This window comes from Neoarius graeffei, chromosome 1, assembly GCF_027579695.1.
Source record: "Neoarius graeffei isolate fNeoGra1 chromosome 1, fNeoGra1.pri, whole genome shotgun sequence".
Lineage (NCBI taxonomy): Eukaryota > Metazoa > Chordata > Actinopteri > Siluriformes > Ariidae > Neoarius > Neoarius graeffei.
In genome coordinates, this window is record NC_083569.1 from 62,664,095 (window position 1) to 62,927,148 (window position 263,054).

The 263,054-nt window shown below is 42.2% G+C and overlaps 9 protein-coding genes across 17 annotated transcripts in view; 6 read left to right on the forward strand and 3 right to left on the reverse strand.

The window, feature by feature from the left end:
* Positions 1-1,800: 1,800 nt before the first annotated feature.
* On the reverse strand, positions 1,801-20,020 carry krcp (kelch repeat-containing protein). The gene is made up of 13 exons (XM_060923135.1): positions 19,840-20,020; positions 13,051-13,209; positions 12,890-12,962; positions 12,751-12,810; positions 12,376-12,634; positions 12,114-12,245; positions 8,907-9,094; positions 7,800-7,996; positions 7,526-7,617; positions 5,092-5,146; positions 4,809-4,906; positions 2,407-2,501; positions 1,801-2,220 (listed from the first exon to the last, which is right to left on the reverse strand). The coding sequence occupies exons 1-13, from the start codon at positions 19,899-19,901 to the stop codon at positions 2,095-2,097; spliced, it is 1,596 nt and encodes a 531-aa protein (XP_060779118.1). The 5' UTR covers positions 19,902-20,020; the 3' UTR covers positions 1,801-2,094.
* Positions 20,021-20,100: 80 nt separating this feature from the next.
* Positions 20,101-46,950, forward strand: adad2 (adenosine deaminase domain containing 2). 2 transcript variants are annotated; one of them, XM_060924966.1, is made up of 9 exons: positions 20,101-20,160; positions 28,169-28,596; positions 33,768-33,896; positions 34,006-34,156; positions 38,671-38,835; positions 45,556-45,770; positions 45,934-46,168; positions 46,263-46,395; positions 46,588-46,950. In XM_060924966.1, the coding sequence occupies exons 2-9, from the start codon at positions 28,176-28,178 to the stop codon at positions 46,696-46,698; spliced, it is 1,560 nt and encodes a 519-aa protein (XP_060780949.1). In that variant the 5' UTR covers positions 20,101-20,160; positions 28,169-28,175; the 3' UTR covers positions 46,699-46,950. The 2 variants fall into 2 exon arrangements, with proteins under 2 accessions (XP_060780949.1, XP_060780351.1); XM_060924368.1 differs by having other exon boundaries at positions 20,158-20,192.
* Positions 46,951-53,722: 6,772 nt separating this feature from the next.
* fam113 (family with sequence similarity 113) lies at positions 53,723-66,269 on the forward strand. The gene is made up of 8 exons (XM_060919431.1): positions 53,723-53,810; positions 53,896-53,975; positions 57,015-57,247; positions 57,424-57,574; positions 57,740-57,983; positions 63,290-63,385; positions 65,881-66,006; positions 66,115-66,269. The coding sequence occupies exons 1-8, from the start codon at positions 53,723-53,725 to the stop codon at positions 66,267-66,269; spliced, it is 1,173 nt and encodes a 390-aa protein (XP_060775414.1).
* Positions 66,270-67,082: 813 nt separating this feature from the next.
* Positions 67,083-73,040, reverse strand: cskmt (citrate synthase lysine methyltransferase). The gene is made up of 2 exons (XM_060924287.1): positions 72,887-73,040; positions 67,083-68,173 (listed from the first exon to the last, which is right to left on the reverse strand). The coding sequence occupies exons 1-2, from the start codon at positions 72,969-72,971 to the stop codon at positions 67,491-67,493; spliced, it is 768 nt and encodes a 255-aa protein (XP_060780270.1). The 5' UTR covers positions 72,972-73,040; the 3' UTR covers positions 67,083-67,490.
* A 160-nt stretch (positions 73,041-73,200) lies between these two features.
* Positions 73,201-88,059, forward strand: otub1b (OTU deubiquitinase, ubiquitin aldehyde binding 1b). The gene is made up of 7 exons (XM_060926159.1): positions 73,201-73,261; positions 80,295-80,356; positions 80,759-80,857; positions 83,028-83,146; positions 87,045-87,129; positions 87,208-87,402; positions 87,545-88,059. The coding sequence occupies exons 1-7, from the start codon at positions 73,219-73,221 to the stop codon at positions 87,740-87,742; spliced, it is 801 nt and encodes a 266-aa protein (XP_060782142.1). The 5' UTR covers positions 73,201-73,218; the 3' UTR covers positions 87,743-88,059.
* Positions 88,060-89,256: 1,197 nt separating this feature from the next.
* Positions 89,257-175,892, reverse strand: shroom4 (shroom family member 4). 3 transcript variants are annotated; one of them, XM_060927129.1, is made up of 10 exons: positions 175,704-175,892; positions 142,527-142,678; positions 107,064-107,219; positions 101,032-103,651; positions 99,859-99,920; positions 99,018-99,641; positions 94,031-94,681; positions 93,735-93,873; positions 93,332-93,604; positions 89,257-90,986 (listed from the first exon to the last, which is right to left on the reverse strand). In XM_060927129.1, the coding sequence occupies exons 1-10, from the start codon at positions 175,824-175,826 to the stop codon at positions 90,717-90,719; spliced, it is 5,070 nt and encodes a 1,689-aa protein (XP_060783112.1). In that variant the 5' UTR covers positions 175,827-175,892; the 3' UTR covers positions 89,257-90,716. The 3 variants fall into 3 exon arrangements, with proteins under 3 accessions (XP_060783112.1, XP_060784695.1, XP_060783928.1); XM_060928712.1 differs by lacking the exons at positions 142,527-142,678; positions 175,704-175,892 and adding an exon at positions 132,951-132,990; XM_060927945.1 differs by lacking the exons at positions 142,527-142,678; positions 175,704-175,892 and adding an exon at positions 108,653-108,894.
* Positions 175,893-182,413: 6,521 nt separating this feature from the next.
* On the forward strand, positions 182,414-184,891 carry bmp15 (bone morphogenetic protein 15). Its single transcript, XM_060924300.1, has 2 exons — positions 182,414-182,783; positions 184,065-184,891. The coding sequence occupies exons 1-2, from the start codon at positions 182,429-182,431 to the stop codon at positions 184,889-184,891; spliced, it is 1,182 nt and encodes a 393-aa protein (XP_060780283.1). The 5' UTR covers positions 182,414-182,428.
* Positions 184,892-201,483: 16,592 nt separating this feature from the next.
* On the forward strand, positions 201,484-203,243 carry leap2 (liver-expressed antimicrobial peptide 2). The gene is made up of 3 exons (XM_060924312.1): positions 201,484-201,729; positions 201,915-202,084; positions 202,192-203,243. Exons 1-3 carry the CDS (start codon positions 201,655-201,657, stop codon positions 202,229-202,231), a joined length of 285 nt encoding a protein of 94 aa, XP_060780295.1. The 5' UTR covers positions 201,484-201,654; the 3' UTR covers positions 202,232-203,243.
* A 17,098-nt stretch (positions 203,244-220,341) lies between these two features.
* Positions 220,342-263,054, forward strand: part of phka1a (phosphorylase kinase, alpha 1a (muscle)) — a 53,487-nt gene continuing 10,774 nt past the window's right edge. The window contains exons 1-31 of one of the 6 annotated variants that reach the window (XM_060932827.1): positions 220,342-220,798; positions 225,470-225,628; positions 226,180-226,227; positions 226,484-226,652; positions 230,701-230,783; positions 230,888-230,968; positions 233,843-233,941; positions 235,710-235,856; positions 235,946-235,999; positions 242,709-242,831; positions 245,760-245,855; positions 245,956-246,063; positions 246,163-246,241; positions 246,355-246,489; positions 246,581-246,690; positions 246,878-247,022; positions 250,893-250,971; positions 251,084-251,247; positions 252,322-252,492; positions 252,581-252,669; positions 253,603-253,748; positions 256,176-256,329; positions 256,470-256,549; positions 256,690-256,768; positions 256,867-256,996; positions 257,092-257,193; positions 258,467-258,573; positions 258,783-258,821; positions 259,172-259,216; positions 259,465-259,623; positions 261,422-261,475. In XM_060932827.1, the coding sequence (XP_060788810.1) occupies positions 220,721-220,798; positions 225,470-225,628; positions 226,180-226,227; positions 226,484-226,652; positions 230,701-230,783; positions 230,888-230,968; positions 233,843-233,941; positions 235,710-235,856; positions 235,946-235,999; positions 242,709-242,831; positions 245,760-245,855; positions 245,956-246,063; positions 246,163-246,241; positions 246,355-246,489; positions 246,581-246,690; positions 246,878-247,022; positions 250,893-250,971; positions 251,084-251,247; positions 252,322-252,492; positions 252,581-252,669; positions 253,603-253,748; positions 256,176-256,329; positions 256,470-256,549; positions 256,690-256,768; positions 256,867-256,996; positions 257,092-257,193; positions 258,467-258,573; positions 258,783-258,821; positions 259,172-259,216; positions 259,465-259,623; positions 261,422-261,475 (3,312 nt within the window). In that variant the 5' untranslated portion in view covers positions 220,342-220,720. Of the gene's footprint in view, positions 220,799-225,469; positions 225,629-226,179; positions 226,228-226,483; positions 226,653-229,655; positions 229,741-230,700; positions 230,784-230,887; positions 230,969-233,842; positions 233,942-235,709; positions 235,857-235,945; positions 236,000-242,708; positions 242,832-245,759; positions 245,856-245,955; positions 246,242-246,354; positions 246,490-246,580; positions 246,691-246,877; positions 247,023-250,892; positions 250,972-251,083; positions 251,248-252,321; positions 252,493-252,580; positions 252,670-253,602; positions 253,749-256,175; positions 256,330-256,469; positions 256,550-256,689; positions 256,769-256,866; positions 256,997-257,091; positions 257,194-258,466; positions 258,574-258,782; positions 258,822-259,171; positions 259,217-259,464; positions 259,624-261,421; positions 261,476-263,054 lie in introns of those variants that run through there. The other 5 variants (XM_060931262.1, XM_060933595.1, XM_060929905.1 and 2 more) reach the window with 5 other exon arrangements.

The window sequence follows — 263,054 nt, forward strand, 5'->3', positions numbered from 1 at the left end:
CTGGCATGGTAGGAGTTCAGTAACATGGTTGCACTGGTATCAAGGATATCAGATGTAGCAGCAATGCTGAGGGGGTTTTTTGTGTTTTTTTTTTAACACTTGCTCATCTTTTTACACACACAAAGTGTTAGTCTTCCAATCCTTCTTCTGGGTCTGTTTCCACCCACACGACTGCTGTTAGCTAGATATTTCTGGATATCAACCCATGATTACTAGTTACATCATGGTGTTTAAAACTCATAACAGTCCTGAGTCTGAGATACTTCTACCAGAGAAACTTATAGTGCCATTGCTATGCTCAGAGCAGTGCTTTTCATCGATGGGGTGAGTAGAGGGGGCCTAAAAAAATTTGTGCATGGTTCTGTAAGGACTCCAGTTAGTAATTATAACTATACAAGTATACACTGAAATGTCCAGAGTGAAATTCAAAGCTGCAAGACTATATACAAACTCGGCCCACGCTAAAACATGTACTAATAAGAATGCTCCGAGAGCATAATATCCCCTGCAACTATATCTATGCTATAAGTGCTTAATACACCCTCATGAAAATTGTCAAAGTACAAGTTTGGTAATCAAGGCCCATAACTCTGGGAAAACGTGACTGAATTGAACAAAATTGCAATATGCATATTACCAACAGATAAAGAATGTCAAGTTTCATGAAATTCCTCCAAAAATTGAGAGGGGAATTTATTTCATAAGGGGAGTACCCTTCCCAGGACAGACATCACCACGACAATCCCGGGAGATTTAAAAAAAAAAAAAAAAAAAAAAAAAAAGTGAATGAATACACTCTGCCTGGCCAAGAAAAGTTGACATTTAAATTTAAATAAATACAGAAGAGCCTCCGATTGGAAAATTACAGCAGTGATTAATAATTTTCAGCTGGCAACAGTTCTTTTAACCCTAACTGATGCAGTGAGTAGCTTCTCATTTCTTTAACAACCATGTTGGAAGACGTATCCTGTGGTCATGGAAAAGGGGTTACCGTGTTTAAAAGGGTCAAATTATTCACCTGCGTCAAGCAAAGAAAGCAGATTGCTGAAGTTATGGGAACTGGGTTAAAAATGGTCCAACGCATTATTAAAACCCTTTGAAGGATAGTGATGAACCATCAACCTTGCAGAAGCAATATGGTCATGGGGGGGACTAGAACTCAACTATTTTTAAAGAGTGAAAATGAGAGCATTTCCACAACATGGGACTAAACAGCTGTGTGGCCATAAGAAAGCCACTTGTTAAATCAAGATTATCAGATGAAAAAGGCTTCAACTTGCTAGGACTCTGGACCAATGGAAAAAGGTCATGTGGTCTGAGTCGTCCAGATTTACCCTATCCATCATGCATAGTGGCTACTGTACAAGCCTGTGGAGGCAGCATTATGATCTGGGGTTGCTTCAATCGGTCAAGTCGAGGCTCAGCAATGTTATGGGGCAAGAAAGTGATGTCAGCTGATGACCTGAATGGCTAGGTTATCACATCAGTGGATTTTTTTCTTCCCTGATGGCACAGGCAGAAAATTAGGGCTCAAATTGTGAGAGGTTCAGGGAGCATGAGAATCATTTTTACACATGATTTGACCACCACCCCATTGAAAATCTTTGGGATATGCTGGAGAAGACTACGCAGTGGTTCGACTCTCCCGTCATCAATACAAGATCTTGGTGAAAAGTTGGTGCGACTCTGGATAGAAATAAATGTTGTAACATTGCAAAAGGTTGTCAAAACAATGACACAGCGAATGGTAAAGCTAAAGGTGGTCCAACAAAATATTAGTGCAGAAATGTTTATTTTTGGCTGGGCAGTGCATATAGCACATACCAAAACAACAGTTTCTTTGTATAGTATAGACATTTTAAATGATAATATACACCTTTAAAACATTTCCAAAGAAATTAGTCAACACAAGTGAAAGAAAAAGGAGTTGAAGCCCTTTTTTTCCTTTAAATGCAAAGCTAGCATAGGTTCTAGTGCTAATTTTCACTTCAGACTTCACGAAGCTTCTAAAACAAAAACATAACAAAACCTTTTGAGCATAAAGACAGGGGCATCGCATCCATTTACTCATATATAGTCCCTTCACCAAAGCACTCATTCACACAGCTCCTTCACCGGCACAGTGATCAAGTCAGAGAAGAAGCTGCCTTCATTGTCCCCTCCTCCAAACATGAGCAATGTTTGAGACTCAGAAACCTGCTCTTGATCATCAGAGGAACCCTATGACAAAAGAAAGCAAAAATAATGCTCGGCTTTCAGGACTACTAAAGAAAAAGAAAGTAAAAAAGGGGATGGGGTGGGGCATGCATGTTCCAAGAAACAGGGCTCACATGACTGTCAAAATGCATGCATATCCTTTACAAAGTGAAAGCTTTTATGAGAGGATGTACAGGATGTGGCAGGTACCTTCACACATGCTGTTGCCATGGTGATGATGGAGTGTCCAGCTCTTGGTGTTGAGGTCAGCTGACTACATGCCAAAGATATCCAGCAATTTGTGTCTATTAAAATAAATAAAATCAACAGTGCAGAAAATGCACCTCCACTCAGATCAAAACAAGATGCACCATTTACCAAGCTCAGGAAGAAAAGTGACCATTCAGTAGTAACGTAAACACGAAACCTCTCAACACCACATTTCTTTGTTCTACGTTAAGATGTCAGAGGCCCCAATACTTCGAGCAAGTGTGCATTTATGACTAAAGCAGGCAAAGTGGACACTCGGGATGAGCATATACTGTACCTGCTTCTCACTTAAACTTCCTTAGGCCACCCATTTTTTATCTTTAGGTTCACGGATTTTTTCAACATATTTTTGATGATGTCAGTCGAAATAAGTGTCCTCGTCCAATTTTTTTTTTTTTTTTGCATGGCAAAATTTCAATGTCGGATAATGACAAAATAATATAAATTCAAGAGACACACTTTACATACGTTCGTGCTACTTGATTCGATAGGACTCTCTGCGGCACCATCCTCTTCTAATTCCACAGTCAGATACTTGCAGCCAAAATCGCGAACTAACGTTATGGCAGGCATATTCGGCATCGCGCTCGTTACATCACCACCTTCTTTCTGAGAACCAAAGATCGTTTTGATCTTTTCACTGTTTACTTTCAACGCTTGAGAGATGAAAATCGCCCACGTTTTGGTTAGTGAGACAGTGAAAAGACTTTTCTTTACCACACTTTATGCTTACGTACAGTTGAGGCGATAGCTCGGAATCCATGCTGTCAGCGTCAGACATGGTCAGCACGAGGTTGACACTGTCGTAAAGCGGTCGTAAATACCATAAAAACATTCAAGTGAATACTCAAATGTCGTAAATAGTTTCGTTTTCGGACTCGGCTTTAGTGGATATATACACACACACACACACACACAACACACGTTGTCGTTTGTATTTGCGATTCTAATACTTTTTACTTAAAGAAATATGACCTAGTACCAGGGATACAGTGCTGTTACAAGAAAAATGTGACTTTTTTTTTTTACATTTCTATTTGTACGTTTCGGCGGTTAAAATAAAAATACGCACAGACTTTATTTTTCTAGCGGTAGTATTTAACTGCCGTTGGCGGATCCGTAATCCGAAAAATCTAAAATAAGTCGCCTTATTTTCAAACGCCTACAAAAAAAAAAAAACCTAGGCAGGGTGCGATTTGTCAAAAAACCAGAAGGGGGGGGGGGGGGGGGGATGTTTTTTTTTAAATCATGAAACGTCACAAAACTAAGGTAACAATAGGCTAACAGCTCAATAACATCCGATGATATCAAATGAATAACACTGTGGCAGCGGGGGCGTGGTCAAGCATCGGTCTGTGACAGGAGGGCGGAGTCAGGGAAGGTAAGTGGCAGAATCACTACACCTGTCGTTAATTCATGTGTTTGTGTGTCTTCCCAGTGACCGCGCCCTATTTAAGGAGAGAGAGCGAGAGCAGAGGGAGCTCTCTCCACAACTAGACGACTGATGTGTGTGCAAGAGTGCAGACAGAAGCTGAAAAGCTGAATAAAAGCGAGTTGTGTGAGATCAGTTCTGTCCTGCCGTCCTTCTGTCACAGACCGATGCTTGACCACGCCCCCGCTGCCACAAACACTAAATGAAAACGAACACATCTTCCTATCTCTCTGACTAAATACACGAACACTAATGCACAACAAAGTTCGCATTGCTTGTCGCGTTGCTGTGATGTTTCTCTCCCTCCGGATTAAATGGACAGTGACTCGAAAATCACTAAAATACATGAATACTAAATAAACAGTTTGCTCTGATGGCGCAGTTCATGTGGTCTTTTCTGCTTTCCCGTCGATGCGCTATCCACCACGTTTCGCCCTTCTTTAATCCACATTTCTGCGAATTTCTCAGCAGGGAAGGAACGCACGTCTGGCCCATTGACAGCGAGGAAAAGAAGGCTGTCAGTGTGGATATATTCATTCTGTTGCGCTCATCAGTAAGGATGTGATTCATGGCGCTAAATCCACGTTCACACTCTGGATATTGTTATTATCTACAATGTATATTTGCTGGGGACGTTCGTGAACATCAAAGCTGCCACTTCGGGTCATTTTGAAAGTGAGTGCAATGTAGACCATAGAAAACTGTGTCACAACATGCCTGTCATGTCAACTTTTTTTTTTTGGTTTGTTTGTTTTATTGACGGGGTTGTCCCCGAGGATTTTTTTTTTCAGCAGAGATAAAAACCAGAGGGGGGGGGATGATCCCCACCATCCCCCCCAGCAAATCGCACCCAGGTTCTAGGTATTACATGAAATATGTAATATGACCATAATCAGAACACCATATTCACCTGCATTGAATATAAATGTGTCACTCAAAGCATCATTTCCATTGTAGCCGCCATGGACCAAGAAACGTGACTCAGACAGAACAGCGCAGCTGTGCCAGCTGTGACAAAAAGTAGGGTCAAAGTGAAGTCAGTACTTCCAATATAGATAATCAGCAACCAATGCATCATAATGCTAAAACAAGACTTCTGTCAGAGAGGAGAACATCACCATTTAATGAGCATTAAAGAAATACAGATAATTTAAACACTTTTTTTTTTGTGTGTGTTGTGATTTTATTTGTACCTCCTTGGCGAGGGGGCCGATCCACTCATCCGAACAGCCGAAAACTCCATGAGGCCTATTTAAAAAAAAAAAAAAAAAAAAAAACACCCAAACAAACAAACACGATATGTTGAACAGTGCTGTAGTTGAGTCACTAAACCTTGAGTCCGAGTCCAGTCTTGAGTCCCCAGTGTTCCAATCCAAGTAAAGTCCAAGGTCATTAAAGAAAACTTCGAGTTGAGTCTGAGAACAAGACTCCAGCTCTACCATTTGATGGTGGCTGTTGCTGCCTTTATGTGAAAACGTCTCTGCTACTGTGCTGGACTAACGTTACTGCTTGACTGCCCCATTTTAGTTAATACGCTACAGATAAAAGGCTTGTTCATTGCTCAGCAAGCCCCGCCCACTATCAACAGGGCAATGAACATGAGAGAGGGTTAAAGGGCATATCACGGATAAATTCAGGAGCAAGATCAATGTAATTCTCCTATTTTATATTAAACTTTGGTCAAATATCTGTCACATTCTGCATTCTCTGCAATTTTTTTACCTTGCGCAATACCAGAAAAATTCAGTTGAAATCCAGCCATTTGAGGCGAATTGGTCCGCCTCTGAAAAAACTTGGCATTTGGATTTCCTGGCAAACATTGATTTTCGTGACGTCGCGTGCGGGACGCCTCCCTCTGAATCCTACGTCAGCGCTGGTTTGTTTATGAGAAAACGACCTGGTGGTTTTCTGCAAATTTCTTCAACGTTATCGCGTAATTATTAAAATGGTTAACAGATGTATCGTAGGAGGGTGTAGCAACACCAATCTTGATGGGATTAGTACTCATCGTTTCCCAAAAGACCGGACAAAGAGAGAAATGGGAGCGCTTGGTCTACACAGGCTGTGCACTGAAACCGTGCAAAGCTCGCGCAGCCTGCTGGCGCTTCCGCAGGTGACATCACGAATCTGGCTCCAGACTTCCTTGGGATTTTTCCAGATGTGTTTTGCTATTTTATTTTTTTTCTGCTGTAGACAGATGGCCTTGTGCAAAATTACCCTTCTGGATGAGTGTGTAAAGGGACATACTGTCATATATATTTAACCTCCTAAGGCCCAAGCTGTTTTTTTACATGCATTTTTTATTTCTCTTTGCTATTTGGACTTATTAGAACCTGATTAGGGGCGGCACGGTGGTGTAGTGGTTAGCGCTGTCGCCTCACAGCAAGAAGGTCCGGGTTCGAGTCCCGTGGCCGGCGAGGGCCTTTCTGTGCGGAGTTTGCATGTTCTCCCCGTGTCCGCGTGGGTTTCCTCCGGGTGCTCCGGTTTCCCCCACAGTCCAAAGACATGCAGGTTAGGTTAACTGGTGACTCTAAATTGAGCGTAGGTGTGAATGTGAGTGTGAATGGTTGTCTGTGTCTATGTGTCAGCCCTGTGATGACCTGGCGACTTGTCCAGGGTGTACCCCGCCTTTCGCCCGTAGTCAGCTGGGATAGGCTCCAGCTTGCCTGCGACCCTGTAGAACAGGATAAAGCGGCTACAGATAATGAGATGAGATGAGAACCTGATTAGAATAAAAACTAAGCATCATCTTTTGATAAGATGTACTTTTGGAGAAAAAGTATGTCCACATATGTGGATTCTTGTTCCGAATTTCTAAAAAGTGCTGTCCACGCATGTGACCGCTAAGCCCTAGGAGGAGAAAAAAAAAAATTTGGTCCAGAATATGCACTTGCTAGTTCATCGCTCAGCAAGCCCTGCTATCAACAGAGCAATGAACATAGCGTGTCACTTCCTTCTCTGGGTGGAGTCTTGCCAAATGACGAGTGAAGTCTGAGGTTGTCCCCGTCATCTCCTCAATAGTTCTTCTACATATGGAACACACAGCAGTGCATTTTTTCCCACTGCACGAGAAGTCTGTATAAGCAAAGCAGACAATCCTAGGGGCTTCTCTCCAGGCATTTTAGCACCATTAACGTTAGTTTGTTCCTGAACATGACGTATGTACAGGTGAATGTGCATTCTCTTGCACAAAAATGAATTTTGATATAAATATCTTATGCCAAATTATGTCATGTTACAAAAAAATAAAGAAAAAAACATCGGCGTCCTTGTCTCTAATTTATGAGTCCGAATGCAGTTAACGCACGAGTCCAAGTCATCAGTGCTCAAGTCCAAGTCAAGTCACAAGTCCTTAAAATTAGGGCACAAGTCAGACTCAATCACTACAAGCCTGGTTGAACATCCATGTTGGCTGAAAAGGAATGAAGTGCATTACAGCGTGTTCAGTTCAAAGGAAACGAGTTTCAGTACTTTGTCTGGCAAAAATAAACTACATTTTGACAAGCATCACTTCATATACACAGGTTCTTTTCTTCAAGTGTGATTTGAGGATATTTTGTCATTAGATGTGTAAAGTGCCGGTAGCAAACAAAAGAAATAAGAGAAATGTGTCAATGCAGTTCTTACACAGATCAAGCACGAACAAGTCATTGAAACAGACCGGTGTGTCCCAGCCTCCAAAAATAAAGATCTTTCCCTGCATCACACAAGCTGAATGCCTGAATAGGACGAGAAGTGAATGATAATTAACAATAATCCAAATCAATTGTTTTCAGAGCAGTTCATACGATATAGACCCATAAATATTCAGAGCTAAAAGATCTACATTCATCAACACATCTGCTCTGCACTTCATGTCATGAGTTTACACTTCAATTTGTCTTTCCCCCAACATACTAACCCAGATCGTGGAGCAGGCTTGTCTCCATTAACAATAGGCTGATACCAGATGGCCATTTCAGGATTGAAAATATAGAGGGAATCACTGCAGCCATCAGGCTCAGGATGGGGACGAGGGAACACGCCTCCAAACACAAAAAGCTCTCCTCTGAACAGAGTGCAGCTGTGATAGGCCAGAGGAGGAACTTTACCTTGTGCCTAAAAGCAGTAACAGAAGGATCATTTTCCCCCGACATTCATTTCATTGTTCCTCACATATCTAGGAACCTCACTGACAGGCAATCAAATTAAAGAAAATAGCTCTGACTTAGGGCCCGTTTACACGAGGACGCTGTCGGGTAAAAACGACTAAATATTTTATCGGAAGTGCCTTTCGTCTACACGGAGACGGCGTTTCCGAGGCTGAAAAACGGAAAAAATTGAAAACGTCTTCCAGAGTGGATAAGTTAAAAACAGCCCCCGTTGCATATCCGTCTAAACTACCCAATACGCAAAACTCTGCTCGGATCTGCTCACGTCGGGTACGCGTTTACGTCATACATGTCATATACTGTACATGCAAGCCTGGGAAGTAAGAAAGTAAGTAAAAAAGTAAGAGCATGTCTGATTACATCGATCCAACGGACCTTCAAGCTGCTCTGGCAGCTTTAATAAACGTCCAGGAGTCCTTCGAACATCTATACCGAATCTGCACATATACCGTTAATGAACAGAGACAGGTATAGTATGCTCTTACTTTTTTTTTTTTTTACTTACTTTCTTACTTACCATAGCCAGAGTAGTCAAAGTTTTCGCGGCGCAGATGTGCAGATCAGACAAGACGGAAGACGTTGCGCATGCGTGCAGACATAGCGGAGGTCTTTCACAGCACCACCTAGCCGCCTGGCATGCACATCCAATTGAATTCCACACGTTTATGCGTCACCGTATAGACGCAGATTTCCTCCTTGAAAACGGTCGTGTGGACGCGGAAAAAAGTGAGAACGAAAACGGACTTTTGCGTTTTTGTTTCAGACCGTCCCCGTGTAAAGTGGGCCTTAATTGAAGAGAATTTTAACAAAGAATCATGAATGGAATTTAACATTAAATGTATTGAAAATGAAATAACCTCCACCATAGTCCAACGCCAGCTCTGTGTATCTAAAATATGGACATCGTTGAACCATTTCTTATGTTTGGAGCCACCGAACACAAAGATCCGTTTTGACTCGGGGTCATAAGTCGCCGTGTGGCCAATCCGAGCCTCTGGTGTGGGACCTTCTGCCAGTGTTTCAGCAGGGACCCATGACAAGTCCTCTGAACATGAAGATAAAGAACAGTTATACAGCAGTGTTTGAAAGTTTGTGAACCCTTTAGAATTTTCTATATTTCTGCATAAATATGACCTAAAACATCATCAGATTTTCACACAAGTCCTAAAAGTAGATAAAGAGAACCCAGTTAAACAAATGAGGCAAAAATATTATATTTGGTCATTTATTTATTGAGGAAAATGAGCCAATATTACACATCTGTGAGTGGCAAAAGTATGTGAACCTCTAGGATTAGCAGTTAATTTGAAGGTGAAATTAGAGTCAGGTGTTTGTCATTCCACTGATTGAAAATCAGGTGTGAGTGGGCACCTTGTTTTATTTAAAGAACAGGGATCTATCAAAGTCTGATCTTCACAACACGTTTGTGGAAGTGTATCATGGCACGAACAAAGGAGATTTCTGAGGACCTCAGAAAAAGCGTTGTTGATGCTCATCAGGCTGGAAAAGGTTACAAAACCATCTCTAAAGAGTTTGGACTCCACCAATCCACAGTCAGACAGATTGTGTACAAATGGAGGAAATTCAAAACCATTGTTACCCTCCCCAGGAGTGGTCGACCAACAAAGATCACTCCAAGAGCAAGGCGTGTAATAGTCGACGAGGTCACAAAGGACCCCAGGGTAACTTCTAAGTAACTGAAGGCCTCTCTCACATTGGCTAATGTTAATGTTCATGAGTCCACCATCAGGAGAACACTGAACAATAATGATGTGCATGGCAGGGTTGCAAGGAGAAAGCCACTGCTCTCCAAAAAGAACATTGCTGCTCGTCTGCAGTTTGCTAAAGATCACATGGACAAGCCAGAAGGCTATTGGAAAAATGTTTTGTGGACGGATGAGACCAAAATAGAACTTTTTGGTTTAAATCAGAATTACTTTATTAATCCCCGGAGGGAAATTCAAATTTGCTACCAAGCTCCTGAAAAAGTAAACATGTCTAAAAATAGAATATAAAATCGTCTGAAAAAAGGATAAATAAAAATGTAAATAAGATCAATAATTTAAGTAAAAGCAAAATGAAGTGATTTTATATACATATATTGCACCTGAGTTAAGGATACAGTATACATGGTACGACAGTGTACTACAGTTATGGACCCTTTTCAGTCACGTGACCTTCGTAAACGCGACCGCCATTTTGGACATGTAGTGGACTTCGGCTCAAATCGGTTTGAATGCGAGGAAGGCGACAAACATAAAAGAAAAAGGAGCGAGATGCAGAAAACTGTATTTACTAGTTTACTGTAATTATGATCTGGCAGCTATTTACACCGGATCCAGTGTAAATAGCTGCCGGAGCCAACGTCCGGCCGGGCCGCGAGCGAGCGCGCTCCGGAACCTCGGACGTTGGCTCCGGCGGCTATTTACACTGGATCCGGTGTAAATAGCTGCCAGATCATAATTACAGTAAACTAGAATGGAATGTTAACAGCAATGTAATGCCTTTTCTGGCTAATTTTATTCGTCTTACCTCCAACAAAGTGGTCACTGCACAAGCGCTGTTGTGCCGCTATCTATCTTCTCTGTCGGTCAGCATCTACCGGGATCCGATAAAATGATAACCCTTGCCTTGTTTGTTGATGGTTACTACATCCAGGTGCACAACAACATAGTGGCATGATGGAAGTCTTGCTGAAAATAAACACTTTCTTTGCTGCCGTTCCTCAATGCTGGCTGTGGTAAACTACTGGTAGTACATGTCCAAAATGGCGCCCGCGTTTGTCGTGACGTCACGTGAAAAGGGTCCATACAGTGGCATTGTACAGCTTGACTGCAACAGGTAGGAATGATTTCCTGTCTCTCATTATCCAAGCACACCCCCAGGTACTTATATTCCTCCACCACGTCCACACAGACCCCTTGGATGTTAACAGGGTTCACCGGAGCCCTGATTCTCTTCAGATCAACCACCAGTTCTTTCGTCTTCGTCACGTTGAGCTGTACAGTAGGTGGTTCTTCCTGCTCCACATGACAAAGTTGTCCACCACCGTCCTGTACTCGCTCATATCACCAACGGTAATAGGTCCAACCACTGCAGAGTCATAAGAAAATTTCTGGAGGTGGCAGGTCTCCATGCAGTAGTTGAAATCAGTGGTGTAGAGAGTGAAAAGGAAAGGAGAAAGGACAGTTCCTTGCGGAGCCCCGGTGTTGCTGATCACTCTGTCCAACACACAGCACTGCAAGCGCATGTACTGTGGTCTGCCAGTCAATGAGAAGCGTTATGTTTGGAGAAAGGAAAACACTGCATTCCAGCATAAGAACCGTATTCCATCTGTGAAACATGGTGGTGGTAGTATCATGGTTTGGGCCTGTTTTGCTGCATCTGGGCCAGGATGGCTTGCCATCATTGATGGAACAATGAATTCTGAATTTTACCAGCGAATTCTAAAGGAAAATGTCAGGACATCTGTCCATGAACTGAATCTCAAGAGAAGGTGGGTCATGCAGCAAGACAACAACCCTAAGCACACAAGTCGTTCTACCAAAGAATGTTTAAAGAAGAATAAAGTTAATGTTTTGGAATGGCCAAGTCAAAGTCCTGACCTTAATCCAATGGAAATGTTGTGGAAGGACCTGAAGCGAGCAGTTCATGTGAGGAAACCCACCAACATCCCAGAGTTGAAGCTGTTCTGTACGGAGGAATGGGCTAAAATTCCTCCAAGCCGGTGTGCAGGACTGATCAACAGTTACCGCAAACGTTTAGTTGCAGTTATTGCTGCACAAGGGGGTCACACCAGATACTGAAAACAAAGGTTCACATACTTTTGCCACTCACAGATACGTAATATTGGATCGTTTTCCTCAATAAATAAATGACCAAGTATAATATTTTTGTCTCATTTGTTTAACTGGGTTCTCTTTATCTACTTTTAGGACTCGTGTGAAAATCTGATGTTTTGTCATATTTTTGCAGAAATATAGAAACACACACACACAGCTATTGTCAAAATAATGACTTCAAGCAGAGGAACACTGCATGTCTTTGGACAAAATGAAAGTTACCTGTACACAGCTTCCAAATGGGATCCTTGCAGAACTGCATTCTGGCACCTTGTCCTCCAATAAGTATGGCTGTCTGAGGGTCAATTGGACAGAGAGTTTGACCCCACCGTCCTGACGGACTGTCTATTAAAGCTTAAAGGGACATGTAATTAAGAATATATCAAACCATTCTGCTATACAACCGTACATGAAGTGTATGAATATACAAAAAGTATTAATAGAACACTAAATGTCTTTATTGTACATGTAGACACACACACACCAGCCTGCATGGAGGTTTTGGTTTGTTTCCCTTTAGGGTTTGGAGGGGTACTGGTGGTGCTCTGCTCTTGTTTTTGTTGGAACAGCCGTGTTTGTCCTTTGTGAGGATTGCTCTTGCCGCGCCGCTGAAGTGTTATTTTTTCTGAAGAGTTTGGACAAACGTTCTCTTGTCCTCTTGTGTCCTCTCCGTCTTCTTCCTGTACTCGTGACCGTTTCCTCTTGCCCAGCCCTGCTCGAGGTGCCACAGTTGTGATATTGCACTAAAAAAAATAAAATAAAAATCAGGCAACATTACCCCGTCTGCTTAAACATTTTCACTAATCAATTACTCATCATTAAGAAATGCAACCAAGAGGAATTCAGGGAAACGCCTCACCTCTGGAGTGTATTCCTTTTGTGCAACTCTAAGTGCTGGATCAAGCAACTCACTTTTAATCTGAGAGACACAAAGCGACACACACACAAAGTTTATATTTAGCAAACCAATATTCGGGAGGATTTCAGATCGCACTTACCCCCTCAATATTAACGTTCAATGTCGCGCCGTCACTCCATACACCATCTTGCCCTAACTCCCAAGAAACGCATCTGACATGGAAAACATTTAGATAGTTATCAGAATTCAACAAAACCATACTTTCATGGGAACACAGAAATTTTAAAGAGGTCATCTTACTTGTTAAATGGTGTTAATTTGCTCAGGGTGATGAGCATGTCTCTCTCATCATTGAGCTCGACTGAAACACTACTGCACTTTTCCCATCTTCCTCTAGTAAAGAGTACAATTTGCTGGACGCCTGGCTTTACTGCAGATCTGCCGCTCTGTCCATGAAGACTGCACAGAGTTAAGAATCAACATGTTAGGTCACGGTTAGAGCAGAACGGTCACTGTCGCCTTACAGCAAGCAGGTCCCGGGTTCAAACGGGTCAGTCAGCCAGGGCCTGCCTGTGCGGGGCAAGCATGGTCTAGAGAAGCAGCCTTGGGCCCAAAGGGTTGCTGGTTTGATTCCCTCAACCGGCAGGAAAATCCATGGCTGAAGTGGATTTCTCGCCCCAACTGCTCCCCAGTCACGTGTGCTCTCGTTGTACTTCACTCTGGATAAGTGACTGCTAAATGCCGGTCATGTAACGTGTGGATTTTACATGTTCTCTTTGTGCCTGTGTGGGTTTCCTCCCACAGTCCAAAGACATACGGTCAAACTGGTGTGTATGGGAGTGTGAATGGCTGGCTGCCTCTCACATGAAATCAGCTACATGATAAAAACGACAGATCATCTCAAGCATACATTTTTTTTTTCTTTCTTTGCTGGAACAGGAAAGAAATCAGAATGCTCTAGTTTGTACACTACATGGCCTGATAAGGACTGCATACAAAATCCTTAAATTTTGTGATTTCTAAGCACAGGGAGAAATAACAGAGTGGATTTCCAAGGTGTATCGATAAAGAACTGAAAAACCAAACATCAACATCACAGTAGATGGTACGCAAGTGAGAGAGTTCATCTACCTAGGACAAGATAACGGATGAGATCAAGAGGAGAGCTGCGATTGCTAAAACATTCTTCTCGAAAACGCAAAAAGATTAACATCTCACAAAATATCACTGACCACAAGAAAGCAAATTCTCCAGTGTTCTGAGATACGGGTCTTAGGGTGCTAATAAAAAATGAAGTTATCTATTTCTCAAGTCTCACCCCTCAATTTTTTTCCTTTGGGCTAAATATATCATACTGTGAAATATTAGCTAAATTTATTGATGTTTAGAGGTGGCACAAACTCCCTGAAATTTGGAATTATTGTGTGATTTTGGCTAAGGCCAAGAAAAAAATAATTGTTTGTTTCTGGTTACCCGACCGACCGTTTAAAAAAAATGCCCCGACCCTAGACTTTTTTGTTAGATGTTTAAAAAAAAAAAAATATTTATTTTCACCGACCAACAATAAATTTTGAAAAAAAAAATCTGCATTACGATTTGCATAATATTGTCGATCTGACAAGTGACTAATTCTAAAACGCATATATCGGACAAGAAACACTCATTGATTTCTCACGGCCTCAATCTGACGTCATGACCTCTTTCCGGGAAACTCCGGCTTGTGTTGTACACAACGCTAGGCATCATGGCGGCCAACGAAGTGTTCTCGATTACCATGATCGGTTGCGACCACACGGAAGATTGTAAGACAATAAGTTCATTTTATAAGTTTTCAACTGTAAAAGAACTCTACGAACATTATCATCCTCCGCTGGACGAGTCATGTATTGGGCGCATAGATCTCTGTGCCTTCTGTGGTGCCGAGGTTGATCCTCAACTAAAAAAGGTGTACAGAACCGTTTTACCCATTTGCTCAGACTGCAAAAATGTAGATGGGAAGCAGCCAATTGTACAAAGGCCTTATGGAAAAGGGACATAAACTTCACTAGTATTAAAGCATGTAGCTTGTAGTATTGATACTCAATGTTTAAACTGATATTACAAGTGTTTTCTGATATAACAAGTTGTTTTAGTATAAAAACAGTACATTGTGCCCTTCAGAAAAGGAAAAAGTTGAACATTTTATATATAAATAGGTTTAAATATATAACAGAAGGCACAAAAACCATGCATCCAAAATGTCCAATGATGCCCGAGAGGTATATATTTGCATACCAAACACCTAGACTATTACTAGCCGCACCTCTGTTTTTAGCAAGTTTGCCCAATGTTAAATTCTAAGGCCAAATTTGACTTTCTTACATTCTACAGCCATCATGGTTTTAAATAGGTTGTTTGCAGTACCAGACAGTTTGCTAGAACTCCGTTTTGTGATGTCACAAACTTGTACAATTTGATGTACAAAAAAGTACAATTTGATTCTGACACTGATTGATCATTTTGTATAATAGCAGGTCCAAAAGTCTAAAGATGTTTTTGATTGTTCTTTGTATTCATATTAAACATACAAGTTCACAACATAGTGTTCCTAATAAAGTTAAGGTTCAACATTTGTAGTTATGTTTATAGTTCCTTTAAGCGTCCGAGCACTCCATATTTTATCCATGGGCTCCGAATCCTGTATTCCACAAGCTTCACTGGTTTTCTTAGGCCTGGTTCTGGATGGTTGAGTCACAGAATGACACTTCCCCACTATGTGCCACTGTTTGTCCCACACCTAAAATTTATTTAAAAAAAAAAAAAAAAACCTACCTACCCAGTATTTTGTGTGATAAAAAATAAAATAAAATAAGACCTACCTACCTACCCTATTTTTTTTCAAGATGTAATAGGAAACAATTATTTTTTCTTGGCCTAATGACTTGTTTAAAAAAAAAAACTTGGATAGCATGTAAGGAAATCATATGAAGCTAATAATTTGCAGAGATGAAAACTTTATTAAACAGTATTGAACACTTAAATACATAGAAGCAATAAAAGGACCAAACATCTTTTTTAAAGGACATGGGACATGAAACATAAATGCACGCTATATCAGTTTCTTTCCATTAAAAATATGAAATAATTGAATCAACAACTACAAAATTATCTATTAAATTCAGCAAAATCGTTATATTCGTGATTATATGGCATTTCTGCTCGAGCTCCGATATGCATATTTTACAACCGGAAGAGCCGCTGTCACATGATCATACGTCACAAAAACTTTCGGGTACAGCACAAGCGGGTAGATGAATATGGAGAAGTGTGAATCGTGATGATGACGAATGCGACAAAATAGTTTTTGTGTCTTGGATGACAAGAAAATTGTTTTGTTTTTAGAGTGTTTAACGTACATTGAACATCATGGTGTATTGCGACCTCCCAGTCAGTCAGACGCGCTGTTACTCCTGTTAGCAATGTAGCTAGGCTCAGCATGGCCAATGGTATTTTTGGGGGCTGTAGTTAGATGCGACCAAACTCTTCCACGTTATTCCTGTTTACATAGGTTTATATGACCAGTGACATGAAACAAAGTTCAGTTACACAAATTGAAACGTGGCGATTTTCTATGCTATGGAAAGTCCGCACTATAATGACAGGCGTACTAACACCTTCTGCGCGCTTCGACAGCGCATTGATACCTTCACTCGGAGTTGTACCATTTTTTTTTTTTTAGACAGGGCGGACGGACCAGGGCATTCGCCCGCCTGGCCGTGCCCGACGAGGAGCGCTCTCGGCCCGCTTGGGAGGCAGACGGCAGCCCCTCCTGGAAGTGTGGTTTTACCATGGGCCTCATGCGGTAAGGATTAGTATTATAATTTTGGGTGTATCAATTATTGATTATCATAATTCTGACTCGTTTCGCCATTTTGAATGTTTTCATCTCGGACTCTGGAAGTATTGTATCTCAATCAATCTCGAAAAATATCAGCAAAAAAAACCTAGCTTGCAACGGACTTTAGCTAGATCTATGATGAACTTTCAATGTATGATACAAAAATAATACTTCTTTCAACAGATCATTAGCCTTTGAGCAGAATTGTTTTTAACTTACCAGGATGTGTTATCGAGCCGACCGCTTTCAGTTTCATGGGGATTGAATGAACTCTCACTCTCAGAATCATCTGACCCGTCAGAGTAAAGACAAGATCCATGTTCATGTGAATTTCCAGCTATCGGTTCGAATTGATAGGGTCTAACTTCACATCTCTGTGAAACATCGGGAATGTCACTGTCGATGGTGTCCATTACGGTAACCTGTTTACATTAGATACCCAAGCGCTGGCTCCTTGGAAAGTTTTTGTGACGTCACAGGTCACGTGACCGCTTAACTAATTAACGAATCATTGTTTTACGCTGATGTATAAAAAAGTTGAATAATGTGATGATTTTCACATTTTTGACGCCCTGCAGTGATTTAGATGGCATTTCTTATGTCCTTTATACATAATAATACCCAGAAAAAAATCCATGTCCTTTAAAGACTACTCTTCTTCACTGTTGGATGCTGTTTTCGATGGTATTCGACAACTTGTAAAAGATACTGTTTTTGATCCTCATGAATGGTGATGCCATCATTGAACTGCTGAACAAGAGCTACACCTCTTTCAGCTGAATCGTTGACAACTTTCAGTCCACCAATTAGTCTCTTTCCTTCCTGGTAATCTTCATCTTCTGGCCATTCCTACGGGGCTTTTCCTAAGAAGCCTGTTGGAATGCGAAGGCTTGTGAACAAAGTGTGGGTGTGCTTTGTAATAAAGCTTGAGATGCTCAAGGTCTCGAGATTTTCTAAATCTACATCTTTTCATGGCTTGTCAGATTCTCCTCCATCAGGTCCAGACAATTATACAACAGTAGGATTTTCAGAGGCTTTGTGCCACCTCTAAATATTGTTGCATCTTATTCTAAATTTATATTTCATTTTCTTGCTATTAAAGGAAAATAATTAGAGGGTGAGACTTTAAAAAAATGCAAAAATGAATTTTCCCCATTGTTATATTGGCACCCTAACGGGTCTGAAGCCTGGACAATCACTCCTGTAATGAGCAAACGCCTGGCCGTATTTGAAACGGTGGGCATGTTGAAGAATGTTACAAATACCCTGGACAGCAAAAATCACCAACAAGGTGTTAGAAAGGACTGACCTCAAGGAACGCCTCATGAACATGATACAAATTAAGAAACTCAAGTATTTGGGGCATATCCACCACAATACTTTTCATTGCACGCTTTTAGAGGGAAAAATTAATAGAAAAAGAAGAAGAGGAAGGCCAAGAATTGTATGGACATCCAACATCTGTAGGAGAACAGGCCTCAGTTAGACCAAAGCAGTGCGAATGGCTCAGGATAACAGAAGCAGCTGGAGAACTATTGCATCCAAACCTCGACCCGAGGATGGAACCTGACGATAACGATAGATGAAGAACATAAGGCAGAAACAAGCTGCATGATTTTATGGGGTCAGAAATTTTTCATTTTGAACTTTGGACTTTAAAAAGCCTGCAGTGGCTGTTTACTAACTGTGAGATGAAGCAAATGCCTGAGTGAGAAACGTCCACTTCATTTCAGCTAGGAACACTACAGGACTGAGTAAAGTGTATCAAATTATTTTAAAATGATGTGAATTTTTCCAAACCTGACAACTTTGACATGCTCAATTACGTTTTGAAAGCTGACTTTAAGGTAATGTTTAGGTAACGGTCCTAACTTACATGATCAGTAAATAAACTCAGCTCGCATGTCAAGTATCTGGGCTTAACTTTAGACCAATCTCTGAATGGAGAAAGCATTGTGGATAACATAGTTTAAAAAAATCCAATGCTAAACTAAAGTTTCTCTATCGGCAAGTAAATCATGTGACCCGAGAAACAAAGAAATTGCTGGTATCGGCCCTTATTCAAAAAGTCACCATGACTACGCCAGTACTTCATGGTATTCTGGGTTATCGAAAAAGCTCCAAAATAGACTACAGGTATCCCAGAATAAATTAATTCGGTATATTTTGAATACACCAGCCAGAAGTCATATTGGTGCTGAGGAATTCAAGCAGGCCAATAAGTTACCAGTGAGTATACGCGTTGCCCAGTTGAAGCTTGATCTTGTTTTCAAAATTCTAAATTGTTCTGCCCCAAATTTTTTGGCCCAAGGCTTTAACTACACAAAGGAACTCCATTCAATCAATACAAGATCTAGTGCATCATCCTTGCAGATACCTAGGGTCAAGTCTTTTGGTGATCTAGTTTCCTTTACACTGGCATTCAGGCATGGAACAGTAACTCTGAAGGAAGACACTATATACAGAGATCTGTCTAATTTTAAGAAAGCTATAAAAAGTCAGGCAGCATGGTGGTGTAGTGGTTAGCGCCGTCGCCTCACAGCAAGAAGGTCCTGGGTTCGAGCCCAGCGGCTGGCGATGGCCTTCTTGTGTGGAGCTTGCATGTTCTCCGCGTGGGTTTCCTCCGGGTGCTCCGGTTTCCCCCACAGTCCAAAGACATGCAGGTTAGGTTAACTGGTGACTCTAAATTGAGCGTAGGTGTGAATGTGAGTGTGAATGGTTGTCTGTGTCTATGTGTCAGCCCTGTGATGACCTGGCGACTTGTCCAGGGTGTACCCCGCCTTTCGCCCGTAGTCAGCTGGGATAGGCTCCAGCTTGCCTGCGACCCTGTAGAACAGGATAAAGCGGCTAGAGATAATGAGATGAGATTTATATTTTGGGTATCTACTTAGTATAGTAACCCTGGCTGTCTCTGATAAGTCTCTGGGACCACAATGGAAACAAGTGTTGACACTTTTCTGTGCAATCCTGGTTTGTATGCCAGGTTCATACTGTGTTTTATATGCACTGAAATAAAAATCAAACAAACAGCTGCTCTGTTCAGAGCACAGAGACATCTTTCCAGGTAGAGAAGAAAAAGCAATCAAACAAAACCAGTCAAAAAGCTTCCAGTGAAAAGAAACAGACACACATCTCTCTCAGCACACCTGCATGAGCCAGATTTCACTTAGAACAGATCAAACTTTATCAGACTACACTAACATTGTCCTTACTTTGCAACCTGCTGTGGCGGCTCGTCTGCTCCAAAAACAGCATACACCCCGAACTCCGACATGTTTTTCACTTCCCGACAACTTGCAAATTAAAACGAAAAGAAATTAATAACTTTATCCCAAATATCAACAACAACAACACACCTCCCGCCAACTCGGAGTCACATCTGAATATGGCGCCACAACTCAGGCGGAAGTTTGATTAGCCCCGCCTCACAGATGATTGACAGGCGTTTTAGCCAATAAGAAACATCCAGTAATATTAATAGAGAAAAAGTGAAGTACTCGGAGAAAAAAAAAAAAGCTGCTCACGCAGAAACGGTGCGTCAAATATGCAACAGATTTTCTGAAATGTTCGTGGTTTTCTCTTTAATATACTGCCATTAATTAATTTGGCTGAAATTCTTGTTGTTTAGCTGTAATTTATGACTAATTTCAGGATTCTTACTCCAATTTCTTCAGCCAGTGAACGTTAGCTTGTTGCCTTTTTATTTTTCCTCAGCTACAAATCCTACACTTTGCTTTTTGGTTCGTTAAACCGAACGATAAATCCACTATTTTAATTAAAGTTAAGTGGTAAACATGGTGAGTGTATAATTAAGGACTTGCAGTATCAGTTAGCATGGCACTTTGTGGATTACTCATGCTAATAGTCGACTAGCACTGTGAGGCCATTTGCAGGAATTGGTCACGTGTCAATTTTCCCCTTAGCAACAAGCCTGTGGTGCTAACTTGACCTTCCTTGACAACCGTAAGAGTTTGACTGGCGATAGCTGTTTTTACCTTTTCTACTGTCTTTTTTGACCCGAATTTTCATCTGTACTTGGGAAAAAGTTTGTCGTTTTAACTTCTGTCGTAAGTTAAAGCGAATCACTGGCCGTAAAAGAGTTTTTTGGACTCAGAATCACTTTATTAATCCCCGAAGGGAAATTCAGATTTCCTCCCAAGCTCCTGAATCAGACAAGAAGTAAACATGTCTAAAAATAGAAGATAAAATCGTCTGAAAAAAAAGAATAAAAAGTTCAATAACGTCAAATAAAAGCAAAATGAAGTGATTCTATTTACATGATTCCTATTGAGGTATTTCACCTGACGTCACAGGGTCACGTGACGCCCCGGTGTCCGCCATTTTGAAGGTCAAGCTAGCTAATGTCAACAACATAGTAGCTAGTATGTTACTGTAGCAATGTTTACGTTCAGTCATTTGGATGACTGTTAAAACCTTTCAGTCTCAAGTTTTTCCTTTACTGGATTTACTAGTTAGGATGCAGTGTTGCTGCACAGCAACCTATGGGCTCCCCTAGGGGAGCCCATAGGTTGCAGTGCAAAGCACTGCAACTATTGTTCTTCTACGCGTTTCTTTCTTCTTAGTCACGAAAAAATCGTCCAAAAAACCCCCATTCATTTCTGTGGAATTAATTGGAAAAAAAAGCACTTTTTCAAACATCCGCTGCTCTGGCATGCTTTCACCTAGAGACGTGATTCAAACTCTAAAACATAGGAAAACTTCTCCTCTGTGGATCTGGCATTCAACTTTTCTGCTAGGTTCTACACTTTCGGATCAGTGCCGGCTCAAACACCATGTGGGTTCCGGGAGAAAATCCGGCTTTTGAATGGGTGTCTATTGCGTTGCACACCAGTGAAGCTCGTTTACTTAGAGTGTAGAGAGCTTGAAAAAATAGCTCAAACTTTCTCGCTTAAACTGTGTTTTCAGCCACAAATTTCACTCTGCAGACATGATTTTCTCAAAAGTAGTAGTAAAACTTGTCCTGATTCACACAATGTGTCTACCTAAACGATAGGATTTACAGTTTTTGAATGAGAAGCCTCAAACTGAGGAGAGTGCAGCCGAGAGGCCTCATTGACACCCATTATAAACGTGACAGAAAAGTCACTCATTTTTAACTCGCTCTAGTGTCCTCACTTTTAACACTACAGACAAAAAATTACATCAGTTTATTCAGGAGACCCTTGTGGCGCTTACTGTGAAAGACTTTTGTGAATAGCTGCTTTCATTTTCGAGTTATTTGTCGTTGTTCGAGGCCTGCTCCTGAGCAAAAAACAGCAGAAAACTGACAAATTCTTGTGTGTCTTAACGCTCCTGCTCAGGCCCGTCGCCATGCCGACTGGGGCCAGTGAGGGAGCAGGGGGGGCTGCTGTCTCAAGCACACACATAAATCATGGCATTGCAGCTTCATAGCAGGTCACACATTCACGGCCAGCAAACATGCGTGACCGAATTGCTTCGCGCACTGCATCCTCTCACAATTTCCCCTGGGGAATTGTCCGGTCTAGTTTACTGTAATTATGATCCGGCAGCTATTTACACCGGATCCAGTGTAAATAGCTGCCGGAGCGCACTCCAGCTTGCTCCCCCTCAAATTAAGCAGCGCGCTCCCGGAGTGCTCCAGCCGAGGTTCCGGAGCACGCTCCGGCTTGCTCCCCCTCAAATTAAGCAGCGCGCGCCGGCTTGCTCCCGGAGTGCTCCAGGAGCAAGCCGGAGCGCACTGCTTAATTTGAGGGGGAGCAAGCCGGAGCGCGCTCCGGCAGCTATTTACACTGGATCCGGTGTAAATAGCTGCTGGATCATAATTACAGTAAACTAGTAAATACAGTAAAGGAAAAACTTGAGACTGAAAGGTTTAACAGTCATCCAAATGACTGAACGTAAACATTGCTACAGTAACATACTAGCTACTGTGTTGTTGACACTAGCTAGTGCTAACAGCTAGCTGCTAGTACACTGCTACAACACAGACACCGACCCTAATAATACAGTTCTTGGTCATTGCCTGGTAACAGCAAATTTATAACGGGCCATGTCTCAACAGACTAAGAAGTTATTTCAATGACATTTAATAACATTTTGTTTATCCTGAGGACCGAAAGTAAATGAAAATGTGAACAAACCTTAGCTGTAATAAGATGGCGACCATCGGCTCCAGGGACGACCCACTGATGTAGGCATGTTACCCAGCCTGACACAAAATATTTGTAGGCATCCAAACTCTTATACGCTTTCAGATCAATACCTGCGTATGGCGATGGGTTTTTAACGACATAGGTATACAGATCATGTGGGCCGAAGTCAGGTAAAGACGAGGGCTTCGTGTACTTCCGTACGTCAGTGAACAATCCTGGTGGAAGCAGGTAAACGTCGTTCTCTAAGCCTGCTAACCTCAATTTTTGCAAATACCTCTCCCTCTGCTCGCCCTGTAAATGCCCTACGTCGCTGGATAGTGAAGGTGTTTTCTGCATCTCGCTCCTTTTTCTTTTATGTTTGTCGCCTTCCTCGCATTCAAACTGATTCGAGCCGTGACGTCCAGAATGGCAGCCTAACGATGCAACACATGACTTGGTCACGTGGGTGAAAAACCTCAATATACAGTGGTGCTTGAAAGTTTGTGAACCCTTTAGAATTTTCTATATTTCTGCATAAATATGACCTAAAACAACAACAGATTTTCACACAAGTCCTAAAAGTAGATAAAGAGAACCCAGTTAAACAAATGAGCTAAAAAAAAATAATACTTGGTCATTTATTTATTGAGTTAAACGATCCAATATTACATATCTGTGAGTGGCAAAAGTATGTGAACCTTTGCTTTCAGTATCTGGTGTGACCCCCTTGTGTAGCAATAACTGCAACTAAACGTTTCCAGTAACTGTTGATCAGTCCTGCACACCGGCTTGGAGGAATTTTAGCCCATTCCTCCGTACAGAACAGCTTCAACTCTGGGATGTTGGTGGGTTTCCTCACATGAACTGCTCACTTCAGGTCCTTCCACAACATTTCGATTGGATTAAGGTCAGGACTTTGACTTGGCCATTCCAAAACATTAACTTCATTCTTCTTTAACCATTCTTTGGTAGAACGACTTGTGTGCTTAGGGTCGTTGTCTTGCTGCATGACCCACCTTCTCTTGAGATTCAGTTCATGGACAGATGTCCTGACATTTTCCTTTAGAATTCGCTGATATAATTCAGAATTCATTGTTCCATCAATGATGGCAAGCCGTCCTGGCCCAGATGCAGCAAAACGGGCCCAAACCATGATGCTACCACCACCATGTTTCACAGATGGGATAAGGTTCTTATGCTGGAATGCAGTGTTTTCCTTTCTCCAAACATAATGCTTCTCATTTAAACCAAAAAGTTCTATTTTGGTCTCATCCGTCCACAAAACATTTTTCCAATAGCCTTCTGGCTTGTCCACATGATCTTTAGCAAACTGCAGACGAGCAGCAATGTTCTTTTTGGAGAGCAGTGGCTTTCTCCTTGCAACCCTGCCATGCACACCATTGTTGTTCAGTGTTCTCCTGATGGTGGACTCATGAACATTAAAATTAGCCAATATGAGAGAGGCCTTCAGTTGCTTAGAAGTTACCCTGGGGTCCTTTGTGACCTCGCTGACTATTACACGCCTTGCTCTTGGAGTGATCTTTGTTGGTCGACCACTCCTGGGGAGGGTAACAATGGTTTTGAATTTCCTCCATTTGTACACAATCTGTCTGACTGTGGATTGGTGGAGTCCAAAGTCTTTAGAGATGGTTTTGTAACCTTTTCCAGCCTGATGAGCATCAACAACGCTTTTTCTGAGGTCCTCAGAAATCTCCTTTGTTCGTGCCATGATACACTTCCACAAACATGTGTTGTGAAGATCAGACTTTGATAGATCCCTGTTCTTTAAATAAAACAGGGTGCCCACTCACACCTGATTGTCATCCCATTGATTGAAAACACCTGACTCTAATTTCACCTTCAAATTAACTGCTAATCCTAGAGGTTCACATACTTTTGCCACTCACAGATATGGAATATTGGCTCATTTTCCTCAATAAATAAATGACCAAGTATAATATTTTTGTCTCATTTGTTTAACTGGGTTCTCTTTATCTACTTTTAGGACTTGTGTGAAAATCTGATGATGTTTTAGGTCATATTTATGCAGAAATATAGAAAACTCTAAAGGGTTCACAAACTTTCAAGCACCACTGTACATATATTGCACCCGAGTTAAGAATACAGTATACATGGTACGGCAGTGTACTACAGTTATACAGTGGCATTGTACAGCTTGACTGCAACAGGTAGAAATGATTTCCTGTGTCTCAGTTGTGCAGCGTAGAAGAATCAGCCGTTTACTGAACGTGCTCCTGTGGCTGATCAGCTCCTCATGTAGAGGGTGGGAAGGACAGTCTAAGATTTGTCTTTATTTTGGACAGTGTCCTCTTCTCCAACACCACTGTCAGAGAGTCCAGTTCCTCGCCTACAACATGGCCGCCCTTCCTGATGATCTTATCGAGTCTGTACAGTAAGTGTCCTTCACACTCAAGCCACTGCCCCAGCAGACGACAGCGTACAGGATGGCACCGGCCACCACAGACTCATACGACGTCTGCAGCATTGTTCGGCAGATGTTGAAGGACCTCAGCCGTCTCAGAAAATAGAGACGGCTCTGGCCCTTTTTGTATACCGTGTCTGTTTTCGGACCAGTCCAGTTTATTATCCAAGTACACCCCCAGATACTTGTATTCCTCCACCACGTCCACACCGACCCCTTGGATGTTAACAGGGTTCACCGGAGCCCTGATTGTCTTCAGATCAACCACCAGTTCTTTCGTCTTTGTCACGTTGAGCTGTGTAGGTGGTTCTTCCTGCTCCACATGACAAAGTTGGACTCAAGTTGGTCACCGCCAAAAGAAATTGATTATCGAACAAGTACCAAAGGAAAAAGAAATCTAAAACCTGGTGTTGTACCTTCTGTTTTTAACTAGAGTGGTACTGCAAAGCAAAGAAGAAAAATCGTACGACATGTTAACAGGTAAGAAACTTAGACAACCTTTATTGTCATTCAGTATGCAACAAGTGTACACCAAACGAAATTTCATTGCAATTTAGCTCAGCACAGGATTAAATATGAAGAGTATTAAATTAAATTATGCAGCAGAAATATTATAAAGTGCAATAGTATAAAGTGACCTGTGGAATTAGGAATGTTCAAGTTATAAATGGAAGTTTAGAGTTTGGGTTTGGAGTTCAGCAGTCTGGTGACCTGGGGGAAAAAGCTGTTACAGAACCTGGTGGTCCTGCACTGAATGTTGCGGAACCTCTTTCCAGAGGCAAGGAGGGAGAACAGTCCATAGTGAGGGTGTGAGGGGTCACTGATGATGTTTCTGGCTCGAGACGTGTAGCGCCTTGGTGCAATGTCCTGAATGGAGGGAAGAGAAGTCCCAATGATTTTCTCTGCTGTCCTCACCACTCTCCTCACAGTCTTCCAGTCAGAGGCACTGCAGCCTCCACACCACACAGAGATGCAGCTGGTCAGAACGCTCTCTATGGTGCTTCTGTAGAGTGTAGTGAGGATGGGCGGGGGCAGATGGGCTTTCCTTATCCTACGCAGAAAGTGCAGACGTTGCTGTGCCTTTTTGACCAGTGACGCGGTGTTCACAGACCAGGTGAAGTTGTCTGTGATGTGCACCTCCCGGAACTTGGTACTATTGACCACCTCCATGGCCATGTTGAGGAGAAGTGGAGCGTAGCTGGGTTGTTTTTTCCTGAAGTCACCAATGATCTCTTTAGTTTTGTCCACGTTCAGGATCAGGTTGTTTTCCTTGCACCAGCCCACCAAATGCTCCACCTCCTCTCTATAGGCCAGGTCGTTATCGTCCCCGATGAGGGCCACCACTGTTGTGTCGTCCGCAAACTTCACAATGTGGTTGCTGGTAGCCCTGAGGACACAGTCGTGTGTCATCGGAGTGAACAGTAGAGGGCTCAGGACACAGCCCTGAGGGGAGCCTGATTCAAATACATAAGAAGCAATGCTATGTTTGCAAAAGAAACAGTGCAAAAGGGGTTTCGAGCAAATGATAAAGGTAGAAAAGGAGAAATTAAGTTATAAACATACCTGAGAAATCCACCATTTCGCATGTGAATTTTTTTCGGCGGCGACCAACTTGAGTCCAAAAAACTCTTTTACGGCCAATGATTCGCTTTAACTTACGACAGAAGTTAAAACCACAAACTTTTTCCAAGTACACACGAAAATCCAGGTCAAAGGTCGCATGTCATTCCTCAAACCAAAATATAAAATGTCTACTGTTATTGTAATATGTGGTAGATATTTACAACAAACTGCAAAAAAAAAAAATTCTAAATGGAATACAAAAATCTGAATATTTCAAGCATGCAAATTTTTTTATATGCTTGGAATTTAATTCTGGTCTAATTCTATTTACTGCAATAGGATTCCATCCATTATCTGTAGCCGCTTTATCCTGTTCTACAGGGTCACAGGCAAGCTGGAGCCTATCCCAGCTGACTACGGGCGAAAGGCGGGGTACACCCTGGACAAGTCGCCAGGTCATCACAGGGCTGACACATAGACAACCATTCACACTCACATTCACACCTACGCTCAATTTAGAGTCACCAGTTAACCTAACCTGCATGTCTTTGGACTGTGGGGGAAACCGGAGCACCCGGAGGAAACCCACGCAGACATGGCGAGAACATGCAAACTCCGCACAGAAAGGCCCTCGCTGGCTGCTGGGCTCGAACCCGGACCTTCTTGCTGTGAGGCGACAGTGCTAACCACTACACCACCGTGCCACCCCAATAGGATTCCAAATACTCTATAAACATTCCATTCTGTTATGAATCAGAAAAAATTATTATAAATCACAGCACTTTTATTTATTTATTTTTTAAAAAGTACTTCATTTACTTCAATAATGTTACACAAAGATCGATCCATAACAGTTGTAAACATCACTTAATTCCACAGGGTGTCAATGATGGTGGACATCCGTGAAAGTGATCACTATTATCGACACCTCACGTGACTTCTCAAACCTGCGTTTAGATACAAAATGGCAACTGTCAAATGAAAGAGTACGAAACAAAGTATTTCAACAAGGATATCATGAAATATCAGTGAATTCGATCAGAAAAACATGTCCACGATCTTTCCACCATGCTTACCTGCGATGATAACGTCCAGGTTTTCCTCAAATTGCTGATCGTGCTCAAAAAAATTCCATCTCAGGTAACGAGCTGTCATCAGACAACAAGATCAAAGGGCGAGGCGGGTCTTCTGGTTGATCAATTAGCCAGTAATAATAATAATTGTTGTAACTGAAACTCACCTTTTTAAAATTGTTTTTTATTGGTAAATCTGAAAAATGTCGATAATTGTAGCCACTGGCCTATTACATAAAGGATTAGTACCTATGATGTCTTGGTTGTGGTCATTGGTAGTTTGGATGAAAATGTGCTTGTTTTTAAGACTTTTTATTTTTATTTTTTGTTAAATAACATCATCCTGCAGGATTAACATGGATCCCAAACACAGTGGAGGAGGGAAACGCCTTCCCAGAATAGCTGCTTCTCTGATTATGCGCTTTGCCTCAGAGAGGGACCCCAGCTTCAGTGTGCAAAGGTCAGGTTTGAGGGCTCCTCTGACTCCACCGCTTCCATCTAGCCTTGAATTTGTGGATTTTCCTGACTTTACAGCAGGAGCCACATCCAAGTCCCCTGACTCCTTGGTTCCAGCTCCTTCAGAGGAGTCCAGTCCATCTGGACTCCAGTTGACAAAAGGCCATATGCTGACTTCAACCTCCATAGAGGGTGATGATGACTTGGAAGAGGAATGCCTCTCTTTGAAGAGCCTGAACAGCCCTTCTGAAGGAGACGGCTTTTTACCAGGTCAAGGTGATACAGCCGAGAGCTCCCCTAAAAGAGGAAAGAGGACTGGAGGTGAGCTGGATCGGTCATTTGATTTTCATGTATAATTTTAAGCCTAATATTCTCTCTGTGTGTAATACACACACAAAGTTTGTGGACACATGACCTTCACACCTATATTTGGGTCTTCCCTAAACTGTTGGCACAAAGTTAGAGGCACACAATTGTGTTGCAGCATGACAGTTTCCCTTCACTAGCCCTAACACATTCCAGCATGACAATGCCCCCGTGCACAAAGCGAGCTCCATGAAGACATGGTTTGCCAAGGTTGGAGTGGAAGAACTCGAGTGGCCTGCACAGAGCCCCGACCCCAACCCTACTGAAGACCTTTTGAATGAACTGGAACACTGACTGCCTGACAGGCCTCTTCACCCAATATCAGTGTCTGATCTCATTCATGCTCTTGGAGCTGAATGAGGAGAAATCCCCACAGCCATGCTTCAAAATCTAGTGGAAACCCTTTGCTGGAGAGTGGAAGTTATTATAATAGCAAAGGAGGACTAAATCTGGAATGGGATGTTCACACCCATATGGTCAGGTGTCTACTAATTTTTTGCCATATACACCCCTTTTCCACCAGTAGGGAACAGGTTCTTGAATTTTGGAGCTTTTCTTCTGTTATTGCAGGTTTTTTTCTGAAGGTATATCCTTTTCCATTACGTTCTCCATTGCTGCGCTCCATTTCCTCTCCAGACTAATGACATGCCCACTGATGTAATGGTTTGCACTGGAAAAAATGCTATATTTTGGTTCTAGCTGGGAACCAACTTTTCAGGTTCTGAACCAATTTATTTTTGGTTGAAATGCTCTGAACGGTTCAAAATTTGGTGCGCAAACAAGAATGGAACCCATTCCCTGTTGGTCAAAAAGGGGTGATGGTGTTCACTCGTAGCCCTTTTCCACCAAATCAGTTTCAGGGCTGGTTCGGGGCCGGTGCTGGTTCACAACTCGTTCAACTTGCGAGCCAGCTGAGAACCAGTTTGCTTTTCCATAGCTCGGGGTGCTAAGGGGAGCCACGTCATTACGTCACTGTATACGTCAGTTACGTCGCTGCGTTTGCATAAACCTTGGCGCAAACATCGAAGCAACAACAACACGGAGAAGAAGAAGAAGCAGCAACAACAACAATAATGGATGACTTTGCGTTTGTACAGCTGCTGCTTCTGGCTTTACGGTGCTTCATTGGGATCAGAAAACGGCAGATCCAATATGTTTGTGTTGATTGACAGGTTTTGAGTGGACGGCAGTTACATTCTAGGAGACAGGAAATAACCTAATAACGTTTTGACTCTTACTTACACTGAATGTGAGATGGTTATGTTAGCCTTTGTTATGAGCTAACGTTAGCCGGTGTTATGTCGGCTTTGGCGATCTTGCTATTGTTATTGGTCTTAACAACTCCGCCCCCTGCTGACATAAGCAGTTCTTTCCTCTGGCCCAGCAAAGGCTACGTTCACACTGCAGGCTGAAGTGACTCAAATCCGATCTTTTCGCCCATATGTGACCTGTATCCGATCTTTTATTGACAATATGAACGACACAGATCCGATTTTTTCAAATCCGACCCAGGCCGTTTGGATATGTGGTCCTAATTCCGATTCCTATCCGCTCTTTTCATATGCGACTTCAGTCTGAACCGCCAGGTCGCATTCATCCGACTTACACGTCATCAACAAGCCACAAACGTCACTATTCTGCGCTTAAGTAGGCGGCGGGTCTCTCAAAAAAAGTTACAACAACATGGCGCATAATCACGGGCGCAGATAGAGGGGGGGATTCGTCCCACCCAGATTTAAATTCACCTCGTTCGGTCCCCCCCACTTATAGGGAGGAAAAAACGTCTATGCTGTCTTTCTTTGTATAAGGCAAACCTCACGGAAAAATCAAAAGACTAATTACCATTCGGTTTATTGAGGTACACAGCAGTGTATACATAGTTGCAACAACTCACATAAAACAGAACAAAGACTGATATTCGGTTGGTTGAGCTGCGCAGACTGCACAGGTTGCGAGCTCGAGCTTGGTTGCTATGGTTACTAACAACAAGTTTGACAGGCATATCGGGGTTGGGGTTGGTTTGCTGGCAGCTTTGTCCCCCCCAGTTCAAAAAACGTATCTGCGCCCCTGCGCATGACATCAATGCGAGGGACGCTTCGGGCTGTGAAGGTTCTGAATCTTCTCAATGGAAGGACGCAGAGGTTAGGGAGCTGATTTCCATTTGGGGGGATGCAGCTATTCAAGCTAGATTGGATGGGTCATACCGCAACCGGGCGGTTTTACTTCCGTAAACCCTGGCCATGCTCACTGCGTGTGACGTCGTCGTATCCTGCAATGCGCATGCGGAACACTTTTAGGTTGCTTTTCGTTCATACTGAGGATCACATACAAGTCGCATATATTTGTTAATGTGAACGACCTCACAAAAAAATCGGATTTCATAAAAAATCGGAATTGAGCATTAAGTCTTGCAGTGTGAACGTAGTGAAAGAGTTGGTGCTAGCCTGGAACCAGTTTTTCTGGCCCCAGAGCCAGTTCTTTGTCAGTGGAAACAGAAAACCCGGTTCCAAACGAAGCACTGGCCCCGAACCAGCCCTGGAACTGATTTGGTGGAAAAGGGGCATCACTGAACCAGTAGGGAACGGGTTCTTGAACCAGTTCCGTTCAGGATTCTTTAAACCTTGGTCCCAGCTAGTGAACCGACCCACGTTTTCACCAGTTTTGGGTGGAACCATTGTAATCAATGATGCGTTATGAATGGAGGGCGTTGCACAATGCACAACTGAAGTAAACCTTAGTAGCATGATGGTGGTGTGCTTTGATTACCTGTGAGCTTTTCTTCTGTTATTGCAGGTATTTGTTTTCAGCCAATTTTTTTTCTGAAGGTATATCCTTTTCCATTGCGTTCTCCATTGCTGCGCTCCGTTTCCTGTCCAGACTAATGACACGCCCACTGATGTAATGGTTTGCACTGGAAAAAATGCTATATTTTGCTATATTCTAGCTGGGAACCAACTTTTCAGGTTCTGAACCAATTTATTTTTGGTTGAAATGCTCTGAACGGTTCAAAATTTGGTGCGCAAACAAGAATGGAACCCATTCCCTGTTGGTCGAAAAGGGCTGATGGTCTTCACTCACTGAGCCCTTTATTAGGAACACTTGTACCCTTACTCATTCAAACAATTCTCTAATTGGCCAATCATGTGGCAGCAGCGCAGTGCATAAAATTATGCAGATATGGACCAGCAGCTTCAGGTAACGTTCACATCAACCATGAGGATGGAGGAAAAATTGTGCTCTCTGTGATTTTTGACGGTGGTCTGAGCTGACAGAAAGGTTTCAGTAATTCAGATAACGTCTGACTCTGTTCAGTTGTTGTGAGCAGAAAATCATCTCTGAATGCACAACATGTCAAACTTTCAGTCAGATGGGTTACAGCAGCAGTCATCCACATCAGGTTCCACTGTTGTCAGCCAAGTACAGAAAGCTTAGGCTACAGCTGGCACAGGCTCACCGGAAGTGGATAGTTGAAGACTGGAAAAACGTTGCCTGGTCTGACAAATCTCAGTTTCTGCTGAGGCACACAGATGGTGAGGTCAGAATGTTGCCACCGAGAGCATGAATCCATGGACCCAACCTGCCTTGTGTCAACAATCCAGGCTGGTGGGGGTGGTGTGATGATGTGGGGAATACTTTCTTGGCACACTTTGGGCCTGTTAATACTAATCATCGTTTGAATGCCACAGGCTATTTGAGTATTGTTGCTGACCATGTGTGGTCAGCAACAATACTCAATTGTCACAATTTACCATCTTCTAATGGCTGCTTCCAGCATGATAATGCACCATGTCACAAAGCAAAAGTCTCAAACTAGTTTCATGAACATGACAATGAGTTCAATGGATCTGAATCCAGTAGAACATCTTTGTGATGTGGTAAAACAGGAGATTCATAGCATGAAAGTGCACCTGAAAAATCTGCAGGAATTGTGAGATGCAGTCATGTCAACATGGACCAGAATCTCTCAGGAATGTTTCCAACAATTTGTGGAATCTATGCCACGAAGAATTGAGGCTGTTTCGAGAGCAAAGGAAGGCCGTACCCATTATTAGTGTAGCATTCCTAATAGTGTTTGTTGAGTGTATATTACTTGTAATATCTCATCTCATTATCTGTAGCCGCTTTATCAAATCAAATCAAGTTTATTTGTATAGCGCTTTTAACAATAAACATTGTCGCAAAGCAGCTTTACAGAATTTGAACGACTTAAAACATGAGCTAATTTTATCCCTAATCTATCCCCAATGAGCAGCCTGTGGCGACGGTGGCAAGGAAAAACTCCCTCAGACGACATGAGGAAGAAACCTCGAGAGGAACCAGACTCAAAAGGGAACCCATCCTCATTTGGGCAACAACAGACAGCCTGAGTATAATATTAACAGTTTTAACAGGTATAACCCTCAACTGTCCTCATGGGACCGTCCTTCACAGGAGCGGTGTGATAAAACTCCGACCAGACACAGGGCACCAGGATGGATCAAGCAGGTCCGAGGGGCAGAAGAGGCCAGCATCTCAATCCCAGGATCAACATGTAACTCAGAGGGACAGATTGGGGGGGGAAGAGAGAGAGAAAGAAAACACAAGTTGTTAGGTATGCCCTAAAAATGACAAGTATTAAATCTGTGTGGTAGGCTCGCAGAGACGAGAGTCTTTACATCAGGCATAACACACAACAATGGCATGTTAATATGGTAAAATATATCATGACCTGCTCTGGCTGGATGCTTGATTGGGTGATGGGAGCACACTCCTCAGCAATGATGAGATCCAGATGGGACCCTTAGGGCTGGCCAAGACAATTCAGTTACATTTCACCGGGTCTGGGACATGCGACAGAATGTCTGATGGCCGATTCCCTGCAGGCTACGATATCCAGTCGAGGTCTCCACCCTCTCCACCAAAAGATTTCCTGTTGACTCCATGTAACTCAGAGGGACAGATTTGGGGTGGGGGGGAGGGAAAGAAAACACAGGTGGTTAGATATGCCCAATGTCACCTGCTTTATCCTGTTCTACAGGGTCGCAGGCAAGCTGGAGCCTATCCCAGCTGACTATGGGCGAAAGGCAGGGTACACCCTGGACAAGTTACTTGTAATATATACACAGCTAATCTGATTCTGATTTCAGTGAGGTTCACAGACTGGCACAAGAATCGCGTGGCGGCTCTGTGTAGCGAACGCTTTGATAAGCTGCTGAGGGAATGTCCTGAATACCACAGTACGAAAAGCTGCCTTGCTGCTTTTGTCCTGGAGAGAGGTTTGTGAGATATGGAGAATAAATAAGTTGCCGGTGTAGAACATTAGACACAGTCTGCTTGTGTTTAGCAGCAAACATTGTGGTCTGTAAAAGTCCGTATATGTTTCAGAGGTGACTGACACAGGAGGGCGGTGTTGCGAGCAATATGAAGTGGTGGCGTTGGGCACAGGGCAGAGCTGCTGCAGTGGTTGGCTCTGTTTTACAGGCTCCATCATCCATGACTGCCATGCCATCGTCATTGCACGCAGAGCACTAAAAAGGTAAGAAAAAAGCTGTTTTAGAGCCGAATTTATTCTGCTAGTGGTGAAAGTATTGTATAATAGATATTTGACCAATCGATCAAAAGGTATGTTTGTTATTCGTTCCAAAACTTCACTTTGAGTGTCAACCCAGTGACTGTGTGGTAACTTCAGGTTAATTTATATTTGATAGCGAAAATATCGTCCAAGCGCAGGACGAACAGACTCAAAAACTCCTTTGTCCCTCACACATCAGACTGTACAACTCCTCTCTGGGGGGAGGAGGGGTAACAGGAGGACAGAGGACGGGAAGGAGCAGTAGCCTAGCCTGACAATAAGCTATAGAGATCTTGCAGTCACGTGACCGGAAAGTACACAGCCGCCATCTTGTCAGTAAAAAACACAGCTGAATACTGCTGCACTCGTGTACAGAATGGATCAATTTCAACCGACGGACTACACGGCTCATTTTTCTAATGAACAGATAACTAGATATATGTCTAAAATAAACGATCTACAGATTAGTGACCCTTATCGCTTACCGGACGTAGTTTGCACGACCGTGTCAGTGAATGTTGAACTGCCAGAGGTGGAATACCCAGATGTGTATAATTACCTCATTAACTTTCCCTCGCTGTTCAGTGGTGAAGCACTGCGTGCTTATAAATCTCTGGACAGTTATCTTTACAGAAATTCAGGATTTGTCAGCGACTCAGATGTGGCATCTTGTAAACAAGAAAATAATCCTCATTGGATGGGTAAGTCACTTAAGTATTGAGTATAGCACTGACCAGCCGATTATAGAATAGAATAAGGTAATTCCAGCTGTAATTCCAAATTGTCCGTCTTGTTTACCATGGATCTGGCGTTGGAGAGATAGAGGCTTAGCAGTGGAGATTTGAGTAGCTGTTTTCTGAGCTTAGTCAACAAGCCGGCTCTGCCTGCAGCCTCGCTTTTGCTTCGGCTCCCGACGCCGCCTCCTTCGCTTTGCTTCCGATAACAATCCACGGAGACCCTGCTGGTCTCGCTATCTCGTCCGGAATGTTGTGCATGCGATGGAAATCGCTACAAACCGTCATTTTCTGCTGGAAACCAATGTCCAGTAAGTCCATACGGTTGTAGTGGATATTGAAGTCCGGTACAGACGAACAACACGCAAAAATACACACAAAAAACATAAACGTGCACAGGTTGGGAGAGCTTGTAGCCGCAGCCGTTGTAGTAGAATTGTATATAGTAGGGTTTTCCAGAAGAAAAGGTAGAAGCAGAAGTAGAAGGCGGAAATATGGCGTTTGACCGACGATGGCGTCTGTCACAATCTGGATCGGCTGTGACGTCACATGCAAGTGCTCCACACCGGACAGTGTGCAATATAAAGTGCAATACCTCTCCTGCTGCCCCCCCCTTTTTTTTTCCTCCTCTCCCCCCCCCCTCCTTTCTTCGGCATATCTTATTCTTTTTATATTTGTATATGTAAATACTTAATTTAATTTATCTAGAAGTTTTTCTCTCTTTTCTCTGTTTATCTGTAATGATGCTGCTGGAATCTTAATTTCCCTGAGGGAGCCCTCCCAAAGGGATCAATAAAGTTTTATCTAATCTAATCTATTAAAGGTGGGCTGAGTGCTTCTTTAATCCTTGCTTACGGTACAATGACTTATCTGACATTTTCAATTGGTATAAACATTTTATTGTCGCAAGTCTGTTAAGATTAGTCAGGACACTGTTGGGTTTCTGTGTGTAGACTCTTGACTGTTTAGCTGCTGGTGAGTTGGGTGATGTGAAAGTGGAGGGGGGTAGCTAGTCACACCTCTCCACTATAGCCCTTTTTACGCAGCTATCCTGTAATATTGGTGTAAAGAAGGCACCTCTGGCCTTAGTGACTTGCATTGAGCTAAGTAAAGCCAGCAGGAAGTGTGCGTTTTTATATTTAAAACACGTCCTTTAGCTGAGCCGGCTTTTCGGGGAGGCTTGAACCAGTTCCGTTCAGGATTCTTTAAACCTTGGTCCCAGCTAGTGAACCGACCCACGTTTTCACCGGTTTTGGGTGGAACCATTGTAATCAATGATGGGTTATGAATGGAGGGCGTTGCACAATGCACAACTGAAGTAAACCGTAGTAGCATGATGGTGGTGTGCTTTGATTACCTGTGAGCTTTTCTTCTGTTATTGCAGGTATTTGTTTTCAGCCAATTTTTTTTCTGAAGGTATATCATTTTCCATTGCGTTCTCCATTGCTGCGCTTCGTTTCCTGTCCAGACTAATGACACGCCCACTGATGTAATGGTTTGCACTGGAAAATGCTATATTTTGGTTCTAGCTGGGAACCAACTTTTCAGGTTCTGAACCAATTTATTTTTGGTTGAAATCCTCCGAACGGTTCAAAATTTGGTGCGCAAACAAGAATGGAACCCATTCCCTGTTGGTCGAAAAGGGCTGATGGTGTTCACTCACTGAGCCCTTTATTAGGAACACTTGTACCCTTACTCATTCAAACAATTCTCTAATTGGCCAATTGTGTGGCAGCAGCGCAGTGCATAAAATTATGCAGATACGGGCCAGCAGCTTCAGGTAACGTTCACATCAACCATCAGGATGGAGGAAAAATTGTGCTCTCTGTGATTGATGGTTATTATAGCTATCCTGTAATATTGATGTAAAGAAGGCACCTCTGGCTTTAGTGACTTGCATTGAGCTAAATAAGGCCAGCAGGAAGTGTGCGTTTTTACATTTAAAACATGTCCTTTAGCTGAGCCGGCTTTTGGGGGGGGGGGGGGGGGGGAGTCTGTCAAAACTGTGTTTGCAAAGTGTGTGTGTGTGGGGGGGGGGGGTGTTAATGAGAAAGAGAGGAGTGGAGATACTCGTGAAAATATGTTTGTGCAATCAGAGATGCTGAGTAGAAAGCAATCTAGGGCAGAAAGGCGTGAGGACCTTTAGATGCCATAAGCAAAGATATTTGAATTCACGCTGGTCTTGGAAAGAAAGAAGAATGTCAAGGTCAAAAACATCACACCCCTATTCCGCCATGCCAGCTGTCTGTTTTGCACACACATTGATTCCAGCCCTGTTACGATCAATCATTTCAGCTCAGAGACGGAACAACACAGACAGACAGACACATCCCCCCCCGTTCTGTATTTTAAACAGTTTATACAGAACGTGTGGCAAAATAGGCGGCACGGTGGTGTAGTGGTTAGCGCTGTCGCCTCACAGCAAGAAGGTCCTGGGTTCGAGCCCCGGGGCCGGCGAGGGCCTTTCTGTGCGGAGTTTGCATGTTCTCCCCGTGTCTGCGTGGGTTTCCTCCGGGTGCTCCGGTTTCCCCCACAGTCCAAAGACATGCAGGTTAGGTTAACTGGTGACTCTAAATTGACCGTAGGTGTGAATGTGAGTGTGAATGGTTGTCTGTGTCTATGTGTCAGCCCTGTGATGACCTGGCGACTTGTCCAGGGTGTACCCCGCCTTTCGCCCGTAGTCAGCTGGGATAGGCTCCAGCTCGACTGCGACCCTGTAGAATAGGATAAAGCGGCTAGAGATAATGAGATGAGATGAGATGTGGCAAAATAAAGGCACAAGTTTTCTGCCTTGAACAGGCTGTGTAAAAGGGGCTAATAACAGTGGTAAACAGACAGCACAGCTAAAGCTTTTTTGATAGTTTTGTCACGGTTGTATACAATGCTTTACTATCATATTTAAACCTACTAGGCTAAGTTTAAAAAAAAAAAAAACTTAGGAAAAACTGCAAATTCTTGAAGCTTTGAGTGTCTGCTTTCTTATGAGCCTTTTTTCCCTTGCATTGGTGTGTGTGTGTCATAAGCTACTGGATGTCTGTCTGTCGAGGTTTAGTGTGACATCAGAAATTTAAACACCAACCACAGGCACCACAAAACGTGTAGAAATTCCACTTTTTGGCCCTCTGGTTAACTCTGTCATAACACTTCTCAAGTTCTCCTCACATTCCACTAGCTGGCAATATAATATCTGCTCAGACGAGAAATTCTGGACTCTGTGATGCCCAGGCTGTGGGAACGGGACAAAATCAACCAATGATATCCAAACAATCGGATTTTTTTGTTAATCATGTTGTCTGTCAGGCATTCAGCTCCAAGTTGTGTGTGTGAGTGTTTTGGAGCATACTGTAGCTTTTGGTGGATTTGAGCTTGGACATGGCCACCTTCAGCTGCTTTCAGCAAAAAAGATATGACTATACGTTCAGCCCACTGTCCTAGTAAGTCTCCAAACGTTACCATTGCCTGAGCACTCAGCTGTATTTTGCATCTGTTGTGTGTCATTTAAGATTTCTAAAAGAAAAGTGCCAATACTTGTGCTGCGTCTCTCCAGCATTACTAAGTGGACACCTGACCATCACACCCATACATGGTCCTTCTGCACACTGTTGGCACAAAGTTGAAAGCACATAATTGTCTAGAATGTGTGTAAGATTACTCATGGTAAAGTAATTCTCTCATAAAGATGTTTTAAATTATCACCATAACAAGCGTTTGCATCTGTGTCTTTTTGTTTGTTTTCTTCCCCAGATATTTGTATAAGCAGCTCATGTTGTTCTACAGCTCTGAGCCAGAGCTTCAGGAGCGCTCTATATTTCAGAGCACTCCCACAGAGCTGCTGCTTCAGATCAAACCAAAGATCTACCTGCACCTCTACACCAACCAGACCCCAAAAGGGGCAGCACAATACATAATGTGAGTGACAGAGACAATATATACCTGTGAGGAAATGGATACAAACAGGTCAAAAAAAAAGTACCATTTTATATTTGTTCATTTTGCCTTAACATGTACAGTGGTGCTTGGAAGTTTGTGAACCCTTCAGAATTTATGTTTCTTCATAAATATGACCTAAACCAACATCAGATTTTCACACAAGTCCTAAAAGTAGATAAAGAGAACCCAGTTAAACAAATGAGACAAAAATATTATACTTGGCCATTTATTTATAGAGGAAAATGATCCAATATTACATATCTGTGAGTGGCAAAAGTATATGAGCCTCTAGGATTAGCAGTTAATTTGAAGGTGAAATTAGAGTCCGGTGTTTTCAATCAATGGGATGACAATCAGGTGTGAGTGGGCACCTTGTTTTATTTAATGAACAGGGATCTATCAAAGTCTGATCTTCACAACACATGTTTGTGGAAGTGCATCATGGCACGAACAAAGGAGATTTCTGAGGACCTCAGAAAAAGCGTTGTTGATGCTCATCAGGCTGGAAAAGGTAACAAACCCATCTCTAAAGAGTTTGGACTCCACCAATCCACAGTCAGACAGATTGTGTACAAATGGAGGAAATTCAAGACCATTGTTACCCTCCCCAGGAGTGGTCGATCAACAAAGATCACTCCAAGAGCAAGGCGTGTAATAGTTGGTGAGGTCACAAAGGACCCCAGGGTAACTTCTAAGCAACTGAAGGCCTCTCTCACATTGGCTCATGTTAATGTTCATGAGTCCACCATCAGGAGAACACTGAACAACAATGGTGTGCATGGCAGGGTTGCAAGGGGAAAGCCACTGCTCTCCAAAAAGAACATTGCTGCTTGTCTGCAGTTTGCTAAAGATCACATGGACAAGCCAGAAGGCTATTGGAAAAATGTTTTGTGGACGGATGAGACCAAAATAGAACTTTCTGGTTTAAATGAGAAGCATTATGTTTGGAGAAAGGAAAACACTGCATTCCAGCATAAGAACCTTATCCCATCTGTGAAACATGGTGGTGGTAGTATCATGGTTTGGGCCTGTTTTGCTGCATCTGGGCCAGGACGGCTTGCCATCATTGATGGAACAATGAATTCTGAATTATACCAGCGAATTCTAAAGGAAAATGTCGGGACATCTGTCCATGAACTGAATCTCAAGAGAAGGTGGGTCATGCAGCAAGACAACGACCCTAAGCACACAAGTCGTTCTACCAAAGAATGGTTAAAGAAGAATGAAGTTAATGTTTTGGAATGGCCGAGTCAAAGTCCTGACCTTAATCCAATGGAAATGTTGTGGAAGGACCTGAAGCGAGCAGTTCATGTGAGGAAACCCACCAACATCCCAGAGTTGAAGCTGTTCTGTATGGAGGAATGGGCTAAAATTCCTCCAAGCCGGTGTGCAGGACTGATCAACAGTTACCGGAAACGTTTAGTTGCAGTTATTGCTGCACAAGGGGGTCACACCAGATACAAGTATAATATTTTTGTCTCATTTGTTTAACTGGGTTCTCTTTATCTACTTTTAGGACTTGTGTGAAAATCTGATGATGTTTTAGGTCATATTTATGCAGAAATATAGAAAATTCTAAAGGGTTCACAAACTTTCAAGCACCACTGTAAATGTGTGTTTATATAACTTTATCCAGGATAACAGAATAAAGCTTAGACACTGTAAGAAAGGCTTGAGTACAACCCCGATTCCAAAAAAGTTGGGACAAAGTACAAATTGTAAATAAAAACGGAATGCAGTGATGTGGAAGTTTCAAAATTCTATATTTTATTCAGAATAGAACATAGATGACATATCAAATATTTAAACTGAGAAATGTATCATTTAAAGAGAAAAATTAGGTGATTTTAAATTTCATGACAACAACACATCTCAGAAAAGTTGGGACAAGGCCATGTTTACCACTGTGAGACATCCCCTTTTCTATTTACAACAGTCTGTAAATGTCTGGGGACTGAGAAGACAAGTTGCCCAAGTTTAGGGATAGGAATGTTAACCCATTCTTGTCTAATGTAGGATTCTAGTTGCTCAACTGTCTTAGGTCTTTTTTGTCGTATTTTCTGTTTTATGATGCGCCAAATGTTTTCTATGGGTGAAAGATCTGGACTGCAGGCTGGCCAGTTCAGTACCCGGACCCTTCTTCTACGCAGCCATGATGCTGTAATTGATGCAGTATGTGGTTTGGCATTGTCATGTTGGAAAATGCAAGGTCTTCCCTGAAAGAGACGTCGTCTGGATGGGAGCATATGTTGCTCTAGAACCTGGATATACCTTTCAGCATTGATGGTGTTTTTCCAGATGTGTAAGCTGCCCATGCCACACGCAATAATGCAACCCCATACCATCAGAGATGCAGGCTTCTGAACTGAGCGCTGATAACAACTTGGGTCGTCCTTCTCCTCTTTAGTCCGAATGATACGGCGTTCCTGATTTCCATAAAGAACTTCAAATTTTGATTTGTCTGACCACAGAACAGTTTTCCACTTTGCCACAATCCATTTTAAATGAGCCTTGGCCCAGAGAAGACATCTGCGCTTCTGGATCGTGTTTAGATACGGCTTCTTCTTTGAACTATAGAGTTTTAGCTGGCAACGGCGGATGGCACGGTGAATTGTGTTCACAGATGATGTTCTCTGGAAATATTCCTGAGCCCATTTTGTGATTTCCAATACAGAAGCATGCCTGTATGTGATGCAGTGCTGTCTAAGGGCCCGAAGATCACGGGCACCCAGTATGGTTTTCTGGCCTTGACCCTTACGCACAGAGATTCTTCCAGATTCTCTGAATCTTTTGATGATGTTATGCACTGTAGATGATGATATGTTCAAACTCTTTGCAATTTTACACTGTCGAACTCCTTTCTGATATTGCTCCACTATTTGTCGGCGCAGAATTAGGGGGATTGGTGATCCTCTTCCCATCTTTACTTCTGAGAGCCGCTGCCATTCCAAGATGCTCTTTTTATACCCAGTCATGTTAATGACCTATTGCTAATTGACCTAATGAGTTGCAATTTGGTCCTCCAGCTGTTCCTTTTTTGTACTTTTAACTTTTCCAGCCTCTTATTGCCCCTGTCCCAACTTTATTGAGATGTGTTGCTGTCATGAAATTTCAAATGAGCCAATATTTGGCATGAAATTTCAAAATGTCTCACTTTCGACATTTGATATGTTGTCTATGTTCTATTGTGAATACAATATCAGTTTTTGAGATTTGTAAATTATTGCATTCCGTTTTTATTTACAATTTGTACTTTGTCCCAACTTTTTTGGAATCGGGGTTGTATAAACAGCTAGCCTGACGAACCAAATGAATAGAAACGTTTGCTGTTCAAGTAAACTATTCCCTTTGTGCATTAATGACCCTGTTTATTGGACCAACACTTGTATAACCAGCATAACTTGCTTTTGTTTTCATTTGTTGCTTACATATCTGCATTAGTCTGTCAAGTTTAACTGCATTATTTGTTTTGCTTGTGTGAAAGAACATGTCTTTCCAACATCAATCTCGTCTCATCTCATTATCTCTAGCCGCTTTATCCTTCTACAGGGTCGCAGGCAAGCTGGAGTCTATCCCAGCTGACTATGGGCAAAAGGCGGGGTACACCCTGGACAAGTCGCCAGGTCATCACAGGGCTGACACATAGACACAGACAACCATTCACACTCACATTCACACCTACGGTCAATTTAGAATCACCAGTTAACCTAACCTGCATGTCTTTGGACTGTGGGGGAAACCGGAGCACCCGGAGGAAACCCACGCGGACACGGGGAGAACATGCAAACTCCGCACAGAAAGGCCCTCGCCGGCCCCGGGGCTCGAACCCAGGACCTTCTTGCTGTGAGGCGACAGCGCTAACCACTACACCACCGTGCCGCCCCCAACATCAATCATGAAAGATATTTATATTTGACACACATTACTCTGAATAAACAGATGTTAGTAGTTGCAACTTCTAATTGACTTTCACTCACCCTTGAATGTAAAGTTTAGATATTTACATGAACTAAAAAATACCCTAATGGTTGAGATATCTTTTAAAAGAGAACTGAAGATGAATATTTTATGATCAAAATTCTATTTATCTCATTTTATAAAATATAGGAATGCATTTCTGACAGCTATTTTGTCACTGCTATAGCAAGTTATGAGTGTTTGAAATATGCTATGTAATATATCAGTCCATATGTCAAAGCAATGGCCGTAAACGAGATTTACTGAGACCTGTGCGAGACGTCATAGGACAGAAGTAAAATGTACAGCGGAAATCAAAGTGACCAACATCTGCCAACGTTGTCAAAAGACGCACGCGCCCTCTTTCGAATGCTGACATAATCAAGCCGGAAGGTTTCCCTGTGTCCGAAATCGCTCCCTAATCACTATATACAGTGGTGCTTGAAAGTTTGTGAACCCTTTAGAATTTTCTCTATTTCTGCATAAATATGACCTAAAACAACATCAGATTTTCACACAAGTCCTGAAAGTAGATAAAGAGAACCCAGTTAAACAAATGAGACAAAAAATATTCTACTTGGTCATTTATTTATTGAGGAAAATGATCCAATATTACATATCTGTAAGTGGCAAAAGTGTGTGGACCTCTAGGGTTAGCAGTTAATTTGAAGGTGAAATTAGAGTCCGTTGTTTTCAATCAATGGGATGACAGTCAGGTGTGAGTGGGCACCCTGTTTTATTTAAAGAACAGGGATCTATCAAAGTCTGATCTTCACAACACATGTTTGTGGAAGTGTATCATGGCACGAGCAAAGGAGATTTCTGAGGACCTCAGAAAAGGCATTGTTGATGCTCATCAGGCTGGAAAAGGTTACAAAACCATCTCTAAAGAGTTTGGACTCCACCAATCCACAGTCAGACAGACTGTGTACAAATGGAGGAAATACAAGACCATTGTTACCCTCCCCAGGAGTGGTCGACCAACAAAGATCACTCCAAGAGCAAGGCGTGTAATAGTTGGCGAAGTCACAAAAGACCCCAGGGTAACTTCTAAGCAACTGAAGGCCTCTCTCACATTGACTAATGTTAATGTTCATGAGTCCACCATCAGGAGAACACTGAACAACAATGGTGTGCATGGCAGGGTTGCAAGGGGAAAGCCACTGCTCTCCAAAAAGAACATTGCTGCTCGTCTGCAGTTTGCTAAAGATCACGTGGACAAGCCAGAAGGCTATTGGAAAAATGTTTTGTGGACGGATGAGACCGAAATAGAACTTTTTGGTTTAAATGAGAAGCGTTATGTTTGGAGAAAGGAAAGCACTGCATTCTAGCATCAGAACCTTATCCCATCTGTGAAACATAGCGGTGGTAGTATCATGGTTTGGGCCTGTTTTGCTGCATCTGGGCCAGGACGGCTTGCCATCATTGATGGAACAATGAATTCTGAATTATACCAGCGAATTCTAAAGGAAAATGTCATGACATCTGTCCATGAAGTGAATCTCAAGAGAAGGTGGATCATGCAGCAAGACAACAACCCTAAGCACACAAGTCGTTCTACCAAAGAATGGTTAAAGAGGGATAAAGTTAATGTTTTGGAATGGCCAAGTCAAAGTCCTGACCTTAATCCAATCGAAAATAATGTAGGAGGACCTGAAGTGAGCAGTTCATGTGAGGAAACCCACCAACATCCCAGAGTTGAAGCTGTTCTGTACAGAGGAATGAGCTAAAATTCCTCCAAGCCGGTGTGCAGGACTGATCAACAGTTACCGGAAACGTTTAGTTGCAGTTATTGCTGCACAAGGGGGTCACACCAGATACTGAAAGCAAAGGTTCACATACTTTTGCCACTCACTCATCCAATGCAATATTGGATCATTTTCCTCAATAAATAAATGACCAAGTATAATATTTTTGTCTCATTTCTTTAACTGGGTTCTCTTTATCTACTTTTAGGACTTGTGTGAAAATCTGATGATGTTTTAGGTCATATTTATGCAGAAATATAGAAAATTCTAAAGGGTTCACAAACTTTCAAGCACCACTGTAGGGCACTAGATAGTGGGGACGCCATTTTGTAGTACTGTCCGATACCTTAGTGAGGATTATGTGGGAAATGCGCTCAGTATAATATGTATTTATCACAAAAATACATGCATGTATTTATTATTTTGAAAACCCACCAGCTGCCTGACCTGGCACATTTTAATTGTGCGACAGTAATGACGTAAATACCAGCGCAACGGACTCGTCCTTATCCTGTTGTCTTTGGTTGGAAGTCGTATGGAATAATCTCCATCACTGATGAAGCTGGCAAATCTTGAAATTAATCTAAATTGGAATGATATGGCGATCTGGCCGCTGTGTAAACAGTTTTCAAAATGGCAGTGCTGACACTTCACGTTGGAAGTCTCGCACAAGTCTCGTGAAGATCGCATGGATAAGCAACGCATGCCGTGGACCAAATGAACTACATTCAACACGGCTAAAGGCCGATAAGTGTAATATAATATGCCAATACAAGTCACGATGTAAGGTTAATAAAACCTAAAATGGAATTGAATAACACGTTAATTAAGAAATAAAGCAAGTTTAAAAATGACTTCAGTTCCCCTTTAAAAACTAAGTCTAGGTTCAGGAGAACTTTTCGCATTCATAGGTCAGAAATTTCATCCAAACAGACATTCCTCAAACTTGCCATTATATTTCTGTTGTCCGTAATGAAAGGGTTTATCTTCACAGGAAGTCCTATAGTCACGGCTACCAATCACTCAAGCTGCAATGCCATGCCAAAGGCTCTTTGATTCCTGCAGCTTTCCTGTCTCCCAGTGTTTGGGGTGCTCGCATCTGCTGCATGTCTGACAGTGCAAAACTCACCCGCTGGACTGTCACAGGAGTTCAGGGAGCACTGCTGAGTCACTTCGTTAAGCCGTTGTACATCACCAGTGCCATTCTTGGTGAGTGGTTTATACTGTGCTCGAGAGTTTGTGGCAAAGATGTCATTTACCAAGACTTGTTTTTTTAAAACATCAGAAAAACACATTTTATACTCACAATGTATTATATTCTTGAGATTTTTGTAATGGTTTATATCAGCATTCAGTGTTTTTTATCATCCAGGTGATGCTAGCCATTGCTCTGATATAGTGTCTGACACAATCAACAAGCGCCTGGGGACTGGTCTGAAAGATGTCCTGATCCCCCCATACCAACAAAAGACCATCTTCTTCCAGCATGGAGAGAACGTGGAACCAGCTGCAAGTTCAGACCACTGCAAAGATCTCAGTGTTAACTGGTGTCTGGGAGACTCCAGCATTGAGATCCTAGACAGCATAACTGGATATGCCATCAGTGGGTAAGGCTTAACTGTTTCATAAGAGCTGGTCAGTATGGTAACGTTAATCTCCAAGTTTTCCTGTCATGCATGACTTTTTTTCTTCTTCTTCCAGCTCTCCTTTTGTGAGTGGACCCGGGCTCTCCAGTAGACTATGCAAAAGAGCACAGTTCTTCAGCTTTAGAAAAGTTGCAATGCTTTCTGGTCAGCAAGAGCTTCTGTCATTTGTAATCTACTCCAAAGCCAAGGTAAGGAGGTTTCTGGATATAGCTAGGTGATGTTAAATACATTTTATCTTAAAGAGAAAGCGGGGAGGGGGGGAAACCACCCTTGACTAAGATTAATTTGTATCCAGAAACTGATTCGTGAGATTCATATCTATTTACAAGTCTGGATTTGTCTTTATTTATTTTGTATGGTGGTTGTTGTTTTTTTTAAAGATGGCTGCCCACTTGTATCAAAAGGCCAAAGCTATGGTGAACCAGCAGTTCTTAACCAGCGATGCAGGACCATGGAACTCAAAACATCTGGTGGACAACTTCGGTTGCTGACAGCATTCTTTCTTTAATCTCTTGTATTGTTCTTTGTTAAAGTAAATTTACATCCAGCCAAAACACACCGAAATGCTTGATCAGAAGTTGAACAATGCATATGTACATGTTTCTCTCGTTCTAATATTGTTACTGGTTTTCTTGTGGTTTTGTTTGTTTGCTTTAACCCAACTGTTTTTTGGCTAGTTGTTGTTGATCATTCAAGAAAAACTAAAACTTATACTTATTTGAAGCTAAAAGATAAAAAAAAAATGTTCATCAGTCTTTGTCTGGGCATTTATTAAACCCCATCTGATTAACAAGATATATATGTGTGTGTGTGTGTGTGTGTGTGTGTGTGTGTGTGTGTGTGTGTGTGTGTTTTATATATATATATATATATGTGTGTATATATATATGTGTATATATATAATGTGTATATGTGTGTATGTATATGTAATTTACCAGCTGGGAGGTCTGTATCGTCAAATACCATTACCGAGGTCTTGAAAGTACTGACCGAGGTCACGGTATTTCACCATACAGACCAACCTTAAGCTGGTAAATAATATACTTATTTTTTTCTTTAACAAATTCTAACAGAAAACGAGAGCGCCCAAAAGGGAGAACCGAGCCGAGCCGCCATTTTGAATCCTCATTCACAGCTGTAATGCAAATGGCTTCCTCCTCGGTATACAAGTGCACTTCCATGGCAGGAAAAAACTACATTTTGTCGCCTATGTCGTCCCCTATTTATACAAATAGGAGTCATTCAGGATTCAGCCATGTTTTTGCTCGGCGTTAGCAGTGATTACAGGTTTTTAGCTTTCTCCTGAAATGTTTTCTTTTATTTCTTCTTCCTCAGGGTAGTAAAACTCGCTTTCGCTGTGAACACTGTCGTTATCACTATCCATGCTGTAAAATTAATGATAATCTTATTTAAAAAAAGATAAATGTTGACAAAAATTGCTATTATGTTTGTTGTTGTTGTGAACGAGTGAGTTGCCAGAGGTCCGTAACCGGGGTCTGTATCATAGGATATGGACCCGCTCACCAGCCAATCAGAGCGCAGGATTTGATGTAAACCGCACCGCGAAAAAAATAAATATATGTTAATATTTACCAGCTGGGAGGTCCGTATTGTGAAATACCATGACCAAGGTCTTGAAAGTACTGACCAAGACCCTCTGGGCCAGGGTCAGTATTCAAGGCCGAGGTCACGGTATTTCACCATACGGACCGACCTTAAGCTGGTAAATAATATATTTATTTTTTTCTTTCCCAAATTCTAACAGAAAACGAGAGTGCCCGAAAGGGAAAACCGAGCCGAGCCGCCATTTTGAATCCTCATTCACGGCTGTATTGCAAATGGCTTCCTCCTCGGTATATAAGTGCACTTCCATGGCAGGAAAAAAAACTACGTTTTGCCGCCTATTTTGTCTCCTATTTATACAAATAGGAGTCATTCAGGATTCAGCCATGTTTTTGCTCGGTGTTAGCAAATGACAGGTTTTAGCCTTCTCCTGAAATGTTTTCTTGTATTTCTTCTTCCTCAGGGTAGTAAAACTCGCTTTCGCTGTGAACACTGTCGTTATCGCTATCCATGCTGTAAAATTAATGCTATTCTCCTGAGAAATGCTGGCAAAAATTTATAAGATTTTTGATAATCTTATAAATAAATCTTATTTAAAAAAAAAAGATAAATGTTGACAAAAAATTCTACTATGTTTGTTGTTGTGAACGAGCGAGTCACCAGAGGTCCGTAACTGGGGTCCGTACCATAGGATACGGACCCGCTCGCCAGCCAATCAGAGCGCAGGATTTGGACCGCGAAAAAAATAAATAACAGTTATTCCACGAAATCGAGTCGTATATGGGCTGACAGCTGATGAGGCGCATAGCACCAAGTTGGCTAGAAGCTATGTACAGCGAGATTGAGTGGAATAACTGTTTTATTTTATCCACATTCACTGGATTTTGAGAAACGGAGCATTTTTACTTTTTGCAAATGCGATAAATAAAAACTTTATACAAAACTTCCGACAAAATAATTTCAACTTAGAATGTAAACAAACCAGCAAAATGACAGCAGCAATTTGTGAAAAATGCTATAATAATTCCTGAAAAATAAAAAGATACGTCCTTACCATCAAATATTTCCATCCATTATCTGTAGCTGCTTATCCTGTACAGGGTCGCAGGCAAGCTGGAGCCTATCCCAGCTGACTATGGGCGAGAAGCGGGGTACACCCTGGACAAGTTGCCAGATCATCACAGGGCTGACACACAACCATTCACATTCACACCTACGGTCAATTTAGAGTCACCAGTTAACCTAACCTGCATGTCTTTGGACTGTGGGGGAAACCGGAGCACCCACAGGAAACCCACGCGGACACGGGGAGAACATGCAAACTCCGCACAGAAAGGCCCTCGCCGGCCACGGGGCTCGAACCTGGACCTTCTTGCTGTGAAGCGACAGTGCTAACCACTACACCACCGTGCCACCCTGTTTCTTACTGTCTTCTTTTTAATTTTTCATCGGCTTTTAACTCCATACAACCTCACATTTTAGCCATGAGGCTTGTTGAGCAGTTTCAGCTTAGCCATAATCTGGTGGTTTGGATTTTAGATTTTTTAACAGATAGAACACAGAGAGTCAAAGTGAATGGCATTTTATCTGAGTCACTGTGTTCCTCTACTGGCTCACCTCAGGGATGTGTTCTCTCTCCCTTACTTTTTATCCTTTATACAGATATGTGCAAGAGTGTATGAAAACAGGCACATTTTAAAATTTGCAGACGATACCGTTATTGTAAGTTTGGTGCACAATAATGAATCCAGCCATGGTCCAGTATTGGAGGATTTTATCAGGTGGTGCGATCTTTCTTTTTTGGTGCTTAATACATTCCAAAACAAAGGACATGATTATTGATTTCAGAACTCAGGCTCCAAACCATGATCCCACAGTCATTAAGGGCCAATCTGTTGAACGTATGGATAATTACAAGTATCCTGGGATTGTCATTGATGACAAATTGACTTTAAACAAGAACTGCGAAGCAGTATGCAAGAAGGGACATCAGCGGCTGTTTTATCTTTGGAAATTGTTCCGTTTTAACATTGACAAAACTATACTGACCCTATTTTATCGTGCTTTTATTGAGTCACTGTTATCTTTTGCCTTGGTGTCTTGGTTTGGTAATCTATCACTACAGGACAAAAACTCCCTGAACCAAATCATTGAATGGGCTGGGTGGCTAATTGGGAAGCCTCAACTCACCATGTCTTCTCTTTATGACACACAGTTGCAACATAAAGCTACCTGTATTCTCAAAGATGGCTCACGCCTTTTGCATGGTGAGTTCCAGCTCCGTTGCTCTGGTCGTCGTTTTGGGGTTCCTAAGGGAAGGACAAAACGGTACAGAAAGAGCTTTGTACCAACAGCAATTGTACTGCTGAACAGTAAGGCCCAGAGGTGAACAATCTTGTTCATACTGAACAATTGATGATGAAGCACTTTTTAAAGACTATACTTTAATGATTGTATTTGTTAGGATGTGTGTATTGTTGTCTTGTCTGTCACAATGTATTTTACGTAGTAGTGTATTTTATACTGGGATCGCTGAATTCCTGCCTGCACAACGAATTTACCAATACTACGGTATGGTACAAATAAAGAAACTTTGAACCTCTTCAGTACTTTGTTCTCACTTTTTTCCACTTTATTGCACATAAAGTTTTTATGGTTTGGAATGTTACGATTACTTTTTTTGTGTAGTTTTATTGCATTAATACCAATGTCTGTTCTATGTGAATAGCTGCACTGGAAATAAATTTAATAATAGTTGGCATGTTAGTGTGTGTTGTACAGCCCCGATTCCAAAAAAGTTGGGACAAAGTACAAATTGTAAATAAAAACGGAATGCAATGATGTGGAAGTTTCAAAATTCCATATTTTATTCAGAATAGAACATAGATGACATATCAAATGTTTAAACTGAGAAAATGTATCATTTAAAGAGAAAAATTAGGTGATTTTAAATTTCATGACAACAACACATCTCAAAAAAGTTGGGACAAGGCCATGTTTACCACTGTGAGACATCCCCTTTTCTCTTTACAACAGCCTGTAAACGTCTGGGGACTGAGGAGACAAGTTGCTCAAGTTTAAGGATAGGAATGTTAACCCATTCTTGTCTAATGTAGGATTCTAGTTGCTCAACTGTCTTAGGTCTTTTTTGTCGTATCTTCCGTTTTATGATGCGCCAAATGTTTTCTATGGGTGAAAGATCTGGACTGCAGGCTGGCCAGTTCAGTACCCGGACCCTTCTTCTACGCAGCCATGATGCTGTAATTGATGCAGTATGTGGTTTGGCATTGTCATGTTGGAAAATGCAAGGTCTTCCTTGAAAGAGACGTCGCCTGGATGGGAGCATATGTTGCTCTAGAACCTGGATATACCTTTCAGCATTGATGGTGTCTTTCCAGAAGTGTAAGCTGCCCATGCCACACGCACTAATGCAACCCCATACCATCAGAGATGCAGGCTTCTGAACTGAGCGCTGATAACAACTTGGGTCGTCCTTCTCCTCTTTAGTCCGAATGACACGGCGTCCCTGATTTCCATAAAGAACTTCAAATTTTGATTCGTCTGACCACAGAACAGTTTTCCACTTTGCCACAATCCATTTTAAATGAGCCTTGGCCCAGAGAAGACGTCTGCGCTTCTGGATCGTGTTTAGATACGGCTTCTTCTTTGAACTATAGAGTTTTAGCTGGCAACGGCGGATGGCACGGTGAATTGTATTCACAGATAATGTTCTCTGGAAATATTCCTAAGCCCATTTTGTGATTTCCAATACAGAAGCATGCCTGTATGTGATGCAGTGCCGCCTAAGGGCCCGAAGATCACGGGCACCCAGTATGGTTTTCCGGCCTTGACCCTTACGCACAGAGATTCTTCCAGATTCTCTGAATCTTTTGATGATATTATGCACTGTAGATGATGATATGTTCAAACTCTTTGCAATTTTACACTGTCGAACTCCTTTCTGATATTGCTCCACTATTTGCCGGCGCAGAATTAGGGGGGTTGGTGATCCTCTTCCCATCTTTACTTCTGAGAGCCGCTGCCACTCCAAGATGCTCTTTTTATACCCAGTCATGTTAATGACCTATTGCCAATTGACCTAATGAGTTGCAATTTGGTCCTCCAGCTGTTCCTTTTTTGTACCTTTAACTTTTCCAGCCTCTTATTGCCCCTGTCCCAACTTTTTTGAGACGTGTTGCTGTCATGAAATTTCAAATGAGCCAATATTTGGCATGAAATTTCAAAATGTCTCACTTTCGACGTTTGATATGTTGTCTATGTTCTATTGTGAATACAATATCAGTTTTTGAGATTTGTAAATTATTGCATTCCGTTTTTATTTACAATTTGTACTTTGTCACAACTTTTTTGGAATCGGGGTTGTAGTATCGTATTTTATATTGTTTTTATACAAAAGGACGTTATGTGCATTTACATGCTCTGTGCTTAAAGAATAAGAAAGTAATATTAAGGCTCTGTTTCGTGTGATTTTTCATGTGTTTATATTTTATAATTGCCATTTTAGCTATTTAATTTCAGCCCTGATGAAAACACAGATTCCATGTTCAGTAGGGTGGTCCTGAAATGTATGGGAAAAATTTTTTTTTACCAAAACATTCCGACCACCCTACTATTTTTTTTACATAGGCTAAAAGAAGGCAACAAGCAAAATTTCAGAAAAATTGGTTAATATTTAGAGGCGCCACACGAGGTTGCAAATCGGGTTAAGCCATTAACATTAGTTGGTGCGTAGACTGTTGCAGAGAAGATCTCAAACCCCCCAAAAGTCACAGTTCTAGAGGGAATACGCCACTTCTATGAAAAAGAAGAGGCAGGAAGAGTTTATAGACTGATAGAAGGTTAACTTTCATGCACTAAGGGCTTCTTAAACAATGAGCACTGATCGTAATATGCTGATGAAGTTGTGAATGTTTTTCTTTCTATGTTTTTCGGATGGCTAGCAACAGTAATACAAGTAGTACCGGTGGTGCAAAGCACAAAACCAGAAAGGACAATTATGTTTGGTTAATTGGTCCCACTTCCAAGGAACTGTCTGGGAGAAAGCTTTCTTCTGCTAGGGAAGTCCTTAGTGTGTTCTTTTATCTCCACAAGATACCAGAATACCGAAGGGTTTAGAAAATCACAGACAAGTAATAGCTATTGTTACTTTGAACACAGGAAGTTATATTACTGTATTGTTTGTATTAATATGAAACAGTTAATAAGCCAGGGTGGCACGGTGGTGTAGTGGTTAGCGCTGTTGCCTCACAGCAAGAAGGTCCGGGTTCGAGCCCCGTGGCCGGCGAGGGCCTTTCTGTGCGGAGTTTGCATGTTCTCCCCATGTCCGTGTGGGTTTCCTCCTGGTGCTCCGGTTTCCCCCACAGTCCAAAGACATGCAGGTTAGGTTAACTGGTGACTCTAAATTGACCGTAGGTGTGAATGTGAGTGTGAATGGTTGTCTATGTGTCAGCCCTGTGATGACCTGGCGACTTGTCCAGGGTGTACCCCGCCTTTCACCCGTAGTCAGCTGGGATAGGCTCCAGCTTGCCTGCGACCCTGTAGAACAGGATAAAGCGGCTAGAGATAATGAGATGAGATGAGAACTTCTTTTAGGCAATGTAAAAAAAAAAGGTAAGGTGGTCGTAACAAAATCCTAAAAAAAATTTTTTGGGACCACCCTAGTGTTCAGATTCATCTGACCTAGAATAAACAGCGCCCCCTGGTGGAGGAAATTGGGATTTGAAACAATCTGATTTAAATCTGGGTTGTGACTAATTCTCCCTGGAGAGGAGCAGCTACAGCAATTAAAACTGAGAGGAGGTCTCTTTAACTGGCAAAACTTTACAGATAACGTTTTCCACCACAGACATCTTGACTGGTTTGGTTTGGTTTAGTTACATAACTAGCTATAATTATTTTTGCTTTACAGCTTTATTTAAATTAGCTGTAAGGATGCGAGAGGTCAGTATGAGGGCTGTAACTCATCGTCAAGCTCGTCAACTTCTCCATAACAAATTTGTTGTTGTGCTTGGTGATTCAAGTCAGTGTTAATCATGAATATTGAACCACTGGGATGATTTCATAGCATGTAGCTGCTGGTTATTGATGTGTTTTTTCCCCTCTAGTTCAGAGGTCTGTGTACAAAGACTTGGTGTTGCTTTTGCAAAGAGAGTCTTATCTGTCGTTATCTCAACTCAGAAGCAAGGTATGATATATATTTCTTTTTAAGTATTATTGCCATCTTTGGTTGGATGCCTGTAGGTTAACTCTTGATTAGTTTTTCATGGAGACCTAAAACTTAGGGCTTTATTTAACTTTGCTATAGGTTTTCAAATACACCAAGAGTTTGTAGACACCTGACCATCACACTTAAGTTTATGAATGAATGAATGAATGAATGAATGAATTTATTTTTATTTCGAACATGTATAAAAAAAATATGTAACTATTTGTACATACAAAAGAAAGAAAACGAGAAATTAAAAAAAAAATAAAATAAAATAACATAAAGAGCTAAGACATTACAAAACACTGCACATTGTTCGAAAAAGGAGTGGGAAGAAGTACAATACTTTTTTTTTAATTTCCCACCCCTTTTTAACTACCCCAAAATCCAAACTACATTAATACACCTATAAAAATATATACACTTCATGACTTATAAAACATCTCCCATTCCGGATTTGCTGCTGTAATGACTTTTCATGAGATTTTCATTGGGATTTGTACTCATTCCATAATAAGGTCAAGTACTGATGTTTAGGGGCGGCACGGTGGTGTAGTGGTTAGCGCTGTCGCCTCGCAGCAAGAAGGTCCTGGGTTCGAGCCCAGCAGTCAATAAGGGCCTTTCTGTGTGGAGTTTGCATGTTCTCCCCGTGTCCGCGTGGGTTTCCTCCGGGTGCTCCGGTTTCCCCCACAGTCCAAAGACATGCAGGTTAGGTTAACTGGTGACTCTAAATTGACCGTAGGTGTGAATGTGAGTGTGAATGGTTGTCTGTGTCTATGTTCTATGTGTCAGCCCTGTGATGACCTGGCGACTTGTCCAGGGTGTACCCTGCCTTTCGCCCGTAGTCAGCTGGGATAGGCTCCAGCTTGCCTGCGACCCTGTAGAAGGATAAAGCAGCTAGAGATAATGAGATGAGATGAGAGACTGATGTTTAGAGAAAAGGGGTCAACTGTGCAGGAAAATGGGGGCTGCGATAGTGAGGTGAGAAAGAGAGTGCAGGCCGGGTGGAGCAGTTGGAGAAGGATTTCGGGAGTCATTTGTGATAGGAAAGTCCCTGCAAAAGTGAAAGGTAAGATGTATAAGACAGCAGTGAGACCAGCTGTGACGTCTGGATTGGAGATCGTACCCTTAACGAAGAGACAGGAGGCGAAGTTGGAGGTGGCGGAGTTGAGGATGTTGAGGTTGGACAGGATAAGGAACGAGCAGATCAGAGGGACAGCACATGTGGAGAGCTTGGGAATGAAGCTAAGAGAGCTGAGACTGAGATGGTATGGGCACATCCTGAGAAGAGATGCAGAGCATGTTGGAAGGAGAATGTTGAGGATGGAGCTACCAGGCAAACGAAAACGAGGAAGGCCAAAGAGGAGCTACATGGATGTGGTGAGAGAGGACATGAAAGTGGCAGGTGTGGTAGAGAAAGATGCGGAAGACAGGGAGCAATGGAGACGAAAGATCCGCTGTGGTGACCCCTAATCGGGAGCAGCCAAAAGAAGAAGACAACTGATGTTTAGAGAAAAGGCCTGGGGTGCAGTCTGTATCCCGATTTATCCCAAAGGTATTCTGTGCAGGCCACTAGACTTCATCCACTCCAACCTTGGCAAGCCATGTCTTTATGGAGCCTGCTTTGTGACCGGGGCATTATCATGCTGTAATATGTTTGGGCCAGTTTGTTCCACTGAATGGAAATCTTAAATCCACAGCATACAAAGCCCTCCTATGCAATTGAGTGTTTCCAAGGTTCTGGCAACAGTTTTGGAGAAGACCCACATATACGGTATGTGTGATGGTCAGGTTTCTACATGCAGTACTTTTTAATCATAGTGTAGATTTCATGAAAGTGAATTAGTTGATGAATCATTGGATGAGTGGTCTTGTTTGGCACAATGGGGCGTGATTAATTAGTGCCAGTGCATGGATGTGGAAATGTCTTGTTCAGAATCAGTCTTCATAGGAATGAGCATTTCTGTCACTTAAGAAACATCAGCTTTACCTGATAAACTTTGCATTGTACTTCATTTTCATTTGTTTTGTAAAGAATTGCGAGACAGAACTCTTGGATGAAGGCCACACCATTGTTTTCTCTGTTCCATTCATGTTTATGTTTAATAGAACTGTCAAATACACCCTTTAACTTTTCTATAGTTGATAAGATTCTGGGACATCTGTTTCTTAAAGCAGATGATTTCGTAAAATTTCGATTTCATAAAATCAGTAAAATTTAGTTCCCTCTTAAATGTGGTCATTATGATGTACGTTTATTTCTGTAATATCTCGCAAAATATCAGACCATTCTGTGGCTGGGAAGTTATTTAATTTGAGGGGATTCCTGAGCAAATAACGTGCATGAAATCGCTCGCTTCATGCAGTCAAGCAGACAGAGGAAGTCCATGTGCGCATGCGCAGGTTTACCTTTGACCGTGCACTGACGGTTACATCATTCTGTTGTTAAACGAACAGCTGATCACACTGAGGCGCTTGCTGACCGCCAATATTTATTAGTTTGGTCCTGCGTTTCTTTTCCTTCGCAACATAACGTCTTTTCTTCTTGCTTTCTGTTACTGTAGTCAGTCTTTCATGTTTCATTCACACACACACATCCTCCATTGTTCTCTCCTGTTTCAAATTTGTATCCCACAATGCCTTGCGTGAACGGGGAAAGCTCACCACGTGATGCATGACATAGTATCATGAATTGGGTCACGGTAAAGAAGGAAAACATAGCAGAGAATTTCAAGCCATGGGGCCCTAAATTAATTAATTGTTCTATTTTTACAAAACTAATAAAATTGGAAGTCTGTGATTTCAAATTTGGTAGCTTTCGGTCCACTAAACAAAAATAATTGGGTGTCAGGGAAAATTCGTTTTATGACTAAAACATGAAATATCTGAAAGGTAGTATCGCTTTAAATTGGAGAAGTCTTAGTGTATAACTGTAAAGTGTACATTGCTCTGAATAAGTGAATTTGCCAAATGACTAAATGTCAATAATAGTCATATGCTTCTCACCTCTCTCGTCAGGGAGAGCTGTCCTTTGAAGGAGACTGTTTAGTAGAGGGTGGAAGACTCGGTCAGATGAACAATGGTACAGAGTACCGAGAGGTTCGCCAGTATCGCACGGACCATCACCTCGTCCGGTTCTACTTCATCACACGGGTCTTCTCTCGCTACATGGAAAGCATCCTTGCTGACTTTAAACGTGAGCTGAAGCCAGATGTGGTTATAGTCAACTCCTGTGTTTGGGATGTATCAAGGTAAGAGTGTAAAAGTGATGTTTATCCTCTAAACCTAGACATTTATATTGCTCTAAAGCTCAAAAAGAAAGGAAAAGAGATTTTCTCAATAGAGTATAGCCACTCCACATGACTGGGAGGTATAATCATCTCCGGATTGTGTGCATGTTAAACCTTTGCTCTGTTTTGCTGCTCAGATACAACCGTAAGTGGGGCCCAGAGTACAAGGAGAACCTCAATAAATTTTTTGTGCATCTGAAGGCTGTTCTGCCAGAGGAAAGCCTTGTGGTGTGGAACATGACCATGCCTTTGGGCAAAAAGATCATTGGAGGTTTTCTGGTACCAGAGGTGGGTCAGTTTTTATTAATTTGAGCTAGAGGACTCCTAAACTGTAGTTTCTCTGGATTTTGGCAGCAAAGAAGTGTTGTTAAAGTTAATTAGTCCTTAGAGTCTGTGTCTGTGTAGCCGATTCATTAGGATTAGCAGTGATCTCAAGATTCTCCTATGATGCAGATTCAGGACATGGGCCCGACTCTTCGCTATGATGTGGTTGAGGCAAACTTCTATGGTGCAGTGCTGGCAGATACACATGGGCTGGACGTCCTAGACCTTCACTTTCTCTTCCGGTTTAGCCTCCAGCACCGCATGAATGATGGGGTTCACTGGAATGCTTTGGCTCATCGTCAGATCACAAGCTTGCTGCTGGCTCACACTGCTGAGGCCTGGGGTGTTGAGCTGCCCAATCCTGTAGCCCCGGGTAAGTTAAACAAGACTCTAGGTCTCTTTTTGTGAATGATTTCGTGTTCCTGTTGAAACCACAGCTAATTTACTTATTTGGGAAGGAAGCGGGTTTGTTGTACTTTAAATAAACAGAAAACTGCATTTTCATTTGTTGTATAAAACACTCACCAGTTACTGTAATAGGAATACCTGCTCATTTATGCAGTTATCCAATTAGCCAATTACGTGGCAGTAGCACGGGGTGTAAAATCATGCAGATAAAGGTCAAGAACTTCAGTTAATGTTCAGTTCAAACATAAGAATGGGACAGAATAGGATGTGACTTTTTGTAACCGTGAGGGTTGATGCCAGATGGGCTGGTTTGTATGTTTCAGAAACTGCTGGTCTCCTGGGATTTTTCACACGCAAGTCTGTAGAGTTTACACAGAATGATGCAAAAAAAAAAAAAAATCCCATGAGCCTGCAGGCTGAAACACCTTGCTGATGAGAGAGCTCAGAGGAGAAGAGCAATTCCAATCTTTACAACTATGGTGAGCAGAAAAGCATCTCAAAATGCACAGCTTATCAAACCTTAGGGTGGATGGGCTACAACAGCAAAAGACCACATCAGGTTCCACTCCTGTCAGCCTAGAACAAGAATCTCAGGCTATCATGTGCACAGACTCGCCCTACAGTGGTGCTTGAAAGTTTGTGAACCCTTTAGAATTTTCTATATTTCTGCATAAATATGACCTAAAACATCATCAGATTTTCACACAAGTCCTAAAAGTAAAGAGAACCCAGTTAAACAAATGTGACAAAAATATTATACTTGGTCATTTTATTTATTTATTGAGCAAAATGATCCAATATTACATGTCTGTGAGTGGCAAAAGTATGTGAACCTTTGCTTTCAGTATCTGGTGTGACCCCCTTGTGCAGCAATAACTGCAGCTAAATGTTTGCGGTAACTGTTGATCAGTCCTGCACACCGGCTTGGAGGAATTTTAGCCCGTTCCTCCGTACAGAACAGCTTCAACTCTGGGATGTTGGTGGGTTTCCTCACATGAACTGCTCGCTTCAGGTCCTTCCACAACATTTTGATTGGATTAAGGTCAGGACTGACTTGGCCATTCCAAACATTAACTTTATTCTTCTTTAACCATTCTTTGGTAGAACGACTTGTGTGCTTAGGGTCGTTGTCTTGCTGCATGACCCACCTTCTCTTGAGATTCAGTTCATGGACAGATGTCCTGGCATTTTCCTTTAGAATTCGCTGGTATAATTCAGAATTTATTGTTCCATCAATGATGGCAAGCCGTCCTGGCCCAGATGCAGCAAAACAGGCCCAAACCATGATGCTACTACCACCATGTTTCACAGATGGGATAAGGTTCTTATGCTGGAACGCAGTGTTTTCCTTTCTCCAAACATAACGCTTCTCATTTAAACCAAAAAGTTCTATTTTGGTCCACATCCGTCCACAAAACATTTTTCCTATAGCCTTCTGGCTTGTCCATGTGATCTTTAGCAAACTGCAGATGAGCAGCAATGTTCTTTTTGGAGAGCAGTGGCTTTCTCCTTGCAACCCTGCCATGCACAACCTTGTTGTTCAGTGTTCTCCTGATGGTGGACTCATGAACATTAACATTAGCCAATGTGAGCGAGGCCTTCAGTTGCTTAGAAGTTACCCTGGGGTCCTTTGTGACCTCGCTGACTATTACATGCCTTGCTCTTGGAGTGATCTTTGTTGGTCGACCACTCCTGGGGAGGGTAACAATGGTCTTGAATTTCCTCCATTTGTACACAGTCTGTCTGACTGTGGATTGGTGGAGTCCAAACTCTTTAGAGATGGTTTTGCAACCTTTTCCAGCCTGATGAGCATCAACACCGCTTTTTCTGAGGTCCTCAGAAATCTCCTTTGTTCGTGCCATGATACACTTCCACAAACATGTGTTGTGAAGATCAGACTTTGATAGATCCCTGTTCTTTAAATAAAACAGGGTGCCCACTCACACCTGATTGTCATCCCATTGATTGAAAACACCTGACTCTAATTTCACCTTCAAATTAACTGCTAATCCTAGAGGTTCACATACTTTTGCCACTCACAGATATGTAATATTGGATCATTTTGCTCAATAAATAAATGATCAAGTATAATATGTTTGCCTCATTTGTTTAACTGGGTTCTCTTTATCTACTTTTAGGACTTGTGTGAAAATCTGATGATGTTTTAGGTCACATTTATGCAAAAATGTAGAAAATCCTAAAGGGTTCACAAACTTTCAAGCACCACTGTAACTGGGCAGTTGGAGACTGATTTGATTTTATTTTCTTCTTCTTCTTTTCCTTTCTCTAATCTTTAACTGTCCAGGGTTGGGTTTCCCAAAAGCATCGCAGCACAAAGATAATCGTTAAATGGTAGAGTGAGCAGCACAATGAACACACTCTCTCTCCTAGTGAAGATGCTTTTAGTGTTAGGAGTGGGTTTCCCAAAAGCCTCTTATTTGGTTGAGTCTGTATTCAAGATAGCTTCAGGTTCCTGTTCTTGGCTTCCAGTCCTGTCAGCCAAGAACAGGAACCTGAAGCTATGTGATCGTCTGCTGCTGTAGCTCATTCGCAGCAAGGTTCAAATTTTTTTTGACACACTGAGATGCTTTTCTACCACCACTGTTGTCACAACCACGTGATTTACTGACTCCTGCATAAATGAGCAGGTGTAGCGAATAAAGTGGATGGTGAGTGAGTATCAGATTATAAATGCTAAATATCAAGAAAATTGTCCTAAAACTGAATCGGTATGTCACCATGTTCATGGCTATTCTAATTTGAGCCAAGCTTGTCTATTGTGATGTATTTTTGCAGTCCTAACCAGTGTAGAAAGCAGAGGCTGGAGAATTGTCCGAGCAAGCTCATCTCATCTCATTATCTCTAGCCGCTTTATCCTGTTCTACAGGGTCGCAGGCAAGCTGGAGCCTATCCCAGCTGACTACGGGCAAAAGGCGGGGTACACCCTGGACAAGTCGCCAGGTCATCACAGGGCTGACACATAGACACAGACAACCATTCACATTCACACCTACGGTCAATTTAGAGTCACCAGTTAACCTAACCTGCATGTCTTTGGACTGTGGGGGGAAACTGGAGCACCCGGAGGAAACCCACGGGGAGAACATGCAAACTCCATACAGAAAGGCCCTCGCCAGCCACAGGGCTCGAACCCGGACCTTCTTGCTGTGAGGCGACAGCGCTAACCACTACACCACCGTGCCGCCCCGTCAGAGCAGGCTGTAATTTCATTAAGCAGTAAAAACATATCGACTTCACATCTAACAAGCCAGTGTCAGAGATTTCTTTAGCTAAGCTCACTAATGTCACAGTTTGATTGTTTAATTGAGCCACACAGCCCCGAATACACGGCTAAAATTAAGCACGAAAGTAGGGTTTGTGTAAAGTGTACAACATTTACTGACACTAATTCATACGTTTGTGCTACTTAAGACAAGTTGCAGTTTGTCCCAGTTAGTGAGACTGGAAGATCAATTTCCATTTTGTCATACTGATGAATGACTACAGACACTAATACTGTGTGTGGGAATGCTTCGCTGGGCTTTCCTGCTACAGTACTGGAAGAGGAAAAGTAGTTTTAGTGTAAAGCATTGTGAAATTATTAAAAAAAAAAAAAAAAATATATATATATATATATATATAAAAAATATGCACGAGTGTTTCACTGGGAAATACACCACTCGTATTTTTCATACGAGCTACATCTGAGACATGGAGGCCCAAAACCATGCCACAAATCTTTATATGTCACTCGTGAGGAAATCAATGAATTGTTGGGATAAATTTGGGCACTTTTATTTGTGAGTGTGTCTATGTAGTAAAAAGAAAATCACACGTTAGCTTGAACATATGAAGTTTATCTTCTCGTGTTGTGAAACTTGCATTTTTCATCTGAAATACATTGCAGATCTGAGTAACATATTTCACTCCAATGATGTCAAGGCAGATGATTTCCCGCTGACCTGATGCACGTTGTCAAAATGGCAAACTAGTTCAAAATTAAGATTCTTTTGATTTACGTGTGTGTGGGTGGATGTGTCCATATAATATAGAGGACATTACAGTGTGGTGCGAAGATATGAAGTTTATCTTCTTGTCTCATCTCATTATCTCTAGCCGCTTTATCCTTCTACAGGGTCGCAGGCAAGCTGGAGCCTATCCCAGCTGACTACGGGTGAAAGGCGGGGTACACCCTGGACAAGTCGCCAGGTCATCACAGGGCTGACACATAGACACAGACAACCATTCACACTCACATTCACACCTACGCTCAATTTAGAGTCACCAGTTAACCTAACCTGCATGTCTTTGGACTGTGGGGGAAACCGGAGCACCCGGAGGAAACCCACGTGGACACGGGGAGAACATGCAAACTCCGCACAGAAAGGCCCTCGCCGGCCCCAGGGCTCGAACCCAGGACCTTCTTGCTGTGAGGCGACAGCGCTAACCACTACACCACCGTGCCGCCCTTTATCTTCTTGTGTTGTTGAAAATATTTTATTTCTTCGCTTCACTCACTTGTGAATATATTCACCACTCCAAGATAAACTTCATATCTTTGGGCAACCATGCAATATTTTCTCTCTCATATACAGGGTTGGTCAAAATTATGTGAACACTAATGGATTATTTTTTTTTCTCCTGATTGTGTGGTGCGCCGTGACCGCTGCTGGCATAATTGGGCCCTGCTTTTTGACACCTCAACAGTGATGTCAGATGTCTGCTTACAGATGGTGCAGCAGTACGCCATTGATAAACTTCCACTACAGATCCGATTGGCAGGGTATTTCTAACAGGATGGCGCACCGGCGCGTTTTGGGTGTACTGTTCGTGCTTATCTCGACCGCACGTTTCCAGGTCGATGGATAGGTCGCAGTGGACCGTTGCCGTGGCCTCCACACTCTCCTGATTTGACGCCCTGTGATTTCTGGTTATGGGGTATGATGAAGGAGCGCATGTATAGCAGGAAAGTTCGTGATTTCAGTGACCTCGAGGACAGAATAAGGACTGTGGTCTCATCTGTTCCCCGCGAAATGTGTGTCCCGGCTTTAAATGGTACTGTTGTTCGCTGGGTTGTGTGTGTTGAACATGATGGTGAACAGGTTGAGACCGTCCTATAAATCATCTTGCACATATGATGTATGTTTTGTGAATAAATGGTTTCTACCATTAAAGTGTTAACATAATTTTGACTAACCCTGTAATATGGGTTTGTTTGTTTGTTTGTTTGTTTTTTGGCATCTCTTTTTATCATTAATCTTCATTTTGTAGACCAGGCTAAGATGAGCTTGCTGGATTACAAGCGGACGCTAAATCAAAGTGACAACAGACCATCAGGATCCATGGCAGATTCTGCTCATTATGGAGGTAAAATTCTGAATGTGTCCCTTTTTATTACTATTTATCTTTCTGACTGTATAGTGCCAAGGAGGTTTATCTGAAGAGCACTTGAACAATTTATTAATAATTTTTTTAAGCTCCCCAGCCGTAGGCGATGAGCTATTGCCATCACGTGGCGTCCGTCTACAATTCACAAAAATCACTGCTTCTCCCTGAGTTTTCAATGGATTTTGATTCTGATTTGTTTTGTTTTGAAGGTCTAATTGTTCTCATGAAGAACAACTGAGATACAGTGCCTTGCAAAAGTATTCATCCCCCTTGGTGTTTGTCCTGTTTTGTTGCATTACAAGCTGGAATTAAAATGGATTTTTGGGGGGTTAGCACCATTTGATTTATACAGCATACCTACAACTTTAAGGTGCACATTTTTAAATTGTGACACAAACAATAAGACAAAAAAACAGAAATCTGGAGTGTGCTTAAGTCCCCCCAAGTCAATACTTTATAGGGCCACCTTTTGTGACAATTACAACTGCAAATCTCTTGGGGTATGTCTTTATTAGCTTAGCACATCCAGCCACTGGGATTTTTGTCCATTCCTCAAGGCAAAACTGCTCCAACTCCTTCAAGTTAGATAGGTTGCGTTGGTGTACAGTAATCTTCAAGTTATGCCACAGATTCTCAATTGGATTGAGGTCCGGGCTTTCACTAGGCCATTCCAAGACATTTAAATGTTTCCCGTTAAACCACTCCAGTGTAGCTTTAGCAGTATGTTTAAGGTCATTGTCCTGCTGGACCGTGAACCTTTGTCCCAGTCTCAAACCTCTGGCAGACTCAAACCGGTTTTCCTCCAGAATTGCCCTGCATTTAGTGCCATCCATCTTTCCTTCAGTCCTGACCAGCTTTCCTGTCCCTGCAGATGAAAAACATCCCCACAGCATGATGCTGCCACCACCATGCTTCACTGTAGGAATGGTGTTCTCAGGGTGTTGGGTTTGCGCCACACATGGCATTTCCCATGATGGCCAAAAAGTTCAATTTTAGTCTCATTTGACCAGAGAATCATCTTCCATGTGTTTGGCGAGTCTGCCACATGCTGTTGGGCAAACTCCAAACGTGATTTTTTTTTAAAGCAATGATTTTTTTTTTTTTCTGGCCACTCTTCCATAAAGCCCCACTCTGTGGCGCGTACGGCTTAAAGTGGTCCTATGGACGGATACTCCCATCTCCACTGTGGCTGTTTGCAGCTCCTTCAGTGTTATCTTTGGTGTCTTTTGTTGCATCTCTGATTAATGCCCTCCTTGCCCGGCCTGTGAGTTTTAGTGGGTGGCCTTCTCTTGTCAGGTTTGTAGTGGTGCCATATTCTTTCAATTTTGCTATAATGGATTTAATGGTGCTCTCTGGGATATTCAAAGTTGGGATATTTTTTATAACCCAACCCTGATCTATACTTCTTCACAACTTTGTCTCTGACCTGTTTGGAGGCTGCTTGGGTTTCATGTTGCTTGCTTAGTAGTGTTGCAGAGTCAGGGTCCTTCCAGAACAGGTTGATTTATACAGACATCATGTGACAGATCATGTGACACTTTAATTGCACACAGGTGGATCTTAATCAACTAATTATGTGACTTATGAAGTGAATTGGTTGGACCAGCTCTTATTTAGGGGTTTCATACGAAAGGGGGTGAATACTTATGCACACTCCAGATTTCTGTTTTTTTCAGCTTATTGTTTGTGTCACAATAAAAAAAAAAAAAAAACAATTTGCACCTTTAAAGTGGTAGGCATGTTGTGTAAATCAAATGGTGCTCACCCCCCCAACAATCAGTTTTAATTCCAACTTGTAATGGAACAAAACAGGACAAACACCAAGGGGGATGAATACTTTTGCAAGGCACTGTAATTATAAACGAGTCTGGTTACTCATGGTACGGCTGTGTGAGCTACTGCGTCGCTGATGCTCTGGTTTTGCTAGCACGTAGTTTAATACGCTAAAACCTGGACAGCTTACAGAGCTGCAGTGAAGTCCTTGCAAACAATAGTTAAGCAGTTTCAAAATAATATACAGTAAAATGAAATGGTTACAAATAATCCAGCCAGGAAAATATTTGTAGCAGTACGGTAGTCTTTTAGCTGGTTTTAAGTTTTATACTTTTGTTAAATGTCCTCTCTTAAAAACAGCCAGTCTTGTGCTGTGTATTGGACCAGGAAGTGTAGCCTGTGTAGAAATTGAAGCTTACAAGCAGTCTTGATGGATGTATGATCGGGTTCTTTAAGAATCTCTGTGGAATTTCTGCAGCAGGTCCACGTGTTGACCTGAGGTATAACTTTTTTACATGGGATGTAATGACATCATCTATACAGGCAACTGTCAATCGCCTACTACTAAATATAACTGAGTAATATGATAAAAGAAAGTTGGATAGAGTTAACTAAAATCAGTGACTGACTCTGTATGTCAAATAACATTAAACCGTAATTTGAATGAAACCTGAGCAGACCTTATTAACGTATCTTTTCAGTGCCAACCTGGCAACACCAGGTACAATATGATGGCTTTGGATCCCATTTTTATGAGGATGAATTACCTACACACTCCGAGTTCAGCACTGGTTACTTCAGTTTTGAGAACAACAAAACTGATCGTGGTAGGAGCCAGATTTGTAGCTTTTACAATCACTCCTTTGTGTTTCAGCTCATCTTTGTTTGAGAAGTTATGTTGATCAGCATGAGTTTTCTCATTTTTTTGGTTCAAGGTGGGAACTACGACAATCGCCATGATGGTAGTGGCAGAACTGCACGTGCTGCCCCCTCCTGGCGAGGAAATAACTTCGTAATGAAGAAAGAACACACCAAGTACCAGTATAACCCATACACTCGGCATAATCCGAACAAGCCTTACCGATACTGAAAGCTAGTAGTAATGTGATTTTGTTTGGTGGTTGAAACAGTGATATTCTTTTAAAATCCTCGTAAGATGGAACCAAATGTTAAATTGCTTTGGAAGAAACTGTTCTTTTGTTTAAAGTAAATATGTAAACCATACCTTTTTTTTTCGCTTTTGATAACGTGCCATTGGAGCGGCACAGTGGTGCAGTAGTTCGCACTGTTGCCAGGCAGCAAGAAGGGTGCGAGCCTTGTGGCCAACTGAGGCCTTTCTGTGCAGTTTGCATGTTGTTCTTGTGCCCGTGTGGGTTTCCTCCAGGTACTTCATTTTCCACAGTGGATTAGGTCAACTGGCTACTCTAAATTGCGAGTGTGAATGGTTGTTCGTCTCTGTATTAGCCCTGATAGATTGGGGACCTGCCCAGGGTGTACTCCACCTCTCACCTGAAGTCAGCTGGGACTGGCTCCAGCTTCTCCTCCGACCTATAGATAGTGCGTGGATGGATGGATGGATGGATGGATAATGTGCCATTGTGGATTTCCAGAATTTTTTTTTTTTTTTTAACTTGGTTTTTGTGCTTCATTGTGGGAGTTCCCAGGCTTTTATGAGTGGTAGTTTATATGGACACCATTGTTATTGTCTAACAGTTTCTTGATGTTTCCATTTTTGTATTTTATATGCCTTTATAACCTTCAACCCTGCTTTGTATGGATACAATATTGGCCATTTTGGAGCCTGTCAAAATATATTGTATGGGGTTATATTGGTTTTTGTGTCACTTGTTCAAGTTGCAAATAAAATGTTGCATACAATAATGCTCCTGCGTATGTATCCATTAAAGCAATCTTTATTTGTACTTCCGGTGGGTGTGATTTCACAGGTATCAAGATATACACTCTCAGAAAACAAAGTACATTACTGTACCTTTAGGGGTACAAGGGCTTGTCACTGGGGCAGTACCCTCTAAGGTACTTATTTGTACCCTTTATATACGGTACTGCTTGGGCACATGTAACTTTTTGGCCCAGCCCTAAAAAGGTACCTTAAGGTCCAATGATGAGCCCTAAGGGGTACATTAGTGTAGATTGTACCTTGGTGGACAAAAATGGACTCCTACTGTACCCCTAGTTCTGACGGTGTACAGTGATGGTCAAACAATACTGAAATAATGACGATCAGTAGTAATGTAACGTGGAGAAATGTAATTACACAAAGCAAAATGACACTTGCCAAACAGAGTAACATTCAAGTTGTCAGTGTTTGGGCTGTATAAGGAGTTATTTGGTAACAGAAGTAAGTGACCCCTCTTAATTCTCCAACTTCGTGTACTGATACATCAGCTGCCACCTCTGAACCTTGACTCTCCTTCTCCAGCCAAAGCAGCCTGGCATCAGGATCTTCATCGGAAAACTGCAGCAAGCTCCCCGAGTGTCTCAGTACAGTTAGGCACTGCTGTACAATTTGACCAGCTTTTGTTCTCCCTTCCTCGGACCTTACCAGCGCATCTGTTGTACCTTTGTCTACTATCAAAGCCAGGCTCCTGGGCTCAAAGTGTCCTTCCAGCTCTGTGCAGTCCATTTCTTTGAAGATGAGGGTGGAGGCGGGGTTGCAGGGTTGCACTGGTGTACATTCAACATGTTCCTGCATTAACCGCACTGCCACTGGAGAGATATCAGCACACGTGACCTTCACTGCACATTGAGAGTGTGTGTAGATAGCAGGCCCCAATGCTGAGGTGCCACAGCCAATGTCGAGAACATGTATCGGTGCAGGAGTATCAGACATGGACTGCAGCAGAGGCAGGATGTAGTCTTTGACCGAATGAAAGCCAAAGAACCACTCAAAGTTCTTGAATTGCCCTTTCCTGCTGTTTTCTGTGTAAAATCTATCCCATGTTGCTTTCTTGTCCAGGTTGTTAATGAGGTCATCTGTGAATACAAGTACACATTTCGTGAATAGGTATGACGCTGAAACTGCAAATGTGCTGATTTCCTTATACTATTTTTTTTAACCTTACCATACAGTTCAGTCCAAATGCTTACACATCCTTAAACACAAACTATTGTCATTATCACAAGCAACACAAATTGTGTCCAAATTGTGTATAAAGATACGAGACTACTAATTAAAAAAAAAAAGTATCCCTTTTGAATGTGCTAGAAATATTTCCTAATAACTTTTACACTTAAATTTAAACTATTGTCACTATGTTCAACCTTTGTGTGCCCCAAGTACTTTTCACGTCCAGGATGCTCAGTTTTATCTGCGAAGGATCGGTGTGGCTGCAGGTTTTCACTTTAACCAAGCAGGCACCGTATTTTGGTTGGGATGAAAACCTACAGCCACACAGGTCACTTGCAGACAAGGTTGGACACTTGTGTCAGATCATCTCAGTTGTAATATTATATTGCCTTGCATGTTCTTGATATTTTTATCATCACTCTGCCAGATGTTATATACTGCCTTCTTCAGAGCACATCCTAGAACAAGTTCACAGCAAAACTGATCTTTCACCTTTAGCTTGGATTTTACTTTTATACTCCGATACCTTGAAAGATGCACTCTTCAATATAAGAATAAGGGAGATGTACAGAGCTGCAGTAATTACAGAGGGATAAAACTGATGAGCCACACCATGAAGTTATGGGAAAGGGTATTGGAGGCGAGATTGAGAAGAGAGGTAGCAATCTGTGAACAGCGGTACGGGTTTATGCCAAGGAAGAGCACGTTGGATGCAATTTTTGCTTTAAGAATGTTAATGGAGAAGTACAAGGAAGGCCAGAGAAAGCTACTGTACATTGTGTGTTTGTAGACCTGGAGAAGGCATACGATAGAGTGCCGAGAGATGAGTTATGGTATTGTATGAGAAAGTGTGGAGTGAATGAGAAGTATATCAGAGCGATGCAAGACGTGTATGAGAACAGTGAAACAGCAGTGAGGTGTGCAGTTGGAACGACTGAATGGTTCAAGGTGAAGGTGGGACTCCATCAAGGATCTGCTTTGAGTCCTTTTTTGTTTGCCATAGTGATGGATAGCTTGACGGACGAAGTGAGACGAATCACCATGGAACATGATGTTTGCGGATGATATTGTGATATGTGGTGAAAGTAGAAAGGGGGTTGAGTTGGGTTTGGAGAGATGGAGGTATGCATTGGAACGAAGAGGAATGAAGGTGAGCAGGAGCAAAACAGAATACATGTGCATCAATGAGAATGGGGATGAGAGTGTAGTGAAGATGCAAGGAGTAGATGTAAAGAAAGTTGGTGAATTCAAGTACCTGGGGTCAACTGTACAGGAAAATGGGGGCTGCGATAGTGAGGTGAGAAAGAGTGTGCAGGCAGGGTGGAGCAGTTGGAGAAGGATTTCGGGAGTCATTTGTGATAGGAAAGTCCCAGCAAAAGTGAAAGGCAAGATGTCCAGTATAAGACAGTGGGGAGAGCAGCTGTGTTGTCTGGATTGGAGACCGGACCCTTAACAGGAGGCAAAGTTGAAGGTGGTGGAGTTGAGGATGTTAAGGTTTGTGATGGGAGTGATGAGGTTGGACAGGATAAGGAACGAGCACATCAGAGGGACAGCACATGTGGAGAGCTGAGACTGAGATGGTATGGGCACATCCTGAGAAGAGATGCAGAGCATGTTGGAAGGAGAATGTTGAGGATGGAGCTGCCAGGCACACGAAAACGAGGAAGGCCAAAGAGGAGATACGTGGATGTGGTGAGAGAGGACATGAAAGTGGCAGATGTGGTAGAGAAGGATGCAGAAGACAGGGAGCAATGGAGACGAAAGATCCGCTCTGGCGACCCCTAATCGGGAGCAGTCAAAAGAAGAAGAAAGAAAGAAAGAAAGCACAACTTTATTCATCACACGCTTATGAAATTCCTCTCTGCATTTAACCCATCTGAAGCAGTCGGCGGCCATGCTAACAGCGCCCGGGGAACAGTTGGGAGTTACTTGGGCACCTCAGCCCGAGGCCGTCCCACATTAACCTAACCGCATGTCTTTGGACTGTGGAGGAAACCCACACAGACACAGGGAGAACATGCAAACTCCACACAGAAAGGCCCTCGCTGGCCGCTGGGCTCGAACCCAGAACCTTCTTGCTGTGAGGCGACAGTGCTAACCAATACACCACCTATCCCAGAGCTTATCCCAGCTGACTACGGGCAAAAGGCGGGGTACACCCTGGACAAGTCGCCAGGTCATCGCAGGACTGACACATAGAGACAAACAACCATTCACACTCTCATTCACACCTACGGTCAATTTAGAGCCACCAGTTAACCTAACCTGCATGTCTTTGGACTGTGAGGGAAACCGGAGCACCCGGAGGAAACCCACACAAACACGGGGAGAACATGCAAACTCCACACAGAAAGGCCCTCATTGGCCACTGGGCTCAAACCCAGAACCTTCTGGCTGTGAGGCAACAGTGCTGATCACTACACCACCCAGAAGACTTTGAAAGATGCACTCAAAGAAGACGTTGGAGCGGCTCTTCCTCAGCCTCCTCAGACCCCAGGTACAACATGCCCAGGACTGTCTGCAGTTTGCGTACTGGGCAGGTGTCGGTGTGGAAGACGCCATCCTCTACCTGCTACACCGAGCCCACTCGCATCTGGATAAGGGAAATGGCACAGTGAGGATCCTCTTCTTGGACGTCTCGAGTGCCTTCAACACCATCCAGCCCCTACTGCTTCAGGACAAACTGAACAGGATGCGAGTAGACCCCTGCCTGGTCACCTGGATCTCCAGCTACCTCACTGACGGGCCGCAGTACGTCAGGCTGAAGGACATCACATCTGACACTGTAATTAGTAGCACCGGAGCACCCCAGAGCACGGTGCTGACCCCTCTTCTCTTCACCCTGTACACCGCAGACTTCTGCTACAACTCGGAGCTGTGTCACATTCAGAAGTTTGCCGATGACACAGCCATCGTTGGGTGTATCAGTGACGACAGAGAGGAGGAGTATAGGAGCCTGGTGAGGGACTTTGCTGTGTGGTGCAACAGGAACCATCTGCAGCTTAACACCTCGAAGACCAAGGAGCTGGTCATTGACTTTGGGAGGTCCAGACCAAGGTCACGACCAGTTCTGATCGAGGGAGTCGAGGTGGAGGCTGTGGATTCCTACAAGTACCTCGGGCTGTGGCTGGACAGCAAGCTGGACTGGACTTGCAACACCAATCACTTATACAGGAAGGGACAGAGCAGGCTATACTTCCTTAGGAGGCTGCGGTCCTTTAACATCTGCAGGAAACTCCTGTGGATGTTCTATCAGTCTGTGGTCGCCAGTGTCCTGTTTTACACCGTGGTGTGCTGGGGGGGGCAGCACATCCAAGAAGGACACATCCAGGCTGGACAAACTGATCAGACGGGCCGTCTCTGTGGTCGGCATGAAGCTGGACTCTCTGGTGACGGTGGCAGAGAAGAGGTCTATGGACAAACTATTGAACATCATGGACGATGCCAGTCACCGTCTGCACACCGTCATCAGCAACCAGAGGAGCCTGTTCAGTGACAGAATGCTCCTTCCCAAGTGCAGGACGAACAGACTCAAAAACTCCTTTGTCCCTCACGCCATCAGACTGTACAGCTCCTCTCTAAGGGGGAGGAGGGGTAACAGGAGGACAGAGGACGGGAAGGAGCAGTAGCCTAGCCTGACAATAAGCAATACCGGACAATGTGCAATAGCTTTCCTGGTCCCCCCCCCCCCACACACACACACTTAAGGCCAATTTATGCTGACAACGCAGTCCTCGCAGACGGTGTCGCAGATAGCGTCTGCGTAGCCCCCCCACCTTCGCAGACGCTCTGCGCGCACCTCCCAAAAATTGTGACCACCGCGGAAGCCTCGCAGACAGCGTCGCAGACAACAGGGCTCTGATTGGTCCACTCTACATCCGCTGTACACGCACTTCCGCTTCCCTACTTTCCCGGTTTGGTTTGTTTTCACGACCGGCATTTTTAAAAACACGAGCGAAGATGGAGCAGCACGAAGAGCGGTTGATTGAGGAAGTACGTACATCTATACGACTCCAGTTCTAGTCATTATAAGTAACCGGAGGATAAACACTCCACTAACCACACCCACCAACTACTCCTAGCGATTTCGCGACTTCGCGCCCCCTTGCGTTGTGGCGGTGAATAACATCGCGTACACCTATTACTCCCCGCGCAACAATAAATTACAACTGTCTGCGAAAAGCTATCTGCGAAAGCCTTGTCGCAAGAGCATGCAGAGGCCTTTCCCCTAACCCCACTTCTCCCCCCTTTCCCCATATCTTATTCTTTTATATTTGTATATATAAATACTTATTTTAATTTATCTAGAAGTTTTTCTCTATTTCTTTTCTCTGTTTATCTGTAATGATGCTGCTGGAATCTTAATTTCCCTGAAGGAACCCTCTCAAAGGGATCAATAAAGTTTTATCTAATCTAAGTATCCCCATTTATTATTTAGTTGCTCCTGATCGAGGCAAAACAGTTAATAGTAGACTAGTACATATTTCTCTTCATATTATCAGATCATAAATATGCATATGGTGCATTTCTCTCAACCATGACCTACAAGGATGTAGATGAGAACAATCCCCTATGTCATGTGTATTTAAAATAATGAAGGGAATAAACAGTTAACTAACTTGTCAAACTAGTATGATGCCAGCGCCGGGCTGGTACTTTTCTCAAACTTTTAAACGACAAGGAAACCCTGTTTAACAGCAGCATTTTAACACGACTGGAGCACAAACCAAAAGGTTCCGACAGCGAAGACAAAACCGTCGATTGCTGCGGAACAAAATTGACCCGGAAGTGTAGGAAGTGGCTGTGTTTGAAATGACACCTTACTGACTTTCGAGTGCATGACTTAACGTTGACTTAGTGCCCTACCAAGTGGCCTTGGTGATGTATCGAGGAGCTGTTTGGGATTTAACCGCTCTCATAGAGGGAGGGGAAACAGAACTCTGAATCCAAGATGGCGGACGAGCAGCAGGAAACATCACAGGGAGAGATGGAGGGTGAGTGGAGAAACATTTATGTTTAAAATTAGAAATATGTATTTTTGTCTGTGTGGGCAGGATTTAGAGCACAGTGTTGTGGGGGTTTTATGTTTTATTTTAAAACCTGTCTCGGGGAAAAAAGCGTTTTTGTTGTCCGCAATACAAATAGCACTGAATAGCTGACAAAGAGGAGATAATGATGCTAATGAGCACAAAACTGTGGTAAACTGAGAGATGGGCTTCTACACCTTGTCCTGCTTGTTAATGTTTTGGCGCAGGCTAAATTACAGTCCTGTGCTGCAGTATAAACTAAAACGCACAGTACAGCATAGTTTCATCCGCCAACGATGACTGTTTAAGTTTATTTAACGTTTTCTTTTTCCGTAGGAACCTCGTTTGTTGACATACAGACGAGTTCAAAAGTTTTCACCCCCCCTTTTGGTCCTGACTGTAAAATTTTCCCTACAGTTTACATGCAGTCTACAAAACCGACTTCAGGGTTGTTTTACAATCAGCGTACGCAAGCTAAAAATCACATTTAACACTTATCTTCAATATCAAAAGGCTTGACTAAATAAACTTGGTTGTTTATTGTAGCCCTGTGATAGCTCTATTTACCATGCAAAAAAAAAAATTTGGTGATAACGTTATTTTTGGTGAATTTATGGCAATATGTCATATTTAGCAAAATTACTAGTGTCATTTAGAAAAAGTGCTTTTTTTGACCACAGGTAGCTCCAAAAGGGATGCACTTAAATCATTCTTTATACCATAAAACAAATATTTGGTTCCATAATCATTGGAAACATAGTTAAAGTGCCATTCCACCATTGGATGTATTCTTTGGCATAAAATACAATATATTTTATGACAACATGACTAGACAGAGAAATCTTTTAGCTTCAAAATGATGTAATTTTTTGACAACGACAAGTTGCGACCGAAGTCACCTACCCTTTTAATTTCTGCGCAGTAGCGAAACATGATGTCATCGGCAGGTTCCCCTTCTTGTGTACCACATGACGTGTGACGTGGCACAGATGATCAGCAATGGCGGATAGAACGCGATTTCCACTTGTCGATTGCTGTGCCGATATTCACCATCGACCGTCTCCTTTGGGCCTCACTTGCTATTTTCCTTCGCTTCTTTTCCGAAGCTGACAATCGCGTTCTATCCGCCATTGCTGATAATCTGTGCCACGTCACACGTGACGTGGTACACAAGAAGGGGAACCTGCTGATATCACGTTTCACTACCGCGGGGAAATTAAAAGGGTAGGTGACTTTGGTCGCAAAATTAATATACTTGTTGTTGTCAAAAAATTATGTTTGATATATCATTTTGAAGCTAAAAGATTTCTCTGTCTAGTCATGTTGTCATAAAATATATTGTATTTTATGCCAAAGAATACATCCAATGGTGGAATGGCACTTTAAGTTTTAATGTTGAATGCCAGTAAGTTTTCAGACTATTTTGACCAAATTAGTATGTAATTGTGTCAAAAAAAGTCCTCTCCGAGACAGCTAATTTTTCAGTATAAAATAACATATCTAAAATGATTATTTTCATCCTAAAATGTGGTCAAGATCTTGGGACATAAATATTAGAGACAACTAACACAAAGCTTACAGCCTTATATTTAAAAGCACTATGGAAGTAGTGGATTCTGAATTGTCAAAAAAAAAGTCCTCTCCGAGAATCACTTCATTTGTTTCTCCCAGCCCTGCTTAAAGCTACACTTAATCTTCTTTATTTTATAGCAGATTACACAAAACTACCATACACACGTCAAAAAAATTACCTGAAATCTGTTCTTTAACTTGTCCTTCACTTAAAAACTGGTACAAGAACCAGTTTGAATCAATTTGAATTTTGGACCCCTGTGACAAACTTTGTACCCTGATTGTAAAACAACCGTTCAGTCATTAGTGTTGAATCCTGGTGACAGTCAGCAGCTCAATGTGCTTTCACATTACTTTATTTTTTATTTATTTATTTATTTTTTAATGCCCCTTGTTCAACTTAAACCTGTCAGCATGTGTATAAATCTTATTTAACTTCAAGCAGACTGTAAGTTCTGAAGCAGTTTACTGCTGACAGTTGGAGCTGCTTTAAAAGACATAACATGGTGAATGCTGACCTTTCAGAAAGCTAGAAAACACAGCTACCAAAATCTCATCTCATTATCTCTAGCCGCTTTATCCTTCTACAGGGTCGCAGGCAAGCTGGAGCCTATCCCAGCTGACTACGGGCGAAAGGCGGGGTACACCCTGGACAAGTCGCCAGGTCATCACAGGGCTGACACATAGACACAGACAACCATTCACACTCACATTCACACCTACGGTCAATTTAGAGTCACCAGTTAACCTAATCTGCATGTCTTTGGACTGTGGGGGAAACCGGAGCACCCGGAGGAAACCCACGCGGATACGGGGAGAACATGCAAACTCCGCACAGAAAGGCCCTCGCCGGCCATGGGGCTCGAACCCGGACCTTCTTGCTGTGAGGCGACAGCGCTAACCACTTCACCACCGTGCCGCCAGCTACCAAAGTGAAATCCATAATTCACACAATGAAAAATGGTAGACGCCAACAGACATGAAAAGTATCAGGCAAGTGCAATACAAGTCCATATTTACATTATATTCATATCATTCCCTGAAATCACTCACTCGTTCACTATTCCCTAAAGAGAAAGAAGAAAGCACAACTTTATTCATCACACACTTGTGAAATTTCCTCTTTGCATTTGCATACACAAACCATACCCATGCCCAGAGCAGTGGGCAGCCATGCCAACAGCGCAGTTGGGAGTTCAGTGCCTCGCTCAACGGCACTTCAGCCCAAGGCCGTCCCATATTAACCTAACCGCATGTCTTTGGACTGTGGGGGGGAAACCACGCAGACATGGGGAGAACATGCAAACTCCACACAGAAAGGCCCTTGCCGGCCACTGGGTTCGAACCCAGAACCTTCCTGCTGTGAGGCGACTGTGCCGCCCTACTTGCTATATAGGGAATTACTATATATAACCCCGATTCCAAAAAAGTTGGGACAAAGTACAAATTGTAAATAAAAACGGAATGCAATAATTTACAAATCTCAAAAACTGATATTGTATTCGCAATAGAACATAGACAACATATCAAATGTCGAAAGTGAGACATTTTGAAATTTCATGACAGCAACACGTCTCAAAAAAGTTGGGACAGGGGCAATAAGAGGCTGGAAAAGTTAAAGGTACAAAAAAGGAACAGCTGGAGGACCAAATTGCAACTCATTAGGTCAATTAGCAATAGGTCATTAACATGACTGGGTATAAAAAGAGCATCTTGGAGTGGCAGCGGCTCTCAGAAGTAAAGATGGGAAGAGGATCACCAATCCCCCTAATTCTGCGCCGGCAAATAGTGGAGCAGTATCAGAAAGGAGTTCGACAGTGTAAAATTGCAAAGAGTTTGAACATATCATCATCTACAGTGCATAAGATCATCAAAAGATTCAGAGAATCTGGAAGAATCTCTGTGCGTAAGGGTCAAGGCTGGAAAATCATACTGGGTGCCCGTGATCTTCGGGCCCTTAGACGGCACTGCATCACATACAGGCATGCTTCTGTATTGGAAATCACAAAATGGGCTCAGGAATATTTCCAGAGAACATTATCTGTGAACACAATTCACCGTGCCATCCGCCGTTGCCAGCTAAAACTCTATAGTTCAAAGAAGAAGCCGTATCTAAACATGATCCAGAAGCACAGACGTCTTCTCTGGGCCAAGGCTCATTTAAAATGGACTGTGGCAAAGTGGAAAACTGTTCTGTGGTCAGACGAATCAAAATTTGAAGTTCTTTATGGAAATCAGGGACGCCGTGTCATTCGGACTAAAGAGGAGAAGGATGACCCAAGTTGTTCTCAGCGCTCAGTTCAGAAGCCTGCATCTCTGATGGCATGGGCAGCTTACACATCTGGAAAGACACCATCAATGCTGAAAGGTATATCCAGGTTCTAGAGCAACATATGCTCCCATCCAGACGACGTCTCTTTCAGGGAAGACCTTGCATTTTCCAACATGACAATGCCAAACCACATACTGCATCAACTACAGCATCATAGCTGCGTAGAAGAAGGGTCCGGGTACTGAACTGGCCAGCCTGCAGTCCAGATCTTTCACCCATAGAAAACATTTGGCGCATCATAAAATGGAAGATACGACAAAAAAGACCTAAGACAGTTGAGCAGCTAGAATCCTGCATTAGGCAAGAATGGGTTAACATTCCTATCCCTAAACTTGAGCAACTTGTCTCCTCAGTCCCCAGACGTTTACAGACTGTTGTAAAGAGAAAAGGGGATGTCTCACAGTGGTAAACATGGCCTTGTCCCAACTTTTTTGAGATGTGTTGTTGTCATGAAATTTAAAATCGCCTAATTTTTCTCTTTAAATGATACATTTTCTCAGTTTAAACATTTGATATGTCATCTATGTTCTATTCTGAATAAAATATAGAATTTTGAAACTTCCACATCATTGCATTCCGTTTTTATTTACAATTTGTACTTTGTCCCAACTTTTTTGGAATCAGGGTTGTAGAAGACTACACAGTGAGCTTATTGGTAAAATGAAAAATCTCTTTCGGACACTACTCCGTTGCGCTGATATTTAAAGCGGTGCTTGAAAGTTTGTGAACCGTTTTTAGAATTTTCTATATTTCTGCATAAATATGACCTAAAACATCATCCTATTTTCACACAAGTCCTAAAAGTAGATAAAGAGAACCTGGTTAAACAAATGAGACGAAAAATATTATACTTGGTCACATTTTATTTGTTTGTTTGTTTATTGCGCAAAATGATCCAATATTACATATGTGAGTGGCAAAAGTATGTAAACCTCTAGGATTAGCAGTTAATTTGAAGGTGAAATTAGAGTCAGGTGTTTTCAATCAATGGGATGACAATCAGGTGTGAGTGGGCACCCTGTTTTATTTAAAGAACAGGGATCTATCAAAGTCTGATCTTCACAACACATGTTTGTGGAAGTGTATCATGGCACGAACAAAGGAGATTTCTGAGGACCTCAGAAAAAGCGTTGTTGATGCTCATCAGGCTGGAAAAGGTTACAAAACCATCTCTAAAAAGAGTTTGGACTCCACCAATCCACAGTCAGATTGTGTACAAATGGAGGAAATACAAGACCATTGTTACCCTCCCCAGGAGTGGTCGACCAACAAAGATCACTCCAAGAGCAAGGCGTGTAATAGTGGGCGAGGTCACAAAGGACCCCAGGGTAAATTCTAAGCAACTGAAGGCCTCTCTCACATTGGCTAATGTTAATGTTCATGAGGCCACCATCGGGAGAACACTGAACAACAGTGATGTGCATGGCAGGGTTGCAAGGAGAAAGCCACTGCTCTCCAAAAAGAACATTAGCAAACTGCAGACAAGCAGCAAAGATCACATGGACAATCCAGAAGGCTATTGGAAAAATGTTTTGTGGACGGATGAGACCAAAATAGAACCTTGTGGTTTAAATGAGAAGCATTATGTTTGGAGAAAGGAAAACACTGCATTCCAGTATAAGAACCTTATCCCATCTGTGAAACATGGTGGTGGTAGTATCATGGTTTGGGCCTGTTTTGCTGCATCTGGTCCAGGACGGCTTGCCATCATTGATCAAATAATGAATTCTGAATTATACCAGCAAATTCTAAAGGAAAATGTCAGGACATCTGTCCATGAACTGAATCTCAAGAGAAGGTGGGTCATGCAGCAAGACAACGACCCTAAGCACACAAGTCGTTCTACCAAAGAATGGTTAAAGAAGAATAAAGTTAATGTTTTGGAATGGCCAAGTCAAAGTCCTGACCTTAATCCAATGGAAATGTTGTGGAAGGACCTGAAGCGAGCAGTTCATGTGAGGAAACCCACCAACATCCCAGAGTTGAAGCTGTTCTGTACGGAGGAATGGGCTAAAATTCCTCCAAGCCGGTGTGCAGGACTGATCAACAGTTACCGGAAATGTTTAGTTGCAGTTATTGCTGCACAAGGGGGTCACACCAGATACTGAAAGCAAAGGTTCACATACTTTTGCCACTCTCAGATATGTAATATTAAATCATTTATATTTATTATTGCATTATTTATATTTATTTTAAAAATGTGTAAATTTGTGATACAGTGATCAAAGATGATTACTCGTGTTCTGTGTGTTTTCAAATTTTTTATGTAACATTTTGATATACAAGTGATCATAATGATTTAGTGAATATGGTAGTTTTATCAGTATAGTCTATGATGCCATCTGGCTAATTCTAATCTCATCTCATTATCTCTAGCCGCTTTATCCTTCTACAGGGTCGCAGGCAAGCTGGAGCCTATCCCAGCTGACTACGGGCGAAAGGCGGGGTACACCCTGGACAAGTCGCCAGGTCATCACAGGGCTGACACATAGACACAGACAACCATTCACACTCACATTCACACCTACGGTCAATTTAGAGTCACCAGTTAACCTAACCTGCATGTCTTTGGACTGTGGGGGAAACCGGAGCACCCGGAGGAAACCCACGCGGACACGGGGAGAACATGCAAACTCCACACAGAAAGGCCCTCGCCGGCCCCGGGGCTCGAACCCAGGACCTTCTTGCTGTGAGGCGACAGCGCTAACCACTACACCACCGTGCCGCCCGCTAATTCTAGTGATTTTATTTTTTTTTTATTATTATTATTATTTTTGTTTGGACGATACGTAAGCTATAGTCTAGCTATTTTCTAAACGCCAACTCCTGCATAATTCTCTTTTGTATCCGTTCCATTTCTTTCATGATGGTTTTTACTGGTTTCAGTGGTTTAAAAAGTCCCTAAGTACTTTTGATATGATGTATCTTGAACCGGTTCTGTGAAAGATCAGCATTTTCCTGACGCAGAATGCATATTACCTGATGAAGACGGCTTATTCCTGATTGGTTCCTTCAGTCAAGTCAGTCTGTTAAATTCCAGAAGTGACCCAGTTTTTGCTCCTTATTAATAATCTTCTCCTTTGTCCTCTTTGGTAGGAGTGAACTGCCTGGCCTACGATGAGGCCATTATGGCGCAGCAAGACCGAATTCAGCAGGAAGTGAGTGAAGGCTTTTCAGTCTTTGAGAAGAAAATTCCACCTTTGTGCACTTGCACAAGGAAGACCACAGTTTGAATAGTCTATATTTGTCCAGTGTAGTTCATGAGTTTTCAATATGTTTGAAATATATTTTTCTATAGCATATTGTTTTTATGTACTTCTGTAACCTTTAAGAAAACAAAAGACTCTCCATACCATACAGTGTGACCGAACTGAACAGTGACTGTTTTGCACATACTGCCTAACATTAGGGCTAAATAATTTAATAAATCGGAGCTTGTAGTAACAGCTGTGTTCAGGATAAAATTTCGTGCTAATGTACAGTATATCCTGTTTCCATTTAAGTGTTAAGCAGTTATTATATTTCATGCACTCAATGCTGTGTGTTGTGTTTTGAGACAGATAGCCATCAGTATCCCCTTAGTGTCCGACAGACAGGATCTCTCTGTGCTACAGAGCGAGTATGCTGAAGAGGACACAATCTATCAACTCAAGATCAAGGTTAAGACCAATCTGTCGTGTACATTTAGTTATATGTCTAATAATATTTAAAACTATATTTGATTTGTCTTTATGCCATTTCTGTAAAATATTGGCTTGAAATTAAGGATGTTTTCACACCTGCAGTTCATTTACTCTGGGCCAGATCAGTTGATGTTTGTAAGCTTGCAGTGTTTTTCCCCTTGGTTTGGTTTCACACAGAGAAAAATCCAAGTGAATCAAAACGCATCATTATAATCCACGTGAGAACGTACACTCGCTTATTGGTGTGATGTGTCTGGGGCAGGAGCAAGAAAGTACATAGACGAAGAAGGTTCTGTGTTCTGGACTATTGCATATTTCTGTGAAAGAAACCTTGCCATGCAATTTGACATGGAGCAGCAGCAGAGTTGGCATTGGCTCATAACCATGGTACTCATCTGGGTGATATTCCCAGCAAAGCTATTCCAACAGAATGGCAAATGCACTTTGTGAAAGCGTCCTGAAAATACTATAGTGCGTCACACTTTGCAAAGTAGTGTTTTTTTCATTGCTAGTCCAAACGAGACCTCAGTTCACCTGCTACTACAACTACGCGAGCTGCTACAGTTTGTGTGCTCTGCTGCACCCCAGAATATAATGCACCCCTGGTAGGGCTGAACGATCTATCGTTTTCGACCGAAAATCGCGATCTCGGACAACACGATTTTGGGATCGTCAAAGCCGCAGTTTTTCTCAGTGCTCCTAAACTACTGACCCATGTTTTGTTTCGTCAATAAATTGTCCTCATTTTTTACACTACAGACAAAATTACGTTCAGGAAAGCCTTGTGGCACTCAGTGTGAAAGAATTTTGTGAATATCTCCTTCCGTTTTCGTGTAAATCCCTGTTGTTTGGAGGGAGCACTGTGAGGAAAAAGTGCGCTTTCTCTGTCTGAGCGCGCGGGTGGGGGAGGGGCTGCTCTCTCTCTCTCACACACACAGGAGGGAGGGGCCCTGCAATAGCGACTGCTACAGCCACTGCATCACTCTTATTTCCCCCAGGGGAATTGTTGGCTCTAGTTATAATTTATAATGCTTATGTACATTCTTTTACAAAAGTGCAATATTTTGATGCTGCTGAGCCATTGATCAACCTTTTTTTATGTCTGATATGTTGTAGATGGGAAAAGTAAAAGAAGCAAAAGTTTACTTAAGAAAGATGGCTCTCTTTTTATTTTAAGTTATTATAACTTGTTCCTCAGGCACTCAATGTTAATAAACAGGCCTACATTTGAAATCTGTTGACCTCAGTTTTCATTCTTGCATTAGCTTTATGGAATTCATTGTATTAATTAATTTGCGCTGAAACTTGATTTAAAGAAAAAAAATCGTGGTTGAAATCGAAATCGCAATATCTGCCAGAAAAATCGCAATTCAATTTTTTCTTAAAATCGTTCAGCCCTAACCCCTGGCTACAGGAGCCATTTAGCCCAAACTTACAAAGAACACCTGGTAGTTGGGTGGGATCGAGGTTGGATCACGTCCCCACCACAAATGAACCGCTCCAGAGTTCGTATGGAACCAGACTGACATCACCTCCCCTAAAGGGTCTCGGTGCAGTTGCTTTGGGATGCACCCGAGTGCAATTACTGTGATCACACCTGCCCAAAAGAATCACACCAAGGGGGAGAAAACGAACCAAAGTTTGGTTGAACCAAACTAAAAAGCTCAGGTGTGAAAACGTGTTAAGAATTGATGTGCTTGGCTCCCAAGTGTATGCCAGATTGTCATGTTTGAATCCCGGTAATGATGCAGCTGTTTGTGGCTGGGAGTCCGAGAGAGTAAAACTAGCTGGGTTCTCTGTGTAAGGGGAAGGCATCTGTCGTGTGTGTTTCTGTCTCTCTCTTGCATGAAACTAAATGATCGTGGGCGTCTACGAGCTCATGTATGTGGAGAAATGCAATTGGTGCTTTCCTTTGTGTGTTTAGCTGCCCTGTGACCCATCATGAACTTGCGTTTGAAAAGGCTCAGTGGCAGAACTACACGTTTTTGATGAAGCACTTTATCTCATGTAATGGAGATGACTAGCTAGTGGGTGGGAATTGGCAGCGACCAAAATTGGGAGAAAATATGGTTTTTTAAAAAAAAAAAGGTAGAGGAGTAAGAAATACTAGAGTTGCTTTTAAGTTTTTTCAATGTTATTCTTACAGGATCTTCATAAAAAATATTCATATATCCGGAAGACGCGACCTGATGGAAATTGTTTCTACAGAGCTTTCGGCTTTTCACATTTGGAGTCACTACTGGATGATGGCAAAGAGCTACAGAAGTAAAGCTTGTTTTTTTTTTTTTTTTTTCCATCTACAGTCACACTACAGCTTGCGATGCTTTGCGATGGGTTATCGATGAAACTTGGGTGTTTGGTGGCGATACTTTCCCAAGCTTCAGGAAGTTTTCCCAAACCCATCTGCGAGTATTCGACACTTAGTTTGCCAACAAAGTTCAATGCACGCGCTGAAACTTCGTGACGTTTATGGCCGCTCATGAGGCAGAGAGACACCCCAAAAAAACTTGCGAAGCTCTGAGAACATTGACCATGCATTGCGTGATTGGTGGCGATGCTCCCAGTTTTTCATCACTAAATATTTGCAAACCCGTCGTGAGCTGATGTGTGACCGTAGCTTTACCTCTGCCAACTTTGGTGGAGGAGGTTATATTTTCGCCTCCATTTGTTTGCTTGACTGTTCCCAATGTTACTCAAAGTTGTGAATGGATTTTCATGAAATTTTGAGGAAAGGTGGGCCAAGGAACAACTGATCTGGCTTTGCATGCAAATCTAATGTAGGCGGATCCAGGAATTTTTTTTTTTTTTTTAAAGTCTGTTCCCAATGTAACTCAAAAAGCAGTAAATAGATTTTTAATGAAATCTGGTGTACATCTTTAGTATTATCCTACGTTCAAGTGATTTTGATGTTCTGTGGCTTAGCGGAGGTATGCACTCTACTGAGTGCTTTTCTAGTTGTAAATGTCTATATAGTGCGCATAGGTTTTTTTTTTTTTTTTTTGGGGGGGGGAACCCTTACCAGAAACAGAATATACAGTGGGGGAAAATTATTATTTGATCCCCTGCTGGTTTTGTTATGTTTGCCTGGTTACAAAGAAATGAGCAGTCTATAATTTTGTGGTGCTTTTATTTTAGCAGATAGAGACTGAATATCAACAAAAAAGTCCAGAAAAACACATTATATAAAGGTTATAAATTCATTTGCATTTGATCGAATTAAATAAGTATTTGATCCCCTACAAACCAGCAAGAATTCTGGCTCCCACTGACTGGTTACTGTATGTGCCCATGAGGCACACAGCTTAGTCTGTCACTTTAAGAAAGTACTCCCAATTTCTACTCATTATGGTTATAAAAGACACCTGTCAACAGAATCAACCTTTCCACCACCATGGGCAAGACCAAAGCACTTTCAAAGGACACCAGGGACCAGATTGTAGACCTGCACAAGGCTGGAATGGCCTACAAGACCATCAGCAAGAACCTTGGTGAGAAGGAGACAACTGTTAGTGCAATTATTAGAAAATGGAAGAAATACAAAATGACCATCAATCGCCCTCGACCTGGAGCTCCATGCAAGATCTCGCCTTGTGGGGTAAGGATGATCATGAGAAGGGTGAGGGATCAGTCCAGAACTACACGGCAGGAGCTTGTTAATGATCTCAAGGCAGCTGGGACCATATTCACCAAGAAAACCATTGGTAACATGCTACGCCGTAATGGATTGAAATCCTGCAGTGCCCGCAAGGTCCCTCTACTCAAGAAGGCACATGTACAGGCCCATCTGAATTTTGCCAGTGAGCACCTAAATGATTCAGAGAAGGCTTGGGAGAAGGTGATGTGGTCCGATGAGACCAAAATTTAACTCTTTTTGGCATCAACTCAACTAGGGATGGCGAAAACTAAAAAAAATCTTGACCGACCACCGAGCCTCATTAGCCGGTTAAAGTCGGTTAACCTATGAGTTTAAAATTCTAGAATTGGAATTATTACAGGGATGTAAACGGCGCGCCTTTTGGCGGATGCCGCCCTCTCCACGGCTGAATCACGCAGATCCGACCTTCCTTTCCCAAGGGGGGGGGCGTTGGAGCGTCCGACCACAACTTCATCAAAGCAAATTCTGCATACAAGCAAATGCCGCCACAGTCCACGAAACACAGGAAGTACAAGCACGAGAAGAAAACAGCAAATCAGAAAGCCGCGCGTGCCCGCGCCGAAGCCGCGCAAAATTTAATGTGCGCAGCTTCCGCGCAAATGCGCGCAGCCCCCCCCCGATCCACTGCCTTCCTCCCACACCCCCCACGCCTCATGGACTGCAACGGCACCCGCCTATTTAGTAATTTTAATACAGAATCCACCTTGAAATTACATTCAGACACTCCAACGCCCCCCCCCCCCCCCCCCCCCCCCCAAAAAAAAAAAAAACGGATCTGCGCGATTTAAAAAAAAAAAAAGTCGGCATCTGCGCCTTTAGTTTGTGTGGCGAGATCTGATCTGCAATAACATGCATTGTTGGCTACAGACCGAAACATACTTTCAGAATGCACTGGCCAAGGCAGGACTAAACTCCATGTGCCTTCTAATAATATTTAAAAAAAAACAGAATAGTGATTTGTAAGCTAAAAAGCCTGTGTCTACGCTTTCGCAGAGTGGCAGTGGGAGGGCGGGACATGACTGAATGGGTGTTTCTGATTTGTCAGCTGTCGTCCTTACACCGCATGGCATGCCCCAAGCGTTTACAACACAGAATTCCAGGTTCTCTGCTCCAAAATCGGCAGCTTCAAAACGATTGACTTTTTAACCGACAACCAAAAAAAATTAACCTGTTGATTCGGTCAACCACCGGTCAAACGGTCATCGGTTAACATCCCTAAACTCAACTCATGTTTGGAGGGAGAGAAATGCTGAATGCAATCCCAAGAACACCATCCCCACCATCAAGCACGGAGGTGGAAACATTATGCTTTTGGGCTGTTTCTCTGCTAAGGGTACAGGACAACTTCACCACATTAAGGGGCCGATGGATGGGGCCATGTACTGTAAGATCTTGAAAGAGAACCTTCTTCCCTCAGTCAGAGCACTGAAGATGGGTTGTGGATGGGGCTTCCAGCATGACAACGACCCGAAACGTACGGCCAAGGCAACAAAGGAGTGGCTCAAGAAGAAGCACATTTAAAGTCATGGAGTGGCCTAGCCAGTCTGCAGACCTTAATCCTATAGAAAATTTGTGGAGGGAGCTGAAACTTCGTGTTGCCAAGCGACAGCCTCGAAACCTTCAGAATTTGGAGAGGATCTGTAAAGAGGAGTGGACCAAAATCCCTCCTGAGATGTGTGCAAACCTGGTGACCAACTACAAGAAACGTCCGACTTCTGTGCTTGCCAACAAGGGTTTCTCCACCAAGTACTAAGTCATGTTTTGCTTGGGGACCGAATACGAATGAATTTATAAACTTTTTAGATGTTCCCCCCCCCGGACTTTTTTGTTGATATTCTGTCTATTTGTTAAAATAAAAGTGCCATAAAAATTATAGACTGCTCATTTCTTTGTAACCAGGCAAACGTACAAAATCAGCAGGGAATCAATTATTTTCCCCACTGTAAATGAGTTCTATGAATAAGCATTGGCCGTATACTCTGTTAGGTACACCTGAATTTGACTTGCAGCCATTTTATCAGGTTCACCTACCATATAGGTGCATTTTGCACAATTTGTTAACCACCCAATACCATATCCATCCATTAGGGCACAGTTTCCCCCAACCCTGGTTCTGGAGTCCCCTCTTCTACATATTTTGCCCTGCCCTAATACACTTGATTCAACTAATCAGCTAATGAACAACCCTTCCTGAGTTGCGGTGGGCATGTTGGCGCAGGGAAACCACTAAAATGTGCAGGACAGGGGGTGGACCAGGGTTGGGAACCTGTGCCTTCGGGGAATGAAACCACCATGGGTTGTGGTCAAAAAATGGACATTGAAGATCTAGCGGGTGATTAACACATTGTGCTTAAGAAAAGATTAGCTACTGTGTGTAATTACATTTTGGGCTTATAATAAACTGGCAGCTTGGTGCATGTTAGATTTCAGTTCTTAAAGTAGAATTTGAAAAGAAATTATTTTTTTTCCCTGTGTTTTGCTGATCATATATAAACACTGCTGTCTTAGGTTTAAAGCCGTGGCAGCAAAGAGCAAGCTGGACCTTGTGAACCAGGGCTTTACCGAGTTCACTATTGAAGACTTTCACAACACAGTGAGTAGAAACAAGAAGCCGCTATCTGCATGCTGCTGTAATTTCTGAACGCTAATGTGTTCTTGTTGATCTCGTAAGTTCATGGACCTGATTGAGCTGTGTGAGAAGCAGCCAGCCCTCGGGGAGCTGCTCAACTCCTTTAATGACCAGAGTGTGTCAGACTACGTGGTGGTTTACCTGCGACTGCTCACCTCTGGGTACCTGCAGAGAGAGCATACCTTCTTCCAGCACTTCATAGAGGGAGGACGTTCGGTCAAAGAATTCTGCCAGCAGGTAGGACATGACCGAAACTATACGGTCTTTTACTGATGTAGGACTTCAGAGGAACACCGAGCTAAGCTGATTAACACACAACCCGAGAAAATAAGCAGATGTTCAAACTAGCTTTAGGACTAATGTTAAATGTGTTTTGCAGGAGGTGGAGCCAATGTCCAAAGAAAGTGACCACATCCATATCATAGCCCTGGCACAGGCATTGAACGTGTCCATATTGGTGGAATACATGGACCGAGGGGAGGGTGGCACAGTTAATCACCACATTTTCCCAGAGGGCAGCGAGCCACGCATCTTCCTCCTCTATCGACCAGGTCATTATGACATCCTGTACAAATAAACGTGCAACTTCAGTACCATGGTGGAGACCACGCCAGAGAAATGGCCATGATTATTAATGCATCTCTGTGTGATGGTGACACCTTGGTATTGCAAAATGTGTACAATGAACATCACAAAACTTTTTTTTTTTTCCTTTTATTTTGAAGCCCCCTAATGAGTTAATGAGGGAGTAAAAGTAAGCAGTGATCCAGCATTAGGGTTGTACAGTTTGTTTTCCTTTCCGGTTGTAAATGTTATAAACTTGCTTTTAGTTACTTTTTTTTTTGTTAGTTATGCTGCGTTTCATGAGTTTTATTAAAGGGATTTTCACCTTAAGGTCTCCAAGGCTCTTGAATTAAGTGTCTTAAAGTGCAGTACTATTTTTTTTGTAACTGTTTGAATAGAACTTAACTGCAAAGGTACTTCAAACATATATGCATGTCATTGGGAACACTGGTACCTCTGCTCATTCATGTGCACTCTGGAGTCAGAGATCAAGGCTCCCAAGTCCCAGTACTAGGACTTGAACTCTTGACCAGTAACCCAGAACCTTAGCTGTTGAGCCACGACTGCCCAGATACAGACATAACATCTAATAAGTGGCAGTTCTGCTGGTGAAAAGGGATTGTTAATGAGAGATCAGAGGAGATGGGGCACAGGTTTGAGCTGACTGCAAGCCTATAGTACATGAAATAAATCTTTACGTGTGATGAGCAGAAAAGCATCTCACAACTTGCTGATCCTTGAAGTGGCTGGGTTACAATGCCAACAAAAGACCACATCAAGTTCCACTTCTCACAGCCAAGAGCAGGAATCTGCTACAGTGAGCATCTCATCTCATTATCTGTAGCCGCTTTATCCTGTTCTGCAGGGTCGCAGGCAAGCTGGAGCCTATCCCAGCTGACTACGGGCGAAAGGCGGGGTACACCCTGGACAAGTCGCCAGGTCATCACAGGGCTGACACATAGACACAGACAACCATTCACACTCACATTCACACCTACGGTCAATTTAGAGTCACCAGTTAACCTAACCTGCATGTCTTTGGACTGTGGGGGAAACCGGAGCACCAGGAGGAAACCCACGCAGACACGGGGAGAACATGCAAACTCCGCACCGAAAGGCCCTCGCCGGCCACGGGGCTCGAACCCGGACCTTCTTGCTGTGAGGCGACAGCGCTAACCACTACACCACCGTGCTGCCCTTTAGTGAGCATAAGCTCATTAAAACTAGACAGTTGAAAAAGATCAACTGTCCACTTTCCCACAAGCACAGCAGTTTATAAAATACCAACAACCACGTCAAGGTCACCGAGATCACATTCCCCACATTCTGATGTTTGATATGAGCATTAACTGAATTACTGCATGAAAAAAGAATGGTAGCACTAGTCCATATATTTCGTATTAGAGATTAACATTAAGGAATGATCCTGATTTCAAATATACTTTCAAAATTGGGTAACTAGAAAAAGTTAGAATGACTTTTTGAATGCTACAGCTTGTATTTGCATGTAAAAAATGAAACCACACATAGTTTAAAATATTTATATTCTATAAATCAATAGTACATATTCCACACTGGATTTTTAACAAACCAAAAACTGGGGAAATTGGTCACTTACGGTTCAAAACAAATATTTTCATACATTTCCAGCGTGAAGTAATTTACGAACGTATGATACAACACAAAGAGCACTAAAGGAGGCAGTATATACACTAGGTAAAAAAAAAAGTATACATGAACATTAGCTGTTTACTATAACAAATGCACATTCATCTTTGGCACTCAAATGCTGAAAGGCAGTTTAAAAAAAAAAAATCCAACAATATATTAAACACACTGTTGGTTGAAAACACTCAGCACATTAAATGTTCAATAAAGCAGCACTTTTTTCCTCTAAAGAGGATAAGGATATTAAAAAGCAGTTTGCTCAGTCAGGAAAAAAAAAAAAAAAAAAAGTTATATTACACATGACATTTGCAACACTGGAAGCATGAGCATTAAATACAAGGAACGTAAGAATTGTTTTAAGTGATCAAAATATTAAACATACAGCAAGCATTTCCTTTAAAGACTAGGTTACTGCATGTAGTTCTTCAAAATGAGCACCATGTGTCTGTTCTTGTGTTAAGACATGACAGTAAATCTTTGGCATCAAAAAACTCCGGTATCTCTTACGGGAAAAAAAAAAAAATGCAGGAAAAGCACTTTATAATGGAGAATGGCACAAATACATCTCCAATGCTTAAGATTTGCCTGACTAACTGGACTGTTACTTGAACAGAACATAAATACACACAGAACACCACACACACGCACTCATTGCTCTAAGTGGACTGAAGTCAGAAAAGCTGGGTATCTTCAGAAGATGGTTCTGTAATACTTTCATTACAAAGCAAACTGCAGTTTGAACCTAACCGAGTGCTGGTCAGTGATGCTCCAGCGCAACACTCTTCCTGCACACGTGGTTCATTTTCTATCAAAAAAAAAAAGCTTTCTAGTAAAATTTGTAATAGAACATGAATACTGGGCCAAAAGGTTTAAATGCTCAATTTGATGATATTCAAGGTGACCAAATCTACACAGAACTCGAGTTCTTTCTCTGATTTTGCTGAAAGAGATAAATAAATAAATAGCAGTGCATGGACAGGTCTTCAGTTGATATTAATGAGATGCGCACGCACACAAAAAACACCCACAGCATTATGTGGCTTACAACAGGATTCTGAGGTCATTTACTTCTTAGTGTTACTGATTTCTCAACAAACAATACTAAGTGTTGTTGCTGTAGGAAGGAAGAGCAAAAACATTGCCTGCAAACATCAGCTGATAAATTCACTGTGCTTGTACTTAACAAGTCTCTGACCATCACCATTGCGGATTTATCACCACGTTCATATACGGTTAAACATCATTTATCGGAAATTTTCACACGTGCTCATTCATGTGCGTGTACGCACATGCCAACTTCCTGTACTTTACTTCCAGTTTCAGTAAGGGCCAAATCCCAGGCCGAGGCTCTCCTTCAGGCCTCGGAGTTGTTCTTCCCCGAGCCGGATTTTATCATCCAGCTGCCGCTGTTCTACCAGCAGTGCTGCCTTCATCTTTACAAAATGGCTGTAATCACGCAGTTGTTCTGGAGTCAGGCAGCGACCCAGCACCCTGCCCACAGCCTCCTCCCGCCGGTCCACATGCTCCTTCAGCTCCTGAGCCTCAGCCAGCTGCGCAAGGAGCTGTTTCTTCTTGTCCAACAGGGGGAGCTAGAGTACCATAAAAGAAAAGCATCAAACGAAACAGTGAGTAACCCTCACTCAGATACTGCACTATGAAACAATGTAAAGCTGAGGACTGCTAAACTTAAAGTGCACATTCTGGACCAATTTATTTTATATATGAGAAAGAATGTCCCTTTACACACTCATCCAGAAGGGTAATTTTGCACAAGGCCATCTGTCTACAGCAGAAATAAAATAAAACGTGTCTGGAAAAATCCCAAGGGAGTCTGGAGCCAGATTCGTGACGTCACCTGCGGAAGCGCCAGCAGGCTGCGCGAGCTTTGCACGGTTTCAGTGCACAGCCTGTGTAGACCAAGCGCTCCCATTTCTCCCTCATTGTCCGGTCTTTTGGGAAACGATGAGTACTAATCCCATCAAGATTGGTGTTGCTACACCCTCCTACGATACATCTGTTAACCATTTTAATAATTACGTGATAACGTTGAAGAAATTTGCAGAAAACCACCAGGTCGTTTTCTCATAAACAAACCAGTGCTGACGTAGGATTCAGAAGGAGGCGTCCCGCACGCGACGTCACGAAAATCAATGTTTGCCAGGAAATCCAAATGCCAAGTTTTTTCAGAGGCGGACCAATTCGCCTCAAATGGCTTGATTTCAAATGAATTTTTCTGGTATTGCGCAAGGAAAAAAAAATTGCACAAAATGCAAAATGTGACAGATATTTGATCCAAGTTTAATATAAAATAGGAGAATTACATTGATCTTGCTCCTGAATTTACCCGTGATCTGCACTTTAAGCATAAGGTCATCAGAATCTGTCAAAACTAGAATTCAGAGAGACAGACAAGCAGAAACATGACATGTACAACCCCAATTCCAAAAACGTTGGGACGCTGTGTAAACTGTAAATGAAAACAGAATATGAAGACTTGCAAATCATGGAAATCCTATATTTCACTGAAAATAGTACAAAGACAACATATTCAAAAAAAAAAAAAGTTGGAACAGGGGCATGTTTACCACTGTGTTGCATCACCTCTACTTTTAACAACATTCTGTAAACGTTTGGGAACTGAGGAGACCAGTTGCTGTAGTTTTAAAAAGAGACATGTTGTTCCATTCTTGCCCGATATACAAATACAGTTGCTCAACAGTTCTGGGTCTCCTTTGTCATATTTTGCGCTTCATGATGTGCCAAATGTTTTAAACGGGAGACAGGTCTGGACTGTGGGCAGGCCAGTTTAGCACCTGGACTCTTACTACGGAGCCATGCAGTTTCAATGTGCTGAAAGAAGGAAGGCCTTCCCTGGATAAGACTTTGTCTGGATGGCAGCATATTGCTCTGAAACGTGTATATATCATTCAGCATTAATGACGCCTTCCCAGATGTACAAGCTACCCATGTTATGTGCACTAATGCTCCCTCATACCATCACAGATGCTGGATTTTGGACTGTGTACTGATTATAAGCCGGATGGTCCCTCTCTTCTTTAGCCTGGAGGACATGGTGTCCATGATGCCTAAAATGAATTTTTACTTTTGATTTGTCAGACCTCGGGACTGGTTTTCCACTTCGCCTCAGTCCATCGTAAAAGAGTTCGGGCCCAAAGAAGATGGCGGTGTTTCTGGATCTTGTGTATATTTGGTTTTAACTTGCATTTGTGGATGCAGTAATGAAGTGTTTTCACAGACGATGGTTTTCTGAAGTGTTCCTGAGCCCATACAGTGATTTACACTACAGACACGTGTCTGCTTTTAATGCAGTGTCGCCTGAGGGCCTGAAGATCACAGCTATCCAATGTCAGTTTTCAGCCTTGTCTCTTGCATACAGAGATTTCTCCAGATTCTCGGAATCTTTTAATGATATTATGCACCATTTTACATTGCACTCAATTTTATTATGCACTCAATTTTACATTGAGGAACATTATTCTTAAATTGTTGCACTGTTTGCCCACGCAGTCTTTCACAGAGCAGTGAATCCTTCCCCATCTTTACTTCTGAGAGACTCCGCCTCTCTGGGATGCTCTTTTAATATCCAATCATCTGAATGACCTGTTGCCAGTTAACTAATTCTTCTTTTTTTTTTTTAGCATTACACAACTTTCAGTCTTTTGTTGTCCCTGTCCCAACTTTTCTGAAACGTGTTGCTGACATCAAATTCAAAGTGAGCATATATTTTTCAAAAAACAATAAACTTTCTCAGTTTCAGTATTTTATGTGTTGTCTTTGTACTATTTTCAATTAAATATCGGGTTTCCATGATTTGCAAATCTTCACATTCTGTTTTTATTTACGTTTTACACAGCGTACCAACTTTTTTGGAATTGGTGTTGTACATTTCTTCTTCTCCTTCCCCACATCTCACCCTCTCACGATGTCCCGATTCTGGGTCCAGGCATTCCAGAGCACTCTCCACTCTGAGCAGCCTGCCAGAGAGTGATAACAGCAGACTAGTCACTTTGTCCAGGTCTCCAATAAACATACGGAACTTGTCGACCTCGTTTGGCTTGCAGACGGCCAGCACCAGGCTTTCCACCTCCTCACCGAGCTGAGTGTTGGCTCTGATGTCTTCCTGCAAACCTCTCTGGGCTTCCCGCAACACGCCCAGCTTCTTACGCAAGCTTTCCATCAGCTGCCTCTGCAAATAGTATGGAAATTGCAGTTCAGAAATGAAGGAGCCCTGACAAGCAGATAACTGAGAAACTTTCTCCATTTCTTAGGTCAGCTAACCTACTACATAGATGGAATGTATGCAAACGAGCCCAAACCTTGTAATTAAGCTCTTCATCCTCCTCCTTAATCTCTGAGAAGTTTGGCATCTTATTAAGGAGTTGAGCTTTGTTGGTGGGTGCCCTGTAGCTGGTAGAAGTTGAGCCCTGTGGTACTAAGGGGCTCTGTCTAGAAGACCTGGGATAAACAACATTCAATTTAAGCAATTAAGCTAATTAATGAAGACACTTCAAAGCCTACTTTCCTCCTCCTAAGCTCAATACCATGACAAACTGCATTTTCAAAATGCCACAAAATACGCAAATAAACCAAATTTCTCAAAAACAGGTCATACCTCTCTACCATGTCTCCACTCATTATATTGCCTCCTCTCCAGCCTTCTGCTCCACTCCCTGGATAGTGAGGGAACAGTTCTCCCATAAGCTCCTTTCCAGCTCTGCCACAATCCTCTTCCAATAAAGAGTCCACGATGGATGCCCTTTGCCCTCTCCTCATCCCCAAGGATGAACCCTCTTCATCAGTCACAGTGTCGATGTCGGTTTCCAGCACCGTCACTGGATGAGCAAAACACTGCATCTCTGTCCTGTCTTCTGCTTGCCTTTGCTGCTCCATTGCTGTTCCCTCATTCTCACGGAACTCATCTATGTCAGTCTCATAGGGCAAGGCTTGATCTTCACTGGGAGGCAGACTTTGGGTAGAAAGCTCCAGAGTCTTGATGGCGGTGCCAGGCATGCATATTTGCTGAGGCTCATTCTGTAAATGCTGCTGGTGGTTGTAGTTCATTGTGAAGTAGGATTCAGGATAGACGGGTCCAGTGCAAGACCCATTCTCCAAAGTAGGCACTGGTGACTTGCTAACATTATTGCTTGCTGTGTAGTTGTGAGGAGAAGTCAAGTCCCACTCCGCTCTATGCTTATACATGACTGGTTTCAGCACAGCTGGTCGGTACTGATCTGAAGGCTGGGCCAAGCTTCGCTCAGAAAGTCTGAAGTGTGACAGAGGAGTGACATGTAAATGAGGTCATCCATAGAAAGAAATCAGAAATGTGATATGAGGTGAAAGTAATACCCTGTCTGAAATCGCTCACTACTCCCTATATAGGGAATTACTATATAGAGGACTATATAGTGAGCTCATTGGTAAAATGAAAAAACGCTTTCAGACACTAGTCTGTTGTGCTGGTATTTGTCATTACTGTTGCACAATTAAAACATGCCAGATCCAGTTGGCTGGTGGGTTTTCAAAATAATAAAATACATGCAAGTATTTGTGATAAATCCATATTATACTGAGCGCATTTCCCATATTAATCAATACAAAGTACCTGCATCTTTCAGTTCTTTTTAAATCAAGGCTGAATACTTTCTTCTTTGTCACTGCCTTTTATTAAATCAAATCTGAGACTTTTAATTTGATTTCTTTCAGCGCGACCGCAACGCATGATGGGATATTATAGCTTTGGTTAGTGACCATTGTTGTGCACTACTTTTTGTGATACATTGTGGGATACTTTGAGTGCACGAAATTGGGTGTAAATAATCCTCACTAAGGTTTCAGACAGCACTACAAAATGCCGTCCCCACTATATAGTGCCCTATTGAGGTATTTCACCTGACGTCACAGGGTCACGTGACGCCCCGGTGTCCGCCATTTTGAAGGTCAAGCTAGCTAATGTTACTGTAGCAATGTTTACGTTCAGTCATTTGGATGACTGTTAAAACCTTTCAGTCTCAAGTTTTTCCTTTACTGTATTTACTAGTTTACTGTAATTATGATCCGGCAGCTATTTACACCGGATCCAGTGTAAATAGCTGCCGGAGCGCGCTCCGGGCTGCTTAATTTGAGGGGGAGCAAGCCGGAGCGTGCTGCTTAATTTGAGGGGGAGCAAGCCGGAGCACGCGCCGGCAGCTATTTACACTGGATCCGGTGTAAATAGCTGCCGGATCATAATTACAGTAAACTAGTAAATACAGTAAAGGAAAAACTTGAGACTGAAAGGTTTTAACAGTCATCCAAATGACTGAACGTAAACATTGCTACAGTAACATACTAGCTACTATGTTGTTGACATTAGCTAGTGCTAACAGCTAGCTGCTAGTACACTGCTACAACACAGACACCGACCCTAATAATACAGTTCTTGGTCATTGCCTGGTAACAGCAAATTTATAACAGGCCATGTCTCAACAGACTAAGAAGTTATTTCAATGACATTTAATAACATTTTGTTTATCCTGAGGACCGAAAGTAAATGAAAATGTGAACAAACCTTAGCTGTAATAAGATGGCGACCACCGGCTCCAGGGACGACCCGCTGATGTAGGCATGTTACCCAGCCTGACACAAAATATTTGTAGGCATCCAAACTCTTATACGCTTTCAGATCAATACCTGTGTATGGCGATGGGTTTTTAACGACATAGGTATACGGATCATGTGGGCCGAAGTCAGGTAAAGACGAGGGCTTCGTGTACTTCCGTACGTCAGTGAACAATCCTGGTGGAAGCAGGTAAACGTCGTTCTCTAAGCCTGCTAACCTCAATTTTTGCAAATACCTCTCCCTCTGCTCGCCCTGTAAATGCCCTACGTCGCTGGATAGTGAAGGTGTTTTCTGCATCTCGCTCCTTTTTCTTTTATGTTTTTCGTTTGTCACCTTCCTCGCATTCAAACTGATTCGAGCCGTGACGTCCAAAATGGCAGCCTAACGATGCATCACATGACTTGGTCACGTGGGTGAAAAACCTCAATATAGTGAGTAGGGAGCGATTTCGGACACAGGAATAATAACATAGCAGCATCTCAAGCAATAGGGTCCTTAAGCAAAGACAACAGCAGGGACAGCTATGGTGTTTGAGCAAAAAAGCGGTCCTTCATATTTGTGAATTTGACTCGCTGCTTCCTGCAGCCATAGCCTGCAATTCTACTACAGTAAAAATACCAAAATGTGAGGTTTAAGTGAGTTCATTTTATCTTTTAACTGGTGTTGAATTTGAGTTACACACTGCCTGGCCATAAAAATAAATAAATAAATAGTCACCATTTGGATTTAAATAAGCAAATACATAAGGGTCTTTGATTGGATAATTACTGCAGTGATTGTGTTTTAGTTGGCAACAATTCTTTTAACCCGAACTGATGCAGTGAGTAGCTTCTCATTTCTTAAACATGTCGGAAGACGTGTCCTGTGTTCATGGAAAAGATGTTACTGTGTTTCAGAAGGGTCAAATTATTGGCCTGCATCAAGCAAAGAAAGCAAAATCAGAAGATTGCTGAAATTACTGGAATTGGATTAAGAACTGTCCAATGCATTATTAAAACCTGGAAGGATCGTCGTGAACCATCAACTTTATGGAAGAAACGTGGTCGGGGGGAAAAAAAAAATCTTGACTGATCATGAATCAACAATAGAACTCACAGCTATGTTTAATAGTGAAAGTAAGAGCATTTCCACACTCCCAGTGAGATGAGAACTCGCACGATTGGGACTAAACAGCTGTGTGGCCATAAGAAAACCACTTGTTAATGAGGCTAATCAGAAGAAAAGGCTTCAATTTGCTAGGGAGCATAAAGATCTGACTCTGGAGCAATGGAAAAAGGTCATATGGTTTGATAAATCTGAGTGATGGGCGTGACAGGGTAAGGGAAGTGCATGAAGCGATGCATCCATCACGCATAATGGCCAGTGTACAAGCCTCTGGAGGCAGCGTTATGATCTGGGGTTGTTTCAGTTGGTCAGGTCGAGACTCAGCAGTGTTATGTGGCAATAAAATGAAGTCAGCTGACGATCTGAGGATTTTTCCTTCCCTGATGGAACGGGCTCAAATTGTGAGTGGTTCAGGAAGCATGAAAGATCATTTTCACACATGAATTGGCCACCACAGAGTCCCGACCTTAACCCCATTGAAAGTCTTTGGAATGCTGGAGAAGACTTAGTGGTTTTACTCGGCGGCGGCACAGCGGTGTCATGGTTAGCACGGTCGCCTCACAGCAAGAAGGTCCGGGTTCAAATCCAGCGGCTGGTGAGGGCCTTTCTGTGTGGAGTTTGCATGTTCTCCCTGTGTCTGTGTGGGTTTCCTCCAGGTGCTCCGGTTTCCCCCACAATCCAAAGACATGCAGTTAGGTTGACGTGGTGCGGCCTTGGGCCGAGGTGCCCTTGAGCAGGGTACCTGACCCCTGACTGCTCCCCGGGCGCTCTGGTGTGGCTGCCCACTGCTCTGGGTGTGTGCGTGCGTGTGTGTGTTCACTGCTTCAGATGGGTTAAATGCAGAGGATGAATTTCACTGTGCTTGAAGTGTGCATGTGACAAATAAAGGTTTCTTCTTCTCTTCTGTTGTCAATACAAGATCCTGGCAAAAAAAATGAATGCAACTCTGGACAGAAATAAATGCTGTGACGTTGCATAAGGTTGCTGAAACGATGCCATGGTGAATGAACACTAAACACGTTTCCAACAAAATATTAGCGTGTGACCTTTTATTTTGGCCAGGCAGTGTCTTTACACTAGATAATGACACTAATTCCTTCAATGAATTTGGAACAATTTAGTCAAAGACACATAGTTTAATCCTTTTTTCCTGAAGATGGGTCAGCCTCTTCTGATAACAATTGAAGTTAAAGGGGCCAACTCACCCTTCCCAGAATCCAATTTGTTGTTTTTGTTTTGAAAGCGTGTGATCACTACCTGCTAGCTCTCCATGCAGTAAAACCTCTGCAAATTCACTGTTAATGATACCTTTGAACCCCATCTTGAACTTTTTCTTCATCTACTGTATGTGCCAGACATGGAAGCTGGAAACTTTGAACAAAATATGCCGCGTTTTTTTCTTTCCTTCGTAGCCACACACACACACACACACACACACACACACACGACAGCCAGTTCGGGTCAATTACAATGGAATAACTGAACGAAAATGGAATGGCTCAGTCGAAGGAATTTAAAATATAAATACTTGGACAAATATCTTCAATTTCACGTGACGATTTAAGACCCAAGATGTTGCCGGATTGATTTTGGGATACTGCTTGCAAAAAAAATGGAGACTCACTACTTGGTGTAGAGGATTCTGGGAAAGGTGAGGCAGACCCTTTAATGTACTGGTTGGCATCTCGGTACAAACATTTTCCTTTTGCTTATATTATTTTAAAATTACATTTTTGTAGCCAAGGAAGACTGTCAAACACACTATTCTGCAATCACACGAGAGTGGTTTCTTCGTGGTTTCCATCACCACTGTGTGAACATTTCATTCTTGGTCAATGCAGCCATTCCTACAGCCATCGCTGCTTAAAGATCTTATTACCTTCTACAGAAACCATACCTTTGGCTCGGCTCATTCGACGACGTTGGGGTGTCTTCTGAACTGTTTATATTGTAGTGCTGAATTCTGGTAGTGTCTCGTTCTTTTGGAGGCAGGGCCACAGGTTTGAAAGCTCGGTTATTTAAGGCAGGGTTTAGAGGAGTTTGGTGACTTTCTCCATCATCCCTTGGTGGAAGGCTGTAGGACCGCTGACGAGTCATTTCCAAGTCAGTAGATGCACAGGATGTTTGCGTTTGGAGCTGGGAAGAAGAGGCAGGTTGGGAAGAGAAGAGATTGTGGTGAGATGCCCTTCTCTTATGGAACTGCTCCCATTTTGGGGGGGGTGGCCGAGGAGGAGGAGGCCCTTTCTTTTTTGGCTCAACTACCGATACAACATTCTCATCCAGTTCCCTGATAACGGACGAAGACATTCTGCTATTATCGGTAGTCGTTGCATCATGGCTACGAAGACACTTGTTCTCCAAGCGGATGTCATTTTCAGACATGGTGCGGTTTGTAAGAGTTGACATGATGGGTTGGTTCTCACTGTTGCAATCGTGTAGTCTGTTGTTCCACTGACACTGAAATCGCCGACCCACAGTAACCTCTCCTGGTTTTGAATCTCGTCTACACTGAGCATAGTCCCTGAAGACCAAGAAAATGAGTTATGATGAATAGTTTAACCTTTACTGCAGAATGTTGCACAATGCATGAAACCCTTGGACAGCTGTCAAAGAATGCACAATTTAATAGACAGTTTCCAAGTCACAATGCCAAGTGCAAATTATATAAAACACAAGTGAAAAAGACAACACTGCTCAGGCCACCAATGGATGAATTCAAATACAGGAAGCGAACATACCTTTCAGTCAGGCTAAACTTCCTCCTTAGTTTTGTTTGTTCCGACTCATGGACAGGAAAAGTCTGTGGAAGACATTTGACAAATGATTCAAAACAGGAACATGTTTGGATGCTATAATTTCCTGATACTTGAGGCACAAGAGAAACCCAGTAGAAAGCTTTTCTGCAAAATGTAATTGATTAGCTGCAGACCACGAGTTAAAAAGACTTTAAAAAAAATTCTCTCTCTCTCGTGCATCTGTCTTCCTCTCCATCTCTCTCTGGGTGTGTGCCTATCTTTCTCCATCTCTCTCTCTGTCCATCTCTATCTCTGTCCATCTCCGTCTCTCTCTCTGTGTGTGTGAGACACCATCATACATACAGTAATTGTTCTTTTTGTCTCAATCTCATCTCATTATCTCTAGCCGCTTTATCCTGTTCTACAGGGTCGCAGGCAAGCTGGAGCCTATCCCAGCTGACTACGGGCGAAAGGCGGGGTACACCCTGGACAAGTCGCCAGATCATCACAGGGCTGACACATAGACACAGACAACCATTCACACTCACATTCACACCTACGGTCAATTTAGAGTCACCAGTTAACCTAACCTGCATGTCTTTGGACTGTGGGGGAAACCGGAGCACCCGGAGGAAACCCACGCGGACACGGGGAGAACATGCAAACTCCGCACAGAAAGGCCCTCGCCGGCCCCGGGGCTCGAACCCGGACCTTCTTGCTGTGAGGCGACAGCGCTAACCACTACACCACCGTGCCGCCTTGTCTCATAATAATTTTATAAAAAATTGAAAATAGTTACCCACTCAGTGTGACCGCAAATTTCCAGACATACATTTTAACATGAAGGTGGAACTGTGGGTTCATTACCAAACAAGAGGCCACTTTTATTTATACAAGGGTGGCAGATTCAGAGAGATACACAATATGTGCTTAAATCTCTTTTTAACATATGTTCCTGTAGATACTCGGCTGGAACAACAATTCTCAAGGCATAAATCTTGTCCAATATTGTTGTTGGCTGGCAGCTAAGGTCCTAAAGCAAGTGGCTATTTTCCAACACTTTGGACTCAATAAATCATAGTCTGCTCTGCTCCATATAAATTACAAGGACTGTTACATATCTCTGGTTTATGCTGCAATGTGTCAACATTAAATGTGTCTAAGTGACAACCTCACCTCTGTTGGAGTGCAGCTCCTGGCCTTGTATCCAGGGTGCAGACAGTAGTGATCAGATTGATATTGCTGGCTAGTTACAGGTCGGAAGGCTGAGCACGGCTTATGGAGGTCAGGTTTGGCTTTGTTATGCAAATGATCAGTGTGTGAATTAAGCAGGGTTAGAATCTGGGCTGCAAGTGGTTGTTTGAGGCTATCATAAGGCAAAGGTGGTAGCACTGCAGTACTGTTGAGGTCATGTCCTGCATAAAAGTGATCTTTACTGGGTTCCCAGTCTCTCTCCATCTGTTGCATTCTTTGTCGTTCTCTTTCAGTTTCCTTTCCTACTCTTTCTCTCTCCCTCTCCTGCTCCTTTTCCCATGCCTGTAGTCTCGCCTGTTCTTTACGCATCTCTTGTTCCCGTTCATTTTCCCTCCGTTTTTCATTCTCCCTCTCTTTCTCCCATTCTCTCGCCAGTGTATTTTCTCTCTCTTGCTGCACTCTCTTTCTAGTGTCAAACGAACTGACTGAGGTTTCATCATTAATTCCACCCTGGTAAGAGAATCTCCTGCGTCCAAGATCAGGGACTGATTCAAGGGGTTCAGAAATTGGATCTTTCTTTCTCCCGTGCTTCTCTGGCCTCTGACGGTGGCTTGTAAGGCCTGCCAGGTTGGTCACAGACTGGCTCAGGTTTCTGCTAGTCTCCTCAAAGAACTTCCTGCGGTCTGCAAAAGGTGGGATTTCACAATCATCGGCTCGGGTAGAGCGCCCACCTGAAGAACTCGCTCTTCCCCTTGCTGTTCCAAGGTTCCAAGAAGGTGCTGTTCCTTCACCATTCTTCTTTGTTTCAGGCAGTTTTATTTCAGGTTGTAGTTTGTGCTCAGGTGTCCAGCGCCAGCGTCTGGCTTTACCTGGTGGTGCCAACTCTTCGACCACACGCACGCATACAGGTCTGTTTACCTCAGCTGCCTGGATTCCACCCTGTGAAAAATGGGTATCTTCATTCCTGCTCCCTGAATGCTCTACAGAATTTGTTCCACAGCATCTGCTGGGAAATGTTGAGTTTGAGGCAACTGTTCTGGCCTGAGATGGAGCAAAATTCTTGACGCTGTTGTGTTGACTAGTCTGTGTTTGGGGCTTGTGTTGATGGATGGATGGCAACTTGGATGGGGATTTTTCTTCCATGTCCTCTTCCTCTAAAGTCTCGTCATCACATAGCAGATCACTTGAGCCTTTGCTCTTTTGTAGCTGAGCCTTCTTAATCTGGATCTCATTGCGAAGATTTGTGGCAAAACGTTCACTTCGACGGCGAGACTTAGATGAACGAAATTGACGCTTTTGAGGAGGCTTTGAAATTTTAGCATCATCTCCCTTGCCTTCTCCTTGTTCCTGGTTCTCAAGTAGTGTGTCCATGCTGGATGCAGCACTAATGGCCTCAAAACCTCTCTCCTGAAGTTGAGAGTCTATGCAGGGTCCAGACCTAGGAAATCCATTTCCCATAGGTTCACCTGGAACACTGACAGATCTTTCCCAAGTATGCTGAACAGGAGCAAGTCTTTGGCCTGAATCAAACGGTTCTCCCTCCTCCCTGTGTGGAGATTCCTCTAGCTCTGAAGTAGTCAGTGACCCTGGTGTGGAGCACCTGCTTCCTCCCCATTTACCCTGAGCTACAGCTGGACCGTCTTCACTTAGTTCCTCTCTGGGGTGCAGAGGTTTAGACCACAGGCTAGAAGGGGACATGGAATGTGCACTATTGTCACTGGAGAGCTCGATCATGTGTAACTGAGAGACGAGTAACTTTTCAGGAGCACTATGTCTGTGCATCCTAGGCTGGTGATTGTTACCCAAATGATTGAGTTGACTATCAAGACTCTCTGCTGTTGGAGGACTGGGCCTGGTTGAATACTTCTCTAAGGGCTGGAAGTGGCTGTTCTTTTGGCGTCCCTCTGTTGAGCTGACTTGGTTATTGATAAACGATTCTTTTTGAGAATTTATGGTGTAATAAGGTTCTGCTTTGTTTCCCTTCAAGTCTTGGTCATTTTCTTGACCATTCAAACACACGCTCCCATTCAATGCCTTGCTGATGTGAGGAGGGTCTTCAATAGTGCAGCAAGTCAAACTTGAAACACCAACAGGAGCAGAGACGCAACGTTTATTCAACACCTCTGGCAGGCCTCTAGTAGCCCTAAAACTATCCTTTCTCATGGGAGGCTGTGGAGGTCCAGACTTGTCTTCTTCATAGCTATAGGATGATGGACGTACTTTAGTTCCAGGCCTATGAGGCAGAGACCTAGATTTGAGAATCCCCTCCTCGCAGTGCAGTTCTCCTGGGCCACTAGCCACAGAATGTGGATGTCCCTCTGTAAACCTGCAGGAGGGGCCAAAGCCCTGCAGCAGACTGTCCATAGAGCTGTTTTCCTCAGGGCGCAGAGATACCGTGTAGTCGGATGTATTTGAGCTTGCAGAGAAAGAGCTATAAGCCGAGTCGCGTTTATTATTAAAGATAGCAGGGTCAATGGGAGAGAGCTGACTGTCGTAGTAACCCTGATTTGGAGGGTTTTCCAGACTCTCCATACTCCCCACAGAGCTGCTGCGGTCTGTGCTGTAATGCCGGGAGAGGTGGCCCAATGGCATGGACAGCTCACTAGACAGAAAGGTAGAGAGAAAAAGAAATTACTACAATTAGTATTTCACAAATCATAAAATGACAAAAAACATGCCATTATATACATGTACAGTACCAGTCAAAAAGTTTTTACACCCCTACTCATTCCTAGGTTTTTCTGTATGTTGACTAGTTTCTATGTTGTAGAACAATACTGAAGACATCAAAGCTATGAAATAACATGGAACATGTATAGAATGTTTTTTTTTAAGTATCTATCATTTTAGATTCTTCAAAGTAGCCACCATTTACCTTGATGCTTTGTGTACACTATTGGCGTTATCTTAACCAGCTTCATGAGGTAGTCACCTGGAATGCTTTTCAATTAACAGGTATGCCTCGACAAAAGTTAATTAGTGGGATTTCTTGTCTTCTTAATGCATTTGAGATCAAACAGTAAATAGTAAGTAATAATACAGTAAACAGCCCTATTCCACAACTGTAGTAATCCACATTATGTCAAGAAGCGCTCAAGTAAGTAAAGAGAAACGACATCCATCATTACTTCAAGACATGACGTGTCTTAATTAATAAAAATAAAGAAATGCCATTGAACTAGGTGTCCAAACTTTTGAGTGGTACTGTACATTGTATATCTGCTAAAAAAAACCCCAATAATTATTTTATATAGATGGAAATTTCAAGTCAAAATAGCAATACAGGGAGTGCAGAATTATTAGGCAAGTTGTATTTTTGAGGATTAGTTTTATTATTGAAAAACAACTGTGTTCTTGATGAACCCAAAAGACTCAAATATCAAAGCCGAGTATTTTTGGAAGTTGGAGTAGGGCTTTCTTAGTTTTAGCTATCTTAGGAGGATATCTGTGTGTGCAGGTGACTATAACTGTGCATAATTATTAGGCAACTTAACAAAAAACAAACATGTACCCATTTCACTCATTTATTTTCACCAGGGAAACCAATATAACAACTCAACATTCACTAATATACATTGCTGGCATTAAAAAAAAAAAAAACAAATCAGTGACTAATATAGCCGCCTTTCTTTACAAGGACACTCAAAAGCCTGCCATCCATGGATTCGGTCAGTGTTTTGATCTGTTTGCGATCAACATTGCGTGCAGCAGCAACCACAGCCTCCCAGACACTGTTCAGAGATGTGTACTGTTTCCCCTCCTTGTAGATCTCACATTTGATGAGGGACCACAGGTTTTCTATGGGGTTCAGATCAGGTGAACAAGGAGGCCACGTCATTAATCTTTCTTCCTTTAGACCCTTTCTGGCCAGCCATGCTGTGGAGTACTTGGATGCGTGTGATGGAGCATTGTCCTGCATGAAAATCATGTTTTTCTTGAAGGATGCTGACTTCTTCCTGTACCACTGCTTGAAGAAGGTGTCTTCCAAAAACTGACAATAGGACTGGGAGTTGAGCTTGACGCCATCCTCAACCCGAAAAGGTCCCACAAGCTCATCTTTGATGATACCAGCCCATACCAGTACCCCACCTCCACCTTGCTGGCGTCTGAGTCGGACTGGAGCTCTCTGCCCTTTGCTGATCCAGCCACGAGCCCATCCATCTGGCCCATCAAGACTCACTCTCATTTCATCTGTCCATAAGACCTTAGAAAAATCAGTCTTGTGATACTTCTTGGCCCAGTCTTGACGTTTCATCTTGTGTGTCTTGTTCAGTGGTGGTCGTTTTTCAGCCTTTGTTACCTTGGCCGTGTCCCTGAGTATTGCACACCTTGTGCTTTTTGACACTCCAGTGATGTTGCAGCTCTGAAATATGGCAAAACTGGTGGCGAGTGGCATCTTGGCAGCTTCACGCTTGACTTTCCTCAGTTCACGGGCAGTTAGTTTGCGCCTTTTTTTTTTCAACGCGCTTCTTGTGACCCTGTTGACTATTTTGAATGAAGCGCTTGATTGTTCGATGGTCACGCTTCAAAAGCTGGGCAATTTTAAGAGTGCTCCATCCCTTCGCAATATGTGTCACTATTTTTGACTTTTCTGAGTCTGTCAAATCCCTCTTCTGACCCATTTTGCCAAAGGAAAGGAAGTTGCCTAATAATTTTGCACACCTGATATAGGGTGTTGATGTCATTAGACCACACCCCTTTTCATTACAGAGATGCACATCACCTGGTATGCTTAATTGGTAGGAGGCTTTCAAGCCTATGCAGCTTGGAGTAGGCCAACATGCATAGAGAGGGTAATGTGGTCAACATACTCATTTGCCTAATAATTCTGCACCTCCCTGTATACTGCATACAACCAGGGCATCTGAAGAAAACTCTGTTGATGCTTTTAAGCACAGACTCTCTCTTTTTGTTCTTTTACTAGGAGGTAGTACCCAAAAGAAAGGAAATTAGGTTTCCAAAAGGGAACTCTAAATCATCATCATCAGCAGCAGCAGCTATATAATACGTGAGGACATTCCACGACACTTCAAATGCACTGTTATTTTCCACAGAGACAGCTCTGCAGAAACATATAAATAGTTACCAAATGAATGGAAAGTCTGATAAGCAATGGTGCATACAACAACGACGCAACATTACTGTGATGTTACAGTTAGGAGTTTTAAGCCTACTACAAAAGATATAGTTAAAACACTTGGGTTGACAAAATTATCAAGAGCTTTAAAATACAGAATATTAGAATACAGTCAAGGACAATATTTACTCTCTCCTTCACCTGAGATATATTTTTTTAAAAATGGTTCAAACTGGGACATGTGGGACTTTGGAATTTTGGATTTCATGACTACAATCTAACCAACAAACAACTTTCCAGTCGTTAGTATAATGACAGAAAATGAGATTAGTGAAAAAGCCCAGATACACTTGGCAAGAGAGTATCTACAATCTACAGGAGCAGAGAACATTTTTTTCCCTTGTCAATATGCATAAATCATAATAAACCAAATAATTAGAATTGATTACAATAACATTATGATTATTTGGGAAATTTGTGAGGCAGTTTTTTTTTTATTTGTTTGTTTTTAAAATAGTTTTATATGGATTTTTTTTTTGGTTTAAAATGTCATCATCAGTCTGCTTTTTGGTCACAAATCTGTAAGGAATGTCTGAATCCAAAAGTCTAAACAAAACAGCAGTATGAAAATTAGTGGCGTTTGTGTTGACATAAAAACCGAGATCGCTGGTTTCCTGATGATATATCTTCAGACAGTCATTAAAGACCAAAAATTGCCCCAAGTAAAATGCACATGTACACAATGCAGCAGATCAATGTGCCACCCTTCAGCTGTGTTAATTCACATTCTTTCAAAAGATACTAGTACATGAGTAATTCATTAAACTGCCTCCTTGTTCATACAAGAAAAGAGCATCATGGGTTCTTTCTGGGTTCTCTGCATATGACGCTGTGTGTGAGGGGATGGGAAGACATGTAACTGTATATAGATCCTCACCAGTCACCCCCAGAGTGCCACGGTACACTGAAGGGTGTGGGGTGGAGCTGCATGGCCAGTGGGCCGTCTGAACTGCCTGCTGGACCAGGCACGGAGGGTGCTTCTGATACCTTCACCAGGTGCCAGGAGTGAGGATGAATCAGCGGTACAGTGCGTCTGTAAGGAGAACACAGGAACACACAGACCATGAGAACTGATATTGCGTTAATGCTTGTTATTCCTGTTTCGCTGAGTGAGCTCCCTGAAAAAGCCGTCTCAAACTTTACAGAGTTCCAAAATGACGTTTGGATTTAGCGCAAGACGAGCGCAGTGTGTGTGTGTGCGGGATAAGTTGGATTAGTTGCTCGCCACATGTGAAGCAGGAAGGCAGTAAATCCCACCTTGTCATGTCTATGAAACTTTAAAACAATATCTGCCTAAAACCACTGCCCAGTCTGAATCAATAAATCAAAGTTACTTCATTCTTATAGACACGGCCATTTCTGCTTTTCACATCATTCCTCATCCATAGAGCTAGCTGGCTCCTCCAAAACACCTGGAGCTGTGTCGTTAATATAAAAGTAACCAGACATGTTCTGACTCTGGGATTGAATTTACACCATCAGGATTGCTCAGCGTTAGGATTTCTGGAAGTTTTGCGGAAAATCTACATAATCTTTTCATTCATGTGTTCAGCTACAGCACCCATGGAACAGCACCAAGATTCTAAGTACAGCCTGTTACCCCATTGATAAAAACACAATATTCCCAAACATATCTGATGACGATATGCTTCCCAGGGGAACAATGGCCCTGAATGGCTTATTATACTGATAATAATAATAATTATTATTGTTCTCAAAAAGAAAGACTGAGCTAAGGGAAACAAAAGTCACCAAATAGGAAATGGTGGTATAATCAGAACACTGCTGGGAAAACACTGGGAGCCTAAAATACACTGGATTACATCAGAGATTGTTTCGGAGCAGTCCTGAGACACAGAACGACGTGTGGTGCATTAATTGGGCCATTTGTTTAAACAGAGTCATTTCTTAAGCTTTGAGAAAGTTGAAAACACAAGTTATCATTAATAAGTAAGAGTTATGTACCCCTTTCATGTTAACATGACTTCAATTATTGAAATCGGACATGTTCAAAACTTCCATTGACGCGTCTACTATTATAATCATCGTATGACAGATAAACAAATAAAAATAGGCGTCTAAGAGACACTGTCTGACTGAAGCTAAAGAAGTTTGTTGTCCTAAGAAAGCCACGAGCATAAAATGTAATTAGTGATTTAACAAAGTACACCTTGTCATTATGAAGTTTTTAGAAAACAGACTTCATGAGACACAACAAGCTTCTATTTATAATCCCAATTTACTAAATGTTCCTTGACCATAAAAAGTCAAAGACAAACCTACAAACACATGACTAAAATCAGCCATACACTAGTAAACAACTACATACACAACTGTAAGCACAAGTCCATGCTACTGTAGATCCATACGCAAGTTACAATTTTTTCTGAATATGACTGTGATAAGAAAAATCCAAAAGAAAGTTCTCGGCACAGATAAGGAGTCCACCCGATAGCAGGTACTTACTCGCATAGACTAGAATCCCATCCAGATCAGGAGAGAAAATTAGACGAAGGTCTGGTTCAGGACCAGATGAAACAAAGCTTGGTACTTTGTGAAAATAAATAAATAAAAAAATTCAAAAAAAAAGCTTAAAGCTAAACTTTACTAACTTGCTAACATCACATTCTGTGTTTGGGGGTCAGTGGTCAGCCCTCATCATAAGCTAAACAGCTGCAATGAATATGAGTGAAAGCTTATGGTCACTTAGCGGTAATGAGGCAGCCTGAGGCTCTGAACAGATTTTTTTTTAGTCCAGGAAAAATGAACACATAACGCGCCCCCCCCCCCCCAACACACACACGTACACACACACTTCTATCTTTGTGGGGACAGTCATCTGGGGACATAAAGCATTCCTTAGCCACTTATCCTAACTTTAACCAACAAAACTAAACAAACCCCTAATCCTTACCTGAAAGGTAACCTCAATCTAACCTGAACCCTAAAACTAATTCTTAACCCTCAAACAGCCCTCTGAAAACGTGAGGACCAGCCAAAATATCCTCGCTTCCCAAAAATGTCCCAACTCTGTTGGTAAACAACAAAAAGTCCTCAATATGTAGCAAGTACAAGTGCGTGCACACACCTCTCTCTCTCTCTCTCTCTCCATATACTTCTAGTTAGAACCAAAGACCAAGCAGTCCATTTTTTTGCCTTTACACACACACACACACACACACACACACACACACACACACACTCTCTCTCTCTCTCTCTAATGACATTAGCAAGAGGAAGTGGTTCTCAAACAGAGAGGAAACTATGTGCGGAGCAGATAAAGAGGCAAGTTGCTGCTAAAATAATAGCCAGGGTCCTCTCCTATTATTGTTTGAATGTGGGGAAAAAATGTGAGGGCTGCTTCCTGTCTCTCTGGGAGAGCTGTCAGCTTTGGCCAGGAGAGAAACACAGAGGAGAGAGAGAGAGAAAGAGAGAACACCGCACTGTCTTAAGCCTCCTGCCAGGTAAAGGTTCTCTCGCCGTTCCCTCAGTGCTGATAGAACAATAATGCGAGATCTCAAGAGTTCTGCTGTTTAATCAGCATGTGGAAAACAAGAGTTTGAGCAAAACTCCTTGCAGCTGGCTTTCATGAGTAATCTGCATTATCAGAAAAGCTGTAGGAAGTTTAAACAGAACCAGTCAACATGAAAGAGAACCTGGAAATAAAAAGCATGCAAGAATTAATCGATGAGAAACCCACTACAAATTACAGGTTTTAGACAGAAAGTCTCAGATGGTGGACTACAGGGTTTGTTTTTTGTTTTTTTTTTAAAGCAAGGGTTGCTACCATAATAATGCACTAAAGTGAATTTAATAGGACTTTTTTTAAATAATGCAGTAGTGAGGACAAAGCTGTAATGGACATATGCTTGGTTACGATTGTGTTAACCTAACCTGCAATCTCTCTCTCCCTCATGACTCAGAGGTACTGTATGCACTTGACGACTAAAAATACTCCAGTCCGCTCATTGTCTAGTTAGCTGCAAGACTTTAAGATGAATAAGCTGAAATGCTTCACATGAAATCATCCATTCACTGCTCACATGGATGGAACAGAATCATAACCGGTTAAAACAATCACTGGACTGAAAAATGTGCAGTTTTCATTGTCCATCGATAAGAGACACGTCAGTGAATCATTATCCACAAATAAATGACTAAACTCTGTGTCTCATAAGTTGATTGTGCAAGATTTGTACAAATCGATACACATTTGTGATGTGTATGGTTTATATTTTTTGCAAATACCCCATAGTTTGTATACAACATACAAAACGTACAATAAACTGTTAAACAGTTCGCCAAGTCTGTGTGGATAAAATGACTCATGTATTCATGACATAATTATGAGAATAACCTCTTTATTTTGACCTGGCAGACATGAGTCTCACTCTGATTAACTAAACTGAAACTAAAAACAATCAGAAACGCAATTCGGGTGAAACGTAGAGCAATTTGTACTACATTTAAATATTATAGGATAAATAAATAGTGTGTGTGGAGTTTTCTGTGCATTTGAAACATGGATAACGTAACAAAATGGAAAAACAAAGCCTTCATTATACGATTTTCTTGTTGCTTGACTTCCTGACACACAACTTCCTTAAAATGATGTGCTAAGGTTCCCAAGTGGTGCAGCAGAAAAGCATTTACCCCATCATCTGGAGAGCGCTAGTTTGAATCCCGATTATGCCACAGCCATCCATGGCCAGGAGCCCAAGAGAGCAGAATTGGCCTGTGCGCTCAGGGAGGGATGGAGGGGTGGCATACTCCCTTACCTCTGTCAATTACAGTGACACTAGCCAATCACGGGCGTCTGTGAGCTCATGCGTATGGCAGTGGGCGGATAGCACTTTCCTCCATTAGTGCTTTCCAGTTCGAAAATAGGTGGCTGCTGTGCCGTGGAATAAGCATGACCGCCCTCACCCTCTTTAGATGGTAGCTGTCATGTGATAGAGGAAACCTCCAAGGTGAGAACTGGCCATGACTAAATTGGGGGAAAATCCCCCCCAAAATATGTTAAATTTGTATCAGAAATTAATAGAACTCATGTCAAACACAAAATTTACTCTAAAAAAAGGTAGTGCAAGAAAGGTCTCCATGTAGAACCCATGTTGGGGTCTAGAAACTCTAAATTATACCCAACAAGCCCTAGAACCCACAGTGGTGTAGTGGTTAGCGCTGTCGCCTCACAGCAAGAAGGTCCGGGTTCGAGCCCAGTGGCCGGCGAGGGCCTTTCTGTGTGGAGTTTGCATGTTCTCCCCGTGTCCGCGTGGGTTTCCTCCGGGTGCTCCGGTTTCCCCCACAGTCCAAAGACATGCAGGTTAGGTTAACTGGTGGCTCTAAATTGACCGTAGGTGTGAATGTGAGTGTGAATGGTTGTCTGTGTCTATGTGTCAGCCCTGTGATGACCTGGCGACTTGTCCAGGGTGTACCCCGCCTTTCGCCCGTAGTCAGCTGGGATAGGCTCCAGCTTGCCTGCGACCCTGTAGAACAGGATAAAGCGGCTACAGATAATGAGATGAGAAGCCCTAGAACCCTTGAAAAAACCTTTCTATGAATGTACACTCCTTTATGTGGCACCAAATCAAAAATGAAATGCTAAATCAGAATCACTTTATTAATCACCGGAGGGAAATTCACATTCACAACCAAGCTGCTGAATCAAAGAAGTAGTAAACATGTCTAAAAATAGAAGATAAAATGGTCTTTAAAAATAAATAAAAAATACATTTAAATAAAGTTCAATAACTTAAGTAAAAGCAAAATGAAGTGATTTTATATACAATGATTCCTATATACATATCCATATCCACATCCACAAACACACAGTGATCACAATGCCTTGTTTAGAAGTCCAAATTAAGATTTAAAGATATTCAGACCCCGTCCACACGTAGCCGGGTATCTGCTAAATCGAAGATATTTTTCTACGTTTTGGCCTGTCATCCACATGAAAACACATCAAAAACGAATATTTAAATGTGAAGATTTTTGAAAACTCCGTGTATGCCTTTTCATGTAGACAGAGATAACCGGAGGCTTGCGTTTTAGAACGTCACAATCTGCGCCAAAAAAATGACAACAAATCTGCCCTGACATCAAACGTGCAACCTTTGTTTACTGCAGAAGCCAGATTAAGCATGGACTTAAGCTAGCCGCACACTACGGCGATCCACACGGTACCGAACCGACCCATTTCAGAGCCGACTCCCGACAGGGCACGCACATATCCCCCGACTGTTGACGAGTGCAGTCGCGATTGAAGCGACACGTGACAACTTAATAGCTTTGTGATTGGCTATTGGATATAGTTACTGTTAAATCCAACACTTGAAGATGCTACAGGCTGAATTACAAATGACACAACATGGAATATGTAGCGCACTATCTAGGCTGCATGAGCTATTATTTCCAACCTTAAATAGTGCACTTATATAGGGGAGTTAAAGCGATTTGGAATTCAGCCACACAACTTGAGCAGAGTGGCTTTCCAGCCCACTGTGTCTATGGATAAAGCTTCAGTCTATGGAATTACAGTATATACCTGCATTAGGTGCTACCAACACGTATTTCTCGTGCTAGAAATTGTGTTTAATGAGGTCACGTGTTATATGCGAAAGATATGATTGGCTATTGCTAGCGACTCTCGCCAATCAGTCTGGCTCCCGATTAGTTTTTCGAATCGGCTGTGAGATGAGTCGGTACCATCGAAAACTAGTCTTTACACCTGACTTCAGTTGGCTCGGTATGCTGAAAATCGGCGTAGTGTGCGGCTAGCTAAAGAGTAATGGATCGGAGTAGTGCCTTGAAAGCGTTAATTATTGTGCAGGTGCTATTTACATGTTTAATTTTAGAAGCCCAACTACTGCTCCAAGAGCACAGGCGATGTGATTAGGGGGTAGGATTTGTGGAAATAGCCATCTACAGGTTTGGAATGCTTATGAATGTGATTGAAAACGCAGATGTTCGGTTATGTGTGGAAGGGATTTTTTTTCGAAGACAAGGTGGTGTGGATAAAACATTTTTATAAACGGAGGGGGGGGAAAATGTTCGGTTTTAAAAATACCCGGCTACGTGTGTACATGGCATCAGTGAGATACTTGCTATTTCATTTTGGCAGTCAAAGGCATAGTTGAGTGAATTGGGTTTGAATTGGCTCTGAAATCAAAATTGGTATTTCAGGTTATCATCATCCCGTTCCTTAGTGTTATGGGCACCAAGTCCATACCAAACTTTATTAGGAACACGATACTAATAATGGACAGGGCCTCCCTTTGCTCTCAAAACACTGAACGTTGGAAACATTCCTGAGAGATTCTGGTCCATGTTGACATGATTGCATCACACAATTCCTGCAGATTTTTTAGGTGCACTTTCATGCTGTCAATCTCCTATTCTACTGCATCCCAAAGGTATTCTACTGGATTCAAATCTGGGGACTGGGAAGGCCACTGAACTCAATGTCATGTTCATGAAACCAGTTTGAGACTTTTGCTTTATGACATGGGGCATTATCATGCTGGAAGCAGCCATTAGAAGATGGTAAATTGTGACCATGAAGAGATGTACATGGTCAGCAACAATACTCAAATTGGATGTGGCATTCAAGTGATGACTGATTAGTATTAACGGGCCCAAAGTGTGCCCCCCCCAAAAAAAAACAAAACAAAACCCAACACCATTCCCCACATCATTACACCACCCCCACCAGCCTGGACTGCTGACACAAGGCAGGTTGGGTCCATGGATTCTTGCTATTGAAACCATATTCTGACCCCACCATCTGTGTGCCTCAGCAATAATCAAGATTCATCAGACCAGGCTACATTTTTCCAGTCTTCAACTGTCCACTTTTGGTGAGCCTGTGTCCGCTGCAGCCTCAGCTTTCTGTACTTGGCTCACAGAAGGGGAACCCAACAGGTTCTTCTGCTGTTGTAGCCCATCCACTTCAAAGTTCAACATATGCATTCAGAAATGCTTTTCTGCTCACCACAATTGTGCAGACCGATTATCTGAGTTTCTGTAGCCTTTCTGTCAGTTCGAACCATTCTGAGCATTCTCCATTGGCCTCTCTCATCATCAAGGCTTTTCCATCCACAGAACTGCTGCTTTATTGGATGTTTCTACTTTATTGCACCATTCTGAATAAACTTGAGTCTGTTGTGTGTGAAAATGGTCAAAAATCACCGAGATCACATTCTCCCCCCCCCATTCTGATGGTTGATGTGAACATCACTTGAAGCTGCTGGCCCGCATCTGCATGATTTTATGAACTGCACTGCTTCCACACAATTGGCTGATTAGAATATAATTGCGTGAATGAATGGAAGTTTTCTAGTTCTTCAGTTCTGAGAAAACGATAAAAAATTTTGGTGATTCATACCGACTCAAAATACGATTGCGTAATTAAATGCTCTCTAGAATGTACATGTCCTGCCCCTGGAGGCAGGTCTTGATCTACGATAGTAGTTTGTTAGCTGCAGTAACAGCTCACATGGTAAACTTGGTTTGTCGGTGTCTTTTTGCTGTGTCTCCCTGCATACTCCCAGTTAGAGTTTATGGAAGACGGTGGAATTTGTACAAGGTCATGGTTATGTGACCGGCACGTCTTTGGAATATGTTGCCATGGATTCTGTCTTTATACACCATCAGGGGTTTGGTAAACGTCACTAACTCGTTAAGCTACTATCAGGTTTGTTTAAATGCGTTGGGGTGTGTGGCCTCTCTCAAACGCTACTGGCTGTTGTGTCGGTCAAGCACTTCAACATGTTCTCACTCAAACTGTGTCATGCCCTCTTTACATCAGTATGTGAACATCCCCACCAGAAAGAACAACACGCTGGACGTGTGTTATGGAAACATCGCTGACGCTTTCATTGCTCACGCACACCCACCACTCGGCTACTCCGATCACAACGTTGTTTTCCTGCTGCCACGCTACAAACCGGAATTGAAGCGCACCAAACCACGCATACATCACACCACCCTCTGGTCGGAGGATGCAATTGCACAATTACAGGACTCACTCAGGTGCACAGATTGGGACATTTTCCAGGGGGACTTGGAGCACAGGGCGACAGTGCTCATGGACTGCATCAACTTCTGTGTCTCATGCAACATTCCTACAAAAACTGTCAGACGTTTTCCCAACTCCAAAGCCTGGATCACCCATCACATTAAAAACAGTTTGAGAGAGAAACATAAGGCTTTTCAACGTAAGGACTGGGCTACTGTCAACTCACTAAATAGACAAATAAAAATGGACATCATTAAAGCCAAGCACGAATACAAAGACAAATTAGAACAGGAATTCAGCACCATGAATACCAAACAAGCCTTCCATAAGGTAAAAATGCTCACAGGACAATCAGCTAGTCAGTCTCACTCCACCATTATAGATCCCACCAACTTTGCCGCCACCTTGAACTCTTTCTATGCACGGTTTGACACACAAGACCACTCAGCCACATGTGAGGAGCTTTTCAATGCCCTACCCTCGGACACACCCAGTCACCCCCCATTCACAATAGAGGACGTGCAGCGGCAGCTGAGCAGATGCAAGACTGGAAAGGCACCTGGGCCAGATAACATCTCAGCCAGGGTGCTGAAGCTCTGTGCTACAGAACTGGCCCCCCCCTCTTCATGCCATCTTCTGGGACTCGTATAGGTCAGCAACCATACCCACCATCTGGAAAACCTCAGCTATCATCCCTGTACCTAAGAACACATGCCCCTGTGAACCCAACCACTACCGGCCAGTTGCACTCACCTCCATCATCATCATGAAATGCCTGGAAAAGCTCATCCTCCACACCATACTGCCAATTATCTGCCCCCTGCTGGACCCATACCAGTTTGCCTACAGGGCCAGCAGGGGGACGGAGGATGCTGTTGCATGCCTTCTCCACCCCCTCCTGCAACACCTGGAATCACTAGGCAACTTCGCAGCCATCCTCTTTGTAGACTTTAGTTCAGCCTTTAACACCATTCAACGCCACCAGATGATCAAGAAACTCTGCCACCTCAACATTCCACCACCCCTCATCCGCTGGATTCACAACTTCCTCACCAACAGACCACAGGTTGTCAGGATAGGCACAGTGACATCATCCACCATTATCACTAACACGGGAGCTCCACAAGGCTGCGTTCTTAGCCCTTTCCTCTACACCCTCTACACCAACGACTGCATCAGCCCCTCACCACATATTTTAAATATTCCGACGACACTGCCATCCTAGGTTTGCTGAGCGACAATGACTCCATCACGGCCTACCAATCATCCATCTCCCTTTTTACCCAGTGGTGCACAGATAACTTTCTGGAACTCAATGTGGCAAAAACAAAGGAAATGGTATTTCATAATTCAGACACCACTGTTCTGCCTTCCACTCTCATCCATAATCAGAAGGTTGAACAGGTCAGCCATTTCAAGTACCTGGGACTCACTATAGACAATAAGCTGACATTTGATCAACACATCACTAACATCCACAAGAGGTCTCAACAAAGGCTCTATGTCATCCACAAGCTCAGTGCTCTCTCTATCGCCCCTCATCTTCTGTCCCTTCTGTACTCCAGCATCATTCAGTCTATTCTACTGTACACCCTGCTTCTATAATATGCTCTCCACCTCCAACAGAAACAAATTGACAAAAATCACACACACAGCATCCAAAATCATTCACCACCCCACACGCAACCTTGCTGAGCTCAACCTCAAAGCTGTCACACGCCTCGCAGTGTCAATAACTGAAGACCACAATCACCCTCTTTACCCACTTTTCACACTGCTCCCATCTGGCCGCAGGTATAGGACTTTAAGATGGAGACGGGCACGTTTTAGTAAGAGTTTTGTACCGTCTGCCATCTATGCATTGAACTGCCTCCCCCAGTAACCCTGTACGGACTTTCCTGGACTGGGTAGTGACGGACTGTCTGATGCAGATAATGTAGGCCTACTGTCTGAATGGTTTCTTGTCTAAGTGAGCATATTTTGATTTGATTTGATTTCTGTTCATTGTCTTGACGCCTGTCACTTGTTTTTGTCTGAATGTCTTCTGTCTGTGTGTACACATTTTATACCTGTTTAATGTTGGTTATGTCTTTATTGTACTTATATGTTGTAGCTGTTCCAAGTCTGACAGTTGGTGAAGACATATTGTCCCCTCAAGGGAAATTAAGATCGATCGATCGATCTATCTATCTATCTATCTATCTATCTATCTATCTATCTATCTATCTATCTATCTATCTATCTATCTATCTATCTATCTATCTATCTATCTATCTATCTATCTATCTATCTATCTATCTATCAATCAATCAATCAAACTCCTTCAGACAAATCATAGCCAATAAGCCATTTTATGAGAAGTTTCAAAGTAAACCCTCACAGAATGTTTTTCAGTATACAGATACCCCATTCTCACAACAACCATATACGGGTATATTCCACTATTACGCTGTGATGGCGTCATGGGAATGGGAGCAAAACAGCGAAGTTAATCAATCCCCTGCTGACATTTAGGGAAATCTTTTGCCAAGACTCCAGGGGGAATCGGAACCATAAGGTTTGTGTGTTGTGACTGGTTGTGATGTAAATGATGTAGTGGTACTGCGATTGAACTGCTCATACTGCTTCAGTGTAAAGCAGCTGGTGGCAAACTGAAATCAACAAGCAAACAAAACATTGGCAGATATAAGCAAAAATGTTCTAAATAGCCATAGCCTGAACAAAGCAAATGTTCAGAAACAGGAAGCGATCTCTCTCAACGGAGATATAATGCAGCTCAACTGGTGCCATATTGCTAACAAGCTAATGTCTCAGCTTTTCACAACAATGGACTTGCCCCCTTGTGAATTATACATCATATCCAGTCTTGCATGTTTTACATGTCTCATGGAAATTTGCACTACGTTAAATATAGTCAGATGGGAACACGGGTTACCCGTTACTTTACCATTATGGAAGACTGAGTGGGAACGAAAATTTATCTGTCCTCTCCAGTCTTGTTTTTACCTTATACAATAATGGCTTTCATACATGAAAGGACTAGACAAATCAATGAGGTTAATGAGCAATTCATACCAGGGTAATGAACGTTTTGCTTTTTATTTTAAATATGTTGTATGCAGGTTGCTGATGAAAAGCACTGCTGTGTATTAGGGTTGCATTAAATGGACCCCCCCCCCCAAAAAAAAGGGGGGGGGAATATGGCTATACAATTACAACACAGATATGCCTTGGCATTTAATAAAACAAAGACTGCAAAGATGTACAGTGGTATGCAAAAGTTTGGGCACCCTTACTGAAAATGTCTGTTACTGAATAGTTAAGTGAGCAGAAGATGAACTGATCACCAAAAGGCATAAAGACGACATTTCTTTTCAGCATTTTCTGCAAGATGTGTGTATTATTTTTGTTTTGTACAGTTGGAGAGTGAAAAAAAAAGGAACACCATGCGAAAGTTTGGACACCCCAATACATTTGAGTTCTCGGGTAACTTTTACCAAGGTTCCAGACCTTAATTAGCTTATTGAGCTGTGGCTTGTTCAAATTCTTCATTAAGAAAGGTCAGATGATGGAGATTTCCAAGCTATATAAATTCTCTGACTCCTCAAACTTGTCCCTAAAATCAACAGCCGTGGGCTCCTCTAAGCAACTCCCTCGCATTCTGAATAATACAATAATTGACGCTCACAAAGCAGGAGAAGGCTACAAGAACGCAAAGTGTTTTCAGGTAGCTGTTTCCTCAGATTGTAATGTTAAAAAATGGCAGTTAACAGGAACAGTGGGAGATCAAGGTGAGGTCTGTAAGATGAAGAAAACTCTCTGAAAGAACTGCTTGTTGGATTGCTAGAAAAGCAAATAAAAACCCCTGTTTGACTGCAAAAGACCTTCAGAAAGATTTAGCAGATCCTGGAGCGGCGGTGCACTGTTCTACTATGCAGCGACACCTGAACAAATATGACCTTCATGGGAGAGTCATCAGAAGAAAACCGTTCCTGCATCCTAGCCACAAAATTCAGCGTCTGAAGTTTGCAAATGAACATTTAAATAAGCCTGATGCATTTTGGAAACAAGTCCTGTGGACTGATGAAATCAAAATAGAACTTTTTGGCCACAATGTGCAAAGGTATGTTTGGAGAAAAAAGGGTGCCAAATTCCAGGAAAAGAACACCTCTCCAACTGTGAAGCATGGGTGTGGATCGATCATGCTTTGGGGTTGTGTTGCAGCCAGTGGCACAGGGCACATTTCATTGGTCGAGGGAAGCATGGATTCGAATAAATACCAGCAAATTCTGGAAGCAAACATCACACCATCTGTAAAAAAGCTGAAGTTAAAAAGAGGACGGGGCCTACAATAAGACGATGATCCAAAACACACCTCAAAATCTACAATGGAATACCTCAAGAAGCACAAGCTGAAGGTTTTGCCCTGGCCCTCACAGTCCCCTGACCTAAACACCATTGAAAATCTGTGGATAGATCTCAAAAGAGCAGTGCATGCAAGACAGACCAAGAAACTTGTAGAACTGGCAGCCTTTTGCAGCAAGGACGAATGTGTGAAAATCCCCCAGGTAAGAACTGAGAGATTATTAGCTGTCTACAGAAAGTGTTTACAAACTGTGATACTTGCCAAAGGGGGTGTTACTAGGTACTAACCATGCAGGGTGCCCAAACTTTTGCTTCGGGCCCGTTTCCTTTTTTGTCATTTTGAAAATGTAAAAGATGAAAATAAAAAATTGTTTTTGTTTAAAATATAAAGGGAATGAGTCATCTTTAACTTTATGCCTTTTGGAGATCATTTCATCTTCAACTTGCTTAACTGTTCACGGTAACAGCAATTTTGACCGGGGGTGCCCAAACTTTTGCATACCACTGTATCTATTTACATATTGGCCTGGATTGGTCAAAATTAATTGGATTTACAGGCGATATTGGGGTCCACCATTTTGTTTTTCTCAACTCACAGTATATGAGCTGATATCCTAGTAGTAGCATAGCCAATCAGAGTGTGAGATTGCTCATATCTAGTGAATGTGGATTGAATATTTACTTACACGCTAATATTCTATTCCTCTGCAAGTTGTGGAGACTTGGTTGGTTGACACAGAAGTGTCTAGAAGAGTGTGAAAGGCGAATACAAAGTGTGAAAACCCAATCTTCACAAACCTCCCCTTTAAAGGAGTATACATGTTTGTAGGAATGAACTGTCGGGTGTCCGTGTTTATTCTGACCTTTGACACCCAACCTGCCTGCCCTTAGACAAACACCCCCACCTCACACACTCAGACTCCGTCTCTTGTGCAGTCTCCAATCACCATTGTTTGTTCTGTGGTCATCAACTTCCCAAAAACACATTGCCTGCATTCCATATAATCACCAGCACTCTGGGCTTTAATACGACAGTCTGAAACTGAGCTCCTCAGGAAGGGAGCCATCCAGAACTGGCCTCCTCAGTACAATGGCTTGTTTTTTGTTTTGGTTTCATTGCCTCTATCTCGCTTTAAAGTATTTTCGTAAACGAGAAGAAGGTATGCGAGAATATACCCAGACAAACAGCTTATCAGCAATACTGCCCCCTCTCCACTCAAGTTATGTCTGGCCTTCTTAATGCAGACTAAATGGAATGCCGAGTCATGCCCTCAGGTGCTCGTCAACTACGATAAACACAGATACAACGCTAATTTGAAGAAAATTCATAATCAAATAGCAATATGAAAAAAAATTGATTAACAAACCAAGATATTAGATCTTTAAAAGGGCGGCACGGTGGTGTAGCGGTTAGCACAGTCGCCTCACAGCAAGAAGGCTCCAGGTTCGAACCCAGCAGCCGGCGAGGGCCTTTCTGTGTGGAGTTTGCATGTTCTTCCCGTGTCTGCGTGGGTTTCCTCCGGGTGCTCCGGTTTCCCCCACAATCCAAAGACATGCAGTTAGGTTGACATGGGGCGGCCTTGGGCTGAGGTGCCCTTGAGCAAGGTACCGAACCCCTGACTGCTCCCCGGGCGCTCTGGTGTGGCTGCCCACTGCTCTGGGTGTGTGCACGCGTGTGTTCACTAATGGGTTAAATGCAGAGGATGAATTTCACTGTGCTTGAAGTGTGCATGTGATGAATAAAGGTTGTTTCTTCTTTAAAAAAAAAAAATTACACAAAGGATTTCAGATTGTAAGACAAGCTCAGCTGCTTGCTTTCTCACATACAGGCACACACCTTGGCCGCAGGTTACTTATGCAGTTCATTTAGTAATAATTACAATGATATCCATCTCTGATCCCACACATTCCCTTCATGACCGTGGGCCACATCTTGTCCGCATGTGTGCAGTCATGTTCTGGTAAATGTCTCTCTCTTCAATGGAGCTGTGAAGAGAGATGTAGCCTCCAAGGATTAGCGCTGCTAATAAAAAGCAGTCGTGTTTCTTTGTGTGGCCAGACAGCGATGGAATCCCCTTGGCAGCTGGTCCCAGGCCCCACACTGAGCAGGCAGATTTCACTGACTCTGCATGTTTTACACCAGTGTCTTTAAATTTCGTTTACACACATGTTCACACGTTGCAAAAGCAATCAATCCTTTACACATATACTGGAGAAAAACAGATTAAAACCATAGGTCACAGTATCAAAATAAACAGGCACAATAAAGGTACACAGCATGTGAACAACTACGCATGCATGCACAGCCATATATTCAGAGCACCACATGGATAAGTGGCGAAGGAGAAGGAGGGAGAGAGAGTGGGCCTGAGAATGCTTGGAATGTCCATTGTTTTGGCAGGAGCTGCAGCTCTTTTGTTTTTGAAGTTCCTTGGCACTGCAGGAGGGGGTCTAACCAAACCCTCAAAATGCTTTTCTGGAAACTTCCTGGCACTGTTCACCCTGAACTTGTCCATTTCTCCTCTTCCCACCTCAACCCCTCTTAGATCTGAGGGAACAGACACACCCCTTGTGGTCTATAAAATGCATAAAGGGGGACGTTATTGACCCTGCTGTCAATGGAGTCTGGGACAGAGGAGTCTCCAAATGTCTCACCCCACTTTGTCCTCCTGCTGTGAGCACAGCATTTAGTCCATTTGCTGCTTTTATGCTGGATGAGAAACATTAGGACACTAAGGCTACATCCACACGACAACGGCAACGAGATTTTATTTTAAAAAATAAAATAAAATTTCGCGTCCACATGGGCAACAGATCAGTAAAATATCAGGTACATATGGCAACGCTTGCTGAAAACGATGCAATACACATGCCACACCTCTACGTGCGCTGTAAGACGGTCCCATCGGAGACACCAGAACAATAGAAGAAGTAGGACGCATGCACATAAACCCCTTCTTCTACCCGGCATGAAGCACTCACAGGAACAAGCACACAACAACAAGAAGAAGATGGCTGCAACTACGCGAGGAAATCGTGCCTTCTGTGTGTACAAATTAGTTTTATATAACTTAATTTTCTTATTGTGTGTGAACATTTTGAAAAGCATTTTTATATAATTTATATAACTTTTTATATTGTGTGTGAACATTTTGAAAAGCAGTCTTATCCAATTAAAAAAAGAAATTCAAGAAATGGTTCAGTTACTTGTTTATTTAAAAGAAAAGCTGTATATAAAAGTGAATGCAATGCAGTGGTTCATACAAAACAGCGAGAGTGCTGCCTGTTCTAGTCATGTGGTTGTGACGTCATCGTAAACAAATCCGTTCTACTCATCCAGACGACTTCGCAACGGTGCCGTTGCCAGATTTTTCCACTCTGGAACCCGTTCTCGTTTTGGGGCACCCAAAACGCCGGTGCCGCGTGGACGCCAGGCCGAAACGATAAACAATTTTATCAGATTCACCTGAATCCGTTGCCGTGTGGACAGCCTCTAAAGCTCTGGCTGTTCATATGTCATGATGGAACTTCTTTTGCATGTTACAACACACCAAGCCATCAGAGCAAGAACAGGTAAATGATGAGAGTACGGAGACATTGTCAATTGTGTAATCCCAGTCCTGTGAGTTCTCGCTGTATTGTGCATGTGGAAAGACTCTTATTTTCACTATTAGACATAGCCGTGAGTTCTACTGTGGATTTTTTTAATGATTCAACTTCACCAAGCATTGAAGTGATCTCGAAATCACACTCAAGTCTAGATTCCCCCCCACGATGTGTCTTCCGTGAAGTTCACAGTTCATCACTATCCTTCAGGGTTTTAATAATGCATCGGGCTGTTCTTAACCCAGCTATAGTCATTTCAGCAATCTCCATTGTTGTTTTCTTTGCTTGATGCAGGCCAATAATTTGACCCTTCTGAAACACTAACATCTTTTCCATGACCACGGGATACGTCTTCCGACATGTTTGTTAAAGGTGCCCTTCCACCAAAAACGTTTAATACTGGCTCTTTTTGAAATACCATAACTCACTCCGAGTTGCATATGCATGCTGCATGTGAAAATGTAATTCTACTCCCATTCCCTGTATTAGCTTATGAAAGAAAATAGTCAGAAAAACGAGCGAATCTGAAAAAGCCCTACGAACTTGCGTCACTTTGAAAATTAGTATTCATGGCCTCGCCCACCTTGGCTTGTGACCGCCCACGGGAAGAAAGTTCGGATTTAAGCGCAAGGAGAGATAGCAGGGCCCATCTCGTCAGTAGCTAATGAAGAGGACCTAACAGCAAGTTGAAAACATGTCTGAACAAGTTCGTGCCCGTGTTATTTGTGGCAGTAACACATCAACGTTGCATTTCTTGCCCAAGATAGAAGAGGTGAAGAAGAAATGGTTGGAATTGATCTTTGGAACACCACCAGCGAAGTATAATGCAGTGTTAGTACTGTGTTCTGATCATTTCAACCACAGTGACTTTTCAAACTTCAGTGCCTTCAGTAGTGGTTTTGCTTCGAGGTTGTTTTTAATACCTGGATCTGTACCGTCAAGACGATCGACCGCCAGCTCACAAGCTGTAAGTAAAACATGAACTTTTTGTTACAAAATGGCATGTTCATATTCTCCACATTAGCATGCATGACATGGTCACAAGCCAGGCAAGGATGAGAGTTTTCCGCTTTTCCTGAGTAAAAAAACAACCTTTTTATATTATGCCAAATCCGTTGAGAATTTTTTTTTTATTAATTTCAGGGGGTTGGGGTATGTTCCTTCATGCTGTTCAAACTTTATTAACTCCAACAATGTTTACACATTATTTGTAAGTCGCCATCTTTAGTCTCGTTTAAATCTCGTTGAATGGGATGTAAAATTCATGTTATCTACAATGTTATTGGTCAAAACATCGATGTCGAGACCATATTAGCCAATCAAAAAATTTTTTACAAAGACACCCACATCCGCTTGTTCTGACCCACTGGAGGTAGCGTGTCAGTGCTGTTAGCCAATCAGAGGTAACAAGTTTACATGTCATGAATATTGAATAAGAGCTGAAATCCTGTCGTTCTCCCGCCACCCACTCCTCCACCAAACTAGAACAGCACGAAACAGGAGAACCACAGCATTTTTTTTTTTTTTCACCAAAACCGGCTCACAGGGCATTCATTCATACTAGAGACCACCACACAATTAATGAAAAAACGATGCAATGAGACCTTTAAAGAAATGAGAAGCTACTCACTGCATCAGTTAGGGTTAAAAGAACTGTTGCCAGCTGAAACATATAAATCACTGCAGTAATTATCCAAACAAAGGTGCTTATCCATTTGCTTATTTAATGGAGATACGCAGAACCTCTTTTTTAAATAAATTTGAGTGGATGGTATCTTCATCCTTGACTCTTGTATGCTGCATAAATGGGAATTATATTTTTGAGAGTTAAAATCGACTGCAAAGATGGCATTCAAGCTGCCCCGCTGAGCCAGCCAGCCCCGAGCGCGTGACGTCACAGCAGGAACCGGTTTTAAAGGTCATAGGCAATGGTCGGAGGTGGAACGGAGAATATCAAGTTTATTTTCTAGGAGAACGACCCAAAAAGCAAATTCAATCTTCCTAGTGTCCAATCTGCACCCTAAAATTGAATAAAGCTTAAAATATACTGTTTTGCCCAATTTCCGAAGGTTTGTTTACATCTCATTTATGTGCATTTTCACCGCCAGGGGACCGTCGTCCTGACGTCATTTAAGCCAAACAGACTGGGAGCAGTTCTGTGTTTACTTGCGAACCGAGCACACGTGTACGGACTTTGGTTATGAGAGGCTGTGTAAAATGTCTGAAAGCAATAACGATTTTGAAGTAGGAACTCTCTAAATTGAATATCGAGAGGTGAAACCATACATGTATGAACCTATGGCCGTTGCGAAGCAATCGGTGAATGTGGCTCACTGGTTTGACCGTGCGGCCTCGGAATCGGACAGCGACTCGGCCGACTCTGATCGCGGTGACCCCGGACCTCAACAAGACTCGCGCCCAAATGATTTATCCTGGTAGTTATGATAAATTCTTACTTTCATCGTAATACTAAGAGCCCTTTTGAAGAATAATTAAACCGCCCTCCCTAGTGGATATAGGTAACGATTATTGGACAGTGCGCCGGTAGGCCACGTTAGCCTGCCATCCACGGCATTAAACTATTTATAGCCTACTCTAAGTGAGGAAATATCCCTTTGTCTCATTTCCACAATGATTGTACAGGATCCCTCAGGATTCTTGACTTGTCAATTGCAAGCAAAAGTAAAAATGTTTACCTCCAATCTTCTCCTTTTTTGTTTGAGCGTTGCTGCGCCGTTTCTTCTTTGACTGCTTGACTTTGTTTCACGTGCACAATCCACTCTCTCTGACTCGTCTCCTCTTCCGGAAAAAGTCAACCCACTTGCTCCGCCTCTTCTCCTTTTTCAGAAAAAGCCAATCCTCTCACTCCGCCTCTTCCGGAAAAAGCCAATCCATTCTCTCTGCCTCTTCTCCTCTCTTGGAAAAAGGTAAAAACTTCTTCCTGAACCGGTCCCGTTGTTACAGTTCACTGCACAACAATAAGGCATGGGGGTTTTTCTTTGGAAATACCCAAACGCACGTCTGCACTCAAGCTGAACGGCAATGCAAGTAAACGTTAGTGGACTCAACTCAAGCGGTTTGTTTGTCTTGAATGACGTCACGTGCCGAGTGGTCACGAAAATAGCCGAACAGAAATTCGCAGCGATCAGCACTAACTTATTTTAATTATTACTTATTAACAATACTTTTTGGGACCAGAAGAAAATTAGAGGGTTTTTTAACAAAGTTTCAAATGTGCATAAATTGAAAACCGTTGCCTATGACCTTTAAGGCTGAGGCCTTTGACAGCTATAGACCAAAAGTCATATAAATAAATACTTATGGTGAAAGTAAGAAATCCCGTTACCGACTTGCTCAACTAAGACTGATTTGACTTCATTGATTGTGGGTTGACTCTTTAAAACAGGATGGGTGTTATAACTTATGCAACACATATGTACATGCATGCATTTTCACTGATAAAATGTAAAAGGCTAATTAAATAAATCAGATGGACTGAGACAATCACATTCTGAAGCAAATTAAATAATCTTATACCGGTAATTTAAACACACAATACAAGTTACATGTATTAATCTAACTGCAGGTAAACAACGAGTGTTGTTTTTGTTTTGTATCCAAATGAGAGTCGGAGCTTACCCGTCTGCGTTCTCGCTTCTTGAAGGCCGATCTCGCGGCCGATTGCTTTGAAACAATCTGCCTTTCAGTTGTTCGTTCAGTTCTCCGTTCATTCGCTTCTTCCATGTAAGGGGGAGATGGCAGCAATATCCAGTGAATAAATCAGACGGCTGCTCCACTCATTCTCCATACTGAGTATGCCGCCATTAGTGCTCGGCTCAGGCAATTACTAAAACCCGGGACGTCGCCGGTTTTAGCAACAACCCTCGGGGAGGTCACTGCCCGAGCGATAATATGTCACGTGCTGTTCCGTCCCAGGTTTTACCAACGACCCTCGGCTCACACTCCAGGAGAACTGGTGCAACTGAAATTACTTTCCTTTTTAAAAATAATACATGCATACATACCATACATACTTTCCTTTTCTTGTGGTTTTATTTAATTGATGATACTGCACCCTCTTTCAATACAGGCTTATAGCCAACGCTCCAACAGATCAGAGGTCTCGTACGAGTCTTCAGTAAAATGTGCAGAGCAGAGGAGAGACCACTTCGTAGGCTCCCAATGTGCCCGTGAATTTCTCGCAAAATGCGTCCAAATCTTTGCAGTTTGAACATTCTTGGGCCGTGAATGCAACGTAAATCCACCTTCTGTCGTGTTGCTGCGCCGGCCAAAAACACATCTCCGTGGCATGGCGATAAATTAGCTCAAAATGGAGGATCGGAGTTGCAGTCGGCTCTGTGTTTTAGTATAGCGGAAATGGCGATGAGACCGATAGACTTCCTGCTGTGATGTTACAGACGTCAAGGTCATTCACTCAGACCGCTACTTATATGAATCACTTTCATCGTAAAAATTACTATTAGATTTATTGTTAACGCTTAAAACTATTCCTGTGCCGTTCTTGAGGTCTCAAGGCATTAATAAACGAAAGTGAGGCCATGGCTCTGCGTATCTCCTTTAAATCCAAACATCAACTTTTTTTTGGCAGTGTGGCAGAGAGAGTCTGTACAGTATTTCATTTAATTTAAATGTTTATTTTATTTCGATCTTCCATTTTTAATGATTATGACGACGACGACTAGTTGGAACCTTAATTCTCTAAATTTATAGCTGGTTTTGAATATTGGGGGGGGGCATGCTCAAAATTGGCTAGCACTAGTTGCATTAAAAAAATTAAATAAAAATAACGACGCAAACAGTTGTGTTTATTTAATACTTATGTTGAGATTATGGTAAAATATTTAAAAAAAAAGAGTCAAGTAAGCTTAATATTCATTTCAAATTTGAAATGATCTTTTTCTATTAGCAGATAATTTTGCTTCATTTTACAACCCTGTTTCCAAAAAAGTTGGGTTTCCAAAAAAGTTGCTGTGTAATATATTACTATCAAATATTGAAACTGAGAAATATTACTATTGTTTAAAAAAAAAATTGCTCATTTTGAATTTGATGCCAGAAACATGTTTTTAAAAAAGTTGGAACAGGGGCATGTTTACCATTGTGTTGCATCACCTTTTTAAAAAGCACACAGTAAACTTTTAGGAATTGAGGACATCAATTTCTGTAGCATTCCTGCCCGAGAAGATTTCAGCTGCTCAACAGTTTGGAGTCTCCTTTGCTGTATTTTTTTTTATTTTGCTTCATAAATGTACCGAATGTTTTCAATGGGTTACAGGTCTGGACTGCAGGCAGGCCAGTTTAGCACCCAGACTCTTTTACTACAAAGCAATGCAACTGTAACACATGCAGAATGTGTTTTGGCATTGAGTTTCTGAAATAACCAAGGCCTTTCCTGAAAAAGATATATCATCTGGATGGCAGCATATTGCTCCAAAATGTGTACATCTCATTCAGCTTTAATGGTGCCTTCCCAGATATGAAGCTACTCAGGCCACGTGGACTACTGCACCCTCACACCATCATGGATGGTGGCATTTGAACTGTTTGCTAATAACAAACCGGATGATCCCTCTCCCCTTTAGCCATGATTGCATCCATGATTTCCACAATTCATTAGACCACAGAATCTTAGTCCATAGTCACTTCAGTCCATTGTAAAAGAGTTCGGGCCCATCTGTTTTTAAATGCAGTGTCGTCTGTAGGCCCGAAGATCACGGGCGTCCAATACTGGTTTTCAGCCTTTTTCCTTGCATACAGAGATTTCTCTGGATTCTCTGAACCTTTTAAGGATATTATGTACTATAGATGATGTGATGCTCAAATTCTTTGTAATTTTACATTGAGGAACATTATTCTTAAATTGTTGCACTGTTTGCCCACACAGTCTTTCACAGAGCGGTGAACCCTCCTTATCTTTACTTCTGAGAGACTCCACCTCTCTGGGATGCTCTTTTTACACTCACTCAAATCATATTATTGACCTGTTGCCAATTAACCTAATTAGTTGCAAGATGTTCCACCAGGGCGGCACGGTGGTGTAGTGGTTAGCGCTGTCGCCTCACAGCAAGAAGGTCCGGGGTTCGAGCCCCGGGGCCGGCGAGGGCCTTTCTGTGTGGAGTTTGCATGTTCTCCCCGTGTCCGCGTGGGTTTCCTCCGGGTGCTCCGGTTTCCCCCACAGTCCAAAGACATGCAGGTTAGGTTAACTGGTGACTCTAAATTGACCGTAGGTGTGAATGTGAGTGTGAATGGTTGTCTGTGTCTATGTGTCAGCCCTGTGATGACCTGGCGACTTGTCCAGGGTGTACCCCGCCTTTCGCCCGTAGTCAGCTGGGATAGGCTCCAGCTTGCCTGCGACCCTGTAGAAGGATAAAGCGGCTAGAGATAATGAGATAAGATGTTCCACCAGGTGTTTTTTTTTTTAAAGCATTACACAATTTTTCCAGTCTTTTGTTGCCCCTGTCCCAACTTTTTTGAAAATGTGTTGCTTGTATCAAATTCAAAATGAGCATATTTTTTCCAAACAACAAAATTTCAGTTTCAACATCTGATATGCTGTGTCTTTGTACTATTGTCTATTTGTACGTGTCATTTTCAGTGAAACATACTTTATGATTTGCAAGTCATCACATTCTGTTTGTCTACATTTTACACAGCATCCCATCTTTTTTGGAAACGGGGTTGTAGAAATAAATGCTTAAAAAAAAAAAATTATACATTTCACATATGCATATTGTAGATGTCGTGGTGCAGAGACAATGGTTCTCATAACTGATCGTTATAGTCCGTGAGAGTACTGTGTCCACTGGAAGTATTTTTTCCTGAGTACACAGTGAATAATAGTGATTCAACCCTCCTCATATTAAAAAAAATAAAATAAATACAAAAGATCAGACAGCAACACTTCCCTCTTTTACACGCTTTTCCTGTACCATTCTCCCCTTCCTCTTTTTTTTTGTGTGTATGTATACACACACATATATACATACACACATATACACATACATACAAACACACATATATACACACACACACACACACACACACACATACATATACACACATACATATATATATATATATATATATATATATATATATATATATATATATATATATATATAAATATATATAAATAAAAGTGTGTGTGTGTCTCTTTCTGTCTGCGCATGACTAGTGTACATAGTTTTCTGTCTCACTCCTATACACTCATAGCCTAAACAATGGCCTGTGCTGCGGGACTTGTCCTGGGCAGGGATTAACGGTCAGTCCCCTGCTAATAGCCTTGTGAACACACTGCCTAACCATGCTGCTACAATCAGCAAGTGAAACAGGAAGCAGCAGGAGGAAGAGCAACTGGGAGGACCAGGAAGAGTGACGCAAGTGGCTAGGAATTTCCCAAGGAATTGCCCACCGCAAGATGAGCACCGCACCCTTGGTAGACACTGTACAGAGGTACAGAAGATGGTATGAGATTACATTTTATGGAATATGGTCTGTATAGAAAGAGCAAGAATTTGATTTGTGCATATATGGCACAGTGGTGTCGCCTCACAGTAAGGAGGTCCTGGGTTCAAGTCCAATGGCCGATGGGGGCCTTTCTATATACAGTTTGCATGTTCTCCCCGTGTCCACGTGGGTTTCCTCCGGGTGCTCCGGTTTCCCCCACAGTCCAAAGACATGCAGGTTAGATTAACTGGTGACTCTAAATTGACCGTAGGTGTGAATGTGAGTGTGAATGGTTGTTTGTCTCTATGAGTCAGTCCTGCGATGACCTGGCGACTTGTCCAGGGTGTACCCCGCCTTTCACCTGTAGTCAGCTGGGATAGGCTCCAACTTACCCGTGACCCTGCACAGGATAAGCGGTTATGGATAATGGATAGAGATTTTTATATAACACACATCAGAAACTGACTAAGAAACACAGTTTAACCATTTGAACAATAGTATGCATGTAAGCAGGAAGGGGATACACACCGTTTCCAGCCAATGAACACTACAAACATCCTATTTACTGCATGCGTCATCTTCCCATTTTCACATACCCTAAATGTGTCATCTGCTGGTTTGAACAGAAGAGGACACAGATGGTGCTCAATAGTAGATGTGCACAATGAGCACATACTGGCCAATCACATACATACACAGAGAAGGACAGAAAGGATCCTAGAACGGTGTCTGAGAATCAGTTTGAAAAGATGCAGCGACAACTGTCATGGAGCAAGCTTCCTGAAATACAATTAACTGTTGTGCAATAGGGAAGTGTGAGATAGTGAGTGGAAACTGGCAACCACTAGTATTACAGGGGGGCATCATAGTGGTACAGTGGGTAGCACTGTTGCCTCACAGCAAGAAGGCTCTAGGTTGGAATCTTGCAGCCAGCTGCCACCTTTCTCTGTGGAGTTTGCTTGTTCTCCATGTACCAGCATGGGTTTCCTCTGGGTGCTCCGGTTTCCTCCCACAGTCCAAAGATTCTAAATTGCCCATGGGTGTGAATACAAGTATGAATAGTTGTTCATGTCTGCATTAACCCTGTGATAGACTGGCAACCTGCCCAGGGTGTACCCCATCCTCTTGCCCAAAGTCAGCTGGGATTGGCTCCAGCTTCTCTGCGACCCTGACGGATAAGCGGTATAGAGGATGTGCAGTCACGTGACCCGCACGTGTGTACTCCGCCATATTGGACGGCATCAGGATTGTTTACCTTGCGCGAGCGTAATGGATCCAGGGAGTAATCCCCAAGAAAATTCGGAAAATACCCCATCTACATCAAGCGATAACTTATCTAAGTTTGTTCAGCATCTTGAAGGTGACGTGAGGCAGCGTTACGTGGAAAAGTGTTCCAGGTTGGGGATTGCAGATCCGTACAACTTGCCGCAATCCTTGTTCAGGGAAATTCAGAGCTGCGGTGCCAGCGATTTGCCCGATCTGGCCTACCACGACATTTACAATTTTCTTGTTAATCGTGAATCGTGTTACACTGGCAAAGCCCTCAAAGCTTATAAATATTTTGTTACGGGATGGGTATCCCAACTATACCTCTGGAAGGTTCCGAAGAAGAATGTCTACTTGATAACCTCACGGGTAAGTGGCATTAAGACGTTTATCATAAAGAGACTATGCAGGACGTTTTATCGTAAGAATGTTCGAAATCTAAACTCAGTTCCAGATGAGAGAAGAAAACAGTAAATCAGAAAGCTGCGCACATTTGCGCAGCTTCCGCGAAAACGTGGACAGCTTTCTGATTTACTGGTTTCTTCTCATACTTCCTGTTTCATGGACTGTAACAGCATTTGCTTATTTAGTAATTTTAATACAGGATTTACTCTGATGAAATTATTCAGACACTCCAATGCACCCCCCCCCCCCCCCAAAAAAAAACGGATCTGCGTGATTCAGCCGTGAAAAAGTTGGCATCCGCCAAAAGGCGTGCCGTTTGCATCCCTGTTTAAACTCATAGGTTCGACTTTAACCGGCTAATGAGGCTCGGTGGTTGGTCAAGATTTTTTTTTAGTTTTCACCATCCCTACTATGGATTGGCCTTTCAAAGGCATATATGAGCCAAAAAGATAAAACATTGTCATAGACTAGGCCAGGGTAGTAGGGCTAGGCATAGCCATTTTAAACGTTAGAGATCAAGCGGACTGACGGCCACAAACACTGTTCTGTCTAGTTTCTAAGTATGCAGTTATCATTCAATCTGAAAATCAACTTAACAGATGTACTAGGAGTATTGAATTAGAAGATTACACCTACCTGATATGAAGTGTTCACTACAAATTCAGCTGGTAGAACTGGGGTACCGGTTCTCTTCGCACAGCGGACACCCATTTTGCGCGTCTCTCCTCGTCTGCGGGGAATCTATAAAATGACAGGCCGTCCTTTTGGCCCTGTCTATTGGTACAACCAAATGCTGAACAAGATATAACCAATTCTCGAAAGATCTACTCCCACACACTTGATAATTAGAACGGGTTTGTCTAAGTTCTATGCGCAGCCATGCCGTCCAAGATGGCAGATAAACAAATATCACGTGACCTCGTGACGTCACGTGCACGCTCTCTATAGATGCATTATAGAATTAGAGATCAAGGATGGATAGTACGGAGGAGGAAACAGAGTGGAAATAAAACTCGGAAAGGAGGGTCTGGCATGGAAGGGGTCAGCTCAGTCAGAGTTTGGTTTCCAGATGGCTGGCACCTGGTGTGTGTACACACACACAGAGATCATCTAAATGAGAAGACATAATGCATTTTCATGTGTTTTATTGAAGTTGGAAATAAGTTTTGACCAGAAACACATGACCATTAGCCGTGCCCAAAACACACACACAAAAAATGCTACTAAGTTATTATTGCAGTCATTTTGACTGAGTCACTTACAGACATCTGTAACTGTAAATAGTTTTTTTTCTAAAACATAAAGACTTCTCTCGTAAAATACCATGGAAACATAACAGAGCTATATAATACGACAGTCCAACTGTATGAAAAGCTATAATACTGCCTCCATGTATAAACTTGCTAACAAACAGGGAATGTACCCAGGATGTTCAAGTCTTAAGAGCATACATGTCAACCTATACGGAATGTCCGTATTTTATACGGATTTGATTCAATAAATGTAGTATATGGGCGTATAAAGTTGTACGGATTCTTTAAAAAAACTTCAATATTTATTTAGAGCTACAATCAATTCCCACGATGATAAAAGAACGCATAACATTTACAAACGTACTGTACACCACAGCCAGCCAGTAGAGTCTTATGAAATCGCACGTTATCTTGTGGTAGCGAGATTTCGTTCCACTTTTGATCATGCGCACACCGCATTGCGAGAATCCCGCCAACCGTGAAGTCATAGACATATAAACACAGACGCCGCCTTCTGCGTAGAATCATACGTCATCCTCGCCGCCATATTGGATGTGGCAAAGTAGAGAGAGTCTTCAACCGTCTCTGGTATAGCGTCTAGACAGTAGCCGAGAATAAAGGTGCCTCATTCATGTGCTGCGTTTAAAGGGATAGTTCGGGATTTTTGACATGAATCAGTATGGCATCCCCATCAATAGTGTCGTGCAAACACACTGACTTACCCCTGACAGCATCCTGTGAGTCCAGTTCTTGTCCAGTTTTGGTCCAGACGAAAGTAGTCCGGCACGTTTGTTGGGGTCACGAAAGTAAAACGTTTTTCGTCTCAAAACAGTACGTGTTCAAAAGAGTGATATATTTGCATCACAAAACCGTTGCCAAATAAAAAGTCAGACCTCGAAATCGCTTGGCACTATTTTCTCTCCCTTCTTATGACTGCGCGCTGCCTGCTTCATCCAGCTGCGGCTCCAGCTTCAAGGATAAGCTGGAGCCGCATAAGTAGGAGTCCCGGCGGGTGGTCTGTATTCGATTCGTTTATATCCCGACCTTGTCAGCTGTCAGATTTATGTTCATGGACCCGGTAAGCTGGTAAATAATATTTATTTATTTTTTTCTTTACCAAATTCTAACAGAAAACGAGAGCGCCCGAAAGGGAAAACCGAGCCGAGCCGCCTCACGGCTGTAATGCAAATTGCTTTCCTCCTCAGTATACAAGTGCGCTTCCATGGCAGGGAAAAAGAAACTACCACTGCTGCCCATGTAGTGCCCTATTTATACAAATAGGAGTCATTCAGGATTCAGCCATGTTTTTGCTCCGTGTCATGGCTGAATCCTGAATGACTCCTATTTGTATAAATAGGGCACTACATGGGCAGCAGTGGTAGTTTCTTTTTCCCTGCCATGGAAGCGCACTTGTATACTGAGGAGGAAAGCAATTTGCATTACAGCCGTGAGGCGGCTCGGCTCGGTTTTCCCTTTCGGGCGCTCTCGTTTTCTGTTAGAATTTGGTAAAGAAAAAAAAAAAAAAATTATTTACCAGCTTACCGGGTCCATGAACATAAATCTGACAGCTGACAAGGTCGGGATATAAACGAATCGAATACAAACCACCCACCGGGACTCCTACTTATGCGGCTCCAGCTTATCCTTGAAGCTGGAGCCGCAGCTGGATGAAGCCGGCAGCGCGTAGTGATAAGAAGGGGGAGAAAATAGTGCCAAGCGATTTCGAGGTCTGACTTTTTATTTGGCAACGGTTTTGTGATGCAAATATATCACTCTTTGAACACGTACTGTTTTGAGACGAAAAACGTTTTACTTTCGTGACCCCAACAAACTTGCCGGACTACTTTCGTCTGGACCAAAACTGGACAAGAACTGGACTCACAGGATGCTGTCAGGGGTAAGTCAGTGTGTTTGCACGACACTATTGATGGGGATGCCATACAGATTCATGTCAAAAATCCCGAACTATCCCTTTAACTGTACCAACAGGTTTACCGTCCAAACGAGAGCACATGGGATTACCTTTCACAGGTGAGACTGGAAAAATACTTTTCATTGTATTTGGTCATTATAACAATTTTACGAACAGATTTTCCTGACTTTGTGGCTAATATGAAGTCTTGTGCATAATAGCCGCTCGGTGAAACCTGTCTCCAAGCAACGAAGTATTTCCTTCGTAACTACGCTGATAACACTGTGTTTTTGTCAAACATTGGAGCTTTGTATTCATTCTGAAGGTTTATTGTTATTAATATTGAATAAAAAGTAACTGGGATATAGCATTGTTAATTATCATTCAAAATTTAGGTAAATTATTTTAATTTGCACCTTATACGGATTTTATAAGGGAAATACGGATTTTGGAGGTTGGTTATACAGGTTTGACTGACCAAAGGTTGACATGTATGTAAGAGGCTGTTTTAAAGAAGCACTTCAGCAACCAAAACAGTCATGGGAAATGCTACTGATTTTTTTTTTTTAACTGAATTGACAAAATGGAAGGGACAAGAAACCAGCAACCGACAAAAAACAGGCTTTAAAACATGTAACAAGCTTTAACTGCATCACCCGAAAATGACACAATGGAGCTTTGTGATATACAGCCAAGAACCCTGAAAGCTAGACGTGTGCTTTCTTAACCGACCATTCCATAATTCACATCCTCGCTCACACACAAACCAAAGAAAACATACACATAATCTGTCCATATAGCAAAAGCCTAACCAACAATCCAGGCTCCATATGCACCACTTTAATCCCTGATGGTGTGACAAGAGTTCAGTAATCCACAGGAACAGAGAAGCACAGAACACACACACACACACACACACACACACACACACGGGATGCCTTGAAAGCCATAGAGGGAAAAACCACAGGCAGGCTTGTAACACTGAACCTCAGTGGTGCATTTCTGGACTGCTGCCAAATAAATGGCTATGAAATGAGGAGGAATTTTTCCCCATTCCCCCCAACCCCCTGCTCCTACTCTCCTCGTCCCCTTTGCCCTCAACTCGGAATCGTTTACTCCAGGATCCGTTCCTGGTGTACATTGCCATTTGTGATATATAGGGTCACTCCTGGTATACAGGACCCTTCCTGATTTGGTAGTATCTGGAAATGTATATACAGAAGAATCATCCGGCTTAATCATTGTGGGGAAATCCACTCCAACTACAGACAGCCACCTCTCAAACACACACACAATGTGCGTACAGTCTCAAACTCCTGCAATCAGCCTTGCAAGACGAAGAATGCTGCCATTCATGCACATATTCATTGTAGTTCTGGATTCCACCACTGGAAGTCAGTATACAATGGGGAGAAATACATTTCCATGGACTGCCACTGGAGTTTTTTCCTCTGTTCTCAGTAGGTATGGGTAATATCGCTGCATCACTGAAACCAAGCCTAGGATCCTGATGCCAGTGCTCGTACATTCAAAACTCTTCTGATTCAAACAGTGATAATTGATGAATGACGCCATCAAATACTATAATTGAAAAGCTAGTATTGAATAAAATTCAAGCTTGTAGGCTGTAATACAAGGCTTTTCAGAACTCAACCCTACCTATAGACTAGAGGTCTGCGCGGGACAGAATTTTCAGTCCCGCTCCCGCCCGCATTGTGCAGTCCCGCTCCCGCCCGCTCCCGCAAAGAATTATGATTTTCAGTCCCGCTCCCGCCCGCGCCTGCCATATTTTGTCCCGCTCCCGCCCGCAAATCCCGCATGATGCAGACGTTCGCGTTATTTCTCACGAAAGTTCTTGTCATTGGCTTGGGGAATTAAACATGCTGAGCTTAGCTGAGCTCTCCACTGACCGATCCTTCATTTATTCTAAGTTTATTGTTTAGACTCTGACATTCTGCTGACACATTCCAAGTTGAGCGCTGCATGCACTCATGATTGACAGCTCTCGCTTTGCGCACTCGCACTTCCGAGTCTGTGGCGTTATGATTCCAACCGCGATTTCATTCTCCTCTCATATGAAGTGCTGCGCAACCACAACCAGCTCCTCAGATTATACACTGTCTATTTCTAGCTTTAAATTGAACAATCTGTGCGATACAAAGTCCTTTTTAATACTAGTTAATACTTTTTAAAATACTTTTTAATACTTAGGACTAATACTCGACTTTTTAACGGTAAATGTACCTCTTTTTAAAGCAGAACTTACTTCTGAAGCACTGTGAGCTTCACTAGAGGAGCTCTGCTCTTCTGCCATGATCGGAGATCTCAAACACGGAAGAGCGGAAAGGAATCGGAAACGTACGCGAGATTAGACCACATCCGCAAATTTAGGCATCTTAAAATGTTTTTATTAATGCCAAATAAAATATCCAGCACAAATTATATACGATAGACATAAATTAATAATTTATAAATTTTATTTTAAACACGTTTTTATTTAGCGGGACTGCAGCTTATCACCTCTCCCACCCGCACCGTGCACTCCCCCTCCCGCCCGCAATGAGCTTTCAAAATTTGTCCTGCGCCGCACTGCTTTGCATCGGGTCCCGCGGGACTCCCGCGGGAGTGCAGGGCTCTACTATAGACCTCTTGCAGTCAAGTGACCGGAATGTAAACAGCCGCCATCTTGTCGGTAAAAAACACAGCTGAATATTGCTGCACTCGTGTACAAAATGGATCAATTTCAACAGACGGACTACACGGCTCATTTTTCTAATGAACAGATAACTAGATACATGTCTAAAATAAACGACCTACAGATTAGTGACCCTTATCGATTACCGGACGTAGTTTTCACGACCGTGTCAGAAGATATTGAACTGCCAGTGGAATACCCAGATGTGTATAATTACCTCATTAACTTTCCCTCGCTGTTCAGTGGTGAAGCACTGCGTGCTTATAAATCTCTGGACAGTTATCTTTACAGAAATTCAGGATTTGTCAGCCGCCCTCAGATGTGGCATCTTGCAAACAAGAAAATAACAATCCTCATTGGACGGGTAAGTCACTTAAGTATCGAGACCCCGCTGGTCTCGCTATCTCGTCCGGAACGTTGTGCATGCGATGGAAATCGCTACAAACCGTCATTTTCTGCTGGAAACCAATGTCCAGTAACTCCATACGGTTGTAGTGGATATTGAAGTCCGGTACAGACGAACAACACGCAAAAATACACACAAAAAACAAAAAACGTGCACAGGTAGGGAGAGCTTGTAGTCTATCACTATTACTGTATATATGGTATACCTGATAGCAGCAATCCATTTTGCACGCCTGTCAGGGTCCCGTGGCAGCCTACTGTCAAGTGTATGTGAGCATCATGGGTTTCCCACACTTGAAAGGGAAGGACTCGGACACAGGATTCCACTCGTCTTATGTTTTATTGATTTTCAGTGGAGTTGACGTTGTAGTAGAATTGTATATAGTAGGGTTTTCCAGAACAAAAGGTAGAAGTAGAAGCAGAAGCAGAAGTAGAGGGCGGAAATATGGCATTTGACCGACAAGGTGGCGTCTGTTTACAATCTGGATCGGATGTGACGTCACATGCAAGTGCTCCATATGATGATTATTGGTATCTGGATAACTACAGCGGCCTTTCAGAGAGGCAGAAAGAGGCAGTAAGAGTAATCTAATTCTTTATGAGTAAAAGTGCAAGTATTCTCTAAATAAACGCAGTTTTAAAAGCTCAAAATAAATACTTGAAGTTACAACTCAAACTTCTTTCGTGACAGTAAAACAGCACAGAGAAAAAAAAGTGTCTATCAGCTCATTAATATTAATTACTGATTGTAAATTAATACCTTTTTTGTTTACCAAAGAACCAAGGAATATAGAAATATTTGATAAAGCTAACAAACAGGTTTATTCCTCATCGCTAAAATATTACCCAGCATAATTAAAAAAAAAAAAAAAGTTATACAACTAGTTAAACGCTAATAGCTAGACGTTACAATATAAAACAACCTTAAAGCTGTACTGCCTTTCAGATTCTTCATGTTTAGGTCATAAAAAGAACTTTCCCCTGACACCCAATTATTTTTGTTGAGTGGACTGAAAGCTACTGAATTCAAAATCACAGACTTCCAATTTTATTAGTTTTTTTTAAAAAATAGAACAATGATAGTCTGGCAAGCCAGACTAAATGTGAATATGTAGTCTGGCCTCGATCCGTAGACATTTCCGAAGCGGGTAGGAGGAACAAACCGCTGTCTTTCAAACTGTCTCTGTGCGTATAGGCCAACGCTCTGACCAATCAATGCAACAGTGACTGTGATGTAGTCAGAGCGACAGAAAGCAGTGGGGGAGGCCTTGAAATAAATAATTTTTCAAAATGCGTATTAATTAATAAACAGGTTCTAGATATTAAGAAGTTTGGAGATAATGACCACAAGTTTGGAGTCTGTACCACATACACATTTTTTCCCCAAGTGTTTTTCAAGGGTTTGCTTAAACTGTTTTTGAGAGTTTTTATTTAGTGGTGTTTGGTGAAATAATTTCCCTTAAATTTAAAATAACAGGAAAATAAGAAACAATCAAAAAGTTTCAAAGCTGTTTATTAATTCTTTGTACTGCACAAACTAGCCCCATCCTTTTGGCTACGAGCGGAGCCAGCTGGTAGATCAGACTTTTGCCATAGCCGGTCGGCAAAACAGCGAAAACGTCCTTCTTGAAAAGGAATGAGCGGAGAGCCTCTTCCTGCTCATGTTTCAACGAAAACTCCAAGTCTAATTCTTCTAAAACTGATTCCAAAGCGGAGTCAAACGTTCACTAGCCGTAGCCATCTTTCCTGCTGTGCTTTCTCCAGCGTCGCGCAGCTTTGTCGTCACTCCTGCAAAAGCCCGCCCAAAGAATCCAAACAAAAACCTTGCGTTGTGATTGGCGGGCACGATTTGATGCCCGGGGTGTTTTTGTTTATATGGTGCGAGGCTAGACCCATTCGCTAGGCAAAAATATTTTTGGCCGCTAGGCGGGTGGGTCTAGTTTACTAGGCTAGAACAATGAATGAATTTAGGGCCCTGTGGCCCTAAATTCTCTGCTATTCTTTCCTGCTTCACCTGACTCAAGATACACGTCATGCATCACGTGGTGGGCTTTCCCTGTTCGCACAAGGCATTGTGGGATACAAATTTGAAACCGGAGAGAAAAATGGAAGACATGAGTGTGTGAATGAAACGTGAAAGACCGACTACAGTAACGGAAAGCGAGAAGAAAAGATGTTGCGAAGGAAAGGAAACACAGGACCTAAACTAATAAAGATCGGCGGTCAGCGAGCACCTCGGTGTGATCAGCCGTTCGTTTAGCGACAGAATGATGGAACTGTCAGTGTGTGGTCAAAGGTAAACCTGTAGATGGCAGTAATGCAACACCGTGGATGCCAGCTGCCGTAAAACCCAAAATATGATGCGTGAAGCGAGTGATTTCCTGCACATTATTTGCTAGGAAATCCCCTCAAATTAAATAACGTCCCAGCCACAGAATGGCCTGTTTTTGGTTTATTTTCTTCAAAGATATTACAGAAATAAACAATCAATCACAATGACCAAATTTCAGAGGTAACTGAATTTCACTGATTTTATGAAATCAACAGGCCGTCTACTTTTAATAAATAAAAAAAGTGTACACAGTAACCAGGGTTTTTTCTAGAAAAATTTAGTATGAGGGCGCTCAAAGCAGGGGGGTGAGATGGTGCCGGTTGTCCCCGCCCCCCGCCGTGCAAAGCCTTTGAAAAATGCTCCAATAGGACATTCTGAGTATCTGAGAGGGAAATTGTAACAAATTGTCTGTCAACATTGAAAAAGAAAGAAGTAATCTTCTTCTGCCCCGGACAGTCTTTGGCTTTCTTCCGCTTCGTGCCGCGGGATGACATCTTTAAATGCCCAAGTGTCAACAAAAACAACTCGCGAACTACTTCTGTCAAAAGCTCCCGCGCCGGTGGGTGAAAGGTTATTCAGTCTCGAGAAATCTCGCTCTACAAGTCGGCTGACCTTGTATGTAACCCATGTCAAATCTCGCGAGAGCAGCCGCAACAAGTAAACAACTAAACACCATGGCGCCTCAGTCTGGAAAACGCCAATTCGGATTGTTTTTGCACCGTCTGGCGGTGTATCTACTATGATTGGAATATTTTTGGAGCAATTATAACGTATTTGATGATCAGACACATTGTCACGTGGTGTTGCTGGGATGTTTTCACGGAGTCGGTAAGGGGGCGCACGCCGAGAGTAAGAGGGCGCAGCGCCCCTGTTCCCCCGTTTAGACGAAAGCCTGGTAACAGATAGATTACAGTGATGGGTATTGGGTCTCATTTTTGCTTAGATTTGTTAGGAATTTACGTCAACTCTTTGAAGCTCTCATAAGAAAAGTCATTTTACATACAGATGTAGTAACACAGTATTGGAAAATGGAGTACAAAGTAGAAATAGTAAATAAAACTCAAAAGGTATTAGGTGAAAGAAAATCTCAAATAAAAGACGGACAGTTTAAGAACCAGACTTAAGTGCAGTAACAACAACAAATAAATGTACTTTTACTTCCCTGCTATGCTTTTGTTCTTTTACATGGCTGGTTCTCAAAAGTTTTATCAGGTACTGAATTGACCTCTGACACTTATCACATGATTTTTTTTATTAAATTTTTAATTTTGATCAGTGTGTCTGTGCTTAATTCATGGTAATCATATTCACGCCACACTTTCAGAGAGTTTACTGAATCCAGGTTACTGTAGTTACTGCTCTGGAGTCGCACTCTGAGTCATACAGCGGTCATGGGGCAGAAGTGACCTAATAGTCATCTGCCCAATATCAGCCCCCCCTAAAACAAACACCACACACAGGGAGGCTACTTCCATATATACTTGTGTGTCTCACACACACACCCTCACATATTGCTTCTCTTCAAAAACTGAAAAGGTCACAATGGTGACGTCATCTAACTCACTTCAGCCTTTCCTTCCGTTGGTCATACGTGTGCGCGCGCACAAGTCTGTACCTGCGGACAATGATCTTGAGGATCCTGTAGGAGCCTTTGATGAGGATCAGAGCTTCTTGGCGGGAGCCGTAGAGTGCAGAGCCGTTGATGTTGACCAGTTCGTCTCCCACCCTCAGCTTCTTACACTCAGCTGCCTTCCCTCCTTCTTCTATCTGAGAGACAGACAGACGGGAAGAAAGAACAAAGGTTATCATCGGTAAATGGGTCATCTTTGTAAAATGAGATCAAACATTAACCAAGAACTTCTGTATACACACACGCACACACACACACCAGATTTCTTTACTTCCTCTTTCTGTGAAGCAGTACAGAATGGATAAAAAGGTCAAATAAACTTGCCATACTGTAAACGTACACAATTCCCACACTCACACGCCCATGCCTAGGATACTGATTGAATGGCCATAAAAAGGGTCCACAAATCTAAATAACATGGTCACATAAATCTAACAAAAATAAACAACGGCTCTGTCAAAAACATAAATCATACACCCAGTCAGAAACCGTAGATCACCATCAGAAGCAAAAAAGAGGCTAAACCCCATACGGCAGCATACCAAAACTGTTTCCCCAAGGTCTCTGAAAATGTTTCTCAATTATTTCTTTACCCTCATATATGTAGAGCGAGTGTATTTGGTAAAAGAAGACTTGAGAATGAAGTAAATGTTAAAAACACAACTATAACCTTTATATTGAAAATAGTGCCTGGCTCTACAGCAGTGCCTAGAGCGGTTGTCTCCAACGTAGACTCTACAATGTCTACAAACAACATCCATGTAGCATCAACGTGTGTAATGTGAAGTTCTTAGTGTTATGGAGGTATATCAGGCCAAGTATGGCTATTGTTTGAATATTTCTAATCATTTTTATGGGGTTGGGGGGACAGCACTCAGGATCGAACAGCAGTATGTTACACTATCTGTCTGGAGTTTCTGTGTATGTTCTCCCTGTATTCGTGCGAGTTTCCTCAGAGTTCAACCTTGACTATGGTAAAAAGCTTACTGTGGGTCCCACGCAGCGCAACAGTAAAGCTTTCGCCCTATCATCAGGAAATCATGAGTTCTCATCTTGATAATGCTACAGCCATCTGTTGCTGAGAGTCAAGGGAGCGAAAACGGCCAAGCTCTATTGGTGGGAGGGATGGCATACTCTCTCTCTGTCAACTAGAACTGTGAGTAAACTCACTATAGAATACCCTCCGCTTTTAAGCCTGTCATCATATATTGCCATATGTAAGGGAATATAGATTATTTACCAGCTTAAGGTCGGTCCGTATGGTGAAATACCGTGACCGAGGTCTTGAAAATACTGACTGAGGCCTCTGGGCCAAGGTCAGTATTCAAGGCCGAGGTCACGGTATTTCACCATACGGACCGACCTTAAGCTGGTAAATAACATTTATTTTTCTTTACCAAATTCTAACAGAAAATGAGAGCGCCCGAAAGGGAAACCATATTTAGAACAAACCTGCTACAAGCTCGTTTTCGGCTTTCTCCTGAAATGTTTTCTTTTATTTTGTCTTCCTCAGAGCAGTAAAACTCGCTTTTGCTGTGAACACTGTCGTTATCGCTATCCATGCTGTAAAATTAACGCCATTATACTGAGAAATGTGAAAATAAATGTTGACAAAAATTGCTACCATGTTGTTTATTGTTGTGAACAAGTGAGTCGCCAAAGGTCCGTAACCGGGGTCCGGATCGTAGGATTCCGGACCGCTTGCGAGCCAATCAGAGTGCATGATTTGATGGAAAACAGGACTGCGAAAAAAATAAGTTGAATTATCGCCCCTTTGAAACATTGGACCGGGATTATTTTCCTTCATGCAGTATACTGCAATTGTGTAACGCAGGGGTCACCAAACTACGGCCCGCGGGCCAGATCCGACCCACCACCCCCCTTTGACCGGCCCCCCAGCCCCTCTGCCCCCCATCACTTGAACCAGCCCTATGAGGCAATCCCCAAAAGTGGTCATGGCCTATTTTTTTAAATTGCTTTTTGGCAAATAACAACATGTCTGCATCTTGTATTTTGTTGATTTTATCAAATAAAATTGATATTTAGTTATAAAATGAACTATTCATATTTTCCGAATTTTCGTCATATGCTCGCGATCAAGCAGTGACAGGCAGCGCATGCGCAGAGAACTGTCCGTGTTCAGGACAGCAAAATGGCTAGCGGTAAGCAAAAAGCTGACAGAGAGTGCAGAGTTTTTAAAGAACAGTGGACCACCGATTATTTTTTCGTTCAGTGTAAGGACCGTGCAGTTTATCTCATCTCATTATCTCTAGCCACTTTATCCTGTTCTACAGGGTCGCAGGCAAGCTGGAGCCTATCCCAGCTGACTACGGGCGAAAGGCGGGGTACACCCTGGACAAGTCGCCAGGTCATCACAGGGCTGACACATAGACACAGACAACCATTCACACTCACATTCACACCTACGCTCAATTTAGAGTCACCAGTTAACCTAACCTGCATGTCTTTGGACTGTGGGGGAAACCGGAGCACCCGGAGGAAACCCACGCGGACACGGGGAGAACATGCAAACTCCGCACAGAAAGGCCCTCGCCGGCCCCGGGGCTCGAACCCAGGACCTTCTTGCTGTGAGGCGACAGCGCTAACCACTACACCACCGTGCAGTTTATCTTGTATGTAAAGAAAGTGTGCCGGTTTTCAAAGAATATAATCTGCGTCGTCACTATGAAACCCGCCACAAAGAGTATGCTAGTTTGCGAGGGCAAACAAGAGAAGACAGGATTCGGAGGATGAAATGCGGACTGGCTGCACAACAGAATGTATTCCTTCACCAAACCCAGATCAACCAGGCTGCTGTCCGAGCTAGCTATAAGGTAGCTCACCTACTAGCTAGCCATGGAAAGCCGTTTACTGATGGGGACTTTGTTAAAGTATGCATGCTTGCTGTGGCCGAGGAGGTGTGTCCCGACAAGAAGGATGCGCTCAATGCGGTGAGTCTCTCCGCACCTACTATGACCAGGCAAACCGAATATTTGGGGGACAACATGTATGACCAGCTGAATGAGAGAGTGTCAGAATTCGAGTTTTTTGCTTTGGCCATGGATGAGAGCAATGACGTGCAGGACACAGCACAACTGCTGTGATCTATTGCTCATATTATTAGAATTTCACTGTTTTTTAAAATGTATTTATTTTATAGGCCTATTTATTTGACCTTTATTAAGCGCTGCATACAATTATTTTATATATTATTAATAATATCAACAGGCCTACCTACAATTTATAATTTTCCACTCACCTTTGCCAGTGTCAATCACCTCAAATAGGCAGATGTTTCTTACCTTGACAGCTTTGATATTTTTATTAGAAAATAAATAAATGGAATAATCAGTGGTATTTCAAATTAAAACAAAGTGTGAAGACTCGATTACTACTTTTGCAAACCACTAACAAATATGTGCCAGGAATCAAGTGTTGATATAGTAGTATGGATACAGTAGTGGGGATGGCTGTGCCAGGCTAGTAATCTCTACTACACAATGAGGCCTGCTGGTGGTCATATTTGTCTGGGTCATACAATTCTATGTGATATAGCTGACCCGACCCCGGCCCCCATCACAGTCAGGAACGACAATGTGGCCCCCAGAGAAAAAAAAAGTTTGGTGACCCCTGGTGTAACGTTTCATCAAAATCCATCAAACCATTTAGGAGGAGTTGTGCTTACAAGACACCTGGACAGACAGCCGGATGGATGGCTGGATGGATGAACAGGGTGATTCCTATACACCCCCAAACTTTGTTTGCATGGGGTATAATAACAGAAACTAGGCAATCTTTAAAATCTGAATGCAGAAGGGAGCAGACAGTGTGTGTGTGTGTGTGTGTGTGTGTGTGTGTGTGTGTGTGTGTGTGTGTGCCCTCTGACGCAGCATGAGCAGCAATTTGAAAAGAAGCGGTTGGCTGACTTCACGGGTCTCAGAGGAAGCATGTGTTAGCCTTGACCTTCCTTGGTTGGTGGCTGCCGTAAGACAGGTGAGAACTGACTGGTGGGTGGGAACTGACAGGTAACCGAGTTGGCAAGAAAAATGAGGAAAACATTTACGAACAAGAGTCCTCAGAAGATGACGTACCCCACATGAAACCCCACTTCAAATTTTCCCAAGTTGAATTGGTTGCCATGGAAATATGGAGGAAATAAATAAATAAATAAATAAATAAAAATCACAAATCCCAAAAGGCATAACTCCTCTAGTCACGTAACATAACTGTCAGGTTTCGTGAAAAAAAAAAAATTCCTAATAGTTTGAGTTATGCTCTGGAAACTAAAATGTTTACAGACAGACAGAGCGATAGCTGTATCTCCCCCCCCAATTATATGCCGGGGGGGACAAACAAACAAACCTTATTTTATCTTCTCATTGCCAACTCACAGAAACCACAAAAACGCAGTATTATGTTAAAGTTTGCTTCAGTAAATGGTAAGCCTGTGATTTTTACTAAAATTGCTGCTGACCAAAATCACCCATACACAAAAAGCAGTAATTTAACGTCAAAGGTGTTTCCATTAAAAATGGATTGATTATACAATAATTGTAACACTTCTTCATTTTTATTCTTTATATTGTTAAAATATTTGATGTCACATTTCCGAATGAATATTCCATTTCGGGGGGAAATTTTATATAAAATATATGCGCGCACCTCATTGAATATTTTTACAGATAGGCTCTAAATACTTTTTCACCAGGTCTAGTCAAAGAACAATACGGTTATTAGTTCTACAATATCCTCTGACCTGTTAACATCAGCAACTGTGGAAAAGCCTTCACATCAAATTGTTTCAGATAATAAATCACACTCGTACAGCTGCTCCTTTGGACTTATTTGGAATTAAATACTAACTCAAATTGTAAATAACAGACTGCTCACTGAATCAGCACCTTGCAAACCTGAAGCTGTCCCATCGCTCACAAGGTCAGAGGACAGAAAAGGACGTTTGTTTCCAATAACGGTTAATCTCAGTCATCCATTCTGTGGGATTAACAAGTATCTAAATGCAACGCGTAGTCGGCTGTAAAGCAAACAGACTGAAGCCTGTCACAAAATGGATTCGGCTTTGCTTTTGTGAATGTCTATCGGCTCAATCTCGGTGTCTGTGCATGATGAGTACCATATGCCTGCAGCTCTCTGCTGTCTGTCACTTCATCCCTCTCTCCATTTTTCTTTTGTTCTAACTCAAAGGCTGCAAAATGGGAAACTTTTAGAACATTGTGGTGAGGCTAAACAGTTGGAGGCATGTCAATACACACACACACACACACACACACACTCCAAAGTGGCCCTTTAGCATGCACGCGCACACACACTTCACCCTCTCCTCCCATAGTAATTGTGAGCCTCTCTGCAGCAATCTAAATAAACACATAAGTGTTGTTCAGGCTGTGGTTGTGTGGGAGAGTGCCTCTGAACATTGCAGAAATACTTCACTGTGGTTTCACCGAAGAATCTCTACACATGAAAGAAGGACGGGTCCCTGCAAAGACTCAGACACTGCACGCACAAATAAATAAATAAATAACCAGAGTTTCTCTCTTATGCTCTTAACATGGACGTAACATTCTCCTTGGGCTTGTTTTACTCATTTCATCACATCCACTTACATTGTTGTCAAAAACACCCACCTCTCGACTACAAAAAGTGACAAGATAAATGAGGAATTTGCGAAACAGCTTTTGAAAGGGGAACAAAATGGATCTAAAAATATTCCCACACTTGACTCAAGAATGACGCGGGATCACAAATTAGCCACGCTCCTTCAGAAAAACACAGTTTCTTTTGTTCTGCATATCATCTACCTGACTCCGCAATATTTTATCGATTAACTTCTCTCTCTCTCTCCTCTGATAACTATAACAGGAATTCTGTGACCGAAATGACTTTATAGTCCTGATAACCCTGTTTTGCTCCAGGGCGAATATAGATTACTTTGCACATGTTGTATAAAAGATACGAGCACTTGTCGAAAGAAACACGCCCTCACAAATACCAAAATACGTATACAGTATATACACTGAAATTTTTCCATCCGCATCATGGGATACCTGCTTCATCTTCAGATCCGTTCTTGAGTTGCCAAATATCCGTTATAAAAACAGCTGGGACATTTACACTACACCTTTACACCATTATAGATATAACTACAAGGAAACCGCTTCTTTTTATTGCCCATTTGCAACAATTGACCACAATTCAGTGGAAAAAGGAACAAAAAAACAAACACTTCCAAAGCCCAGGTAGGGTTTATAGTGGGATTTGTAATACTACTGCACAAAGCCAGCAAGTTATTGCACTTACACAGCCGGCAGCAGCAGCCAAACGCCCCTTTGTATTCAATAAACCACAGTCGCACTCTTTCAGTCTTACCTCATCACCTTCCAAAGTGCTCACAGCTCCTGAAACCCATGACTGAGAGCTGCACATGAAAGAAAGAACCAAGAACTAGCAGAAGGACCTCTACGATATCTAACTCCTTCCATTAGGACGCATCCTGCCGCCTCAAGCCATGAATAAACAGCATTCCAGCCTTGTTAAGTCTAGATTGTCTGAGGTGTTTAAAGACAACAGAAAAATGACTTCTTACAGACCTTCTCCATTTTGCAGTAGCCTCAGAAGAGTCCGAAGCTTCCACTGGTGCACGCCACATGAACCTTACAAAGCTGATACACCTCCACCCATGATCTTCATCTGTCCCGCCCTGCCTTTCATTTCCCCACCGTGTCCACCCACAGCTACCTTTCCTTCTCTTTTTCTTTCCATCTCTCTCGAGGTCATGCTCTCCTTGGAAGTTTGGCGATAAAAATAACTGTGGCGTTGCACACTGCACACACCACACCTATGTTCCACTGGGCCTCTTTTTTATTTATATATATATATATATATATATATATATATATATATATATATATATATATATATAAAAATAAAATGTGCGTGTTTGGCTTGGGCATGGGTACCAGCTAGTTTGTTCCACACTCCCCAGTGACCATAAGGAACCATTTTTACAAAGAAGGCTTTTATGGAGACTGAAACAGACCTCCATCTTTATTCCACTACACCCCCCCTTACTTTTTTAGCCACCTCCCTGCTCATTATGAGACATGAAAATAAAAAACTTCTGCACCCCATTCTTCAAACAGGGTCTGGCGGACAACAGTGTTGAGGAGGCAGCTTGTGCTAGTGGGAGCTCAATGTTCTCTAGCTTTTAATTAACATATTTCATTTGTGAAAACAAACAGTGGGAGGAATGAGGACCAGGCAGGCAGTGGGTGAGGAGAGGAAACAAATGGCATCACTGTACCTCCTTTCCTGCCACTCCTCAGCAAGATAAAATACACTCTCCGTTTCAGCCTCAGGAGGTGAGAGCTGTCTCAAATTACCCGAATAAGGCTAGAAAATCATAAGTCCCATAGTGGGAATAGCCTCACTAAAATAAGTGGCTTTGAGAGACCATTCTGAGCAGCTGCCAAAAAAATAAAAAAATTGTGCACAATCCCAAGCTCCAAGTCTCTGGGAAGGAGCGTCATGGAATTCAAGGAAAATTTCAAGGAATTTGATACATTTGGATTTTAGCCAAATAAAGCTATGCACTCGGTGTATGCATATTGTTAATTTAACATTTTCTCAAGTGCAGAAATGTAACTCAATAGACAGAAAGGGGAAAAAAAAAAAAAAAGTTTGTCTCCATCTTTTGAACAACATAAAAGACAAGTCAGATGAACGAGAGAGCTGTACGTAATATGCAATCATATTTACAGCAGAATGACTTGAGACCTGGCTCATCATGTTGGCCGCCAAGAACACTGAATTGTGCTCGCAACCAAGGAAAGACGTTTACAAGTTGAAAAAAAAAAATATCCGCCCTTCAGATAACTCATTTCTCTCCCTGCTTTAACAGCTGGAAAAAAAAAGGGGGGGGGGGGTGTCTGGTTTGGGTAGCAAGGAAAGATTTTATTCTCAGAAACAAAAAGTTGTGAAAGTCTCCTGCAAAGTTTTCCATTGCAGTTACCCTTTACTGATAAACCAGCCAAATTTAATAATACTATTGTTCTTTTGTCATCACTATAATGAAAGTCCTCACAGCAGTGAGAAATGTTATGTCAATTCTCAAGGGTTTTTTGGTTGGAGCCCTCAGACACTCTTAGAAAAGTAGATTTCACCTCAAATTCTTTGTGGTGCAGTCTAAAAATGAGGTCATGAGGTCAATGAAAAAATTATTGTAAACATGTCATTTAGTTATCGGAATGCTATTTTTAGACAAAGGACATAACCATAAATACAAATAAGCCCCTGTGTTTTTAATTTTTAAAACAGACCTTGAAACAAGTTTGCATCATCCTTTGGACCGCGTGCCAATTAATACTATCAAAACGTGCTGCATACACCTTTTATTTTTCTATCCACATTCCCTGGATATGAGCAATCACGCGCTCTGATTAGCTACTCTACTACTAGGCTATCAGCTCATATACAGTGAGTAGAGAAAAAAAAAAATGGCGGAGCGTGTTGCTGAACCAACCGAGGATGAAATAAAAACTCTACTCGAAACCAAAACACCCCCCCCAAAAAAAGCAAACTATGGAATAAAAAGTATTTGATGGTAAGAACACATCTTTAATTTTTCAATTATTATTATTATTATTATTATAATAATAGCAGCATTTTCCACAAAAGGGCGGTACGGTGGTGTCGTGGTTAGCACTGTCGCCTCACAGCAAGAAGGTCCGGGTTCGAGCCCCGTGGCCGGCGAGGGCCTTTCTGTGTGGAGTTTGCATGTTCTCCCCGTGTCCGCGTGGGTTTCCTCCGGGTGCTCCGGTTTCCCCCACAGTCCAAAGACATGCAGGTTAGGTTAACTGGTGACTCTAAATTGACCGTAGGTGTGAATGTGAGTGTGAATGGTTGTCTGTCTCTATGCGTCAGCCCTGCGATGACCTGGCGACTTGTCCAAGGTGTACCCCGCCTTTCGCCCGTAGTCAGCTGGGATAGGATCCAGCTTGCCTGCGACCCTGTAGAACAGGATAAAGCGGCTAATGAGATGAGATTTTCCACAAATTGCTACTGCTCATTTCGCCAGTTTGTTTACATTCTAAGCTGAAATTATTTTGTCGGACGTTTTATTTATCGAATTTGCAAAAAATGAAAATGCTCCGTTTCTCAAAACCCAGTGATTGTGGATAGAATAAAACAGTTATTCCACTCAATCTTGTCATACACGGCTTATAGTCAACTCAGCACTACACGCCTGATCGGCTATCAGCTCATGTACAACTCAATTTTGTAGAATAACCGTTAAATATAGCTTACATTTCTCTCGCCCTCATTTGTTGTTCAACTCAAATCCATTGTATGCATCACACTGTTGACACCATTGGGAAGAAATGTTCTGACAGACAACCAATAAATAAATAAACTAACTAGAAGGGCACTCGGTAGAGTGCATACCTCCACCAAGCCACATACTGTATAAACATTTAAAATAAATAAATAAATAAATAAATAAATAAATAAATCACTTGAACCGAGGAGAATACTGAAAATGCACACAATTTTTTTTTTTTTCAAATCTGTTCACTACTTTTTGAGTTATGTTGGGAACAGACAAAGAAATCCTGGATTCACATATATATCTGGGTTTGCATCAAAATCTAAATTGTTCCTTGGGCCATGGCCCACCTTTCCTCTACATTTCTTCGAAATCCGTTCACTACTTTGAGTTACGTTGGGAAAAGGCAAACAAACAGACGAAAACATAACATCCTCCAACAAAGTTTGCAGTGGTAACAAGGTAGATTGAAAATATAGCAAACTTGACAATTTCTAAGCCAAGATGTGAAAACATCTCATCATCTCTAGCCGCTTTATCCTGTTCTACAGGGTCGCAGGCAAGCTGGAGCCTATCCCAGCTGACTACGGGCGAAAGGCGGGGTACACCCTGGACAAGTTGCCAGGTATGTGAAAACATGATAAATAAATTACAAAATAGGTGATGAATAATGAAATTTCACATTACAATGAGGAGATATAAAATACATAGGTGTGATTAATTAAGGAGAACTGAAGTAATTTTTAAACTTGCTTTATTTCTTAATTAACGTGTTCTTCAATTACGTTTTCGGTTTTAGTAACCTTATATCGTGACTCGTATTGGCAACTAATTGCGATTAAATATTATACTTATCGGCCTATTTGGTTTTTAGCCATGTTGAATTTAGTTCGTTTGGTCCATGGCAGCGTCGCTTATCCGCGCGATCTTCACGAGACTTGTGTGAGACTTCGAAACGTGAAGTGTCAGCGCCACCATTTTGAAAACTGTTTTCCAAATGAAGTATTGCACAAAAATGAGTTTAAATGACGATTACTGCCTACTTTTTTCAAACTTTCCTGACTGCTATCAAAACTAGAAAAGCACTCAGAGAGCGCAGACCTCCGCCAAGAATCCTTTAAAAAAAATCCGGGATCCAGAAGGTGATCTGGATCACCGCCAAAATTTAATGGATTGTTACTTGCGCCCAGTCACATCTCTGGAAAAAATTTCAGAGCAATCTGTTCATTACTTTTTCCGTAATGTTGCTAACAGACAAACCAACAAACAAAAACAAACAAACGCTACCGAAAACATAACCTCCTTGGCAGAGGTAATAATAATAACAACAACAACAACAATGCATTTCCGGAGAAAATGCGAAAGTGTGCTTGCTCAGGTGCGCCGCCATGGCGACCCGGCAAGAGAGGTGACCGCACGCCCACAGAACAAGTTTTGTGTCACCACACGAAAGTTTGGCCAAGACACAACGCGGATTCTCATACAGAGATGACAGGCTGGCAAGGTTCTTTACAGGGACATCTCAGAGCATCACTAACATGAAAATGTAGATGTAATTCTAAATCCGTAAAGAGATATGACCCAAAACACGTTTTTGCTCATTGTGGCGCCCCCTAGTGGCCAAATGACACCAAGTTTGATGACGGTACATGAACTGGTGCTGAAAGTCATCTCAACAAATATGGTCTTGATATGCCAAAGCGTGTCTGAGATATGAGCCAAAATACATTTTTGCTAATTGTGATGCCCCCTAGTGGCCAAATGACACCACATTTGAGGAGGGTAGTTTGGATGGTGTCCAAAGTCATGCCACTAAATATGGCCTTGATATGTCAAAGCATTTCTGTGATATGAGCTCACTTCCTGTTTGGTGGCTTCGCCATCGAATTTGATTGGCTGCCACGGGCAAACGCTTCGACGTATGAGAGCAAAACGAATATCGTTCATTAGGCATGGACTGGAGATCATGTGTGCCAAGTTTCGTGATGATCGGACAAAACATGTGGCCAGGGTCACTCTACCTTCACTTTGGACAAAATTCAAAATGGCAGAAAATCTAATTAGGCGGAGAATGACGTCATAGGGTGCGCTGGAATCGTCTAGCTCCAAGGATTCCAACGGCACCAGACTTATGAAAATCGGACATACGGATCAAAAGTTACGTGCATGAATGCATGCAAGACTGTGATCAGTTGGTGGCACTACAGCGCGAGACGTACCAACATGAAACTTGATGAAATCAATCAGGGTCCACTCCTCTATCAGTGTACCAAGTTTCATGACTTTACACCTTACGGTTTGGCTTGCAGAAGGAAAAATCTGTTTTTTGCGTCGCGCGCCCATTCATTTCAATGGGGAAAAAAATTAATCCTTTAAAAAAAAAAATCCGGGATCCAGAAGGTGATCCGAATCACCGCCAAAATTTAATGGATTGTTACTTGTGCCCAGTCACACCTCTGGAAAAAATTTCAGAGCAATCCGTTCATTACTTTTTCCATAATGTTGCTAACAGACAAACCAACGCTACCGAAAACATAACCTCCTTGGCGGAGGTAACAAAGAAAACTTCAGGCTTGATTACATCAGCATTCGAAAGAGGGCGCGCGCGTCTTTTGACAACGTTAGCAGATGTTGGTCAGTTTGATTTCCGCTGTACGTTTTACTTCCATCCTACGACGTCTTGCACAAGTCTCAACGAATCTCGTTTACGGCCATCGCTTTGACATATGGACTGATATATTACAGAGCATATTTCAAACACTCATAACTTGCTATAGCAGCGACAAATTAGCTGTCAGAAATGCGTTCCTATATTTAAATGGAATACGAGTCCTATTACACTGAACATAAATGCTGATTCACTGACAGCAGGCTAGCTTGTGCCTGATCTGGTTGTTTGGAAGGTTATAAATGGAAGCACAATTCCTGAGCCCATGAATCCAAAACCTGCTTATCGCCTTTATTCAACTCAGCAACGTAACAGACAGGAACACAGCAGCCCGATTTGTTCCCAGTAGCTGAACTGGGCTGCCAAAAGGCTTCTATAGGAGAAGATAGAGAAGAATGAGCTCGCTGTCTCCCAGTCCAAGCCCACACGCTCCAGCCTGACTGGATGAGGTCACTGCCGCTAATGCTCTATAAATAACAGGGTGCGTCCATCTCTGCCTGCCTGGCTATCTGGCTCGCTGCCCACCATTGTGCCACATTTGGGCACATGAGGGCACCATCCAGCTGCGCAGTCACCTGATGGACCTCAACAAATCTCTCCCAGGCCAGCAAATATAGGGCAAGCAGGGAAGGAAAGAAAACAAATCTTCTGTTTAAGAGCTAACCCTGGGAAGGATTCAGAATTCTTTTGGAAGGATCACAAGTAACAGGAACATATTGTTACAGAGTCTTCACTGTGGCGGAGAGAAACAGATTTAGGAAGCACGTCTTCGTTGATGACACACAAAGCAGCAGGAATTAGTGAGACGACTTCACTTGGAAGGAGATAAATAACTCGCGCTTTAGAACACTAATCGGGGGTGGGGGGTTTAGCATATTAACCACATTTAAAAGGACGTGTCAAAACATGTTTCTAAAGAATTATGAGATGGGTTTCAACACACTTGTTCGGAGCCATAATTCAAGGTGGTGTCCAAAAGAGGCCAATGCTGAGGAGCGCTGGGGAGCAGACTTGTCCAAGAATGCAGCTTTTCAGACAAATGCTTCTTTATCAATGCTGGTAACGATTTCCCCAGTCAGAAAATCATTAACATACAGGCAGCCAAAGACATGCAGCCCAGAAACAGTCTCCAGGGTGGGGATATTTCTGGGTGTGGGTGAGGAATGTCTTAAAGTTTGGCCATAATCTGTGGATCCTTTGAGAGTGGGTCTATACAAGCCTGTCTCATGTCCGACTTTTTTTCTGGAAGAACGCAGATCCAAAAGCTGCTGATATTAAGAAAGTTAGTATGATTATTGCCAGTGCTGTAACTTTTAAAAGCTGGAAATCAGGAACTGAACTTTTTGTAGCCTACTCATATGTCCTTTGTAAATATGTTCAAATTAGTCTTCAGTTCTGTGTTTTTTTGTTTTGTTTTTTTACTTTGCTAAGCAGAAGAATGGTTACATTCCAACAACTCGGCCTTTAACAAAAATGACTGTAGGGGGAAAAAATATATATACATCTCCCTACAAATTCTTCATGAGCATATGCTTCAAAAACCATGTTCCAGGTCTACGGCATGCATGAGTCGCTGGTCATCTTTGTTTTCGGACAGCTGTGTTTCAGTTATCACTCTCCTGCGTGTACTTAAACGTCAATACTGATATATCAGCAATGGGGTAATATTGGTCAAGTTTCAATGTCAGACGATGATCTACATTAGTGTGAGTCTAGAGACCTCATTCGTGTACATCTCCATGAACAGTGTGTTTGTGTGCCAGACGACAGCCAATGATTAACACATGCAACATCTGTTCCCATTAAACAGCATGCTCCCTGTGAACAAAGAGTCATCTCCCTGTCTTTTTCCATCTTTCTGTTTTCTCGCTTCCTCTTTTATAAACCCCAGTCATCCATCCATCCACTCAGTACTATTTATTTACAATATGGTTAAAGATTAAAAAAAAGTTCTCTTTTTACCACATTCTTGGCCAAACAATAAGATGATCTACATTTTATATATATAAAAATAAATATATATACAAATATAAATTCCCCCCCCCACAATACTCGTCACTATCCAGCAGCTGAAACAACCAAAGAAATGGAGTATTTTCCCCCTGCAGACAGGTTTGGATGTCCTGGCTGAAAAAAAGGACAGAGATAAAGGAGTTGAGAAGAAGTATGGAAGACAAGGAAGTGAGTCGGATGAAAGAAGACATTCCGGGAAGCCTAGGCAATACAGACCTGGATTCTCATCCGCTTCATTTACACAGAACCTACAGGAAAAAGCAACTGGTCTGTCACGTTTACATGTGGGAAGCTCCAAAAAAAGCCATGGATGAAAGGTTCCAATGGAGGAAAGAAAAGCAGCGAAAATTTTTACTTTAGGTCGTGGCAGATCCATTAAAAAAAAAAAAAATCCTAAAGTAAATCATAAATTTCATCTATGTCTACAGTGTGCACAAAACGCCTGGGACTGGACTCTATTGTTGAGCGATGAACCGGAGTCTAAGACAAGTAAAACCAGACATATTCCTTCTCTCGTTGACCGAAACACAATAATAATAATAATAGTTCCTCGGTGCTCGAGTGCATATCAATTAGTTTCCCTGCGTGTGGTGATAAATATTCAACATGGAAATCGATACCAAATACCACAGGGGAACTTCATTCAAGAGCAACCATTCAGAAAACACAAATATAACTGTTCTCTCTTTCTCCCTCTCTCTCGCTCACTCATACACACACACACGCACACACACACACAGCTTAGGTTCCAAAACCAATGAAAAGCAGAGTCGCTACGGTAACCCCCTGCCATGGAGTGCAGAATGTGCCAGTGGTTGCAGCACGGTGAGGCCTCACAGCTGCACGAGGAATCCCACACACACCACTCTCCTGTTCCAAGAGCTTCCACATCTCCTGTTGAGTCCGAAACTTGTCTTTGTGTGTCTCCTTCTTTAAAAGCGATACTTTAACAGTGTTTTGCCCAAAAACACTGCCTGGACATTTTTTTTTTGTCCTGTTTGCTTCTGCTGCTTTTACCATGAGGATCAAATACTAAAAATACATGTTGGTCTTCCTGTTGAAATATTATCATAATTCCTTGTGCAACGTAGAATGATGAACAAAAACACGTGTACACACGCTGTGTGGCCAAAAATATGTGAACACTTGACCACAACACCCATATGTAGGCCTTCCCCAAACTCCCACCACAAATTTGGAGTCTTTGTATGCTGTAGCGTTAAGGTTTCCCTTCACTGGAACTAAGAGGCTCAAACACGTTCCAGCGTGACAATGCCCCTGTGCACAAAGCAAACGCTATATAAAAAGGCATGGTTTGCCAAGGTTTGAGTGGCATTTGCATATTATATAATTATGAAATTTTGTATTGTATAAACATCAAGGTTGCTTTTCGAGCTGGACAATATAATACGGATATTGATTTATCTTAAATGTCATGATGCACTTTAACACTACGTTCAGACTGCAACCTGAAACGACCCATATCCGATTTGTTGTGAAATCTGATTTTTTTGTTAGGCCGTTCACATTACCAATTATATGAGACTTGTATGCGATCTCCAATATGAACGGAAAACGACCCAAAAGTGTCCCGCATGCGCAAATTGACACGTAATAAGCACATCTACGTAATACGTAAACAAACAAACAAACAAAAAAGCGCACTCCAAGTTTGCAAGTAAAGCATGGAGATGAGGCGAGACCTGGCGATGTGGTTTTTGTGGCAGCGGAACTCGCACAATAATCTGATTAATGTGGGCAGCAGACTAATGAGACCGAAGGTGTCAAATTACTGGAAATTTCCAGAACAATCTTGTAATACAGGATGGTTTAAGTTATAAATCAGTTATAGAAACTGTTTTATTTAATCAGGCTAACAGATAAACATCCAGGTCCCTACCAAATCCACCATTAGCTTGATCAATTCTATAAAAGTCTATTTAAATTCTGAAAACTGTACAAATGTTGTTTTCCACCAAAGAGGCGGGATTAGCCAACGCAGAATAGTGACGTTTGTCTCTTGTTGATGACGTGTAGGTCGCATGAATGCGACCTGTCCGGTCAGACTGCAGTCGCATGTGAAAATAATCGGATATGCATCGGAATTAGGACCACACATCCAAGCGGCCTGGGTCGCATGTGAAAAAAAAATCGGATCGGTGTCGTTCAGATTGTCAATAACAAATCGGATACAGGTCGTATATGGGCAAAAAAAAAAAATCGGATATGGGTCGTTTCAGGGTGCAGTCTGAACGTAGTCTAAGTATCATCAGGTGTAAATTGTCAACTCTGCTGACACTGCAACAACCGATTAAAACTAAATCTTGTGCAAAACTAAATACTGTGATACACGAGATTATATTTTTGTCAATCTCCCTAACAAAACAGTGCACGATGTGTTCGGAGATGCTTTTCTGCTCACCATGGTTGTAACGAGGTCATTATTTTATATGTGGACTGTTTTCAGAAACCCTAGCTAAGAGAACTCTTAAAGGAACAGTCCACCGTATTTCCATAATGAAATATGCTCTTATCTGAATTGAGACGAGCTGCTCCGTACCTATCCGAGCTTTGCGCGACCTCCCAGTCAGTCAGACACGCGGTCACTCCTGTTAGCAATGTAGCTAGGCTCAGTATGGCCAACGGTATTTTTTGGGGCTGTAGTTAGATGCGACCAAACTCTTCCGCGTTTTTCCTGTTTACATAGGTTTATATGACCAGTGATATGAAACAAGTTCAGTTACACAAATTGAAACGTAGCGATTTTCTATGCTATGGAAAGTCCACACTATAATGACAGACGTACTAACACCTTCTGCGCGCTTCGGCAGCGCATTGATACGGAGCTTAGATATTAATGCGCTGCCGAAGCGCGCAGAAGGTGTTAGTACGCCTGTCATTATAGTGCGGACTTTCCATAGCATAGAAAATCGCTACGTTTCAATTTGTGTAACTGAACTTGTTTCATATCACTGGTCATATAAACCTATGTAAACAGGAAAAACGCATTAGAGTTTGGTCGCATCTAACTACAGCCCCAAAAAATACCATTGGCCATGCTGAGCCTAGCTACATTGCTAACAGGAGTGACAGCGCGTCTGACTGACTGGGAGGTCGCGCAAAGCTCGGACAGGTACGGAGCAGCTCGTCTCAATTCAGATAAGAGCATATTTCATTATGGAAGTACGGTGGACTGTTCCTTTAAAATGTTGAGCACGTTGTTAAAAAGGAAAAAAAAGTGACAAAACTAAGAAACTGGAAGGCTTGACCTGATCCGTGTTAATTCAGCACAGTAAGTTAGTAGGTTACTTTATTGAAAAACGGACTTGCAGTACTTGGGGCTCTTACATGCCTGCCCCAAAGCAACTCTGCTAAAGTGAACTGATTGCTAGGCAACGTAGGTTAGTGCACGCTCATGATTAGTGAATACACTCTGATAACGAGATCGGACTCCCAGCCATTGTAATGGCTCCGAATGAGTGGGGGTGAGAAGCTGGGCAATGAGAGTAACCTCTCCTCTCGAGCATCGCTTTTGTCTGTGGCCTGACAAGGATTTCAATCAGTGCCCTACACACACACACACACACCTGCATTGCACCCAGGGCTTCCCTCAAGCTTCCTTTATCCCCTCATGTCAACCTGAAATCCTCCCCCTCATCCCCAACACACACAACTTCTTTTAAATCTCCTAAACCACAACAAAAGTGCTTATCAGTATGCTTCCCCCATATCTTAGGTCAGTGGTTGTCCTTGAACTCACAGCTACAGAGTTACTGATTGAGAGAGAGAAACCTCGAACATGGATACCATTCACACTGACAAGCCTATAAAACCTAAAGCCAGGGACAGAGAGAAAAGTGGACGGAGCAAAGTGGAAGCAGCAGAGAGGAGCTGGGGATCAATAGCGAGAGCAAGTTGAGATTAAATGAGATGCAGAGATAATGGCAGAAGGAGGGAGGTTGAAAGAGACAGACAGTGTGAGAAGGGGGTGACAAAGGCTTTATTGATGGCTCAGGCTGGGGAAAATGAGTGTGCGCACTACCTCAGCGAGTTGAGCTGTGTGGCGGCTTGACGGAGACTTAAGTTCCATTGTACTGCTGGACTCTTAAAAGGTGTGACACACAACCCTGAAGCTACATGCAAGCGAGTTGAAGGCTTTTTTTTCCCCTTCTAATGAAGTAAAGACACACACACGCCATCATTTTGTACACTCGACAGAGAACGTTTTGTCTCGAAGCTTCGTTTGAAGAAATGCCTCTCTTTCTTGGAGAAATGCGTTTTGCAGTCCTTTTTTTTTTTTTTTTAAATTTCACAACTTCAATTTGCAAAGTTAGCCCAGTCAAACCACCACATACATGTGGCAAGGTGCCCTGCGCCATGTCAAACCATTTCCCATTATATACTTACAGCCACAATAGCAGAGTACGAAAAACACTCACACTACGGTCAAAATAAGGGCTTCTCTTAAATGTAACCTTTACACAAACAGTAAAAGAAAAAACAACCCACCAATACTCCAAACATTTCTTACTTAAAATTCCAAATAATCTCATCTCATTATCTGTAGCTGCTTTATCCTGTTCTACAGGGTCGCAGGCAAGCTGGAGCCTATCCCAGCTGACTACGGGCGAAAGGCGGGGTACACCCTGGACAAGTCGCCAGGTCATCACAGGACTGACACATAGACACAGACAACCCTTCACACCTACGGTCAATTTAGAGTCACCAGTTAACCTAACCTGCATGTCTTTGGACTGTGGGGGAAACCGGAGCACCCGGAGGAAACCCACGCGGACACAGGGAGAACATGCAAACTCCGCACAGAAAGGCCCTTGCCGGCCACGGGGCTCGAACCCGGACCTTCTTGCTGTGAGGCGACAGCACTAACCACTACACCACCGTGCTGCCCAGTCCAAATAATAAGCACATAAAACCAAAATCTGTTCAAATGGTTTACACTGGACAATAAATCAGAATCATTATCCATACATGACACTTTTTCCATGGAATAAAAACACGTATTCTATTCCCTTCTGGCAGGTTTCATAGCATGCGATATTGTTAGCATATTGCTTATCCTACGTGTATTACGCCACTCTACCCGATGGAGAACGAGTGTTGAATATGGTTTGCGATATTGTATGGTCATCAAGACATGACGTCACACATCGGAGACATAAAAAACTTCCGCGCTAGTGAGCGACTGACAATTTGCAAACAAACATGGCCGCCAGGTTTGCTTCGTTAAATGCAGAAGATTTTGAGAGAATTTCGAAAGAGAAAGACGCGTTGAACACCTGAAAGGAATGTGTATGTATAATAATAGCTTTTTTTCATGGTATATCAGACATATTCCATTCAGCTAGCATGATATTGAGCAAGTCTCATGCTAGCTGAATGGAATATATCGGATATACCATAAAAAAAAAAAAAAGCCAGTCTATATTATTTAAATAGTCTCACCTCCCATCATCATATTTCCACACCATATAACGATCTCAGCACCCTTCGAAACACACTCACAGATAAACGACAAGAGTAGCTCTCACTGCAGTAAACACAGTTAGCCAATCGTAAACCAATCTCTCTCATCATCAATAGAACAGACAACATGTCTACCCACGCAAGAACCACAAAACTCTGGCCTTACCAAGAATTATAAGAATCATCTTCAGGTTACACAAAAAATTATTCGCTTCATACTTTGTGCCTCCTCCAGGACTCCCTATAGGGTGCACGGAGTTCAAACAGGTCAACATGTTGCCAGTTCATCTCCGAGTCAAACAGCTAAAACTAAAATCACATCCAGAACGTTATATGGTAATGCTCCAAGATATCTCGCTTCTTCTATAAGTATTCGGAATGCCCGCCATAATACCCGTTCAGGTCCCATGTCCCTTTTTGTCCCCTCTGTTAAGTCATTCGGCCATTCTTCACTTAGGTTTACCGCGATCACTGCCTGGAACGAACTACCATGTCAGTTGCAGTCCATAAATGTTTTACATAGTTTTAAATCCAATGTCACGAATTTTTTTTATTTGATCAATATTATCAGCAATCACAAAATCCTTTTATGTCCTAGTCTACCTTCTAGTTCATGCCACATTTTATTTTGTATACCTCTTGTACTTCATCCCCCCCCCCCCCCCTTCTCTTTTGTTTATGCACCCTTTTTTGCCACTTGATGTACTTGGACCACAATGGAAATAAGTGTTTACATTCCGTGCTATCCATGGATTTTAATGTGCACTATACTTGTATTTTTTACATTATTTACTAAATAAAAATCATCATCGGCGGCACGGTGGTGTAGTGGCTAGCGCTGTCGCCTCACAGCTAGAAAGTCCAGGTTCGAGCCCCATGACCGGCGAGGGCCTTTCTGTGCGGAGTTTGCATGTCCTCCCCGTGGGTTTCCTCCGGGTGCTCCGGTTTCCCCCACAGTCCAAAGACATGCAGGTTAGATTAACTGGTGACTCTAAGGTGGGGTTTACATTAGACCGTATCAGCGGATCATCAGATTAACGTTTTTAAAACGATTCGCGTGCACACAGCAACGCCAATACACGATTCACGTGCACACAGCAACGCCAATACACGGATACGCTAATCACATGACTAATTAGACGGCACGCAAGTTGAAATGTGTCAGTGCGGCTCAGTGCTTCCTCCTCAGCGGCTGCGCTCCAAATCACTCCGCCCTGAACAGCGAGTGCCCTCTGGAGGGTGCGCACTCCGGCCCTGCGCAGCTCACAGAGCGCGCGAGTGAAGCGCACGAGCAGTGATTCGGGACTGAGCCGCTGTGTGTGTGATCCCAGTGCATATCGGGCATGCGCAAGTCACTCACCACTTGCAAGTGGAAGGATGGCAAGCCTAAAGACAATCATAACTACACAATGGGCAGTATTTGCATCTTACCATGAACAACATTAAGAATGACAAAGCAAAGCATTATATTCATACTTTTATACTCTTTAATGAAAAACAAAAAGGTGATACAAGGCGGAAACAATAGCAGGAAGTGAAGTCCGCGCCGTTTTTCAGCAGTCGCGTCACATGACCAACGTGGCATGAACAACGCCAGCGAATCAGGAAGGTGGATGTCACAGTGACGTTGTCCAATGACGACGTCAGCTACAGCTCAGCACTGCGTTTCCTCGTATCTCAATGTTTACACAGCACCGGATCAGATACGAACTGGGTTGAATACGTGGGCCCTGGTGGATTCAAGTTGTTCCGCCTGTGGAGTCGTTTCCCGGCGTCTTAATGTGAACGGACAGTGCATCCGCGACGAAAACGAGACGGATACGGTCTAATGTAAACACCACCTGAATTGACCGTAGGTGTGAATGTGAATGGTTGTCTGTGTCTATGTGTCAGCCCTGTGATGACCTGGCGACTTGTCCAGGGTGTACCCCGCCTTTCGCCCGTAGTCAGCTGGGATAGGCTCCAGCTTGCCTGCGACCCTGTAGAACAGGATAAAGCGGCTAGAGATAATGAGATGAGATCATCATCCTTTCAGAATGCAGTCAGTCAGGAGACGTTTTGACTCTGCCTTACTGTAGACACCATAACACACACACACACACACACACGACTGTGCTTACATTTTAAACATCAGATAGAATAACAGCTTGGCTCTGCACAACTCCATTAATTAGTTATACACTCAAATGCAGTATGTATCAAATGGCACTTAAATATCCATTTAGGAGACTATCGAGACACCATACATCACTGCTGGCGAATATTCACAAACATCTCAAAGCGATCAATCATGTCTCAGACATGCACAGAGCTTTTGAAGCCTTTCCAGAGGCCATGCATGTGCTCTCACAACAACATGTTTCCCACTAAGAGGTGAGAAGGCACCTTTGAAATGTGTCCAACAAGATGAACGACAGACCTCCTGATGGGGCCGATCTAGTCTTTATTTCACTGAATTTAAACTCAACAGGACAAATTAAAGGCTCATCAGTAGGCATATCAGACGCTCGCTGGCCGTGGTGTGAAAACCGTGCATGCAGACGCTCATTTAAGTTTCCAAATCTGTCATTGCTTAACTCTTGAATATTTTCTAATCGTGAATACCATCATTAAAAAGCTTCTTTCTGCTTTCCAAAGAAATTTCTCGTTAAGATCCGTTCAGTACTTTGGGAGTAACGGCAGGTTGAAATCGGTACAACAGAGTCCACACTCCGCTCACATGACGTAAGGAAACTGCCGGTGCTTTTTGAGTTACGGGAAAGCGCTCAGGCTCTCTCCCTTCTGATCAGTTTCTGACTGGATTACTCGTGAATATCAGGTCAGATCACTTTTATAGGGATGTTCTCTCACTCTCACTGTTTCTGATGAAGGATTCAACAAAATTTCCGTCAGCTAGTTTTGATGTTATGCTTCACAGGAGACTTTGAAGTGAGTTTTCATAGCTTTACCTACTTGTTTCTTCAAGCCAAACTGATTCATGTAAATAAATAGCTATTTTAGAATATAACTGGAGCTGTTTTGATGAAAAATATTGAGATCTTAGTGGTCGGAATGAGATTTAAAAAAAAAACGGAAGTCAGAAGCGCGAGTGTCAATTTCAATTCAGTTAATTTGAATTGTTTATTGGGTTCGCCTTGAAAGCTGTGAATATCAATCGAAATAATCATTTCTATTCTTTCATATAAACACTACTTAAATACAAAAACCTACAGAGCACAAAGAGGGTATCAGAAATAACCTTTTATCACTTTATTTTGATAGAGAATGGTAGATGTGAATGACATTCAATGCTTATTTATGCATATTTTATAATTAACATTGATTTCTCTTTCTGTGTGATGTACAAATGAGAGTTAAGATCAGCTTTATATTACACAAATAAAGCCATTTGGTGAAACTTTGAAAAAGAGAGAGTTAACGGTTTATCCAATTGGCATAATTAAACACTAATTTTCATAATTTGTTTTTAATCATTTTTAAAACTTTGTATTCAGTATACAACCATCTATGTGCCTGCAAATTTCCATGTAAGTATCTTGAAAAAAAGTTATTTAAAAAAAAAAAAAAAATCTCATTCATTAATGAGGCCCATTTTGGACCACGTTATCCTAATACATAATATTACGGCAGTTTTCTAAAAATTAAGCCGTTTTTTCAATCTTTGATTTGTAATATCTCAAGAAAGGATAAACATTTTAATTCTGTAAAAAGTATGCTGCTCTGCATTCAGTGAGAGCAGCCTGGATTGAATTTTTCACCTGATATGCCTATAATCAGTTTCCTGGTGGACTTGACAACACGCTTGCTAACTGGAAAAGGTGATCGTCGTAATCCAAACAAAGGCTAATGTAGGCCAGTGCTTAACAAGACACCAGCGTGATGAAAGGACACTTAACTATTAAGTTTTCCGTCATAAATATCAAGCTTGTTACAGGACGTTTCTAAAAAGAACAGGTGGTGTCAGAGTCGGCAACCTTTTGGGTCAACGCGAAGACAGATTGATTCGTCAACGTCATATCAAACATGAATGTGTAGAGGCGGGGGGGGGGGGGGGACCATGACAGCTCAATACATGACCTGCCATGCCTCCGTTTCCCGCTGATCATGAATAGGGCCATGGTGTGTATTTTAAGGATGTAATGTGTGAGGAATGACCTTGTAGCCTTTGCTAACCTTGTTCAAACAAAGTTCCTTCTGATTTCCTTCTCTGTCCATCCTTCTCTCTTGAAAGGATTTTTTTTTTATTTCAAAGTCTCAAACAATATTTAAACATACGTTTCATATTGATATTTAGAGGAAGATTTCAAGTTACAGGTTTACTTTCTAAGCAAAACTAATAAGAGCTTCATGAATGTGGTTATCAAGGCCAACACTAGCACGAAAGACAGGAACGCCATGTGATTGAGTTTGATGCGCTTCCCATTCCAATCCACTTGATTTGTTTTGAGATGTTAACACATGGTATGCTTTGTTCATGAACATACAACAACAGGATGTTGTACCTGTGATTTTTTTTTTTTTCAGACCTTGACAAAAGATTGCAAAGGTTCACTTGGTAACTGATTGGTATTTGGTACTGACTGACATTCAGCACCCTCATATGGATACCATGCTGAAAAGTGGGACTTGGGTATCCCTAAAATTAACACTTCCACAGCACCTACAAACAGATGTCCACAAGCGCCGGCGATTTTCTCTGTCTACACCAGACCTGGGCATTTTACGGCCCGCAGGCTGCATCCGGCCCTTTGGTTCATTCTGACCGGCCCGCATAAGGTTAATTAGAAGTTACAAAATAAACGCATTTTCTAATTTTACCTCATGCATGGACTGAATGTGTATTGCTTTTATTTTGAAGTTGTGTTCAACAAAAACGCAATGCGCGCGACATGAACACGACATGAAATCCCACGAAACCTAATCCCGCGATAACTACTTCCGTAATTTGTCCAGACCAACCACAAACTTGTACGTCATCCTTCAAACGGTCCAGCCAATCACATAGTGTGACGTCACCAGCAGGCGCCGGAGCCCGAGCCGATCTGTAGATCTGATACCTACACCAAATCGACGTTGTTGCGAGCAGGTCACAAGAAGACTTTAACCCCCAAAATGTCCACAAAAAGAAGAAAGGTAGATGCCAAATGCAGGGCTTTCAACAAAACATGGACTGCTAAGTATTTATTTACTGAAGTCAGAGATAAAGCCGTGTGTTTAGCTTGCAGAGAGCAGATCCGAAAAACACCAAATGAAGTGATTAGACTACAAATGTGGGCATCATTATTATAATATGATGTATCTTGCTTGATATTTGGAGTAGAAAGACAATATTGTGATGTCTTTATTGTGTTTTGGGGTGAATGTGACGAAAAAAAAAGGTACAAACGTTCATATTTTGTTAACCATTGTTTTGGGGAATTTGATTGAATAAATGACATTTTTTGTAAGGCAACCTCGTTTTTCCCATACTCTTACCAGTCTTAGCAGCTTGTAAAAACAATGTTATTTACTGCTTTATATAAAGAAATACAATTAATATTATGCAGAATTTAGTTCAGCCTTTTGGTCCGGCCCGCCACACCACAAAATTTTCTGTTTCTCATGTGGCCCCATGGAAAAAATAAATTCCCCACCCCTGGTCTACACAGATGGTGTGCATCAGCTACTCAAGCCCAGAAAAAAAGAAAAACTTGCCTTTCAACGGTGAAGCGATGGTCTTTGATTCGGGTCTAGCATGACCCGAAGCGACGGCATATTTGTCGATCGATTCTCACGCTCTGATTGACTGAGCTGGACCATGTGACCACATATGTAGTTATGTTACAGAGCCAGGCAGTGTACTACAGAGGGTAACTGAGAAAGCCAAGCGCGCGCGCGCACACACCCCTGGAGGGAAATTTCATACATATTTTGCAAGTGTTTTACAGGGAAATTGTGAGTAATTTATTAGTTAAGAATGCACCAGAAGGCACCAAAAGGCATGTAAATTTCTAAATTTTCTGATAGGCATGCTGCCAGAACCGCCTAGCATAAGCCACCTCCTTTTTTTTTTTTAAGCCGGCTACTTCAGATTTTCTTGAGAACGCTGTACAAACAATTAAGTTTCCTAAAATAAATAAATAAATAAATAAATAAAACCAACATTTCTAAAACCGCCTGAAGTGCTCACTTGCATTTTCCTCTCTGCCATGTCTACTATCAGCAGTAACACATCTGTGTGAAAGGATGAATTCTGTACTTGTTCTCCATGTATCCACACACCAACCCCAAGGCATGTCCATAAAATTACACACCTCATAGGACATATAGAAAGAGAAATGTGCAGGGGTTTATTTGAAGCAATAATAATTAATAAATAAATAATATCCCCAATATCTCTCTCTCCATCAAATCTCCTCCACCCAATGCAAGTGCTAGAGGAGCCAAACTCACATTCCTACTAGATATCAGATTCTTCCCACACCCAAAATCAGCTACACACTGTGTACGGTCCAGCCCAACATCGAAATAAACGTCGTTTCACCCACTTCCTCCAAATTCATAAAATCAGTAGTACCAAAAATACCCATTACCTCATAGTGATGGGTCCCAAACAGTAGTCACACAGATACCGTGTGTCATTCTGGTTCCAGAAACAGAAGTCTGTAGTTATTAGATGACAGAAAAGAGGAAGCAGTTCTCTTCACACAGCGCTCATCAGTGATGTTATAGAGCTGAATGGATGCATGCAATGCCTTGAAATGCCAGTAGTTGCACTGAAACTGTGGTTCAGAGCAACAGTTCCATGTTTATAACATTTCCAGGACTCCTCCTTTATCCCAGAACTATGGTGCCTGGGAATAAGTTCCACTGTTCAATTAGAAAGAGGGGAGAAAAGTATGACTAAAAGTGCCCTGTGGTCTATATTAACTTCATAGCAGAAAATGAGAAAAGCAAGGGAATGCACAATGTTTCCATTCTAAACCCTGGGACTAAGCAACTGAGAGACAGAATGGCAGAAACACGAGGTCTCGGAGAGATTTCAGATTAGTCGCCGTTTATTTAGTGGTTTAGGGCGAGCATGGAAAAGTCAGTGGCAGCTTTCCATCAGCAAGTCATGCCCTGCAATGCCACCCTTTGCATCAATCCACGGTCAGGAACCTGGAGTTTTGAACAGTCAAATTTGTGCTGTTACATGACCGTAAGACTTGTGGTGAACTTATACAGTTCATGTGGCCACACAACACATTACACTCGGTTTTACAACAGCAGCCATCACTCAAGCAAAAGTCCCCTTTGACTACAAGTTTTATTTTATTCAAAACAGTCAGAAGCTTTACGGTCTCATTAGTAGAAAGCATGTGCTGTTCTGTTGCATTTCTTATGGGGCAGGACTCCGTTACCGTCAGGAGTTTATTCGGGGCCACAGCTGACCCAGACAGACCAGTCCCAATTTACATTACAGGCATTTAGCAGATTCTCTCATCCAGAGCAACGTATAACATACCCCGCCAGTTTGGGGTGCTCAAGGGCATGTCAGCCATTCCTGCTCGTCCAGGGAATCGAACTGGCGACCTTTTTGTCCCAAAGCGGCTTCTCTAACCATTAGGCCCCAGGATTTACCAGGCTGCTTTGCATAACGTGTCAAAACAGGACTGGTGTATTGAGGTATTTCACTCACGTGACCAAGTCATGTGATGCTGCCATTTTGGACGGCACGGCTCGAATCAGTTTGAATGCGAGGAAGGCGACAAACAAAAAACATAAAAGAAAAAGGAGCTAGATGCAGAAAACACCTTCACTATCCAGCGACGTAGGGCATTTACAGGGCGAGCAGAGGGAGAGGTATTTGCAAAAATTGAGGTTAGCAGGCTTAGAGAATGACATTTACCTACTTCCACCAGGATTGTTCACTGACAGCTAAGATTTGTTCACATTTTCATTTACTTTCGGTCCTCAGGATAAACAAAATGTTATTAAATGTCATTGAAATAACTTCTTAGTCTGTTGAGACATGGCCCGTTATAAGTTTTTCCTTTACTGTATTTACTAGTTTACTGAGCGCGCTCCAGGGCTGGCTGGCCGGCCGGCCGGCGCTCCGGGGCCGGCCGGCCGGCGCTCCGGGGCCGGCCGGCCGGCGCTCCGGGGCCGGCCGGCCGGCGCTCCGGGGCCGGCCGGCCGGCGCTCCGGGGCCGGCTGGCCGGCCGGCCGGCGCTCCGGGGCCGGCTGGCCGGCCGGCCGGCGCTCCGGGGCCGGCTGGCCGGCCGGCCGGCGCTCCGGGGCCGGCTGGCCGGCCGGCCGGCGCTCCGGGGCCGGCTGGCCGGCCGGCCGGCGCTCCGGGGCCGGCTGGCCGGCTGGCTGGCGCTCCGGGGCTGGCTGGCCGGCTAGCTAGCGCTCCGGGGCTGGCTGGCTCAGTAAACTAGTAAATCCAGTAAAGGAAAAACTTGAGACTGAAAGGTTTTAACAGTCATCCAAATGACTGAATGTAAACATTGCTACAGTAACATACTAGCTACTGTTGTTGACATTAGCTAGCTTGCCGTCCAAAATGGCGGACACCGGGGCGTCACGTGACCCTGTGACGTCAGGTGAAATACCTCAATAGGTCCAGAGATGATTGACAGGAGGAAGAATCCATCAAACATGCAGGTCATGCCTTGCTTTTAAATCAGATGGAAAACATGTAAATAGCTTAGCTTGAAGAAGACTGCCCTCTAGCCATGTAGCAAATAGCTTTATAAAGAACCACAAACATGATGGCTGCAGAGGTAGACAACTCCAAATCAAACACAACATAGTTCTCGAGTGAGGGTGGGCTGAGAGGGCAGCACAGGGTTATCAGATTGGCTGTGGTTCAACCGCCAAAGTGTGGTTATAGCTCACTGATTACCCAGGGAGCTACACAGCCTTAGTGGGCATGCAAGAGCGCAAAAAACAAAAAAACAAAACCTCATTTAGTTGCAGAAACTCTTCCGAGCCTTGTATATGAAGTTCATGCTTTTATTCTAAAAAAGAAGTTGGAAATGATTGCCATCCACTGCAAGTTAAAAGGGGAACAGAGGGCAATATATAGAGTAAATATAACAATAAAACACACATTGATGAACCTTATTCAAGACTTACAAAAGTTTTTTGTTCTAAGATTGGAAAGTTATAGTGTTTTGAAAGTAGCTCGAGCAAACTATTTCCGCAGTTTGAACAGCCCGCCATGATATTAATTTTATCCAATCAGAATGCACGTTCATTTTCTCTGCGTAACACTCATGACGCATGTATGTGCCCAGTTGTGTTGGCTCATTGAGGTTGGGAATAGCACGTGTGAAATACCTGTTTCTGCCTCTTGCGACGATTTCGCAAGTCCACGGGTGGCGCCTATCTCATTGCAGCAAATAAATTCTGCTGGACTCGTGAGCAACTCCACGGTACATTTTCCGCACGAGCACCACACCGTGTCACCTGCACGCAGATGCTCTGCCCCACGCTCGCCATGCCCAGCATCAGTCTCATCCTCGCCGTCATCCGAGCTTTCTTCTCTTATTTCATCACCGGAGTCGAGAGTACCTCTCCTAGGTTCAAACTGGTACCCTTCTAAGCCATAGCCTGCTTGCAGTGTGTCTTGCGGGATCTCTTCGTATGATTCGACAGAGCTGTCGCTTTCACTTGATGCGCCCGACGCCATGATTACACGCTTATCTCCTCTATTTCGGAGAGTTCCGCTAGTGCAGTGGGTAGCGCTGACGTCACGGTCTTTTAAAAATGGCGACTCTTGTGCGGTTTAGCGTATAAAAGTATTATATTTACAATTACCAAGATATTTCGTTGTTTTCTAGTACATAAATTTGATCGAATACGTTACTTTGTCACATCAGCAACCGTATATATTATATTTTGTACCCTTTTAAATTACACCGATGATGTGAAAATCCAGAATATAGCGAATATCTGTAACATCTGTTTATCGGACCAGTCACACTTCAGGTCCCGATAAAGACCCCTGAGGTCAGTGGGACACATCTGAGACTGGGTGGAGTAGCAGTCATGCAGCACATAATACCATCTGGAAGAGGAGGGACACACCACATCAATACACCCTGAAAAACGGTGTACAATAGCCACAAAGCCTGGGTACATTTACGCAGATGTTTTCTCCTACAAGCTTAGTTAACGCTCGTCTTGAAATCAATCAATCCGACCCATCAGTAATCCTCTGGAACTGTGTCTCAATTTTATAGCACAAACAAACAAATTTGAAGCTCTTCAATAGGGGACACTATAATATACACACCGAAAACATTAATGTCCAAGATTATGCAAAAAAAAGGACCAAAAGGAAATGTATTCCCTATGGGAGCTCAAAATATGAGCGATGTAAGCAGATTTCTTCTTGCACTCGTACTTCATTTAAGTTCTCCCCCACCTCCCTAACCTTTCCCTCCTTCTCGCAGCGTCCTCCCCCTCCCTTTCCCTCGGCTCAGGGGGGTGAGTCTGGGAATGTGATCTCTGTGGCTCTCGTACCCTAAAACATCTTCATTCAAGTAAAACAAATCAACACTTTGGACAGAACGCAGCAGTGCTGAAACAGACAGAGAGATAATCTAATACAGTTCCCTCACCACCCCCTGCACTGAAACCCACAGACCTCATTCATTAATGTGCAGAGACTGGAAGGGAAAGCAGTACAGATAAACGGTCTGAATTTATTACTGACCAGAGACTTTAACAGAGATGAAATAAAATGTCTACATTCTAGTTCATCGCTTGATTAAAACTTGCTGAAGTTAACCAGGGATTTCACCCATTCCAACATATGAGAGAGAATAGGACGTGTAAAACTTTATTTAAGCAACATGCATTTTTAAACCTTACACGTTGAGAAATAAAGAAAGAGTCCTCAAGGGTTCTTTACATAGCTGAAAGTTCTTGATTTCATAAAGGGACTCGACTTGAAATGCTTTTTGAAAGGGATACACTGTTGTATGATTTTACACCGAACCTTTAAGGAGTTCCCCAAGAGGGATAACCCAGGGGGTTTTTTTTGTTGTTGTTTTTTTAAAGCATGTGCCGTGTCTGCAGGGAAAAAAAAAAAATCTGCATAAATACATGACACAGTAGTCTGAACTATTACACATGAACAGACATTACATTCTATACAGTCTCAAATTGCATACAGTTCAATTATATATATCTGCCTGGACAGACTAAGTTTCTCTTTTCCAATGCGGCTCAAGTAAGCTGTACAAAATCATTCTTCTACTGAATAAGATGCAGAGAATTTAAATAAATAAATAAATAAAAAAGCAACGTGCAATGAATGCCTGCATAGGTGCACTCCCAGGGTGCCTGGTTTATAGCTTCGTGTTAATGTGCTGTATTTAAAAAGCTGTGTCTCACATCTGGGAAAGGCTCCAGGAAAGAACTATACACACAAGTGTAGTATACACAAACATGGAAATTTAAAAAAACCCCAAAACATCAGCTTCTGCTTGCAAAATGTTGTCTTGATTTTTGAGCTCTTGCAGCATTAAAAACTGAAAAATCTCTGAAAGAAAGAAAGAAAGAAAGAAAGAAAGAAAGAAAGAAAGAAAGCTCATCTCATTATCTCTAGCCGCTTTATCCTTCTACAGGGTCGCAGGCAAGCTGGAGCCTATCCCAGCTGACTACGGGCGAAAGGCGGGGTACACCCTGGACAAGTCGCCAGGTCATCACAGGGCTGACACATAGACACAGACAACCATTCACACTCACATTCACACCTACGCTCAATTTAGAGTCACCAGTTAACCTAACCTGCATGTCTTTGGACTGTGAGAGAAACCGGAGCACCCGGAGGAAACCCACGCGGACAACATGCAAACTCCGCACAGAAAGGCCCTCGCCGGCCCCGGGGCTCGAACCCAGGACCTTCTTGCTGTGAGGCAACAGCGCTAACCACTACACCACCGTGCCGCCATAGAAAGAAAGCTTTATTTCTAAAATTTGAGTTGGAAAATGGGCTTCATCTGTCAAACAAGATAACATTAATTCTGAGTGCTAATATTCCAACATGGGGTGGATTGTGTTTATCAATAAACATAAAAACATCCAACATTTTTCCTTTTTGTTCAGATGAACAAACTGGCGGGGTGGCACGGTGGTGTAGTAGTTAGCACTGTCGCCTCATAGCAAGAAGGTTCTGGGTTTGAGCCCAGCAGCTGGTGAAGTCCTTTCTGTGTAGAGTTTGCATGGTGTCCGCATGGGTTTCCCCCACAGTCCAAAGACATGCAGGTTAGGTTAACTGGTGGCTCTAAATTGACCGTAGGTGTGAATGTGAGTGGGAATAGTTGTCTGTATCAGCCCTGTGATAACCTGGCGACTTGTCCAGGGTGTACCCCGCCTCTCGCCCATAGTCAGCTGGGATAGGATCCAGCTTGCCTGCGACCCTGTAGAACAGGATAAGTGGCTATAGATAATGGATGGATGGAAGAACTGGAGATTTAAAAGACAGAGACAGATTTTAATAAAAAGTTCCCACATAGACGGAGGCTATAAGAAGGAAGAAGTGCTCAGAAATCCTCAAAGTCATCCATCCATCTGGGTGTAAATCACATCTGCTTTCTGTGTGGAGTTTGCATGGGTTTCCCCCACAGTCTAAAGACATGCAGGTTAGGCTAATTGGTGGCTCTAAATTGACCGTAGGTGTGAATGTGAGTGCGAATAATTGTCGGTGTCAGCCCTGTGATGACCTGGCGACTTGTCCAGGGTGTACCCCGCCTCTCGCCCATAGTCAGCTGGGATAGGATCCAGCTTGCCTGCGACCCTGTAGAACAGGATAAGCGGCTATGGATGGATGGATGGAAGAACTGGAGATTTAAAGACAGACAGACAGATTTTAATAAAAGTTCCCACATGGATGGAGGCTATAAGAAAGAAGAAGTGCTCAGGAATCCTCAAAGTCATCCATCCGGGTGTAAATCACATCTGCTTTCTGTGTAGAGTTTTGTCCGCATGGGTTTCCCCCCACAGTCCAAAGACATGCAGGTTAGGCTAATTGCTGGCTCTAAATTGACCGTAGGTGTGAATAGTTTCTGTATCAGACCTGTGATGACCTGGCGACTTGTCCAGGGTGTACCCCGCCTCTCACCCATAGTCAGCTGGGATAGGCTCCAGCTTGCCTGCGACCCTGTAGAACAGGATAAAGCAGCTACAGATAATGGATGGATGGAAGAACTGGAGATTTAAAAGACAGAGACAGATTTTAATAAAAAGTTCCCACATGGATGGAGGATATAAGAAAGAAGAAGTGCTCAGGAATCCTCAGTCATCCATCCATCCATCCATCCATCCATCCATCCGGGTGTACAGTAAATCACATCCTCAAACAGAACCAAAACATCTACATTTTAAAGTTAAACTCATGTAAGATGCAAGCACAGACGAGGTGCCTGAAATCTGACACCAGACTCTTTCCCAGTTACTTTGTTACAAAAAAAAGTTTGTTCTAATGATATCTGCAGCACCAAACACTTTTAAGTCTTTTTTTTCTTCCTCCAGTGGATCATTACACACGCCTGGGGCTTCTTTGTTGTCTTGTGATTAATAAAGCCTAGCAGATAATGCAGGCTGGAAAAGTAAAGTTGGAAGAAAAGGGGGGGAAAAAAACTTTCCCCAAAAGTGTGAACTTTTATTCCTCCACACTTACTTTTGTGATGATGAGCGGCTCTCCGTGCTCCAGCCCCCCTTTCAGTGTGAAGCCCCACGGAGCGCCTCCGCTCAGCTCGACGTGGATGTGATTAAAGGTCACGAGTTGTTCCACGGTCTCCATGCTGGTTCCGGGACGTTTCCACTCCAACCTCACACCACCGACTCCTGTCTCTCCATCACTAACAACAACTCAGGCAGCCGCAGAGAGGGAGGGGAGGGGGAGGTGCAGAGGAGGGGTGTTGCTATACAACACTGCCGTGCCGAGCTTCCGCGTGAAGGCTGAAAAGTCCGTTTGATTGACAGGTGGACCGACCGTTTGGAGTCGAGTTTCACTCGAAGCGTCCAATAAAACACAGCCAAAGGGGCGGGACTTTGTCCAACCGCTACTTTGTCCGTTGTCCAGCTTCAAGTTAGAAAAAGCAGCTCCTCCTACGCAAATCCCACAGTGAACTGTTCAAGAAATATCTGTGTCGAAACTGCACCCAGGTCAAAGAAAACTTCCCACTGCAGGCAGTGTGTTCAATCTTTGCCATCCAAAGCAACTTTTTTTTTTAAAAGTGTTCTGTGCTCAGATATAAATCAGCTCAGTTACAAACTTCCCAGAACCCCTTTCAGACTGATACTCATTCAGAGAGCCCTTCATTTTCTCATCTCATCTCATTATCTCTAGCCGCTTTATCCTGTTCTACAGGGTCGCAGGCAAGCTGGAGCCTATCCCAGCTGACTACGGGCGAAAGGCGGGGTACACCCTGGACAAGTCGCCAGGTCATCACAGGGCTGACACATAGACACAGACAACCATTCACACTCACATTCACACCTACGCTCAATTTAGAGTCACCAGTTAGCCTAACCTGCATGTCTTTGGACTGTGGGGGAAACCAGAGCACCCGGAGGAAACCCATGCGGACACGGGGAGAACATGCAAACTCCACAGAGAAAGGCCCTCGCCGGCCACGGGGCTCGAACCCGGACCTTCTTGCTGTGAGGCGACAGCGCTAACCACTACACCACCGTGCCGCCCCGCCCTTCATTTTATTAATAATAATAATAATAATAATAATAATAATAGGGTGGTACAGTGGTGTAGTGGTTAGCACTGTCGCCTCATAGCAAGAAGGTCCTGGGTTCAAGCCCAGCAGCCAATGAGGGCCTTTCTGTGTCCGCGTGGGTTTCCTCCGGGTGCTCCGGTTTCCCCCACAGTCCAAAGACATGCAGGTTAGGTTAACTGGTAACTCTAAATTGACCGTAGGTGTGAATGTGAGTGTGAATGGTTGTCTGTGTCTCTGTGTCAGCCCTGCAATAACCTGGTGACTTGTCCAGGGTGTATCCCGCCTTTCGCCTGTAGTCAGCTGGGATAGGCTCCAGCTTGCCTGCGACCCTGTAGAACAGGATAAAGCGGCTAGAGATAATGAGATGAGATGAGATAATAGGTGGCACAGTGGGGTAGTGGTTAGCACTGTCGCCTCACAGCAAGAAGGTCCGGGTTTGAGCCCTGTGGCCAGCAAGGGCCTTTCTGTGCGGAGTTTGCATGTTCTCCCCGTGTCCGTGTGGGTTTCCTCCGGGTGCTCCGGTTTCCCCCACAGTCCAAAGACATGCAGGTTAGGTTAATTGGTGACTCTAAATTGACCGTAGGTGTGAATGTGAGTGTGAATGGTTGTCTGTGTCTCTGTGTCAGCCCTGTGATGACCTGGCGACTTGTCCAGGGTGTACCCCACCTTTCGCCCGTAGTCAGCTGGGATAGGCTCCAGCTTGCCTGCGACCCTGTAGAACAGGATAAAGCGGCTACAGATAATGAGATGAGATTATTATTATTATAATAGGCAGCATGGTGGTGTAGTGGTTAGCACTGTTGCCTCATAGCAAGAAGGTCCTCGGTTCAAGCCCAGTGGCTAATGAGGGCCTTTCTGTGTCTGCATGGGTTTCCTCCAGGTGCTCCGGTTTCCCCCACAGTCCAAAGACATGCAGGTTAGGTTAATTGGTGGCTTTAAATTGAAGGTAGGTGTGAATGTGAGTGTGAATGGTTGTCTGTGTCTATGTGTCAGCCCTGTGATGACCTGGCGACTTGTCCAGGGTGTACCCCGCCTTTCGCCCGTAGTCAGCTGGGATAGGCTCCATTTGCCTGCGACCCTGCACAGGATAAGCGGTAACGGATAATGGATGGATGGATGCATAATAATAATAATAATAATAATAATACAGACTTACTGATGGCCACACAGGACCAAGCCCTCAACACCAACTCAATCCAGAAACACAAACTGGGAGACTCTGACAAATGTAGATTGTGTGGCAAGCAAGTTGAATCTATCACCCATGCAATAAGCGGATGCACAATGCTTGCACAGAAAGATTATAAGCGCCAACAGGATAAAGTATAAAGTAAAATACCACCTGTGTAATACACTTATGTTAACTGTATATCTGCAAACCTGTCAATTTATGCAAATTTGTTCATTTTTATCTTTAAATTTGTAGTTTATTTCTTTTTTTAAAATACCCTTTTTTGTATACTTGGTACTTTTTGCACTACTCCTTCACTGCCTTATCTTTTTTCTTTCTATATTTTGCTGCTTTTTTTCTGCTGTCACAATGCAAATTTCCCCTTGTGGGATAATAAAAGGCTATCTTATCTTATCTTATCTTATCTTATCTTATCTTATCTTATGCCAACATTTACAATGGTGTCTGAGCAAAAAATACGGATTTGAGACAGCTGAGAAATGGTACCAACATGTCCCAGAGAAAGTCACTGAAAACGAGGAGGTTAAAATGCTGTGGGATTTTACCATCCAGAATGATAGGATGCGAGAGCACACAAGACCAGACATTACTCTAGTAAAGAAAAGAGAGAACAAATGCTTCATCATCGATGTGGCTGTACCTGCTGACCATTACATTGAACAGAAAGAAGTTGAGAAGATTGACGATTACTCCCAACTGAAACTAGAGATAGCAAGACTGTGGAATAAAGAGACAACTGTAGTTCCAGTGGTAATTGAAGCCTTAGGGTCCATACCAAAGAAGCTAGATTACTACCTGGAAAAAGATAGAAATAACACCAGACATCACCACCTTCCAAAAGAGTGCTCTTCTAGGATCAGCTAACATCATCAGAAATGTGCTGTCTATCTCAGGTTGTGAGGCATCCCAGATGCCACATTGCTGTTCTTTGATTGTGTCACACTACAAGGCTGGCTCTTTGTTCCCAACGTTCATATTCAAGTCTGAAACTGGCAATTTGTCGGCCACAACAAAATTGTGTCAACATCGTGTAATTGTGTAATCTGATCCTTGTGATGCACCATGAGCAGCAATTTGAAAAAGATGTGATTGGCTCACTATACGTATCTTGGAGGAAGCACAGGTTAGGGCAGATGTGTAGCTGCGGTATGAAAGGTGAAAACAGGCTGAGAGGTTGAAATGGGCTTGTTGCACAAATCTCTACTAGCAGTATTTTACAATTGGGGTAGTCCACTGGCAAAAAAAAAAATGCCATGATATTTTTCCTCAGATCCCTGTGAAACAAAATGCATCCAAGACAACATTAGATCAACAACATGCAACTTAAAAGAGCTAATGAACCCAAGTCTATTCAAGCATGGCCACATGGGTAGCAGAAGAAGAAGAACCTTTATTTGTCACATGCACACTTCAAGCACAGTGAAATTCATCCTCTGCATTTAACCCATCTGAAGCAGTGAACACACGCGCACACTCACCCAGAGCAGTGGGCAGCCACACTACAGCGCCCGGGGAGCAGTCAAGGGTCAGGTACCTTGCTCAAGGGCACCTCAGCCCAAGGCCACCCCACATTAACCTAACTGCATGTCTTTGGACTGTGGGGGAAACCGGAGCACCCGGAGGAAACCCACGCAGACATGGGGAGAACATGCAAACTCCACATAGAAAGGCCCCCGCCGGCCGCTGGGTTCGAACCCAGAACCTTCTTGCTGTGAGGCAACCATGCTAACCATGACACCACCGTGCCGTATTTCACAAGGTGGCAGAGCCTAGTAAAATAAGCCTTGCCACCATAACTCTGACCTCAAGTCACAATATCTTAGATGTCAATTATTTTCATTCAGTTCATCCAGATTTTAAGGAAACGTGTAGGTATAGCTAATGTTGATTCAAATCTGCATTGTGATGTTGGTAGTATTTTGAATAACTCCATTCAGTATAAAGAACTACTATAAATCAACCATGAATCCAATACAATAAAGACGTTACACCGATACCCTGTAAATGAAATTATGTCCTCAATACTAGAGTTCAAGTGTATAGGTTATCTTTTACCTGGAAAGGTGTGTAGCAGTCAAAGGTCTAGACACATTTTCTAAGAGTGAATGAATGAATTACCAGTCGGTGTGGAATGGAAGTGCTTGCTGGTGACGGAGGCACGAATCAGCCTGACAGTGTTGGACCCAAACATTTTGCGTGGTTTCAGCCTGTCTTCTGAAGTAGCCGCTTTCCTATACAGACACCGCATGAACTGCAGACTTTGGTCCTCTATTTGCTTTTTAGAAAATGCATTACTGTTGGTGTTTCTCTGTTTTGTGTGGCTCTTTTGGCGACTCAGTCGTTCTGGGCCCTCAAAGCGTGTGGACTGAATCAGATATCACGTCCCATGTGTCTCTGTTTAAAGGCAGCCTGTTAGTCCTATATGTTCGGTACAAGTGTTAGGAATTTGGCCCTGTCGCATGATTAATTAAGATAAGAAATTGCACTAATTAACTTTTGACGAGGCACATCTGTTAATTCAAAGCGTTCCAGGTGACTACCTGATGAAGCTGGTTAAGATAATGTCAATAGTCGACAAAGCATCATCAAGGTCGCTATTTTGAAGAATTTGAAATATGAAACCTTTTGGGTGTTTTTTTAACACTTTTTTTTTTTTACCACATAATTCCATATAGGGGTGGCACAGTGGTGTAATGGTTAGCACTGTCGCCTCACAGCAAGAAGGTCCTGGGTTCGAGCCCAGTGGCCGGCGAAAGCCTTTCTGTGCGGAGTTTGCATGTTCTCTCCGTGTCTGTGTGGGTTTCCTCCAGGTGCTCCGGTTTCCACAACATGCATGTTAGGTTAATTGGTGGCTCTAAATTGACCGTAGGTGTGAATGTGAGTGTGAATGGTTGCCTGTGTCTATGTGTCAGCCATGTGATAACCTGGCGACTTGTCCAGGGTGTACCCCGCCTCTCGCCCGTAGTCAGCTAGGATAGGCTCCAGCTTGCCTGTGATCCTGTAGAACAGGATAAAGTGGCTAGAGATAATGAGATGAGATGACATAATTCCATATAGGGGCAGCACAGTGGTGCAATGGTTAGCACTGTCGCCTCACAGCAAGAAGGTCCTGGGTTCGAGCCCCGTGGCCGGCGAAGGCCTTTCTGTGTGGAGTTTGCATGTTCTCCCCGTGTCTGTGTGGGTTTCCTCTGGGTGCTCTGGTTTCCCCAACATGCAGGTTAGGTTAAATGGTGACATGTTAGGTTAATTGGTGGCTCTAAATTGACCGTAGGTGTGAATGTGAGTGTGAATGGTTGTCTGTGTCTATGTGTCAGCCCTGTGATGACCTGGCGACTTGTCCAGGGTGTACCCCGCCTCATGCCCATAGTCAGCTGGGATAGGCTCCAGCTTGCCTGCGACCCTGTAGAACAGGATAAAGCGGCTAGAGATAATGAGATCTCATCTCATCTCATTATCTCTAGCCGCTTTATCCTTCTACAGGGTCGCAGGCAAGCTGGAGCCTATCCCAGCTGACTACGGGCGAAAGGTACACGCTGGTACACGAAAGGTACACCCTGGACAAGTCGCCAGGTCATCACAGGGCTGACACATAGACACAGACAACCATTCACACTCACATTCACACCTACGCTCAATTTAGAGTCACCAGTTAACCTAACCTGCATGTCTTTGGACTGTGGGGGAAACCGGAGCACCCGGAGGAAACCCACGCGGACACGGGGAGAACATGCAAACTCCACACAGTAAGGCCCTCGCCGGCCCCGGGGCTCGAACCCAGGACCTTCTTGCTGTGAGGCGACAGCGCTAACCACTACACCACCGTGCCGCCTGAGATAATGAGATGAGATCAGATAATTCCATACAGGGGCGGCACAGTGATGTAATGGTTAGCACTGTCGCCTCACAGCAAGAAGGTCCTGGGTTCGAGCCCAGTGGCCGGCGAAGGCCTTTCTGTGTGGAGTTTGCATGTTCTCCTCGTGTCTGTGTGGGTTTCCTCCGGGATAGGCTCCAGCTCGCCTATGACGCTGTAGAACAGGATAAGCAGCTACAGATAATGGATGGATGGAAGGATGGATGTTCTGTATGTTATTTCATAGTTTTGATGTCTTCAGTATTGTTTTACAGTGTAGAAAATAGTCCAAATACAGAAAAAAAACTGTAAATAAGTACCGTAAGTGGGTGTGTCCAAATTTCTGACTGCTGCTGTGTATAATGTACTGCATAGGCCTATATTACAAACCTTAATGAACATGTTCAGGGTGTCCGTGCCTGCTGACGTCACCGACGCGACATCAATCACCTGAGGCACGCACCTGCAGGTGCGTGCCTCAGGTGATTGATGTCGCGTCGGTGACGTCAGCAGGCACGGACACCCTGAACATGTTCATTAAGGTTTGTCAAACAGCAGTCAGGTGACTTTCTTTGACGGTGGTAGCCTCGCCGGTTGTGCTTATCCGTAGCTAGAAGATAACGATAAAGATGAAGGCCGCCGGCAGTCATGGCTTCCTCAGACTTTGTGTATTGTCGTGTTTCTTTTTGTTGTTTCCTGAGTTCACGTGTGCGGCTGATAAAATGGCCTTTTCCCCGTCACACTTTGGGGTGCTGGCGACAGAACCGAGCCGCCGAAAGAGCCACACAAAACAGAGAAACACCAACAGTAACGCGTTTTCTAAAAAGCAAATAGAGGACCAAAGTCTGCAGTTCATGTGGAGTCTGTATAGGAAAGCGGCTACTTCAGAAGACAGGCCGAAACCACGCAAAATGTTCGGGTCCAACACTGTCAGGCTGATTCGTGCCTCCGTCACCAGCAAGCACTTCCATTCCACACCGACTGGTAATTCATTCACATGTTTTGGCTTTGTGTGTGATGCTCTGTCTGGCTTTTTTTGATTACGTAATAATATATAGAGTTATTGCATATGTTCTCAGATCATGCACTTTTTAAATTTTTTTTTAAATAAACTCTGTGTCAGGGGCGCAGATAGGATTTTTGAACTGGGGAGGACTGAGCTGTCAGCAAATGATTCCATTTTGCGTAAATGCATATATATGTACTGAAGCTTCAATATACATTAGAATTGTGAGTTTTCTAACTGAATGAACATTGGTAGACAAAGGCCTACCTGGTCAACACTAGCCATACATGATCAAATTATTTGTCTGGTATGTTCATCACGCTCCAAAACTTCATGTCTTCTGCAGGTTTTATTTAAACATTTGCTGATCTCAGCAGGATGAAGAATCTCATCACAGAAACTTTAACTGTAACTTCTAACAAAAAGGGAAATGTCCAAAAATCAATAACAAAATAAAATTGAAATGATTCACGCTCGTGCCTTCATGTAAATGATTAGAAACATAAAATGTGTAAGAAAACAGAAGTATAAACACTTGAACAACAGATTCTCTCACACACAAATATAAAAAGTGGTTTTTTTCCAATAAACAAAATTGATAGAGAGAATTTCCCTCTGCAGCCAAACAAATTTACCGTCTAGAAGCAGACTCAATAGGTCCCAAAAACATCTCTCCGCCGCTTCCCAGTTTAAAAACTGGGACATGGAATTTGAAGAAAAACTTCCAACTTAGGAGTACAACTGAACGCACCATTAGTCGTAGCAGAAACACCGTTGCTATCAAATGGATGAGCTGTGCAGTGTTAACCGAGAATTACGTGGAAAATTGAACACCTTGCTTTCCCAACTCCGTAAGGATCTGCTCCAGCCTTTCCCCTTCTTGACTCAGTGTAATGTGGCTTGATAAGGCTACTGCTGCTGCCATTTCAACTTTGTGCTGCAATGTAAGTTAGTCTAACTAACGGAACATTAATCCTCACTTTTTCTACCTATGTTTGGTGCCCTACGTAGGGACGGTGGGTGGGGGGGATAGATGGGGACACTATAAATCTGGGGGGAGACATGTCCCCCCCTGTCCCCAGTGCCATCTGCGCCCTTGGTCTGTGTGGCTCATTTGAGTCTGTTCAGCTGTTAAATTCTTCTAATACTAGACCTAGGAATTTTTTTTTTTTTAAATGACTGAACCAAACTGCTTGACTGCATCCTAGAACATGATTCTCTTTCTCCCCTTTTTCTGGCTCGAACCATGTCCTGGCCAGACCTGCTGTATACTTACACAATGCAATACGAACTGGAAAACCTCCCACTGAACAAGCTGAACAGGGCGTCTTTGATTCACCTGAGGTCACCTGTGGCATCGTATCCTCCGTTTATGTGCGAGGCCAGAGTTTCCTCTTCACAGCACGCCAACAACACGGATGTTGTCGTTCTGGGCCCTCAAAGTGTGTGGACTGAATCAGATATCACGTCCCATGTGTCTCTGTTTAAAGGCAGCCTGTTGGTCCTGTATGTTCAGTACAAGTGTTGGGAATCTGGCCCTGTTCGTTCTGTCGCAAGAAACAGGAAGTGCAAGAGGCATTTCCCACCTCAAAACCATTTGAGAGCCCCTGCCTTGCTTCTGTTTTTGGAAGAAGAGGGACATCCTATGGAATGGGCAAAGCAGATCAAAGCAACTTCTCATACCAGCTCAAGGTCGCGCCGGTCCAAAGAACCCGGCAGCATCGGTTCTGACATTCCTAACTACAAGCGATCCAAAAACGGCGTGGGCAAGAACCAGTGCAAGCTCCACTCGTACCGTGTGACCTTCCGTGACCTCGGCTGGGACCACTGGATTATTGCGCCTCCTATGTACAACCCAAGGTACTGCATGGGTGACTGCCCACGCATCCTGCACTATGGCTACAACTCGCCCAATCATGCTATCGTTCAGACCGTCATCAGTGAGCTTGGCTTTGGTGACATCCCACTGCCATCCTGTGTGCCTTATAAATACAAACCTATCAGCGTGCTGATGATGGAAAGGAATGGTAGCATTGTCTATAAAGAATATGAAGACATGATTGCAGAATCCTGCACTTGTAGATGACTGTGGGTTTAAAATACAACTGGATATTAAAGAACTGAATAAAATGGACTTTTATATGCTGTTCTGCCATCACTTTTGACCTGCTGCTGCCATCTGCTGCCTACAGCTCCCAGATTCTTTGTGAAGGTATGCTATTGGAGTGTGAAGGAATTATTGATTATTGCCTGATGCATAGATGGGTTAAAAGCTACCAACTGTGACTTCATTGTTTTTCTCATTTTTTTGTCTGTCTGTGTGCCTTATTCATGTTTGTTATAATGATTGAGGGGAAAGAAAAAACTATAGTTTTTTCTATGTGGACTATTGAACTATTTGATATTGCATGTTTGCACCTGATGTAACTGTTGAAGTTCATTCAAAAAGGGGGAAAAAAAAGATTCATGATGAGAGAACTTCTGTGGTGTCTTCGTAGATCAACCTGTGTGCGTGTTTTGTGTGTGGCTGGTTGGACGTAATAGGAAGATGCTGCTGTTTCAGGTGCTGCTATTGTGACCTTTTTGGAAATCTGCATTTTTGCACAATTTTTCTAGTCGAAAGCAAGGAAGAGGACATTTTGTTTGAGTGTCCTTTATCTGTATGAAAGATGTGCATATGGTTTATAGAGGAGAAAAGTTCATAGATGTTTCTTAAAGAGATTGAAGAGATTAATCATGAAATGAATTGATTGTTTTAGAGATGTTGAGAGACTAAATAAAGAGCATATTTTGTAAAAAAGAAAACTGCCTTTATTTGTGTTGTCATTAAGGTTTAATCACGTTGTCATTTGCTGCTTTTAAGGCTAAATTCTGCCTTAAACAGGTCTGGAGAAATAACTTCTTTACCTTATGCTCCAACTTGTCTTTCGACAGCAAAGCACCTTTATGGTACCTAGTAAAGCATCCGAAATGGCTAGCCAGTCAGCTGGCAGTCACTTCCACATGACATTTGAGAGCTTTTACTAGATGCAGTGCTGACCTGGGCACATTGTTTTCTACAAAAGCAGATGGATTGATTTGGATTTATTAATATGCTGATGATGCCTTTTGGCAGGGTTTGGTTATACAGCATGACGTGCTTGTACTGCAGTCCTGAATGCAGATAATACATGCAATTTACCCACTTGCCTGGCTGTGAGGATCTGCAGAAAAGCTGTCTTAAGCGAAGGCCCCTTTATATTCCCATCTTCCATTGATGCATATGGTCAGTTGCACAAACGTCTTAGCACTATATCCGGTTCCCAATGTGGTACCATGATGATGCACAAAGGTCCAAGACATTTCACACCATGGTGAAACTTGCTTGCATGTAACTGCTGCATAAATCGATCACATGTATTCATAAAGGTTTTGATCCCCTGTGAACATGCAAGCATGCTGGAGTTGCTCCAGGGGCCAGGTCAGTGTGTGTGTGTGTGCACACCCTGCTCTGCCACTGTGACCCCATGCATCTGAGACTTCAGGTATGATCTGATGGGTGTCCGGTACGAAACTCCCATCAGTAGCATTAACATGTGGAACAACTCTGCTTGTGGTGGTCCTTCATTGCAGCAACAGCAGTGCCTGAAAAGCATACAGCTGTAGATTTGGACATTTCTGGCTCAAAATGCCTATCTGCCCCGTGTGTGATTCCCACTAGACAGTGAGTTGTCTGTCTCTGCAACCAATCAACATCGGCTCTGCATCATGTCCTAGTGACTTTGTCAATCTCTGGGGTGCAGGTGTACAGACAGCAGCTGTAACGTCTCTCAGATGCAGAAAAGACCTTCACTAATCGGGTATGGCGATAAAACGGGTAAGCTGTTTAATATACCCAAGAGCGGTACTGTTTCAACATGCCAAAGAGAACGATAAGTGAGAAAAAGAACAGCCCAAAAGTAAGATTTTTGAACAAATTTGTTGGTTTCTTCTGCTTTTTACTGTTTTTAAGCACCATTTTCTTACATAGTATTCCTTCCTGAGGGCATGTACTTGCTTTTAACACGTGCTCAATCTCTGATGCATGCCCGTTAATGGAGCTTACCAAGTAATAACCCGGAACATGCATCCAATATAGAAACCATTGAAGGAAGTCAGTGTTTGGCAGTGACCAAAATCAGTCTCCAGATTTGAACCCTATTGAAAACGTGGTCTAAACTACAGAGGGCAGTCTACATCCGTAGACTTTAAAATAAAAACTTTTGAAATGTTCTGCTTGGAGGATTGAACCAAGATCTTTTCCAGTGTTTTCCAACATTTAAAGCAGGAGGTTCAGTGCTGCTGTTCTTTCCAGGAAGAGCTTCACCTAATATTAATTGTGAAACTAATAATATAGAAACCAGCATTTGAGGAGGGGGGGGGACGGCATGTGGCAACGATCAGGGTCCGAACAAATACCTTGATGACCCTCAGTGCTTACTGGGGAATTTATGACTGGAAGCATTCATGACTGTCAGCTGCAGTGGCAAAAGCAGGTCCCAGCCTTCAAGAATTGATTGAAAGATGCAACCTGGCAGAAGTGGGGCTTGAACTCGGCACCTTCAGGATTGTGACGGGCTTTGATAAACACTATGCCAAGAAAGATGTAGCAAGCCTGAGAAATTCTTTCCCACAAAACAAACATTCGTTGTGAAAATCGGATAAAATAAGTTGACTTGTATAATGTCAAATTTATGATGCAGGTTGATAAGAGTACTGTAGAAAATGGAAAAGGAAGTTTGATCAAGTAATTTCTGATATAGGCTAAAACATAAACATCCTTGTAGCGCCACCTATTGGCCATTTGCTCCAAGGTTTTGTACAGTCCTTCATAACACCACCTATATTTTCATGTTGGTTGGATATTCACAGTGGGAATTATTTACAACCTGTTAAATTTTGATTGGCTGTTGGCAGCCACATTGAGTAAGTGTTGAATAAATGATTTTTTAAATCTTTAAAAGTTAAATGTTATTATAAACTACTACAAAATTAAGTTTTTCTGAAAATAATTATTGAAAGCAACTGATCACCACCTAGTAGCTAGCGTATTAAAATTGGTTATTGTCCACAGCATTTTGTAAGGCTTACATGTGACGTTTTGTGAGAATTACACTGTTGGTGAGCCACAAGATATCGACTGTACTTGGACATTTTAATGAAAAACTGATTGGCTCATATAAATCAAAACTGATTGATTGTATCCGTTTCTGTAAGGAGCTAAGGTGGGTGAAGTCTGAAGATGATCCTGCCCAAGTTTTGGGATGATTGGATCAGCGGTTTCTGATGTCAGATTTATTATTATTATTATTGTTTTTTTTTTTTTTAGAAAATTGAGTCATAGATTTGACATTTTTTAGAACAGAAAACTTTTTTTTTTTTTTTTTACTTTTTGCTCCAAGGTTTTGTACAGTCCTTCATGAAGTAGTTAACCAATGTACCAACTTTCATGTCAGTTGGATGTTTATAGTGGAAAACTACGTGCTGCTAAATTTTGATTGGCTGCACATCAGTGATATTTTAAAGGAACAGTCCACCGTACTTCCATAATAAAATATGCTCTTATCTGAATTGAGACGAGCTGCTCCGTACCTGTCCGAGCTTTGTGCGACCTCCCAGTCAGTCAGACGCGCTGTCACTCCTGTTAGCCATGTAGCTAGGCTCAGTATGACCAATGGTATTTTTTGGGGCTGTAGTTAGATGCGACCAAACTCTTCCGCGTTTTTCCTGTTTACATAGGTTTATATGACCAGTGATATGAAACAAGTTCAGTTACACAAATTGAAACGTAGCAATTTTCTATGCTATGGAAAGTCTGCACTATAATGACAGGCGTACTAACACCTTCTGCGCGCTTCGGCAGCGCATTGATATCTGAGCTCCGTATCAATGCGCTGCCGAAGCACGCAGAAGGTGTTAGTACGCCTGTCGTCATAGTGCGGACTTTCCATAGCATAGAAAATCGCTACGTTTCAATTTGTGTAACTGAACTTGTTTCATATCACTGGTCATGTAAACAGGAAAAACGCGGAAGAGTTTGGTCGCATCCAACTACAGCCCCAAAAAATACCATTGGTCATACTGAGCCTAGCTACATTGCTAACAGGAGTGACAGCGCGTCTGACTGACTGGGAGGTCGCGCAAAGCTCGGACAGGTATGGAGCAGCTCGTCTCAATTCAGATAAGAGCATATTTCATTATGGAAATACGGTGGACTGTTCCTTTAAGAAACATTAAAGGTTGTGAATCACTGTACCAAATTTGAAGTTTTTCTGAATTTTTCACTGAAGAAAAAAAGCTAACTTTATTACACCAAAGCAGCATGGTGGTGTAGTGGTTAGCATGGTCACCTTGCAGCAAGAAGGTTCTGGGTTTGAGCCCAGTGGCTGATGGGGGGGGCCCTTTCTGTGTGGAGCTTGCATGTTCTCCCCGTGGCTGCGTGGGTTTCCTCCAGGTGCTCCGGTTTCCCCCGTGTGTCTTTTGGAGTGTAGGTGGCTCTAAATTGACTGTAGGGTTGTTTATCCCTGCGTCAGCCCTATGATGATCTGGCGACTTGTCCAGGGTGTACCCCGCCTCTCGCCCATAGTCAGCTGGGATAGGCTTCAGCTTGCCCATGACCCTGCGCAGGATAAGCGGTGAGAGATAATGGATGGATAGTTATTACGCCTCCTAGTGGTCTGTTGTAAAGCATGTTGACACTAGACAAAGCCAATTTTGAGGTTGCAAAAATGTGACCCTCACTACAATGCCACCTTGAGGTCAAGCGGTCATTTTGCGTGCCTGAGCAGTGGGTGAAATTTCCAACCCACCTGCCAATTTTGGTGTTTCTAAGCCTTACAATTTTGGCTGCAGAAACACTTGGTGGTTGATGATGAACCAAATGACCGGGATCCCACAGCTTCCCTGCTTGGGCCCCTAATAATGACTCCTTTTGCTAATTTTCATGACGTTTTCTGTATTTAAGTTTCATTTCCACCAGCATGTTGAATGTCTCTGGCCTTTAGTTTATACAAACATTAGAGGACAACTAAGGTGTGAGAGAGAGAGAGTTCTTTGCTGAACTTGTACCAATGAATATAGATGACCTGTCCCTGGTTTTGTGTTATGCTGAAAGATAACTTTTCTTGTGCATTGTCCATAATTAACGTTTTCCAAATTAGCATCATGAGGCTGTGTATTATGTGTATCTTTTTAAAAAGAGCAACCCCCTCTGGCCACCAGGTTGAATAGACATAGCTGTGGCAGTATTGCTGGTTTGAAACTTGTATGTTTGCATGCTCTTATTGTCCGGGCAGCAGCAGGTAAATCATTTGTTTCCCTGAATCGGCATTTAAATTTTCTCTGAAATCGGTCTGGTTCAGGACAGCTCTTTTCTCTTCTTTGGCAGCTGTTCTAGTTTCTGTTGGGACAGTGTGTGTGGTGTGTTCTCCCCCCCCCCCCCCCCCCCCCCCTTGCAATCTGAGGAGTCCTTGCCAAAATTCACAAAATGGTGCCAGGAGTCTGTGGCCCTATGGCAAGAGATTATATACAGTTGGACTATGTGTGTCTCCATAAGGTCTCGCCATATGTTATCTGACTAGATAACCTGCAATGTCCTCGTCTATGTTAAAGGACTGCAATTGGGCAATTCCATGTAAATGTCAACCTCACCATGCAAAAATAAAGCAACATGTAATACATCAAAACCACTCCCAGAGATATCACCTAGGCCTGTATTTTACAGATGTGAATAAGTTGAACCAATTTGTAACCAACCTAATATGTCTGTCAGTCTTTCTTTCTTGTAATGTAAACCCCAAGCTAAAATCAACTTTGATCATGTACAATTCTATATTATTGCCACAAGCCACAGAAATGTACGCTAAAATCCACAAAACAGCAAAACAATAGCCATCCTAAATATTATTTAAGAACTTTGATAGTTTTAGCTGATATTTAGAGTTTTTCAAAGGGTTATGGTGGTTAAATTGCTGATTTTCTAAACCTATGCCATGTCTATTTCAGACGCGTCACATCCATAACGGAATTTCGTCACATCCATAACGCTGACTTTTCCTTCCGAAACTCTGCATGAAATACAAAATATTTTAAACAAAGATTTTTTAATATTCACCTTGGACCCCTCTATCAAATGGATATCTCCATTTCGACATTAGGTTTACAATTTCACAGAGTTTGATAAAAATGTACAGTCACCCAAGAAAAGTGATACTTTTTCTGTCACATCCATAACGCATCTTTTATTGGCATTTTCTGGCATGCCCTAGATGTACTATGGGAATTGTTCTTGTTCTATCACTTCTCCAGTATGGTACAGCTTTAAAATATGCAACACCTGTTTAAATACTGGGAGACAATAAAACATGCACTGGGTCATTTGTTGCCATTTTGAGTTCAAGTGTCACGTCCATAACGCTGGAATTGCTCAATTATGCTAAATCTGTGTAAGGATTTCTGTAACACTTGATATTAAGGTTTATGTAATTGATGTTGGTTCACGTGATCAAACCATGTTCGTAAACATTAACTAACATGCTTTAATTTCAAAGAGATCAATGTTTAGGCGCATGCTATAATTGAATTAGTACTAAAAATAAGTCTATGAATTAGTCATTTGACAAACTTGTCAATGCAGGTGTATTTTGTTAACATTTTTAAACAAGCCTCAATTAATACACATTAAAGTAACACTTGGTAGGAGTTTTACCTTTAAAACATCTCTGAAGTCATTTTGATGGTACATTTGGCTTGTGATAAGAAGAATGGCTTATCTTCCATTTCCAAGTCTGTGCCCAGTTTGCCAGTTTTAGCACTATGTAACTCTGGTGGGGCGTCCCTGGGAGATCTCAGGAGAACTGGGTAATGCTTTACGGCACCCTGGCCAGCTTCCGAAATAAAATGGCTAAACAACTTGCCATAAAAATGAGCTAAATTGGTATTCTCAATACGGACATCGTGACAGTCAAGGTGAAGAGACCAAAGAAGACTATTGGAGGAAGCCAGAGAGGGTGAGTGACCAAGCAAGAGACTGTACAAGAGTAAGGTCTTTTAACTGGATTTTACTTGTTGCTGAGAGCCGAGAGAGAGAAAAGGCTGTAAGATGGATACTGGGCTGGGCTTCTTTCTGGTGAACCAGTAAGGAAGAGTACTTTAGCTGCCTTGCTATGTGATGTGTTGCACTTGCTTGATTGGCTGTGTTAGCAAAGTTACTGACTCACCTAGCTGTTGATCATAAGTCAGATCCCTCCATTTCAACAGAGGTTTTGCTGCTAGCAACATCTCGAGGTGATGTTAGCAAACTTGCTCGATAGCACTGGGATATCAGTTCTGGTAATAAGTGCTCTTGCGTTGGTTGCTTTATTAGTGAACTTACCACCCAAGTTTGCATCACTTTGTGTCTGGGCATCTAAGGTTTTAGTTGCCTAGCTGTTCTTTGTCCATCCCCCAGAATTGGAGATCAGTGTTGGTATGGTTCTGGTTATGCTAGCTTAACCTGCTACTATTCAGAGTTGTGTGATATTTCTGCAGCAAAAAAAATCTGAGCATGCATGTTTAATTCGAGATAAGTAGTGAGCTGTCTCATGGTTAATGGGAAAACAATGACACACTGACAGCAGAGTGCACATCCCTGCTGAGCTTATTTATGAAAGCTTGTGACATAGACTGTAACTTTATCCTGGTTTCATGAAGATTTGTCACTTTTCCGGATGACCTTCCTCTGACCCCTGTCCCGTCTCAGGATGGCATGCAAATAAATTGTCATGCCAAAACATTTGGTCAGTTTTTGTCTATCTCACCATTAAATAAACCTTAAACTTGAAAATTTATCTCTGCTAGATTGGCGGCACGGTGGTGTAAATTGTTAGCACCGTCGCCTCACAGCAAGGTTCTGGGTTTGAGCCCAGCGGCTGGCGGGAGCCTGTGTGTGCGGGGTTTGCATGTTCTCCCCGTGTCTGCATGGGTTTCCTCCGGGTGCTCCGGTTTCCCCCACAGTTCAAAGACATGCGGTTAGGTTAACATGGGATGGCCTTGGGCTGAGGTGCCCTTGAGCGAGGTACCTAATTCCCAACTGCTCCCTGAGTGCTGTTAGCATGGCTGCCCACTGCTCTGGGTATGGGTGTGTGCGCATTGTTCGTGTGTGTTCATCGCTTCAGATGGGTTAAATGCAGAGAGGAATTTCACAAGCGTGTGATGAATACAATTGTTCTCTTTCTAGGTTACAGTGCCTAATGTATATTATGTGCAATATGTGCCCATATCATGTCAATTACACACACAGTCACTAAGCAAACAATGTATATGGTCTGAATGCAAACACAGTATTTCAGCAGCTGTCTGAGTGGCATACAAAGCGTGGCTTGTATTTGACGGTGGCATAAAGGCAAATAACATTCTGCAACTGTAGGGGGAGCCCAAGAGTGCAAAACTTTATTGCGTAAATGTAGCTTTAATTTATTTCTCTGGTAACATTTACATATGGTTTATCAATGATGGTCATGGTAAACGTTCTGGGGTGAGCCAAGTGAAAATCTTAGGGAGACGGGAACAGTATATTCAATTGGTCGTCACAAATTAAAAATGTACTACAAGCCCATTGTTCTTAGTAGCACCTTCTATTTCCACCTGAAACCATGCACATTTTGTGATTTTTACTATTTGCAGTATATAGATCTGTTACTAGTCAAAAGTTTGGGTACTTGTTACTATGAAAAACTTTGTGCGCGCGCACATGCTGCTCTTTCAACTGCTCTGTCCTGTTATGCATCATTTCACTGATTTAGCGTAGAGACTGTATGGCTAAGTGAAGTCTAGGTATGAGGTTCCGTCTCAGAAACTGGTCTCTCATTTGGGACGACATGGTCAAAAAAAAAATTTTCTAATTTTACTTAACACTGAATGTTTATTCTTATTAAACATTAAAAACAAAGATAGCATCTTGCTTTATCTGGCCTCCGCTGTGAAATTGTTTGATTACAATTCAAATGCTTTTGTAAAATTGATTTACAGATAAAATAACTCCATGAAGAATTAAAGCTCCTCCTTCACAGATGAGTGAAAATATTGAATAAATTTCCTCTTTTTGATTGCTTGGGTTAAAAATGCCAAGCTATGATGACTGAATTGATTATTCACTTAAATATGAATAATATGATACATTTTGGGTATTTGATATGGCAAAATGGGACACAATGGAAAAATCAAGAACATGACGGCGGTGGTAAAAGAACAGTGACTGTACCGGCTGAAGGTCGCACGGGTCTCTGCTGCGGCGCGCGAGCAACGGGACATCACTACCGCACCGGATGGGGTGGGGCAAAATGACTGGCTGTAGATTCTATCAAAAGTTGACCATGGTTGCAAAATATTGGCCAAAAATACACACACTACGAAATATGAAAGTAAGATGAAAAAGAAACATTCTATTGCCTTATACTGCAAGACTAAAACAAACTGTCAAAACTCACCTTTTCAGTGATAACGTCCGAACAGATCACCCGCGTAACAGAAAGACCGCAAATGGAAGCACGATCAACTTCTAACTGCTGGAGTGGAAAATTCCATTCTACACATGCAAATTGTTAATGTGTGTCCTTCCCCGCACAAAAATAACACACTATGGTAAAAAATAGACCACGACTCATTTTATAGCTCAGAAATTCAGACAAGACCAGCTACCATCGTAACATATTCTGTAAGAAACATATTCTATACCTAACTTTCAGCTTTCGTTTTAAAAAAACAAAATCGCACATTTATAACTAAATTTTATGGCACAGTGATTTTAAGTTACTACTTTTGGTGAGGTAGTGACCCCGACCCTGAGGCTTTCCGTTTAGATCAAAACACGATCGTATTGGTTTTGCGGAAAACGGAGTTACAACGATGATCAAGTATTTTGCATGATGTTTTATTACGGTTATGATTGTGAGCGCACCAATCCTTAGGTGTATAAAGTTACAACTTAAAATACAATTAGTGATAACTGTAGACTTTTCAGTGGACTACAAGCTTTTTAAGGGAATGCGATGGAGTCAACCGTTTATGTCCCAGATCAAGCTGCCATTTTTCCACAAATTTGCAGAATTTTGGCCAAATTCTGAAGAGTATTCACATCAAAGATTTAGTTTTATCTGTATTTCATTTTATTTCAAATTAAAACCAACATCACCATTCAAAACCGTATAGTTTGACAGTATATTTAGTGGGGTACCCCCACAGTACCCAGTTTCTGAGACAGACCCATGACTGTCAGGCTTCTGAGGTCATAGTACAATTTGGACACATACCTAGCAAAAGGCAATCACTTAAGAGTTTTGCATGCAAATAAAATTTATGCACATTTCTGAGAATCCTCACTATTAGAATCCTGCTGGTAATGCCTGTTTCGGTCTGGATTTACTTTCTATGTAAATCCATTGCACATCCTACACACCCTGTTTTGTGCTTCACAGCTTTTTAGCACGTGTTCATCATTGCATAGAGTGTCGCTTAGTCATACTTGATATACTAAGAATTTTGCACAGCATTTAGCTCTGTCATAAATCAAAATGAGCATGACCTTAGCCACAGGGAGCAAGAGATTACTGAAAATGTGCCAAACGTTTAAAACGAGGACACATTCTTGTGAAATCTTGATTACTTTTAAAAATCTCTGGTATGATCCTCAAGCATGGAACATCATATCCAGAAAACATGTCACTTTGGACCTTTGTTATGGGTTACAGCAAGGCAAGCTCCCCGGTTTCCATCAGAGATCGCAAAAGTGCACACATTCTTTACTTAAGTAGAAGTACAGATACTTTCGATATATAATCACACACAGAAAAACAACCTCAGGTAAAAATAGAAGTACTGATTTTCAATTTTTGCTTGAGTAAAAGTACAGGCTCTGCAATGTACTCAAAGTAAAAGCCAGCATTTTGAGAAGTTTATATCAGCTGTTTCAGTGCAAAGCTAACTGAACCTCAGAAGGCAAACCTCCACTCTGCTAAATTAAATAATAGTGGTGCTTGAAAGTTTGTGAACCCTTTAGAATTTTCTATATTTCTGTATAAATATGACCTAAAACCAGCTTTTCACACAAGTCCTAAAAGTAGATAAAGAACCCGGTTAAACAAATGAGACAAAAATATTATACTTGATCATTTATTTATTGAGGAAAATGATCCAATATTACATATCTGTGAGTGGCAAAAGTATGTGAACCTTTTGCTTTCAGTATCTGGTGTGACCCCCTTGTGCAGCAATAACTGCAGCTAAACGTTTCCAGTAACTGTTGATCAGTCCCGCACACCGGCTTGGAGGAATTTTAGCCCATTTCTCCGTACAGAACAGCTTCAACTCTGGGATGTTGGTGGGTTTCCTTACATGAACAACTTCATGAACTTCGCTTCAGGTCCTTCCACAACATTTCGATTGGATTAAGGTCAGGACTTTGACTTGGCCATTCCAAAACATTCACTTTATTCTTCTTTAACCATTCTTTGGTAGAACGACTTGTGTGCTTAGGGTCGTTGTCTTGCTGCATGACCCACCTTCTCTTGAGATTCAGTTCATGGACAGATGTCCTGACATTTTCCTTTAGAATTCACTGGTATAATTCAGAATTCATTGATGGAACAATGATGGCAAGCCGTCCTGGCCCAGATGCAGCAAAACGGGCCCAAACCATGATACTACCACCACCATGTTTCACAGATGGGATAAGGTTCTTATGCTGGAATGCAGTGTTTTCCTTTCTCCAAACATAACGCTTCTCACTTAAACCAAAAAGTTCTATTTTGGTCTCATCCGTCCACAAAACATTTTTCCAACAGCCTTCTGGCTTGTCCACATGATCTTTAGCAAACTGCAGATGAGCAGCAATGTTCTTTTTGGAGAGCAGTGGCTTTCTCCTTGCAACCCTGCCATGCACACCATTGTTGTTCAGTGTTCTCCTGATGGTGGACTCATGAACATTAACATTAGCCAATGTGAGAGAGGCCTTCAGTTGCTTTAGAAGTTACCCTGGGGTCCTTTGTGACCCTCGCCGACTATTACACACCTTGCTCTTGGAAGTGATCTTTGTTGGTCGACCACTCCTGGGGAGGGTAACAATGGTCTTGAATTTCCTCCATTTGTACACAATCTGTCTGACTGTGGATTGGTGGAGTCCAAACTCTTTAGAGATGGTTTTGTTACCTTTTCCAGCCTGATGAGCATCAACAACGCTTTTTCTGAGGTCCTCAGAAATCTCCTTTGTTTGTGCCATGATACACTTCCACAAACATGTGTTGTGAAGCTCAGACTTTGATAGATCCCTGTTCTTTAAATAAAACGGTGCCCACTCACACCTGATTGTCATCCCATTGATTGAAAACACCTGACTCTAATTTCACCTTCAAATTAACTGCTAATCCTAGAGGTTCACATACTTTTGCTCCTCACAGATATGTAATATTGGATCATTTTCCTCAATAAATAAAGTATAATTTTCTCATTTGTTTAACTGGGTTCTCTTTATCTACTTTTAGGACTTGTTTGAAAATCCGATGGTGGTTTAGGTCATATTTATGCAAAAATATAGAAAATTCTAAAGGGTTCACAAACTTTCAAGCACCATTGGGAGGTGCTTCACTGCAAATACTTTATTGCAAAGTACTTGGCAATTAAAGAAATAATCCACTTGCACATGCAGTCAATTGATGGCTAGATATGTACAGCATGCTAACTGACAGCCCAGTGGTGTGTGTGTGTGTGTGTGTATAATAACTTGTAGCTATACTTGCCTTACTAGCTACTCCTTATCTACTTGCTAATAACTTACGGTATTTGAAGAGCATACAGCTAAAACATTTAAATCAATTTCGTATGTTTATACAGAAACATTCAAATTTTAAAAACCTTAACCCATTTCCTGAATTTGAACAAAGCTCGCGTTTTATTTCGGAGTAAGGGTTGTCAGGTTGAGTTGGTGTAATCGGTGTTATTGTCCCATCCATTTAGGCTGAAATTGGTCTTGATGGTGGTGGGAAGGTGTGCAATGATGCAAAATAATCAAATGCATTAAAATGAAAGTAATGATCCTGATTTGAAAACGCAAAGAGTAGAAAGTACAGAGATTTGTTTGTTTTTACTCCCTACATTTTAAAGTTGTCAGAAAAATACTCAAAGTACAGATCCCTTACTAAAAGTATCTACTTTTGTTCCATCCCACTTCTGGCTTCGATCACATTTTATATTGTGTGTGTGTGTGTGTGTGTGTGTGTAAATACTTAAGACTGCACATTGCTTATGGCTGAGCTATGCTTATTAACATGGCTTGCCTTGGGTCATGAAACCTAAAGGCAGTTTTTTAAAAACCAAGTGATGCAGGAGTAGAAAGTTTGCTTCATGGTTTTGTATGCACTATGTTCTGTATGAACAAATACAGCCCATCTGAAACGTGAATTTTAATGTACTGTAACGATTTTACTTGCCATTACATTTTGAGCATAACAGATTTATCAGGTAATATATTCTCGAGGTGTATAGAAATAAATTCTTAAACTGGATCCTAAAGGTATACTTCTGGAATAATGTCTTGCATCTAATTGCATGAATGTTCACTCGAGAGCTCCTTCTCCCATACTGACTTTAGCCTATTGGAACAAAATTGATTGTTCAGTGACGGAGTTAACAAAGTTTTGGAATTCTCTCTCGTGTATTTTATCTCCTTCAGATAGAGAAGTGTCTGGGGTGCAGAGATTTGCAAAGAATCCAAGTTTGAGAGGTTCAACCAGCTCAAAGTTCATAAAATGGATTATGCATACAAGAACAATGTATCGCTCCAGATACTGACATTTTGAAAGCCACTTGTTTTTGGTTGACGCTTTTGACATGGAATGATGTCATATACAACATAGTTGCCCTTTAAATGTGTATATTTTTTGATGTTCAAGTAGGAGGGGTTTTTAATATGCATGGGTTACAGAATCAGGACCAAAAGTATTACTTGTTTAATTTGTGTAGAGCATAGGACCAAATGAACTCTTAACAGACAGATAATTAGCAAATAATAGCAAAGTAACTGGTACATAAATTCTCTAAATTGTGTGTGTGTGTGTGTGTGTGGGTAATGTGCCAAGATATTTGAACCCTGCCTCACATATTTGAAAAGGGGGTATCATTCTCTGTCAACACATTGAGGGATATTAAAGGGCAAGGCCAACGCTTTGCTAAGATCAATTGCATAATCGTACCCTTTGCTGTATTCAGATATGATTGAAACAGATTTAACAGAGGTCTCCTGTACTTGGACAAATAAAGGGGGAAATATGAGCTTTTCTTTTTTTTTAACATGTATTTCACAGCCAACAGAAAGATTTTCAAGTAAGAATTATTACTGAGAATAGAGGTTTAATTGATCAAAAGCTGTTTTAGTATCGAGAGAGTTAAAGAAGCCAAGAAACCTTTGTCACACGTACACTCAAGCACAGACTTAAGCATGCAGTGAAATTCCTCCTTTGTGTTTGACCCATCTGAAGCAGTGAATACACGCACCCAGATCAGTGCCTGGGGAGCAGTTGGGGGTTAGGTGCCTTGCTCAAGGGCATTTCGGTCCAACCTCAGGCCATGGCTGTTCCATATTTAACCTAATTGCATGCCTTTTGGATTGTCGGGGAAACCGGAGCACCTGGAGGAAACCCACACAGACATGGGGAGAACATGCAAACTCCACACAGAAAGGCCCCCGTCGGCTGCTGGGCTCAAACCCAGAACCTTCTTGCTGTGAAGTGACTGCTAACCATTACACCACCGTGCCACTCTATTATTGCTGGCTCTGTGTTTCTGATCTGTAATATAAAGAGCACAACTTGCACTATCTTGACCTAATCAATCCAGTTGGATCTGTATTACCCATCATGACAAGCTACCCACTCTGAATGGAGATGCAGTAAACTTATTGGCTTGTAAGAAGAGGAACACTCTGGTCCTTAAAGCAGGCTCCAATTTCCAAAATGAAAATTGGAGAGAACTGAAGTTTCTTATAGAATTTTAGGGGATATCCATCTAATCTTGGGGCTTTGTCAGAGGTCGTTATTTGTATTTGCAAGGATTTCAGTTTCATGGTAGCAGAGCTCCCCGCGCACTTTACACATGGAGCAGAGCCCCATATTTAAGAGACGTGCATCGACCTGATTTTTGATGGCTTGTCTATGTATGTGTACCACCACAGGGAACTGTCATAAGTGCAAGGCAACATATCTCTCGCTACCATTGGACAATGAAACTTGTGTATCTATTTAAATAAGATGGATGGGTTTTTATCCAGTGGTGGTGGGTGTTTTTTTTTTTTTTTTAATTAAATGCAAGTTAAAAATAAATGTAGGATTATTTACTAACATATACTTAATGGAAAGTAGTCATGATGGTTTCATACAAAACTAGTTAACAGTTTAGTTCATGAGCTGCTTGGACAGTTGACAGTTTGTCATGTAAAGGTAGTAGACTGATGTAATCATAGGAAGTTTTATTGAGGGCACACTAGCAAACCGATCCAAAACGTAGACTGAGTCGAAAAACAGGCAGTGGTCGAGTGAGGTACAGACAGGATATCGGCGGTAATCTAATGCTCACTATCCAAAACCAGAAAAGTGATACAAAGCTTGGTAATATCAGACACCGGGTACAGAGCGTATACTTTGCAAAGTCTGTGACGTACATATGTGCTGTGATTGTGCTTTAATCAGGAACAGGTGTATGGTAATTAATCCTAATGGTGCTGCTTGTGTTGTAGTCTACAGCTGTGTGCTCATTATTCTGGCACCAAGGTGGTGTAGTGGTTAGCGCTGTGGCTTAACAACTTGTCACAGCAAGGTGGTTCTGGGTTCAAGCCCAGAGCTGCCTTCTCCTGTGCTCGTGCTCCCCTGTTGGCCTTTGTGTGAAAGTTTACATGTTCTCAGTGTCTGCATGGGTTTCCCCCCACAGTTCAAAGATATGCAGTTATGTTAACCGGCTACTCTAAATTGCCCATAGTTGTGAATAGATGAGCACGAGTAGTATGGTGGCTGCCAGCGGCGCCTTTGTGTACCTTCGACTCGGCCATGTTGAGCTTTGTCCTTCATAATTCAGCTGTAAGAAAGGATGATTCCAGCACTATTGAACTCAGGGAAATGGCGCTATACGAGTCCATTATTAGTATCGGTATTCTATTCAGCTTGATTTTGCGCCCTTGGAAATATTTTGCTTGTACATTTCATCAGGAGCTCCGTTTTTAGGCAGTGCCTAAATATCTATATTATCCTAATGTTTTCCGAGTTGAGGAAGAAATAGTAATTAAACTTAAACAATTATACAAGACGTTTAATCTAAATTAGTCCATGGCCCAACATTATTCTACCACTTGACCACTTAAGACTAGCTCTAATTCCTCATTTGAAAGAAGGCAGTATGACTTGGTGGGCAAGAGGAATGATGTAAGAAGGTCATCACCTATATTTATCAGGTAACGTTCTCTTGCCTGGTTGTTCAACCATTGACCTGGTGATAAGGCTGTGATCTTGTGCTGTCCCTCCTTGTAGGCTCCCCCCTCCCATTTCCCACTTCCCATAACCCTGACTGTATTTTCACCCAGGTCCCCAGAGGACTGCTCAGTCACAAATATTAAGCAAACATGGGATGTCACAACTGGGTACAAAAAGGCAGCAAGAGAAAGAGAGGGAAGCAAAGACAGACCGAGGTGAACACTGGCAGACTGAGTGTCTCTGTGGTGACAAAGTATACAAGACTGGAGGTAGCGACAATAGCCACTGTTGCCTGAGGTTACAGATAGTGTTCCGAGAAATTTGTCCTAAAACCCATTCTTTCAGCATGAAGCAGCAAAGTCATTTCAGCAGCAAAGCTCTTGCAGCCTGGTGCTTGGTGCTGATGGTGCTCATCCAACAGGTACTTGTACATCTCTACATGTTATTTTTTTCATGCAAGTAGACCTTTTAAAGTTGAACGAGTTGCAAGTAAAATTTAACCAAGTTGATCAATTTATTCATATTTAAGATCTTAAATAAAGAGAATTTTTAACATGGTGCTGTCATTAGAGTTACCTTACCGAAGTATGTGTGGATGTGTTTTAGGTAGCTTCTGTTCCTGTTCCAGAGACGGAGGCTGCCTCAGACTCTGTGCAGGGAGTTCAGAGGTCACTCAGGAGAGTGGCCCGTATGACGCCTCTTTGGAGAACCGTGGGTACTAAACCTCATGGGGCTTACTGTCAGAATAACTACGAGTGTTCCACAGGAATATGCAGGTAATCTTATTTCAAGATAGAAACTGATTTGATTATATGTATAATTTGGAGCTATTGTTGGGTGTATGCATTTTTATAAAAACAAATGTTCCTTATTGTGCTTCCAGGAAAGGACACTGTTCCTTTAGCCAACCTATAAATTCTTAAGAGTGGAAAGGCTGACTACTTTTCCAGCCCGAATGTCATGGATTATCCAGAACCCTGCATTTAATGGAATCGTATGAAAAGAGCTTCCTTATTGGTGGAGGATCGTGCAACTTTAATATCAGAAATTTGCCATGCCGAAGAGTAAAGTTGGTTATGTTTATGCTGTTGGAGAGTAGGGTTAAATAGTTTTTAGATGGACAACTAACTTGCTTACTTTATCGATATAAAGTTCAAATATGCATGAGTTCATAATACAAGCAAACGTGTTTTTTTTTTTTTTCCAATTTAACAACATAAACCTCATAACCTACAGCATAATACACTACATGTACACTTGTGCTATTTTATTATTATTATTCCATCACATACTGTGCATATCAGATTTTGGGTGGTGCTAGTGATGGTGTGTTGGATAAAATACAACTAGAGCTGGTTATCTGAACACCCATTGAACCTTGAACTGGGCTGTTTCCAGAAGACCAACTCTTCGTATTCGATCATGTAACGCCTGGATGCTGCACAAGTAGAACTGGCAGCAGGTTGCATGTACAGCCCATGCAAACTTTCAACCCAAGTGTCATTGAACTATAGATATCCATCAGCAGAAAGAGAGAGAAAGTGTGATTTAACAATGCAAAGATTAAAGGCTGGAGTTGAATGAATGAAGGTACTATTATTGCAGTTGCACAGATGATTTTTCTGTTTCCTGATGTGCTAAAGTGTGGTTTTTGTTTTTTTTTTAAGTGTGAAATGTTTTCTAACTTTTATTTATGCAAGTGGTGATACAGACCTGACATTGTCTTACATCTCACATAACACTTCTGCTGGATAATCTATTTATTATATTTGATTATTTTGTATGCTTTTGAGTGACGGAGGAAATGTTCTGAAACTGTTACCTTAGGTGGATAATGACATAATTGCTGAATGTAGGAGTGTACTGAATGTCTTTTAGTATGTGCTACACATGATGGATGAAACCGTATTGATGAAATAAAACTTGTATCAAACATGCAACTATAATGTCTTGAATAACCAATATGAGGCTTCGAAAAGTCTCTCAAATGACTCACTTAGCTTTTTAAAAGCTTTTCTATTAATGATAAAATGCACACTTTTAATCCAGTAATATTTGAAAATGGATAACACTGGTCTGGTTGTAGGGTAAGCCATATGATTTATGAAATGGATATTTTAATTGGCGTTTGTTGGTCGTCCTCTCCTGCCCCCCCGCACGTACATGTTCATAAAGAATGTGAGCACAAATAACGCGTACCACAATCCATACTCCTCTGTCAAAGGTCAGCCATGCTTGTGCAACACAGAAAGAATGGGTAATCCGAGAACTAAAAAGCATATGACTGATGAAACAAATCTATTAAACCCCAAGAGACATTCAGATATGCATTTAAGATTTCCATTTCACTCTGCATTTATAGGACTATTTAGACTTTTTTCCTGATGCCTGTAATATAAATAAAGGACCGATTACTATATTCTGTTAATGAAAAGGACATTTTGGAATAATACTACTAGCTGTATGGCTTCTATAACTACTCCAAGTTCAGATTAATTTATGTATGAGGCTTGAAAGTTGGAAGGCATGTACCTTTTGCTTACCTTTTAAGAGCTAAAGAGAATACAGAGAAAAGTGACTTTTTTTTTATTCCTGTTATTAGTAGTTCAGTCTTTATGCTTTTATGCTAAAATTTATGCATTTGTGTATCTCACACACAGATTCAGTGTCTTAATCTGCATACTGTACTTCATGATTAATGAAAAAAATCATGTTTCAATACTGGTGTTGCAGTCATGGCCATCTTTGGTATAGTTACCTTCATGAGAATAACACTACAAAACCAAACTCTGTTGGCACAGTAATGCTTGTAGTTAAACTGTCTACTCCTGCTGTAGTAGAACATATAAAGTAATGGTGCATGTGGATTTGTTAAATATTATGTCTCATTTGTAAAACGACTGTGTTCAGTGGGTTGACTGGGCAGGGCAGTAAAGTGATGTGTAATGAAAGGACCATCAAACAGAACTAAGCTACAATAAAGTTAGTGTGATGAATGGTTTTGATATATTTAGCCATTCTTCAAGTGTCATTATAGGGACCTGCCTACAGTGGTGCTTGAATGTTTGTGAACCCTTTTAGAATTTTCTATATTTTTGCATAAATATGACCTAAAACATCAGATTTTCACACAAATCCTAAAAGTAGATAAAGAGAACCCAGTTAAACAAATGAGACAAAAATATTATACTTGGTCATTTATTTATTGAGGGAAATGATCCAATATTACATATCTGTGAGTGGCAAAAGTATGTGAACCTCTAGGATTAGCAGTTAATTTGAAGGTGAAATTAGAGTCAGGTGTTTCCAATCAATGGGATGACAATCAGGTGTGAGTGGGCACCCTGTTTTATTTAACACGTTTGTGGAAGTGCATCATGGCACGAGCAAAGGAGATTTCTGAGGACCTCAGAAAAAGCATTGTTGATGCTCATCAGGCTGGAAAAGGTTACAAAATCATCTCTAAAGAGTTTGGACTCCACTAATCCACAGTCAGACAGATTGTGTACAAATGGAGGAAATTCAAGACCATTGTTACCCTCCCCAGGAGTGGTCGACCAACAAAGATCACTCCAAGAGCAAGGTGTGTAATAGTCGGCGAGGTCACAAAGGACCCCAGGGTAACTTCTAAGCAACTGAAAGCCTCTCTCACAATGGCTATTATTAATGTTCATGAGTCCACGATCAGGAGAACACTGAACAACAATGGTGTGCATGGCAGGGTTGCAAGGAGAAAGCCACTGCTCTTCAAAAAGAACAGTGCTGCTCGTCTGCAGTTTGCTAAAGATCACGTGGACAATCCAGAAGGCTATTGGAAAAATGTTTTGTGGACGGATGAGACCAAAATAGAACTTTTTGGTTTAAATGAGAAGCGTTATGTTTGGAGAAAGGAAAACACTGCATTCCAGCATAAGAACCTTATCCCATCTGTGAAACATGGTGGTGGTAGCATCATGGTTTGGGCCTGTTTTGCTGCATCTGGGCCAGGACGGCTTGCCATCATTGATGGAACACTGAATTCTGAATTATACCAGCGAATTCTAAAGGAAAATGTCAGGACATCTGTCCATGAACTGAATCTCAAGAGAAGGTGGGTCATGCAGCAAGACAACGACCCTAAGCACACAAGTCGTTCTACCAAAGAATGGTTAAAGAAGAATGAGAATGAGTTAATGTTTTGGAATGGCCAAGTCAATGTCCTGACCTTAATCCAATCGAAATGTTGTGGAAGGAGCTGAAGCGAGCAGTTCATGTGAGGAAACCCACCAACATCCCAGAGTTGAAGCTGTTCTGTACGGAGGAATGGGCTAAAATTCCTCCAAGCCGGTGTGCAGGACTGATCAACAGTTACCGGAAACGTTTAGTTGCAGTTATTGCTGCACAAGGGGGTCACACCAGATACTGAAAGCAAAGGTTCACATACTTTTGCCACTCACAGATATGTAATATTGGATCATTTTCCTCAATAAATAAATGACCAAGTATAATATTTTTTGTCTCATTTGTTTAACTGGGTTCTCTTTATCTACTTTTAGGACTTGTGTGAAAATCTGATGTTGTTTTAGGTCATATTTATGCAGAAATATAGAAAATTCTAAAGGGTTCACAAACTTTCAAGCACCACTAAAGTTTGTCTCTGTATAAATGTCTGTTATCATTTTAACTATACACTCGCCAAGCACTTTATTAGAAATGCCTGGACGCCTACTCATTCATGAAGTTTTCTAATCAATCAATTAATCATGTGGCAGCAGTGCTTTGCATAAAATCGTGAAGATACGGGACAGCAGCTTCAGGTCAAGTTCACATCAACTGTCAGAATGAGGAAAAATTGTGATCTGTGATTTTGACTGTGGCATGATTGTTGGTGCCAGATGAGCTGGTTTGTGTCTTTCTATAACTGCTGATCATCTGAGATTTTCATGCTCAACAGTCTAGAGTTTACTCAGAATAGAGCAATAAAGGAAAAAACATCTAGGGAGCGGCAGTTCTGCAGATGGAAATGCGCTGTTGATGAGAGAGGCCTAGCCAGACTGGTTTGAGCTGAGTAGGCTACAGTAATTCAGATGTACAATTGTAGTGAGCAGAAAACCATCTCAGGATGCAGAAGTTGAACTTTGAGGTGGATGGACTACAACATTAGAAGTCAATGTCAGGTTCTACTTCTGTCAGCCAATAACAGAAAGCTCAGTCTGCAGTTGGCACAGGCTCACCAAAACTGGACAGTTGAAGACTGGAAAAATGTAGCCTGGTCTGATTAATTTTGATTTTCACTAAGATACGCAGATGGTAGGGTCAGAATCAACAGCAAGAATCCATGGACCCAAACTGCCTTGTGTTAATAGTCCAGGCTGGTGGAGGTGGTGTAACTGTGTGGGGAATGTTTTCGTGGCACACTTTGGGCCCATTCACAATCAATCATCACTTGAATGCCACAGGCTGTTTGAGTATTGCTGTTGACCATGTGCGTCCCTTCATGTCAAGCCAAGTTTATTTGTAAAGTGCTTTTAACAACAGACATTGTCACACTCAGTGCGTTTACATGCACATAGAGAAAATCGAATTTCTGCCGTAGCTCGACTGAAATAGAAGTTCTAAATGCCATGGAAACACCTTAGCTCGGCTGAAATCGAACTGGATTTCTCGTAATCGAGCTACGCGACCTAGATTATGCGATTGTAGCCGAGCTATTTAGTGCATGTAAACCGTATCGAGCTACGTAGTCGAGCTACTTACTTCAGCACTGCCCCTTCCGGGAGTGACGAGACCACAAGCGGTTCAACAAGTGCTGAGCTGCTTCGTTGTTGTCCATCTTCTCTCTCTCGATGTTGCTGTCCTCGTCGTCGTTCTTCTTGTGAACACGGAACTGATAACTTTGTTTATACTCTTGAATAGCTCTTCTTCCTGACGACAACCGGAAGTGTACCAACACGATGGGGAGTGTAGCGCCACCTGTGGCTCGGGTGCACAATGTACCTCACGCAATAGCTCGATTTCCTTGTGTGCATGTAGGATTGGATTTCTCTGGCACCCCTGCTGGGACCCTTAGCTCGATTACTGACAGTAGCTCGATTTGGATGTGCATGTAAACGCACTGATTGATGCAGCTTTACAGAAAATTAAAGACTTTAAACATGAGCTAATTTTATCCCTAATTTACCCCTGATGAGCAAGCCTGTGGCGACGGTGGCGAGGAAAAACTCCCTGAGATGACATGAGGAAGAAACCTTGAGAGGAACCAGACTCAAAAGGGAACCCATCCTCATGCGGGTGATAACAGATAGTGTGATTTATAAATAACTTGCTTCTATAACTGTGTCCTATAGAGTCACAAAGTATAACTGTGTAACCAGGAAATTCATTAAAGTTTTAGCATGAAGTCTATTTTGTTGAAGTTATCAACTGTTCATTGATGGAGACTTGAGTGTAAAACAGTTCATAACAACTGCAGTTCTAAGGTTATGTCAATTGTAGTCCTCAGCCATCGTACCAAAACCGTAAGTGTCCAGAGCCATCTTCCAAGTGCGACTTTCGACTGTCCATATGGGGCTGTCCTCCACAGGAGCAATGTGATGAGACTCCAGCCATGCATAGGGCATCAGGATGGATCAGGCAGGTCTGAGGAGTAGAAGAGGTCAGCATTAATGTTATCTCAGGATCAACTTGTAATGAGAGAGAGAGAGAGAGAGAGAGAACACAGGTTGTTAGGTATGCCCAGTGTCACCTAATAGTTAAGAACAGTATACATTTCATGGCCACAATTTACCATCTTGGGCGGCACGGTGGTGTAGTGGTTAGCGCTGTCGCCTCACAGCAAGAAGGTCCGGGTTTGAGTCCCGTGGCCGGCGAGGGCCTTTCTGTGTGGCGTTTGCATGTTCTCCCCGTGTCCGCGTGGGTTTCCTCCGGCTGCTCCGGTTTCCCCCACAGTCCAAAGACATGCAGGTTAGGTTAACTGGTGACTCTAAAATTGACCGTAGGTGTGAATGTGAGTGTGAATGGTTGTCTGTGTCTATGTGTCAGCCCTGTGATGACCTGGCGACTTGTCCAGGGTGTACCCCGCCTTTCGCCCGTAGTCAGCTGGGATAGGCTGCAGCTCGCCTGCGACCCTGTAGAACAGGATAAAGTGGCTACAGATAATGAGATGAGATGAGATGAGAATTTACCATCTTCTAATGGCTACTTCCACTATGTCACAAAGCAAATGTCTCAAACTGGTTTCACGAATGTGACAAAGAATTCAGTGTTCTTCAGTGACCTTCCCAGTTACCAGATATTAATCCAGTCGAACACATTTGGGATGCAGTAGAACAGGAGATTTGTAGCATGAAAGTGCACCTAAAAAATCTGCAGGAATTGTGTGATGCAATCATGTCGACATGGACCAGAATTTCAAAGGAATGTTTTCAAAATCTTATGGAATTGATGCCATGAAGAATTTGGGCTGTTTTGAGAGCAAAAGGAGTCTCTACTCAGTATTAGTATAGTGCTCCTCATAAAGTCCTCACTGAGTGTATATTCCATTGTCTTATGGTGGGGCTGATTATACACACATTTGGGACGTGCGTATAATAACTACACCGCCGTGGTGGCATGGTGGTGTAGTGGTTAGCACTGTCGCCTCACAGGAAGAAGGTTCTGGGTTCGAGCCCAGTGGCCGCCGGGGACCTTTCTGTGTGGAGTTTGCATGTTCTCCCCGTGTCTGCGTGGGTTTCCTCCAGGTGCTCCGGTTTCCCCCACAGTCCAAAGACATGCAGTTAAGTTAACGTGGGGCGGCCTTGGGTTGAAGTGCCCTTGAACAAGGTACTTAATCCCTGACTGCTCCCCGGGTACTGTAGTGTGGCTGCCCACTGCTCTGGGTGTGTGTGTGTGTTCACTGCTTCAGATGGGTTAAATGCAGAGGATGAATCTCACTGTGCTTGAAGTGTGCACGTGACAAATAAAGGCTTATTATTATGATTATTATTATTATTTACGCTCCTCAGGAGCTATAGTTGTTGCTGCTTTCTGAGATTATATGCATATTTTTTAAGGTTAGTTAAGAATGGCTGGCTAATATTTTAATAATTCTGTTTGAGAAATTACAACCTGCAGGACTGTGTTACTATTAACAGATAACATAAGAACAGTAGTTTGCATGTTCTCCCCGGGTTTCCTCCGGGTACTCCGGTTTCCCCCACAGTCCAAAGACATGCGGTTAGGTTAACGTGGGGCGGCCTTGGGCTGAAGTGCCCTTGAGCAAGGTACTTAACCCCTGACTGCTCCCCGGGTACTGTAGTATGGCTTCCCACTGCTCTGTGTGTGTGTGTGTGTGTGTGTGTGTGTGTGTGTGTGTTCGCTGCTTCAGATGGGTTATAGACTAGGTCGATTTTCAGATAATGTGACACCCCCAGGCATTTTTGAGTAAAAGTTGGCAAACAAACTTTTCTAAAAGTATTCTTTGTGCTGAATCCATTTTTGCTGTTTGCCAAGCTGTATCTCTTATGTGGAAGTCTGTAGAGCACAAAATCTAAGACAACCTCTAAAATTTCAGTAAATTCCGTTTTTTTATTTTACATCATGTACAACAATAATGATCAAGTCTAGGAGGTTTATTTGTAGTGAGAATTATGGTACTTGTATGTGACAAGGACAATTGCACTTTCATTTCTTATTGTTGTCCTGAATATGTCTTCTTTTATCCCTATATTTCAAGCAGACAAATAGAAAATCTTACATTCCTGAGTCATTTCATTGAGGATGCAAGGAAACTGTTGCCATCACATCAGAGTTTGTAAATTAACTTCAAACTTATCCACAAGAACTTTAATTCAAAATAAAATCACTTTTTGCCATCATTTCTATTTCCATACAGTGTTTAAATATTGCTAATCATAGGGCTGGGCAATATATTGGTGGTTTTACAGATGAGGAGTGGGTGGAATCCTCTGACTCGATGGTGATTACAGACCACCTTAGAGCGCTCCATGAAGAAGCGGACACGAGAATCATCCTTCATTGTATGGAAAACCAATCTTCAAGCATTGTCATTGCTGCAAGAGATACAGATGTTCTTGTACTGCTTCTGGCACATTTTCCCAAGATGGCCTGTTCAAAGATTTGGATGAAGGCAGGTACAGCCACAAAAAGGAAATATATCCCAATTCACTTGATTGCAGAACAACTTTTGCTTGATGACAGTGCAATGGAAGATATCATTGCATTTCATGCCTTGACTGGTTGTGATACCACATCATATCTACTTGGACATGGGAAGAAAACATGCTGGAAAGCTTTCAAAGAACATCATCACCTCCTCACAGGCATAGGTCGAGGCAAACTGGATGACCAAACTGCAAAAGATGCTGAATTATTTGTGTGTAAGGTGTATCGGGCTCACAATGTAACCAGCGTGAACAAGGCAAGGGAACTCCTATTTGTACAGTCCCGAGCTCCAGAGAGTCTTCCACCAACCAGTGATGCACTGTCATTTCATATCCGTCGGGCACATTACCAATCTGCTTTGTGGCGCCAAGCAAACAAGCCATATCCTGTCCTTCCTCCTCCAGAGAAAATGGGATGGAGACTGGAAGGTTCTACACTAGTGCCCATCTTGATGTCACTTCCTCCAGTCCCAGACTACTGTTTGGAACTGATCAGCTGCAGCTGCACCTCAAGATGTATGAGTGCACGATGTATGTGCAAAAAGTCCCATTTACGTTGCTCTGCTGCATGTAAGTGTAAAACAAGTGATGCAGAATGTAGCAATTGCTGAACTTTAGTTTAGTTAACTTCATTTTAAGATCATTGGCCAGGCATGATATCACAGTCTGTGGTATTTTTGCTGTTTTGTGAAAATTAGTCATATTGGAGAATCTTGTCATGTTGTTGTTTATAGTTTTATGTTAATATATGTTTATATGTTAAACCATCACCCTAGTTACATTACATAGTTACAGATCATTTATGTACATATGATTTTGATGTTGGGCGGGCGGCACGGTGGTGTAGTGGTTAGCGCTGTCGCCTCACAGCAAGAAGGTTCTGGGTTCGAGCCCTGGGGCCGGCGAGGGCCTTTCTGTGCGGAGTTTGCATGTTCTCCCCGTGTCCGCGTGGGTTTCCTCCGGGTGCTCCGGTTTCCCCCACAGTCCAAAGACATGCAGGTTAGGTTAACTGGTGACTCTAAATTGAGCGTAGGTGTGAATGTGAGTGTGAATGGTTGTCTGTGTCTATGTGTCAGCCCTGTGATGACCTGGCGACTTGTCCAGGGTGTACCCCGCCTTTCGCCCGTAGTCAGCTGGGATAGGCTCCAGCTTGCCTGCGACCCTGTAGAAGGATAAAGCGGCTAGAGATAATGAGATGAGATGAGATTTTGATGTTCCTATATGGATGCATTCAAGTAAAAAAAAAATCAAAGTTCTGGAGGCGCCGTGGCTTGGTTGGCTGGGATGCCGTAACATAAATCCGGGGACCCAGGTTTGAGTCTGACCCAAGGTCATTTCCCGATCCTTCCCCATCTCTCTCTCCCAATCATTTCCTCTTGCCCTCTAAATGTCCTACATAAAGGCAAAAAAGACCAAATATATATATATATATATATATATATATATATATATATATATTAAAAAATGGATAAAAAGTTCAGTGTTCACCAAAAATATTCTGAGATAAATATTATGTATTTTAAATATTAGCCTGTTTGTTTTCTGTACCCAATAAATCTTCTGTCGCAATTTAAGATTTTATTTTTGAGCCAGAGCTGAGAAATTTGGTTTTTTTTTTAGCCTATGAGACTGCCACTCTACTGAGTTACAAATAAAAAGACTGCCTAAATGGATTCAGCAGAAAGAATTACCCTTTATATAGTCTATTATATAGTCTATAAACTCAAGACCACGAATTTTATAATTTAATATGGTAATTTGGACCACACACACTACCTAAAGTCTGTTTTTGAGAGTTCCTTTCACCCAATTGAAGCCAAATTTGGTACTTATTTAGCCAAGAGGTATATGCAACTTTCTGCTATTTTACTTTTTTCATACTGTACAACATTGAAGAGTTTTATATTGAAATACTTGAAATATGCAAATTATATGCAAATGTACCCTCTACTGGGCTCCTCGTATGAGATACAGCTTGGCAAACAGCAAAAATGGATTCAGCGCAAAAAATACCTTTAGAAAAGTTTGTTTGCCAACTTTTACTCACAAATGCCTGGAACTCCTTATTTAAGCCCCTTTTTTGCAATTCTGACCTAGTCTATTAAATCCAGAGGATGAATCTCACTGTGCTTGAAGTGTGCATGTGACAAATAAAGGCTTATTATTGTTATTATTATTTGCGCTCCTTAGGAGCTATAGTTGTTGCTGCTTTCTGAGATTATATGCATTTTTTTAAGGTTAGTTAAGAATGGCTAATATTTTAATAATTCTGTTTGAGAAATTACAACCTGAGAACAGTAGGCTGTTTGACAGTGAACTCAGAAGTTTACCTCAGTGTAGCACCTCTACAGTACTACTGCTGAACACATTCCACTGTGTGTACTGCCACCTAGTGGAAACCAGTGGGACAAACATAGTGTTAACGAAAGTAGAAAAACGTCATCCTGACGTCAGCATGTGTATTTCTCTCTGTGCTAGTTCTTGTTAGTGGAATGATCACTTAAAGATCACTACAAATTTTGTCAACACACAAAAGCCTATGTAGTAGGCTTTGAAAGTTCTCGGTGACTTTGCAGCTCTTAAGCTGCCTTCTTCTCTAGCTCTTCAGTAGTCATGGGAATCGATTCATTCAGTGAGTCAGAACATTTGACTCAGCTCTCCAATAAGAGTCGACTCCTAGGCGGTTCATAAACGAATGCCAGTGTTCTAATTTTTTTCCTACCCGTAACGTCAATTTATAATCATATATGTCATTTTGTCATACTTTTAGAGACTATCCTACCAGAGTAAATATGTGCTTCCCTCGTTCCTTGGCTCTCCAGTTTAATTTAAAAGATTCGGCTCAACGAACCGACTCATCAATCAAGGCGGCACCTCAGACTGAGTAGTCTTTAGATTCGATTCGATTAGATAGAACTTTATTGATCCCTTTGGGAGGGCTCCCTCAGGGAAATTAAGATTCCAGCAGCATCATTACAGATAAACAGAGAATAGAATATAGAGAAAAACTTCTAGATACATTAAATTAAGTATTTACATATACAAATAAGGGCAGCACGGTGGTGTAGTGGTTAGCGCTCTCGCCTGACAGCAAGAAGGTCCGGGTTCGAGCCCCGTGGCCGGCGAGGGCCTTTCTGTGTGGAGTTTGCATGTTCTCCCCGTGTCCATGTGGGTTTCCTCCGGGTGCTCCGGTTTCCCCCACAGTCCAAAGACATGCAGGTTAGGTTAACTGGTGACTCTAAATTGACCGTAGGTGTGAATGTGAGTGTGAATGGTTGTCTGTGTCTATGTGTCAGCCCTGTGATGACCTGGCGACTTGTCCAGGGTGTACCCCGTCTCTTGCCCGTAGTCAGCTGGGATAGGCTCCAGCTTGCCTGCGACCCTGTAGAACAGGATAAAGCGGCTAGAGATAATGAGATGAGATGAGATATGGGGAGGGCGGTAGCAGGAGAGATATTGCACTTTATATTGCACATTGTCCCGTATTGCTTATTGTCAGGCTAGGGTACTGCTCCTTCCCGTCCTCTGTCCTCCTGTTACCCCTCCTGCCCCCCAGAGAGGAGTTGTACAGTCTGATGGCGTGAGGGACAAAGGAGTTTTTGAGTCTGTTCGTCCTGCACTTGGGAAGGAGCATTCTGTCACTGAACAGGCTCCTCTGGTTGCTGATGACAGTGTGCAGAAGTTGTCTGGCATCGTCCATGATGTTCAGTATTTTGTCCATAGTCCTCTTCTCTGCCACCATCACCAGAGAGTCCAGCTTCACGCCGACCACAGAGCCGGCCCACCTGATCAGTTTGTCCAGCCTGGATGTGTCCTTCTTGGATGTGCTGCCTCCCCAGCACACCACAGTGTAAAACAGGACACTGGCGACCACAGACTGATAGAACATCCACAGGAGTTTCCTGCAGATGTTAAAGGACCGCAGCCTCCTCAGGAAGTATAGCCTGCTCCGTCCCTTCCTGTATAAGTGATTGGTGTTGCAAGTCCAGTCCAGCTTGCTGTCCAGCCACAGCCCGAGGTACTTGTAGGAATCCACAGCCTCCACGTCTACTCCCTCGATCAGAACTGGTCGTGACCTTGGTCTGGACCTCCCAAAGTCAATGACCAGCTCCTTGGTCTTTGAGGTGTTGAGCTGCAGATGGTTCCTATTGCACCACACATTTAGTCAGGTGGTATTTGTTTATATTTGGAGGCTACTTTGCAAAATTTGCCAAGTCTTGTTTTTGGTAATAATATACAAGTTCAGATATAAATTCATAAATCTGGACTTCTTGTAATGTTTGTAAGCTGCTGTTTCATAGTTAATTATGCAGAGAAACTTTGTGCATAAAAAGAGCCCTGAAACCACATATAGGAAATTGGTATAAAAGTATTACAGCATTAATATGCAATTATTATATCCATAATAGGTGTTATTTGTGGCACACAACCTTTTTACTCAGGTCAAAAGCATGGTTCATACATTAGATACCCATTTAACCCTAAAAATGCTTTATGTCCCGGGACACCCTCATGCCTGTGTTACCTTCTGGCTCTTCCCTTTTAGTTATGCTGTCATAGTTAGTTTTGCCAGAGTCCCTGCTTGTACTCAGTACAAAATGTATACTGTTCCTACTTATCAGGTGACATTGGGCATACCTAACAACCTGTGTTTTCTCTCCCCCCTCAAAAAAAAAAAAATCTGTCTCTCTGAGTTACATGTCGATCCTGGGATTGAGATGCTGACCTCTTCTACTCCTCGGACCTGCCTGATCCATCCTGGTGCCCTGTGTCTGGTTGGAGTCTCATCACATCGCTCCTGTGTATTATGCTCCCTGACTATAATCCTTCCTTACTACCACTATCAAATACAATACAATGTACTGCAACATTTTAAACGTAACTATACATAAATTATCATTTTCACTTATAAATCATTGTTAAAACCAAATATACATATTACTATCATTTACATATTGTCATAAATAAAGTAAATCAATTCATCTGTTCTAAAATGTCTGAGGTCTGATGCTGATCTGTCCATGCACTCTTCATATAGAACAACAGACAATCCAGCAGATACAGAGGAAACTGACATTGTCTAGTTGTGAAAGTGACATTGTTTACTTTTGAAAATAGTCCAGTGGCTGTTCTGGTCATAATATGTGTTACCAATAACTGCTTTTATCTTCGTGTTTTGTGTTTGAATCTTTAGGCAAAGTGTTACTTCTTGATGTAGTTTGGACATGAAAAACCAGAAACTGCTAGCAGCTTAGTAATAAATGTATCACAGAAATTTCTGAAATGAGAGATTGTGAGCTGAGTTCTGAAATGTAGATAAGCTATAAATATTCTCAAGTTCTGTAGCAATCGTGTAAAATATTTCTGGCTTTTTTATGTTCTCTATGTACTTAAATATCTCATTTTAAACTTAACTTGATAATATCATGTAAATATATGATTTCTATTCACATAAAGTTAGTAAACGGGTAATAAAAAAAATACAGATGTTACAATGGATATATCTTCTTCTTCTTTTGGCTGCTCCCGATTAGGGGTCGCCACAGTGGATCTTTCGTCTCCGTTGCTCCCTGTCTTATGCATCCTTCTCTACCACACCTGCCACTTTCATGTCCTCTCTCACCATATCCATGTATGTCCTCTTTGGCCTTCCTCGTTTTCGTGTGCCTGGCAGCGCCATCCTCAACATTCTCCTTCCAACATGCTCTGTATCTCTTCTCAGGATCTGCCCATACCATCTCAGTCTCATCTCTCTTAGCTTAATTCCCAAGCTCTCCACATGTGCTGTCCCTCTGATGTGCTCGTTCCTTATCCTGTCCAACCTCAACATCCTCAACTCCGCCACCTCCAACTTCGCCTCCTGTCTCTTCGTTAAGGATACGGTCTCCAATCCAGACATCACAGCTGGTCTCACTACTGTCTTATACATCTTACCTTTCACTTTTGCAGGGACTTTCCTATCACAAATGACTCCCGAAATCCTTTTCCAACTGCTCCACCCTGCCTGCACTCTCTTTCTCACCTCACTATCGCAGCCCCCATTTTCCTGCACAGTTGACCCCAGGTACTTGAATTCACCAACTTTCTTTATGTCTACTCCTTGCATCTTCACTACACTCTCATCCCCATTCTCACTGATGCACATGTATTCTGTTTTGCTCCTGCTCACCTTCATTCCTCTTCGTTCCAATGCATACCTCCATCTCTCCAAACCCAACTCAACCTCCTTTCTACTTTCGCCACATATCACAATATCATCCACAAACATCATGTTCCATGGCAACTCTTGCCTCACTTCATCCGTCAAGCTATCCATCACTATGGCAAACAAGAAAGGACTCAAAGCAGATCCTTGATGAAGTCCCACCTTCATAGGGTAGTCACACTAGAGGTGGAATGAGCCGGAATGTCATTGGAATGAAAATTCTTCATATATTCCGGGATATTCGAAGTGCATTCTAAAAATTCTGACTGCATTCTGAGTGCATTCCAAACATTCGGGCCCATTCTTGTGGCCAGCCCGAATGTTTTGCTCATGCTCAAAACATTCGAGGTGCATTCGAAGAGGAGAAATATTGAATGGCATTTGAAGTGTATTCTAACTGCATTCTAAATATTCTTCCAGCATTCCAACAGCATTCGAAACATTCTGATCGCGTTCAAGTGAAAAATTGAAATGGCAAGCCACTTCAAATCCTGCCAGAATGTCCCGAATGAGCCGGAATGCTGTCGGAATGAAAATTCTTCGTATATTCCGGGATATTCGAAGTACATTTTAAATATTCAAGCTGCATTCTCTTTGAATTCTTAGACGTTTGAAACATATTCGGTGGCTATTCCAGGAGCATTCTGACTGCATTTGAGGTGAATTTGTACAGCATTCGAGGCACCTTCCAACTGGACTTCGGGTGGTATTCGGGCAGCAATCGAACCGTACTCGTACGGCATTCGAAGTGCATTCTTAATATTCTTACTGCATTCTAACAGCATTCTAGGTATTCCTCCTGTGTTCCAACTACATTTGAACTGCATTCGAAAGCTAATACACCCGGAATGTGCAAGAATCATTCAAGGCGGGTTTGAAGCGCATTCTAAGTATTTGAACGGCATTCTTACAGAGCTGTAAGAATGTTGGTCAGTTTGAAATTCCCACCCGAATGTGGTACGAATTTTTAAAAATGTTTCATTCCGGCTGGTTCTGCTTGATTCCTGCTAATTCCGAATAAGTATGATGGGGGCCTTCACCTTGAACCATTCAGTCGTTCCAACTGGACACCTCACTGCTGTTTCACCGTTCTCATACATGTCTTGCACCACTCTGATATACTTCTCATTTACGCCACACTTTCTCATACAATACCATATAAAAATACAAGCCTGCTATAAGTTGTAATGGATATATATATATATATATATATATATATATATATATATATATATATATATGTTATTTACCAGCTGGGAGATCCGTATCATGAAATACCGTGACCGAGGTCTTGAAAGTACTGAGCGAGGCCATCTGGGCCGAGGTCAGTATTCAAGGCCGAGGTCACGGTATTTCACCATACGGACCGACCTTAAGCTGGTAAATAATATAGTTATTTTTTTCTTTACCAAATTCTAACAGAAAACGAGAGCGCCCGAAAGGGAAAATCGAGCCGAGCTGCCATTTTGAATCCTCATTCACGGCTGTAATGCAAATTGCTTCCTCCTCGGTATACAAATGCACTTCCATGGCAGGAAAAAAAAACTACATTTTGCCGCCTATGTAGTCCCCTATTTATACAAAACTGAGTCATTCAGGATTCAGCCATGTTTTTGCTCGGCGTTAGCAACAGTTACAGGTTTTTAGCTTTCTGCTGAAATGCTTTCTTTTATTTCTTCTTCCTCAGGGTAGTAAAACTCGCTTTCACTGTGAACACTGTCGTTATCGCTATCCAATCTGTAAAATTAATGCTATTCTCCTGAGAAATGCTGGCAAAAATGTAAGATTTTTGATAATCTTATAAATAAATCTTATAAAAAAAGATAAATGTTGACAAAAAATGCTACTACGTTTGTTGTTGTTGTGAACGAGCGAGTTGCCAGAGGTCCGTAACCAGGGTCTGTATCGTAGGATACGGACCCGCTCGCCAGCCAATCAGAGCGCAGGATTTGATGGAAACTGCACCGCGAAAAAATATATGTTATTTACCAGCTGGGAGGTCCATATGGTGAAATACCATGATCGAGGTCTTGAAAGTACTGAGCGAGGCCCTCTGGGCCGAGGTCACGGTATTTCATCATACGGACCGACCTTAAGCTGGTAAATAATATATTTATTTTTTCCTTTACCAAATTCTAACAGAAAACGAGAGTGCCCCAAAGGGAAAATCGAGCCGAGCCGCCATTTTGAATCGTCATTCACGGCTGTAATGCAAATTGCTTCCTCCTCGGTATACAAGTGCACTTCCATGGCAGGAAAAAAAACCTACATTTTGCCGCCTATGTCGTCCCCTTTTTATACAAAATTGAGTCATTCAGGATTCAGCCATGTTTTTGCTCGGTGTTAGCAACAGTTACAGGTTTTTAGCTTTCTCCTGAAATGTTTTCTTTTATTTCTTCTTCCTCAGGGTAGCAAAACTCGCTTTCGCTGTGAACACTGTCGTTATCGCTATCCATGCTGTAAAATTAATGCTATTCTCCTGAGAAATGCTGGCAAAAATTTAAGATTTTTGATAATCTTATAAATAAATCTTATAAAAAAAGATAAATGTTGACAAAAAGTGCTACTATGTTTGTTGTTGTTGTGAACGAGCGAGTCGCTAGAGGTCCATAACTGGGGTCTGTATCATAGGATACGGACCCGCTCGCCAGCCAATCAGAGCGCAGGATTTGATGGAAACCGCACCGCGAAAAAATATATGTTATTTGCCAGCTGGGAGGTCCGTATGGTGAAATACCGTGACCGAGGTCTTGAATGTACTGAGCGAGGCCCTCTGGGCCGGGGTCAGTATTCAAGGCCGAGGTCACGGTTTTTCACCATACGGACCGACTTTAAGCTGGTAAATAACATATATTTATTTTTTTCTTTACCAAATTCTAACAGAAAACGAGAGCGCCCGAAAGGGAAAACCGAGCTGAGCCGGCATTTTGAATCCTCATTCACGGCTGTAATGCAAATGGCTTCCTCCTCGGTATACAAGTGCACTTCCATGGCAGGAAAAAAACTACATTTTGCCGCCTATGTCGTCCCCTATTTATACAAAATTGAGTCATTCAGGATTCAGCCATGCTTTTGCTCGGTGTTAGCAACAGTTACAGGTTTTTATCTTTCTCCTGAAATGTTTTATTTTATTTCTTCTTCCTCAGGGTAGTAAAACTCGCTTTCGCTGTGAACACTGGCGTTATCGCTATCCATGCTGTAAAATTAATGCTATTCTCCTGAGAAATGCTGGCAAAAATGTAAGATTTTTGATAATCTTATGAATAAATCTTATTAAAAAAGATAAATGTTGACAAAAAGTGCTACTATGTTTGTTGTTGTTGTGAACGAGCGAGTCGCTAGAGGTCCGTAACCAGGGTCTGTATCGTAGGATACGGGCCCGCTCGCCAGCCAATCAGAGCGCAGGATTTGATGGAAAAACTAAATATTATTTTTTTTTACGTTTTTACATGCGATATTTAGCATTTCCTTTTTTTTTGGTGAAAATGGTGATTGCTGACATTACAACAAGTAAAAATAATTTGTTTGGGATGTAAATAAAGGGTTCATACTGAGAAGGCAGACTAGGCAAAGTCGGTTCCATATCGCTCTCTGACTACTTCCGGTCCAAGTTCATTTTCGTGTTAAAGCCATAGTTGGCGCTGTTGTTTTGCTTGTAATGGTCTGTGCTTCTCCTTTGTCCTGCTCTTTAAAACTAGCTGTCAAAATACAAGCCTGCTGCAAGTTATATTCACAGGCAGCTGTGTACAGTACGAATCAGTAGGACACTTTAGTTTCACACTTCCGGGTTTTATTTGACCACTCAGGTCTCGCGTGTTTGTTTATTTCAGTTAGTTTGTAGTCAGGCATGTGAACTTGTGCAAAGCACTGTGTACATAACTGTTTGTAGTTTCTTTGGCAGCTCTGTATGCGTGGGCACTAGGCTGGCAGGCTTTGGTGTGGAGGTGTTTGCTCTCTGGGGATTTAGGAGACTTCATCTGAAGGTCATTACAGGTTTGCAAACTTTGTGAGGATGTCGGAGAAACTCTGTGGCTGAAGGAGTGGAAGTGAAGGGAAGTGAAGTGAAAATGAGGAGTCGCTGTAATTCAGGAGTCAAACTCGACAACTATGCTCGGATAATTCAACAAACTATCCTCCAACACCAAGTGAGTGCATGTAGGGAGGCTGTGAGTGTGTGTACTGTCATGTAGATCACTGGTGTAAATAACATACACACACACACACACACACACACACCTGTCACAGAATGAATGTGTTCTGTTGTCTCACTTGTCATCAATATCAAGATCACTTGAATTTCTCAGTTGCTTCATGAACTTAAGAGAGTCTAATTTTGTAAAATAAGGACTGTTTTTGTTTTGCATGATCACTCAAGAACATCCGTCCATCCATTATCTGTAGCCGCTTATCCTGTTCTACAGGGTCGCAGGCAAGCTGGAGCCTATCCCAGCTGACTGCGGGTGAAAGGCGGGGTACACCCTGGACAAGTCGCCAGGTCATCACAGGGCTGACACATAGACACAGACAACCATTCACACTCACATTCACACCTACGGTCAATTTAGAGTCACCAGTTAACCTAACCTGCATGTCTTTGGACTGTGGGGGAAACCGGAGCACCCGGAGGAAACCCACGCGGACACGGGGAGAACATGCAAACTCCATATAGAAGGGCTCGAACATGGGGCTCGAACCCAGACCTTGCTGTGAGGCAACAGCACTAACCACTGTGCCGCCCCCCACTCAAGAACAATTTTTAAAAATTTTATTTTATTAAGCTTCCATCTCAGATACAATAAATAAACAAATAATAAATAAAAAAATGGTGGGGTCACACAATAGAGCTAGGCTCCAATAACAGTGTGCCCTATAGACCCTTTTCAGTCACGTGACCTTCGTAACAGAGACCGCCATTTTGGACATGTAGTGGACTTCGGCTCGAATCGGTTTGAATGCGAGGAAGGCGACAAACATAAAAGAAAAAGGAGCGAGATGCAGAAAACTGTATTTACTAGTTTACTGTAATTATGATCTGGCAGCTATTTACACCGGATCCAGTGTAAATAGCTGCCAGAGCCAACGTCCGAGCTAGCGAGCTAGCGCTGGCTCTGGCCGGCCGCGAGCTAGCCGGCCGCGAGCCAGCGCTAGCTCCCTAGCTCGGACGTTCTAGTTTACTGTAATTATGATCTGGCAGCTATTTACACCGGTTCCAGTGTAAATAGCTGCCGGAGCCAACGTCCGAGGTTCCGGAGCCAGCGCTAGCTCGCGGCCGGCCGGAGCCAGCGCTAGCTCGCGGCACCGGATCCGGTGTAAATAGCTGCCAGATCATAATTACAGTAAACTAGAATGGAATGTTAACAGCAATGTAATGCCTTTTCTGGCTAATTTTATTCGTCTTACCTCCAACAAAGTGGTCACTACACAAGCGTTGGTATGCCGCTATCCATCTTCTCTGTCGGTCAGCATCTACCGGGATCCGATAAAATGATAACCCTTGCCTTGTTTGTTGACGGTTACTACATCCAGGTACACAACAATATAGTGGCATGATGGAAGTCTTGCTGAAAATAAACACTTTCTTTGCTGCCGTTCCTCAATGTTGGCTGTGGTAAACTACTGGTAGTACATGTCCAAAATGGCGGCCGCGTTTGTCGTGACGTCACGTGAAAAGGGTCCATACTACTACTGCTACAACTACTACTACTACTGTAATAATAATAAAAAAAGGGGAAAGATGCATATACATTTAAATAAAACTAAATAATAAATAAAACATCACATCACAAAATAACAACCCATAAATAAAACTAAAAAATAGTAATCTTTACTTAATTGATATTCAAAAGCCCATTCAGCAGAAACCTAAAAAAAATTTGCCTCACAGAACCATGCTTGTGGATACCACGAATTAAAATATATTCTAAAAATCTCATAACAAAAGGATATAAAATTTACATTTATAAATTCCAATTACTATGGCTTAATATTGCTTATAATATTATTTATACTTAAAAACTGACTGAAAATCTCTAAATCTACTCAGTAACAGCAAGCATTTGTTGTTAAAATATTTCAGGAAGAGCAGCACTTAAAGCAAATGGATTTCCACGTATTAAAAGCATTAATGTCAAAAGCATTGTTAAAAGCATTAGTATAGTAAGTAGTTAACCGAGATTTAAATTGCTTAACAGATTTACATGAAGGTAAAGAAACAGGCAGGGTGTTCCAAAGCTTAGGCAATCTATTAAAATAACTAGTCTGAAAAAGTTTAGTTTGGCACTTCGGAATTATCAAATCAAAAGCAGAACTATTACAAGTAGTACAAAATGGCACCCTCGGTTTAATAAATTAATGAATCGGAAAGTCTAAGAGTCCTAAACAACACTTAAAGTAGAATAGCAAATCGCTGATTTCATGACGATAAGATATTGGCAGTAAATTCAATTTAATTAATCGGGCTTTATGACTAATAGTATCTCTCTATTTTAAATTTAAAATAAACTTTGTTGCCCTCCTCTGTATACTTTCGAGATTAGATTAGATTTGATTAGATAAAACTTTATTGATCACTTTGGGAGGGCTCCCTCAGGGAAATTAAGATTCTAGCAGCATCATTACAGATAAACAGAGAAAAGAAATAGGGGAAAACTTCTAGATAAATTAAAATAAATTAAGTATTTACATATACAAATATAAAAATAATAAAATATGGGGAAGAGAGGAAGGGGGGAGGAGGAAAAAAAGGGGGGGGGAGCGCAGCAGGAGAGATATTGCACTTTATATTGCACATTGTCCGGTATTTCTTATTGTTAGGCTAGGCTACTGCTCCTTCCCGTCCTCTGTCCTCCTGTTACCCCTCCTCCTTTAGAGACATTACCTATAGAAGGGGGTGCCCATATTTCACTAGCATACTCTATATTTGATCTTACATAAGCTAGATATAACAATCTTCTAGTGGATAAATCGAAACTACAAGGGCTATGCCTATGTAGAAAACCCAGCATGCGATAACCTTTAGAAATAACATAATTAACATGTGCGTCCCATTTTAAATCACGAGAAATTATACAGTTCACTGGCCATGTATCAGTTACATCACACATTGATGACCCTTTCTGGCTAGTCTTATTCTATAGGTGCTTCAAAACTGTTTCTACACTTAATTTCAGTTTCCAGTTGTAAATCATTCCCTGCTATTATAAGTTTGTACAGTTGCTCTTCTCTATGTCCTTCCTAGCAGTGCAATTCATACATATCATCTTGCAAAGTTCTTGGAAAGTCATGTACCCAGAAAGATTATGAATTAGTCTACTGCTTAAGTTGTACTTTTCAGCTGATGCAATTTTAGCTTACGGAAAGGCCTGTATTTTGTATTTAGACTCATTCAGTTGTGTTGTTCTCTCAATTCAAATGAATCCATGTTATAACTACAACAAGAAGGGCACTCTTCTAAAGTGCATACATCCGCCAAGCCACATATCAACATCAAAATTATTATTAATTAATATTATTAATTCTTTCTTTCTTTCGAAGCCTTTATCTCAGGGAAATTTATTCCTGTTTCCAGGCTCCCATCAGCACTTTTTATTTGTATTTTTTTTCTTTTATTATTTCTTGTAAAATTTGTTATTCTGTGCTGTAAAATCATATCACTTGAACCTAGGATAATACTAAAGCTGTGCACCAAATTTCATCCAAATCTGTTCACTACTTTTCGAGTTACTGACCAAAAAAAAAAAATCCAGGATCCACATACATATCTGGATTTGCATCAAAATGTAATCAGTGAGTCGCATTTTCTCAAAATTTCATCAGAATCCCTTTACTACTTTTTGATTTACACTGGGGGAAGCCATTGGTCTAATGGTTCGAGAAGCAGCTTTGAAACCAAAAGGTCACTGGTTCAATTCCCTGGACCAGCAGGAATGGCTGAAGTGCCCTTGAGCAAGGCATCTAATGGTGATGATACACAGGGCAACTTTTTGGGCAATGTTGCTGGGCAATTGCGTTTTGACTCTTTTCTATTGAGATTGGGCAACATTGTTTTTTCTGAATGGTTTTGATAATCTCTGGCAACTTTTTGAGATAAGCCAATCAGAACGCGAGTATCGAGTCATGTGACCTCCGGTGAGGTTCGGATCAGAAATTTCAAACAAATATGGCGGCCGCTCAGTGTCAGTGGAGTGAAGAGATGGAGAGACTCCTCATCTGTTTTTACGCCGGTAAGTTGTTATTTTAATATTCTATATGGAGGAATTTACCTCACCAAAGCTCTAAAAAACAACAGACAGCTTGATTAAATGGTCACAGCAAAAATTAAGCCATCGATTTTTTTTTATTTTATTTTATTTTTTTTTTAGCTAACTGTAAACTGCCGTTGCTAACTGTTGTTGCCCATTGTTAGTTGCCCTGAAAAGTTGCCCTGTGTCTCACCTAGTTGCCCGTTGCCAGCAACATTGCTCGGCAACATTGCCCAAAAAGTTGCCCCGTGTATCATCACCATAACTCCCAACTGCTCCCCAGGCTGCTCTGGGTATGTTACTCTGGGTAAGAGCGTCTGCTAAATGCCTGTAATATAATGTAATGGAACAGACAAACAAACTAAGGCGAAAACATGACATCCTCCAACGAAATTAGCAGCGGTAATTAGATGAATGTGTAACTTTATGCTTTTTGATCAACAAAGAGTTCAGCTTTCTAAATACTGTGTGTAAGTCAAGTATCCATTTACCTCTTGCATCACATACAGTAACAGATATAGCATCTATACTGTAAAATGTCTCCTCTTTCTCCCCAATCATATGGATGATGTGTAGGATCCAGTGACTGGTCTTCTCCCTGCGAGTGAGGAGCAGCCAGATGCCTGGGTCAGGGATAATGTCTACAGCATCATCGCCGTGTGGGCTCTAAGTCTAGCCTACAGGAAGAATGCAGACCGTGATGAGGACAAGGCCAAAGCTTACGAGCTGGAGCAGGTAGTGGAATTGATGGATTTGGTCATCTAAAACTGATCTGCTCAAGGATCTATTTTGGTCAGGAAAGCAAAGCATTATACAGAATCTCGACCCAGTTCACCGGTTTCACATCTGAATGGGAACCATGATGAACCTGAAATGAACTGTATTCTAATGAAAGGATGTGACGCGAATAGCTGCAACCACCAGAATGGGTGAAATCCAGAATCTGTTATTTTAATCAATTACAATAGTGAAGAATCACCGATGAATAATTTTGCTAATGTGACATGCTCAAGTACACCAAAGAGCCCTCACTGTACTCATAGGAGTTATGTGTGTGGCTGTGTGTGTGTATGTGTGGACTTTATATATCTGGACTGATCAAGCCTTCATAGTCTAAAATTACCCCCTTAAAGATGTGATGAAAAGGTCAGAGTGTATGCTGTGCATTTGTTTTTGGTTTTTTTTGCACTTTTTAGTCATATGCCTGTGCATTTGCCATACGTGATCTTGGTCTTTTTGTCTCTTTCCCTCTCGCATCCATGCTAACCTTCTCTTTCTCTCTGTAGAGTGTCGTGAAGCTTATGAGAGGCCTACTTCAGTGCATTATGCGGCAGGTATTGCAGCACTGTCTCTGTTTGTTCACCACTTTAAGGCATGAAACACAGTGAGCTTAAGACCTATGCACGCAATACCAAACCCCAAAGTTGCCAAAGAGTCCACAGTGACACGCCGTTCTGTTTTCCCTCTGTGCATTTTAAGCATCTCCAGTTACATCTGTCCTCTGTTGAAAGGATGTCCTGCGCAGCCAAACATTTTTAACATCTTTGCTGTCCAAAGAGTGTATGACTGACTCTTGCTTTTGGTCCTCAGCTAGACAAAGTGGAGAAATTCAAGTACAGCAAGAGCACCATGGATTGTGTCCATGCCAAGTACAACACACGCACTTGTGCCACAGTGGTGGGTGATACTGAGTGGGGGCACTTACAGATGGATGCCACCTCGCTCTTTCTGCTCTTTCTAGCACAGATGACTGCTTCGGGTATGCTTGACCATTGCATTTTTACCAAAACTTACCTGCTTGTTCTTCAGCCTTGGCTGACCAAGGCAATGTTGGGTCATAGGCCTGTTGGTGGCGGGTTTTCCATTCTTGCACTTCAGTGCCAGCTGAAAATATTGAATTGGTGTTGGAGACTGGAAGAAAAGAGCTCAGAGTAAGCAAAGGACCCTATTAGGAGGATGCCAAGAGTGAGGAAGTGTACAGAACAAACAAAATAGCTTGATTAAAATTCCACTCCACAGTCCTATACACCCCTGCGATGACCTGGCGACTTGTCCAGGGTGTACCCCGCCTTTCGCCCGTAGTCAGCTGGGATAGGCTCCAGCTTGCCTGTGACCCTGTAGAACAGGATAAAGCGGCTAGAGATGATATGAGTCCTATAGACCCCTTTCACTGACGTCACCCGAAACCGGAAGTAAACAAACCCTGCGCCATATTGGAAGACCAACAAACTCGTGATTAGGGGGAAATAACGGCAGCGCGCGGTATTTGAACCCACGAGGCACTTGGATCATCAAAAACCTACAATGGTAAACTTTTGTGCTGTGTTAGGGTTCTAACAAAGCTGATGGGAAAGGTGAAAAGAAGTCTTTCTACAGAATACCAGCTGTGATTGAGACACAAGGGGAGCAAACCAAGGAGCTTTCTGCCAGGAGACAGAGAGAGGATTTAGCTGCTTTATGCAGAGCGCATCTGAATACTTCAAGTCTACAACAGTACAGAATATGTTCAGACCATTTTGTTACTGGTAAGTCACTAGGCTAGAGTGTTGTAGAACATTTTTTTAAATGTTTACTGAATAAAAACATCCTTAATTTTATCACATTTATGTTATGTATTTCATTTCTTTCTTTTGTTTTAATTTTCCTCCCTCCATCCCTCTTTGGATTTTAAATATAGTTTTCCCCCATGTCCAAATAATTCAAATATATATAAATAAAAGGAGATAAGTAGTAAATTAAAAATAAATTATGAAATAAAAAAATCCATAACAGCATGAATACAGATTGCAATAGTGGTCAAGTGCTATAATTTTTTTTTAACATGATAGTGGAGGGGCGGCACGGTGGTGTAGTGGTTAGCGCTGTCGCCTCACAGCGAGAAGGTCCGGGTTTGAGCCCCGTGGCCGGCGAGGGCCTTTTTTTTTTTAAAGATATTTTTTTGGGCTTTATTCACCTTTATTGGATAGGACAGTGTAGAGACAAGACAGGAAATGAGCGGGAGAGAGAGACGGGGAGGGATCGGGAAATGACCTCAGGTCGGAATCGAACCCAGGTCCCCAGAGTTATGGTATGGCGCCTTAGATGATAGTAGAGAATTTCATTTAATCTGCACTGATTATTATATGAAATATAAATGAACAAATTCTGAACAGGTCTTTCATAGAATGGAACAACTGTTAATGTAGTAAAGAAAACACTGTTAACATGTTAATAAAAGAAAATTTGCTGCTACATTTCAGGTGTAGTTTGTTTTCTGTATGTATGTACTTGCATAGATGTGTACTTGGTCTTCCAATATGGCGCCCTAACAAAATCTCGCGGTGCGGTGACATCACGCGAAAGCCCTCTATACACTACATTCAAAATGTTTCCATTATAGACATTGTTACACACTGTTTTGAAGTAATATTTTGTACCTGTAGTTGTGTGTGTGACTTTGCTACAGGTTCTTCCAGTTTTCTTTTAATAAAAGTTAACTACGCGCATCATAATGGTGTAGTTCAGGGGTTTTCAAAGTGTGGGAGAGTCAGCCCCCCCTCAGAGAGCAAATAAACAACAGCGCCCCCCCCTTACAATTTTTGTAGCTATATTTAATGTTCCATTCGTATTTAAAAAAAATGGTTGTTGTACACATTATTTTTTTCTTTTACACATTTTAAACAAATGTGCTTTTTTAAAACATCTTTTTTTTTTTTTTTTACACATTTCAAACATCTGTGCTTTTTTTTTTTAAAACATCTTGTTTTACATCTCATAGCATCGTTAGCTAGCACCTCTTGGCAGACAACACACTGTGGCAGTGGAGCATCTTCAGATCCAGTCCATGAAAATCCAAACTTTAAATAATCGTGGTCAAACTTCCTTCTTTTTTTTGCTTGGCCCAGACTCTGTCTCCTCACTCACTGTAGCTTTAGGTACGAAAAATCGATCCATTTTGTCTCTGGCAAAGGCTAGCTGAAGTTCGCTAAATGTCCGCAATAGTAACTTATTCTGGTTTATTTTTCCTCACGTTGCGCGCCCCACACTTTGAAAAGCCCTGGTATAGGGAATTATTCCCTCAAACTGAGGTGCAGAATTTTTGCGGTGTGGGCTTTGTGGTAGGTTTACTTGCAGCCTTTCACCTCCATGGCCCATGGTTAGCACGAGCATTCAGATGTTGCCTTGGTGTGTCATGACCTTTAGTATAAAACATTCAGACTGAAATACAGTCTTCACAAAACAATTCTATGCGTATATGGTCTTCAGATTAGGAAGAACAGATTATAACTAATCAGATGATTCATTTGCATAATATTAATTGGGAGCAAATATTTTTAATTCATTAAACAATATTTGCATGTTTGAATTAGTAAAATAATGTTGGATTTGGACTTATGCTCCGAGCTTGGATAAATCCAGTCTTGAGTCGTTTAAAGCTTATAGCATACATGTCAACCTATACGGAATGTCCGTATTTTATACGGATTTGATTCAATAAACGTAGTATACGGGCGTACAAATAAAGTTATACAGATTCTTTAAAAAAACTTCAATATTTATTTAGAGCTATAATCAATTCCCACGATGATAAAAGAGCGCAGAACATTTACAAACGTACTGTACACCACAGAAAGCACAAACAGCCAGTAAAGAGTCTTATGAAATCGCGCGTTATCTTGTGGTAGCGAGACTTCGTTCCACTTTTGATCATGCGCACACCGCATTGCAAGAATCCCGCCAACCGGGAAGTATTTTGTTTGAAACGCGTATTTCCACCTGAGCGACTTTCACTAGCGACTGAAAAGATTCTGAACGGGCACTCCGGCAAGATCAACACAGACACTTGCTGTGACATGCAGCCTCGTGAGGTATTGGTGCAGAGTGCTAAAAAAAGCTGTCATGGAGTACAATTCAGAACATTAGAGTGACACTTTGTGTTTTTGTCAAACATTGGAGCTTTGTATTCATTCTGAAGGTTTATTGTTATTAATATTGAATAAAAAGTAACTTGGATATATCATTGCTAATTATCATTCAAATTTTAGGTAAATTATTTTAATTTGCATCTTATACGGATTTTATAAGGGAAATACGGATTTTGGAAGTTGGTTATACAGGTTTGATTGACCAAAGGTTGACATGTATGTTATAGACAAGGGTCGGAGGTGGAACGTAGAATATCAACTTTATTTTCTAGAAGAACGACCCAAAAAGCGAATTCAGTCTTCCTGGTTTCTAATTTGCACCCTAAAACTGAATAAAACGGTTAAAATATACTGGTTTGCACAAGTTCTGAAGGGTTTTTTTTTTTTACATCTCACTTACGCGCACCTTTACCGCCAGGGGACAGTCGTCGTGACGTCATTCAAGGCAAACAGACCAGGAGCAGTTCTGTGTTTACCTGCAAACTGAGCACACGTGTACGGACTTTGGTCATGAGAGGTTGTGTAAAGCTTCTTCCTGAACCGGTCCCGTTGTTACAGTTCACTGCACAACAATAAGGCATGGGGTTTTTCTTTGGAAATTCCCGAACGCACGTCTGCACTCAAGCAATGCAAATAAACCGAAGTGGACTCGACTCAAGTGATTTGTTTGCCTTGAATGACGTCACGCGCCGAGTGGTCACGAAAATCGCCGAGCAGAAATTCGCCGCGATCCGCGCTAACTTACTTTAATTATTACTTGTTAACAATACTTCTTGGGACCAGAAGAAAATTACAGAGGGTTTTTTAACATGTAAAGTTTCAAATGTGCATAAATTGAAAACCTTTGCCTATGACCTTTTTAAACTGCATCTAGATTATTTATTGTGATTTGCACCCCCTTAGGTTTGCACATTGTGTACACTCAGGATGAAGTGGATGTGATCCAGAATCTGATGTTTTACATTGAAGCTGCATACAAAGTGGCAGTAAGTCTGTCTGAATAAATAAACACTTGCTTTATATGTATGAGTGGGGTCTAGATTTTATCTGTGACTGGTTTTCTCTGAGCATATGCACTTTCTCTGGGCAGGACTATGGAATGTGGGAGCGAGGAGACAAGACTAATCAAGGCATCCCTGAGCTCAATGCCAGCTCTATCGGCATGGCCAAAGTAAGATGTTTCATGTATGAGTTGGATGGTTTTGTGTATAACAGGTTAGATGTGTGCTGATCAGAAATTTTAGTATGATATTATGTAGACACGAGTGTTTTACTGGGAAATATGCCACTCGTATTTTTCATACGAACTACATCTGGGACATGGAGAACCAAACCCGTGACCTAAATCTCTGTATGTCACTTGTGAGGAAATCAATGAATCATTTTGATAAATTTGGGTACTTTTTGTTTGTGAATGTGTCTATATAATAAAAAGAACATCACACGATGGCTTGAAGATATGAAATTTAGCTTCTTGTGTTGAAAAACTCACATTTTTCATACGAAATGCACCTCAGATCTGAGTGACCTATTCAAAGAATATTGGCTGGTGTTGAGTGGTATATCAGCCATTCATGCTAGCTAAATGGAATATATCTGACAGACCACGAAAAAAGCCATACTGTCTTCATATCAGCATTCTCAAAGGCCAACGCTAGCTTGCCTGCGACTCTGTGCTGTTAGCGCGGCAGTCCAGTTACCTTCCAGCCAGTGTAGCATTTAGCAGTAGCATTAGCGAAGGCCAACACTAGTTTATCCGCAACTCTGTGCTGTTAGCGCGACAGTCCAGTTACCTTCCAGCCAGTGTAGCATTGAGCAGTAGCATTAGTGAAGGCCAACGCTAGCTTACTCATGACTCTGTGCTGTTAGTGCGGCAGTCCAGTTACCTTCCAGCCAGTGTAGCATTGAGCAGTAGCATTAGTGAAGGCCAGCGCTAGCTTACTCATGACTCTGTGCTGTTAGCATGGCAGTCCAGTTACCTTCCAGCTGGTGTAGTGTTTTTTCCTCTGTGTAATTTACTTAGTTACTTATAAAATCAACATCGACAGCTATACACAACGGAGTGACCTGGCAGCCAAAATTCTCTCAAAATCTTCCGTATTTAACAAAGCAAACCTGGTGGCCATGTTTGTTTACAAACTGTCACTGTCGTTCGGTACTGTGGAAGTTTTATGTCTCTGACGTGTGACGTGTTGTCTTGACAACATGCAATATTGTAACAATATTGCACGCTCCTTCTCCATTGGGTAGGGTGACATAATACGCATAGGATAAGCGATATATTGCATGCTATCAAACCATATGAATGAAACCTGCTAATAGGGAATAGAATACATGTTTTTATTCCATGGAAAAAGTGTCCTGTATGTACGATATTTCCCGATATTTCACTCCGATGATGTCACTCCCAGTGTTTTCCCGCTGACTGGATGCGTGTTGTCAAAATGGGTGAACCGGTTCAAAATTAAAATCCTTTTGATTAACTTGCATAATTCTTTTGTGGATGTGTCCATATAATATTAAGAACATTACACTGTGGCACGAAGACATGAAGTTTATCTTCTCGTGGCGAAAAATGTATCACTCGCTTGCATCATTCAGTCATGAATATATTCACTACTCGAAGATAAACTTTGCACAACTATGTAATATCCTTTGTGTGTGTGTGTGTAAGTCTTAAAATGAAGACTACTGAAGGTAGGGTGGCCAGACGTCCGGCTTTAGGCCGGACCGTCCGTCTTTTCAATGTCTTGTCCGGCGCAGCATCAAGCCGGACGCACATTTGTCCTCCTTTTAGAGACGATGAGCGGAATTATATAATATCGACTTGCCAGACTGGAAGAGCAGAGTTCTAGAATAAAATTTTGTAGGGAAACTGCAGATCTGTGCTGCACACTAGTAATCTACAATAAAGAGTCTATGGCTCGATGTTTTTTGGCATGCAATGTGAACTCCGCACTGCGAGGCGTTGCGTTCTAGAAAGCGTTGCGCTCTATCCTTTGATGATCTTCCTGGCGCGTGCCTAGTGCCCTGCCCCCCTGGCCCTGGCTGGGACTTGGAAACACGAGTCTGTCCGGTAGACCAGCTGCTCACAACTTAACTTGTTAGGATATGGATGACAGTGCAAATGCACATCTACTATATCTACCTTAAGTTTAATTTCAGTGGTTTGTTAACTCCACAATGTTTTCAATAAATATAAATACTGTGTGTTCTAGCTAATTAAGAGCTAATACATGAATTATAATAAATACTATGAATGCTTTGACCTTACTCTTTTTTTCCCCACAGTCATAATCTTTAACCCTACAAAATTGCGATGTTGATTTCACCAAACTTGAGTGACTTGCATAAAAATAATCCATTCTCAATCTTGCCACTGTGGTTTACATAAAAATTTGAGGGCTATGAATCAGATGGGATTTGCCATTATTCACCCTAAAATTGATTAGAATGCAGGAAATTGCATCTAAGAAATACAAAATTTTCTGGGGGAGGGCCCCCAGACCCCCCGTCCAAATAATGTCCTCCTTTTTGGTGTTATGGAAATGGTCACCCTAACTGAAGGTCTGTTTCGTTCTGTGACCATGTCTCGTTGACACACCACACACCCACATGCTCACCAACCACAAACAAGCTCTAAATCATTGCCACTGAGCAGCTGAGAATGCATACAGCTGAGGTTTGCCTAACGGAAGGCCTTCTGCCTTTCTCCCATGCACTGTGACGCTTTCACTGGTGTGCTTAACCTATTATAAACTCAGCATGCCAGACTCCTTTCATCCTTCTGCCCGTGAAGACCTGCCAACTGCAGTAAACTGAGGCAGTTCCTCTAACTTTGTTCAGTGAGACAGTGGAAACATTATTCTCCTTTTATAGGGAAAAAAATATGGCACTGTCTGTTGTCTCACCCTGGCACTCCAAAGTGAAATGGCTCTGATTTCGACATCATTTCATGCATACAGTGGGTTTAAACTTTATATTTCCTGATGAACTGTGAGCCTTGTTTAAATACAATGTGTGAATGGAGTCTTTGTGACTGTAGGCAGCACTGGAGGCACTGGATGAGCTAAACCTATTTGGGGCTAAAGGAGGGCCCAGCTCGGTGGTCCATGCTCTGCCAGACGACATCCAGCACTGTCAGGTGAATCCAGCATTGAATGCACTCCTGAATCTTAAAGTGCCATTCCACCATTGGATGTATTCTTTGGCATAAAATGCAATATATTTTATGACAACATGACTAGACAGGGCGGCACGGTGGTGTAGTGGTTAGCGCTGTCGCCTCACAGCAAGAAGGTCCTGGGTTCGAGCCCCGGGGCCGGCGAGGGCCTTTCTGTGTGGAGTTTGCATGTTCTCCCCGTGTCCGCGTGGGTTTCCTCCGGGTGCTCCGGTTTCCCCCACAGTCCAAAGACATGCAGGTTAGGTTAACTGGTGACTCTAAATTGACCGTAGGTGTGAATGTGAGTGTGAATGGTTGTCTGTGTCTATGTGTCAGCCCTGTGATGACCTGGCGACTTGTCCAGGGTGTACCCCGCCTTTCGCCCGTAGTCAGCTGGGATAGGCTCCAGCTTGCCTGCGACCCTGTAGAAGGATAAAGCGGCTAGAGATAATGAGATGAGATGACTAGACAGAGAAATCTTTTAGCTTCAAAATGATATATCAAACATAATTTTTTTGACAACGACAAGTATATTAATTTTGTGACCAAAGTCACCTACTCTTTTAATTTCCGCGCGGTAGTGAAACGTGATGTCATCGGCAGGTTCCCCTTCTTGTGTACCACGTGTCGGTCTATTTTTAGACCAGGAAACCCCCAAAGTGAGAGAGTCATTTCTCCTCGTATATGGGGGCCAAAAAAATTGCGAAAAATTTTGAGTTAATCTTTCAGTTAGCTAGATTTATTGGTATTATTTTTATCGCGTTCTATCCGCCATTGCTGATAATCTGTGCCACGTCACGTGGTACACAAGAAGGGGAACCTGCCGATGACATCATGTGCGGAAATTAAAAGGGTAGGTGACTTTGGTCGCAAAATTAATATACTTGTCGTTGTCAAAAAATTATGTTTGATATATCGTTTTGAAGCTAAAAGATTTCTCTATCTAGTGATACCATTTATATATGTTGTCAAAATATATTGTATTTTATGCCAAAGAATACATCCAATGGTGGAATGGCACTTTAATCGAAGCATTGCCCTATTGCTTTACGTCTTAAAGGAGCACTTCAGCATTTCACCCAAACTCTGTCTACTGCCACCTGTGTGATCAACATTTGCCTGTACTGAGGGAAGGGAACAGGATGTATTTCTAGAAAGCAGAAAAAAATATTGATCAATAGAACAAGACTTTTTCAAGCTCAAATTTAGTAAAAAGAAAGGTCTAGAAACATGTTTAATAATCTTATATTTGGTTTATGATCATCTTGTTATTTAATCCAGCCTTGCTCCAACACACTGTTACAGCATAGGCTGTGCCTGATCTTTTTTTTAAATTTTTTTTTTACAATACTTAATATTCATCAAGTATGCCTAATGTGAAAAATAAACAAAGCACATGCTTAAACGGAAGCAATGAATCTGCACGTCAGCTGATCTGACATGCAACTGAAAAGAGAGATTTCGATTCATCCTTTACAATTGATGATTCTTAGGAAATTTTTTTTAAATGCATACCGTTTCCTTGGTTATGATTGCTAAACACTAAGCTGTCTATGTAACCCCACTTGATGGAAGTTTTTGCTTAGGGACTAACAATCATGTTATAGACATGGTTGCTGATTTTTCTCTCTGTCATTTTCACTCAGTACAGTGTCTCATTTTTACGTACTAACTGTGACTAACATGGACATGGTTTGAAAATACTGAAGTATGCAAATAGTTTGACAGCAGCTACTGTCTCTGTGTCCAGTCCATTCTTAACTCCATGTTGCCCAGAGCGTCCACATCGAAAGAAGTAGATGCTGGCGTTCTTGCCATTATCTCGTATCCAGCCTTCGCTGTGGAGGACATGGAATTAGTCAATATCACCAAGGAGGAAATCATTTCCAAGCTACAGGTTGGCTCTCTAGTTCATTTAAGCACACACATTATGGTTATATTTTGAATGCAAATGATTTTTAACTATGCGCTTCATACTCTTTTTAGGGGCGATATGGTTGCTGTCGGTTTCTCAGAGATGGTCATAAAACCCCTAAAGAGGTAGGATATTAGAAGTTACCCATCGTGTGTGTATCGTAGAGATGAAGTGGTATGAAAATTTAATATCATGAATATAGTGACCAAACTGATCATGGTTATCAGTATTATCGTGATGTTCTTAAAATGTGCTGAAAATGTTCAAAAAGTATTCGTACAAACTGGAATAATTTTACTAAGTTTTATATTGAAAACTACAAATAAAATGATCAGCGCTATGCAGGTTTTGTTTACATAAATATTAAAATAACTTTAGGGCTGCCACTAAACTTTAGGGCGGCACGGTGGTGTAGTGGTTAGCACTGTCGCCTCACAGCAAGAAGGTTCCGGGTTCGAACCTCACGGCCGACAGGGGCCTTTCTGTGTGGAGTTTGCATGTTCTCCCTGTGTCCGCGTGGGTTTCCTCCGGGTGCTCCGGTTTCCCCCACAGTTTAAAGACATGCAAATTCGGTACAATGGGGCCACTGTAATTGGCGCAAGCTGTTGTGGTTTCCCATGCCATGATGTATGTACATATATATAGATCTTCCTATGGCAAAAGCTAAATAAATTAAATTAATGACACTTTATTTACTATCAATTAAACTATCAACTATTTTACGGATTTGTGGATTAATCATTTTTATCAGTAATTCATATTCCTTCAAAAGAACCAAACTGACCATTTCTTTTAAAAGAAAAGAAAACCCATTTTTTAAATCGTTATGAAGATAGATTATGATATAAACTAACAATTCATGTGAATAATTGAAAATAAGGAGCTCACATGAGTAAGATATCCATCTCCGAAAGTCAGTTTCTATGCAGAATGGACGATTTCATGGAGGCCGCCATTGAAAAGATTTTAACCAATCAGAAAAATCCCCCTGATCATTTCCGGCAATGCTCTGACGTCATTTGGGCGCAAGAAACGGAAGCTCTGCATAGCAAGGTAAGACTTGAAGCTGCCCCTAGCTGGAGGTTATTTTATTAAAAGTTTATATGAAAAAAAATTGAAATTCCATTTCTCTAACAAAAAAGTGTGGGGGGAAAGATAATACTGGTATTGCTGATAAACAGTGAGGGAATAGTCAACAGCTGACGTACTCCTATGTGACTGAATGGAGGGAGGTAACTTTTCATATTTATATCCCCGGTACAAGTAGTGCTGCCGTGACTGCCTCATTCTGTGGACCTTGCTAGACTACCTACAAACAGATCTGCATACGATCTGACTTACCTACAGTAAATCTGTCGAAGAGGCAAGCGCGCAAGTTTTTACACATTCCTGGCAGCATAAGCACTCGTTAGCACACTGAGCACACTTAGCATGCTCTCGACTTATACATGATAAACTTCAAGACGTCATCAGGCTAGCCTACCGTAATTACCATAGTAGACAGTCCAACCCCCGCGGCAATGCAGGAAGAGGGTAAACAAACACTGCTTCACGCAGCTCGTGTGCTCTGAACATTCTGAAGAAAATTGTTTCACTCAAACAACTCCGATGCACCGGCATTAGGAATACTGTACAAGCCAGCGCTGAATCCAGACGCGGTTACCACAATTTTCGGCCAAAAAGCGGACAAGACAAACGAGACGACGCGGTCAGTAGTCCACAAAAGAGAAGTTCAAAGGGTAAGAAAACACTTTTTATGGCTTCCTGAACTTTTTATTAAGTGCGATATGTTATTTTGAGTTCCTTTGGGCGTAAAAGTAATAATTGTTGATGCAGCTAAGCAGCTTGATGTTTGTTGGGTATTTTGCTTTGGTTTAGTGTTGTCAAAAAAAGCCTCAGTAATGACTAACTAAAACAACTCTATAAATATTGTTCACTTGTGTGCAGTGTTGGGCACGTTACTTTCAAAAAGTAATTAGTTATAGTTACTAGTTACTTTTCCCAAAAAGTAACTGAGTTAGTAACGGAGTTACTTTGTCATTAAAGTAACTAATTACCAGGGAAAGTAATTATTCCGTTACATTTTGTTCCCCCCCCCAAAAAAAAAAAATCAAATTCAATTAGTGTAATCATAATAAAAGTGAATGTTAAATGTGTTTAATGACTGAAATGGACACTTAACAGAACCAGTTAGTAACATTATCTACACTATATTAATATTTTTGTGGGACAATGTGAGATAAGACATCTATCAAATTTAATATATTTTTGCAGTTATTAAAATTATGTTACTAATTACTGGCCACTGACGAGGACAAACGCTTTGTTCCTCGACATAATGTGCATTGCACGTAAACACTCTTGCCTTTTATTTCAAGTAATGAAAAGTCCTGTCTGTATTTCCAGTGTGAAAGCGCAGTGCTGGGCTGACCGCTCGCCATCGCTGGGTCTTCCGATTGAAAGCGTGCGCAGTAGTGCAGTAGGCGTGGCCTACCTACATATGTTGTCCAAATCTACTCTGATTGGCTTACTGTGCCGTTGTCTCGTGTCTCCCCGCCCCACACTAAAGCAGAGGAAAGAAAGGCTGAACGAGCAGCGTGCCAGATGAGAACAGCTTTAATAAAGTAACGCATAGTATTTTATTGTAAGTAACGGGAACGGCGTTATAACGATGTAAAAAGTAATTAGTTAGATTACTCGTTACTAAAAAAAGTAACGCCGTTAGTAACGCCGTTTATTCTAACGCCGTTATTCCCATCACTGCTTGTGTGTAACCAATTGATATGGTAATGTTCATTTATCATGATCGTCGTTATTCATGTCATTTGTCTGAAATACTCGAGGAAATCGGTGAAGAAATGTCACTGGCTCTGTGGTCCGTTTTGTCGAATACGGCCGTGTATTGTAAGTGACGTCACAGTTTATGGAAACCATTCGGAGTTCTTTTACATATACAGGAATTTGTTTGTGGAATAGCCGACCGCAATCACTGCAATCTAGTCAAACACGTGATCGTTTTAAGGACCAGTTTTTATGGAGTAAATTCCAAACCCAGTTTTATGGTGTGTGTGTGTGTATAAGTAATTTTTAATCATTTTGGTGCTGTTTCTGTAATCTAGTTGTACGCCGATAATTACAGTTAGCATATTTTTTGTTTGACTTTCATCATTGTTTATACAATTGTCACTATTATTGCCTTTTGTATTTTGTTTATTGCCGTCATCAAGAGGGACCACATTGGAAATAAGTGTATCTTATACTTTGTGTTATCCTTGGTGCTATTTATACTGTATCTTTTTACGTGTATGAATTTTACGAAATAGATCCATACCCTACCAGCAGCTCGGGTGTTTCTGGCAATATTTCCGCCTTTTTTCGTGCAAGTGCGTCCTGCTGTAATTTTCACGTGAATCCTGTATAGTAAAGCAGTGTTTGTTTACCCTCTCTTTCTGCGTTGACTGTCTACTACGGTAATTACAGTAGGCTAGCCTGGTAACGTCTTGATGAGGAAGTTTTTCATGAATGAGTCGAGAGCATGCTAAGCATGCTAACGAGTAGTATAACGCATAGTTTCAGCCTCGTTTTACAGGTAAAGAGTTCGGGTTTGCCCATAAGTCAGGGTTGCAGCTCGTTAATACACTATTTCAGATGTATAGTGAAAAAATCAACATTGTCACCTTAGTAGACCTTTCGCTTTGCCCCTTCAGCACTGAAGAGCTACTCTCAGCCTTGCGCCCAAATGACGTCACGCATCGCCCTTCCAACAGGCGACATGGCAGCCTACTGGTGGCATTAGAGCAGCGATACAAAAAACGCTCACAACTTTCTTATAAATGGTCAAACATGCCTGAAACTTTTTTTTCTTATGGACTTGCATTACAAGCTACCAACCCGTGCATGTATTTACTTTACATTTTCTATCCCTTTAAAGTCATTTTATTTTTATTGAAAGCAAGAGAGAAAGGAGAAGAACCAAATGCCTCATAATTAATTAACATGTAATAATGAAGATATATCACATATGATCCTTTACCTTACACTTTTAATTATATTGATCACAATTATTCACGTTATCTTTTGTACTTATGGCATTCCCTACACAAAGAAATGTGCTTAAAATAATGGCAGAATGTATTTAATGAGACAAGGTGCATGTCCCAACACGCATGAACACACACATTGGCACCGTCACTTAGTGGAGAATAAACACAGATTCCATGTTAAACATTTTCTCAAACACTTATTCAATGGAAATTCTAAGGGAGCAGGCAGACGACTTTATGGCTTTAATAATAATTGTATTTAGCATCTACAACATACCGATCAACCCATTTCAGAGTCCGGACTTATAAGCCCTCACAGAAACCCTTATTGAAGGCAAAAAATCCTTACAAACTAAAAATATGTTGTTTTTGAGGCATAATATATTGAAAAACAAACAAGGAAAAACTTCAAAAGCACTTTTTCCCCACATCATAGTTTGATATATGTAGTTAGGGGAAGTCATGGCCTAATGGTTAGAGAAACAGCTTTGGGACCAAAAGGTTGCTGGTTCAATTCCCCAGACTAGCAGGATTGACTTAAGTGCCCTTGAGCAAGGCACCTAACCCCCAACCGCTCCGGCAAGAGTGGTGGCGTACCTTGTGTCTGATTAGCCAAAGAAAAACTGATGATGTGATCATCAGTTCGGGCATTGAACCCGACCAACTGAACTGAATATGTAGTTCATGATCTTGTCCATCCCATAATTCACGTTATGAAGTTCAAGTTTAACAGTATGCCCTTTAAATAGCTCAACCCATTCAGGAAGAGGCTCTCCTACTGTACCTCATTCTTTTTGCAGGGGCTCCCATTGCTTCTCTCTGTATGCTAAATACTCTTTCAAAACTACTCAACTGGAAAAACAAAATGGCTCCAAGCCCTTTTATTCAGCTCATGATGGCATGAAGTGTTATTTGGTTTCATGCAGACACTTGACTTTCGAGTATGATATCAAAATCGGAGCTTTCAGGCGCCAACAAACCTGGTGGCGGGATGATAATAGCCAAGATGTTGCGAACGAGACCCTCTGCCTGCATAACATGAGGGTTTCTGGTTTGATTGTCTATAGCTTGTTTTGCACATAATGCGCATCGTGACCACACAGAAGAAGGACTTGCAGAATAAAAATGTTTTGGCGGAAAACTAGGAATCCGTAAGACTATTAGAATATGCCTGTAAGCCTGACAACCCCCCCAAAAAAATCCATAAGATTTATGGCTATTCGTTATGGGTTGATGGGCATGCTGCGAGGATAAAAGATTAAAAAGCTCTCCCTACTAATGGTAATAATGGTTGCTCTTGTTATGCCGTGTCATATGTGGATATTTCATTTTATTCTTTCCACATTCACTGGATATGAGCAATTGCGTGCTCTGATTTGGCTACTCTACTACTAGGCTATCAGCTCATATACCGTGAGTAGAGAAAAACAAAACGCAAAGCATGTTGCTGAACCAACCAAGGACGAAATAAAATCATGGCACAAACAAAGGAGATTTCTGAGGACCTCAGAAAAAGCATTGTTGATGCTCATCAGGCTGGAAAAGGTTACAAAACCATCTGTAAAGAGTTTGGACTCCACCAATCCACAGTCAGACAGATTGTGTACAAATGGAGGAAATTCAAAACCATTGTTGCCCTCCCCAGGAGTGGTCGACCAACAAAGATCACCCCAAGAGCAAGTCGTGTAATAGCTGGTGAGGTCACAAAGGACCCCAGGGTAACTTCTAAGCAACTGAAGGCCTCTCTCACATTGGCTAATGTTAATGTTCATGAGTCCACCATCAGGAGAACACTGAACAACAATGGTGTGCATGGCAGGGTTGCAAGGAGAAAGCCACTGCTCTCCACAAAGAACATTGCTGCTCGTCTGCAGTTTGCTAAAGATCACGTGGACAAGCCAGAAGGCTATTGGAAAAATGTTTTGTGGACGGATGAGACCAAAATAGAACTTTTTGGCTTAAATGAGAAGCGTTATGTTTGGAGAAAGGAAAACAATGCATTCCAGCATAAGAACCTTATGTCATCTGTGAAACATGGTGGTGGTAGTATCATGGTTTGGGCCTGTTTTGCTGCATTTGGGTCAGGACGGCTTGCCATCATTGATGGAACAATGAATTATAAATTATACCAGTGAATTTTAAAGGAAAATGTCAGGACATCTGTCCATGAACTGAATCTCAAGAGAAGGTGCGTCATGCAGCAAGACAATGACCCTAAGCACACAAGTCGTTCTACCAAAGAATGGTTAAAGAAGAATAAAGCTAATGTTTTGGAATGGCCAAGTCAAAGTCCTGACCTTAATCCAATTGAAATGTTGTGGAAGGACCTAAAGCGAGCAGTTCATGTGAGGAAACCCACCAACATCCCAGAGTTGAAGCTGTTCTGTATGGAGGAATGGGCTAAAATTCTTCCAAGCCGGTGTGCAGGACTGATCAACAGTTACCGGAAACGTTTAGTTGCAGTTATTCCTGCACAAAGGGGTCACACCAGATACTGAAAGCAAAGGTTCACATACTTTTGCCACTCGCAGATATGTAATACTGGATCATTTTCCTCAATAAATAAATGACCAAGTATAATATTTTTGTCTCATTTGTTTAACTGGGTTCTCTTTATCTACTTTTAGGACTTGTGTGCAAATCTGATGATGTTTTAGGTCATATGCATAAATATAGAAAATTCTAAAGGGTTCACAAACTTTCAAACACCACTGTAGCGATAACTCGTGTACGACTTGATTTCGTGGAATAACTGTTAAATGTATCCCATGTATCCTCTCTATGTCCACAGGATCCCAATAGACTATATTATGAATCTGCTGAGCTGAAGCTATTTGAGAACATTGAATGTGAGTGGCCTCTCTTCTGGACGTACCTCATTCTTGATGGCATCTTTCTCAACAGCCAAGAGCAGGTAAAAACATACAGGCTCTTTTAGACAAGATAAAGTAATGTTATAAAATTTTAAACTGTTGTCCATCAAGTTAAAAATGAGCTGTAAATATGAACGTAAGGACTGTATCCTTGCTGTGTATCACAGGTTCTTAATTCAGTGATGTAAATCTGGTCTCACTGGGAGCTCCTGAGGTTTTTTTTTTTTTTTAAAGGGGGTGGGGCCTTATTCCTCCCATTTTATCCCTTTTGGCTGGGCCAATTCCTACCCAGGAATCAGGTCTCCCCTTTATACAACAGCTCTCAACTGGTAATATGACCAGTCTGAGACATGTGAAGCCAAACAGCTGTATCTTTTCGAACTGCTGCGCCTGCTTTTTCACAGGACAGTGTAACACACGTAGAAGAAAGCAGTATCTGCCCCCTTCCTCATATGAGCTCACAGATTCCCACAGTTGGCTAATGTCACTGTAATTGATAGAGGAGAGCAAATATGCCACACCTCCAATCCAGACAGCATGGTTAATTTTGCTCTCTTTGACTCCTGGCCGTGGATGGCTGTGACATCATCAGCATTTGAACTTGGTTAGTTTTTTCTTTTTCTTTTTTATCAGACATTCACCACATATTATTCACCACATATTATTCACCACAAGGAAAAATGAACATAAGAAAGAGTGCGAAAAGTAGACAGCTACAAGACAAACCCGAACAATAAAAGAAAAGGCACAACAGGAAAATTACAAGTCAGCCATAACAGACCACTGCAAAAGAGAAAATCACATTATGGACTGGGGGAATGCCAGAGTCATCCGCACAGAAGATAACAAACATCAGCGCTGGATCAGGGAGGCCATGGAGATCCGAAAGCGGAGCCCGAGGACCATCAACCGGGATGAGGGAGCATACATGCTTTCCCATACCTGGAGTGCCATCTTGCAGGGGACGAGCGGACAGCAGAAGACGTGAACGACCTGTCAAACCAGACAGGAAGGTCATGCCTTCGGAAACATCAGCTGATAAGATGCGTCACCAACAACATCCGGTGACACTCTGAGGAAGACAACAGTTACGTACGTCAAAACATGTCAGGTAAACAAACCTAAAACTAGATGTCTGATAAAGAAAAAGAAAAAACTAACTATATCTAAGGTGGGGTTTACATTGATGATCCGCTGATACGGTCTAGATTAACGTTTTTAAAAACGATTAGCGTGCACACAGCAACGCCAATACACGATTCGCGTGCACACAGCAACGCCAATACACGGATACGCTAATCACATGACTAATTCGGCACGTAAGTTGAGAAATGTGTCAGTGCGGCTCATCGCTTCCTCCTCAGCGGCTGCGCTCCAAATTACTCCTCCCTGAACAGCGAGTGCCCTCTGGAGGGTGCGCACTCCGGCCCTGCGCAGCTCACAGAGCACGCGAGTGAAGCGCACGAGCAGTGATTCGGGACTGAGCCGCTGTGTGCAAGTCACTTACCACTTGCAAGCGGAAGGATGGCAAGCCTAAAGACAATCATAACTACACAATGGGCAGTATTTGCATCAGTATTTGCAGTATTTTCATACTTTTATACTCTTTAATGAAAGGTGATACAAGGCGGAAGTCCGCGCCGTTTTTCAGCAGTCGCGTCACATGACCAACGCCAGCGAATCAGGAAGGTGGATGTCACAGTGACGTTGTCCAATGACGACGCCAGCTAGAGCTCAGCACAGCGTATCCGTGTATTCTCAATGTTTACACAGCACCGGACCAGACACGATCTGGATTGAATACGTGGACCCTGGCGGATTCCCGTTTCCCGGCGTTTCCAGGTGTTTTAATGTAAATGGACAGTGCATCCGCGAAGAAAACGAGACAGATATGGTCTAATGTAAACTTGGCCTAATATAAGACATAATGAACGTAATCGAGAGAGCATTTGAACTTGCTGATGATTTAAGCTCCAGATGATAGAGCGACATTTTTGTTGTGCCACTTGGGAGCCCCTGTTCCTGAAGTTTTTACTGTGCTCCAGTTCCTGATTATACCTGTAACAGGTGTTAACTTGAGACAGAATGAGTATGTTGACACACTCTCTCTCTCTCTCTCTCTCTCTCTCTCTCTCTCTCTCTCTCTCTCTCTCTCTCTCTCTCTCTCTCTCATATATATATATATATAGTCAGAATATCACTGCAGTCACATGGCCACTCTGACAGCTTTTCTTCCAGCCATCAAAGTCTCTAGGGAAGAAATGCAATTACAGTAGTGGTTTCCCATTGCCTTCTACTGTATTATTATTATTATTATTATTATTATTATTATAGAGGTTTTCTCCTCTCAATCATTCACACCTGTGGGCAACTTAGAGTAGCCATTTAACCTAACTGCATGCCTTTGGACTGTGGGGGAAACCGGAGCACCCGGAGGAAACCCACACAGACACGGGGAGAACATGTAGACTCCACACGGAAAGGCCCCCGTTGGTCGTGAGGTTCAGACCTAGAACCTTCTTGCTGTGAAGCGACAGTGCTAACCACTACACCACTATGCCACCCGAATATGTTGACTAGCTGAGAGTATCTCTTCCCTTGATCTCAAAATTAACTTTCTTCCTGCCTGTGTGGAGTTTCTGTGCATGCTCTTCCTGTGCCCACATAGGTTTCCTCCAGGTTCTCTAGTTTCCTCCCACCTCCTCAAAACATGCCGGTAGATCAATTTGCCACACTGAATTGCCCCTAGGTGTGAATGTGTGTATGAAAGTGTGTGTGTGTGCATGGTGTATTGTGATGGACCGGCATCCTATCCAGGGTGTATTCTCACCTCACACCCAGTATTTCCGAGATAGGTTCCGGATCCACCGTGACCCTAACTAGGAGAAAGAGAGGTTACTGAAGATGAATGGGAGGGGAAAAGATTCTGATTTGTTAAATGGTGCTCTTTTTGGAATGGGTCTCATCAGGTGCAGGAATACAGAGAAGCGCTGGATGGTATACTAATCAAACAGCAGGATGGGATACGTCTGGTGCCTGAACTTTACAGTGTCCCTCCTGATCAGGTAAGGTTTTTTTTTCTTTTTTTTAAAAATCTTGTTACAATGGCAGTAAAATATTTGTAGAAGCGTAACTAGATGTGAGGGTTGAACAATATTCTCCTAGGTAGATGAGGAGTATGTGAATCCTCACTCTGTAGAGAGGATCCCTATGGGCAAGTGCCCTCTAAAGTGGGGCCAGTCACTGTACATTCTTGGAAATCTTTTGGCAGAGGTGAGGGCGCACTTTCATATCTTGAGAAAAAGGCCTTGCTTTATAACTGACTTTGACTTACTATTCTGTTGCTTGTTAAAAACAAAACAAAAACCTAAGGGCTTCCTGGCCCCTGGAGAAATTGACCCACTCAACCGCAGATTCTCCACCATCCCAAAGCCTGATGTGGTTGTCCAAGGCAAGTTCCGTTTTTAGGCAAATGATATCAGCTAGAACAGTTTCCTATATTGGAATTGATTTCTTATGTTCTCAGGCTTAGATGTTTGTTTATTTGTTCTTGGTATTGCGTAGTGTGCATTCTGGCAGAGAATGATGAAATTAAGGCATTGCTACTGAAGAATGGGATAGCTGTGGATACAGTGGCAGACATGCACTCCATCAGAGTGCAACCTTCTCGAGTCCTTAGTCACATTTACGCTCGACTAGGTAGGAGACATTCACTATTGTTTAAAAACTTCCCAACAGATCAGATCATTATAAATGATTCGTTTGGTAATTTTTTTTCCCCCCCTCAAAGGACATAACCAGAGGCTGGGGCTGACTGGCAGGCCATGTCGCAGGATTGGTGTGTTGGGGACCTCTAAGCTCTACATCATCCGCAACACTATCTTCACCTTTACACCTCAGGTACTGAAACAGAGAACACATTTTGGTTTGCTTGATTTTATGGATATGGATATTGTTTTGTCATTTTTAAACTTAAAAAAAGATTAATATAATGTTGCTGAATTTCAGGTCAGTGTGTGTGTTTGTGTTTTGTCTTATTCCTCATTTTTTTGTGGCTTTGTTTGTGTTTTTCTACCACCCCCGGTAGTTTATTGATCACCAGCAGTTTTACTTGGCCCTTGATAACAGGATGATTGTGGAGATGCTGCGTACTGACCTTTCTTATTTGTCCTCTCGCTGGAGAATGACTGGCCGGCCTACTGTCACCTTCCCAGTCTCTCAGACTATGCTCAGTAAGTTGGACTGATATAGGATAATCTACGAATACCACTGCAGTCATGGGTTTTTATGCATTTAAAGATTGGATAAGCTTATTTAGGGTTCAGCTCATAATGGTATATTAAAGGGCACATCACAGGTAAATTCAGGAGCAAGATCAATGTAATTCTCCTATTTTATATTAAACTTCAGTCAAATATCTGTAACATTCTGCATTCTCTGCAATTTTTTACCTTGCGCAATACCAGAAAAGTTCAGCTGAAATCAAGCCATTTGAGGCGAATTGGTCCGCCTCTGAAAAAACTTGGCATTTGGATTTCCCGGCAAACATTGATTTTCGTGACGTCGAGTGCGGGACGCCTCCTTCTGAATCCTACGTCAGCGCTGGTTTGTTTATGAGAAAACGACCTGGTGGTTTTCTGCAAATTTCTTCAACGTTATCGCGTAATTATTAAAATGGTTAGCAGATGTATCGTAGGAGGGTGTAGCAACACCAATCTTGATGGGATTAGTACTCAGCGTTTCCCAAAAGACTGGACAATGAGAGAGAAATGGGAGCGCTTGGTCTACACAGGCTGTGCACTGAAACCGTGCAAAGCTCGCGCAGCCTGCTGGCGCTTCCGCAGGTGACGTCACGAATCTGGCTCCAGACTCCCTTGGGATTTTTCCAGACGCGTTTTGTTATTTTATTTTTTTCTGCTGTAGACAGATGGCCTTGTGCAAAATTACCCTTCTGGATGAGTGTGTAAAGGGACATTCTTTCATATAAAAAAACAACAACAACATGAAATTGGTCCAGAATATGCCCTTTGATTAGATTAGATAAAACTTCGTCTCGTCTCGTCTTCTTCCGCTTATCCAGGACCGGGTCGCGGAGGCAGCAGTCTAAGCATGGAAGCCCAAACTTCCCTTTCCCCAGACACCTCGGCCAGCTCCTCGGGAAGAACACCGAGGCGTTCCCAGGCCAGCCAAGAGACATAGTCCCTCCAGCGTGTCCTGGGTCTTCCCCGGGGCCTCCTCCCGGGGGGACATGCCTGGAACACCTCCCCAGGGAGGCGTCCAGGAGGCATCCGAAAAAGATGCCCGAGCCACCTCAGCTGGTTCCTCTCGATGTGGAGGAGCAGCGGCTCTACTCCGAGCTCCTCCCGAGTGACTGTGCTTCTCACCCTATCTCTAAGGGAGCGCCCAGCCACCCTGCGAAGGAAACTCATTTCAGCCGCTTGTATCCGCGATCTTGTTCTTTCTGTCATTACCCAAAGCTCATGACCATAGGTGAGAGTCGGCACGTAGATCGACCGGTAAATTGAGAGCTTCGCCTTTTGGCTCAGCTCCTTCTTCACCACGACGGACCGGTAAAGCGACCGCATCACTGCGGAGGCTGCACCGATCCGCCTGTCGATCTCACGCTCCATCCTTCCCTCACTCGTGAACAAGATCCCGAGATACTTAAACTCCTCCACTTGAGGCAGGACTTCTCCACCAACCTGGAGAGGGCAAGCCACCCTTTTCCGGTCGAGAACCATGGCCTCGGACTTGGAGGTGCTGATTCTCATCCCAGCCGCTTCACACTCGACTGCAAACCACCCCAGTGCATGCTGAAGGTCCTGGTTTGAAGAAGCCAACAGGACAACATCATCCGCAAAAAGCAGAGATGAAATCCTGTGGTTCCCAAACAGGATTCCTTCCGGCCCCTGGCTGCGCCTAGAAATTCTGTCCATAAAAATTATGAACAGAACCGGTGACAAAGGGCAGCCCTGCCGGAGTCCAACATGCACTGGGAACAGGTCTGACTTACTGCCGGCAATGCGAACCAGACTCCTGCTCCGTTCGTACAGGGACCGGACAGCCCTTAGCAAAGAGCCCTGAACCCCATACTCCCGAAGCACCCCCCACAGAATACCACGGGGGACACGGTCGAATGCCTTCTCCAGATCCACAAAGCACATGTGGACTGGTTGGGCAAACTCCCATGAACCCTCGAGCACCCTATGAAGGGTATAGAGCTGGTCCAGTGTTCCGCGACCAGGACGAAAACCGCATTGTTCCTCCTGGATCCGAGGTTCGACTATTGGTCGAATTCTCCTCTCCAGTACCCTGGAGTAAACTTTCCCTGGGAGGCTGAGAAGTGTGATTCCCCTATAATTGGAGCACACTCTCCGGTCCCCTTTCTTAAAAAGAGGGACCACCACCCCAGTCTGCCACTCCAGAGGCACTGTCCCCGACTGCCACGCGATGTTGCAGAGGCGTGTCAACCAAGACAGCCCCACAACATCCAGAGACTTGAGATACTCAGGGCGGATCTCATCCACCCCCGGTGCCTTGCCACCGAGGAGCTTGCAAACCACCTCAGTGACTTCGGCTTGGGTAATGGACGAGTCCACCTCTGAGTCATCAGCCTCAGTCTCCTCAGTGGAAGACATGACGGTGGGATTGAGGAGATCCTCAAAGTATTCCTTCCACCGCCCGACAATGTCCCCAGTCGAGGTCAACAGCTCCCCACCCGCACTGTAAACAGTGTTGGCAGAGTACTGCTTCCCCCTCCTGAGGCGCCGGACGGTTTGCCAGAATTTCTTCGAGGCCGACCGATAGTCCTTCTCCATGGCCTCCCCGAACTCCTCCCAGTTCCGAGTTTTTGCCTCCGCAACTGCCCGAGCTGCAGCACGCCTGGCCTGCCGATACCCGTCGGCTGCCTCAGGAGTCCCGGAGGTCAACATGGCCCGATAGGACTCCTTCTTCAGCTTGACGGCATCCCTTACTTCCGGTGTTATTGATTTAAAACTTAATTGAACTGTATAAGTTGATTTTAGTAGTGAACCACTGCTTGTTACATGTTGACATTTTCCAGCATGTTTAAATGATGATTGGCACACTATCTTGTAGCGTGAGCTACTGTACATCTAGCAGGAAGAACATTCAATTATAGAGAAAGGGGAGACTCTGCAAATGAGGTACAGTGGATTCCTGAACCCAGTCCTATCATGTGTATACAAATTCTATCAGGAGGGACCCCCCCCCCCCCCCCCCCCCCCCCGACAGCAAAAATAATCAGGTGATGTACAGCATAGAAAAGGACTTACCTCTGATTCTCTGCAAAACGGACAACCTTAGCTGTTTACGTCTCCCCAATCCATTCGTCCGTCCATTTTCTACCGCTTATCCGGATCTAGGTCGCGGGGGTAGCAGCCTAAGTAGAGCAGCCCAGACTTCCCTCTCCCCGGCCACCTCCTCCAGCTCTTCCGAGGGAATACTGAGGCGTTCCCAGGCCAGCCGAGAGATGTAATCTCTCCAGTGTGTCCTGGGTCTGCCCTGGGGTCTCCTCCCAGTGGGGCATGCCCAGAAAACCTCCCTTGGGAGGCATCCGGGGCATCCTAACAAGGTGCCCGAACTGCCTCAACTGACTCCTTTCGATGAAATTAAGGCATTGCTACATCAAAAGGAGTTGTTTGATTGGGGAGACCTTTTTTTTTTTCCTCTTGTTCCTCTACAAATGAGGATGAAAACAAGAACAGCAACAATTACTCTAATACTTAAGTAGACATGTATGCAGTTCTCATATGTATTTTTGTAAGAAAGGGAGGTCGTCCCAACCCCCCACCAATGAGAGTTGGGTTTTCTATTGAGGACATTTGTATTATATAAGCAAAGGTTCTCATCAATACTTAATAAATGTATAATCTTTTTTTCTCCATTATATTACATCTGTAATATTTTTTTCCAAAAGCCACATTTCTTCTGACTCATGATGGGCAGTAAAAAAATGTAACCGACCATCTGTCTAGCTTGAAGGTTTTAGAGACACAACCACAAGGAGAGACATGTTTCCTGGTGGTTTTAACCAAACAAAAAGATACTAGGTATGTGAAATTTTGAAACTTTCCTTTCAGCTGAGAACCACACAGAATTGGACCCTGTGGTACTGGCTACTCTGAAGAAACTTCAGGATGGCTACTACGGAGGAGCACGGTAAGAACGAAGCTGTGAGACATGTAATTAACCTTTCCTTTATCATGTTGTATGCAGATATTTAATCTTTTTCCTTATTCTTATTATTTATTCATTTATTTTTTTTTTTTAGGATACAGACAGGAAAGTTGTCAGAGTTCTTGACCACCTCCTGTTTTGCTCATCTGAGCTTCCTGGATAGGGTTAAGCAACACTCCAGCAGTCTGAGCTGGGATAAGGATGATGAATACAGCTTCAATAATGAAGACACTATGCATAATCTCAACATTAGTGATGGTAAGGAGGAACAGCCACAGGATACAGCAAAATCAGTTCACTGTAAATTCATTCAACACTTAACAATAGTCAGGTCTTTCTTATTTCCTGAAGTGTGTGTGTGTGTGTGTGTGTGTGTGTTTTATTTAAAAAAAAAAAAAAATTTAATTTGAATCCTTTGTGTTCACAAAAGGATTCTCATCTCGTTGTCTCTAGCCGCTTTATCCTGTTCTACAGGGTCGCAGGCAAGCTGGAGCCTATCCCAGCTGACTACGGGCGAAAGGCGGGGTACACCCTGGACAAGTCGCCAGGTCATCACAGGGCTGACACATAGACACAGACAACCATTCACACTCACATTCACACCTACGGTCAATTTAGAGTCACCAGTTAACCTAACCTGCATGTCTTTGGACTGTGGGGGAAACCGGAGCACCCGGAGGAAACCCACGCGGACACGGGGAGAACATGCAAACTCCACAGAGAAAGGCCCTCGCCGGCCACGGGGCTCGAACCCGGACCTTCTTGCTGTGAGGCGACAGTGCTAACCACTACACCACCGTGCCACCCTCACAAAAGGATTATTCTGAATATTTCCTTTAGCATCTTAACGCATCCTTTATTACTTGCTAATACGTATTTAATTTGTTTTAATTTCCCAACCTTCATTGCACGACAAGGTGAAGTGTAGGGTAGTGCTTATAAATACAGAGTAATTATCTGCTTCAAAACTTATTGACTTGCTGTTGAGGTAATTTATCCTTCTGATGGTTGTATACAGTTGTGGCTGGCTTGTTTACTGCATCAAATAATGCATAAGTGGCACTGTCCAGATGGAGAATGCATCCGTCTTTATTGTGCAAAAGTTATTTTTGAGTTTGTTTCAGTGTGTATTCATGCATGAGTAGATGCTAAGATTTATTTGAAATTGGAGCAATTAGAGTTAAAATACATTTAAAATGTTAAATTATTCAACCATATTTTAGGGTATTGTATAATTCTTCAAATAAAGATAGTGTTCATATCTCTTCTGCATATTGATCTAGTTGTCCATCAGGAAAAACAGCAGACACTTTGTATCTTTTCTCCTTTTAGATGGAGATGATCTTGCAGAGTATTTGGATCAGCTTTTGGCCACAGCAGTGCCTCAGAGGGGGAAGAGAGCAGAGAACAAGGCCAGCGGGCTCTGCCGCTTCAAGGCTGCAGCTAATCAAACAAGAGAGATGGTGTCTTTAGTCAACAAGGCCAAAGATCTCCAACTGCATAGTGAGCATTGCTATTGCTTATTGTTTCTTTTACAGTTTGCCTGTGCGTTTCATCCTTGTAATTATTATTATTTTTTTTGTTATTTCAGATGTGCAAATGTATCTACCCACCAAGCTCTTCCGAGCCCCTAAACAATCTCTTAATTTGAATGACTCCTTGAGACCAGAGCCAAGCCAGGTAGTATACACGCACACATTTATACTAGGGCTGTCGAAGTTAACGCGTTATTAGTGCGTTAACGCAATTTAATTTGATTGCGATTAAAAAAAAATGACGGCGTTATCGCAGGGTATTTAAACAACAGTGAATTGGGCTCATCTTGGTAAGGAACAATGCAGATTTTCGCGGGTGACTAGCATGCAAAATAAAGCTAGTTATAACATTAACTTTGTGGTAAAACGTAGCTCTACAACTTGTCAAATAAACCCGCAACATGGTCAGTTAAAGTGTAGTCTGCATATGCGATGCGGTGCGAGTTCCGTTTACTTTCACTTTACTGGGTGAAATGTGTTGATATCTGATGGGCTACGATCGGGAATGCGCACATTCCCTTTTCTCCACCTGTAGATTGTAGGTAGCCTAGCGATTTCCAAATAGCCTACCACTTCACTTGAATGAACTTGCAGGAGTCAAACTACTTCCTCTTTGCTCTTCAAGGTGTAGCTTGCAGCCATTACAGTTGAGAAAAAAAATATAGTCTGTTATTTCTCCAAATCGTATTTTGCACATAGACTATGCCCAACAGATGTCTGATAGGCTACATTGGAAAGAATATGCAGCATGCCTAGATCTAATATCAAAACCCGAATGCCAAATATTTGTGCATTAGGCCTATATATTGTCCATCATAGAGAAGATGAGCCTTATAATTGACATGGAGCATCAGAGCATATATTCAAATGTTTGCTCTGATGTAGAAATGTATTTGAGTACAATTTAAATAGATGTTTAAAGATTTTTTGCGATTAATCGCGATTAACTACATAATTTTATGAGATTAATTGCGATTAAAAATTTTAATCGTTTGACAGCCCTAATTTATACACATGTATACACACACAAGAAGAAAGAGAGAGATTTTTCCCTCTAGCTAATTGTGTTCCACTTCAGGGTCGAGAGATGTTTGTTTCGTCACATTTAAACCTGCCCCGTGATTCTGATGGAGCTATAGATTACATGGCTCTGGCTCAGCTGCTTAAAGATACACAGGATCTTCAAGACCAAGCGGAAATCCTGTATATCCTCTTCAAAGACAAGTCAGCTTTTATCTTTTTAAATCTATAATTTTATAATTGTGTCGACTGTAATTTGTATACAATTTTTAGGTTTTTTTATAATGTAGAACTTGACCTTAGAAATGTACACAGTTATATGCAGTTGCGGAAGCTTACAGACATAGATGCCATGGCAATATTGGGCTTTCAGTGATTTCTTTGAACTGTTCTTTTTCCGTGTACAATATACATCATTAATAGGAAAAAAACAAAACAGGAATCTGGTGCACAAGTTGCAATTTCTTTTTGGTTTTCTGAAGTCAACATGGTCAAAATGATGCAATTTGTATGCAAGTACAGTACAAGTTATTGGGCGGTGTAGCCACTTTGCTGGAAGAAGACACAAATTGTCACCTTCAACTGAAAGGAAATTGGTTCAGATGGTTAGGAACAAGCCAGGAACCACCAAGACACAGGCCTACCATAAACTGGAAGCTGCTGCAACACTGTCTCCAGTCAAGCCAGTTTACATCACCATGGACTGAGCGCCTGCCTTCCAAGAAAGAAGCCCTTGCTCCAAAATCGACACCTTCAAGCTTGACTAAAGTTTGCAGCTGGGGGCGTCGTGGCTCAGGTGGATAAGGCGCCACACCATAAATCCGGGGACCCGGGTTCGATTCCGACCCGAGGTCATTTCCCGATGCCTCCCCGTCTCTCTCTCCTGCTCATTTCCTGTCTCTACACTGTCCTATCCAATAAAGGTGAAAAAGGCCCAAAAAATATCTTTAAAAAAAAAAGTTTGCAGCTGACCGCATGGACAAAGAAAACGCCTTCTGGAGGACAGTTTTATGGTCAAATCAGACAAAGATTGAGTTGTTTGGCCACAATGACCAGAAGTACAAAGGAACATTGTACCAACTATTAAGCATGGTGGTGGTAGCATCATACTCTAGAGCTGTTTTGCTACCAGTGGAATTGGTGCATTGCACAAAGTGGATAGAATAATGTAGAAGGAGGACTACCTCAGAATTCTTCAGCATAGCTTCAAGCCATCAGAAACTGGCTGATGGCTGGAAAAAACATCTGGTCAAGATGAAACTTGCTCAGGGCCATTTTAACCCAAATATTAGGCGTGCTTGTAAGTATATTTTTGAGCCTGTAGGTACAGTATAATTTTAAACCTGTGTTGATTTCAGAAAACCCAAAATACATTATAACTTTTGCACCAAACTCTTGCTTTTGTCTATTAAAGATGCATACTGTACATGATTTTTTTTTATTTCCGTTTCCGGTTGAGAGTACGTCGTGCGCATTCTGGCTGCCGCTTCTCACCAGAGCTTTTTTTTTTAATTTTATTTTTATTTTCTTTCTTTTTCAATTTTCATTTTATTTATTTATTTTTTGTGTGTGTTTGTGTAGTTTGATGTTTGTTTGAGTGTTTTGTCTGCCGGTTGTGGTGTAGCTCCGGACCCAGTTTTGGGCGTTGGTTCCCTCCAGGCCTTGGTTCGCTGTGGGTGATGCCTGCGCTCCCAGCTGTGGACTGCAGTGAGCTCGCTGCTCATTTAACATTCGTGGTTGTCCAGCGCTCTGCGCTTTAGTGCTTGGCGTGGTGTTCCGAGCGATGTTGCTCGGTGGCGTCGCGGCGGCTGTGCAGGCGGTTTGGGACACACCAGCGATCTGCGTGGCGGAGCTTCTGTGCTCGCTTTGTGGATCCACGGCGTGGTGTTTGAGCGATGTGGCTGACGGCGTCATGGCGGCTGTGCTGGAGATGTGGGACTGTGGCTGCTACACCACTGGAATTACATCCTGACTTCTACTTGGTGGACTTTTTATTTTTAATTATTATTTATTTATTTATTATTTTTTATTATCATTTTTTTCTTTGTCTATAATTGTAAAGCATCCTTGGGTTTCTTGAAAGGCGCTACGTGTATATAAGTTGAACTTATTATTATTATTATTATTAATGATGCCATCATTGAAAAAGAGCAGTTCAAAGAAATCCATGACATTCATGTCCATGATGACCTTCATATCTGTGTATGTAAACTTCTGACCACAACTGTACATTATTGATGAATGTACTGTAACTGGTATGATTTCCCATCAAGTGAAGGCAAGCAACAACTCCATTGATGTTAACTTGAACCTTTGATGCATGGTAACATTTTCCCATTCAAGATTTCAATTAGGTCCACCCTGTTATCCCTGAGCCTTTTTCTTTGAACAGTTTGCGAATTGTGAAATGGTAACGGTTCAGTATTTCCAAATTGCAATGTCTGTTAAGGATGGGATTTACAAAATATTCAAAGGATAATCAGTAGGAACATTATTCTGCAATGTGCAGCTCAGTATGCTTTTAATAGTCTGTTTGCTTGACAAAGTATTTGTCTATAAATAGAGAACCGCATTAACATGTAGCTCAACTTGCGTTAATAATAGTGTGCGTGTGTGTGTGTGGTGGTTCAGGGGGATGGATTGGGATACACAGCTGCATGGCAAATGCACTACAGTGCAGAGACTGCTGATGGAGCTGTATGAAAAGGCAGGAGACCTGCGCTGCTGGGGCCTCATCCGTATGATTTCCGGCATGCTGCGCAAAAAAGTGGAGGAGCTGGATTGGGTAAACTTGGCATTACCCTGTCTGTTGGCTTTCAAGGCTTGAAAATTACTATGCTTTAATTTAGCTTCGGGCTGAGGTTGATCAGTGATGGTTTGTGTCTTGTGATACACAATCATCATCCATATCCTGTTTGTGTGTAGGCCTGTTCTGATTTGCTGGCTCATCAGAAACACTTAACAGTGGGTTTACCTCCTGAACCGCGGGAAAAGACCATCACTGCGTGAGTTAGCTATTTCAGTAAACATTGACATACTTGACAAGCTCTTACCCTTTAGTTCAATCACTAAAAAAACCCCACAAGAATTAGAAATAAACATACATTTACAGCTAAAATAATGTCTGATTTGTGTCTTGCTGCAGGCCAATGCCACCTGACCTGCTGGCTAAACTTATCGATGAGGCCAGTGAGAACAACATAACAATCTCTATCCTCACTCAGGTTAGAATAGTCTTACCTCATGCATGTCTAGAATTTTATATATAAAATATTACTATATATTATGTTGTTAATAAAGTAATTTTGTGTGTGTGAGACAGGAGATCATGGTGTACCTGGCCATGAACATCAGGACACATCCGAGTCTGTTCAGTGAGATGTTTAGACTGAGGATTGGCCTCATCATTCAGGTCATGGCTACTGAACTGGCCCAGTCTCTGAACTGCTCAGGTACTACAATCTTACAATCCCAAAAGAAATTCCACTTCAGATGTACTGTATTCTATTACTGAATTTATTTATGACTTTGTATGTCTATGTTTCAGATGAAGAAGCAATAGAAAGTCTGATGAGTTTGAGTCCGTCTGAGCTGAAGAATCTTTTACATCATATCCTCAGTGGCAAAGAGTTTGGTGTGCAGAGGCATGGTCAGTTACTTCCAGTGTTGCAAAATGTACATTTGTGAGGTTTCCTGATGATTTTGTTTGCCAGTTTTATTTTTGAGTCTCTGATCAGTGTCAGATTTGTTTCTCCATTCGAGAAATATCGAACTTTTATTTGTTAATGCTGTCTTTACCATCAGTACATGTTTAAACAAAAGTCATGATGAGCTTTAGGTTTAGGGTTTTTAAACATGACATCTTGGACCGTTTTTGTATCAGATGTCAGTTGAGGTAAAATGCAAAGAGAGTTATAGCTTAGTTTATGGCTGGGCAGTATGAAAATATAATAATGTTGTGATATACTGCACTTCTGAGATATCGCAGGTATCGCGAATTTCTATTTATTTATTTATTTATTTACCCCTAACAAAGTTCTATTTTAAATAATTACAAACTATGATAGGATGCTCTGATTTGGTGTTAAAAATGTATCGAATCATTAAAATAAAATTTTAAAAAAATTATCATAAATTGGAATTTAATATTAGAAATGATTTTTTTTTTCCTGTTACATTTTAAAATTTTATTTTTGTATACATAAAATAAGTGCTATCACACTTAAAAACAATATATATATTTTATATATATATATATATATATATATATATATATATATATATATATATATAAATAATTTATACTGTTAATGTTTTACTGCCAGTTTGTTAGTAAACCTAATATATCATTCTAAATATACTGTATCATAGAAAACTCTTCATGTAGCTTATATTTTTGTACCAAGCCTCTCGCCCATTGTCAGCTAGGATTGGTTCAAGTTCACACATTTCTTGCAGTGGAGAAGCGGCATAGAAACTGGATGGACTGATAGTATCTTTGATTTTTTTTAATGATATAACATACTTGTTAAAATACGCACACAGGGAGAGTAGGTTGTAGAACGGAGTGCCTTTTTATTATTCTTTTCATCTCTGCAATCTGTTCATCAGTTTGGAAAGACTGAGAGAATGCTTTTGCTGTTTTTAATTTTTTTTGGTCAATTTCTGATTTATTTATTTATTCTCTAATCCAGTTATCCATTTATTGAACTTCATTAAAAACTGTTTGTTGGAGAAGCCCTTTGGATAAATCTATCTTGGCATGGACTCAAATATTTTATATTCTTTGTGCACCCTTCTATTTAAGTGCTAATTTTCAGCAGCATGCTGTGCTTTTGATTGTGTTTTTAATTGCCCATTGTGTTTAATTGCTGTGTGTGAGGGTGGGTTTTTTATTTTTAATTATTATTATTTGTATTCAGTAGATACAGGTATGAGTCCTGCCATCTCTATCCATGAAGTTGGCCACGTGGGTGCCACCAAAAGTGAGCGTGCTGGCATCAGGAAACTAAAGAGTGATATGAAGCTGGTAAGTAATTACTTGGCAACAAGCAGCACAACCTCTTTTTATTTATTTATTTTATATATATATATATATATATATATATATATATATATATATATATATTTTTTAAATGTACTACTTCTGAGAATAGCATTGGTATAGGGAATTCCAACTTCTCATTTTAATTTCCTTGTTGCGTGTGCGGTAAGAACAAGCTGTGTCTCCATTTGCAGCTGGAAGACAGAAGATTTTCTTGGTTGGCTCAGAATAAGGTGAAATGTGAAACATGCCCTGCTTTAGCCTGGCTCAATTTGGAGCAATCACCAAATTTTCAGACCTGCTGTAATAATTCATGTTGACAGAGCTCAATGTACTAAAAATAGTGGCATACAATTATGCATAATTTGCTGAAAAATCCACAAAGCTCCACACAATGGGTAATCCACGATACAAAGAGCTACAGTGATCACAATAATTGGTTTATATGGGCTGCAGGTGCAGTCGTGGGGTGATGATTGTGAGGTCTGTCTGAAATTGTTCAGAAGAGATTCTTCCAGCAGAATCGTACTGGAAAACCTGATCCTTACACTGTTTGTTTTCTGTCCCCACCCTCTCTCCGTAGACCTTTTCAGGCCAGTCCTTTGACCTCGACCACACAGAGTCTATTGTAAGTCTTGGTCTGTCTTTTAGTTTCCTCTTTTTTTTTTTTTTCTCTTCCTTCAAAATTCTTTACTGTTTTATATTACTGCTTGGCTTTGGGCTTTTTATGAACCCACTGGTTAACTGATGGATTATGAAATGTTATCAAAACAAACCAAAAGTAATCGTCACTGTTAGTATTGCCTGAACAGGACTTCTTTTATAACTGTTTTGTGTTACTAACATGTATTTGTTCTCTTATGTGGCTGCTCGAAGCACCGTCTCCCTTCATTTGAGTCCTTTGATGGCTCTGTGAGTGTTCCTGTTGCATTGGATAGCCGCCAGGGCCAGTGGCTACGCAGGAGGAGGCTGGATGGAGCCCTCAACAGAGTGCCAGTGGGCTTTTATCAGAAAGTTTGGAAGATTCTGCAGAAGGTTAGCAGGTTTACAAACACAATGGCTGTGTTTACATGCAAAGAGTTTGGCCAGTATGAATTAATTCATTGTGATTCCAAATGAACTGTTTATATGGATCCTAAACTGGGCCATCTGAAGACAATATCAATTTATTTGCATGTTGCGTCTCCTCAAAGTTATGTGCTTGTAGAGAGCAAGGTTTAGTGTAAACGTTACCTTAGCAACGAGAAGTGCATATGTTCAGACGCCACATTTAGCTTTTTAATTGCGCTGCTTGTGATTTTGATCATAATGGGATTCCCTCACCACATAATCCACCTGCTACAAGTATTCAACAACAATCAAGAAGCAATGGTGAGGATGACATGTGGAGGAAGTGAGTGGTTTACCATCGGAAGAGGTGTTAGGCAAGGTTGCATTGTATCACCTATGCTGTACAACAACTATGCTGAAGACATCACGAGGAAAACACTAGAGAACTCAGAGGCAGGCATCACGATCGGAGGAAGAAGAATAAATGATTTGCAGATGATACTACACTAATCTGCACCTCCAAAGAAGAGCTAATGGAGCTTCTCAAGAAAATTAAAAAAGTTAGTGAAGAGAAAGGCCTGCTCTTAAACACCAGAAAGATTAAGATAATGGTAATCGACCCAAACGGAGATGGCAGAACCAACATCAACTTAGAAGGAGTTACATTAGAAGAAATAGAAGAATTTGTTTACCTGGGCTCAACTATTAACACAGAGCTAAAGTGTAAGCAGGAAGTAATTAGAAGGCTCACCATTGTGAAGAATACAATTCAAAGCATATGTACCATCTGGAAGAGCCAAGCAATCAGTAACAACTTAAAGCTCAAAATTATCAGAGCAACCGCATTTGCTATTGCCACCTATGGATGTGAATCATGGGCAATGACCAAGCAAATTGAGAAGGTAGGTGCATTTGAGATGTGGGCATACAGGTGCTTGCTTAGAACCTCAGTTCTCTGAGGAGAGAGCATCGAGCCAATGTTTGGGTTCTAGAAACGTTGAATACCAAGATGATGCTCCATGAACAAATTGCGAAAAGAAAGATGGTTTTTTTCGGCCATGCCATACGAAGGACTAGAGAAAGTAATCAACCTGGAAAGAGGCAGACCCTCACAAACATGGCAACAATACATCACAAAGGTGGACACAAAAAAGCCTGGCGGAGGTGTCAAGGTGTCAAGGATGGCAGAAGATCGCAGAGAGTGGTGTGCTTTCAAAAAGACCACAGCAGCTCGTTTATGAGCCATCTGATGTAGAGAGATGCCTAAGGTGTGTATCATGACTCAGACACATGCAGATTCCAATAGTGGGAGAAATCCGACACAAAATGTTTACATGGCTATTATTTTTCTGTTTTGTGGATTACTAAAAGGATTACCCACCACATTCACTCGGATAGAGACTTCAGTTTTCAGCTAATTGGCCTTAGTTGGTTTACTCTACTCCGATTGAGGTTTTTTTTTTAATCAGAGCTATTGATTAGATTATTAATGAATTATTAGGCTGCGTGTAAATTGTAGCTAATGAGCTTTCAAAATATTACAGGGACAAGGGTTGCAAATTCTATTGTTTGTTGATCTTTACAGAACACATCATGTGTTTCCCATACTACTGCTTTTCAGCACTGTCTTCACAATCTAATATCCATATAAACAGGGACCATATTTTGAGCAAGTACTTTTTTTTTTTAAAGCATGACATCTACACTATTGTATGAAAAAATTGAACTTTATATATGATAGAAGATTAAATGAATGCATCTTTTTTTTCTCTCTCTCCAATAGTGTCATGGGCTGTCGATAGAAGGCTTTGTGCTTCCATCATCCACTACAAGAGAGGTTTGACACTAACTGAAACTATTATTTTTATATATGTGTGTGTGTGTGTTATATATATATATATATATATATATATATATATATATACACACACACACATACATGTATATGTGTGTATGTATGTATGTGTATATTTTATATATATATATATGTGTGTGTGTGTGTGTGTATATATATATATATACAGTTAGGTCCATATATATTTGGACACTGACACAAATTTTGTTTTTTTTTACCTGTTTACTGAAACATATTCACGTTATAGTTATATAATGGACATAAAGTCCAGACTTTCAGCTTTCATTTTAGGGTATCCACATTAAAATTGGATGAAGGGTTCAGGAGTTTCTGCTCCTTAACATGTGCCACCCTGGTTTTAAAGGGACCAAAAGTAATTGGACAATTGACTCAAAGGCTGGGCGGCACGGTGGTGTAGTGGTTAGCGCTGTCACCTCACAGCAAGAAGGTCCGGGTTCGAGCCCCGTGGCCGGCGAGGGCCTTTCTGTGCGGAGTTTGCATGTTCTCCCCGTGTCCGCGTGGGTTTCCTCCGGGTGCTCCGGTTTCCCCCACAGTCCAAAGACATGCAGGTTAGGTTAACTGGTGACTCTAAATTGACCGTAGGTGTGAATGTGAGTGTGAATGGTTGTCTGTGTCTATGTGTCAGCCCTGCGATGACCTGGCGACTTGTCCAGGGTGTACCCCGCCTTTCGCCCGTAGTCAGCTGGGATAGGCTCCAGCTTGCCTGCGACCCTGTAGAACAGGATAAAGCGGCTACAGATAATGAGATGAGACTCAAAGGCTATTTCATGGGCAGGTGTGGGCAATTCCTTCGTTATGTCATTCTCAATTAAGCAGATAAAAGGCCTGGAGTTGATTTGAGGTGTGGCGCTTGCATTTGGAAGATTTTGCTGTGAAGAAAACATGCGGTCAAAGGAGCTCTCCATGCAGGTGAAACAAGCTATCCTTAAGCTGCGAAAACAGAAAAAAAAACATCCGAGAAATTGCTACAATATTAGGAGTGGCAAAATCTACAGTTTGGTACATCCTGAGAAAGAAAGAAAGCACTGGTGAACTCATCAATGCAAAAAGACCTGGATGCCCACAGAAGACAACAGTGGTGGATGATCGCAGAATAATTTCCATGGTGAAGAGAAACCCCTTCACAACAGCCAACCAAGTGAACAACACTCTCCAGGAGCTAGGCGTATCAATATCCAAATCTACCATAAAGAGAAGACTGTGTGAAAGTAAATACAGAGGGTTCACTGCATGGTGCAAGCCACTCGTAAGCCTCAAGAATAAAAAGGCTAGATTGGACTTGGCTAAAAAAACATCTAAAAAAGCCAGCACAGTTCTGGAAGAACATTCTTTGGACAGATGAAACCAAGATCAAAAAAGTATGGCAAAGGCGTGGTACAGCTCATGATCCAAAGCATACCATATCATCTGTAAAACACGGCGGAGGCAGTGTGATGGCTTGGGCATGCATGGCTGCTAGTGGCACTGGGTCACTAGTGTTTATTGATGTGACACAGGACAGAAGCAGCCGGATGAATTCTGAGGTATTCAGAGACGTACT

What these genes read in the sequence shown, in the direction of transcription:
- bmp15 (XM_060924300.1), top strand. Translation starts at nt 182,429, where the DNA reads ATGAAGGCCGCCGGCAGTCATGGCTTCCTCAGACTTTGTGTATTGTCG. An exon ending in CTTCCATTCCACACCGACTG is followed by an intron (nt 182,784 to 184,064) that starts GTAATTCATTCA and finishes TGTCCTGGCCAG; the next exon opens with ACCTGCTGTATACTTACACA.
- adad2 (XM_060924368.1), top strand. An exon ending in GCACGCAGAGCACTAAAAAG is followed by an intron (nt 34,157 to 38,670) that starts GTAAGAAAAAAG and finishes TTTCTTCCCCAG; the next exon opens with ATATTTGTATAAGCAGCTCA. An exon ending in ACTGGATATGCCATCAGTGG is followed by an intron (nt 46,169 to 46,262) that starts GTAAGGCTTAAC and finishes TTCTTCTTCCAG; the next exon opens with CTCTCCTTTTGTGAGTGGAC.
- fam113 (XM_060919431.1), top strand. Translation starts at nt 53,723, where the DNA reads ATGCGAGAGGTCAGTATGAGGGCTGTAACTCATCGTCAAGCTCGTCAA. An exon ending in TGTTGTGCTTGGTGATTCAA is followed by an intron (nt 53,811 to 53,895) that starts GTCAGTGTTAAT and finishes TTTCCCCTCTAG; the next exon opens with TTCAGAGGTCTGTGTACAAA. An exon ending in GAGGTTTTCTGGTACCAGAG is followed by an intron (nt 57,575 to 57,739) that starts GTGGGTCAGTTT and finishes CCTATGATGCAG; the next exon opens with ATTCAGGACATGGGCCCGAC.
- shroom4 (XM_060927129.1), bottom strand. Translation starts at nt 175,826, where the DNA reads ATGGAGACCGTGGAACAACTCGTGACCTTTAATCACATCCACGTCGAG. An exon ending in AGCCGCTCATCATCACAAAA is followed by an intron (nt 142,679 to 175,703) that starts GTAAGTGTGGAG and finishes TCTGTCTCTCAG; the next exon opens with ATAGAAGAAGGAGGGAAGGC. An exon ending in CTCAAGATCATTGTCCGCAG is followed by an intron (nt 107,220 to 142,526) that starts GTACAGACTTGT and finishes TTCTCCTTACAG; the next exon opens with ACGCACTGTACCGCTGATTC.
- cskmt (XM_060924287.1), bottom strand. Translation starts at nt 72,971, where the DNA reads ATGCTGCTGTTAAACAGGGTTTCCTTGTCGTTTAAAAGTTTGAGAAAA. An exon ending in GCATCATACTAGTTTGACAA is followed by an intron (nt 68,174 to 72,886) that starts GTTAGTTAACTG and finishes TTGTATTCACAG; the next exon opens with ATGACCTCATTAACAACCTG.
- krcp (XM_060923135.1), bottom strand. Translation starts at nt 19,901, where the DNA reads ATGTCGGAGTTCGGGGTGTATGCTGTTTTTGGAGCAGACGAGCCGCCA. An exon ending in AAATTAACACCATTTAACAA is followed by an intron (nt 12,963 to 13,050) that starts GTAAGATGACCT and finishes TTTCCATGTCAG; the next exon opens with ATGCGTTTCTTGGGAGTTAG. An exon ending in AAAAGGAATACACTCCAGAG is followed by an intron (nt 12,635 to 12,750) that starts GTGAGGCGTTTC and finishes TATTTTTTTTAG; the next exon opens with TGCAATATCACAACTGTGGC.
- leap2 (XM_060924312.1), top strand. Translation starts at nt 201,655, where the DNA reads ATGAAGCAGCAAAGTCATTTCAGCAGCAAAGCTCTTGCAGCCTGGTGC. An exon ending in TGATGGTGCTCATCCAACAG is followed by an intron (nt 201,730 to 201,914) that starts GTACTTGTACAT and finishes GATGTGTTTTAG; the next exon opens with GTAGCTTCTGTTCCTGTTCC. An exon ending in TGTTCCACAGGAATATGCAG is followed by an intron (nt 202,085 to 202,191) that starts GTAATCTTATTT and finishes TTGTGCTTCCAG; the next exon opens with GAAAGGACACTGTTCCTTTA.
- otub1b (XM_060926159.1), top strand. Translation starts at nt 73,219, where the DNA reads ATGGCGGACGAGCAGCAGGAAACATCACAGGGAGAGATGGAGG. An exon ending in ATCACAGGGAGAGATGGAGG is followed by an intron (nt 73,262 to 80,294) that starts GTGAGTGGAGAA and finishes CCTCTTTGGTAG; the next exon opens with GAGTGAACTGCCTGGCCTAC. An exon ending in GATGGCAAAGAGCTACAGAA is followed by an intron (nt 83,147 to 87,044) that starts GTAAAGCTTGTT and finishes CTGCTGTCTTAG; the next exon opens with GTTTAAAGCCGTGGCAGCAA.